This window comes from Mytilus galloprovincialis, chromosome 2 (genome assembly GCF_965363235.1).
Source record: "Mytilus galloprovincialis chromosome 2, xbMytGall1.hap1.1, whole genome shotgun sequence".
NCBI classification, from domain to species: Eukaryota; Metazoa; Mollusca; class Bivalvia; order Mytilida; family Mytilidae; genus Mytilus; species Mytilus galloprovincialis.
Window position 1 is genome coordinate 32495290 of NC_134839.1, and position 249143 is coordinate 32744432.

At 32.7% G+C, this 249143-nt stretch overlaps 6 protein-coding genes and 2 long non-coding RNA genes across 13 annotated transcripts; 5 read left to right on the forward strand and 3 right to left on the reverse strand.

Annotated features, from left to right (window-relative positions):
• Positions 1-44071: 44071 nt before the first annotated feature.
• On the forward strand, positions 44072-48000 carry LOC143063394 (uncharacterized). The gene is made up of 3 exons (XR_012974996.1): positions 44072-44555; positions 45959-46067; positions 46559-48000. It is a non-coding gene; the product is annotated as an uncharacterized LOC143063394 (long non-coding RNA).
• A 4117-nt stretch (positions 48001-52117) lies between these two features.
• On the reverse strand, positions 52118-100665 carry LOC143063395 (pre-mRNA-splicing factor ATP-dependent RNA helicase DHX16-like). Its single transcript, XM_076235525.1, has 18 exons — positions 100623-100665; positions 96850-97114; positions 94381-94515; positions 91230-91309; positions 90442-90595; positions 89573-89745; positions 87941-88283; positions 84731-84916; positions 83797-83907; positions 82545-82660; positions 81190-81331; positions 76855-77055; positions 75860-75979; positions 73679-73819; positions 61084-61433; positions 60306-60630; positions 59482-59658; positions 52118-53380 (listed from the first exon to the last, which is right to left on the reverse strand). The coding sequence occupies exons 2-18, from the start codon at positions 97045-97047 to the stop codon at positions 53243-53245; spliced, it is 3090 nt and encodes a 1029-aa protein (XP_076091640.1). The 5' UTR covers positions 97048-97114; positions 100623-100665; the 3' UTR covers positions 52118-53242.
• Positions 100666-100852: 187 nt separating this feature from the next.
• Positions 100853-156709, forward strand: LOC143063396 (influenza virus NS1A-binding protein homolog). Of its 2 annotated transcripts, XM_076235526.1 has the most exons (12): positions 100853-100928; positions 113907-113960; positions 139570-139944; positions 141180-141304; positions 145639-145767; positions 146576-146694; positions 147083-147199; positions 147422-147785; positions 148294-148539; positions 151119-151244; positions 152097-152270; positions 153037-156709. In XM_076235526.1, exons 3-12 carry the CDS (start codon positions 139613-139615, stop codon positions 153315-153317), a joined length of 2013 nt encoding a protein of 670 aa, XP_076091641.1. In that variant the 5' UTR covers positions 100853-100928; positions 113907-113960; positions 139570-139612; the 3' UTR covers positions 153318-156709. The 2 variants fall into 2 exon arrangements, with proteins under 2 accessions (XP_076091641.1, XP_076091642.1); XM_076235527.1 differs by lacking the exons at positions 100853-100928; positions 113907-113960; positions 139570-139944 and having other exon boundaries at positions 141180-141517.
• Positions 156710-163466: 6757 nt separating this feature from the next.
• On the forward strand, positions 163467-187514 carry LOC143063397 (rab-like protein 6). Of its 2 annotated transcripts, XM_076235529.1 has the most exons (16): positions 163467-163614; positions 165075-165229; positions 165726-165832; positions 166295-166420; positions 167073-167167; positions 167975-168115; positions 171031-171054; positions 171614-171695; positions 173018-173121; positions 173474-173592; positions 174259-174501; positions 175085-175223; positions 182634-183192; positions 183790-183832; positions 186475-186539; positions 187285-187514. In XM_076235529.1, the coding sequence occupies exons 2-16, from the start codon at positions 165106-165108 to the stop codon at positions 187435-187437; spliced, it is 2124 nt and encodes a 707-aa protein (XP_076091644.1). In that variant the 5' UTR covers positions 163467-163614; positions 165075-165105; the 3' UTR covers positions 187438-187514. The 2 variants fall into 2 exon arrangements, with proteins under 2 accessions (XP_076091644.1, XP_076091643.1); XM_076235528.1 differs by lacking the exon at positions 171031-171054 and having other exon boundaries at positions 171590-171695.
• A 14994-nt stretch (positions 187515-202508) lies between these two features.
• Positions 202509-204477, reverse strand: LOC143062212 (uncharacterized). The gene is made up of 3 exons (XR_012974608.1): positions 204374-204477; positions 203455-203582; positions 202509-202874 (listed from the first exon to the last, which is right to left on the reverse strand). It is a non-coding gene; the product is annotated as an uncharacterized LOC143062212 (long non-coding RNA).
• A 4205-nt stretch (positions 204478-208682) lies between these two features.
• Positions 208683-211867, forward strand: LOC143063398 (uncharacterized). The gene has a single exon (XM_076235530.1). The coding sequence runs from the start codon at positions 208816-208818 to the stop codon at positions 211192-211194; it is 2379 nt and encodes a 792-aa protein (XP_076091645.1). The 5' UTR covers positions 208683-208815; the 3' UTR covers positions 211195-211867.
• Positions 211868-215882: 4015 nt separating this feature from the next.
• Positions 215883-235295, reverse strand: LOC143063400 (E3 ubiquitin-protein ligase CCNB1IP1-like). Of its 2 annotated transcripts, none has more exons than XM_076235535.1 (12): positions 235190-235295; positions 234152-234225; positions 232877-232892; positions 232421-232480; positions 230424-230494; positions 229682-229756; positions 229144-229258; positions 219092-219112; positions 218155-218246; positions 217703-217814; positions 217066-217122; positions 215883-216177 (listed from the first exon to the last, which is right to left on the reverse strand). In XM_076235535.1, exons 2-12 carry the CDS (start codon positions 234212-234214, stop codon positions 216092-216094), a joined length of 768 nt encoding a protein of 255 aa, XP_076091650.1. In that variant the 5' UTR covers positions 234215-234225; positions 235190-235295; the 3' UTR covers positions 215883-216091. The 2 variants fall into 2 exon arrangements, with proteins under 2 accessions (XP_076091650.1, XP_076091651.1); XM_076235536.1 differs by having other exon boundaries at positions 235153-235217.
• On the forward strand, positions 224014-242992 carry LOC143063399 (uncharacterized). Of its 3 annotated transcripts, none has more exons than XM_076235531.1 (7): positions 224014-224134; positions 226808-227421; positions 229876-229962; positions 236489-236759; positions 238323-238424; positions 239130-239270; positions 239790-242992. In XM_076235531.1, the coding sequence occupies exons 2-7, from the start codon at positions 226815-226817 to the stop codon at positions 240526-240528; spliced, it is 1947 nt and encodes a 648-aa protein (XP_076091646.1). In that variant the 5' UTR covers positions 224014-224134; positions 226808-226814; the 3' UTR covers positions 240529-242992. The 3 variants fall into 3 exon arrangements, with proteins under 3 accessions (XP_076091646.1, XP_076091648.1, XP_076091649.1); XM_076235533.1 differs by lacking the exon at positions 224014-224134 and adding an exon at positions 224245-224319; XM_076235534.1 differs by lacking the exons at positions 224014-224134; positions 226808-227421; positions 229876-229962 and adding an exon at positions 235352-235478.
• The last annotated feature ends 6151 nt before the right edge of the window (positions 242993-249143 follow it).

Below are 249143 nucleotides of genomic sequence, written 5' to 3' on the forward strand. Positions count from 1 at the left end.
TGAGTCAACCCATTTCAATGTTGTAGTGTTGCACTTTTGTTTCATATAAGAGTGCAGGTTGGCACCTATTTGAATGTTGAAACCCACTGCAAGTGTTTGCACCTGTCCTTATAATCCTGGTACCTTTGATAACTACTCAGTCAGGAATCTGATGTTGAGTAGTTGTCGTTTGTTGATGTGGTTCATAAGTGGTTCTCGTTTCTCGTTTGTTAGGGTTTTTTTTTTATAAAGATTAGACTTTTGATTTTAAACATATTCTATTCATTAAGATATGAAAAGGATTGAGCAAAGGCACAGCCTATAAAAGCTCTCTCCATAATACATGTACAAGGTATAATTCAATTACAACAACTGTATTTAAAATAACGCAATATAGTGGAACATGCATGCTACTTGTGAGCACACACGAGCAAATATATGTTAACAGTGTTACTTACTAAATGCAAAGTAAATTTAGATATATAGGCAATTAATCATCAATTATTTAAAGTACCTTGAAACATGCAAATATCCTTTATAAGTCATTAGAAATATATATATGGCTTGAAAGTGACACTAAGCTTGCTTAGTGGAATAAGCGAATTTATGTTGGAGTGTGAAAAAAATAAAAAATAAAACTAGATGAAAAGACAATTAAGTAAGTTTCAAACAAAACGTTGAGTGTCACTGCTATATTTCTGAACAGATTTAAAAATAGCAATATTCATATCATATGAAAAAAAAATTTAAAAAGATTAGACTGTTGGTTTTCCTGTTTGGATGGTTTTACTCTAGTAATTTTTGGGGCCTTTTATAGATAGCTGCTCTGGATGAGCCAATAACCCGTGTTGAAGACATTGCTTTGACCTTTAATAGTTTACTTTTGTAGATTGTGACTTGGATGGAGAGTTGTCCCATTGGCACTAACAGCGCATCTTCTTATATCTATTCATTATGTCAAAGAACGTCTCGTCCTTTTTCTTAAAAAAATTTCCTCGGTAGATACGAAGATCTCGTTGATAGATATTCCGTATTAACTTCACAAATAATACATTATGGTTTTGAAGTTTAGATTATAAGTATTAAGGTTATTTATCATTTTAATTGTGTGTTATAGTGTTCCTTTATTTATCTTTGTAAATTATTAACCTTTAACTGTGTAGTCCATGTTTGGGAAAATCCTTTTGGCGTGCCTTGGTACTTTTACATCTTGCCATTATGTTATTGTGTCATAGTCATTTTGTGACATATCATTGTAGATTATTTGCTTTGCCTGTATAAAATTGAGAATGGAAATGGGGAATGTGCCAAAGAGACATCAACCCGACCATAGAAAAAAACAACAGCAGAAGGTCACCAACAGGTCTTCAATGCAGCGAGAAATTCCCGCACCCGGAGGCGTCCTTCAGCTGGCCCCTAAACAAATATATACTAGTTCAGTGATAATGAACGCCATACTAATTTCCAAATTGTACACAAGAAACTAAAATTAAAATAATACAAGACTAACAAAGGCCAGAGTATGTTTTTTTTTTTGTTTTTATCAAACCTATTTATTTTTTTTTATAGACATGAAAACTATAACACAATGTTGACTGATTTACCTCTATTTTTGACACTTTTACTTTCTATGTTTGTTTGTGTTATTTTTACACATTGTTGTCAATATAAAGAAATTTTATGCAACTGTCATACAAGTGAGAGGTTTAGCTGTCTGTAACACCTGGTTTAGTCCACCCTTTTTTTACATTACGAAATATATGTACCAAGTCATGAAATTGACAGTTGTTCTTCATTTGCTTGATGTGTTTGCTTTTGATCATGCCATTTGATCAGGGACTTATCGTTTTAATTTTTCCTCAAAATTCGGGTTTTTTGTTCTTTTCCTTTAGATAAACCTAATATCAGAGTTATTGAATGTGTTATGCAAAATATGATCGTGATAACCTAAAACAAAGTCTATTTTGAAAGAATCAAAGAAGCTTGTTCTGTACAATTTTGATTTTGAAACATGGGCGATTTCACAACTTGAACACAACATATATATTTACTATTATTATTAAATATTCTCAATAGAGTGATTCCTTTCAATTATTTGGATATTTTTATGTCAGTTTCTGTTATTCTTTCTGCTTAGTTGACTGTTGTGGGGTGTCTACAATATAAATGACCATACAGTTTATCGCTTTCGTTGGGGTTTCATTTAACCACTACTTTAGAATTGAGCTGAATCGGGAAAAAAATAAAAGTTAGTTAAAAAAAGTAATCTCTTTTCGCATTTCAAAGTGATTATAAAAAGTAAGATGTGATATGATAGCCAATGAGACAATTCTTCAAAAGAAACCCAATGACACAAAAATTAACAAATGTAGGTCAATGTACGGCCTTCAACAATGTGAAAAGTCCATATCCCATAGTCAACATTAAAAAGCCCCGAAATGACAAATGTAAATCAATTCAAACGAGAAAACTACTGGATTAATTGATGTACAAAAAAAGGAACACATCCTTCTTATTTTCTACGTCTTTATGGTCTCTCTTTTTAGTTAAGTAAAGGTTAATATACCTCTAGTGTCTTCTTTTACTTTCTTTTTTTCGTTTTCATGAATTCTTTTGTAGATCTTTGCCCTCCATTATTAATAAATGCTGGCAGTTTTGTTTTGTTAATGTATATTTTGTCTTACTTTGAAGACACATCCACACAAACACACACACGTTTGTATATAAGATTTAATAAATTCAGATTTTCAAATTTTCGAAAGGGGTTAATTAATTGCGGTTTTATTCCCTTTGGCTTGCGCACATTCTTTTTACAAGTTTACGCTGATCAAACTTGTTATTTTATACAAAACACATGCTTCGTATAAAATCACTCTCTTGTAAACTATTTACTAGATCTGTTAAAACATTTATTTATTACGAATCAAGTTTACATTTTTGTGCTACATGTGAATTAGAAACACGCAATTGTAAATAAAACACTGTGTGCAATCGTAAAAATCATAAATAACAAAACGTGCGCAAATGTAATCCGTCCAATTGATTGATGGATTTATTTGGTAAAAGTGGTTTCAATTCTTACAATGCAGTGTACCCTCATGGAGACCAAATAAATATAAATGTATAGTTTTAACGTTCACATATTAAATGGTTTAAGATATAAAAATAGAAATTAGTATTCTTTATTTCAATATTTAACAAATTCATGTGTGTCTATATATATGAATTTGTGTAAAGGTTAATAGACATTAGACTATCATCACAACATGCCGCATTTTATCAGTCTTTAACTTGTGATCCATTTACCATTTTACGTTCACAGTAAACAAAGAACAACGTTAATAGCTTTATCTTGAAAAAAGAAGATATTCAAAGCAGTCACAATATCATTTACATAATCAAATGCATCACCACAGCTTACGTCTAAATGACAGGTAATAATACCTTTTTAAATTCTTTACAACGAGACACTCGATATATCATAGATACTGGATACCTTTTCAGAAAAGCACAATTTTCCACGTGTAACATACGCATTCTATTGAAAATGATTCTCGGTTAAGTCATCCAGTTAATTATCAACAATGGGCCAATCAATTAAACGCCTTTGATTTGGTGCGGCACATGTCCCTATCGCATAAAGTGTTAAATTTGTGTGAAAGATGAGTCTTGTTGCTGGTCTGAATATAGATATTATTGATAGCATTAAATGAAGATGTATAGTCGTTTATATTTTGACGCAATATTAGAATGTGAAGTTTACTTTTACCAGAAATGCCTTGATTTCTTAATGTGACGCAATATTACAATGTACTTTTCCCAGAAATGCTTTGATTTCTTATTGCTTGCACAGAAGAGATAACAAAAAATATGGTTAAAACAGCTTCCTTATTCTTTTTTTTTTTTTTTTTATTTATGGCCGTGTTTATACTGCCCATGTGAAACATGTATGGTGTACACAAACAAAAATTGTTAAACATGTATTTAATTGTATATTCAAAAAATAATTAATAGTTGCAATAGTTATCAAAGGTACCAGGATTATAATTTAGTACGCCAGACGCGCGTTTCGTCTACATAAGACTCATCAGTGACGCTCAAATCAAAATATTTATAAACCTAAACAAGTACAAAGTTGAAGAGCATTGAGGAAGTGTTTCCAGAATAAACGCGGTATATATTTATAATCAATGTTCAACATCTCATTTAAACTTGTTTCAAACTTGTTTTAGCTTCAGTGTGAACATGGACTAAATTGAATTCAATATAACTGTAAACAGGCAACATTCTCAAATACGTTTCCTAAATCAATAAGGCTATAATGCAGTATGCTTGTTTACATCTATTTTTTTCTGTGTCGTTTGGGCAATTCCAAAAGTCAATAATTTGTAAACCATAGCACGTAAAAGCGTAACATTGTACATAGATTTAGCAGCCGACCAAAAATCTCATCCAATTTACTTGCTTTGTATTTATATGTAGAATATCCATAATTGAAGCCATACATTGCTTGTTTTAAAAGTACCCCGAACACTTATCATATTTCATTAGTACTACATTCAATTCTTTGGTCTGAAATGTATTGTAATTGAGAGATTGTCTTGAACTTTCTAATTTCTTACTACCAAATTATTGCATTCAAATGTACATTTATTTTGATGCTTAATTATGTATTATTTATTTTTTTTAAAGTAGTGTGTATCCTCATGTTTGTGATATAGACTAAATATTTTGAAGGTTCGAGGACGGTTTCAGAGCGATATCATACATGTTTAACCCCGTCACTTTATTTATGTGCTTGTTCAAAGTCAGGAATATCTCATTTTGTGGTTTTCATTTTTCTCTCTGTTTCTGTCAGTCCTATTTGTATTTTGTTAATTTTTTTTAGCTTCAATTACCCAATTTGTTTTCTCTCATAAATTATTTCACATTTAGTCATACAAGAGACTTTTATAATATGCTATATGGTATGGATGTTGTTCACGGTTGGAGGCAGTACAGTGCTCATCAGTTGTTTTCGTTCTCGAAATTTGATCTTTGGTGCTTAGTTGTCTGATACACAATCATACTATATCTTCTTGTTTTCTTGATATAACAAATAAAAGCAATAGTAGTATACCGATGTTAAACCGGTTGTCTACAACCTATAGCTCTACAACTAGTTCTATTCTCATGTGTTTTTGGCTCTCAAATACTATCTGTTAGATATCCAGAAAAGCAGTTTAGACACATATAATTTTAGAAGAGTTATATACATTGTATTATTTACATGTGCCTTGTCATCAGTTATGTTGCTGTGCTTCATTCCAGACTTGTAAATATAGATTTGACATTTGATTTCCTTTCCACACAGGTCAAGGTGTTGATATATAGACCCAGAAAACAATAAAATAAACGCTATAATCAGAATTGAACTGAAACATTGTTTACATCTTTACCATGAGTAAGTTCAAGTCGATACTATTTTGATAAAGAAAACAATTACATAAACGCTATAATCAGATCGGAACTGAAAACCATGTTTACATCTTCACCGAGACTAAGTTCTAGTCGATACTATTTTGATCAAGAAAACAACAATAAAATATGTGCTATGAACAGATTGGAACTGAAAACAATGGTTTACATCTCCGCCGAGACTAAGGTCTAATCGATACTATTTTTATCAAGAAACGATCCAGACGATAAGATTAACGCTATACGTAATTTCGAACTTAGAACTACGGTTAATTCTTTTTTCGTGGGTACCAATTTTCGTGGTTTGACAAAAACTTGCATATTCGAGGATATCTAATTTCGTGGTTTTGGCAAAATGTGCAATCTTTCCTTTAAATAATTCGTTGAACATTTAAACTCGTGATTCCCTAGTACCAACAAAACCCACGACAATTGGTATCAAACAAATATCACTGAATCTACTGTATGTCTACAACTTTACCATAAGTAAGTTCAAGTCGGTTCCGATTTTATAAAGACGATCACATCAACGTTATAATAAACATTTGTTTCATCACTGTATCGATACCACTGCTTGGTTATTATATGTTACCGGTTGTATCATCAGCTAAGTAAGTGTACTCGGTGCTGACATGATTTATAACAAATCTTTCTAAATTTTGTAACTATTGTTCAGCTTCAAACGGCAAAGTTGACATTATAATAATTTGGTCGGATTTTGGAGTTCCTTTTTCCTGCTTTTAAATTTAAATTTAAAAACACATCTTTGGCTCTCACATATTTAATTTTGAGCTTTCCGGATGAAGGTAAATCCAGAAAAGCGCTTCGGACGCATGTAATATATAAACAGCTGTTTTCATTTTTATTGTTTACAGATGCGAATGACCTTAACATCAGTTATACTGCTGGGCTTCGTTCCAGACTTCTTAAATATGGATTTTGACATTTGATTTCTTTTTCACACAGGTCAAGGTGGTGCTAAGTAGACCAAGAAAACAATGAAATAAACGCTATAATCAGAATTGAACTGAAAACAATGTTTACATCTTCACCGAGACTAATTTGAAGTTGATACTATTTTGATCAAGAAAACAAACAACAAGATTAACACTTTTTCTAATTTGGAACTTAAAATTATGTTGACATCTATACCATAAATAAGTAAAAACCGGTTCCACTTTATTATCACAAGCAGAAAACCCTAGCCGTATTTGGCACAACCTTTTTGAATTTTTGATCCTCAGAGCTGTACAACTTTGTACCTTTTTTTTACATTCGAACTTTTATATCTGGGTGTCACTGGTAAGTCTTGTGTGGACGAGGCGCGGTTTTGACGTATTGAATTTTAAACCTGATGCCTTTTGTTATCTATTATTCATGTTTTTCTTTACCTAATACGTTCTCCTATTTATGTGTATTGAAGTCCTATTATGTTGTCATTTTAATGTTATATTTAACAATGCCATTAAAGTGCGAGGTTTGGCATGCCACAAAACCAGGTTCAACCCACCATTTTTTTCTTTAAAAATGTCCTGTACCAAGTCAGGAAAATGGCCATTGTTATATCATATATAGTTCGTTTCTGTGTGTGTAACATTTTTACGTTGTGTTTCCGTTGTGTCGTTTGTTTTCTCCTATATTTCAGTGTGAATTCACATTACTATAAGACGTGTCACGGTACTTTTCTATCCCAAATTCATGTATTTGGTTTTGATGTTATATTGGTTATTCTCATCGGATTTTGTCTTATGCTTAGTCCGTTGCTATGTGTGTTACATTTGAATGTTGTGTCGTTGTTCTCCTCTTATATTTAATGCGTTTCCCTCAGTTTTAGTTTGTTTTCCCCGATTTTGTTTTTTGTACATAGATTTACGATTTTTGAACAGTGGTATACTACTGTTGCCTTTATTCATCAACACGATAAAATCATACAGGTAAGAGAAAAAGCAAGTCGGTACTATTCAGACCAGGAACATACTTTAATCAACACTTTAATCCAGTTTGAATTAAAGACTACTTCTTTATTTTCCCCTCGTTTTTTTCAAATATTCTGGCATCGAGCCTCACTAAAGATACATTTGTCATACATGTGAAAGGTTTAACTAGCTATAAAATTATTCTGGAAATTGCCTGTATAAGAAAATACATGTATCAAGTCATGATTATGACAAATGTTATCAATTCGTTAGATTTGTTTCAGCTTTTGATTTTTCCATTTGATTAGGGACTTTCTATTTAAAATTTTCATCGAAGTTGAGTATTTTTGCGATTTTACTTTTTATCACAAAATAAGGATATTTGGTACGATTGACAACAAGTTCGTAATAAGTTCAGTTTGAATTTTGATGGTAGGTATATAGTATTAAGTATGCAGATATATAAGCATTGGCGTATCTCATTTCCATGGAGATAATGGCCCACGGCACCACCCCTCATAATGATTCATTGACACTGAAACTTTTTCATTACGGATTAGTATACAAGTAAAAGATTGTGTTAAATATACGTTTGAAAGTAACCATTGATGATAAGTCAATTGTAGTTGGTATTCAGCTTTAAAAGCATTGACATATTTTATTTCATTTGGGGATACTAGTATATGGCTCTGTATCTTCAATAGAGTCAACAACTGTCATAGTCTGACTTGTCTCCTGCATATACTTATTAGAAAATGGAGGATTAAACCTGGTTTTATAGCTAGCTAAACCTCTCACTTGTATGATCGTCGCATCAATTTCCATAACATTGAAAACGATGTATAAACAAAAAAACAGATATAATAGGTAAAAATTTGAATAAAAATAAATAGGGGTATAGCAGTCAACATTGTGTTGTACTCGTATGATAACTATAAAAACAAACAAGTGTCGATTTTATTGTTTTTTCTAGATTTTCTTAAAGAGCACGAGTGAGATAGATTACCTTTGTGGTACATTCCTTTTTTGTTGATGTCTATGTAGAAACGAAGACGCTATCGATGATATTTTTTTTTCATTTTGGTAATAAATGACAGAGCTGAGTTTATCGAGCAACATGTTAAACACAAACTGCTTTAAAAAAATAATGTTTAAACGGAAATTACAACTGAGAATCATAACCTACTACAAACATCCTTTTAAAATTTGGTCAATTGGATATTGCTATGGAAGTTTTTTTCTTGTTTAAATTGGGGATACTAAGTATGCCGAATCTTTGCAATTCGATTATAATCATTGACAATAGATTGTTAACATTTCCCTGTAATTTGTTTTAATTTGGTTTGGTTAGTGATTGTACTCCCAGGTGAGTCTACTTTGCATGTTTCACCTGTCACCTTCACAGGTGTTATAAAAAGACAAACCCGTTTAGAAAAATGACCGGGACATGTTATTCTTTGTATAAACTGGATTTATAACACCTTAACACGACATTAAATTATATTTCAAAATAATGATGGGATATCTTCTTTCAGATAAATACAATTTATAACTAATTTACTATAATCATAATTCATAAATTTATTTTCGTACATTTAAATAGTAACGGAAATGGAAATATTGGAATGACTTTGCACGTATGTGTTAGCGTACTTATAAAAACAACAGGAATAATATTTTAGTCCTGATAGTCCTAATAGTCGGGGTTGAAAACAATTGGTGAAAATATTGTTCTGTATAGCAATGAACTAAAGGGTGGATTAAGATTAATAGTGTTCTGTATAGCAATGAACAAAGGGTGGATTAAGATTAATAGTGTTCTGTATAGCAATGAACTAAAGGGTGGATTAAGATTAATAGTGTTCTGTATAGCAATGAACTAAAGGGTAGATTAAGATTAATATTGTTCTGTATAGCAATGAACAAAGGGTGGATTAAGATTAATAGTGTTCTGTATAGCAATGAACTAAAAGGTGGATTAAGATTAATAGTGTTCTGTATAGCAATAAACTAAAGGGTGGATTAAGATTAATAGTGTTCTGTATAGCAATGAACTAAAGGGTAGATTAAGATTAATATTGTTCTGTATAGCAATGAACTAAAGGGTGGATTAAGATTAATATTGTTCTGTATGGCAATGAACTGAAGGGGGGATTAAGATTAATATTGTTCTATATAGCAATGATTTAAAGGGTGGATTAAGATTAATATTGTTCTGTATAGCAATGAACTAAAGGGTGGATTAAGATTAATATTGTTCTGTATAGCATTGAACTAAAGAGTGGATTAAGATTAATATTGTTCTGTATAGCAATGAACTAAAGGGTGGATGAAGATTCATATTGTTCTGTATAGCATTGAACTAAAGGGTGGATTAAGATTTATATTGTTCTGTATAGCAATGAACTGAAGGGTGGATTAAGATTAATATTGTTCTATATAGCAATGAACTAAAGGGTGGAAAGTAGTAAATCGGTATTGATTTGGTAGAAGTAATATCGAGATTATGGACAATATCATCAGTTCAATAGTTATCAAAGATACCAGGATTATAGTTTAATAAGCCAGACGCGCGTTTCGTCTACATAAGACTCATCAGTGACGCTCAGATAAAAAAAAGTTATAAAGCCAAACAATATGTGTGCCGAAGAAACAACAACGGATTGGGTTTTTTTCTCAATCGATTTATGAATTTCGAAAAGCGGTACAATACTTTTGCCTTTATTTATTTTGAGGCAAACTATATTTAAACAAAAAAATGACAATAATGATGAACATAAAACTATTTGAAAAACAATTAAGAACAAACTGATGAATACAAAAGAAAGTTGAATAACAAAAATACCGACCTCCTCGGAAAATTCAAAACAGAAAGTTCTCTATCAAATAGCAAAATCGAAATCTCAAAAAAATAAACGAACTGAAACAAATGTCATATTTCCGACTTGGAACAAAACCATTTCAGGTTAATAACAATAACTATAGACATGTTAACAAATACTTTACCTGTAAGAATAGAAATTTAACAAAATTTTAGCGTGATAAAGGACAGAGAAATATGTGAAGCTTTATTTAACCTTAATCGATAGATATTGCTATCTGTGTCAGGTAAAATGTCGTTTCAGTAGTCCACTGCAGCTTTTTTGAAAGTTTGCACAAAACAGGTAACATTCTGAAATATAGATACACTTCCTGGATACATGATTATTCCCCCGTTAAATTTCGTCAACTTAACGCCTTCAAATTAACAGAAATACAAGGATGGAATTATAACCAAGAAAAATCGTTGACACGAAGGTTTGGCGACACGGGAACTACAATTTTGACAAATTAATAACACATGACAAATTATTAATTATTTTATCAATAGATATACAAATGTCGTAAACATAAAAATTAAATGACTGAAAGTAAAAGACATTTCAAAATTTTGTTGTTTAAAAAGATATCCAGTCAAATGGTGATTAGCGAATGTCGCAACAGATTTTTATCAGAATGAATGAATTATCATAGACCATCTAATCTGGGTATCTAGAATAGTTTCTGATTTCTCTGACGATAAATAACGCGCGACATACATTGTTTAAAGCGACAGTCACTGGGTCGTAGTGTGGCATGCAGTAACTGTTAATCATAGAAATAGTCAAAACTACAGATTAAGCCTTTTGTCGCAATTTTGAATAATTGTAGACAATTTGTTTTACCAAAGAGACAATCAAGCAGCATGACAAATGTTTATTTTTAGACTGATAGATTTTCTCTTTTTAGATGTGTTTACAAATTGACTGTGACATTAATTAATGACATCTCACAAAATTCCTGTATCATAAGTTGTCATAAGTTACTGCATCTCATCGTATAGTTTTGAAAGGCAAAAATAAAAAAAATGAGAACTTTTCTAAATAAATTGCTTACTAGTTAATGCCCGACCGAAATATAAACCTAGTATATAAATGATAAGATGAGGTATAGGTTGCATATCTGTAAATATTGACAATGCAATTTCCCATAGGAACTCCTTTTACTGATAAAACTGTACTACATTACTATGAAGTTTTGAAAAAAATCTTATCCTAGAATTGAAAGTTCATATGCACCACAACTTGTTTCAAAGGTCAAAATATAGGGCTGAGCGTTATATTTTCAACGTTTATATGCCCTGAACTTCTCAGAGTTTAAACTAACACTTATTTTCTTAACTACCCCTACCTCGAATGAAAGGTTATCACAGATTTCAATGTAAACAATATGCACAGAGAGCATAACTGGGAACCAGTATGTATTAAGTTTCTATGAATATTCAAGATCTCCCCAAAAGATGCGTGTTTTGAGAAACAGCTGTATTTACAAAGTACAACCTATAATTGCCAATGAGAAAAGTAGCCACCAGATATCAAATGAAGTAAAGATGGCAATCATAGGCAACCGTACGACATTCAACAACAAGAATAAATCATGCCGGAGAAATTAGTGGGATTATCGATCCTATATACATATAATTTAATGGACGAAGTAGATGTCTGAATATTCATGTTAGTACAATCTGGAAAACACTAATTATTGACTATATTACAAACCCGATATACAAGTTGATATAAACCATAGCCGAGTAAAAAAATCAGCTACACATGAATTTTTCTGCAAATTGTGTTTCAAATGCATTATATCGGATTAAAAGAAAATCACCGGTTTGATAACTTCTTTAAAGGTTCTCTGCTGGTTAACTATCAGTCATCGGTCCAGTAGTCATTACTTAGGAATAGACATCACAAATTTTCTAGAATATAGTTTCCTAAACTATGGCGGTGAAACAATGATTGAAACTTTACATGTCCTAGTTTTAATTTGAGAGCGTAATACAATAGACGACAGACTGTGCAAAACTCATTAAAAATACCAGGCTTTAAATTTTGAACGCCAGGCACACATTTCTTCTAAATAAGATTCACAAATGACGCTAAATTAATACAGTATATTTAAAAACCGAAATTCGAACAAAATAATGAGACAAATAAGATCCCAAATGTATACATGGAAAACCCTACGTATTTCGAATGGTTCACCATATTAGACCAGTAAATCTGAAATAAAACAGATCGATTTAATAGATATGTTTGGAACTACTAACGAGAGATGCACAACAAAAACTACATTCAATAACCAAAGTGGAAATACACCAAAGTTGACGTTACTCAAAAATTTCTTGGCTTTTATAAGCACTGCTTTATAACGACAAGTATGGAGTTATATTCAGAGGACACGATTGATTTTGAATTCTCTCGTTTCAAATGGCTTGATAGGATTTGTAGTTGAAACAATGCCACTTTTAGAATGCGTATGTCCCATATGTTATTCTTGGAATACTGAAAAACTTAGAGAGTTTGGTACTTAGTTATTGATTGAATTAAGCCTAAATTTATCTTTTTTATACAATATTTATTAAAGAGGTGTTTATTTCTTGCATCTTTTGAGCACATGTTTTTTTTAGTTGACGATATTGTTCATGCTTTTGGCGAAGAAATTTGTTTATTTGATGATGTTGATAGAAGTATTTACCATTTAAAGTTTTTTTTAAAAAGTAGCATGTCGAAGATATCACATGTACAGTTTTAACTCTTTTAATTTGACTTAAATAGCAATCCGAAAAAATATTGTCAAAAACCAAAAACGACGAAAGGACAAACAACAGTCTACAAAAATATGTTTAATGACTAATTACTGAGAAACAAGAAATCCCCCTCCACCCAAAACCCAATCCCGGCAACATAGAGGATGATTTCTATTTTTAACTTTTTCAACAGTATATTGAATCCAAAGTTTATTTCGAATAAAAAATGCGATATCAAACTTCAGTACTTATAGTAGTTTAGATACTACATACTGGTGTTATTTTTCAAGTTTTCAAATTTTCAAGTATTCATGACAACTGTGTGCTTACATCATAGAATTGTTAACAAATGTAACTAGAGGCTCTAAAGAGCCTGTGTCGCTCACCTTGGTCTATGTGAATATTAAACAAAGGAAGCAGATGGATTCATGACAAAATTGTGTTTTGGTGATGGTGATGTGTTTGTACATCTTACTTTACTGAACATTCTTGCTACTTACAATTATCTCTATCTATAATGAACTTGGCCCAGTAGTTTCAGTGGAAAATGTTAGTTAAAATTTACAAATTTTATGAAAATTGTTAAAAATTGACTATAAAGGACAATAACTCCTTAGGGGTCAATTGACCATTTCCGTCATGTTGACTTATTTGTAAATCTTACTTTGCTTAACATTATTGATGTTTACAGTTTATCTCTATCTATAATAATATTCAAGATAATAACCAAAAACAGCAAAATTTCCTTAAAATTACCAATTCAGGAGCAGCAACCCAACAACAGGTTGTCAGATTCATCTGAAAATTTCAGGGCAGATAGATGTTGACCTGATAAACAATTTTACCCCTTGTCAGATTTGCTCTAAAGGCTGCGGTTTCAGAGTTTTAAGCCAAAATCTACATTTCACCCCTATGTTCTATTTTTAGCAATGGCGGCCACCTTGGTTGGTTAGCCAGGTCACGGGACACAATTTTTAAACTAGATACCCCAATGATGATTGAGGCTAAGTTTGGTTTAATTTGGCCCAGTAGTTTCAGAGGAGAAGATTTTTGTAAAAGATAACTAAGATTTACGAAAAATGGTTAAAAATTGACTATAAAGGGCAATAACTCCTAAAGAAATCAACAGACCATTTTGGTCTTGTTGACTTGTTTGTAGATCTTACTTTGCTGAACATTTTTGCTGTTTACAGTTTATCTCTATCTATAATAATATTCAAGATAATAACCAAAAACAGCAAAATGTCCTTAAAATTACCAATTCAGGGGCAGCAACCTATCAACGGGTTGTCCAATTCATCTCAAAATTTCAGGGCAGATAGATCTTGACCTGATAAACAATTTTACCCAATGTCAGATTTGCTCTGAATGCTTTGGTTTTTGAGTGATAAGCCAAAAACTGCATTTTACCCCTATGTTCTATTTTTAGCCATGGCGGCCATCTTGGTTGGTTGACCAGGTCACCGGACAAATTTTTTTAACTAGATACCCCAATGATGATTGTGGTCAAGTTTGGTTTAATTTGGGCAAGTAGTTTCAGAGGAGAAGATTTTTGTAAAAGATGACTAAGATTTACGTAAAATGGTTAAAAATGGACTATAAAGGGCAATAACTCCTAAAGGGGTCAACAGACCATTTTGGTCATGTTGACTTATTTGTAGATCTTACTTTACTGAACATTTTTGCTGTGTACAGTTTATCTCTATCTATAATAATATTCAAGATAATAACCAAAAACAGCAAAATTTCCTTAAAATTACCAATTCAGGGGCAGCAACCTATCAACGGGTTGTCCGATTCATCTCAAAATTTCAGGGCAGATAGATCTTGACCTGATTAACAATTTTACCCCTGTCAGATTTGCTCTTAATGCTTTGGTTTTTAAGTTATAAGCCAAAAACTGCATTTTACCCCTATGTTCTATTTTTAGCCATGGCGGCCATCTTGGTTGGTTGGCCGGGTCACCGGACACAATTTTTAAACTAGATACCCTAATAATGATTGTGGCCAAGTTTGGTAAAAATTGGCCCAGTAGTTTCAGAGGAGAAGATTTTTGTAAAAGTTAACGACGGACGACGGACGACGGACGACGGACGACGGACGCCGGACGCCGGACGCCAAGTGATGAGAAAAGCTCACTTGGCCCTTTGGGCCAGGTGAGCTAAAAAGTACCAAACGCACTTTCAATTCACAGCTTTCAAAGGAAATATCTAAAAACATAAACGCAGCTATGGAACATTCATCGGATATACAATATACCGATTACGAAATGCTTGGAAGAACTAAAAGTAGACAATCAGGTGTTGCCAAATTTTGCTTAAAAAGAGAAAGAACGGCCATGGCAGCATTAACAATGGAAGTACGATTGTTGTACGGATCCCATCAAATGAAGACGATATAAAGTCGAGTATGCAGTTATCTTTATTTCATCAAATTTTATTTGGCAGTAACGTAACAACCGATTCTCTGCAATATAATACCATTACACATTAACATACATCGTAAGTAAGACAATACAAATTAAAACACTAAAACATAATACTAAACAAACATTACGAATCACTTTCTTTCACGCTTCATGAATAACTTACAGTTCTGTAATATTTCAAAATTAAAGATACAATAGTTTTTCTTCACATACATATTGTTCAAAGAAATGTACATAAATGTTTCTTACCGATTATAATCTCTCTGAACAAATAACGTTATGTCTCCGAATCAAAAATAACTTGCAATGAATATGAGCTCTAGGCAACGTTAAGTACGTCAAATAAACTCATCATAGATACCAGGACTAAATTTAATATATACGCGAGACGCGCGTTTCGTCTACAAAAGATTCATCAGTGACGCTCGAATCAAAAAAAGTTGAAAAGGCCAGATAAAGTACGAAGTTGAAGAGCATTGAGGACCAAAATTCCTAAACTTTTTGCCAAATACAGCTAAGGTAATCTATGGCTGAGGTAGAAAAGCCTTGGCATTTCAAAAAAATGAATATTTTGTAAACAGTAAATTTATAAATATAACCATATCAATGACAATTCATGTCAGCACAAAAAGTGCTGACTACTGGGCTTGTGATACCCTCGGGGAAATAAATCTCCAGTAGCAGTGGCATCGACCCAGTGGTTGTAAATAAACTCATGATAGATACCAGGACTTAATTTAATATATACGCAAGACACGCGATTCGTCTACAAAAGACTCATCAGTGACGCTCGCATCCAAAAAAGTTAAAAAGGCCAAATAAAGTACGAAGTTGAAGAGCATTGAGGACCAAAATTCCTAAAAGTTTTGCCAAATACAGCTAGGGTAATCTATGCCTGAGGTAGAAAAGCCTAAGTATTTCAAAAATTTCAATATTTTGTAAAAGTAAATTTATAGATAAAGGCGTAACGTCGTAAAACGTTAAAAACGGGAAAATTTATAATAAAGATGAGCGCAACGTTACATATGCACAAATACTCAAAAATTGTATTTACAAGTAAAATAAATAAAGTAAATAAATTCCGTAATAAGATAATGGGTGAAAACCAACAATATGGAACAATATTTCAAATATAACAATTGTCCCTGTGCAATGGAAAATAAAAACAGATGTGAAAGATATCAAAGGGACGGTCGAACTCATATATCAAAATAATCTGACAACGCCATGACTAAAAAAGAAATATCAACAGACATAAGATTGTACAAAACATAACATAGAAACAAAAAATGGAGCAACACAAACCCCTACAAAAACTGAAGGGTAAGCAGATCCTGCTTCATATGTTCCACCGCCTTATTGCTAATAAAAGTACAACCCTGGTGATAAGTCGTACATCAAAGGTAGTTAACTAGATCATTTGACGTTGACCTTGAAACATGCAAATAAAATCAATGTCACATAAACATGTATGTCTCCTATTCATTTTATCAACCATAAATAATTGGCTTACTATTTATGATATCTGATAAATGGACAAAATCACAAAAACGTAACCAATAGAACATTAAAAGGGCAAAGGTTAAACAGACATTTTCAGAGAAACATGTACCTAGATACAAAACCAGGTTTATCCAACCATATGGGTATCTAAAAGAGATGCTGTTTTCGTTGCAAACAGCGTGTCCTCGCCAGCCATTTTAAACGAGATAATTTAAAATAAATTGTGAATATAACTTCTTGGCCTTATAAAGCATTTATGTAAGGTTATCATGGTTTTAGCCATGGCGTTGTCAGTTTGTTTTAGATTTATGAGTTTGACTGTCCCTTTGGTATCTTTCGTCCCTCTTTTATGACACTTGTTGCGTTGATTTTGGTCAGTTGTATTGACTTCCTTGTCTTAGCTTTTCTTTGAGGTAAGTATTTTTGTAAATTGTTTTGTCCATTTATTCAACGGAGATATATGGACCACACATGAAGTATGATTTTACGCTTTTATTCTCATTGACACATTGTCAGGGTTCGATGTGAATTTGATGTTTATGTTTTTTTTTTTAAATGTGGATTTTGTCTACTGCTTAGTCTGTTTTAATGTTGTGTTGTTGTTCTCCTCTTATATTTAATGCGTTTCCCTCAGTTTTGGTTTGTTACCCCGATTTTGTTTTTTTGTCCATAGATTTACGAGTTTTGAGCAGCGGTATACTACTGTTGCCTTTATAAAGCAATGTTCATTACAAAAACTAATACATCTATTTAAGAGATAAGTGTATTGTATTTGAAGCTTTAAGGACGTCCATCGGTAGTTTTACTGTCGTAAATTTAGTTTACATGGCAACGCGTAGCAGAGACAGGTAAACGGGTAATTACGATAATAAAACTACCGATGGACGTCTGCAAAGCTTCAAATACAATACAACTATCTCTATTCTAATGCAAAACAAGTTTATAATTAAATTGCAATCATTATGTCAGTGTAAAATCTTCATTAAAGAAAATTCCGCGAAAAGATGTTATCTTTTTTTGGTCCCTACACTAGGTGACGTCATAGGTATGCTTCCGGCGTCAAACATAAACACCTGGCGTTTTCTGGCTTCAGAATGTAATAAAATGTGATAAAAAATGATATTTAGGTGCAACATGTGCATTTTTTTTGGCTTATTATTGTAGAAATTACATGTCAATACATTCAGCAATTCAAAAAGTCGGATTCCTTAGTTACAGCTTAGCAGATAGAAAATTTTACACTAACTGTCACCCAATCAGAACCATTGATACAAAATAATTGCATTAGAAATAGTTCTAATATCTATCTAGAAACTCGCAACTGCAATGGTTATAAAAGTCCAGTATTTTTTCTGTTTAATAATATATGAAAATAAACAGTACTACATGCTGTCTACACAATATATATTTTTAATGTTAACCGGATGGCATAATGAAAATAATTTGTTTTATTGAAGAAAAGATTAAAAAAAAGCTTTTTATGAAGAAATAACATCGAAAAGATTGTGATGTGATTCCCTCTGTTTTGTTTGTAACCCGGATTTGTTTTCTCTGAATCGATTATGACATTTGAACACCGATATACTACTGTTGCCTTTTTTGTGCATACTGAATAACCCGCGTAGCGTTTTATTTAAATTTGTGCATCACATTTGTAAGGCTACTTCAATAACAACAACAAAATCAATGTTGATGACGTCAAGGTCATATGACAAAATTATGTCTATGAGGTGCTAAAAACACCCATATCAGCCAATCAGAAGACAACTTCCATTTGAAACTGGATGATTTAATAATTAATAATAAGAAACAATATTGGTTAATGTATTGTGGGAATGATTACGTCGTAAAATAAACCAAATATGAAAACTTATCGTTGACCATTAAACCTTTCAATAAGTCAATGACACTAGAACATTGGTATCTGTGATGCTTGTTTCACTTAAAAATCACACTTAATATATGATAATTCCGTAAAAATTAGTCAGAACAATATTTATTTAAACTCAATCTTATAGAATGGGTGCACGCGTCGACAGAGTGAAACAAATGTTAGTAAAAGTACAATTTCAATTCAAAAGCATAAAAAGTTAAAAAGTCTTTTCCTTTATGTCAAACACAATCATCGATTTCCACTGAAAATTAGTAAAAGACTTTGTTAGTTATAGTTACTTCAGTACATAAATGTTATTCCCGGGGGTTAAAAGTCTAAAATTAAAAATCTTTGGTCCAAAATAAGTAAATAAAGAGTGTAGCCGGCTAATTTATTCTAGTACAACTTTACCCCATGTGAAGATCGCTGACACGTTTAAACTCTCTTTGATTTAATCTTTTAAAGAAATTATAAATGTGACTTTTTTAAAGATCTGATAAGGATAAAAATCACAATCATTTATAAAATGTCAATTTCCTTGTTGTGGAAACTCCTCAATCTATTACCAATAATACTTTTACTTTTTTAAATAGTAGTAAAATATGTAAAGCCTTACTTTATCGGGTAGTATAATTAAACTAGATTATTCCGTACTTGCTCGTTCAATTATTTGGTCTACAACAGATGATAAGTGCAAACTTTTAATTTCTAAAAATATGTGTTAAAGTTTATAAAACTGATACTCAATGCAAGGGAAATATCTCCTTATAAGTCAATATCAAATTTTCATTCTTATGATTGGTATCATCTTCCATTGATAGAATTATCACGATGTTGCGTTCAGGCCTGGACTGAGTCGGGTGTTTCTATTTTCTGTGTTGGTCTTCAATGTATTATGTATTCGGGTTTTGTTTTCTGTAATTAGTTAAAACATAAGTTTTATCATGTAAATTTTTTATATTCATTTGATAAAATTTACTGTTTGCAATAGCATAAATTGTTCTATATAATAAGGATGTTCTTATCACAAGCAGAAAACCCTAGCCGTATTTGGCACAACCTTTTTCAACTTTTGATCCTCAGAGCTGTACAACTTTGTACTCTTTTGTTGACTTTCAAACTTTTATATCTGGGCGTCACTGGTAAGTCTTGTGTGGACGAGGCGCGTTTTTGACATATTGAATTTTAAACCTGATGTCTTTTGCTATCTATTATTCATGTGTTTCTTTGCCTAATACGTTCTCCTATTTATTTGTATTGTAGTCCTGTATTATTATGTTGTCATTTTAATGTTATATTTAACAATGCCATCAAAGTGCGAGGTTTGGCATGCCACAAAACCAGGTTCAACCCACCATTTTTTTCTTCAAAAATGTCCTGTACCAAGTCAAGAAAATGGCCATTGTTATATCATAGTTCGTTTCTGTGTGTGTAACATTTGTACGTTGTGTTTCCGTTGTGTCGTTTGTTTTCTCCTATATTTGAGTGTGAATTCACATTACTATAAGACGTGTCACGGTACTTTTCTATCCCAAATTCATGTATTTGGTTTTGATATAATATTGGTTATTCTCATCGGATTTTGTCTAATGCTTAGTCCGTTGCTGTCTGTGTTACATTTTAATGTTGTGTCGTTGTTCTCCTCTAATATTTAATGCGTTTCCCTCAGTTTTAGTTTTTTGCCCCGATTTTGTTTTTTTGTCCATAGATTTATGAGTTTTGAACACCAGTATACTACTGTTTCCTTTATTTACTTTTACAACCCAGATACGATTCATTGCTGTGAATTATGTTACATCTGAAAATAAGATGAGTTAAAATTATTTCCAATCGAACAACCTTCCACCATAGTCAAAATGACATAGATGAAAGCATCTATAATATCAAAACCTTCACGTCACGGGTAGCAATAAAAGGCCACAACATAAATGTGAAACAATTTCGACGAAAAAAACGGCTATTGATAATCGGAAATTATAATTTTTTAATAATAATATATATATTTTTTTCTTGGTTGGTATAATGATATTTCTAAAGACAGTCTGTATTTCTATCTGTACTAAGTGTACACAACTAATGGCTGACTTGTTTTTGTACTCATAGAGAGTAGATTTTCAAAAGACCTTTTCCAAAACAAAAAGAAAGAAAAAAACATCCTGCAATGTTATTTTTAATTTCTTTAACTGATAAAAGGAGTTGGGTGCTTACAAACAGGTTTATCCCCGCCACATTATATATGAGTATGTTCAAAGTCAGACTCTGTAGTTCAATGGTTGTTCGTAGCTATAAATCATATCTGGTTTTGTAAATTGATTTTTCCATTAATCAATCCGTTCGTTTTTTCGTTTGAATTGTTTGGCATTTGTCATTTCGGGGTCTTATAGCTTGCTATGTAGTATGGGTTTTGTTCATTGTTGAAGGCCGTCCTGTGACCTATACTATAGTAGCAAACCTTCCCCGAACAGTAGAAATTACCAAATATCCTCCTTTAAAAAAGCGGATGATAAATTTATGGTGACAGTTTCTATGTAGAGAAAGTATATGATCAATTATATGGTCATTTTTATAAATTTTCTGTTATTAATTTTGGAATTTTTCTAAACACTAAGGATTTTCTTATCCCATGAATAGTTTAACTTAGCCGTATTTGGAATTTTGAGTCCTCAATGCTCTTCAACTTTGTACTTGTTTGGCTTTATAACTATTTTGATTTGAGCGTCACTGACGAGTCTAATGTAGACGAAAAGCGCGTCTGGCGTACTAAATTATAATCCTGGTACCTTTGATAACTATATATGAAATAAATATTGGAAAGCTATGTTTTCTAATTTTGTATAAATCAAATCAAAATAAACTACGCTAAAACTTAAAAACAAATCAAGCTTTCTATTATAATCCGTATGGTTTTATCATTTAAGTTTGATAATCTTTTCCCAGTAACACTGGCTTCCCAAGTCGTTAATCTGAAAATAATATAAAAAGGGGCTTCTAGAAATCATTAATGGTAATTTTTTCAGACTACAGTATATAAAATTAATCTGCAAATCATTTGTCAAAAAATCATTTCAAGATTAATCAAATTGTAAATGGATAATAAAATTTCTATAAATAAATTAATGCAATAGTATATCTTAATTTTCAATTCATTCATAATTCCTTAAGGATTAGGAAAAAATATCAGGGATTCTCTTGAAAAATTTAAAAATTTATTTCATTTTCAGTTTTGATTTAGAAGCTTATTGATTACTTATTAGTTATTATCATTAAAACACATATAGATCCTCTCTTTCCAATACGATGTTTCCTTACCTACTCAAAGTAGGTAACAATGATTTTTATATATTAGTATATCATAGCATATAATAGGTTAAAAAAAATAATACTTGTATACAAAATGTACATATTTTTTTTTATTGATTTGTTCATTTTTCGTTTATTTACGTTTCGCCACTAAATATAAAAATAAGTATCTATGGTATAGTTGCCAATGAGACAATTCTTCACTAGAAAAACAAGATGACATAGGTGTTAACAACTATATGTCACTGTATGGCTTTCAACAATGAGCAAAACCCATACTTCATTATTAAGTCTTGTTAAGCGATATATAAAAGTCAAATAACCGCCATAAATAATGAATAATGCAACTTTTCATATACAAAATAAAAAAATATTCTAGTCGTGGCTTAAATGAATTTGAATGAAATTAGGACTAATAATATTTATATGAAATACTAATAAGCCTTTGAATTTAAAAATGAATGTAAAATGTGTTTATATTTATTCTGATCTTTTTTTTGTCCCATTAACTTTAATGTTGTAAAGATAATGAATTAAAATTAGGTTTAAAGGACTTTTATATTTTGCTTGACCCTGTGACCAATTTATTGCCGTTCATATTCTTCCTAAATAAAGCGTGCACAATTTATTCCTTCCAAAAAATGTTAACAAAAGGCATGTGTTGGTGTTGAAATAAATTATGAGAAGTTCTCTGACATAAGTATGATGAAATAATTTTCTTCATTCACAACTGTCAAACTACACTTTTGATTTGCATTGTTATATATATTTACGTCTCCCAACTTCTGATTATAAAATACTACTTAAAACAACGTGACATTATTTATGGAATGAATATTCTCGATTCAGTTGATTTGAATAGACGTTTGTCATTATGGATGACTGAATAGACTAACTCACTATATCTTTATTATGCTATATATGAAGAAAGTTAAAAGAGATGTTATGGCCTTGTTTGTTTGAAGAATAAACTAACTCACTACATCTTTATTTCGCTATATATGAAGAGAGTTAAAATAGAACTTATCGCCTTGTTTGTTTGAAGAATAAACTAACTCACTACATCTTTATTATGCTATATATAAAGAGAGTTAAAATAGAACGTATGGCCTTGTTTGTTTGAAGAATAAACTAACTCACTACATCTTTATTTTGCTATATATGAAGAGAGTTAAAATAGAACTTATCGCCTTGTTTATTTGAAGAATAAACTAACTCACTACATCTTTATTTTGCTATATATGAAGAGAGTTAAAATAGAACTTATCCCCTTGTTTTTTTGAAGAATAAACTAATTCACTACATCTTTATTTTGCTATATATGAAGAGAGTTAAAATAGAACTTATCGCCTTGTTTATTTGAAGAATAAACTAACTCACTACATCTTTATTTTGCTATATATGAAGAGAGTTATAATAGAACTTATCGCCTTGTTTAGTGGAAGAGTAAACATTTCACAAGTTAATTTTACAGAACAGTGACATGCAGAAAGATTATGGGAAACTCACTATGTCTCAAAATCCAATATTTTCTATAAAAGAACATGCCTGTACCTAATCAGGAATATGACAGTTGTTGATAGGAGCACCTGAGATCACCCCCAGATTTTGGTTAGGTTCGTGTTACTTAGTCTTTCTTAGTTTTCTATGTTGTGTCTTCTGTATTTGTTTATTTGTCTTTTTATTTTTAGCCATGACGTAGTCAGTTTATTTTCGATCTATGAGTTTGACTGTCACTTTGGTATCTTTCGTCCCTCTTTTAGTATTCATTCGTTTAATGTGTTTGACACTTTGATTTTGCCATTTGCGTAGTGACCTTTCCGTTTATAATTTCTCTCGGAGTTCAGTATTTTTGTTATTTTACTTTTTCTCATATTGTTTAAAATAACGAATAGAATATAGAAAATACAGGAACAAAAAAAATGTTAGAGGCGGAAGTACAAACGAAAAATGGCATACACATAGGGCTCAAACGTGCTACATTATAAAGTATTTCCGTTTCTTTTATCAACATGTTACAGACTTCGTCCCCATTCCCAGGTAATGCCTGCCTCATTTTATCAGAACTAAATAAATTATTTGGACAGCACCATGTGTAGGCAATTGTGTTTTGCACATATACACGGCTTAGAAAAGGCTGAATCCGTGAATGCAGTAAAGAGTTGTTTTAACATTGAAATATTCTTTGTTAAGTCTTGTGAGGGCAAAAAGGGGGAAGCCAAAATCAACAATAAAGACAATAAAAAAAGCCGCTGGTGAATTTTTGATAATTTACTTATTGTCATTTTACTTATTTTCTGCTGTTTCCTATTCTGACGTCGGACTTTTATAAGCTGAATTTTATTGTACGTATTTCCGTGTGTTTGTTTATTCTATATTTCCTAGAAGTATATAGAGTGGATATCTCACAAACCATGTTTAACCCCATCGCATTTTGCACCTGTCCCACGTCAGGAGCCTCTGACCTTCGTTTTTTTTTGTATGTTTTATCTTAATTTTTGATCATTTGTATGTTTCTGAGTTGAGTCTGACGTCCATGTTTAGTGAACTAGTACACATTTTTTGTTCAGGATCAGCTGAAGCCCGCATCCCTGTGCGGGATTTTCACGCTTTTTTTGAAGTTCCATTGGTGGCTTTTGGTAGTATTCGGCTCTTGTCGGGTTTCTGTCTCTCTGAAACATTCTTTGTTTTAATTCTCAATTCTATTTTACATTTTACATTTACTCTCTTGTTTTTAAAGAGAAATTAGTTACAAGATATAAAAAATAGAAATGTGATTTTTTTCCCTTTGATCATTTTAGATTTTGTCAAAGTAAACTAAAAAACATCTCTATTGGATTATTTAAATGCAAATGAATAATTCACTCATTGAATCGGAATTCATATATAACCTTCAATTTAACCCCTTAGCCAGAGATTGGTTACAAATAAAAACGACGATTACTTTTTTAACCTTTAATATGAAATCAAAAAGATATCGAAAAATCGATTTGCACCTATATATTTTTATTATTTACATTTATGTTTATGTTTATTCCAGGTTTTGTTACCTTCGGCAGTCTTCGGATGTCATCTCGATTGTTAAAAAGATGGCGTCTCAACTAAAATACATTTTTGAAGAATAAAACCCTTTACAGCTTTACATGATCATGATGATATATATTTATTCGAAAAGAAACAATAATTTTTAACAGATATAAATTCATATTACATTAATAAGATAAAAATTCTTTTCCAAGTTGAAATGTTTACTAGATGAGATAATACTTGAAAACCATCATTTTGCTTTTTTAAAATATACATGTTTGAGCTTGTAACTAAATAGAAAACTCAACTAGCATAGTTAGAAGGATAGCTTCAGAAACATATGTATGTGTGTGCTCAGATAGAATGTAATACTACTATCCGTAAAATAACTCATTATTTTATCACTTGTATGATTTTTTTAATATTATTAGAATTTACTATTTTGCTTTTTGTCTAAACAATTGTACTTGGGACAGGGGAGATAATTAGTGTTGATTGTCTCCCCTACACATGGACAAAAACTCACTTAAGTAAATTTCATTATTATATTTAGAACAGGAAAAGTATATCTTGAAGAATAATAACTTGCTCATGCACCTAAAAGAGAAGCATATAAGGACTCGAGTATATAAATAGTGTCGTGCACAGTGTATATAACCAAAAGAAATTTTGAAAAACATAGCAAATAATATTTATTTTTACAATATACAATGTGTTTGTTGTGCAAACATTAAAGGTAGTGAAATAGGCATAATGATGACATCTATTAATTTATAATATACGAGCTTAGTAGAAATGTCCTGCTATATTTATATCTTTTCTATATTAAGTATCATATTACTTGGAAATATTGTAAACAGCATTTATAAGAAAAGTATTACTGTATTTATATAATATAAGTTGATTGGCATATGATATCTATACCTTTTGTATTTCGATATTTCCTGGGCTATTTTCTATATCACTAATTTGATTTTAAACATTATAGACAGATGATGACAGAAAAATGCAACATAACAATAAAAAAAAAAGACAATATACATGTATCAAAATAACATTTCTCTGTGGCTAAGGGAAGCAACTCATATTGATATGTTACATACACTTTCATATGAAAAACATCCACTTTTTATCCTTTCATTTATGATATATTCGGAAATTGATTTGATATTGATATTCGAAACAATTTGTGCAAACAGCAGCTAGTACTGAACACATACAGAAAAATGTTATGCATACTTTAATTGAATTCATCATCTAAATTATTTTTGCTCTTGATTTAAGGGAAGCAATTCCAGCTTAAAATGTTTTCAAATTATACATATTTATATTACAGATCTATTTTAAATGAGAATTTCACAATTAACATATTAAAACCACCACTTATGCAATGATGTAAAAGAACAAACACAAAAAAAAAAGAGAGAAACATTTTTATAAAAACTTAAAACAACCTCAGATCTCAGAATGAATAATCGAGTTAATATATATTCTTTGTATGTTTATAATCTTGTATGAATATTGTTAGTGCTTCATAAGCCTCTAAAGGCTGGCTGATATGGTATACTATTGCAAATGTATTGAAATGTAATTGTAATTTCATGTATATTGTATCAGGTTGCACTTTAAATAAAATAAAATCTAATCTAAAATCATATGAAATATTGATATATTTTATCCGGTTCATGCATTGATAATTGTATAAAAAATAGAAATGTGATTTTTTTTCCTTTGATCATTTTAGATTTTGTCAAAGTAAACTAAAAAAACATCTCTATTGGATTATTTAAATGCAAATGAATAATTCACTCATTGAATCGGAATTCATATATAACCTTCAATTTAACCCCTTAGCCAGAGATTGGTTACAAATAAAAACAACGATTACTTTTTTAACCTTTAATATGAAATCAAAAAGATATCGAAAAATCGATTTGCACCTATATATTTTTATTATTTACATTTATGTTTATGTTTATTCCAGGTTTTGTTACCTTCGGCAGTCTTCGGATGTCATTTCGATTGTTAAAAAGATGGCGTCTCAACTAAAATACATATGAAATATTGATATATTTTATCCGGTTCATGCATTGATAATTGTTTATTTCAGATTGATTGCAATTTGGATATACATTTAGTATGTAAAAAAATCAAATCTGAAAATTTTAGTGAATCAAATATGAAAATTTTAGTGACATCGATGAAAATGAATTTCAGGTTGACAAATAATGCCCCTTTATACGAATTTGAATGTATTTTGATTGAAAGTTGAAAGATAAAAAATAGTTAACACAATATTAAAAATGACCTTTTGCGTGGCTGTAAACTTCAGAATGTTAAACAACTAGTATTGTTCATTGAAGACCGATTTTAACCAGTATTTACCGGCATTTGTTTTTCCTCCTTGTCTGTTGAAATTGATATTTTCATCTTCCTACATATTTAATTATATATCCTACGTCATTAAGTCTCTAGTAGAGAGTTGTCTTATTTACAATCATATCACATCTTCCTATATTTATATGCAGATAATAACAATTTAATCAGATGCCAGGCAATGACATTTGATCACATTTTCATAAAAACAAAAACATTTTGTCTGTTATATAATTCATCTTATACGGAGTTTATCATGTGAATTTATCGAAATTTCATTTTCTGTCATAATATTAAACTGATCAACCGCTAAATGAAAAATAACAATTAATAATTCAATATGTTAACAAAAGAATATTCTTTTGAAAATCAGCTGAACTTGAATATCTGTCACCTCTCCCCTTGAAAACTAATTTTAAAAACCGCCCATATTCATACATTCAGATAACCCTTTGAGTGGCCTAATAAATACGCAGCAATACAAAGTACCGATTTATTCCAAAATAAAACAGAATCCGTGTTGACCGTCAACTTTGACAAATTTGTCTAGAAAGAGAAAGGGTACCAATATTTTTGGTACTGACATGATTAATAACAAACCTCTTTTTTTATAATTATCCGATTATAAATTCTCATATTATAAAGAAACTATAGTTTCAACTCTGCTATGAAAAGTTAATCTTTGATATGTTTGGTTATTATTTACAAGTCCAATGAAGTCAATGAGCTCTTCATTTGTATTGGTGTTTTAAACATTCATACATTCGGCTTTGAGAGTTTCTAATGACTGTAAACCCAGAAAAGAGTTTCAGGGGCCACTCCAATACCTAATTCATAGAGATTGCGGAGGTTCTAATATCCCAATCTTTTTTATATTACGCAGGTAAAACTGTAGTATTCCCATATTGATTGGGTTTCGTGTGTTGTGTTGGGAAAATGGGTTATTTAAGGCTAAGATTATGTAATGGTTACTTTCGGCTGTGAAAAATGACAGGGTTTTCATGTACAAGTTATTCGAACTGTTTTGACTTTATCATATATTTCTGATAGTTTTCATCATCAATTCATATATTTTCAAGCTTGGAAATGTGACATATTCCAACAGACTAGGAAACATAATCGTGGTCTTAATCGGAACAGTTAATGAGGCAATAACTGTTATCACGACAGGACCGAACAAAAATCAGTAAAGGCAGGTGTCAAGTGTAAAAAGGATTTGTTTCGACACATTTTACTGTAAACTTCATCATCGCCATGTTCTTGTTATATAATGATATTATTAAGTGATAATTTCATTTGGTGTGATACATGACTGTGAATGTTAAAAAAAAGATACATTGACTGGTGGGTCAAATAGTTTATAAACAAAACAAATAAGTAAGGACATTGATATTGAAAAACAATGTTAGTTCCGTATTATTCATGTAATGGTCTCATATGCAATTGCTTAATTCAGTGTATGCCTAACATTAATCCTTTCAATTTGTAAGTATTCTTTATAAAATGTGTAGGTATTGTAGACCACTCGGTCATTGCATGTATCTGTGCGAGTTTCATGGGATAGATAAAGGCAACAGTAGTGTACCGCTGTTCGAAAGTCATATATCGATTGACAAAACAAATCTGGGTTACAAACTAAACCCGTGGGAAACACATCAACTATAAGAGGAAAACAACGAAACAACAGAAACACTGAAATGCAATAAAAAACCAAACGATAATGCAACACACACAGAAACGAACTATAAGATGACAACTGCCATTTTCCTGACTTGGTACAAGACATTTTAAGAATAGGCGTTTAAAGAGATCCCCCAGAGCGGGTCCCCTTGGTTATTGCAAAGAGGAGTTCTTGCTTCATCATCTTAGGTGAGCAGAGGTCAAGAAATCACAGTTTGAAATGATTTGTTTCTACTTGCATGAATCTCTGTGACGTTATTAGGATAGGCGATTATAGAGTTCCCCAGAGCTGATCCCCTTTGTTATTGAAAAGAGGAGTGCATGTTTCGTTGTCTATTGTTAGCGTAGTTTAGGAAATCACAGTTTGGAATGTTTTCTTCTACTTGCGTGCCCTTTAATTATTTTTTTCTTTTGCCTGAATCTGTGTGAATTTAATGGGATAGGCGTTTATAGAGTTACTAAGAACAGGGCCCCTTGGTCATTCCGGAGAGGAGTGCGTGCTTCATGATCTAACGTTAGTGGAGGTCCGATATGACTTCGTGTGTGGTATTGTTACCACAGAAAAATGACTGATTCAAGTTTGTTGAAAGTCGGTGGTTGAACATGATCTCGAATTTTCACATTTTAATTGTGAAAAAGAAACTGCATTCAGTTCGTCGTGATTTTTTTTATTTGAAGCGTTGTTCTGGATATACCATCAGCAGGTCCACCAAAAAACCATAAGTTTAAAATAAAACCATGAAGTCTGAATAATTACAACCTTGAGAAGCTTTATATGACTAACAGAAACACAAAAATTGCCGTAGTTAGCTAGAAGTTACGTATATGTTTACTAGCTCTATATATAAGAAGGGGTGCAGATGATTTGCATTAATGGCTCATTACTTTTAAATTGAAAGGCTGGCATCTAACATATTCAAATTACATGTTAGAGCAAGTTTGCAATTTCTTTTCGTGCTGCACATAAACAGGTTATATAATAAAAAATGTTTCACTACATATCTTCAATTAAGATTTTAGTGTAGACAGGTGCAAAGTTTAAAGAAGTTTATTCAGACAGATTTCACTGCAAATTTCATAATCTTGGCTGTTAATATCCAATAAACACATTGACTGCCAGACTTCACAAGTTGCTAATAAAACAACAACCATGAACGTCTTGATATTATAATCTGGTTGTACAATAATATGGCGGATTGCATAGATTGATACGATTGAACTTTCGACTCAGCCGAGATAAAAAAAAAAGATAAATATTTCGTGTACGATAATAGTTCTTAGAATCAGAAATAAACCAATCAAAATACTGAATTTGGTGTTTCAAACACAATTTTAGACCCGAATTCGGAATGAGCTTTTATTAACGAAATACCAAGTTTATCCGATTCCTTTAAAAGTCTTTTTTTTACGTTGATGAAAGTTTTCTTATAAACTTGAAAATCTGATATACATTTTTAACTGTTACATCAATTTTAAGTCATTGGGACTGTCACATAATGAAAATCAAATAAAGGAGGCTTTTTTTAAAATATACGAAGGATATTTTCCAAGTCAGACTCATTGACACACAGTACAGTTTTAACCCTGCACCACTGGCAGGTGCACTTAACTTCAAACTTTATTGATTAGGATCGGTTATCTCCGAAAACTACATTTCCATCCACCTAGATCTGACCGCCTCGAAATAGCACAATAGTGTTGAAAAAAGTAAAATCACAAAAATACCGAACTCAGAGTGAAATCCAATCGGAAAGTCCATAATCACATGGCAAATTCAAATGACAAAACACATAAAAAACGAATGGACAAGAACTGTCATATTCCTGACTTGGTACAGACATTTTCGAATGTTGAAAATGGTGGATTAAACCTGGTTTTAAAGCACTAAAGCTCTCACTTTGATACCAGTCTCATCATATTTCGTTATATTTACAATGACGTTTATAAAATAATCTTTTAAAATGTGTTTTCACTTTTTTCATGATCTATTGTCCTTGAATGAGATAATAAGGTTTATTTTGGTACTAGGATAATAATATTTGTTTATGGTACATGAGGATGAAAAATATATTTACAAAGTCTTCCCAATCCTTCCTTTTATTCTGCTAATTATATGACCCTCCACTAAGCGGTCATCCTACATAAGAAATGATTTGCAGATAACAATTTCCTTATTTATTTTTTCACCTTCACAGTTTTTCTCTATTTATCATTTTGGGAAAAAAAATATTTTATAAAACCATCTTCAAAGGGCAATAAACCAAATTAATAGAACAAATGACAGTTTAATCATGTGACCTTTTTATAAATCTTGCATTGGTTATTTCATATTCACAGTTTCTATTTGTAGTGTTTGTGGTGCTGTCTCAAGTTTGTCTATGTTTTGGTTGGGTCTTGTTTTTTTGTTTTCGTCGTTTTTTCAATTTTTGCCATGGGATTTATTTCAACCTATGAGTTTAAATCTCACTTTGATATCTTTCACCTCTCTTTTATAGTTTTATACAAAGGGGGCTTTAATGACAATATCTGACAAAAACAGTTATCTTATAGGAGTTAATTGGTTGTTTCAGTCATGAAAGAACTTTTAATTTGTAGATTCAGTTATGGCAGTCAAGTTACCAGTTTATTGATTTAGAAGTTCTGTAATTAGGTCCACCTCAGGATAATCCAAGAAACAACTATATTTTGTTTGGAAATGATTGTAAGGAGTACATGCCTGTATGGCTTGGTTCATCTGACCTCGATCTTAATATTTTCGTTGATCAACAGTCAAAGACAAGTTCTCTTGTTATGTATTTTTCTCAAATACTATATGATACCGCCTTGATTGCTTAGTGGTGAAGTGCTTGCATCCGAGTGTGAGAGGTCATGAGTTCAATTGCCTTCCGAAAAAAATACAGACTCCCAAATTTGTAACTGCTGCTTACTATGCCTATACCGAACAATTAAAACGGAAAGTCCATTTTCAAAAGACAAAAATGAAATGATCAAACACATATTCCCATATTTAGATATGGGGAAAACCCATATTTTGCTAAGAGGTTGCAAATAGAGTCCAATTACCTCAACTGGTTAAAATATTTACATTTTAAGTGTGTTTTCATTTTTTTTTATCCATTGTTCATGTCCTTGAATTATTAATTCCCCTCTAAAAATCTTCATTATTGTACCTCTATTTGCTGTTATAAACAATTATACATTTTCTTGCAAACACTTTTTCGATTGTGTTCTAGTGAGATGAGGTATAAAAAATTCTTTGGTACTAGGATTATGTTATTTGTTTACTGTACATTAAGATGGAAAAATATATTTACAAAGTCTTCCCAGTCCTTCCTTTTATTCTGCTTATCAAATGACCTTCCACTAAGCAGCAATCCTGACTATGAAATGATTTGCAGATAACAATTTCCTTATTTATTTTTTCACCTTCACAGTTAGTTCTTTTTATCATTTTACAAAAAAAAGTTTATAAAACCATCATCAAAGGGCAATAAACCAAATTAATAGTACAATTGACAGTTTCAATCCAGCGACTTTTTGATAAATCTTGCTAAGGTGATTATTTCGTATTCACAGTTTCAATCTATCATTTTCGTGCTGCTCTGTCTTAAGTTGTCTATGTTTTGGTTTTGTGTATTGTTTATGTTTTCGTCAATTTTCGATTTATGCCATAGTTTTCAATCTATGAGTTTTAATATCACTATGGTATCTTTCGCCTCTCTTAGGCACAAAACCAGGTTTAACCCAGCATTTTTTTCTTAAAATGTCCTGTACAAAGTCAGGCAGTTCTTATCTTATATTTCGTTTTATGTATGTTGCATTGTCGTTTGTTTTTTGTTGCACATATTTGTTTCTGTTGTTTAATTGTTTCCTATTTATTAGTTTATTATTATTTAGATATCTATTACCTCATTCATTATTTCACAGTTTCTCTAATTTTTTTCATTGTAAAACCATTCATATAAAACATCATTGAAGGGCAATCAAAAAAGACTATAGCCAATTGGCAGTTTAAGTCGTGTAGAAAGTAAAATCACAAAAAATACTGAACTCCGAGGAAATTCAAAATGGAAAGTCCATAATCAAATGGAAAAGTCAAAAGCTCAAACACATCAAACGAATGGATAACAACATTTTGGCAAATCTTGTTGTGGTGATCATTTCATATTTGCAGTTTCAATCTATCTAGAATAGCTTTGAGAGTGTTATCTTTTCCCCAGGGTGTAGCATTCAACCTAAAAGGCCTCAATACCTATATTCGACTAATAATGGTTAATTGTGTGCACATCTTTTGTCAGTACTAAAATGGTTGCTCGTCATTAAAGCAATTTTAGTTTAAAGATTAAAATTTGGCGATAAAAGTAACAAAACGTGTTGAACATTTGGTAATTAAGTCCACTTTGGTTAATATCAACTATGGGTCTTTTATATTTTGTTTTTGACATGATCAAAAGGTTCCCATGTCTGTCTAGCATGGCTCGTCTGAGCTTGATCCCATTTTTGTTGTTTAGTGGTCAAAAGTAGGTTCTCTTGTTCTGTTAATTTCTCGATTTCTATGTAATAACACTTTTGTGGTTTAGTGTTTTTATGTCCGCCTCTGAGTGCGAGTGTTCGCTTCTGGATGCGGGAGATGGTGGGTTCAATTCACTTCCTGTTCAAACCAGACTCTCTAATCGGTATCTGCTTAGCACTTGCCACAAGCCCTTCAAGCAGACTGGTATGACAAGAGTTTCAATGACGGTTTCAAGGAATAAATGGCAAGTCTTCCAGTTGACAGTTACCTTATTCATTATAATGTGAAAACCTGGCTGAATGTGTAGGCTTATAAAATACAGGGTTTATATTGATATCAAAATAATAGAACAGAAAGAATATGGGGTCTCCAGCAACGACACAAAATCAGTGTATGCACAGAAAATTAAAAAAACAAATGACCATGGCCTCGTTCTGAATATACATGGAACTTGCCACTGGCCATTAAACAGCCATCCATCAAAAAACTATACCTGATAAGTCTACAATATTTGATGAATAAAACGATTGGTATGTGTAAAGTCCGTCTGGCAAAGATCATCTGACCTTGACATCAATGTATAACATTCATTGCACATCATTATTAACCTTTACTTGTGTTATAAACAAATTTTACATTTTCATTTAAACAACTTTTCGATTTTGTTCAAGTAAGATAACATAACTTGTTTTCTTTTCTTTGGTACTAGGATAATATTATTTGTTTACTGTAAATCAAAAATATATTTACAAAGTCTGCCGAACCTTTTTCTTTGTCCTAGTTAAATGACCTCCTCTAAGCAGTCATCCTAAATATGACAACTTTTGTAGACAATAATTTTCTTTTTTACATTTTGCGAATTAAACAGTTTTCTCTGTTTATCTTTATGGAAAAAGTACATAAAACCCATCATTAAAGGGCAATAAATCTAGTTAACATTCAATTGACAGTTTCAGTCCTGCGATACTTTGACAAATCTTCTTGTGGTGACCATTTCATATTTGCAGTTCCAATCTATCTAGAATAGCTTTGAAATTTGTATCTTTTTCTCAGATTATAGTTTCAACCTAAAAGGCCTCTGTAATAATATTGGGCATATAAACTACCATCTTTTGTGCATAATTTTTATCAGAAGATAATTTGTCGTTTGTCATTATAGCACTTTTAATTTGTAGATTCAAATTTGGTGGTTACCATTATCAATTTACTGATGAACATTTGTTAATATTAAAAGGAGGCTCGAAGGTATAAAAATTTCAGAAAAAAATCAAACATTTGTTTTTCATTCCAAATTTTATTAATTTCCTTTTGTAGTTGTTACTTTATCATATGGTACAAAAATCATTCAGAACAATCAATTTGTGTTGGCCCCAGATGACTTTCAAAATGTATACATCATTGAAAAAGTTCCAAATTATCTCCCTTTGGTGGAAAAATGCCATTTTTTGGCTCTAAAATTGAATTATCTTTTTCAACTCATCGGTGACCTATCTTTTTTAATATAATTTCCATATAAGCTGTACTAAAACTAGATTATTGTAAAATTTTAGCGATTTCTGTAATAAATTTCTTTTTTTTATTTCGATATTACCTCTATTTCTCCTATTACTTCAACAGAAAAAAAACACCTTTACAAAAATGTATGCTTCTTTCGAAGGCAGATTGTGAGCGCAAATGAACGGTGACCCCACTTCTTTATTTTATTTTTCTATTAACTATAAGATAAAGTTCATTTATAGAAAAATATAGAGAAATCCTATATAAATGATTTAGACCCGCGAACCCCCTTAAATAAGGTTGATCTCTGTTTAATGTAAGCAAAAGGTCAAATATTGTTGGTATACAAAGGAGGGGCGAAAGATACCACAGGAACAGTCAAACTCATAAATCGAAAATAAACTGACAATGCCATGGCTAAAAATGAAAAAGACAAATAATAGTACAGAAGAAAAAACATGGAAAACTAAAGACTGGGCAACACGCACTCCACCAAAAACTAAAATAAGTAAGCAAAAGTAAAAGACAGGCAAATTTGGAAAATCAGTATAATTGGACAAATTTTGTTCCCTGAAGTCATATTGGACTTTTTATTCAGTACCAAAGTAACAAGACTTGGAAAGGAACATTACATAAAAATGACGTACAAGTTATCTAGGGAAGGCGCTTTCATAATGATATAGCCACCCAAAGTAGCAAACAAAGAATTTCAATAACATTTCCACTGTACTTGACACCCACCCATAGTATTTTGTTTTTTCAAATTTACTTACTTCAACTTCACTGAGATAAGCAAAATACAATTTTCCACAGCTTATCAGTTTGAACTTAAACCTTTGCTGGTTGCCAATATGAAATTCAAATCAGCAACTACTAAACACACTTCAATTGTAAGGACCTTAACATGAACAGAAGTTAAACACACTTCAATGGTAAGGACCCTCCCATGAACAGAAAGTTAAACACACTTCAATGGTAAGGACCTTCACATGAACAGGAAGTTAAACACACTTCAATGGTAAGGACCTTCACATGAACAGGAAGTTAAACACACTTCAATTGTAAGGACCTTCACATGAACAGGAAGTTAAACACACTTCAATTATAAGGACCTTCACATGAACAGGAAGTTAAACACACTTCAATGGTAAGGACCTTCACATGGACAGGAAGTTAAACACACCTCAATTGTACAGATAGGAACTTCACATGAACAGGTAAGTTAAACACACTTCAATTGTAAGGACCTTCACATGAACAGGAAGTTAAACACACTTCAATGGTAAGGACCTTAACATGAACAGGAAGTTAAACACACTTCAATTGTACAGAGAGGACCTTCACATGAACAGGAAGTTAAACACATTTTCAATGGTAAGAACCTTCACATGAACAGGAAGTTTGGTTTAATGTGGTAATGTTATTGACGAATATGCACAATAAGTAACACAAGGATTCTGTCACTTTCAACTCAACCAGTTTGGTTTCATTCATTTCAGTGATTTTCAAAAAAAAGATCAAAATGTGAAGAACAAACAACAAACAATGGTAAAAGATCACATGACCAAAAGACAGTAACTAGCTTAAAATTTTGTATTTTATGGAATTCAAATGAGATGTGGGGTATATGTCTATTGGACAGCAACTGAATGACAAATATAAACAAAAGGTATTCATGTTTTTTTTATTATAATTTCTTTCTGTGCTTGTATGTTATTCAGTCAAGTCTATATTGTGTTTATACATACTGTTTCTTTTGCAACTAGAGTCATCATGTTGGGTCATACATCATATATAGTATAACTTACCATGTGAAATATTTGAAGGGTAATTACTCTCATAATGAGTCAATTATAGTTTTAGGCAAAGCATCTTTTTTTGTAGATCTTGTTTTGCAGATAATCTCAGATTTTCTGTACGAATTATGGCTTTCAAATTATCAGATAACTTGCATTTTACACTTATATAATGTTTTCAGCAGCCATTTTTTGGATTGACATTTAATTTAAGAACATAATGTAAATGTTAAGAGGCAATGCCAGAGAAAACCAGGCAGAACTTGGAAATTTTGTTCAACAACCTTTTTGAGATAAATGTGTTTTTGTATTGTATCCACCTTGTTTTGTTGGGAAATGACATTTTAAAAAGTCATATTGGGTTATTATGTATAAAAAAATGAATTTGATTTTTCAGTAAATTTGACTGCTTATATAGGGAAATAGGGGTATTAATTTCTCAACAAAAACAGCCTACAATATAACAATTGATATATATTCTAAAAGATGACCATGAATACAGCAGGAAATGATAATAACATCTTTGGTATCTGTTGATATGTAAATGTTCTAATGCAGTAAACTGTCAGGAAACAGCAGTTTACTTTTGTCTTTTTGGTGTTTAGACATACCTGTTACCTAATCTGTAAGTTCCGCCTCTGTCAGGCGCACCACCATACGGTGTAACTTGGGAGTTGCTATATACAGGGGCTCAATCACACCTTAACTACATGATTTATGATGGGTTTCATCATGAATTATATGTTAACCAGGTATATACAAATAGTAACCATAAATGGGAAGTTAATACATACTTTAATGGGAAGTTAATATATATTTTAATGGGAATTTAAATTTACTTCAAATCATGGGAAATTTTATATATAAACTTTAAGGTAAATATGTACATGACTCCACTCCTGGCTTATTCATACTTCTACTTGCACAGTTCAAAACAGTTCTTCACATGGAATTAATCACAGTTTCAAGATTATTGTCAATTGAATAATGATGATAACTAGGTTATTTGAAGTAGCGAAGCTCTTCTTTGATGTAGTCTATAACAATAACCTCTAGATACACATTCAATATTAGAGATGTTGGATTCGTCTAGGAATTCAAAGGATGAACAGTCAATAATAACTTTGAGTTGTAAGTCTTCTGATGATAATATTTCATTATACACTTCCATATCAACACAGTCATATAACTTTACTAGTATAATATTTAGGAAATGTTCCTGTATGTCTCTCAATTTTTCACAATATAGAAGGAAATGTTTAATGTCCTCACTTCCTTTGCCACATAATTTACATGCTGAATTAGTTCCACCAGATCTGTCGAACTTAGCTCTGTCATGCTGTAAGGTATAAGTTCCACACATGATTTTTGCTTTTATGCTGGCCATAGTTGAAGTAAACGGCTCTGTTCCACAGCTATCCCAGACATTGTGGGTTTTTCCTTGAGTGATATTATTGACATTTAAAAACTTTAGAGATGACTTTGATTTTACATCAGATTTTAGAAGATCAATCCAATACGAAGAGATAGATTTTCTTACAATATTTTTCCACTCGATTTTCCCCGGAGGCACATTAATAAGATCATGTGGTGATGGTAAGCCATACTGTTCTGTTAAGTCAATAATTTTGACAAACCAACTATTTGAATCCCTTGGCATTACAGCCAGTTGTCTTATAGCAACATCACGCTCGACAGAACCATGGTTTCTGATGATATTACCGAAAAAATTCAGCATACGTTTATGCAATTCGGCCTCAACTGGAATTTGACCGAGAAGTAAGTAGACAGCACTAGTGGAAGTGCGCTCTGGCAAATGCTGGATCTGCTTTAAAAGCTTGGTGTAATATACAGAGAGTAATTTCATATCGGAGACAGAAAGTATTATGGAGTCTAATCCATACAAAAGTCTGGGTAGCACATAAATTTTCACCAGGTGCATAGAGACTTTAGGGTTAAGTCCATTCAAACCATGGAGCCCAGCTCCCATGAGGGCATACACTGTTTTCCTAGCTGTCTGAATTCTATTAGGTACACAATCTTTCACACCATATTTAGAATTGACATCATGATCTATACCAAGATGAGTCGCTTTAACAGAATTTTGAAGCGGTTGACCATTCAGTGTAAATAAATGTTCAGTTTTACTTCTATATTGTAGAGTACATGACTTCTGGCTACTAATTATGTAGCGATGTTTATTTGCATAATTAGACAAGACATTTAACATTGTTTGCATCTCATACGGGTTGTTGGAAATCAGAGTAACATCGTCGGCAACAGTGGGTATTCCACAGTAAATAGAACCCAAGTGAGCACCAAGACCATTCATTTCAAATGTTTTCAGTAGTGTGTTTATGAAGACCTTATAGGCAGTCGGGGACCAAACTCCACCCTGGCGAACACCCTGGAATTCGTGAACTGGTTTTGATTTGATATTTTGCCACATTACAGAGGACTCCAAGTTCTTATACCACTCATTGAATAATAACCAATTGTCACCGGTCATTCCACCTTTATACATCTCTCTCATTAGCCCAGAGTGCCACACAATATCAAAAGCTTTTTGAGCATCACTAAACGTTATAATTAATTGTTTTTTTAATTTCTTAGCTTCAGCCTTGAGTTCAGTTAAGATTAATGCTGCTACCGAAGGACATTCCCCAACTGTGAAGCCTTTTTGCAACCGACTTTGTTTATCTTTAATAATGTTCACATTTTTTGATAGATGAAGTTTTTCCACAACTTTTCCAATAGTACTTGTTACGGTAATTTTACGATAAGAGTTAGGCATTTCTCTAGGTTTGCCCCCGTTTTTGAATACTGGATAACATATACCACTTTTTAAATTAGATGGGAGGTTAATATGTTGAAATATAAAGTTTACTAATTTCACTATAATTTTAATAACAGGTTGACCACCATATTTTAAATGTTCAATGGTAATACCTTGTTCATCAGCTGCTTTTCCATTTTTGAAAGACATTATACACTTTCCCACATCATCCTCAGATAAAAATTCTAGGGGTTCTTTATTAGTGTTAAAAAGATCCTGTAGTATTTTTACATCATCCTCGACCAATTGTTTATAGCTGTTATCAAAAAATTCATTATCAAAAGGGGTAGACAGCTCTTGGAAATAGTCAGCCCATGTTTCACAAATGGCTATAGAGTCACTAAAAATCTTGTCATTATATCTAAGAACAGATGTTGATATATAGTTGTGGTCCCGTTGGCGTTTGATAAGTTTATAAAATTGTTTTTGATCAGTTTCACGAAGTTCCATTATATTGATAAGGTTGTCTTGACGTTTAGATGCTTCAAGCTGTCGCTGAGCAGACCTGAGATCTTTTTTCGTTTGTTTCAATTCATTAAAATATTTGTTATCTTTGCTTTTTGGTTGACCAGCTTGTTTCCATTTCCAAAAACAATGTTTCTCTTTCCTAATAATATCCACAATATGTGGAGGCCAAACTCTGCCTTTCCTACGAGTACGTGATCCAGAATTTTGTTTAGATGGGACAAGCTCCCTGGCTGTGTCAGTAACAATTTCACACAGATTGTCTATAAAATTATCAAGCGATTCCAAATCTAAATTTTGGAGTTCAGAGTCTAGTTTATGGCTCAATTTTCTTTCGTATTCATTAGTGTCAATTTTATTCCAGTCAATTTTCCGCACACACTTGTTATCTGAGTTAGTCGACTCATCAATAGACTTTTCCATTGGAACAGTTATAGTAATTGGATCATGTGTAGAGGTGTTACACAGCTCTCTTGTCAGTACGTTATAGGATGTCACAATATCAGTATTAAGAATAAAGTAATCAATTTGTGAAGAGTCTTTCCCATTAAAATGAAAAAAAGTATCTTGTTCTTTACAAAGTTTAGGTAAAGAGAGATTATGTTCATTGGCAAATAGTTTAAAGTCAATATCTCTAGTGTTACTACTGTTACGATGAAACGAGGCATTCATATCTCCTCCAAGAATAATTGTATATGAGTCATTATATTTTTGAATAATTTCCGAGAGTTCATCCAATATCGCTTGGTAGTCATCACGGGAATATCCATTTCCTCTTGTTGGAAGGTATACACATAACAGAAGTATTGGTTTTGCTAGTTTTATTAAAACCCCAATAATTCTGTTTCCACCATCCGGAATTTCTTTAATAATTGTTTGCAATGTTTTTCTATACATAATTGAAACACCAGCATGACCCCGACTTCTTTGAATAGGAATATCGAATTTATCATCATCAAAGCATTTAGTATATGAATTAAAAAGGTTAAAATCATCATGAATTCTATATTTATCTCTAGAATGCAGCCAATGCTCTTGAAGCATAATAATGTCAAAATGTTCACTAAGATTTTGAAGATATACATTGTTGCTTAAAAATCCTTCAATGTTAAAAGATAAAATACGTAAACTATCAACACCATCAGCTTCATCTAACAAGTCCTGACCTGACCTAGACTTATCTCTTCCCAGTCGGAGGGGTGCATGCACGGGGTGCTCGGATAAGATTGACACACCTTTCGCTGTTGGTTTATCATTTCCCTGTTCGGTTGTGTATTTGCACAGATCGGCACTTTTGGAGATAATGTTATATTTTGTACAGACTTTTTCCTGCCTCTTGGGCGATTGCGCATGTCTAAAAAAGTACTATCGATACTACCTGAAGTTGCCTTTTCAGGGGTTTGCATTAAATAATTATCCATTTCATTTTCAAGGGGATCATTTATTATTACAACAGATTCATCCCGTCTGGCTGGCGTACAGAAATCATTATAATTATCATTGCAAAAATTGTGTAGAGAACTATTTTCCACATTTTCAGTTATGTCAGATGGCATATTATTAGCCTGTTTATGTGTTCTATGGCGATTGTTATTGTTGTTACCATTGCGCTTTCGTCTACCCCTTTGTTTCTCAGGGTTATGTTTGTTGTATATATGATGAATATGCATTTCATTAACTTTATCTTGTACGTTTGCCATTTTATTATCTTGCTTGATTATATCAAATTCAAGAGACTTAATTCTTTGTTCCAAAACCCAGACTTTTATGGAATCTTGCTCGGCACTATGATGACAATGAGATTGTACATTATGTTTTTGTGAATTTTTAACTGATGGATAATCCTCATTATGGGATAATTCATTGGCAAGCTTCTGCTTATGTATACGGAGAGAATGCTCTAAGTCTAATTTATCACTTTCTAGAGTTATAATATATGACCTACTAGTAGTTAATTCTTTTTGTAGGCTAGAAATATCAGTTTGTAACTTATAAATTGTGGAGTCTTTAGCTCTTAATAACTTTTCTTTCTTACACAGGCAATCTTTAAGATGCGCAATTTCTTGTTCATAAAAATATCTTTTACCAGTGTCACCAGGGTTGTTTGTACTTTTTCCAATTTCAGAATGTGCATCTGGAACATGTGGAATATTCGGTTCATTTGGTACTACTCTTATGTCATGAATATCACCCAAGTTAGTTGATACAATTGACCTTTGTTTAGAGACGCTAGGTTTTTTTGGTTGGATTTCTACCCGTTGTTTTACTACATTAATAGGTGATTGATTTGCATCAGCATTATTAGATATAGGCATTTTAGGTATAGTTTGTTCCATAACCTTAAACTTTGACCTTTCCAAATTTTCACATGCGCTAGGTTTATCAGAGATGTTGAGTATAGGATTTTCTAGATTCGCAACAAGATGGTTAGGGACGTTAGAGCCCTCAGAATCATTCGCAACAGAGGCTTGTAAACTCATGCAGCTACGACAAACATATTGTGCTGAGTGATCAGATTCATAGTATCTTATGTCTTTAGGTGATAGATGTTCACACGAGTAATGAAGCCATTTATCGCACGTATCACACCCTATTGCTTTTGAGGAGAATTCACATGGAACGTTACAGACAGGGCAAATATTGGCTGGAGTCACTGACTCGTCTATATGTTGTACACTTTTGATGTCACTAGAATTGTTGCATTTATTACTTGCATGGTCATTTGAACTATCAAGAGTTTCAAGATAATGTTTACAATAGTGCTTGATTGTGTTGTTTATACTAGTAAAGTCCTCACTCTGATCTAACACACTCATGATTTCTTGTAGTGTTGTTTGTATAAAGTCAATCATGTAATTTTGCTTACCATTAAGCAGGACCTTTGAGCTTGAGTGATAGAAGTTCAGCACATATAGTTTTACAGATTTCGCTTTGACTGCGACAGAGTCATATATTACAGCACCAGATTGGTCTTTTGTGCTTGTGATGTCTAATGAGTATTGTAAGTTGTTTAATACACCAAATGTGACATTCTTAAACGTTTCATATGCAGCAGCTGAGAATACCAAGACAAGATTACCAGGGCTAATTTCTGGCGTGACTGAGAAAGATCGGTTGGCAGCATCTAGTTTTTTCTTAACAGCCTTTTGTCGATCTAGAGTATACTGAACAGTTTGATCTCTGATAGTAGACTTAGTGTTTTTATGTTTTCTCGATTTAACAACTCCCTTGCCAGGTGTAAAAGGCAAGTGTTTAGCCTGGACACGAGAACTTCTACGCACCACATCCATTATTGTTTTGTTTTATCGTTGTAGAGCCTAGACGTGGGGGTCATGTACACTCGGGACTGACTCAAGATAAAAGCAAAGTCAGAAATAAACACACTTTAAAAGAATTTAAAATAGCTAAAAAGGCTAAAAAAATAAAAGAATAATGTACAAAGGATACGCGGGGATTATGATAAGATATTTACAGTAAAAATATACGTACAAGAGGGACAGTATCTTCGGATGGCAGGAAAATTAAAAATTTTCAAGATGGCGGTACTTTTTTTAAAACGGCGGCAAGTACAAAACAGCTAAAAGTGTCAATGGGATAATTTAAAATCTACCAAGGAGCACTAAAAGTTAAAATCGAAGTTAAAATGTGATTGTGAGCACACAGACTTGATCCAGAATTAAAACTATGGTATCTATAGTCTAAAAACTTCTAAAACTTCTTCTGCTATAAAAAGCCGCTGTCAGCCATAACACATGCCGGAAGCAGACATACCAAAAGTGATGCTCTTCAATTTAAAAACCGATAAAGGTTGTAACCAGCTGGTAATGTTTTGACAGAAAAATGAACTTCTGTTGTATATTTTTATACATAATTGAACATTTTGATAAGATTAAAGAAAAGTACATAACTTTGTGGTGTTGGGAAACTTATTTCCCTCACCAGGAGATTGTTGCATACATGTACGGGTGATCACTTCTAGACAGAGGCAGTTACAATATCTGTACGGGAATGAGGATTATTTATAAGACTGAAATTATTGTATTATTTGCTGGAAATGTCGAATATGAGGAATGTAAAGCCATCCGTGAGTAGTTTTTGATGATTCAGCTGAACAAAAGCTGGAAATTATACAGTTTTCTCCCACCTTAAAACAGTACATGGTATATCATGGACACCAAAAGCAAACTATAAAGATCTAAATGCCATAATTTTGTGCATCTTGAAAACTGGAAAGGCGGATCACTTTGAAGCAGATGATAGTGATAGTGAATTCTTTGCGACAGTTATACCAGTTGGAACAGGTAATAATTTAAATTATGAAAGTTTAAAATTACTTCTCGGATAAATCATGTGGCCTGTTCGATAATTTTAATACATCCCCCTTTCCCTCATATTTTTAGTTACAATGTGAAATTATTCTCTGCAAATATACATGTATGATCTGTGCTGAAAGCAATTTTATACAATTTTATTCATCATGTTCAAACATTATTTGAATAGGATAATAATTTGAAATAAAAAAAAAAAATAAAACTACATGTTTCAGACTCAAAAGTTACAAAAAAAAAGAAGATTTGGTTATGATCATGATGGTTGCCAATGAGAAAATCACATGTACAACTATCCTCCATATACACAACAGACCATACATGTCTGTCACCTTATTTATTATGCTTATCATTAATATGTACATGTCAGTAAGGTATGTTCATGTGCCAAAATGAATGTACATGTAGGCAAAATGCGACAACAACTGAATACATTTGCATGTACATGTACATGTAGAATAGATAAATGTATAAAAAGATGTGGTATGAGTGTCAATGATAGATCATGATACAACTCTCCATCCAAGTCACAATTTATAAAAGTAAAGACAATCCTACAGTTATCAGGATAGTCATACATGTATGTATGTTTATGTCAGATATACATGTAAACAGTAAGCTTAATTTGTTAAAAATCAGGAACGTCAAATTTAAATTTTCTGTAATTTTGATTGCTACATATACAGTGTACCTATATATTATGACATATGAAAGACACACATATATTGAAAAGTGGTTATCATGATTACATATATATTTATTTATAAAAATAAAACTTGTATATCAAATCTTAAGATAATTAGATTCTTAATCCACTATTTAGATGGGATCTTTTGGGACCGCAATACCTTTGTTTCATAAAATTGTTGTTTATTGTCCTTCGTGTCCTTAGAAACTAAATTAGACATATGATATATACATGATACAATTGCAAGGATTTCAAACTTTTAACATTTAGTTCAAAACTGAAAAAAATATTTTAAAATTAGCACATTTTGAGATCTTGTCATTAGAATTTAGATACATTTGTACATGTACATGTGTGATCCTGAAGCCCATAACATATAAGGTTAATTTGACTCAAATATATCAAGTAAAGTTGTTTAGTAATAAGTTAATCACAATTTACATTTCTGCTTTAAAGTGTTCATTTAGATCATTTTATACATTAACCTGTCCATTTAAAAATAGAGTTAATCATACAAAAAAGTCTTGTAACTTTGAATGTTTTAATGTAGTAAGATGCTAACAGCTCATTATATATTTTCCACTGGTTCTTAAGATAAGAAAATAACTAATTTGATTTTAAATACAATTTTCCAAATTCAATTCAAAGAATAATTGATCACCTTATAATCTGTTATTTCTTTAAACAGATAAAAGATACATCAGATGACAGACTTACATATAGAGGAGCCTATAATTAAAGAAATGGATCAACTTGATGTTGAAGTTAACCTACTGCATTAATATGAACATTCATAAGTGAGTACCAGTATCTCTTAAAGTACATTTTTTACATGTTTATCTTTATTTTGATAAAGTACCATATGAGATAAAGTATGTGAAATCTTAAATCCTGTAAATATACTAGACATTACATCAGTACATAATGTAAATCAGAATAAGAATGCATAACAAATGAATTGTTAAACATTTTAATATGACCAGTGTCAGCTTAATTTAAGAACAAATTAAAACACAGATGACACACACATAAAAATTAATGAGACCAAGTGTGTATTTTCCAGATATGCAAGAAGGGTTTTAATCTCTCACTACAAATGTATTTGAAGTCCTGAATGTGAAATCTTCTAAAAAATTATACTAAACTTCAAATATGTGTACTTGAATATATGTATATAACATGTATAATATTAAAATTCATCTTATTTAATATAATTAATTTAAAACATTTTCAAGCAAAAAACTGATGTATAAATGTATAGCTTGACTTTTCCTTTATTTGTTTTCAGGTGACTGAGCTAAAAGAAAATCACACATGAAACTGTAACCAGTTTGGGAGACTCATACAACAGAACATTTCAATACCTATTAAGTTTTTTATGTATATGTTTGACTTTTGGTAATATTTTGGAAGTTACTTTAGTAATTGAGAGACCTCAATGTTGAAAATGACAATTTTGATAGAGGACAATTTTAAGAATATCAACTTAGTTGTTTGTGGATCTTTATCTTTTAAAATATTACTGGGTGTCTGAAAGAATATTTCAAATTTTTCTGAAACTATTTAGATATTTATCATGTTTCATGTGTTTATGTTCCAGACCATATGAGTATTTGGACCGTACGCGTACGGTCCGGACCGTATACGTATACTCGTACGGTCCGACCATACGCGTACGGTCGGACCGTTTGAGTATACGCGTACGGTCCAGTACGAGCTGACCATACATGTTATTTGATCATATGGGTTAAATTGAAACAAGCATTTATCACAATCTTTATTTTTAGTTTTACAAATTGTTACTGATAATTTATTACAATTAGAGAGATAAAATGAACAAACGAACAATTGAAATTAAGTATTTGTTTAATTTTATATCTGAATCCCATTTTGTTACTCTCGCCCAAGGTGACACAATTCAAGTAACGTAATATTTTTTACATTTTCATGTATGCAGTTCATGCATGTTCCTTTGCATTTGCATTTTTTGGTAAAGTTGCTAAATATTCCAAAACAATTGACCTCCCACATTATGTTTACTTCCGATATCTTCAATTTCAGTGATCATAATTCAATTAATTTATTACTGATCGACATGCTTAATACAAGAGACTAACATATTTAATTAGCGTGAATTAAAAAAAAGTTAAAATGTAAAGTTTTTGTTTCAATTACAATTGAACTTTTTTAGATTAATTTGATAGTTAAGTTATGTTGATCTGCTATATGCATTTGTAACTAATAAACTTGACCAACTTTTTAATATTAGTCAGACCGTACGCGTACGGTCCGACCGTATGAGTATTTTGAAAAAGTACGCATACGGTCCAGACCGTACGCGTACGGTCCAAATACTCATACGGTCTGGAACATTTATATAGGCAAATATTTATACATGTCATTTATGTTATGCAAGGGTTTATATGAATTTCTAAAAAGATGTATATATGTGTTGATAAAATAAGTTCCAAATTATTACAGAGTAACAGAAAATGGGATCAATTTATATTAAAACAGATCTGTTAAAAGGAAATGAAAAGTCAAAAACTGTATTTTTTAAAATAATTGTGTTAACATTTTTGTGCTATTTAGAAATATGTACACCAAAAAAAATAAACTTTAATATAAGTATCAATGTAGTATGCCCTTGCTATTTTTTGTTTTGTGCAGTACATGCGTTTGAATCTTGATCAAAATTTATAGATTGAATTAATAAACAGAAGAAACTAATTGTTATGTTAACACTGTAGCTAAGTATATGTCACATTTAATCAGGCCAAGTTATCCGTCTTATTAACAAAGGAGGTTTGATATGATTGCCAATTTCAAGGCTACATGTACCTATCACAGTTCTCTTTAGGCCATAATCATTGTGATGTATGGGAATAATTCTCTGATGTCATATTCTGACTTTTATACAAACCAAGTGATGAAGATAAAGGGTGCTTCTATTTCCAAAGGTTTTGAAGAAACTGCTATGGAACACAATAAAAATCAGAAGATGTAGTATAACAGTGGCGGATCCAGAAATGTTCATAAGAGGGGGCCCACTGACTGACATAAGGGGGGCCGCTCAAGTCAAGCTTCAGTGATTCCCTATATGAGCCCCCCTCACCGTGTATCATCGTACAGCGGATATAGGTACTAACCAAGCGGACGTGAGCGATTTTGATCTTACACGGTAACGAAAAATCTTCTTTTTGTTCACATAATATCAATGTGTACTTCAATCTAAACATGATTGCTGTTTTAAGAAATGATTTGGTCGTAGGTTGATGATTAGAGATGTCTCATTATTTTCCCAAAACAAGAGGGATTACTAAAAGCATGTGAAAATACTTGTAAAAAAAGTTGGCTCTCGTCTCATCTGATATAATTCTATATTCATTGCAACTCTTTTTCTGATAGAAGGTCAATGTGTTTGTGTAATAAGTATAGCTGTTTCAATAATTGGCATTGAAATCTTTCATACATATGTTATTATTCGATATTTTCTCCCTAAAGACGCGTTGTGTACGGTGTTTAGCTGACCACGTAAATCCTTATGTACGGTGCATAGTTAAGTTGTTGTACACCGTACACAAAAACTTTATTTTCATACTCGTTTATTACCCAAACAGTTTCAGGAAATGAGTAATCACAGGTATGTTTATGATTGGTAACTATTACTGTTGTCCTGTATTAGGTTTCTTTCAGATAAAACATGCAAATGTCTCAACAACTGTATCGACATTAAAAGTGGGTGTTGACTTTCACAACTACTTGCGCATGAACAAGTTAATTGTTCTTATTTGAATATCAAAGTTGTTTTATGAATTGGAAAACATCGATGCCAAAATTATTTGGGAGCAGGAATTTCAAATGTTGAGAAATGTACATTGAATATTGATAAAGCAAAACAAAGATCTTCGTTACCTTGTAAGGTCAAAATCGATCATGCCCGCTTGGTTAGTACCTATATCCGGTGTACTGATGATACACGGTGCCCCTGCTCCCCCCTAAATCCGCCTCTGCATAATTGTAATCAGACAACTCTCCATTAAGAGACCATACAATGTAAAAGTTTATAGTAATAGGTACAGCCTTCAATAAAGAATTAAACCACTCTGCATAATCATATTTGATTTTGCAAAAAACAAAGAGAATGCTTATTTATAGATTTTGTCACTATCAATTATATATGCGCATGTACTAATGTATTCATGTGGTGTCTGTCCTTGATTTGAAATCCCCCCCCCCCCCCCAAATTTTTTTTTATATAAATGGACAAGATCCATGGTCATGATGGTCATGCCAGTTGGGAGTTCAGAATATATAAGATTGAGAAATGAGGATCTAATCATTTATTATTCGACTGCAAACAATTTTTGGGAATGTATAATGGTATGATGTCGTCATTGTTGTTGTCTGAAGACACATTGGTTTCTGGACAATAACTTTAGTTTAAATTAATGGATATCTATGAAATTTTGTTAAAAGGTTCAATTCCCCTAAAGGAAGGTTTGGATAAATTTGGGGATGATGGTTCTCGGAACACAACCGATTGTCTTGAGGTGCTGCACACATGTGCCAAATATCAAACGATTTTGTCAAAGGGCAAACAGATAATGCTTCCGACACAAAATTGTAAACAAAAGTCATCTTTTTTCTTTGAGGTCAAAGGTCAGCAAAAAATTGTATTATAGGTATCTGTGGCATTGACTTATGATCTAGATGCCAATTCAGTGAGAATTTTCTTGCATCTTCCAACTAAGTACTTTCATGGTGAAAATTTGTACAAAAAAGGCATACAGGAAAGGAATAGTGTACATTTTATGCTTGCTATGGCAACCAAAGGAACAAAGTGGCGACAAGACTACAACTTTTTTTCTTTATTTTTTTTCATCAAAAACTCACTAAAACATGATAAATACAATAAAGATGCAAAAGTGTATGGTATTTTGCAACTTAATCCATGTAATACCATTTTCGTTTGCCAAAGCAAAATTTTCTCAATATTACAATTTTCCTTATTTTTTGCATTTTTTTACTGAATTGTTTTAAAAAGAGTAAAAAAGATACCAAAAATTGTACCTTCATTATTTTTATGCCCCACCTACGATAGTGCCTCCGTTCGTCTGTCCGTCCGTCCGTCTGTCCCGCTTCATGTTAAAGTTTTTGGTCAAGGTAGTTTTTGATGAAGATGAAGTCCAATCAACTTGAAACTTAGTAACATGTGCCCTATGATATGTTTTTTTCTAATTTAAATGCCAAATTAGAGTTTTGACCCCAATTTTACGGTTCACTGAACATAGAAAATGATAGTGCAAATTTCAGGTTAAAGTTTTTGGTCAAGGTAGTTTTTGATAAAGTAGAAGTTAAATCAACCTGAAACTTAGTGTACATGTTTCCTTTGATAACATCATTATAATTTTAATGCCGAATTCCAATTTCACGGTCCACTAAACATAGAAAATGATAGTGCGAGTGGGGCATCCGTGTACTGTGGACACATTCTTGTTTTAAACCAACATATAGTACTAGACTTCCATATCAGTAGTAAGTCATAAATGTTGTTTTCCTCTGGTGATGGATAATTGAAAACAGTTAGAAACTGGCTTTTCTTAAATTTTCTCAATTTATTATTTTAGCATTTTTTTACCTTTTTTTTTTTAAATCAAAAAGATACCAAAAATTTTATTTTCATCATTTTTCACACCAAAATAGTACTAGACTTGCATTTAGGTAGTTTATTCATAAGTGTTGTTTTCCTCTGGTGATGGATAATTGAAAACGGTCAGAAAACGGCTTTTCTCAAATTTTCTCAATTTTCCCTATTTTAGCATTTTTTTACCTTATTTCTTGAAAAAAATCAAAAAAATTCCAAAAACTTTATTCTCATTATTTTTTACACCAACATAGTACAAGACTTCCATAAAGGTATTTAATTCATAAAGGCTGTTTTTCTCCTATGATTGATCATTGAAAACGGTTAGAAACTGGCATTTCTCAATTTTCCATATTTTAGCATTTTTTTACCTTATTTTTTGAAAAAAATCAAAAAGATACCAAAAATTTTATTTCCATTATTTTTTACACCAACATAGTACTAAACTTCCATATAGGTAGTTGAGTCATAAGGGCTGTTTTTCTCCAATGATGGATCATTGAAAACGGTTAGAAACTGGCATTTCTCAATTTTCTCAATTTTCCTTATTTTAGCATTTTTTTACCTTATTTTTTGAAAAAAATCAAAAAGATACCAAAAATTTTATTTTCATTATTTTTTACACCAACTTAGTACTAGACTTCCATATAGGTAGTTTTGTCATAAGTATTGTTTTTCTCCGATGACGGATAATTGAAAACAGTAAGAAACTGGCTTTTTCCCATATATTTCAATGGAAAATAGCGGTTTGAGCCCTTATATTGAATTTCATTAAAAAAAATGTCAAATTCACAAAAAATTGAAAAAAAAATTATATATTCCCAGTCAGTATGTTATACTGAAAGGGTAAAATATAAGTTTGACCAAATTAATTTTTTTTAGTTGAACAGTCCTGCCTGGTGCTCTCTGACATTGCCTCTTAAGATAATCAATCATGACCAGTTTCATTTTAATTAGTTCAGTGGTATAGATGAAGATCTTTGTTTACAAATTATGGATGCCAAGTGATTGCATAATCTCATTCTGGCCTCTGACAAGAGATGATGATATTTTTTTTTTATAAAAAATCCTTTAAATCCATAATTTTTTCTGACCTTAAGTAAAACAAAAGTGATTTCAATGTACTTTCTATCTTTCAATAAAACAAATATGTATTACTAGATAGCAATACACAATTAGCAATTCAAAAACAAACTATGAAAAAAAAAGATTTATTTTGTCTATGTACATCATGTTACATGTTGAATCACAGAATCATTTGCAAAAATCATTGAAAATAAATTTGCAGACATTATATGGCTGTTACATAGAGATTAATACATGGCCTTTTCCATATCAGCCTGGGTATCATCCCGAGACCCCCATATCAGCTTGAGACGGAGTCGAAGTGCTGATATGGGTCGAGGGATGATACCCAGGCTGATATGGAAAAGGCCATGTATTAATACCTTTATCATATACTTCCGACAATAGTTTTATGTAAGGCAAATAAACAAATGCAATAACTAAAACAGTCAAACATTTTATAAAGAAAATTAAAATTATGAATCAAATATACTATAGTTGTCCAACAACAGCATCATTAACTCCTTATATATTTATGGTAACATTTCCTATAGAGGCATTTTGAAACATTGAAAATTTGGAAGAGTTTTACGATCATTACTACTCCATGTTTGTTGTGCTATAAAATGATTCATAATTGTCAATGGCATTTGTTAGCAAGTATTAAACTATCCCCACAAAGGTTCCCGTAAATTTTGACGTCGTCATAAAAAACATCTGAGGTTACAATGGAAAAGTAAACAACCGATACCGGAAACACCGGAAGTAACTTGCACGAGAGGCACTGATATGGGTTTTTTGCACGAGATGCACCTGATATGGGTTATCAGCCCGGGTGGGAAGATATGGCTTGTGCACTTCCGCCCATTACACATATGCAAAAGCTATCATATAAATGCTAAGTATATGATAATTAATCATAATAAATATTGTAATGGATCTCATTCCCACTATAATTGTAATGGATCTCATTCTCACTATAATTGTAATGGATCTCATTCTCACTATAATTGTAATGGATCTCATTCCCACTATAATTGTAATGGATCTCATTCCCACTATAATTGTAATGGATCTCATTCCCACTATAATTATTCTAGGAACGTTCTTGAACCATAAACACTGATCCATATTAAGATTCAGAAATACTTTCAGAAATATGTACAAATAATTCCAGCAAATATCACTTTTTCGGGTTTATCTATTTGTTTTAGTTTTTATAAAAGTTAAACACAATGCTCTCCATAACAGTTTCTTCCCTCAATAATTCCTCGTCACATCTTCTCGTGTTTTTCCCGTATTTTTAGGCATTTTCTTTCCTGATCCATCTTCCAGTTCTTTAGATTTGTAGTAATGAGGTGCAACTTCCAATAACCAGCTGTTTTCTATTTCTATTACCTTGAATAATATATATTACATGATAAATAAATCACCTTAGAAGATTATGTTTCATTTATGCATTCATAATTTTTTTTATAATGGTCTTAATGGACAAGGGTTCTGTCATAAAAGCATACATGATACAAAGGGAAAGCACATCTCATCTATGGTTTTGTACAGTACAAGTAAAGTGTTAGAGAAGTTTTAAAACTGCCGTTATAGATGGTTACTTCATTTTCAGAGTGCCTTTCCTGGATAACATAAATATAAGAAGATGTGGTATGAGTGCCAATGAGACAACACTCCATCCAAGTCACAATTAGTGTGTGTTTGTGTGTTTTTTACTGAAATGTTATAAATAAATATTAATTTTGATGGTACACTAACTTTATTTAGGGATAACTAATGTGTAAAGCTAATGCCAATAAATCAATATCAGGTCCAGCTACTTTGAAAAAAATTCAGGAAGAAATATAACTGAAATCATTTTAAATAATGAAAAAAAATCAACCCTGTTTAGTTAAAGTTCTTATACATATGAATGCACATTGGTTTTGATTTATTTGTTTATAATCATGTGTTTCTTAAGGAACAACTGGGGTTAATGTCTTCTGCAACATTTGAAATATGTTACAGCTGATAACGCTAATCACGCTGACCCTAGGTTCAAGGTCAAATTAAAACTGTCAAATGCACATGTTCAGCATAATAAATTTACAAACCAATATTGTTGCTATATCTCACATGTTTGAATTCTAAGATAATGACCTACGCCAATCCTTTAACATGTCTATCAACATCAATTAGATAGTATATGAAGCTAAAATTTTCTAATATACTTTTAAACAAAACACAACACATACCAACTACTGTTTAATATAAAAAAAAAAGAAGATGAGACAACTCTCCACAAGAGACCAAATGGCATAGAAATTAACAACTATATATATAGGTCACCATACAGCCTTCAACATTGAGCAAAGCCCATACTGCAAAGTCAGCAACCAAAGGGCCCGAAATGACAAATGTAACACAACTAGAAAACTAACAGCCTAATTTATGTACAAACAAGAGGCTGTCACAACGACAGCAAACCGGATTTATTAACATTTATTTGTGTCCTGGCAATATCACAAGAACCATTACTGATGAATGGTGAAAGTGAAAATCGTCAATATCAAATTTGACCTCCATTTTGTCATCAGTATCAACATATTAAAATTTGAAAAGCTTAGATTGAATGGTTCATGAGTAAATGCAACAACCTGAATGGAAACGCCATTTTACGATCTTTCAAGAACCATAACTCCTGAACGGTAAAAGTCAAAATCGTCATTATTGAACTAGACCTCTATTTTGTCATCAGTAACAACATATTAAAATTTCAAAAGCTTTGGTTGAATGGTTCATGAGAAAATGCATGGACACGACGGGAAAAACCATTTTCAATCTTTCAAGAACCATAACTCCTGAACGGTAAAAGTCAAAATCGTCATTATTGAACTTGACCTCCATTTTGTCATCAGTAACAGCATATTAAAATTTCGGAAGCTTTGGTAGAACAGTTCATGCATAAATGCACGGACACGACTGGAAACTCCATTTTTCAATCTTTCAAGAACCATAACTCCTGAACGGTAAAAGTCAAATTCGTCATTATTGAACTTGACCTCCATTCTTTCATTAGTAACAACATATTAATATTTGGGAAGCTTTGGTAGAACAGTTCATGCGTAAATGCACGGACAACTCCATTTTTCAATCTTTCAAGAACCATAACTCCTGAACGGTAAAAGTCAAAATCGCCATTATTGAACTTGACCTTCATTTAGTTGTCAGTAACAACATATTAAAATTTTAAAAGCTTTGGTTGAACGGTTCATGAGTTAATGCACGGACAACATTTGATTGCCGCCCGCCCGCCCGCCCGCCCGCCCGCCCGACTGCCCGACCGCCCGCCCGCCGTACATCCCCAAATCAATAACCGACATTTTTGTCACAAAAATCCGGTTAAAAATGAACGAAAAACAAATATGTAACACATCAACAAAGGACAACAACTGAATTACAGGCTCCTGACTTGGGAAAGTCACATACCTAACACTGTTTTGTGATAAAAGATGTTACTAAGATACAGACCACCACAACTGTTCAAAAATGAGGTCAAAGCATATCAGACCAATACTCATTACAAGAGGCTGTCAGAGCCATAGCAAACTGGATTTATTAACATTTTTTTGTGTCCTGGCATTTTTAAATAGCACAAGGACCATAACTGATGAATGGAGAAAGTGAAAATCGTCAATATCAAATTTGACCTCCATTTTGTCATCAGTAACAACATCTTAAACAATGTTTAGTGTACCTTAAATATGGGGTCAAATCTTTAATTTAGCATTTAAATTAGAAAGATCATATCATGAGGAACATGTGTACAAATGTACTAAGTTTCGAGTTGATTAGACTTCAACTTAATCAAAAACTACCTTGACAAAAAACCTTCACCAAAAACTTTAACCTGAAACTTGCACTATGATTTTCTATGTTCAGTGGACCATAAATGGGCATAAAAATTCTAATATCAAAACTACTTAACTCCAAAGAAAATTTAAAAAGGGTAAGTCCATAAAGGTGTAATACCACCATTGATTTTGCCCTATTAGTCTTCGTTAAATTTGCACTTTTCCAAAAAAATGTGCAGAATTTATCTTTGTTTCAAATACAGAAATACTTGGCATGAGTAAAGTTTTATCCTGTGCAGTTTTATAGAAAAACCAGATGCTCCGCAGGGTGCAGCTTTATACGACCGCAGAGGTTGAACCCTGAACGGTTGGGGCAAGTATGGACACAACATTCAAGCTGGATTCAGCTCTAAATTTGGATTGTGATTAAATAGTTGACACAGCATAGGTTTCAGACACAGAATGAATGTGGTCTAATGAACTTAAAATATTTTTTTTGCCTTTGAGCAATTCACTACACTGTTGAATATTAATCCTCTCAGAAAATTGTTTGAAGAAATTTTCTTTTTATTTATGAAATCTGAAATGAGAAAAATTTACCCCCCCCCCCATTTTTTTTTCACATCCCCCTTTCCCTTTTTCCAAAACTGATCTCAATTCAAATTTCTAATGGAGTTTGCAACAATAACTACTCATTTAAATACATCATAAAATATTAAAATGTAACAAAAGGTGCTTGTTATCACTGAACGGTAAAGATTGTTTTAATTTATCAGTTGGTAGTAAAAGTGAATATACATTGTATATTGTATAAAACAATGATTTAAGAAGTTGATTCAACTACTATTCTGGACAAAGAAAGATAACTCCAATTAATTGAAAATTTATATATTTCTTGCTATTGCACAATACTGTGCAATTGAAAATATTTGTTATTGCACAATACTGTGCAATTGAAGATTTCTTGCTATTGCGCAATACTGTGCAATTGAAAATTTCTTGCTATTGCACAATACTGTGCAATTAAAGATTTCTTGCTATTGCTGAATACTGTGCAATTGAAAATTTCTTGCTATTGCACAATACTTTATGTAATAATTTTGGATCCTGATTTGAACCAACTTGAAAACTGGGCCCATAATCAAAAATCTAAGTACATGTTTAGATTCAGCATATCAAAAAAGCCCAAGAATTCAATTTTTGTTAAAATCAAACTTAGTTTAATTTTGAACCCTTTGGACTTTAATGTAGACCAATTTGAAAACGGGACTAAACATTAAGAATCTACATACACAGTTAGATTTGGCATATCAAAGAACCCCAATTATTCAATTTTTGATGAAATCAAACAAAGTTTAATTTTGGACCCCGATTTGGACCAACTTGAAAACTAGGCCAATAATCAAAAATCTAAGTACATTTCTAGATTCAGCATATCAAAGAACCCCAAGGATTCAATTTTTGTTAAAATCAAACTAAGTTTAATTTTGGACCCTATGGACCTTAATGTAGACCAATTTGAAAACGGGACCAAAAATTAAGAATCTACATACACAGTTAGATTCGGCATATCAAAGAACCCAATTGTTTAATTTTTGATGAAATCAAACAAAGTTCAATTTTGGACCCTTTGGGCCCCTTTTTCCTAAACTATTGGGACCAAAACTCCCAAAATCAAACCCAACCTTCCTTAAGTGGTCATAAATCTTGTGTTTAAATTTCATAGATTTCTATTTACTTATACTAAAGTTATGGTACGAAAACCAAGAATAATGCTTACTTGGGCCCCTTTTTGGTCCCTAATTCCTACACTGTTCAGACCTCAACTCCCAAAACCAATCCCAACCTTCCTTTTGTGGTCATTAACCTTGTGTTTAAGTTTCATTGATTTCTATTTACTTATACTAAAGTTATAGTGCGAAAACCAAGAACATGCTTTTTTTGGCCCTTTTTGGCCCCTTATTCCTAAAATGTTGGGACCAAATCTTCCAAAATCAATCCCAACCTTCCTTTTGTGGTCATAAACCTTGTGTTAAAATTTCATAGTTTCTATTCACTTTTACTAAAGTTAGAGTGCAAAAACTAAAAGTATTAGGACGACGACGACAACGACGCTAACATCATACCAATATACGACCAAAAATTTTTTAATTTTTGCGGTCGTCTAAAAATCACATAACATTTCATTGCATATAAGAAAATAACCATCATTGAAAGTTAACCAATCAAATTTCTCCCCTTATTTTATCTGTGTACAAGGTTTAGTCACCATGTAACCTCAAGATTACAAAATTTTCTATAGAAATCCCAAATAAAAAATAATGGCGTTTTGAAATACCCAAGACATATGTTTATGACACAGAAATGATTTTACTGCAATAAAATGTAGGATTAATTACCTACAACTGTCAAATTCAAGGGAATATTTTTTTCGACCTACTTTCGTATACAACTGGATGTGGCGTACCATGATTTGGTGGTATAACACCTAAACACTGATAAAAGAAAATTTTCAACTTAATCAACCATCAGAAAAACAAATGTCATATACAGAATATAGATTCTAACTCAACTACAAATGTCGTCCAGCCATTGTAAAAACAAATAATGAAATGTCTCACCTGCTTTACTGACCATTGATTTTATGTTGAAAGTCTTAAAGATAAAGAAATGTCATATAAACTTAAAATTTTTAAAAATCTATGAGAATGAGATCAAGGTCAGATAAATATTGTTAGACATACATTTTCACCTTAAAAAAAATTAAACCTTAAATATGGTTGACCTATTGCTTATGGTAATTGAAAAATGGAACAAAACTTCATGACAGACATGTACATCTTACAATAATTCCATAAACCAATTATAGTTTACCTATTACTATAAGTATTTTAAAAACATACAAAAAGCAAAATCTTAACTTTGACCAATGGACCATGAAAATGAGATCAAGGTCAGATGATACCTGCCAGTCAGACATGTATACCAGACAATCATTCCATACACAGAATATAGTTGACCTATTGCCTTTAGTACTTGAAAATGGAGCATAACACGAAAACTAAACATTAATCAATACACCATGAAAATTAGGTCATGGTCAGATGAAACCTACCAGACTGACATGTACCCATAACAATCATTCCATACACCCCATATAGTTGACCTACTGCTTACAGTATTTGCGAAACAGAACTTATCAACTTACTTTAACCTTGATAACTGATCCATAAAATGAGGTCAAGGTCAGGTGAACCCTGACTGGTAGAAAATGGAAATATGAGCAGACAGAAACTGCATAACATTAGGTATCTGCAGACACGATATGAAGCATCTAATATAAAAAAGAAGATGTGGTATGATTGCCAATGAGACAACTATCCACAAAAGACCAAAATGACACAGACATTAACAACTATAGGTCACCGTACGGCCTTCAACAATGAGCAAAGCCCATACCGCATAGTTAGCTATAAAAGGCCATGATAAGACAATGTAAAACAATTACCTTCTGAAATATAAAGCTTTATACAAATAGTCTACCCAAGAACAGGCATCAGATAATACCCGAGTCTCGCATACTGCAATTTTATCGAAATCTGACACCTGTATTATAAATTTTATTTTTTGTTTATTTATCTTTGTATATATAATCACCTGTCTCATGAATTCTTTAGTGGTGAAAACAAGTTCATGATAGATAAGCCATCTTGGTCGATCCTCAAACAAACTACTGTTAGGGTGTACCATGACCGTCTGCTGATGTTTAACAGTTCTGTAATTTCCTCCCTTTGATAACCTGGCTGTGTGGTAGAAAAATCCTGCTGTGATGGCCTGAAAAAAGAAGCAATAACTCATATTCTAAAAATTAGATACTGATCAACTAAATTATCTCAACAAATATACCATCACTTATAAACAAAACAATTACAATATTCATAGGAAGAACACATTTGACACACCAGAAGAACACTATTGACTCAGCAGAAACACAATAGACACACAAGAAGAACACAATTGGCACAGCAGAAGAACACAATAGAAATGTCAGAAGTCACAATTGCCAGATCAGAAAAGCACAATAGACACACAAGAAGAGAACAATTGACACAGCAGAATATAATAGACATATCACAAGAACACAATTGACACACAAGAAGAATTAGAAGAACACAACAGATGGGATAATGGTACTCCAGTTGGGAGGTTCACATGTATGACACAACAAAAGAACATATATGTTTTCATGGAATAGCCTTGATGTGTATTCCAGCATGTAGCAGAGAATTTAAATATTCTTCTGCAAACTTCTATTTATCTATTAAAATATTTTGTTTAACAAACTTTTTTTTTCTCTTCAAAAATGTTAAATAATTCATTTATGATCTTGTTAATGGCAAACTTCTCTTATCCAATTGCAAATCAGTGTATTTATTACCTTTCTTAGTGCGATTGTGTCACCAGGTTTCAAGGTCACTTACCTTTCTAAGTGCGATTGTGTCACCAGGTTTTGAAGACACCTCAATCTCAACTCTTTCTAACAATCCTTCTAACTGGTCCCTAACATCTCTTGCTCGTTTCATTGACCGATGTTGAATAAAGTTTTCAAAACACCACTGAGTGGAGTAATCAGTCTCCTCCCATTGTTCATAAATATTAAGTAATGTCATATGATCTCCCCCTGGTCGGAAGAAATTCTGCCTGGCAGTATCTGCATGAACCACTTTATCTTTAGGACGGTAAAATATTGAATTATTAACAGATAACATTGCTGTAATGGATAAAATTTCTTTTGCACACTGATATCTGAAAATAAAAATGTAAAAAGAGTAAAAAAGACTTAAACATCCAATATTACACGTACTACATTGTCATGGTTAAAAATAACAATTTCATTATTTCTGTTTGCTGCACACTATTTTCTCTATGCAAGCATATAGGTTTAGTCCCTTTCAGAATATTTTTTCAATCTAGCTAAACATTGAAAATTGGTTATTAATTGAAATTACTGGACCATGACCTGATTCACACGATCACAATTTTTTGTTCAGTGAACAGCACAATCTGGGTTAAAACCCTAATTTGGTATTTATTCTCTAAAAGGTCACATTGTTGATTTAACCACAACTTCTATAAGTCTTAAGCTTGATATTGGACAGACAAAAGGGCAGAAAGACAGAGACACTCAAGTATTATAAAGCTTTCAATCTTAGATGTGGAGTAAAAAATAAAACAATCATCTAGTGAATAAAAACTCACTGTTCTGAGGCCAGTATCATCTTTGACATCATTGGATCTACAGGAAATTCTGCCATTCTCCTCCCCAGTTTTGTCAACTCTCCCCGATTATTTAGTGCTCCGAGAGCATACAGTTGTTCTAATGCCAGAACTAATGTCTCATGTGGGGGAGGATCCATGAAGTCAAAATGGATCAAGTCATTTATACCCAAACTTTTGAGCAGTAAGACAACATTTCCTAAGTTTGTTCTCTGAATTTCTGGTATTGTGTTATCTTCAAGTTCATTTTTGTATGCCCATGCTGTATACAGTCTGAAACATTTGCCTGCTGACACACGTCCAGCTCTTCCTGCTCTCTGATTGGCTGATGCCTAAAATTAAAACAGTTTTAATTACGTATTTTGTTATGTAGATGAAAAAGACTTAAAACAAAGTTCTGTCATTCAAATAAAGTCATAAGATTCGAATAAACATTCTATAAAGCAGAGGAATAGTATAACAAGCAACCTTAATCTGAATTCAAAGAAGTTGACTGTTTTGTGTAATTGAAGTGTAAGGGAAATAAGATTAGTAAATTCTACAACAGCTATAATGGCTAGGCACGTATACAAAGCATACAAACAACACTGTGTCACTCTCATATAATGGTATAAACAAATGGTGTTTTTTTTTATTCTAATAATGGCTAAAAATTTGGATGCTTAGCATGCAAGAAGAATCAATGTTTTTCAAGTATAATTCAAAATTTTAAACAAGAGAATTCCAGATAAAGTATGAAGACCCAAAATATCAAAGCCAAATTTCAAGAAATACATAGTAAATAATAACAAAAAAATTTTCAACAATTCAGTTCTTCTTTTTTCTGTGTAGTTCTACCCATTTGATACAGAGATCACTGAATTGAAAGCATGACCAACTAGATATCATTGAGATGGGAGCCATATCTGTGGGCCCCGCTGTCAATAACGTGGGGTAAATAAGTTGTATGGATAATCTGATATGAAGCATTATTTGAAGTTATTACATAGTCTCATGTGTGATTTTGATCTAAGATTTTAAGTTAAAACTGATAAATATTCTCATCTTACTTTCATAGTATAATAGTGATATGACTGCATGATGTGAACTCATTGTTTACTACTCTAAGGTGACTTCTGGATATATGGATTGATGTTTGAACAATATGTTTAAAGGTGCTGCCCAATTGATATTTGTCACATATTTTTAGAATTATGCCTTCAATATATTATGACCCACCAAGTATAAAGTATGAAATATTAATGGTTCTCGAGAGGTAGAGTGGACACAATTTGTTAAGAACAACGAACGGATGGACAGACCGACAGACTGATCTTAGACCTAGGATGCATACATTATGACACATTCTCTTGTGTTGGTTAATATATATGTTAAGTTGAAAATGTTTGTCAGGTATAAAGTATAAAATAATAATAGCTGTCCTCTCAAAATATAATGTGGATCAAATTTGTTAGCGATGGACAGACCAACAGACAGACAGACCTTTGACCTAGGAAGTGGTATATACATCATGACACATCCTCTGGTGTTGGTTAAAATGGATGTCAAGTATAATATTTGAAATCATAACGGTTCTCAAGATATAGAGCGGACACAATCTTCACCACAGGACACAGGGTTGTCAACTGAAACCAAAGTTTTTTTGACGTTGACCTTTGACCTAGGAAGTTGTACATACATCATGACACGCCCTCTGGTGGTGGTTAAAATGTATGACAAGTATATACTTTGAAATCATAACGATTATCTAGATATGGAGCGGACACCATCTTCACCACAGGACACAGGATTGTCAACTCGAAACCAAAGTTTTTGACCTTGACCTTTGACCTAGGAAGTTGTACATACATCATGACACACCCTCTGGTGGTTGTTAAAATGGATGTCAAGTATAAACTTTGAAATCATAATGGTTATCTAGATATGGAGCGGACACGATCTTCACCACAGGACACAGGGTTGTCAACTGAAACCAAAGTTTTTGACCTTGACCTTTGACCTAGGAAGTTGTACATACAACATGACACACCCTCTGGTGTTGGTTAATAATCATGTTAAGTATTAAGTATGAAATCATAACGGTTCTCTAGATATGGAGCGGACACGAAAGTGTTACGGACGGACAGACGGACGGACGGACAGACTGATCACTATAGGGCGACCCGCCGTCGGCGGGCCCTAATTATGAATCATGATCATGTGATATATAGACAAGATTTCAATTTCCATTTAATGAAGACAGACTTAGATATTTCGGTCATAAACTGAATTTAAAACAGAAGGAACAATTTTTCATTCACTATTGTTAACTTTCCATTTTTAGATGGTGATGTTCCTTTGGCTCCATCTTACGGTGTTTATATTTCACAGCTCGCTCGCTATGCTTGTGTCTGTTGTGGCGTTTTTGATTTTAACGAACGTAATCTATGTATTACTGGTAAATTATTATGTCAGGGATTTTGTTACCATAAATTACTCAAAACCTTTACTACATTTTTCCATAGATATAAAGATTTGGTTTTGAAGTTAAATTGTACCTGTAGAAAACTTATTTCTAACGGGATAGCACATTCTCAATTTTACAAACATGTTGTTAACCGTGCCTGAAACAATCCTTGTAAACTTGTTGATCCTTTAAATAAACTTATGTATGTGTCTGTCCCAAGTCAGGAGCCTGTAATTCAGTGGTTGTCGTTTGTTTATGTGTTACATATTTGTTTTTCGTTCATTTTTATTTATTTTTTTTAAATTTTTTTTTTTACATAAATGAGGCTGTTAGTTTTCTCGTTTGAATCGTTTTACATTGTCTTATTGGGCCTTTTATAGCTGACTATGCGGTATGGACTTTGCTCATTGTTGAAGACCGAACGGTGACCTATAGTTGTTAATGTCTGTGTCATTTTGGTCTTTTGCGGATAGTTGTCTCATTGGCAATCATACCACATCTTCTTTTTTATATTTATTCTTAAAGGTAACCAATTCAACACTATAATAAGATCTTTGAATATTGTTTTTATTGGTATAAATATTGATTTTGTTATCAGTAAATTAAAAGCAAACTAAATATTAATTGTATGTTATATACATATACACATTCATGGATCTACAATCTGTCCATACCTGTATCTTGGCATTGCACAAAGTTATGTTTTCCTCCGACTGTAAAAGTGTTTATGACATCTTTACATGAAATCCATTGGATGTTGGATGTGTACGGATTGATAATTTAGTCTTTGATGCATGATTTTTTTGTTAGTTGTTAGAGTCTTTCAACTAGCTATTAGTTAACTGCAAGTGCTCTCAGATCTGTACCTAGTGTCTTTTTTTTGTTGGGATGTACAAGTACCCGTCCATGTCCAATTGTATTTTTACCCATATGATGAGTTAAGCCTTTTTTCAACTGATTTTATAGTTCCTTCTTATGTTGTACTGTTATACCACTGTCCCAGGTTAGGGGAGGGTTGGGATCCCGCAAATATGTTTAACCCCGCCACACTATGTATGTATGTAGCTGATATCAGCAAGTGGATGTGCTCAAACATGTTAAAATTAAACTAGGATAAAATAGAACTGATAGTATTTGCTCCAAAAAACAGAGTGAAGGACCTTTTAAACTTGAATCTCAATTTTGGTGGAAACATTGTAAGTGCTGTTGAATGCGTAAAAAACCTAGGCATTTATTTTGAGAAAACATTGGCAATGGACAAACAATTTAGTGCTATTTCAAAATCATGTTTCAATCAGAGCAGAAACATTGGACGAATTCGACCATTTATTACAGAAGAAGCATGCAAAACGTTAGTATGCTCTCTTGTAACCTCTCGTTTAGATTATGGCAACACATTACTGTATGGACTCCCAGCAACATCTGTTCAAAGGTTACGAGTCCAAAACACAGCAGCCAGGGTCATTACAAGGAAGAGGAAGTACAACCACATTTATAACACCAATCCTCAAGTCTCTCCATTGGTTGCCCATAACATATCGATGCCAGTATAAACTTCTTGTGCATGTTTTCAAGGCTTTGCACGAGGAGGCACTGGTCTACCTACAAGAACTCGTTCAAATATACAAACCAATGCGAGCACTTAGATCAGAAAATTCCATGATTTTGACATTGCCACGTGTAAGAACTAAAACATATGGGGAAAGAAGATTCAACAAAGCAGCAGCGCTTCTGTGGAATGATTTACCAAGTGATCTACGAAACATCCATTGTGTGAATGTTTTTAAGATAAACCTGAAAACTCATTTATTCAGACATGCTTTTCATTGTTCTTAAAATATTTTTATATCATTGTATTTTATGAATTTTTAAGCAATTACTTTTATTGGTTATTTTAGAATTTTTTTTTTTTTTTTGCAAAGTTTTAACTTACTCTTTTTGGTGCAGATTCAATATCTCCTTAATTTTATCATGCCCATTTTATATAAATTTTATTGTTTTATCAATGTTATATTTTTCAAATCTTTTTGTATTAGAAGTTTTAAACATGGGCTTTCATATTTTATTGTTAATACTTGTATGTAAATGTATTTTTATTGTAAAGCGCTTTGGGCAATTTTAATATTATATAATGCACATTTTGGCCACAAAAAATCACCAACCAGGACCTCCTCATTAAATGCAAACAGGAAGAGATCAGCATACTCATTAGCAGGAGAAGATGGAGATGGATTGGCCATGTTTTACGCAAGAGCCCTGAAGAACTTACAAACACAGCAATGTTCTGGACCCCAGAGGGAAAGAGACGCAGAGGACGACCTAAAATAACATGGCGGCGCACAGTTGAGTCTGAGATGGCAAATTTCCAACATACTTGGGGGAGCTTGAAGAAGATGGCACAAAACAGACAGATGTGGAGAAACTTCGTTACTGCCCCACACGCCAATGGGCGTAATGGGCAGTAAGTAAGTAAGTAACATTTATAAATACTGTATAATAATAATAATATTTTTTTTTGGGCTGTTAGTTTTCTAGTTTGAATTGTTTTACATTTGTCATTTCAGGGCCTTTTATTGCTGACTTTGCAGTATGGGCTTTGCTCAATGCTGAAGGCTGTAGGGTGACCTATAGTTGTTAATTTCTGTGTCATTTGGTCTCTTGTGGAAAGTTGTCTCATTGGCAATCATATCACATCTTCTTTTTTATAAGCCCCAGTTGACCTGGTTATACAAGGGAAACAGCATCATAGGAGTTTGTGACATAAAGATATTTGCTTGATGACATCTATATTTTCTGGAAAAAGCATGAATTGTAAGATCATGTATTGTTTTCACTTAAACTAGTACTGCTAAGAGTAACTAGGTGCTCCGCAGGGCACAGCTTTATACGACCGCAGAGGTCGATGCCTGAACAGTTGGGGCAGGTATGGATAAAACATTTAAGCGTGATACAGCTCTGAATTTGGATTGTTATCAAATTTTTGACATTATATGGGTTTTTTACACAAAACAAATGTCAAGCCACTCCATCATCATCATCATCTCAATTCAAATTTTAAATGGACTTTGCAACCATAAACACTCATTTAAATACATCAGAAAATTATAAAAATAGAAAATGACATGATAGTCATGTCTGGCAAATGTCCAACATACATTATCTAAAACCATTTTAGATAAGATAAGGAAAAAAAGCTTCATCAGCAACATTTTATATTGGCAAATTTCCAATGAAGTTATTTACATAAAGTTATTGGCAAATAAAAATAGAAAATGACATCATAGTCATGTCTGGCAAATTTCCAACATATATTATCAACTACTATTCTATACAAAGAAAGATAACTCCAATTGAAAATTAATTGCTATTGCACAATATTGTGCAATTAGATATTTCTTGCTATTGTGCAATACTGTGCAATTGAAAATTTCTTGCTATTGCACAATACTTGATATGGAATCCTGATTTGGACCAACTTGAAAACTGGACCCATAATCAAAAATCAAAGTACATGTTTAGATAAAGCATATCAAATAAGCCCAAGAATTCAATTTTTGTTAAAATCAAACTTAGTTTAATTTGGACCCTTTGGACCTTAATGTAGACCAATTTGAAAACTGGACCAAAAATTAAGAATCTACATACACAATTAGATTTGGCATATCAAAGAACCCATTTATTCAATTTTTGATGAAATCAAACAAAGTTTAATTTTGGACCCCCATTTGGACCAACTTGAAAACTAGGCCAATAATTAACCAGTTGCTCCGCAGGCCATAGCTTTATACGACCGCAGAGGTTGAACCCTGAACGGTTGGGGCAAGTATGGACACAACATTCAAGCTGGATTCAGCTCTAAATTTGGATTGTGATTAAATAGTTGACACAGCATAGGTTTCTGACACAGAATGAATGTGTTCTAATGAACTTAAAATTTTTGTTTTCTCTCAGAGCAATTCACTATGCTGTTGAATATTAATCCTCTCAAAAAATGTTTGAAGAAATTTTCTTTTTTATTTATGAAATTTCAAATGAGAAAAATTGAACCCAATTTTTTTAATCACATCCCCCTTTCCCTTATTCCAAAACTAATCTCAATTAAAATTTCTAATGGAGTTTGCAACAATAACTACTCATTTAAATACATCATAAAATATTAAGATGTAAAAAAACTGCTTGTTATCACTGAATGGTAAAGATTATTTTAATTTATCAGTTGGTAGTAAAAAGTGAATATACATTGTATATTGTATATAACAAAGATTTAAGTTGATTCTGGACAAAAAAATCATGTTTCAATCAGAGCAGAAACATTGGACGAATTCGACCATTTATTACAGAAGAAGCATGCAAAACGTTAGTATGCTCTCTTGTAACCTCTCGTTTAGATTATGGCAACACATTACTGTATGGACTCCCAGCAACATCTGTTCAAAGGTTACGAGTCCAAAACACAGCAGCCAGGGTCATTACAAGGAAGAGGAAGTACAACCACATTTATAACACCAATCCTCAAGTCTCTCCATTGGTTGCCCATAACATATCGATGCCAGTATAAACTTCTTGTGCATGTTTTCAAGGCTTTGCACGAGGAGGCACTGGTCTACCTACAAGAACTCGTTCAAATATACAAACCAATGCGAGCACTTAGATCAGAAAATTCCATGATTTTGACATTGCCACGTGTAAGAACTAAAACATATGGGGAAAGAAGATTCAACAAAGCAGCAGCGCTTCTGTGGAATGATTTACCAAGTGATCTACGAAACATCCATTGTGTGAATGTTTTTAAGATAAACCTGAAAACTCATTTATTCAGACATGCTTTTCATTGTTCTTAAAATATTTTTATATCATTGTATTTTATGAATTTTTAAGCAATTACTTTTATTGGTTATTTTAGAATTTTTTTTTTTTTTTTGCAAAGTTTTAACTTACTCTTTTTGGTGCAGATTCAATATCTCCTTAATTTTATCATGCCCATTTTATATAAATTTTATTGTTTTATCAATGTTATATTTTTCAAATCTTTTTGTATTAGAAGTTTTAAACATGGGCTTTCATATTTTATTGTTAATACTTGTATGTAAATGTATTTTTATTGTAAAGCGCTTTGGGCAATTTTAATATTATATAATGCACATTTTGGCCACAAAAAATCACCAACCAGGACCTCCTCATTAAATGCAAACAGGAAGAGATCAGCATACTCATTAGCAGGAGAAGATGGAGATGGATTGGCCATGTTTTACGCAAGAGCCCTGAAGAACTTACAAACACAGCAATGTTCTGGACCCCAGAGGGAAAGAGACGCAGAGGACGACCTAAAATAACATGGCGGCGCACAGTTGAGTCTGAGATGGCAAATTTCCAACATACTTGGGGGAGCTTGAAGAAGATGGCACAAAACAGACAGATGTGGAGAAACTTCGTTGCTGCCCCACACGCCAATGGGCGTAATGGGCAGTAAGTAAGTAAGTAACATTTATAAATACTGTATAATAATAATAATATTTTTTTTTGGGCTGTTAGTTTTCTAGTTTGAATTGTTTTACATTTGTCATTTCAGGGCCTTTTATTGCTGACTTTGCAGTATGGGCTTTGCTCAATGCTGAAGGCTGTAGGGTGACCTATAGTTGTTAATTTCTGTGTCATTTGGTCTCTTGTGGAAAGTTGTCTCATTGGCAATCATATCACATCTTCTTTTTTATAAGCCCCAGTTGACCTGGTTATACAAGGGAAACAGCATCATAGGAGTTTGTGACATAAAGATATTTGCTTGATGACATCTATATTTTCTGGAAAAAGCATGAATTGTAAGATCATGTATTGTTTTCACTTAAACTAGTACTGCTAAGAGTAACTAGGTGCTCCGCAGGGCGCAGCTTTATACGACCGCAGAGGTCGATGCCTGAACAGTTGGGGCAGGTATGGATAAAACATTTAAGCGTGATACAGCTCTGAATTTGGATTGTTATCAAATTTTTGACATTATATGGGTTTTTTACACAAAACAAATGTCAAGCCACTCCATCATCATCATCATCTCAATTCAAATTTTAAATGGACTTTGCAACCATAAACACTCATTTAAATACATCAGAAAATTATAAAAATAGAAAATGACATGATAGTCATGTCTGGCAAATGTCCAACATACATTATCTAAAACCATTTTAGATAAGATAAGGAAAAAAAGCTTCATCAGCAACATTTTATATTGGCAAATTTCCAATGAAGTTATTTACATAAAGTTATTGGCAAATAAAAATAGAAAATGACATCATAGTCATGTCTGGCAAATTTCCAACATATATTATCAACTACTATTCTATACAAAGAAAGATAACTCCAATTGAAAATTAATTGCTATTGCACAATATTGTGCAATTAGATATTTCTTGCTATTGTGCAATACTGTGCAATTGAAAATTTCTTGCTATTGCACAATACTTGATATGGAATCCTGATTTGGACCAACTTAAAACTGGACCCATAATCAAAAATCAAAGTACATGTTTAGATAAAGCATATCAAATAAGCCCAAGAATTCAATTTTTGTTAAAATCAAACTTAGTTTAATTTGGACCCTTTGGACCTTAATGTAGACCAATTTGAAAACTGGACCAAAAATTAAGAATCTACATACACAATTAGATTTGGCATATCAAAGAACCCATTTATTCAATTTTTGATGAAATCAAACAAAGTTTAATTTTGGACCCCCATTTGGACCAACTTGAAAACTAGGCCAATAATTAACCAGTTGCTCCGCAGGCCATAGCTTTATACGACCGCAGAGGTTGAACCCTGAACGGTTGGGGCAAGTATGGACACAACATTCAAGCTGGATTCAGCTCTAAATTTGGATTGTGATTAAATAGTTGACACAGCATAGGTTTCTGACACAGAATGAATGTGTTCTAATGAACTTAAAATTTTTGTTTTCTCTCAGAGCAATTCACTATGCTGTTGAATATTAATCCTCTCAAAAAATGTTTGAAGAAATTTTCTTTTTTATTTATGAAATTTCAAATGAGAAAAATTGAACCCAATTTTTTTAATCACATCCCCCTTTCCCTTATTCCAAAACTAATCTCAATTAAAATTTCTAATGGAGTTTGCAACAATAACTACTCATTTAAATACATCATAAAATATTAAGATGTAAAAAAACTGCTTGTTATCACTGAATGGTAAAGATTATTTTAATTTATCAGTTGGTAGTAAAAAGTGAATATACATTGTATATTGTATATAACAAAGATTTAAGTTGATTCTGGACAAAGAAAGATAACTCCAATTAAAAAAAAATCTTGCTATTGCACAATATTCTGCAATTAGATATTTCTTGCGTACTATTCTGGACAAAGAAAGATAACTCTAATTAAAAAAAAAAATTTGCTATTTCACAATATTGTGCAATTAGATATTTCTTGCCATTGCGCAATACTGTGCAATTGAAAAGACTTGCTATTGCACAATACTTAATATAATAATTTTAGATCCTGATTTGGACCAACTTGAAAACTGGGCCCATAATAAAAAATCTAAGTACATTTTTGGATTCAGCATATCAAAGAACCCCAAGATTTCAATTTTTGTTAAAATCAGAATAAGTTTAATTTTGGACCCTTTGGACTTTAGTGTAGACCAATTTGAAAACAGGACCAAAAATGAAGAATCTACATACACAGTTAGATTTGGTATATCAAAGAACCCCATTTATTCAATTTTTGATGAAATCAAACAAAGTTTAATTTTGGACCCCGATTTGGACCAACTTGAAAACTGGGCCAATAATCAAGAATCTAAGTACATTTTTAGATTCAGCATATCAAAGAACCTAACTGATTCATTTTTTGTCAAAATCAAACTAAGTTTAATTTTGGACCCTTTGGACCTTAATGTAGACCAATTTGAAAACGGGACCAAAAGTTAAGAATCTACATACACAGTCATGACAGTTAGATTCGGCATATCAAAGAACCCCAATTATTCAATTTTGATGATATCAAACAAAGTTTAATTTTGGACCCTTTGGGCCCCTTATTCTGTTGGGACCAAAACTCCCAAAATCAATACCAACCTTCCTTTTATGATCATAAACCTTGTGTTTAAATTTAATAGATTTCTATTTATTTATACTAACGTTATGGTGCAAAAACCAAGAAAAATGCTTATTTGGGTCCCTTTTTGTCCCCTAATTCCTAAACTGTTGGGACCTAAACTCCCAAAATCAATACCAACCTTCCTTTTGTAGTCATTAACATTGTGTTTAAATTTCATTTATTTCTATTTACTTAAAATAAAGTTATTGTGCGAAAACCAAGAATAATGCTTATTTGGGCCCTTTTTTGGCCCCTAATTCCTAAACTGTTGAAACCAAAACTCCCAAAATCAATCCCAACTGTTCTTTTGTGGTCATAAACCTTGTGTCAAAATTTCATAGATTTCTATTAACTTAAACTAAAGTTATAGTGCGAAAACCAAGAAAATGCTTATTTGGGCCCTTTTTGGCCCCTAATTCCTAAAATGTTGGGACCAAAACTCCCAAAATCATTACCAACCTTCCTTTTGTGGTCATAAACCTTGTGTTAAAATTTCATAGATTTCCATTCTCTTTTACTAAAGTTAGAGTGCGAAAACTAAAGTATTCGGACAACGACGACGACGACGACGACAACGCCAACGTGATAGCAATATACGACGAAAAATTTTTCAAATTTTGCGGTCGTATAAAAATCTAAGTACATTTTTAAATTCAGCATATCAAAGAACTCCAAGGATTCAATTTTTGTTAAAATCAAACTTAGTTTAATTTTGGACCCTTTGGACCTTAATGTAGACCAATTTGAAAACGGGACCAAAAATTAAGAATCTACATACATAGTTAGATTCGGCATATCAAAGAACCCCAATTATTCAATTTTTGATGAAATCACACAAAGTTCAATTTTGGACCCTTTGGGCCCCTTATTCCTAAACTGTTGGGACCAAAACACTCCCAAAATCAAACCCAACCTTCCTTTTATGGTCATAAACTTTGTGTTTAAATTTCATAGATTTCTATTTACTTATACTAAAGTTATGGTGCAAAAACCAAAAATAATGCTTATTTGGGCCCCTTTTTGGCCCCTAATTCATAGACTGTTGTGACCTCAACTCCAAAAATCAATCCCAACCTTCCTTTTGTGGTCATAAACCTTGTGTTTAAATTTCATTGATTTCTATTTACTTATACTAAAGTTATTGTGCGAAAACCAAGAATAATGCTTATTTGGGCCCTTTTTTGGCCCTTAATTCCTAAACTGTTGAAACCAAAACTCCCAAAGACAATCCTAACCGTCCTTTTGTGGTCATAAACCTTGTGTCAAAATTTCATAGATTTCTATTCACTTAAACTAAAGTTATAGTGCGAAAACCAAGAAAATGCTTATTTGGGCCCTTTTTGGCCCGTAATTCCTAAAATGTTGGGACCAAAACTCCCAAAACCAATCACAACCTTCCTTTTGTGGTCATAAACCTTGTGTTAAAATTTCATAGATTTCTATTCACTTTTACTAAAGTTAGAGTGCGAAAACTAAAAGTATTCGGACGACGACAAGGACGCAAGACGACGCAGGACGACGACGCCAACGTGATAGCAACATACGACCAAAAAATCAAAATTTTTGCGATCGTATAAAAATGGTAACAATGCAAAATAAATATGTGACCTTTTATCTTTATTGTTTTAAAACATCAGGGACCTAATTCATTGCATACTATATATTGTTTGGAACCTCTCATTATGGTAGGTTCTTGATGTTTATATTGACTGCCTTGTGTTACTTGGATTCTATCTGGCATTAACCATTGTTAACCAACATCAATTTTAAGTAGCCTGAATAAATACTATTATAAATTCAGATATTATTGCAAGGGTTTTATTAATGCGACAGGGTAAGAATTGCACTAATAAGGATTTGTATTCTGATAACTGATACATATATCTGTATGCAGATTTTCCTGAAATTGCAATTATTAATCTGGTACAACAGTTTATTTATCAAAAAAAGTACTAATAACTGCTTGCAATAATTTCTGAATTTACAGTACTTGGAAAGTGTAGGTTTGACTGTTGATTACCTTTGATACAGGTGTAACAACTAATGATTCCATTCCTGTTCTGGCATTGTAACTGTTCTGTTTACAAAATCCTGGATCAATGACATAACTGATTCCATCTATGGTCAAAGAGGTTTCTGCTATGTTAGTGGCCAAGATGACCTGTAAAAACAGAAAAGAGCATAATTCTTGTTTGCTTATTTTCATTTTAAAAATACACTTTTTTATTCATTCTTACAACTTTATGGTACAGTAAATTAAGATTTCTATTTCTCAAAGCACAGCTGCATCTATAGAAGGGGAAAAAGGTAACTCGCTTGTGATTAAAACTGATAAATATAAAGTTGTTAAAAATATCTATATTTCAGATTTTATCATTCAAACTGGTTAAAGGGTTTTAATTCAAACAGACAAATAGGCAAAAGTAAACATTTATACCTCATAATTATCCATATTTCAGATTTGATAACCATTAAACTAGTCAAAGGGAATTAACTCAATTGTACAAATAGACAAGTAAATATGTATTTCATTTGATGGTGGGAAATGAAATAGAGAAAAGTGACTCATTTTGTACCTTAATTACTTCAATGGAATCTATATGGGCTATCTATAGTTCACACAGCAGTGACCCCAGATATTAGCCATTGAAATTTTGGTGGGAAAATGTTCTCTCTTGACTTTTCATAGCTTTATCATTGACAAGTTTTAAGTTCTCAAAAACTATTAAAAATTAATTAAAATTTTATAAGACTCTTACAGATGGCTTATCATTATATATGTAGAAGATTTATAAAAAGAACTAGTGGGTCTAAAGAGCCTGTGTCGTTCACCTTGGTCTATGTGCATATTAAACAAAGGACACAGATGGATTCATGACAAAATTGTGTTTTGGGGATGGTGATGTGTTTGTAGATCTTACTTTACTAAACATTCTTGCTGCTTACAATTAGCTCTATCTATAATGAACTAAGCCCTGTAGTTACAGTTGAAAATATTTTGCAAAAATTTACAAAATTAATAAAAATTGTTAAAAATTGACTATAAAGAGCAATTACTCCTTAAGGGGTCAATTGACCATTTTGGTCATGTTGATTAATTTGTAGGTCTTACTTTGCTGTACATTATTGCTGTTTACAGTTTATCTGTACCTATAATAATATTCAAGATAATAACAAAAAGCTGCATTTTTTTCTTAAAATTACCAATTCTGGGGCAGCAACCAAACAACCGGTTGCCTGATTGGTCTGAAAACTTCAGGGCAGATAGATCTTCACCTAATGAACAATTTTATCTTGTCAGACATGCTCTAAATTTTTTTTCGGTTTCAGAGATATGAGCCAAAAACTGCATTTTACCTTATGTACTATTGTTAGCCAAGACGGCCATCTTGATTTTTGGGTTGGGTCATCGCAAGCATTTTTTAAATTACATAACTTAATGATGATTGTGGACAAGTTTGGTTAAATTTGTCTTTAGTAGTTTCAGAGGAGAAGATTTTTGTAAAAGATTGCCAAAATTTATGAAAAATTGTTAAAAATTGACTATAAAGGGCAATTACTTCTTAAGGGGTCAACTGACCATCTTGGTGATGTTGACTTATTTGTAGATCTTACTTTGCTGAACATTATTGATGTTTACAGTTTCTCTCTATCTATAATAATATTCAAGATAATAACCAAATTCAACAAAATTTCCTTGAAATTATCAATTCTGGGGCAGCAACCCAACAACTGGTTGTCCAAATCATCTCAAAATTTCAGGGCAGATAGATTTTGACCTGATAAATCAAATCAGATAAGCTCTAAATGCTTTGGTTTCAGAGATATAAGCCAAAATCTTTATTGTACCCCTATCTTCTATTTTTAGCCATGGCAGTCATCTTGGTTGGTTGGCTGGGTCACCAGACACATTTTTTAAATTACATACCCCAATAATGATTGTGGCGAAGTTTGATTTAATTTGAACAAGTAGTTTCAGAGGAGAAGATTGTAAAAGTTAACGATGACGTACGACGGACGCCAAGTGATGAGAAAAGCTCACTTGGCCCAATGGGCCAGGTGAGCTAAAAATGGGGATCAATGGGCAAATTTTTCCAAAGGAATTCAAATAAATAAAACCAGAGGATTCCGAAAATCTGACAAAAAATCCAAAACATGACAAGCAAACATCTTTAAATAATAATCATAGTTGGAAGAGTACCTTTCTGGCTCCTGGAGGTGTTGGTTCAAAGATTTTTGCCTGCATGTCGGATGGAAGGTTGGCATAAATAGGTAAAATAATCAGCTCTTTAATCTTACTACCAAGCTTTCTTGTCCTCTCCTATAAAATAAACATAAAACATGTTCATAAACTGATTGTTTGGTATAAAATTGTTTAGCTAAATGTAGTAATTTATGTGATACTTGGGTCCACAAAAACTACTATACTGGTGCCATCACATAACCTATACTTTCTAATTGTAGCTTGTGTAACCGGAGAGCACGAATTTCATTACAAAATTGCTTCTCTCCACCGGGACTCGAAACCCGGGACCTCTGAGTTACAAGGCAGCGCGTATACCGACTGAGCTAAAGAAGTACTTCCTTAGCTCAACCGCTTACGGCTGACTAAGTATCTACTAAGTTTTTCTAAGGGAAGCAATCCCGTCACACTTCCCCCACCTCAAGAGTCATCATACCATTATGACTCTCACACATACATACCCTAGCTAGAATTCCTCTCTAACTACCGTGGGTTTTTTAGTTGGGCGCCAATGTAACCGGAGAGCACGAATTTCATTACAAAATTGCTTCTCTCCACCCGGGACTCGAACCCGGGACCTCTGTGTTACAAGGCAGCGCGTATACCGACTGAGCTAAAGAAGTACTTCCTTAGCTCAACCGCTTACGGCTGACTAAGTATCTACTAAGTTTTTCTAAGGGAAGCAATCCCGTCACACTTGTATTGTCTAGAGTTGTATTACCTATACACACCAAACAAATATTACAGATCATTTTTCCTCTCTGAAGCATAAAAAAAATCTCAAATTTTCTATATATGCTGATATATCACTGATTGGTTCCAATTTTTTCTGATAGCATAGCAAACTATCATATATCTCAACTGATTGAAGCAATAATAAGCTCCTCCAATTTTACATATAACATTTCATATCTCCAGATTGAGGACAATTGATAGCCCCTCCCCTTTTTTACCTGTAACATTTCATTGGATGTTTCTATTTCTTCCTGACCAGTCATGAACACCAGAATATCTCCAGTAGGTTGAGTGACATGTATTTGTAGAACTGAGACAACAGCAGCATCTAAGTAGTCAGCCTCCGGGGCTTTGGTATAGTATATATCTACAGGATACCGTCTACCAGGGATACGGAATATTGGAGCATCGTCAAAAAACTGTAACAAAATAATCAAAATAACATAATAAACTGTTTACATAATTAAGTCTTGCTTTTTATGGTATTTTTATAGTAAAATTCAAATGTTGAAATTAAAATAGCAATACTATAACATGCAATCTATGCAAAATATTCAGTCAATGAACGATAGACTAAAGGTACATGGCCAAAACAATCTCCATGTAAACAATATGTGCCAATGCTGATATAACTAGTACTGCATACCACATATCATTGACCTACCACTAGTAGTTCCCCATAAAAGAGGGACGAAAGATACCAGAGTGACAATCAAACTCATATCTCGAAAATAAACAGACAACGCCCTGGCAAAAAATGAAAAGGACAAACATACAAACAATAGTACACATGACACAACATAGAAAACTAAAGACTAAGCAACACGAACCCCACCAAAAACTAGGAGTGATCTCAGGTGCTCCGAAAGGGTAAGCAGATCCTGCTCCACATGTGGCATAAACTAACCTAATCAAAAACTAATACATGGAAAGTAAAAAAAAGTTTCAAAGTCAAAAGACCATGACTGAAGGGGCAGGGGCAAACAATTACAATGAAAATGAGATGTGTCAATGCTAATGTGTACGAAATATCATTGAACTACCACTAGTGATTCAACATGAACTAGCTTAATCACAAACTAATACATTGTTGACGCTGCTGATGCCACTGCCACCAGAAACAGCTTACCAATATCTCCCTTTTTGACTCCATCAAGGGATGACAATATAAAATTTACAATACATGGCACAATTTAAACCAAAAAATCTCCCAAAGTCAGAAAATAGATAATGGACAGTTATGTTATACAGTTAAACCTGTATAAACCGGCCAGCTACGGGACTATTAAAAAAGGGCCGGTTTGGACAGTGAGCCAGTTTATTCAGGTTTCCATTTTGACCGGAAGTAAATGACTTCAGACGTCCGAAATATTGCATGTAAAAGTTCTGTCGACTGATTGTTAATTATAAACTAATAATTCAAATACAAAACACAACAACAAAATAAGGTATGATCGTTGTTTTGAATCTTCATATTCAAGTTGGCTATAGAAATTTCAGAAACTGGTTCTTCCTCGAATCAAAAAAAAAATATATACTTTCACCGTGTTTTACATATCCTCCAATGTCCTCATATATCAAATAGACCTCGGAAGCATCAGTCTCCGACTTGTCAATTTCACTTTCACTTCATTTTTTCATTGTTTTCATTTGCATCATAATACTCGCGTGGTTTGGATTGTGAGACGAGATTTTCGATTTTACTTCGGTGATTGTTAATTAGAAACGTTGCTATGGCCGAGATATAATCGGCGTGTCTTTTCGTTCAATTGAAACATTATAATAAACAATACAGTTCACTACTGTACGATTGTAAGTTCACAGTTTAACACCTGGCTTATTGATTACTTTGAAAAGCCATATTGAATAAACAAATATGTTTTGATTGCATATCGATCATTTGAAATTAATTAGAATAACCGGTTTTGAAAGGTAACCAGATGCTCCGCAGGGTGCAGCTTTATACGACCACAGAGGTTGAACCCTGAACGGTTGGGGCAAGTATGGACACAACATTCAAGTTGGATTCAGCTCTAAATTTGGATTGTGATTAAATAGTTGACACAGCATAGGTTTCTGACACAAATGAATGTGGTCTAATGAACTAAAAAAAATTTTTTGCCTTTGAGTAATTTACTATGCTGTTGAATATTAATCCTCTCAAATAAATGTTTTAAGAAATTTTCTTTTTGTTTATGAAGTCTGAAATGAGAAAAATTGAACCCTCCCCCCCCCCATTTTTTTTTTACATCCCCCTTTCCCTTATTCCAAAACTGATATCAATTCAAATTTCTAATGGAGTTTGCAACAATAACTACTCATTTTAATACATCATAAAATACTAAAATGTAAAAAAAGTGCTTGTTATCACTGAATGGTAAAGATTGTTTAATTTATCAGTTGGTAGTAAAAGTGAATATGCATTTTATATTGTGTAAAACAATGATTTAAGTTGATTCAACTACTATTCTGGACAAAGAAAGATAACTCCAATTGAAAATTTCTTGCTATTGCGCAATACTGTGCAAGTGAAGATTTCTTGCTATTGCGCAATACTGTGCAAGTGAAGATTTCTTGCTATTGCACAATACTGTGCAATTGAAAATTTCTTGCTATTGCACAATACTGTGCAATTGAAGATTTCTTGCTATGGCACAATACTTAATATAATAATTTTGGATCCTGATTTGGACCTACTTGAAAACTGGGCCCATAATCAAAAATCTAAGTACATGTTTCGATTCAGCATATCAAAGAAGCCCAAGAATTCAATTTTTGTTTAAATCAAACTTAGTTTAATTTTTGACCCTTTGGACTTTAATTAGACCAATTTGAAAACGGGACCAACGACGACAATGACAATGACAACAACGACGACGACGCTGACGCCAACATGATACCAATATACAACCAAAAAATTTTCAATTTTTGCAGTCGTATAATAATTGATTTAATTAAGAGTATTGGGACTGCATCATCAGACCAGAATTTCGGAATACACAGGGTCCGGTTTAGCAAGGGTATTTTGACAAAGACTTTGAAGGAAAAAAATAGGACTTTAATTTTCGGCTGGAATGAACAGGAATCCGGTTTATTCAGGGTTCGGTCTACTCAGGTTTGACTGTACATATAAATCAAAGAGCAGATTGCTCTGAGGGATACGATTGCTATTTTTTTCATTGACACATGTATACATGTAGCTGGATAATATTTAGTCAAAATAATTATGATGTCTGGCAAGGCTATTTTATTTTTTTTCTGGGACGCCTTCCTACGAACTAATTTAATTGCACATGTAAAATGTAATTTACATAATCTGAATAGTTACAAAATAGCCAATCCCGGTTAAAAGTGTATGAACAATGTACTTAGGCCTATTGTATTTTATTTTTGTACTATCAATTCAAAGTTTTCTTTCCACAGCAGTCACTGAGACTGAGGAAGTATAATACTTTCACTTCGTATCTTATCACCTATTTTCCTACGTTAATTCTAGGAGGAACCCCATTCCTAACTCTTTAAATATTTAATTTCCTTTGGGTCAGTGATCATGACTCCTTTCCGTACACATTCCTCGGTTTAAATTGCATCGTTTTTTATATAATATGACGTTTATCGAAAGAACGAGTTAATTTTTCTAAACGTGTTGTTTTGATTCAGAATTCATGGAAGGGAGACAACTCGAAACGATAATATGGAAGACTCCATTTCGCCTGAAGGGGTGTAGAAAGTAAAACGTTACGATGTGGACACATTTATTTTAATTTAAATGATGCATATGATTTAAAATTATACAACAACAATAACCCTCAAAAGCAGACATACATAGAAAGGATCCCATGAGTTTAATCAATTGAGTAGGGAATCCAGAGCAACCATTTAACCTAGTACCCCTTGAAGGCAAGAAAACTATACGCATGCGCATAATTACATAAACAAACCCTGTAGTAAGAACGTATATTAAACCTAAATTGTTCTCTATTTTTTTTAATAACGGTGACATATAAGTAAAACTCCACTTCAGTTCTTATATGACATAAATAGATTTATTGGAATTCATAGAACTCTCGCATTTTTATCACAATTGGGGAATTCCCTATGACGTGTTTCTAAATTTATAAAAACACTATATATAAATACTGCTTGATTATCCATGTTGTTAAAAACACGCATATAAGTCAAGGGAGATATCAAACATGAAGATTATAAAAAGAACATTATAGGAAAGTTGTTTAAGTTCAATCCCTTGTTTGTTTTTACCTTTTAAACCAAGACAATCATAAGAATCTGAGATGGCCCTTAATGTTGAGAATAAAACGGTTGACGTGAGGGCATTGTCCTGAGCCACTGGTACAAGTCTACAGATTGCTTAAAAGCAATCGTATCCCAAAAATATCTTCAACCCCTATATCACTTTAAAGAGTTTGTGAATGTTATAAGTATGTGTGTGTGTGTGTGTGTGTGTATTTTTTTTTTTATTTCATCCTTTATTTTCAATGTTTCTGTTGTTGTTCGTTTTTATATTTAATTAAACTGACATTACAATTTCATACTTCAGAAAACTTTTCTGCATCCAAGGTAGCACTAGAAATAAGAAGTTTAAGGTCAGGTCTGAATCTGGCTATATCTTTAACTAATCCAAACAATACATCGGTATGTAGAGTTCTTTCATGAGCTTCGTCAATTATCATTACACTGAAAAGAGAAAAATAAGTCAATGATCATTAATAACAATTCTTATAATACATTTTTATGCTACAAACATGAAATTACATGTTATATTAAATATTTTTTTTATTTTCCTTTCAATTGCTGTGAAGTTGTCGTGAGAAGCATGTGCTGTCATGAATGGTGAGTTTTATTAACCCTTTCAACGCTATACACGGCATATGCCGCGATGACATACGCCGTCCGCCACTGCTATTCGCGGCATATGCCGCGATGACAACGGATTTTTCATAAGGACTCTTAAACCATTCGGTTTTCATTCGGATCCTCTTTAATTTTTCCTTGTATGAATCGAGGATATGCAAGGTCTCATTTGCACTTGAAATCCCAGGAATTTTTATTATAAAATCATGCAGGAGAAGGAAAATTGAAGGAAAATAAAAACAAATATTTTGACAAATGCAAATGGCGGAAATCGGAAACGAAGCTGTAAATATGGAAATATTTCAGCATTTCTATGGCGAAACTGATGACAAGGATTAGTTAAAAGGTTTCATGTTATCTCAATGTGTTTATTACATTCAATTCGTGTGGGAAATATGATTTGATCGATCATTACGAGACGTAGAAAAAGGGGGGAAAACGGAGAATGACTGAAATTTTTGAAGACGGAGCCACTGATTTGTGCCATGATTACATAATACGTTGTGTATGGTGCAATACGCTACGGAATCGAGCAATTGGTGTCTTCTTTATTATATGGCAGATAAAAAAACAAAATAGATGCAGACGAAAAGTAGTTTTTATTCAAAATTCAACACAAATGTAACAAATTACACCTTTTACCTGTTAATTACCTGAAAATGCAGGTAACCTAATAAAAATTTTACTGAAATAACTGCCTAACATTACAGTTCATACTCTCCTGAGCATTTTTCATGCAATAACTTTTTCTGTATCTCTTATAATAAAAAAGATACAGCAGTCTGAAAAGGAATATACTGTTCTAATGAATGAACACAAAAAAAAATGCAGCAGCAGCAGCCATTTTTCTATTTTTTTGTGTAGCGTTGAAAGGGTTAAGAAATACAATTTGATGTAGGATATGCCGCACAATTGCTGTCAGCCAATCAAAAGTATGGTTTCTTATGAAACATACATGTAGTGTAATTATACGAAATGCATATTTGTTTGACTATGCCGCTTTCCTTCCTTATCGTACAATGACCCAAATTCTTACCTATATCCTCCAAGATCTGGTTCTGACAGGAATTCTCTTAACAACATACCATCTGTCATATACTTAATCATGGTCCTCTCTGATGTACAGTCCTCAAATCTTATACTGTATCCAACCTACAAAAATATACATAATTTATAATCTGACAGATTCTCCTGTAATCTATCAATTTCATACTTTTGATTTCTAATGCTTTTAGATCTCTCAATTCTTCCTTTCAAAGAACATAAAAATGAGAATTTCTGTAAGTATTTAAAATTTGGTTTTAAGAAACTGGCTCACTGTGTATGTTTTACGTAAAAAAAAAGTTATTTGTATAACTAAGTTTAGCACAGACAATGTTGTGTATTTTAGATAATTCATCAAACATAGAAATCTTATTTCAATGTGAAGCTTACAAAATATCTCTTTTAAATGCCTTTGTGTATCAGTGAATAAAAGATAACAAAAAAGATATTTCAACCTTAAATGCATGACCTTCTTACAGCAAAGTGAAAAGAACTATGTTGCATTATTTTTTTTAAATCTTTCAAAAGGAAGCTTATAGGCTAAAACGTAAATCAACTTATATTTTTATGGGCAATGACTTCACACCTCCTAAACAACTGGTCAACGAGTAAGCTTCATAAGTGGATTCAAAACTGTTATTTATCTTAAAATTAATCATTTTTAAATCGACCATGTTTCATTCAATCAATAGCCTTTCATGAGTTATTATGGGTACAAAGTCCCCAATTACAGTAGAAAAATAAATTTAAAAAAAAAAAACAAAAAAAAACGGGAAAATTTCCTGAAATTTTCATTCCACTAATGAAATCAAAATCTTTAACTTTTTTTTCAGACTTTTTTAAATTCCTGCACTTGAGCAGAAATCTACTTCATTTTCCGGTCTTGTTTGCATGAGACTTTGAATAAAATATATATTTATCAGTGTAGTAAAATATAAGATTGGAACTCAATACTAATTCTTTTTTAATAATTGTTTGATATGAAAAAAACGTTACCTGATGAAAGCGTTTCTTTGTTTACATTGAATATGACATCATAACTTAAATAACGTCACAACTAAATCCCTAACAACAGAACCAAAATCCGAAACGTTATGGTATTTCCGTTTCTTTTATTAGCATGTTTGAATAAAAAAAAAATCTAACAAACTTCGTCCCCATTCACAGGTAATGCCTGCCTCATATTAAAGATGAAATTAAATCTGATAAAACCTAGATATCCCATGGATGTATAAACTACTGACCTCATTTCCCAGTTTATATCCCATTTCTTCTGCTACCCTGGCTGCTACAGACATGGCTGCCACTCTCCTTGGCTGGGTACATCCAATCTTCTTTTCTCCTTTAGTGTATCCCTAAACCAACATACATTTATTAACAATCATGCCAATACACACATTAAAGATATTTTCACTTTTATAATACACAGATTAATTTTTTTGTTTAAAGAAAGCATGTACTTTCAATACTATGAGTTTTTGTAAGAACTTAGTTTTTACTCTACTTTTTCACTTTAAATAAATAAACCTTGATCAAATCCATGGCATTGTTCTTATAAATGAATAAATAATGGCTATATGAAGGGTTTTTTTACAGGCTAAGACTGTTGTAATCACATCTGGTGAATTTTGTACAAAATAAAAACATATTTATTTATTTCCTTGAAATGGGAAGCATTTGATCAAAATCTAATACCATTGTTTCAACTTTTAAAAACCTAATCATGTAATAATAAAAATACAGGTAGTACCAATGTCACTGTCCCAATACATATTTCGATAATTAATATCTTTTCAGTGATGCTCAAGGCCAAAATATTTGGAAATCAAGGCAAGCTTAAATATGTATTTGAAAAAATTGCAACACAAGGCACATACTCTGATTGAAAAGGGTTTAATAGAATACTGTACAGATTTACATGTAAACCAATAATTTGGCATGCAAGTTGTCTCCCCTTTTATTGACTACTAGGTTGATATGTTTTGGTATTTTAGTTGTCTCCCCTGGTACTTAATGCATGAATGAGATATTGTGGTATTGGAGTTGTCTTCCCTGTTACTTGAAACTTGAAACTTATTGCCTGGACAAGATTATGAGGTATTTGAATTGCCTCCCCTGTTATTGCCTGTGTGAATATTGTGTTATTTGGGAATAGTGTCCCCTGTTACTGGTACTTACTGCCTTAACAAGAAATTGTGGTATTTGAGTTGTCTTCCCTGAGCCTGTTTCCCCTTCTATAATTAGAACTTGATGTTCCTCCATGGCAGCAATCAAATCTTCTTTGAAAGGATAAATAGGTAAACTTTTCTGTGTTTCTTCTATTGTCATTTTCTTCATCTCTCTCTCTGACAAATCTGGTTCATCCTGTCAATATATAGTTTAACATACAAAGTCATTCATGTAATGAGGTGACATAGATTATATAATGTTCAGTCCTGACAAACTTACTGTAAATTCAGTTAATTTTTACAATGTGTATATTATTGCGAAAAATGCAACAGGGTTATAATTTAATTTTGAATTTAAATTTAAAATAGTATTATGGTCTAAAATAACAAAATCACAATAATAAATGTATGCATAACTTTCTTATTTTACAATATTTGAAGCAATTACTTTTCTCTGAACAAATATCTACTTCTTTAATCTACATTCCAAAATATATATAATTCAGTTCTTCTGAGGTGTAAAATACCACACCCTACCAAAATTACAGTAAAACAAAGTTAAGTATGAAGAATACATTGCTTTCTAACTCATTCAAACTTATATTTTTACAGGCTGGTTTTAACAAATACCCTTATGAAAAAAAATGAATATATATAATTTAGGGGTGGGGATCTCAACGGTTTTCAAGTTCTCAAACAGGTAGGGGTAGGCAGAGGATTTAGGGGGGCAGGGGGCCCAGCCCCCCCTTTTTGGGAAAAAAATTGTTTGCTTATATAGGGAATCACTGAAGCGTGACTGGAGCGGGCCCCCTCTTAGGTCAGTCAGCGGGCCCCCACTTTTGAAAATTTCTGGATCCGTCACTGGGGGTAGGGTGACCCTAGGGACTTTCCCTACATTTCATTTTATTTGTTATATTGTCCCATACATGAATATATATGGTTTAGGGGTGGGAATCTCATTGGTTTCCAAGTTCTCAAACAGGAGGGGTAGGGTGACCCCAGGGACTCCACCTATATTTCATTTAATTAGTTATAATTTGGCCCATACATGAATATATATTGTTTTGGTGTGGGGATCTCAACCGTTTCCAAGTTCTCAAACAGGAGGGTTGGGGTGACCACAGGGACTTCCCCTATATTTTATTTGATTTGTTATATTGTCCCATACATGAGTATATATGGTTTAGGGGTAAGGATCTTGACCATTTCCAAGTTCTCAAACAGGAGGGTGTACAGTGACCTCAGGGACTCCCCCTATCTTTCATCTGAAATGTTATATTGTCCCATACATGAATATATGGTTAAGGGGTGGCGATCTCAACGGGTTTCAAATTCTCAAACAGGAGGGGTGGAGTGACCCAAGGGACTCCCCCTATATTTCATCTGATTTGTTATATTGTCCCATACATGAATATATATGGTTTAGGGGTGGGGATCTGGACCATTTTTAAATTCTAAAACAGGAAGGGTGGGGTGACCCCCGGCGACTCTTCCTATATTTCATTTGATTTTTCATATTGTCACAAACATGAATGTATATGGTTGGACCCCCTTGAATTTGCAAAGCATGGGTTGTTCTCAGCTTAATAAAGAATATTCCGATAATTTTACCTCAAATTTTTTTTAGCCTCGCTCTGCTCGGCGAAAATTAAAGTTTGCGCCCCTCCTAACCTAAAATCCTGGATCTGCCCCTCATATGGTTTAGGGGTGGGGAGCTTGACCGTTTCCAAGTTATCAAACAGGAGGGGGTAGAGTGGCCCAAAGAATACCACCTATATATCATATAGTTTACTTACATTTAGGTATATATAATATAGTTGCATTATTTGTGAAAATAAAGAAAGAAACTTTCAGCTACTTTAATTGACCCTTCAAAATTGAGAAAAACAAATAACCCTTCGAAATTGCAGTAATATGTTTACACTTTAAAAGCATCTCACATGCATTATCATCATTTATCACTGATAAAGAAAATTAAGACTGTGACCATGAACATGTATATTGTTAGATATACTGTTCCCAGCTGTCATGTTGTATTGGAGGATTTTAAATTAAAATTTGTCAAATAGTAATTTTGAGTTTCAATCTGTATAAAATCTTTTTCTGCTTTTTCTTTCTTTTACATATATCTTTTGGATTACAATTCTAGTGTTTATATTCATTTACCATGCATAGATTTATTTTTTCACCTGCTTTGATTTATTTAGTAATTGATCGCCGAACCCGGAATTATCCTAATCCGCTTCCGGAATCAGATCCGATTTTGTAAAATTTTGTCTTCACGGCCGCCATTGTTATGTGTTTACAATGTTGTTTTTGTCAATCAGATACGATTTTACCCGAATTTATACAATATTTGTTGGCGATTTTCTGTATAAAGCTAGCGGTTGAACAAAATGAACATCGCTGTCATAAATAATAATGATAAAAATAAGATTTTAGCTCGTTTAATTGGAGACTTTGGTGAACATGGTGAAAAGGTTTGCAAAGTAATTTCTTATTTTCTTTCAAGTGGAAGGTGACTACATCGGGCGTAGATAGAAACCAACCATCCTAGTCGAAATTCCGCTTGCAAAAGTGGAAGGTCGCGGACCTCGGACCACCGCTAATTTGCACACCTGCCTCCAAATTGAAAAGTTACGAAAATTTCTTTTTCTAATTTGAAATTCCCGCCAACAGCATGAACATTTGAACTTATTATATAATGGACTACTGACGTAGTTGTACTACGTATTGATGACAAACAATATCCCTACGACTTTTGCCATTTGGGAAATCTAAACTACTTGTCTTAAGAGATTTTCAGCGATTAAATATTTCATACAATTGTTCTTTGACATCTTGGCTAAAAGCACAAGTCATAATGAACTACACAAGGATTCTTAATAAGCACTACTTCCTATGTGTAACTTCAAAACTTTTGGATAAATGGACGATCATTTAAGGTTTTTCTGGTCATATTTTTTGTAATCCAGAATAAAAAGTCTTAAAAAAGTGTTCAATTAGTTATGTATAACATACTATTCAGCTAGATAATAACAATGGCAAGTATTTCAGCATTTATTGGGTAGAACACAAATCTAGGGTGCTCGCATAATGCAGCTTAACTGCATAAAAACCCTCTATAGTTGTGTATAATATGCACCCCTCTTTAAACTACTTTATCGAGGGTAGAAAATGTGTACTATATATAGACTGCTAAAGACAGTACAATTTTTACCTTTCTGGTCCCTGGCATCTGTAAAGCTTGTATAAATTCTATTTCCTCATCCATAATCACATCATAATCCTTGACAGACTTTTTTTCTCGAGCCTTCTCTTTGGCATCCCTGGCTCCAAACCTCATAATAGCTGCCCCTACATGATCCTCTTCCCAGCGCTTCTGTTCATAATTTGGTCCTTTTTCTGTGTCATCTTCTTCATATTTTTCTGTAGGTTTAACATCATCTTTCGGCATGTAATAATGGTCTGCTTTCTGTTTCTCTCCAGCTTTACGATGTTCCTTTGCCAGCTGCAACACTTTTTTCTTGTATTTCATATCTTTCTTTTCTCTTTCTGTTAAACTAAAAAAAAAGTATTGTGTATATTACACATATTTCCAAAACACAAAATGCATGAAAAATTAATAACACTAGTGAGTCAACAAATGTGCTCTTTTTTATGAATTGCTTTACCCAACATAGATAGTATTTGTAAAGAATGTTTAAGATCTTGTACTGTTATTTTAAAAATAAATAAATTTGTAAGGCATGCACATGTTTTGAAACAGAATCACTGCCTATCAGGATTTCAAAACAAAAAAATTTGTAAGGGTTCCGCGGAACCCAGTGTCTCGCCTACTTTTGCTGTTAATCACACACTCATCAAAAATGATGAAAAAATCAATAAAATTATTCCTCTCAATACTATCTTTTGATTGTCAGAAGCTTCTGTCCAAGTTTGGTAAAAATCCAGGCTAGTTTAAGAATCTTAAAAATGTTTTAAATACTTTAACTGCAGACTGTATGTAATGTTAACTGGAAGAAAAACTAAGTCCATTTATAAGTAAAATACGGGAAAAATGGAATTTTATTTTTACAAAATTTACATCTGAATACTATCTTCTGCTCATAAACAAGCTTCTGGCCAAGTTTCTTACAATTCCAGGATAGTTTAAGAAAGTTATTAAAATTTTAAAAACTTTAACCACAGAGTGAATGTAATGTTTCCTGGCAGAAAAACTAAGTCCATTTATAAGTAAAATACGGAAAAAATGGAATTTTATTTTTACAAAATTTACTTCTGGATACTATCTCCTGATCATAAACAAGCTTCTGGCCAAGTTTTGTACATTTCCAGGATAGTTTAAGAAAGTTATTAAAATTTTAAAAACTTTAATCACAGAGTGAACGTAATGTTTCCTGGCAGAAAAAACCAAGTCCATTTATAAGTAAAATACGGAAAAAATGGAATTTTATTTTTACAAAATTTACTTCTGGATACTATCTCCTGATCATAAACAAGCTTCTGTCAAAGTTTCGTACAATTTAAGGATAGTTTAAAAAAGTTATTAAAATTTCAAAAACTTTAACCACAGAGTGAATATTTGTGGACGCCGCCGCCGCCGACGGAATGTAGGATCGCTATGTCTCGCTTTTTCGACTAAAGTCGAAGGCTCGAGAAAAAGCAAGCCACGTAAATTGTTATCTCTTTTACAATTTATCTCATTTCCAAATGTAAAGAGTCACAGGACCACCAGTACACTCAAAACTAGTTTTTGAAAACTGCTGTGAATCTTCCCCTTATTACTCCACAACTGTTTCAATACAGAGGAATCAATAACTCACAAAAATAATAGAAACAAGATACATACGGCATGTCACCAAATAAAAATTCTTCATCTATGATCTCAGCTTCTAAATCGTCTAGTTTATCCCTATGTCTCTTTTTATAGTAGTCTCTTCGAGATTTCTTTCTTAAGTCTGGTATTATGTTATTTCTGCTTTCTCTTTCTAATTGCAGACGTTTTGTTGCCTCTTCATATGCCTACATAGAAAAATTAAGAAGAAAAAGATCAGTAACTGTAAAACTATGAAGACAGAAAATACCATAACAACAGAAAAATACATGCAAACAAATTTTAGGATTAAAATGATAAAAATAATTGCAGGATGATAAAGGATGATTTGAAAGGAGTAGTTCTGGTAAGGGCCAATTTTGGCCTCAAACTTCAGGTTCATTTGGAGAAAAATTTTGGACTTTTTTTAAATACTTTAGTGTCTATTTCACTTGATTCAATTAATTTAAGTGTAAGGTTTTAACTGATTTACTCATTTAAAAAAACACTCCCATTCAAGCTTAAATATGAAAAATCGATCAAATATGACAAAAAATGACACTTTTCAGATGGTTTTTGTCAAAAAGTCCATATTTATGTAGCATAGGCATTCTACTTTCCAATAAATAACTGAAAGTTTACATTTTAACAATTTTGTAAAACTGCTATATTTTGGGGCCAAAAAGGGGTCTTACTGGACCTACTCCTTTCACTGTAATAGTAGAGTTGTGTCCCTTTGACCAAAAATTTCCTCATTTAAATAAAGCTGTACTCAACTGAAAGCTTGCCAGATACAAATGAAAAATTTCGTTTTGTTTAATCACCTTCTGGATTTCTGTTCTCAAAAGTCTTTGAATGTTTCAAGACAGTATATACCATATTTACTTTGAAATACCCCTTTTTACCTTTTTCTCTGATTTTGACATAACTTTTCTCTGTGAATCTTTATCTTTTTCTCTGAGTCTGTTTGCAAATTTGTCCCTTTCTTCAAGATCCTGTAACCTTTCTTTTTCCGAATCACTCGAATCTGAATCCATTTTATCATCTGCATCAAGGTCCCTGAAAGAGATTACAATTTTGAAACTACTCACACAACATGAGGGATAAAGTTTAATATTTTAGTCTGTTTCTACAAACTCAAAACAGCTTTTAACTTTGACTTTTGAAACAAATGACACAAAAAGACATTTATGCAGCCTGCCTAATGTTTATATTAAAACCATCTTGAAGGTAATAATAACCCCATTCAAAAACATTACAAAAATTTTACATGAAAAAAAATCATTTTCTGTTGAAGGACTAACTGGGCATGGTTTCTGCTAACTATTGAAGGCTTGTATATGTATTTGTGTTTAGTTGCTGCCTGAAATATCTTACATTTTTCTTCAATTTAAAGGCAGATTGATTCGAGAGGGTGATTTGTTGTCTCAGAACTTTATAGCTTTTTCCAAATGACAGAACAGCAATAAAAGCATCATTTATGTGCTAAAAAATTGTCTGCATAATAAAACACTTATTTACAAGCTAATAGCAAGTTTATTGTTCTAATACTCATAGCCAGAAAAAAGTGTATACTGTTGATTTGAGATGTTTATACAAATTGTACATGTTTGTTTTTTAGTTTTCTGTAACAGCTTAAAAATATGTCATTTAGGAACTGAAGTGTAATTTTTTGGTTTAACTAGACTCCTACCTATCTGGATTTGCATCACTTTCATCTGAAGATTCCTGCTTCTTACGTAAATGCTTCTGTCTTTTTTCTGCCTTCCGTCTCTGAAAGATAAATCAAAGCGCTGAAGGCAGTTAACCAAAAACCCAAAACCAAGGCAAACGTAATTATGAAAACTGTGTCAACATTAAACATTCATTAGTACATTTATGTTTATCTAATGAATTAATTATTAAGGCAAATAATTTATATGTTATCAAGGTTTCAAAAGCAATGTATATATCAATGCATATTTTTTATGGTACAAGTTTGCAATGATTGCAGTTGTTCTACTTGGTAGTTAACGTTGGTTTTAGTTGACTGCTAGTAGTACAAGTTGACTTAGTACGAACATGTAATAGTATGAATGGACTGGTTTCCCTGGAAAGAAAACTGAGTTTGTGTTCTATAGTACAAAAGTTATGAGACATGAATCAGACAAATGTTCACTACTACAGGGATCAAAGGTGAGGTCTGACTGACCGGCCGAAAGTAAATGTAAATGAATTGTTATTTTGTCCCATACATGAATGTATATGGTTAAGGGGTGGGGATCTCGATGGTTTTCAAGTTCTCAATTAGGAAGGGGTAGGGTGACCCTAGGGATTTCCCCTACATTTCATTTGATTTGTTATATTGTCCCATACATGAATATATATGGTTTAGGAGTGGGGATCTCATTGGTTTCCAAGTTCTCAAACAGAAGGGGTAGGGTGACCCCAGGGACTCCCCCTATATTTCATTCAATTAGTTATATTGGCCCATGCATGAATATATATTGTTTCGGCGTTGGAATCTCAACCGTTTCCAAGTTCTCAAACAGGAGAGGTGGGGTGGCCACAGGGACTTCCCCTATATTTCATTTGATTTGTTATATTGTCCAATACATAAGTATTAAAGGTTTAGGGATGAGGATCTTGACCATTTCCAAGTTCTCAAACAGGAGGGTGTACAGTGACCCCAGGGACTCCCCCTATATTTCATTTGAATTGTTATATTGTCCCATACATGAATATATATGGTTGAGGGGTGGGGATCTCAACGGTTTTCAAATTCTCAAAGAGGAGGGGGTGGGGTGACCCCCAGCGACTCTCCCTATATTTCATTTGATTTTTCATATTGTCACAAACATGAAGATATATGGTTAAGGGGTGGGGATCTCGACCGTTTCCAAGTTCTCAAACAGGAGGGGGTATGTGACTCTAGGGACTCCCCTTATATTTGATTTATTATATTGTCCTATACTTGAATATATGGTTCAGGGGTGGGGATCTCGATCGTTTCCAAGTTATCAAACAGAAGGGGGTAGAGTGGTCTAAAGGACGTTACCTATATATCATATGATTTGCTTACATTCAGGTATTATATAATATAGTTGCATTATTTGTGAAAGTAAAGTAAAATTTAGAAACTTCCAAATACTTTAATTGACCCTTCAAAATTGAGAAAAAAATACCCCTTCAAAATTGCTGTAATATGTATACACCTTTTAAGGCATCTCACATGTATTATCATCATTTATCACTGATAAAGTAAATTTATACTATGACCATGAATATATATATATATTGTTAGATATACTGTTCCCAGCTGTCACATTGTCATGATTGGATTTTGACATTAAAATTTTTCAAAAAGTAATTTTGAGTGTCTGTATAAAATATTTTCTGCTTTTTCTTTCTTTTACATATATTTTGGTTTTCAATTCTAGTGTTTATATTCATTTACCATGCATAGATGTATTTTGACACCTGCCTGGATTTTTTTGTAGTTGATCGCCAAAACCCGGAATTACCCTTATCCGCTTCCGGAATCGGATCCAATATTGTAAATTTTATCTTCACGGCAGCCATTGTTATTGTGTTTACAATGTTGTTTTTGTCAATCTGATACTATTTTACTCGAATTTACACATTATTTGTCTGCGATTTTCTGTATAAAGCTAGCGGTTGAACAAAATGAACATCGCTGTCATGAACTATTATGATGAAAATAAGTTTTTAGATCGTTTATTCGCGTTTATTTGGAGACTTTGGTGAAAAGGTTTGCAAAGTTATTTCTTATTTTCTTTCAAGTGGAAGTTGACTCCGTCGGGCGTAGCTAGAAACTAAGTCGAATTTCCGCGTTCAAAAGTGGAAGGTCGCGGACCTCGGACCACCGCTAATTTGCACCCCTGCCTCCAAATTGAAAAGATTCAAAAATTTCATCTTCTAATTTGAAATTTCCGCCAACAGCATGAACAGTTGAACTTATAAATAGACTACTGACGTAGTTGTACTACGTATTGATGACAAACAATATTCCTACGACTTTTGCCATTTGGGAAATCTAAACTACTTGTCTTTAGAGATTTTCGGCGATTAAATATTTCATACAATTGTTCTTTGACATCTTAGCAAAAAGCACAGGTCATACTAAACTACACAATGATTCCTAATGAGCACTACTTCCTATGTGTGTAACTTCAAAACTTTAGGCTGATTCGACGATCATTTAAGGTTTTTCTGGTCATTTTTTTTGTAATCCAGAATAAAAAGTATTAAAAACGTGTTCAATTAGTTACATATAACATAGTAACCAGCTAGAAAATAACAATGGCAAGTATTTCAGTATTTATTGGGTAGAACACAAATCTAGGGTGCTCGCATAATGCAGCTTAACTGCATAAAAACACCTCAAACTACATATCCTCAAAAAAATTTAATGTGTTTCTAACATTGCTCAAATTTTAGCTTGAAAAGTAATAAAATTATAACATATTGTATTTACACGTGTAAACAAACATATGTTGACATCTAGTCGATTTCATTTGGTTTGTGTTTGTTTAGTTGCTGTCTCATCGCTTGCCCAAATGCTTTTACTGTGGATTCATTATTATTCATTGGATACAAGTTTTCATGGATTTTGTTGGTACAGGTGACCAACGAAATTAAATGTTCAACGAATGACAAATTTTCTGTTGGCTTGTATGCAGACTTTGGCAAAGCCACAAAATTAAATATCCACAAATATACATTTTTTTCTTAATCAACGAAAATTGGTTTCCACGATAATAAATGAATCCACAGTATTCATGATTCATGTAAACTAACTCAAATCTTAATGTACATCATATTTTTAGGATAGAGTTGTCTACCTTTGGCTGGACAGAATATTCATCCTCCTCACTTCCAGACGATACAAGTTTATAACTCTGGTTCTTCTTTTGTAGCTCTAATGATTGCCTTTCTAAAACTCTTCCTGCCTTTTCTGTTACAGCTTTTCTTGGTGCCTGAAAATATTGGACATTTTGTAGAACATATCTGCATATATTAAATACACAATAGTACTCCAAGCAATAACACACAAACTACCTAGTATTTGGGTTTTTTAAAGGATTTTTGAATAGATAATATATTACAAAGTGTTGACCTGTTGGAGAATAATATTTCAGCATTAATCATGTCAATGGCAATTGCATTTAAAAAAAAAATCAGGTGAAAGATTTATCTTTTTCATTTCGAAAAGCATTATTGTTTCAGATTACACATTGTCATTAATCAGCATGAACTACATAAATATGTGAATAATATCAATCAAAATATTTGTTTGTTTGTTTGTTTGAATATATAAAACTAAACGCTATTCAATAATAAAATTGAATTTATACTTGAAGATAAGGTCAACAGAGCCCTGGGAAAATGGAGTCAACAATGCAAGACATGACATCCATGCTGTGTCAGCCATATCATGAAAAGACAACAGAGCCATACTTTAATAAGACACGCCATCAATAGCTTTTTTTCGCCAATAAATTTTATTTAAATTCTAAAAGGTATTGTGATATATACAAGTAGATGGTAAATTATTTCCCATTTTTTTTGTTTTCTATTAATTTCAATATGAACATACATTTAGTATATTAAGAACATTCAAGTCAGGAGCCTGTGATTCAGTGGTTGTCGTTTGTTTATGTATAAGCCTTACATATTTTTTTTCGTTCATTTTTTTTGTACGAAAATCAGGCCGTTAGTTTTCTCGTTTGAATTGTTTTACATTGCATTTCAGGGCCTTTTATAGCTGACTTTGCGGTATGGGCTTTGCTCATTGTTGAAGGCCGTACAGTGACCTATAGTTGTTTATTTCTGTGTCATTTTGGTCTCTTGTGGAGAGTTATCTCATTGGCAATCATACCACAACTTCTTTTTTTTTTTGTTATAATGAATTTTTGTAAAAGATTTAATTGATGGAGAATTTCAGAAAAGGTAACAAAAGTCAGGTGCTTTGGGACAGGACAATTGTTTTCCTAGCCCTGCTCCTCCTTCATTTTTTTTCATTTGTATTAACATAAATAACACATGCATACTTTTAGCGCTTAACTGTATATAATGAACGTTCATTACTATAAATAAAGTGTATTTGCTTTTTATTTTCAATTCTCAGGTTACTAATCGATCCACGGCGGTCATTTCTATATTTTACAGACTCTCTCTCTTTTTGTTTACTCTGTGACCGCCGTGGATAGTAAACTATAAAAAGATAGCAGATAGAAAATACAGTTACACTTTATTCGTAGTATATGTATGTTCAAAGAATACAGAAAAGCGCAAACCAGAAGTCTAATATGACTTAACATTTCGCCCAATGACGGAATCAATATCCGGATGCGTTTTTTTTTGTTTTTATCCCAAAATAACTCAATCTGAATACTCATAAAAATGGATGACAAATGCGACTATGCAGGACCTACAGGACACAGAGGCATGATGATTACTTTATTGTGGAAAAAAGAGAAGCGACACACAAAATGAGGTCTTCTCGTTTAATAGTATAGATGCTTTTTATATGTAATTCACTTGGAGTACACATTATTTATAGTATATATAAATGTTAATTATTTATGGCAAACTAGCTATCTGCCATATGTTATTAAGGGAAGCTGTCCAATCACGCTTCCTAAACCTCAGGAGTCATCATATCATTATGACTCTCATAACGAAATATACAAGCTAAATATTCTCTCTAACCACTGTGGTGTCACGGAATAGAAGTTCCTTCATAATATAAGTTCCAAAAGGAAAAAATATTCTGGAATATTATTTCAACAAGAATAAAAACACAGCATATGTTCCTAACGGAATAAATGGTATAGAATGTTTGTTCCAACAGGAATAGATATTATGACAATGTTTATAACAAAGTTTCCATTGGAACTTCTGCTAGGCGGAACAAATATACGTTGACAGAGGGATTCTTTAATTGGGCACCAATTGTAACCCAGGAGAACATGATTTTTGTGGCAAAATCGCATAGTCTCCTCCTGAACTTGAGCCCTAAAAATCTGTGGTGTGTGGCAACATTTAGGGCAAACCCGTCACAGATTCATGTCTGTAGAATCATGCTCTACAGTTAAACAAAAAAGTATGGACAATGTGTCATTTGTAGGTTTTGCATTATGGTCGACACATCCTATGGACGTCATGACTCATGGAAGTGTCACTGTGTGGCTGTTTCGTCTCGAAAGCGTCACATCTAGGGGCATGTAAAAAAGTACATTTGAATGAAACCTATGCTATAGGTGTCCAACAAAGCCCAATAATTCTCTGTACAAGACTATTTAAGTTACCCTTTCCCATAATTCCTTCGCAAATTGGATAACTTGTGGATTAATGTCAACTGCTTCAGTTTCTCTGAGGTTATCAATGAATCCATCTGAGCTTGTTGCTTTTTTACACAAACCAATCAAATACTGTGAGATGTATTTGTCAGATATTCCTAAGATATCATGCAGTTTGTCGCTGACCCATGTATCAAGGGATGACATTGCTAACTACGAATGTCTTCGATGAATATTATAAGAAATTAGGAACTTCTTTTTTTTGTACTGGAGGCTGACATATGGGTGGAATCAGAAAAAATGAAGCAAAAGTGTGACAAGGGGGGTCCAATTTCAAACTTAATATTTTGTATTTCTTTTTGTCTTGCCCTATTACCAATACTTTAAATTTTATAATTCCAAAGTTTCAGGCCGAACGAAACAGACACATTGAATAATCTTAAATTTTAATAGCATACATCTCAAAAATATTTAACAGAAACCATATTACTTAAAAACAAGTTTGGTAATAAAACAGTCAAGAAAACATTGCTCAGACCTTTTCCAAATGAAAGTCAATATAAAAAGGAAAATTTTAAAACCAAAATTTCCATCTTTTCTGCTAAATCATATAATAACAATCAAATTGAATAGCTTAATTTGAAAAAAATAATAGTAACTAGTGATTGAAGTTTTTGCCAATAAAAAGAATCTTAATATATTTCAGTTACAATAGTAAACTTTGAAAGCCCTGAGATTTTGTGATCATTTGCAAAAAACAAAATGTCATTTCATTGTACCGTTTTAATGTAATTGTATGTAGAAAAAGCCTTCTATTTTCAGTATTTTGTCACACTCCTGACATATTTTATAAAGATTGAAAAATGCTTTAAACTTTCACAAAAAATCATTAAACACATTGCTATATCATTGATTTCAATTTCTGATATCTTTACCCATAGAACAGGACTTTCTTTTTAGGACCATTTAAAAAAAAACACAAAGAGAGGCACCCCAAAATGTCAGGAGTGTGACAACTGTCTTTAAACATCTACCAAAGAATACAAAGGACTTAAATGTTTTATTTTTTTTATTTTTCAGAAGTGGCTATTCCAAAGAGAAGAAAAAAATCATTACCACTGTGATATGTTTATATCATAGATGTGGGAGTGCATTATATATGTCAGGAGTGTGACGCTTTTTTAAGGCATTTTCTGTCAATTCATAATTTCACAAGAACAAGTTCCACAAGTTTCTTTGTGTAAGAAATGTTAAAACCAAGTAATATTCATATCATTTACCTCTTAAATGTGTTATTTATCATGATTGTTTTGGCACAATCAGTTTTAATTAGTCATTTTTCTATTTTTTGTGCACTGAGTAATGCAAATTTATCAAAGGAAATAAGTGTGTACAACTATAATATCATATAGGAAAGTGAGGAAATGAATTTTGTACAAAATAGAACAATTATTTTGATTTAAAATGGTATATTTAAAGATGTTTCAAGGATTAACCATTCAGATGTAATTCGTCGCACTCCTGACATGAATTTAACAATTTAAGAAAAATATGAAAATTAGCTTTATTTTTAGGACAGATAATTGAAAGACAGCTAGTAAAATGAAGAAACTTTTGGTAAACCTTCCATTCCTTAAAACATCTACCAGATTTGCTGAAATAAGCAGGGCAAAATTTTCTAGAAGAAATGATTCAAAGAAAGAGACTTCGAATGAGAGAACTCGCATATACTGGCTGAATCTGAAATTAAAAATTGATCAGCGGAAGTTGGACCATCTTAAAATAAAAACCTATAAAACCAAGCTAACAATAAAAAGCTTAAAGAAAGAAGAACTTCAAATTCCAAATTTTATAAACAATATAAAGAAAAACAAAGGCAGTGGCAGAGAAACAGTAGAAAAAAAGGAAGAAAGATAAAAAAGAAGTTGGGTTGAATAAGAACTTAGAATCAAACAAAAACAGCTCAAAAATTAAAATGAGAACAGATCTGTGACTGTGTCAGATTCCAGATCTACAGTGAGAAAACCTGCACAACAAACAAGAAAACAATTGCCACAAAACAAAAATGCTTATAAATGATCCCTTCTAGAAGGCCCTTCTGGGTGTAGCATTTTTTATGATGTGTTTCAAAGAACTCGTCCAAGCATTTGGGTTTTGTGGCAGTTGTTTTCTTGTGTGTTGTGCAGGTTTTCTCACTGTAGATCTGGAATCTGACACAGTTACAGATCTGTTCTCATTTGAATTTTTGAGCTGTTTTTGTTCGATTCTAAGTCCTTATTCAACCCAACTTCTATTTATCTTTCTTCCTTTTTTTCTACTGTTTTTCTGCTACTGCCTTTGTTTTTCTTTATATTGTTTATCAAATTTGGAATTCAAAGTTCTTCTTTCTTTAAGACTTTTTTTGTTAGCATGGTTTTGTAGTTTTTTATTTTGTTTAAGATTGTCCAACTTCCTCTGATAATTTTTTAATTTTATATTCAGCCAATATTTGCGGGTTTTCTCTTTCCAAGTCTCTTTCTTTGAATCATTTCTTCCAGATAATTTTGCCTGGCTTATGTCAGCAAGTCTAGTGAATGTTTTAAGGAATGGAAGATTTACCAAAAGTTTCTAAATTACTAGCTGTCTTTCAACTATCTGTCCTAAAAATAAAGCTAATTTTCATATTTTTCTTAAATTGTTAAATTCATGTCAGGAGTGTGACGAATTACATCTGAATGGTTAATCCTTGAAACATCTTTAAATATACCATTTAAATTCAAAATGATTGTTCTATTTTGTACAAAATTCATTTCCTCACTTTCCTATATGATTTTATAGTTGTACACACTTATTTCCTTTGATAAATTTGCATTACTGTGCACAAAAAATAGAAAAATGACTAATTAAAACTTATTGTGTCAAAACAATCATGATAAATAACACATTTAAGAGGTAAATGATAGGAATATAACTTTGTTTTAACATTTCTAACACAAAGAAACCTGTTGAACTTGTCCATGTGAAATTATGAATTGACAGAAAATGCCTTAAAAAAAGCGTCACACTCCTGACATATATAATGCACTCCCACATCTATGATATAAACATATCACAGTTGTAATAAAAAATTTTCTTCTCTTTGGAATAGCCACTACTGAAAAATAAAGAAGAAGAACATATTTAAGTCCTATGTATTCTTTGGTACATGTTTAAAGACAGTTGTCACACTCCTGACATTTTTGGGTGCTTGTATAGAAGTTAATCCAATATGTGAATTATGCACCTCAGGATGTCTGTATAGCCTTTTATGGATAGCTTATACATGTATACAATAAATACTTACCAGTTTTACACACAAATACTCCTTTAAAATACAACCATAACACTTTAATTTAGAAATTATCAAATTTTGCCAATATTAATTTTTGGTACATACCTTTTCACAATGTATATTTATTTACATAATATTTGTGCAATGATAACACCAATCTATAATCTACAAAACCTAGTATTGAAGAATGATTATAAACCATCTTCATATACATGCATTCATCATAATAATTTTTACTCAACATGTAAATTATTAAAAAAAAATCCTGTCACACAAAAAGCGTCACACTCCTGACAAATTTGACATGTTTTTTTAATAAAACTTTTGGCTGGTACAAGATATCTAAATGAAATTTGGCTGCAAGTTAGCTGGTATTGAACTTGTTGGTTTGACATTTAATTTACTTTCCTAAATATAATGGGGGAAACAATATGCCCCAATATGTTAAAATCTTCATTTTTTCTGATTCCACCCATATTGAAAACGATTCCTCACGTTTTCGTGACGTTTTGTGCATGACAAGGGAAGTAACTGCAAATTTTAAGGTGGGTTTGATTTATTTTTCCAACATTCAAAAATCACATTAATTTGAATTTGATTAAAGGTATATCCTGGATATGCCATTTAAACATAAATTAGACTCCAGTTATATCCAAACACACTTTTTTTACTTAAATGCATATTCACCGAAAGGAAATATACAATATTTTTTACAACATTTCAGTTGGTAGTCAGACATTCCTTAAATTGTGAAAAGAGCTCGCGCATGGTGACTGTGGTAAGTATATATATATTGAAAATAGAAATTAGCCTACAGTGAATGGTGTCATCCTTTAAATGAACAATAAATAACTTCCTGTATGTGTGAATTTTTGTAAAATATAGGTTGAATTTTTAAAAAATTCCTCGGTCAACACTCAACAGAACGACAAAGTCTACTTGTCAGTAGGATAAAATGTGTCCCCCTTTTTCTCAGTTTAAATTTGGGTCTTTAAATAAAAAATTAAAAAAAATTACGTCTTGCAAGGCTAATTTATTTTGTCTCTTACGACATCACAACGTTGCAACCTTTGTTTTCGTCATGACAATCAGTGGCGGATCCAGAAATTTTCATAAGTGGGGGCCCACTGACTGACCTAAGAGGGGGCCCGCTCCAGTCACGCTTCAGTGATTCCCTATATAAGCAACCAAATTTTTTCCCAAAAAGGGGGGGCCCGGGCCCCCTGGCCCCCTCCCCTAAATCCGCCTCTGACAATGACTGAAAATTTAGAAATATTTACTACAGCAACTTTAAATGAGGGTCAGGATGGGGTGGTCTATTATCCTTTAAACATTTTATTTTTACCCCTTTTTTCTCTAATCTTCAAAAAATTAACCTTTTTTTTCTCTAATCTTCAAAAAGTTAACCCCTTTTTTCTCTGATCTTCATTTTTTTTGCCCGTTATTCTCTAATCTTCATTTTTTAAGGGCATTATTCTTTAATCATTTAACCCCATCCAAACCCTCTTAAATAGCAAGAAATTTGTGTACACATATGAGCAGTGGCGGATCCAGAACTTTTCCTAAGAGGGGGGCCCGCTCCAGTCATGCTTCAGTGATTCCCTATATAATCAACCAAATTTTTCACATGAAAGGGGGGTTCCGTCAAATGGTCATTTTCGGCTACTGTTAGTGTCAAATTGATTTAAATGTTACTGTGATTTGTCAATTTTCGTCAAAATATCCTTATCCTGATTTTTCAGAGCACTCAAATGATTATCATTACCGTTATTTAAAAAAAAAAGTTCACGTGAGTCGTCAAAATCAATTGATATTTTAATAGTCTAAAAGAAAATGCACATTTTATAGTCATGCACCAAAAATTACTGTTAACATCATTTGGCAAGATTTTTTACCGTTATTCATCATGAAGGTACCCCCATTACCACCCTCATGCATGCTTTTTCAATGGAAATTGTGATGTGCATTCTTAAAATTGCAAAAACCCATGAGACGAGGATAATTTATAGAAAGAACTTTTAATCGAAATTACCAATAAACTCATCCATTTGTCATCATAGATTCCAGAATTGAAATTTTGATTTCATACGAGACACATGTTTCGTCTACAAAGGCTCACGACAGTGACGCCTGAATCAAAAAAAGTTAAAAAGGCCAAATAAAGTAACAAGTTGGGAGAGAATTGAGGACCAAAAATTCTTAAAAGTTTTGCCAAATACAGCTAAAGTAATTATAATCTACTTTGAGGTAGAAAAGCCTTAGTATTTAAAAAATTCAGTTTTGTAAAGAGCTGATTTATAATCATGACCATATCAATGATAATTCTTGTCAACACAGAAGTTCTGACTACTGGGCTGGTGATACTCTCCGGGAATAAAAACTCCACCAGATGTGGAATCGAACCAGTGGTTGAAAATAAACTCATCAAAGATACCAGGATTGAAATTTTGTATTTATACCAGACGCTTGTTTCGTCTAAAAAAGACTCATCAGTGACACTCAAATCAAAAAAAGTTATAAAGGCCAAATAAAGCATGAAGTTGATGAGCATTGAGGAGGGGCGTAAAGGGGGAGAGTAATCATACCACATCTTCTTTTTTATTTATATTGGCTGTCTGGTTACTAGTATACTACATTTGTACTTGGTTTGATTCATGGTAGCGGTATGTGTAAATTAAAATTGCTGGGAATTAGCTTGTGTTACTTGCCAAGGGCAAAGTCGTACTGAAGTCTTATCCGTATTCTCCACCGTATTTATACTTAGGTATAAAAAAGAAGATGTGGTATGATTGCTAATGAGACAACTGTACACAAGAGACCAAAATGACACAAAAATTAACAACTATAGGTCACTGTACTGCCTTCAACAATGAGCAAAGCCCATACTGCATAGTCAGCTATCAAAGGTCCTGAAATGACAATGTAAAACAATTCTAACGAGAAGACTAACGGCCTTATTTATTTTAAAAAATGAACGAAAAACAAATATGTAACACATTAACATGGGGTAGGATATAAAAGGCATGCACTAAAGCTTTACAAAAGAAAAGACGGGGCTCAGTCCCAAAAGCATAGGCAATGTTCAAGACTTGAAAAATCTCAAATTTTAAGAATCATTGTTTTTTATTGCTCACCTAGGGGCATTTTATTTTTCAGTCTGTGCGTCAATCTGTCTGTCCGTTTGTCTGATGCAGATTTATGATTTTGGTCAAGGTAGTTTTTGATGAATCAACTTTATATATTTTGTACTTCGTACACTGGGATGTTTCCTATGATATGATCTTTTTAATTATAATGCCAAATTAGAGTTATGACCTCAATTGGGGAATCCATGTACTATGGACACATTCTTGTTTTGATTATTGATTGTTATTTGAACATGTTGAATGCAGGTGCCAACCGGAAATTAAGAAAAATAATGTTTCATCAAACTCCTTTTTTAGCTCACCTGGCCCAAAGGGCCAAGTGAGCTTTTCCCATCACTTGGCGTCCGTCGTCGTTAACTTTTACAAAAATCTTCTCCTCTGAAACTACTGGGCCAAATTTAACCAAACTTAGCCACAATCATCATTGGTGTATCTAGTTTAAATAAATGTTTAAAAAACCAAAGCATTTAGAGCAAATCTGACATGGAGGTAAAATTGTTTATCAGGTCAAGATCTATCTGCCCTGAAATTTTCAGATGAATCGGACAACCTGTTGTTGGGTTGCTGCCCCTGAATTGGTAATTTTAAGGAAATTTTACTGTTTTTGGTTATTATCTTGAATATTATTATAGATAGAGATAAAGTGTAAAAAGCAATAATGTTCAGCAAAGTAAGATTTACAAAAAAGTCAACATGACCAAAATGGTCAGTTGACCCCTTTAGGAGTTATTGCCCTTTATAGTCAATTTTTAGCTATTTTTCGTAAATCTTAGTATCTTTTACAAAAATCTTCTCCTCTGAAACTACTGGGCCAAATTAAACCAAACTTGGCCACAATCATCATTGGGGTATCTAGTTTAAAAATTGTGTCCGGTGACCCAGTCAACCAACCAAGATGGCCGCCATGGCTAAAAATAGATAATAGGGGTAAATTGCAGTTTTTGGCTTATAACTAAAAAATTAAAGCATTTAGAGCAAATCTGACATGGATAAAATTGTTTATCAGGTCAAGATCTATCTGCCCTGAAAATTTGAGATGAATCGAACAACCAGTTGTTGGGTTGCTGCCTCTGAATTGGTAATTTTAAGGAAATTTTGCTGTTTTTGGTTATAATCTTGAATAATATTATAGATAGAGATAAACAGTGAACAGCAATAATGTTCAGCAAAGTAAGATTTACAAATAAGTCGAACACGACCGATATGGTCAGTTGACCCCTTTAGGAGTTATTGCCCTTTATAGTAAATTTTTTACATTTTTCACAAATTTTTGTAGATTTTTAGAAAATATTTTCCACTGTAATTACTGGGCCAAGTCCATTATAGATAGAGATAATTGTAGCAACAAGAATGTTCGGTAAAGTAAGATCTATAAACACATCACCATCATCAAAACACAATTTTGTTATGAATTTATCTGTGTCCATTGTTTAATATGCACATAGACCAAGGTGAGCGACACAGGCTCTTGTGAGCCTCTAGTTTTACTCCATTTTACACATTTAGTGAGAAATTTTTATGAAAATTTTACCTACCCATTAAAGGACACCGATTTAGATATATATGAATATTTTATATTATATATGAATGTATTGTAAACAAGGTTTCTGTATTTTCCTGAAGTGTTTTATTTATATATACTTTTGAAGGACAGGGGATAGTGTTGTTCCGATGATCGGAATAAGTCGGAAATCAGTTGGTTGGGCCACACGATGTCGATAATCGATTGGGATTTTGTTCAATCGATTGTCGCTATAGTTTCCGGACTTTTTGCGTATCAACTTCCGGTCCGTTTGCGGTTTGAATTTTATTTGCTCAGTCAAACAAATTGCAACAAAAAATATCAGTGGATGACAATAACAATGTCAAACATCCTATAATTAAAGACAAAACCATTTTTTCCCCTTTAAAACGTGACAAAAGTATTGACTATATATATACAGATTGATCTTTAAAATAAATAACTTTGTATGAAATACTCTCTCAATACCGGATACTTGTTACTTGAGAGCGTACATGAAATCCTTCAGATTTTAGACAAAATAATTTCTTTACTTCATTAGAGCGTGTCTCAAATTGCCTTTTATTAATGCTTTATCCATTAGTAGCGTCAAAAGCGTCATATTCCTTCCCAAATTGCTTGTCAAACATCGTTTATGTTTGTAAATTTTCTGAAATTTGTCCGCCATTGAAATACATTAGAATCACGGATCGGATACGGTTCAACTATGTAATAATTCCGCATTTTTGCAATTATAAGTTCAGACGCTCTCTTGACACAATTGACAGAAAAATCATGATCATAAAGTGAAAAAAAAGCATTCTACACGAACAGACATTGGCTGGATCCTCTTTGTTTACTGTATATATTTCAATGCAAATGCATTGTTTTATTTTTTTCTGTTAATCTTAAATTTCTTAAAGTAAAATACTTTATATATATCTTTTCTTACTGTGAAACATTCAAATGTTTATACTGCTAAGTTATTGAAATTATAATGTGAGTTACACCATTGAAATTAAGAAAAGTTAGTGTCACTCTTGGTAATTAATGTTGTAATTATGAGATAAAATATGTTCAATCTGAATCTGGATTCTAATTAATTCATTTTTATAATTGCTAAATAAAACAGAAGATCAAATATTAACATATAAAACTCTGCAATGAAATGGAATATACACATTAGACATGACCAATGAGACTAAAATGCATGATTTCATTTAAAAAAAGGGCAAAGTATTCTGATGCGATTATAACCGATAGTCGGTTGGTTGCTGTCAAACGATTGTAATAGATAATCGGTTGGTAATTTCAAGCGATTATCCAACACTAACAGGGGATAGTATTTGCCTTTGTATGTCTTACTTTTGCTTTGTGTTTTGTATACTATTATACATTAGAATCTTGTACTGCTTAGAGGTTGCATTTCTGTAAATATTGACAATGCAATTTCCCATAGGAACTCCTTTTATGGCTAAAACTGTACCACTTTTACTATGAAGTTTTGAAAAAAATCTTATCCTAGAATTGAAAGTTCATATGCACCACAATTTTTTTCAAAGGTCAAAATATAGGGCTGTGCGGCATATTTTCAACGTTTATATGCCCTGAACTTCTCAGAGTTTAAACTTACACTAATTTTCTTAACTACCCCTACCTCGAATGAAAGGTTACCACAGATTTCAATGTAAACAATATGCACGTGTTTATTTACTGGTAACATTCCCAAGTTCTGTCTCTGCGATATGGAACACAGAGAGCACAACTGGGAACCAGTATGTAAACAAAATGAATTTTCTATGAATATTCAATTACTCCCCAAAAAAGGCGTGTTTTGAGAAACAGCTGTATTTACAAAGTGCAACCTATACAGACATTTATTCAAATAGAAAACTCTCTAAAATCAGTTTTTCTCACATTAATACTCATTTATCAGAATTAAAGTCTTAAAGAAATCACTGTGTATACTCTAAGTTTTTCTTTACTATACATTTTATACCCCCTCCCCTGTTTTAAAGAATTTGAAAACAAGACTTTAATTATTGCCAGCTTACCCTATTTGCATATTTTCTGATAAAAAATGCCTAGAACCTGTTAAAAACTGTTTTGATAAGGCCAATTAAAATTAATTGATAGATTTTCATCCCCGCCCGCCCCTCTGTAATCGTCCCGCCCCCAATTTTTTTATTTTATAAAATTTACGATTTCCGGATTTCGTTCATTCCCGTTACCGGTAACCGTTAAAATTTCGTTTCATCCTCAAAGCTTCCTGTTTCAAATTTCGGTTTTGTACCTCAAGTAAATCGAACAAAAATGATTAAGTCGACCTTTCCGCTGCTCTATGATGACAACATCATCTTCCGAGAGTAAAGATTGATAACGAGAATGACGTGAAATATTGGTGTTACGAGAAACACGCTGTTTCCAAGACTGCAAATCGCGGTATGTCACAAATTTCTGTGATTACGGAAAACTGCGGACTTTTTTATTTATGCAATGACTTTGTCTCAGGAAATTTAAACTGTAAATGATACCCAAAGCGCAAGATTCGTGGAAACCATTGATACAGAAAACATGACTGGATTAAAGATATTGAAACACAAGCACAAACTTGTCAGATTTTAATATGACCGTTTATTGAATTTAAAAAGTCGACAAACATATGCATTTTATTTATGCAAGCCCTTTGATTTCACCCATGGCTGTCTTTTTATGTTGACAAACAGCAAATGTCCCAATACACCCAAAAAGAGTCATTAAACAACAACTTTTTTTTATTATAAAGTTCATGTTTTACATGATAATTATATTTTCATCTTTCATATAAAGTACCAACCCTATTATTTTCAACACTCTCTGAGTTTTCATTTTATTCTGTACTCATAATAATTGTGTTGCATACCAATGCATATGCTTCATTTTATGGGAATACAAACCATTGTTTAGAAACCCAAATACATTTGGTGTAGGTAGTCTAACTGAAGAGAGTATTTCTCACACGTTTTTGTTCTTAAGTTTTTAAAGCCGCAATTAGATATATTCATTTAAGGATTGGAAAAATTATGTAAGATTCCTCATACTTGTGTATATAAAAAAGAAGATGTGGTATGATTGCCAATGAGACAACTACATGTATCCACAAAAGACCAAAATGACACAGACATTAACAACTATAAGTCACTGTACGGCCTTAACAATACACGATATAAGCTTATTATTTCACTTGCATATATGAAGAACTCGTCACAAAACATGCAAAAGGGTTTCATATGAAATAAAATTTAAAAAAATAAAATCCTCCCACCCGCCCCATTTTTTAGCTCACCTGGCCCGAAGGGCCAAGTGAGCTTTTCTCATCACTTGGCGTCCGTCGTCCATCGTCGTCCGTCGTCCGTCGTCGTCTTCCTCGTCGTCGTCCGTCGTCGTTAACTTTTACAAAAATCTTCTCCTCTGAAACTACTGAGCCAAATCAAACCAAACTTGGCCACAATCATCATTGGGGTATCTAGTTTAAAAAATGTGTGGCGTGACCCGGTCAACCAACCAAGATGGCCGCCAAGGCTAAAAATAGAACATAGGGGTAAAATGCAGTTTTTGGCTTATAACTCAAAAACCAAAGCATTTAGAGCAAATCTGACATGGGGTAAAAATGTTTATCAGGTCAAGATCTATCTGCCTTGAAATTTTCAGATGAATCGGTCAATCGGTTGTTGGGTTGCTGCCCCTGAATTGGTAATTTTGAAGAAATTTTTCTGTTTTTGGTTATTATCTTGAATATTATTATAGTTAGAGATAAACTGTAAACAGCAATAATGTTCAGCAAAGTAAGATCTACAAATAAGTCAACATGACCAAAATGGTCAGTTGACCCGTTTAGGAGTTATTGCCCTTTATCGTCAATTTTTAACCATTTTTCGTTAATTAAAGTAATCTTTTACAAAAATCTTCTCCTCTGAAACTACTTGGCCAAATTAATCCAAACTTGGCCACAATCATCTTTGGGGTATCTAGTTTAAAAAATGTGTGGCGTGACCTGGTCAACCAACCAAGATGGCCGCCACGGCTAAAAATAGAACCAAGGGGTAAAATGCAGTTTATGGCTTATAACTCAAAAACCAAAGCATTTTGAGGAAATCTGACATGGGATAAAAATGTTTATCAGGTCAATTTCTATCTGCCCTTAAATTTTCAGATGAATCGGTCAATCGGTTGTTGGGTTGCTGCCCCTGAATTGGTAATTTTGAAGAAATTTTGCTGTTTTTGGTTATTATCTTGAATATTATTATAGATAGAGATAAACTGTAAACAGCAATAATGTTCAGCAAAGTAAGATCTACAAATAAGTCAACATGACCAAAATGGTCAGTTGACCCGTTTAGGAGTTATTGCCCTTTATAGTCAATTTTTAACCATTTTTCGTAAATTAAAGTAATCTTTTACAAAAATCTTCTCCTCTGAAACTACTTGGCCAAATTAATCCAAACTTGGCCACAATCATCTTTGGGGTATCTAGTTTAAAAAATGTGTGGCGTGACCTGGTCAACCAACCAAGATGGCCGCCACCGCTAAAAATAGAACATAGGGGTAAAATGCAGTTTTTGGCTTATAACTCAAAAACCAAAGCATTTTGAGGAAATCTGACATGGGATAAAAATGTTTATCAGGTCAAGAACTATCTGCCCTGAAATTTTCAGATGAATCGGTCAATCGGTTGTTGGGTTGCTGCCCCTGAATTGGTAATTTTGAGGAAATTTTGCTGTTTTTGGTTATTATGTTGAATATTATTATAGATAGAGATAAATTGTAAACAGCAATAATGTTCAGCAAAGTAAGATCTACAAATAAGTCAACATGACCAAAATGGTCAGTTGACCCCTTTAGGAGTTATTGCCCTTTATAGTCAATCTTTAACCATTTTTCATAAATCTAAGTAATCTTTTACAAAATCTCCACTGAAACTACTAGGCCACAATCATCTTTGGGGTATCTAGTTTGAAAAATGTGTCCGATGACCTGGCCATTCAACCAAGATGGCCGCCACGGCTAAAAATAGAACATAGGGGTAAAATGCAGTTTTTGGCTTATAACTATGAAACCAAAGCATCTAGAGCAAATCTGACAAGAAGTTAAATTGTTAATCAAGTCAATATCTATCTGCCCTGAATTTTTCAGATGAATTGGACAACTGGTTGTTGGGTTGCTGCCCTCCAATTGGTAATTTTTAAAGAAATTTTGCCGTTTTTGGTTATCTTGAATACTATTATAGATAGCGATAAACTGTAAACAGCAATAATGTTCAGCAAAGTAAGATCTACAAATAAGTCAACATGACCTAAATGGTCAATTGACCCCTTAAGGAGTTATTGCCCTTTATAGTCAATTTTTAACAATTTTCATTAATTTCGTAAATTTATGTAAATTTTTACCAAATATAGTTCTCTGTTACTTATGGGCAAAGTTCATGATAGATATAATTGTAAGAAGCAAAATCGTTCAGTAAAGTAAGAACTTCAAACACATCACCATCACCAAAATACAATTTTGTCATGAATCCATTTGTGTCCTTTGTTTAATATGCACATAGACCAAGGTGAGCGACACAGGCTCTTTAGAGCCTCTAGTTCGTAAATCTTAGTAATCTTTTACAAAAATCTTCTTCTCTGAAACTACTGGGCCAAATTAAACCAAACTTGGCCACAATCACAATTGGGGTATCTAGTTTAAAAAATGTGTGGCGTGACCCGGCCAACCAACCAAGATGGCCGCTACAGCTAAAAATAGAACATAGGGGTAAAATTCAGTTTTTGGCTTATAACTCAAAAACCAAAGCATTTAGAGCAAATCTGACTGTAGTAAAATTGATTATCAGGTCAAGATCTATCTGCCCTGAAATTTACAGATGAATTGGACAACCTGTTGTTGGGTTGCTGCCCCTGAATTGGTAATTTTAAGGAAATTTTGCTGTTTTTGGTTATTTATCTTGAATATTATTATAGATAAAGATAAACTGTAAACAGCAATAATGTTCAGCAAAGTAAGATTTACAAATAAGTCAACATGACTGAAATGGTCAGTTGACCCCTTTAGGAGTTATTGCCCTTTATAGTCAATTTTGAACCATTTTTCGTAAATCTTAGTAATCTATTACAAAAATCTTCTCCTCTGAAACCACTGGGCCAAATTAAACAAAACTTGGCCACAATCATCATTGGGGTATCTAGTTTAAAAATGTGTGGCGTGACCTGGTCAACCAACCAAGATGGCCGCCATGGCTAAAAATAGAACATAGGGGTAAAATTCAGTTTTTGGCTTATAACTCAAAAACCAAAGCATTTAGAGCAAATCTAACATGTAGTAAAATTGATTATCAGGTCAAGATCTATCTGCCCTGAAATTTTCAGATGAATCGGACGACCTTTGTTGGGTTGCTGCCCCTGAATTGGTAATTTTAAGGAAATTTGGCTGTTTTTGGTTATTATCTTGAATATTATTATAGATAGAGATAAACTGTAAACAGCAATAATGTTCAGCAAAGTAAGATTTACAAATAAGTCCACATGACTGAAATGGTCAGTTGATCCCTTTAGGAGTTATTGCCCTTTATAGTCAATTTTGAACCATTTTTCGTAAATCTTAGTTATCTTTTACAAAAATCTTCTCCTCTGAAACTACTGGGCCAAGTTCATTATAGATAGAGATAATTGTAAGCAGCAAGAATGTTCAGTAAAGTAAGATTTACAAACACATCACCATCACCAAAACACAATTTTGTCATGAATCCATCTGCGTCCTTTGTTTAATATTCACATAGACCAAGGTGAGCGACACAGGCTCTTTAGAGCCTCTAGTTTCAAAAATTTGGATGAAAATCTACTAATTAATTTTAGTTGGCCTAACATATTGAAAGCATATCAGAATATCATAAATGTAATGTTTAGCAGTCAATCATTACAACATTCAAGATTATATAAAGTATCCAATCCAGCCTCTATCTCCAGTCCACATCTTACTGTATGCCTATTTGTCAATTAAAGAACACATTTTCTGCCTCAAATGGTCAATTTAGAATTCTTGTCACAACAGTATCATCTTTAACCATATATCTGACACAATTTAGCTACTATATATACTAGAAGTGTTCAAACAAAGCCATATTTGCAATAGTTGTATGTATGCAGATACCAGTCTGAGATATAAATTCACTTAAAATGTTGTAGAGATGACTGCTAACATTTGATTTTTGCATAACTTCCAAGCATAGTTATTGTTTTCTATATCAAGAACTTTAAAATCATAAAATCATAGCATTTACAAGTTAAATTAGTTGTTTTATGACCCAGGGGGTAGGCAATTTTCTATGTTTCTTGCCCCTGGGGCCTCAAATTTCCTAAATAATTCTGCTGTTTCTAGCAATTTGGAATATTTAGTACATATTCAGGATAGAACACACTATTGTAAGTTTTCTTGAGATATTTTTGTTTTTCTAGCTTGTATTTATTATGCCGTGGTGACAAAAAAGCAGATTTAGGTGTTGCGGCTTACTTTTGGGTTATCGAAAGGACACAAATACCTCATAAATAATATTCAGGAAGAATCTATGAGTTTCAATGACTGCGAAGAGTAAATATAAGCACTTCTTAACAATTTAACTTACAAATATGCAAATATTATGATTTAATTTTGTATCCAGGACTTTAAGTAAACTATGCATACTGTAAACTGTGAATTTATGCTGAGTCATCATATTTAAGGCCCAGGAGTCCAATCTTCATTAAATATTTATAAAACTTCTTATTTGAGTTAATTTCTTTAAAATCTGTGAAATAAAGCAAATTTGGTTAAATTCTGAATGTTCCCCTTTTTCACCCTATATAGGTTGCATTTCTGTAAATATTGACAATGCAATTTCCCATAGGAACTCCTTTTATGGCTAAAACTGTACCACTTTTACTATGAAGTTTTGAAAAAAATCTTATCCTAGAATTGAAAGTTCATATGCACCACAATTTTTTTCAAAGGTCAAAATATAGGGCTGTGCTGCATATTTTCAACGTTTATATGCCCTGAACTTCTCAGAGTTTAAACTTACACTAATTTTCTTAACTACCCCTACCTCGAATGAAAGGTTACCACAGATTTCAATGTAAACAATATGCACGTGTTTATTTAGTGGTAACATTCCCAAGTTCTGTCTCTGCGATATGGAACACAGAGAGCACAACTGGGAACCAGTATGTAAACAAAATGAATTTTCTATGAATATTCAATTACTCCCCAAAAAAGGCGTGTTTTGAGAAACAGCTGTATTTACAAAGTGCAACCTAGATGAAGTAGGCAGCAATTACAGTAGGAACTTTAATGAGTAATATTCCAAGGGTTAAAAAGGCAATTAAAGGTGTTTCAACATCATCATTTTATTTCATTCTTTTAGTTTTGAAAATAAGGGTAATTGAAATATTTGGAAATGATAGAAGTGATTTAACATGGTAAAGTTGGTAATTTAGAAAATTCAGCATGATTTAAAATTTTGTTTTTGCTGTGATTGGTCCTAGAGGGTTTAGAAAAATCCATGCAATTAGTAAATAGAACGGATGAATGTCTAAAAAATAATGACATTCTAGCCTCTGATTTAATTTGTTATAAAAGTTCAGGTGTACTGTGTTTGACTGTCTACTGTTCTTGGTTACAATAATTCTGTTTGTACAGGACTGTATCATATATGCATTGAATAGTTGTATAAAGAACAACTGTTTACAATTTAAGATAAACATTGAGAAAACTCATGCTTCCTTTTAGTTTGTAAATATTTAACTTACACAAGTAAATAAACATGTTTTGAAACAAAAGCCAATCAATACACTGGCCTAATCTTAGGAAAACATTGACCCAATTTAAGGACACCGATTTTCCAATACACCAATAAGGATCAGGATTGGATAAAATGTCAATATATATAATTTTATCAATGGTTGAATAATTATTATTGGGTTCAAGGTTACACATGGTTTAAATGTTTTGTTATTAGTTCTATACAAGTGGTTGTGATTTTGCCAAGACCTTGATTATGGATTATTAATTACATATTGATGTTGTTAATTGTATTTTGCAGACCACATGTATAATTAGATAGAACAGGGATTGGACAGATGTATTACAAATTTAGGTAAGTATTTTTTTTAATATTTTTGACTGGATGCTGGTGGCAAATTAGAATCAATAAATGTGAAAAGGATGGTTATTTAAAATTTTAAAAAGATACTTCAAGTACCTTTTTTATTGAATGCGCTGATGAAATTCTCATGGGAAGTTACATTTCTCAATCTCTTTAGGGTTAATGTAGTAAACCGGTACCATCCAGTCAGTCACTCAATGTTAAGCAGCCAGTAACCATAATTGTGGTTCTTTTGTATGTGTTAATAATTGTTCCGTTTTAGGAATAGTAAATAGCTTGTCCTATGGGAATGGATGGATGTCAAGTTTAAAATAAACCATAATAAAAATCCTGTGAAAAATAAAAGCAAATCAAAGTAAGTTTAGGAAGCAAAGTACAAAGGACAAACCAATTAAAAAAAAAATTAAAAAAAGAAGTACAAATAAGTACAAATAAGACAAGGTTATCTTTAAATTTTTAATGTATGGATCTGTCAACCTAATTTTTCAAAATTTTATTCAAATCAACTCTTTCAAATTAATTATCCCTGAATTAGGAAGACAAATATCTGCAAAGTAGCTTATTCAGTTACCACTAGTCTATAGCCTATAGGATGCCATCAAAGAAATCGGAGGAGTGTTTTAAAGTTCATGGGGCCATTGGTTCCTGTGCATTTGGAATTCAGATACTCCAAAAGTTTTTGAAAAATACAGCTAATATAATCTTTTCCTAGGGTAAAAATTCCTTATTTTTTTAGCTCACCTGGCCAAATGGGCCAAGTGAGCTTTTCTCATCACTTGTCGTCTGTTGTCGTTAACTTTTACAAAAATCTTCCTTTGAAACTACTGGGCCAAATTGTACCAAACTTGGCCACAATCATCATTGGGGTATCTAGTTTAAAAATGTGTCCGGTAACCCAACCAACCAACCAAGATAGCCACCATGGCTAAAAATAGAACATAGGGGTAAAATGCAGTTTTTGGCTTGTATCTCAAAAACCAAAGCATAAAGACCAAATCTGACAAGGGGTATAAATATTGTTTATCAGGTCAAGATCTATCTGACCTGAAATTTTCAGATGAATTGGACAACCTGTTGTTAGGTTGCTGCTCCTGAATTGGTAATTTTAAGGAAATTTTGCTGTTTTTGTCGAGCCTGCAACTTTTGTTGCAGACAGCTCGTCATAGGGATAGTGATCCGGCGGCAGCGTTAGCTAACTTCTTAATAGGTTTATATTTTAGAAGGTGAAAGACCTGAATGCTTCATACTTTGTATATAGATGCCTCATGTTACGAAGTTTCCATCAGTCACATGTCCAATGTGCTTGACCTCATTTTCATGGTTCAGTGACCACTTGAAAAAAAAGTTCAGAATTTTTGTAATGTTGAATTCTCTCTTATTATAAGTAATAGGATAACTTTATTTGGTATGTGCATACCTTGCAAGGTCCTCGTGCCTGTCAGACAGTTTTCATTTGACCTCGACCTCATTTCATGGATCAGTGAACAAGGTTAAGTTTTGGTGGTCAAGTCCATATCTCAGATACTATAAGCAATAGGGCTAGTATATTTGGTGTATGGAAGGACTGGAAGGTGTACATGTCCAACTGGCAGGTGTCATCTGACCTTGACCTCGTTTTCATGGTTCAGTGGTTAATGTTAAGTTTTTGTGTTTTGGTCTGTTTTTCTCATACTTTATGCAATAGGTCTACTATATTTGTTGTATGGTATGATTGTAAGGTGTACATGTCTAGAGGGCAGATGTCATCTGACCTTGACCTCATTTTAATGGTTCAGTGGTCAAAGTTAAGTTTTTAAGTTTTTGTCTTTTTATCTTATATTATACGCCAAAGGTCAACTATATTTGGTGTATGAAAATATATTATGATCTATATGTCAGTCCTGCAGGTTTTATTTGACCATGACCTCAATTGCCTTGGTTCATTGCAGTGTTAAGTTTTTGTGTTTTGGTATATTTTTCTTAAACTATAAGTAATAGGTCAACTATATTTGTTGTATGGAAGCTTTGTTAGCTGTACATGTCTGCCTGGCATGGTTCATTTGACCTTGACTTCATTTTCATGGTTCATTGGTCTTTGTTTAGCTATCTTGGTTAATGTTAAGTTTATGTGACAGTTGTAATAAAGCTTTATACTTAGGACTATCAAGATAATATTAATGATTAGTAAAGAAGGCGAGACATTTCAGTGTGTGCACTCTTGTTGGTTTTATCTTTAATATTATTATAAATAGAGATAAACTGTAAACAGCAATAATGTTCAGCAAAGTAAGATTTAAGTCAACATGACCAAAATGGTTAGTTGACCCCTTTAGGAGTTATTGCCCTTTATAGTCAATTTTTAACCATTTTTCGTAAATTTTAGTAATCTTTAACAAAATTCTTCTCCTCTGAAACTACTGTGCCAAATAAAACCAAACTTGGCCACAATCATCATTGGGGTATCTAGATTAAAAAATGTGTACGGTGACCCAGTCAACACTCAGGATGGCCGCCATGGCTAAAAATAGAACATATATCTCAAAAACCAAAGCATTTAGAGCAAATCTGACGTAGGTTGAATTGTTTATCAGGTCAAGATCTATCTGCGCTGAAATTTTGTCAGATGAATTGGACTACCGGTTTGGTTTCTGCCCCTGAATTGGTAATTTTAAGGAAATTTTGCTGTTTTTGGTTATTATCTTGAATATTATTATAGATAGAGATAGACTGTAAACAGCAATAATGTACAGCAAAGTAAGACCTAAAAATAAGTTCACACGACCAAAAAGGTCAATTGACCCTCTAAGGAGTTATTTCCCTTTTCAGTCAGTTTTTATACGACCGCAAAATTTTTAATTTTTTGGTCGTATATTGCTATCACGTTGGCGTCGGCGGCGGCGGCGTCGTCGTCATCGTCGTCTTCCGAATACTTTTAGTTTTCGCACTCTAACTTTAGTAAAAGTGAATAGAAATCAATGAAATTTTAACACAAGGTTTATGACCACAAAAGGAAGGTTGGGATTGATTTTTGGAGTTTTGGTCCCAACATTTTAGGAATTAGGGGCCAAAAAGGGCCAAAATAAGCATTTTCTTGGTTTTCGCACTATAACTTTAGTTTAAGTGAATAGAAATCTATGAAATTTTGACACAAGGTTTATGACCACAAAAGGAAGGTATGGATTGATTTTGGGAGTTTTGGTTCCAACAGTTTAGGAATTAAGGGCCAAAAAAGGGCCCAAATAAGCATTATTCTTGGTTTTCGCACAATAACTTTAGTATAAGTAAATAGAAATCAATGAAATTTTAACACAAGGTTTATGACCACAAAAGGAAGGTTGGGATTGATTTTTGGAGTTGAGGTCACAACAGTTTATGAATAAGGGGCCCAAAGGGTCCAAAATTGAACTTTGTGTGATTTCATCAAAAATTGAATAATTGGGGTTCTTTGATATGCCGAATCTAACTATGTATGTAGATCTTAATTTTTGGTCCCGTTTTCAAATTGGTCTACATTAAGGTCCAAAGGGTCCAAAATTAAACTTAGTTTGATTTTAACAAAAATTGAATCCTTGGTGTTCTTTGATATGCTGAATTTAAAAATGTACTTAGATTTTTAATTATTCGCCTAGTTTTCAAGTTGGTCCAAATGGGGGTCCAAAATTAAACTTTGTTTGATTTCATCAAAAATTGAATAAATGGGTTTTTTGATATGCCAAATCTAACTGTGTATGTAGATTCTTAATTTTTGGTTCAGTTTTCAATTTGGTCTACATTAAGGTCCAAAGGGTCCAAAATTAAACTAAGTTTGATTTTAACAAAAATTAAATTCTTGGGCTTCTTTGATATGCTTTATCTAAATATGTACTTTGATTTTTGTCGAGCCTTTGACTTAAGTCGAAAAGCGAGACATAGCGATCCTACATTTAGTGCGGTGACTGAAGGCAGATTTTTTTGAATTTAATCTCCCCACCGAACACACATCTATATAATATATCATTGGAAAGAGGAAATCGTGTACTATAATAATATGCCTGTCGTCAAGACTTGATATGGTCATATTTTTTTAAAATTGAGGTCAAAGGTCATATGTAAAAATCTGTGAAAATTTGGGAGGGTTTCAATTTTGACATGTAATGTTTGTTATTATACATAAACCTTAATCATTGAGATTTTTTTATCAAAAAAATTCATAAAACGACGTTTTATAAACAAAACTTCAAAAATCAAGTTTTCAACCTATAAAATGTTTAAAGCACCTTAACCTTATGACAAATTTCAATTTCAGGTAAACATCAAGTGTCATGCAGGACAATACTTTAAAATTATTTTTTAAACCATCATATTGGGTGAGGTATCAAACCAAAGCAATAGAACACTACAGTCAAATATGACCTCAAATTGAATTTGCGGATACTTCAGGTTTTTCTATAGACTACTCGTTGCTTTTGGTTTTTTTTCACAATTATTACTGTTTCCATAGTATTATCTGTTGTTGTGTATTTTACTCTGGTTAAAATCTATTACATTATAGGTTTTGTACCTATATATCCCCCCTTTTTTTCCTTGCAACATACCACAAACTTCAAAAGTATTCCATATAAAAAAAGAAGATGTGATATGATTGCAAATGAGACATAAATTATCTTACAATTATAGGTTCCGTACGGGCTTCAAAAATGAGTAAAATTCATACTGCATAGTCTTCAATTCCCGAAATAAATAATGTAAAACAAACGAAAAATCTAACGGCCCGATTAATGTACAAAATAAATAAGAAACAAATAGAAACAAACGACAAACACTGCATCACCCTCTCGTGACTTGAAACTGACACATACAAAATGTGGCCGGGTTAAACTTTTTTAAGGGCGCACCAACACTCCCCTAACCTGGGTGTACCAGTGCAACAAGCTTTATACCAAATCAACCGTTATCTTCATCATCTTAATTTTCATCAACCGTCACAAGACATGTTTTAATATTTCTACTCATTTCACTCATGGCCACATGTCTGCACATGAAAGGTTCTGCTCACAGCAAACACGTTATTTTGAGTTTTTCTTTACAAATATAGACAAGGTATTGTAGGAAGTCCGAAGACATTTGTTCCTAAAAAAATACCAGCTTCAAACCATCCCTATCAATTCATCTAAGATTTAACAGAGATTAAAAGGGGGTTTAGAAAGGTGTGATGACATCCATATGCGTGTCTGCAAAGATGCCGATGAAACATTATACGAGATGTACACACTATCTTGAATTCGCTCAATTTCATGGTTGGCAATACATCAGATAGCGTCGCACTTTACTTTAAGAAGCATAAAGTCCATTGGCATTCAATGTTTCAACAAGGTGTTTTGAACCAAACTCATGGTACATTTGTAAAGCCAATCCTAAATAAAAAAAAGAGTAAAACAAAATTGGCCACACACACGATTGACTTAACAATTTCTTAGCATTTACGCAATTTCTCTGGTGCCATTTCCTGAGAATAGTCTTGGTTGTATGCAGTTTCATCGAGTAACTATAAAATGAATTGCAATAAATACGAAGGCATTGACTGAATTGAAGAAGGAAGAGACAATTCATCCGAAGTTGGGTATTCTTCTTTAGAGTTTCGATGTCTTTTCTAAGTATACTTGCAGCGGAATGAAATATCTGTCCCTTATTTGTGTCTATTACCGTTGACATTGAGATTTTGAGGTCAGTTTTCAATTGCCTAGCAGCTGATATTGCATCTCAAATAGTTATTTTGCTACTATATATTATGTTATATTTGCCTTGAACTTGTTGTTTGACAACTGAATTTTTATAGACTCAATAAGTTTAGACCTCATGTTACAAGTATAATATTTTAAATTAGAGTAGATCTATATTTATCAAGTAACGGTGTCACGAGGAATGACCATTAAATCGTTGTCAATAACCAAAATAAAATTAGTAAAAGCAGTATCGTGATCTGAGATATCTGCTTCCACGGGTTTGGATTTTTTTGGGGTCTTTTTTCGTTTTTAGCAAACGATTTGTAATGCAACCAAAATGACAGAGTGCTTGAAGTTTAAAAGATGGACGGAAAAACTATTTCAATTTTAACTTTGTCTGACACGGATAAAACATTCTTCATACGCTCATTTGATTCAAACTTGCGTAGTTTTTTTGATATTTCTAAAATGTTTTGTTGCAACAAAATGTACAAGCGCTCCAGTTGAACGACTGCATTCTAGAACGCATACAAATACTCGAAACTGTGGGACAACAGTCCGATATTGTATGTCGTCATTAAATATCAGATAAGAAGCTTCCTCGCTCTAAAAGGGGTCACAAATATGTTAACTTGTGTAACTTTTGTAGCATGAACGATGGTAAACTGCCTGCACGGAGTTCTTCGAATTAACAGCTATCGCATGAAATCATAGGCACTTGTTTCTGTCAATATGGGGTTTACTATCCATACCCGTACGGGTGATTTTTCGTACGGGTATAGATAGTAAACCCGTATTGACAGAAACAAGTGCCTTTTCATGAAACATGTTCACCTCATCCAATCTTTTATTCGATGCAGATACAAAAATCGACTTCCCTATATGGTTAAATTGACTCAAAATTCCAGTCGATTTTTTTTTTTTTTTTGCATATTAAGCACTGCATAAAATTGAACGACTTTTTTCTTTTCTTTGGACTTATTGGAGCAAGTTGCAACGGACTTCACATATCACGGAATATTTACTGAAACTATCTGTCAATTATTTTGATTTTACAATAAGACTTTTCTGACAAAGTATATTTGATGTTTTATAACAAAAACATAGAATATAAACATATACAAACAAAGTATGTGGCATATATGTGCACTTTAATTGAAAATATGTGTATATAATAGCGAAAAAGGTAGAATTCCATATATCAGTTGAGAGCAAATTATTGACTATTACACAAAATGTGACGGAAGGCAAGTGATTAAGTTCCGTGTTGAAATTGAAGTTTTTAGTCCATTCTTTTTCCATTGATTTCTTAAGGTTTTTTTCATATTTTGGTTCTGAAATTTTTATCACTTATTAGTTTTATGAAATACTATATGCTTAAAATATTATGGGATAATTTGTATTACTGCTATGAAGAAGAAACCAAAGTTTGTGTCTGAATTTGCAATTAAAATTACCTCAATTTTAAACAGTCCAAACTTCGCAAATTTTATAGATTAAAAGAAAATAAAATACTAAATAGAATATTTTGACATATAAAAATGGCTTCAGGACAAACTATTTCAATTAAATGTGAGAAAACATACACATTTTTTCATTTGAAAAATGGGGGTTGAAACTCTCCAATATACTACTAGTCATTAAAACGACTTTTTAGAAAAATGTGACCGTACCAAATTCTGACGACAGGGCAAAAACTAAAGAAGACATAAAGAAGACATATTTGTCTTTAAGTTAAGAACATTTTTAGCCGTGTGTTATTTGGGGAGATTAAACTCGCGATCTAGACGACTTTTTACACTTCTGTCACCGCACTAATTCCGTCGGCGTCGGCGGCGTCCACAAATATTCACTCTGTGGTAAAAGTTTTTGAACTTTTAATAACTTTCTTAAACTATCCTTGAATTGTACGAAACTTTGACAGAAGCTTGTTTATTATCAGGAGATAGTATCCAGAAGTAAATTTTGTAAAAATAAAATTCCATTTTTTCCGTATTTTACTTATAAATGGACTTAGTTTTTTCTGCCAGGAAACATTACATTCACTCTGTGGTTAAAGTTTTTAAAATTTTAATAACTTTCTTAAACTATCCTGGAAATGTACAAAACTTGGCCAGAAGCTTGTTTATGATCAGGAGACAGTATCCAGAAGTAAATTTTGTAAAAATAAAATTCCATTTTTTCCGCATTTTACTTATAAATGAACTTAGTTTTTCTGCCAGGAAACATTACATTCACTCTGTGGTTAAAGTTTTTAAAATTTTAATAACTTTCTTAAACTATCCTGGAATTGTAAGAAACTTGGCCAGAAGCTTGTTTATGATCAGAAGATAGTATCCAGATGTAAATTTTGTGAAAATAAAATTCCGTTTTTCCCGTATTTTACTTATAAATGGACTTAGTTTTTCTTCCAGTTAACATTACATACAGTCTGCAGTTAAAGTATTTAAAACATTTTTAAGATTCTTAAACTAGCCTGGATTTTTACCAAACTTGGACAGAAGCTTCTGACAATCAAAAGATAGTATCGAGAGGAATAATTTTATTGATTTTTTTCATCATTTTTGATGAGTGTGTGATTAACAGCAAAAGTAGGCAAGACACTGGGTTCCGCGGAACCCTTACAAATTTTTGATTATGGGCCCAGTTTTCAAGTTGGTCCAAATCAGGATTCCATATCAAGTATTGTGCAATAGCAAGAAATTTTCAATTGCACAGTATTGCACAATAGCAAGAAATATCTAATTGCACAATATTGTGCAATAGCAATTAATTTTCAATTGGAGTTATCGTTCTTTGTATAGAATATATAGTAGTTGATAATATATGTTGGAAATTTGCCAGACATGACTATGATGTCATTTTCTATTTTTATTTGCCAATACCTTTATGTAAATAACTTCATTGGAAATTTGCCAATATAAAATGTTGCTGATGAAGCTTTTTTTCCTTATCTTATCTAAAATGTTTTTAGATAATGTATGTTGGACATTTGCCAGACATGACTATGATGTCATTTTCTATTTTTATTTGCCAATAACTTTATGTAAATAACTTCATTGGAAATTTGCCAATATAAAATGTTGCTGATGAAGTTTTTTTTATTGTTTTATACAATAAACAATGTATATTCACTTTTACTACCAACCAATCTTTACCATTCAGTGATAACAAGCACTTTATTTTACATTTTAATATTTTATGATGTATTTAAAAGAGTAGTTATTGTTGCAAACTCCATTAGAAATTTGAATTGATATCAGTTTTGGAAAAAGGGAAACGGGGATGTGAAAAAAAAGGGGGGGTTTAAATTTTTCTCATTTCAGATTTCATAAATAAAAAGAAAATTTCTTCAAACATTTTTTTGAGAGGATTAATATTCAGCAGAATAGTGAATTGCTCAAAGGCAAAAAAAAACTTTTAAGTTCATTAGACCACATTCATTCTGTGTCAGAAACCTATGCTGTGTCAACTATTTAATTTTAGATTTAAAAAGTTTGAAGAAGAAATCTTTAATTGATTTGTAAAATCTTGACATTTGTTTTGTGTAAAAAAAACCCATGTAATGTCAAAAATTTGATCACAATCCAAATTCAGAGCTGTATCACGCTTGAATGTTTTGTCCATACTTGCCCCAACTGTTCAGGGTTCGACCTCTGCGGTCGTATAAAGCTGCGCCCTGCGGAGCACCTGGTTAACAATTTTCATAAAATTTTAAAATTTTTACTAACATTTTCCACTGTCCAAAGTTCATTATAGATAGAGATAATTGTAAGCAGCAAGAATGTTCAGTGAAGTAAGATCTACAAACACATCACCATCACCAAAACACAATTTTGTCATGAATCCATCTTAGTCCTTTGTTTGATATTCACATAGACCAAGGGGAGCGACACAGGCTCTTTAGAGCCTCTAGTTCTTAATATTCAAAGTTAGGTAAACTTTTAATTTATAAATATGACCAAATCCATTATATTTTTTCAAGTCGCAATTGAACCAGACTTTTGACCCACTAAGGTATGATCTGACATGTAAAACGTACTAATTTCAGAATAGACATGACAAGTGTGTTTGATGTATGTTTAACATTATTCCTTATTTAACAGTTACTAACTCTAGACAGAGTAGGTCAGCACAGGTATTACATAATAGGTAAGGCCTTTTAAGATTGCTATTTTTACCAATGTAGATTCAAGGGTTTTAAATTGTGTCAAGGTTTTGTTTTGTTTTTGTATGTTACTTTTAACTACATACCTGTAATCTTTATATTTAAATTTGAAATATAGGACATGCAATTTTTAATATTCCGCACTTTTTAAAGTCCTTAAATTGACAATCATCATGATCATTTTATATTAAATTGTGATTTGAAATATTTTTTTTTATAATTTCACTTAGGTATAAAACCTTGTCTGTATTTTCAATCTGTGGCATGAAGCATGAAATGTGCATTTATTAAAATTTTAAAAGATGCATTCAATTTTAATGGCACTTAGCAGTTTGAAAAAAACACTATTTGAATGTTTTATATCAATTCATATCAGAAGGTTTAAAGGTGTTTCTTTTTTTATTTTGATGTAAAGCAAGACAGATCTTTATATCATATTTTTCTGGTTTATAGTTTATTGTTGTTCCGTGAATCAAATTAATTGAATTATAAAACTTATGTTTTCAGTGCAAAATTTTGTTCAATTTTCTCTTATTGTAATTTATGAACAGTTCTTGACAAATTCATGTGTGTTTGGTGCTACAGGTCAGATGTGCATTTCACACAAAAAAAACTGAACCTCATGAATCACATCCAATATTAGTTGTAAAATTTAGAGAAACCCAGATCAGATTTCAAAGTCTGACAGCATACCTGTAAATTTGAAAGTCAGACAACACTTCCTCTGACTTGTAAAGGTCAAGACTAAATGACTGTTCATCAGTTTCAATGAATTAATTGATGAATTCTTGTCTATGATTTTGTAATGTTATTGCACTTAATCTTGTGAATCCAAATATATAATGACATTTATGAAGTAAATAGGACCAACCACATGGTTTCCAATATATACAGTCTGAACATAGCCATGATAGGGGATCTTTGTCAGATGATCCCATGTTTCAATATAAGAGATTCTGAATTAACCGTCCTCTCTGTGTAAGAGATTCAGTTCAATGCTACATTTGTTAGTTTGTTTTCCATTGGTTCAATTAGGTTTTCGAACAACACATGGTCAAGATAGTCTGACTTTGTAAAGGTACATTGTTCCTCGATGAATGAGGAAATGAATGAATTAATAATTTCACTTTAAAACAAAGCTTCGCTAACAGAAAACAATCTTAAAGGACAAGATAAAGATCCATCATAATATCCTGTTTTAAGTCATATAAGCTCGTGAAATTAGTATTCATCATATTTCAAAGGCAGCTTGGTTTTATAAATACAATTGAAACTTTTAATATTTTTAAAGCACTTATCGAGCTTGTAGGTTTGAATAAGTTGAATAAAAGCTGTAAACTACTTGAAACTGACTAAATGATATTTTTTAATGGTTTTTTGTCGAGCCTGCAACTTTTGTTGCAGAAAGCTCGACATAGGGATAGTGATCCGGCGGCGGCTACAGCGGCGGCGTTAGCTCACTTCTTAAAAGCTTAATATTTTAGAAGGTGGAAGACCTGGATGCTTCATACTTTGTATATAGATGCTTCATGTTACGAAGTTTCCGTCAGTCACATGTCCAATGTCCTTGACCTCATTTTCATGGTTCAGTGACCACTTGAAATAAAAGTTAAATTTTTTTGTAATGTTGAATTCTCTCTTATTATAAGTAATAGGATAACTATATTTGATATGTGCGTACCTTGCAAGGTCCTCGTGCCTGTCAGACAGTTTTCACTTGACCTCGACCTCATTTCATGGATCAGTGAACAAGGTTAAGTTTTGGTGGTCAAGTCCATATCTCAGATACTATAAGCAATAGGGCTAGTATATTCGGTGTATGGAAGGACTGTAAGGTGTACATGTCCAACTGGCAGGTGTCATCTGACCTTGACCTCATTTTCATGGTTCAGGGGTTATAGTTAAATTTTTGTGTTTTGGTCTGTTTTTCTCATACTATATGCAATAGGTCTACTATATTTGTTGTATGGAATGATTGTAAGGTGAACATATGAAGCGGGCAGATGTCATGTGACCTTGACCTCATTTTTATGGTTCAGTGGTCAAAGTTAAGTTTTTGAGTTTTCGTCTAATTATCTAATACTATATGCCATAGGTCAACTATATTTGGTGTATGGAAATATTTTATGATCTTTATGTCAGTCGCGCAGGTTTTATTTGACCGTGACCTCAGTTTCACGGTTCATTGCACAGTGTTAAGTTTTTGTGTTTTGGTCTATTTTTCTTTAACTATAAATAATGAGTCAACTATATATGTTGTATAGAAGCATTGTTAGCTGTACATGTCTGCCTGGCATGGTTCTCTGACCTTGACCTCATTTTCAAAATTCATTGGTCTTTGTTTAGTTATCTTGGTTAATGTTAAGTTTATGTGACAGTTTATACTTAGGACTATCAACATAATATCAATGATTTAATAGTATAGGAAGGCGAGACATTTCAGCGTGTGCACTCTTGTTTAAAACTCTGCATGAAACAGATTTTAAGAACTTGTGATTTGCATATTTAAAACATTTTTAGCTCACCTGGCCCGAAGGGCCAAGTGAGCTTTTCTCACCACTTGGCGTCCGTCGTCGTCGTCGTCGTTAACAATTTACATTTTGAACTTCTTCTAGAGAACCACTGAATGGAATGGAACCAAACATGGCATGAATGTTCCTTATGAGGTGCTGACCAAGTGTTGTTACTTTGTAGCCGATCCATCATCCAAGATGGCCGCCAGCGGGGGACTTAGTTTAACATAGGACCCTATGGGAAATGCATACAAATGACTTCTTTTAGAGAACCACTGAATGGAATGAAACCAAACATGGCATGAATGTTCCTTATGAGGTACTGACCAAGTGTTGTTACTTTGTTGCCGATCCATCATCCAAGATGGCTGCTAGCCGGGGACTTAGTTTAACATAGGACCCTATGGGAAATGCATACAAATGACTTCTTTTAGAAAACCACTGAATTGAATGAAACCAAACATGGCATGAATGTTCCTTATGAGGTGCTGACCAAGTGTTGTTACTTTGTTGCCGATCCATCATCCAAGATGGCCGCCAGCGGGGGACTTAGTTTAACATAGGACCCTATGGGAAATGCATACAAATGACTTCCTCTAGAGAACCACTGAATGGAATGAAACCAAACATGGCATGAATGTTCCTTATGAGGTGCTGACCAAGTGTTGTTACTTTGTTGCCGATCCATCATCCAAGATGGCCGCCAGCCGGGAACTTAGTTTAACATAGGACCCTATGGGAAATGCATACAAATGACTTCTTTTAGAGAACCACTGAATGGAATGAAACCAAACATGGCATGAATGTTCCTTATGAGGTACTGACCAAGTGTTGTTACTTTGTTGCCGATCCATCATCCAAGATGGCTGCTAGCCGGGGACTTAGTTTAACATAGGACCCTATGGGAAATGCATACAAATGACTTCTTTTAGAAAACCACTGAATTGAATGAAACCAAACATGGCATGAATGTTCCTTATGAGGTGCTGACCAAGTGTTGTTACTTTGTAGCCGATCCATCATCCAAGATGGCCGCCAGCGGGGGACTTAGTTTAACATAGGACCCTATGGGAAATGCATACAAATGACTTCCTCTAGAGAACCACTGAATGGAATGAAACCAAAGATGGCATGAATGTTCCTTATGGGGTGCTGACCAAGTGTTGTTACTTTGTAGCCGATCCATCATCCAAGATGGCCGCCAGCGGGGGGGACTTAGTTTAACATAGGACCCTATGGGAAATGCATACAAATGACTTCTTCTAGAGAACCACTAAATGGAATGAAACCAAACATAGCATGAATGTTCCTTATGGAGTGCTGACCAAGTGTTGTTACTTTGTAGCCGATCCATCATCCAAGATGGCCGCCAGCGGGGGACTTAGTTTAACATAGGACCCCAAGGGAAATGCATACAAATGACTTCTTCTAGAGAACCACTAAATGGAATGAAACCAAACATAGCATGAATGTTCCTTATGGAGTGCTGACCAAGTGTTGTTACTTTGTAGCCAATCCATCATCCAAGATGGCCGCCAGCGGGGGACTTAGTTTAACATAGGACCCTATGGGAAATGCATACAAATGACTTCTTTTAGAGAACCACTAAATGGAATGAAATCAAACATGGCATGAATGTTCCTAATGTGGTGCTGACCAAGTGTTGTTACTTTGTAGCCGATCCATTATCCAAGATGGACGCCAGCGGGGGACTTAGTTTAACATAGGACCCTATGGGAAATGCATACAAATGACTTCTTTTAGAGAACAACTGAATGGAATGAAACCAAACATTGCATGAATGTTCCTTATGCCGTGCTGACCATGTGTTGTTACTTTGTAGCCCATCCATCATCCAAGATGGCCGCCAGCATGGGACTTAGTTTAACATAGGACCCTATGGGAAATGCATACAAATGACTTCTGCATGAATGTTCCTAATGTGGTGCTGACCAAGTGTTGTTACTTTGTAGCCGATCCATTATCCAAGATGGCCGCCAGCAGGGACTTAGTTTAACATAGGACCCTATTGGAAATGCATACAAATGACTTCTTTTAGAGAACCACTGAATGGAATAAAACTAAACATTGCATGAATGTTCCTTATGAGGTGCTGACCAAGTGTTGTTACTTTGTAGCAGATCCATCATCCAAGATGGCCGCCAGCAGGGGACTTAGTTTAACATAGGACCCTATGGGAAATGCATACAAATGACTTCTTTTAGAGAACCACTGAATGGAATAAAACCAAACATGGCATGAATGTTCCTTATGAGGTGCTGACCAAGTGCTGTTACTTTGTAGCCGATCCGCCATCCAAGATGGCCGCCAGTGGGGGACTTTTGAATGAAATTAAACATGTTCCTTTCCTTATCAATGAGGTTGTGTTGTCACTTTTAGCCAAATTTTATATTTTTTCATATGATTTCAAAAACCCAAGTAGAATCAGGTGAGCGATACAGGCTCTTGAGAGCCTCTAGTTTTTTTTACATAATGTTTGCAATTGATCAGCTATAAGTTCTTTATGTAAATTTTATATTCAGTAGATGATACAACAACTATGTTTGCCCTCTAAATCAAATGTCCTTGTAGTTAAAAATGTCTTACATTGATATATACTTCCATTTTATTTTTTAATGTAAAGACATTGTAATAATTTTCAACTGAAAAAAATATGATAATAAGATGTGAGACAAGGTTTTTATTCTTGTATCCTATGCGTATTTATGGAAAAAAATAGTTTGTTGCTTGTTACTGTGACTTGACTGTAAGTGTTGCTCTCCCCCTATTGCATTTTACCAAAACTACAAGTCAGTAACTGAAAATGCTCATTAAGAAAGCAGGAAGTTCCACAAAATATTCAATTTGCTCCAAACATGGTAAATGTACCTCTTTAATATTTCAATAGATCTAATTTATGAGTAAAAGTGTTTAGTTTATTTATTCCTCTCTCTTGAAGTACCTCATCTGTCTTCAACAGATAACAAAGTTACAATATTTTAAACATACACATTGTGTTAAAAACATAACCTTTAGTATTACTTTAAATGAGTGTGTCTTTATTTTGAACTCCACTATCTATGATAAATTCTCTGTGATCTCCTTTTGTAGACATGACATATATATATTGTACTTGTCAATGTCAAATATTCTTGACTTGTCATAGATACAAACCGCTTAAGGTAAACAGAGGTATACTCCCTAATTAGGAAATGTACAAAAAAAATACAAAATGATTGTAAATGTAGTAAAGTTGGGGAAATAACTATTCTTAGATCTTTTGTCATTAATTTTAATTTCTAAAGGTAACCAACTGATAAAATATGTATATATATATATAATGGTTTATTTTATGTACATAGTAAAGTTAAAGAAACAACTATTTGCTCCTGTTATTTTTTTTAACAAGGTAAACAAAGTTATATTCCCTAATTAAGAATAAAACATGTAACTGAATTATATGTACCAGTAGTAGAATTGTAAAAGACACTGAAGAGATCCTAATGAAGTAGGACATATTAATGGGATCATGGATTGTTTTAAGATTTATGAAAGGACATTGAAGAGGGCATAATGAAGTTGGAAATTATAAGATAAGATCAATGTCTACCTTCTCCAGTGATCGGGAAGGACGTGCGCCCTGTGCATATTGACAAGAAATGGCGCATACAGTGACAAATGTAAGCGCCCACGTGGCGCACGATATTTTTCACTTCGTTTCGAAACGTTTAGATATCGTCAAATGAATTTCCGATTGTGTTCTGTGCCGCCATGTGTGTGTACACAACTGTGTAATGTTCCTCCAATATTAGGAGCACCTATATATTTTTGGGACGTCTCGGGTGTTTCCCTATGATAATATTACCATGCGATTTAACGTCTCGGATGTTTTCCGATTGTAATAATAGAACCATGCGGTCTAACTGATAACCCGAAAAATGTAATTAACCATCATTCATAATTTTTTTATTTTTATAAACAACTTTAAATTTGTTAAATTTGGCTAGTACAGGCGAGATTTAACTCTAATAATAATCTCATTTAGTTTAGCTTGCTATTATTACGATTGAAGAACCCCAAAGACTTTTTAGGAATATAGTTTTTGTCTCCATAAAAGACGCTCAATTGTCCTTGTCATTTTTTGGTCTTTGGCTCGTTTTGACATTTTGTAAACATGACTTCAGCGATTTGTTGTTTTGTTTTATGAGTTAATGGTACTCTATACTGTTATTCTCGTCACCGTGATGAAGTTATAATAATACAAGAAGTGCAGAGGAAATGCCAGAAATGTCCTCTGATACGGAACGTCTGGAATAAGTATGGTATCGACAAGGACCCAAATTTAATGTACCAGAAAAAAAACCATGAACATGAACAAGGCAACAGTACCAGTTTAAACATCGTAAATAAAGGTTAACTTAAATATTGTTGGGGTTGGAAGAAGTTATTGTATATTCATTGAAATTGAAATTACAAAATCACAGGAACAATATCCATGATTTTATTTAAAATCATAAAGGTAAGTACCAACACCTCTTTGCCAAAATATACTGATACTTTTTTTTTTTTTTTTTTTTTTTTACAGAAGTCAATTCAAATGGCCCACTCGTTTGACAACATGGCCCAATATTTTTTAAAATGGCCCATTGAATTTATTTTTTCGGGGCTCTGGGCCCATAGCGAAAAAAACCTTCCAGATCACTGCTTCTCTCCTGGTAGTACTTTTTCATTTTGCTGTGTTTCTATCGATTTAGCTTGATTTAGTGACAGTAAGACCTAAGACTAATACCGGTAATTGATTATTATGCCAGTCTCTGTATAGACTTTTATTTGAGAGTTACATGATAAATAATAATAATTTGTTGCCATTTGAACATATTGGTGTTTAAAAGTTAGCTTTATTTGTGAGTCTAGTGATTCTAGTATGCATTCAGTCACATGTTGCCTTCTCACTTAATATTATTGGATTATAAATGTGCAACCAATTAACCATCCATACATACATCTATCAGAGATGATATCATCTTGGGTTTTAAAGTCACTCCTAAATGGAACTATGGGTTGATATTTTTTAGATCTAAAGCCTATTGATGTCTTTTAACATCTATTTTACAAAAGGTACACTCAAGTTTTATTACCTTGACATTAAAATATGCATTAGTAGAGGTCATTCACCTCTAGAACAATAGGGCATTGAAGTTATGACCATACACCTGTAATTGATGATGTCATAATATAACCACATGATTTCAAATTTACAATTCATATTCTTTGTTCACATGCTCGTAAGTAAATTTTGGTTTTTATTTTGATTAATTTTTGAGTATTTTTGTTCTTGAAATACTTTTTAATTGCTAGTTTTTTTTATAGTTTTTTTTTATTTGCCCCCTGATTAATGTATAGTTATGTTTTAAATATTTTGAATGCATAAATTAACCATTCACATAGCAGAGGAAATGAGGTTTTTACATAACTTTAAATACTTTATACATCCAAGTTTTACAACTTTAAAAGCACAAAGACCATTTTAAGAACTGGTCCACAAAAGAGAGTTAGTATAAAACCTATACACATAAAATGAATGTACTTGCTTTAGTGTATTAAAGTTAGGTCATACAGTGTAATGACGTAAGTACAGATTTTCAGAGCTTTTTGGGAAAGATTTTAAACTTATTTTGAGCCTTATGTTTTAAGGAAACTTTTGACTTCAACAGGAAAGAATCTTTAAGATTATTATATTCATTTTATGGGAGGTAGAATTTTGTACCTTTTTAAATATCTCTTCAATCTATTAGAAAGTCTAAAAATTCATTCAAACATACAAACTTTTGTCATTGAACATCTCACTTTCTTCTTAGTTTCCAACGTTTACAATAATGATTGTGGGTATGCTTAGAACGATGATGTGTTTTGATAATTAACTTTTCATTCACATACCTCCCTTAAATGGTAAATCTGAGTATATTTATAAAAAAAATCATGTTGTATGATGGCCTATGAGACAACTCTCCATGAGAGACAAAACGACATAGAAGTTTACAACTATAGGTCAACATATATGTCCTGCAACAATGAGCAAAACCACACAGTCAGCTTTAAAAGCCCCCAAAATGACAAAAATTAAAATGACTCAAATGAGAAATTTAACAGCCTGATTTACGTTTAAACAATGTACTTTTTCCTCAATTTACTTCTGCTGATCAAAGATGCAGAATATTATTACATTGTACTGAATTATATTGGTAATCATTTTTAGGGCCCTTTCTAGCTTGCTGTGTGATCTTAATGCAATGCCAAAAATTAAAAGGATTAAATCTTAAGTTTAATATTATGACTGTATTTATTGTAACAAGTTCAGTGTCAGTTTTGTGTTGCATTACAGTCTACCTGATTAGCCAGGTATATTAAGATAAAAAATAAAATTGAGAAAGGAAATGGTGAATATGTCAAAGCGACAACCACCCGACCATAGAGCAAACAACAGCCGAAGGCAACCAATGGGTCTTCAATGTAGCGAGAATTCCCGCACCCGTAGGTGTCCTTCAGCTGGCCCCTAAAATATGCATAATAGTACAGTGATAATGGACGTCATACTAAACTCCGAATTATACACAAGAAACTAAAATTTAAAATCATACAAGACTAACAAAGGCCAGAGGCTCCTGACTTGGGACAGGCGCAAAATTGCGGCGGGGTTAAACATGTTTATGAGATCTCAACCCTCCCCCTATACCTCTAGCCAATGTAGAAAAGTAAAAGAATAACAATACGCACATTAAAATTCAGTTCAAGAGAAGTCCGAGTCTGATGTCAAAAGATGTAACAAAAGAAAATAAATAAAATGACAATAATACATAAATAACAACAGACTACTAGCAGTTAACTGACATGCCAGCTCCAGACCTCAATTAAACTGATTGAAAGATTATGTCTTCATCATATGAATATCAGGTACAATCCCTCCCGTTAGGGGTTTAGTATCATACTATCATAAAATATATGAGAAGAACATAACCCGTGTCATGAGTCTACCTAATTAGCCAGGTATATTAAGTAGTACATGTAGTTTGTTAAGATTACATTGTAATCAAGGAAGTCACTATTTATCTTATGTATGTATAATATTATTTATTTTTTTGAATAATTAATATTTGATTTATACCACCGTAGCACAAAAACAAGACTATATATTTATACCCCACGCAACGAAGTTGCTGAGGGTATAATGTTTTTGACCCGTCCGTCAGTCCGTCAGTCCTGTTTCTTGTCATCGCAACTCCTGTCAAACCACACAACAGAATTTCACGAAACCTTTTCAGATAATAAGGACATACTATGTAGTTGTGCATATCACGGGAAATTGCGATTCAATTTTTTTCTAGGAGTTACGCCCCTTTGAACTTATTTACTTTAATGTACTACTGCAACAGTTTGTCATCGCAACTCCTCTCAAACCACACAACAGAATTTCACGAAACCTTTTCAGATAATAAGGACATACTATGTAGTTGTGCATATCGACGGGAAATTGCGATTCAATTTTTTTCTAGGAGTTACGCCCCTTTGAACTTATTTACTTTAATGTACTACTGCAACAGTTTGTCATCGCAACTCCTCTCAAACCACACAACAGAATTTCACGAAACCTTTTCAGATAATAAGGACATACTATGTAGTTGTGCATATCGACGGGAAATTGCGATTCAATTTTTTTTCTAGGAGTTACGCCCCTTTGAACTTATTTACTTTAATGTACTACTGCAACAGTTTGTCATCACAACTCCTCTCAAACCACACAACAGAATTTCACGAAACCTTTTCAGATAATAAGGACATACTATGTAGTTGTGCATATCGACGGGAAATTGTGATTCAATTTTTTTACTAGGAGTTACGCCCCTTTGAACTTATTTACTTTAATGTACTACTGGAACAGTTTGTCATCGCAACTCCTCTCAAACCACACAACAGAATTTCACGAAACCTTTTCAGATAATAAGGACATACTATGTAGTTGTGCATTTCGAAAGGAAATTACGATTCAAATTTTTTTCTAGGAGTTATGCCTCTTTGAACTTATTTGCTTCAATGTACTTCTGCAACAGTTTGTCATCTCAACACCTCTGAAACCACACAACAGAATTTCAAGAAATTTTGTAGATAATAAGAACATACTGTGTAGATGTGCATATTGACAGGAAATTATTAGTCATTATTTTTTCTCATTCAATTTTTTTTTCTTACACAAATTTAATTTCTCAAATGACAATGTGGGGACGTGGGGTATGTGAGCGTGCTCACTAAGGTTCTTTAATTTTTCTCACTGTTGAAGGCTGCACAGTGAACTATGGTTGCCTAAATATCTTTGTCATTTGAAATCTGTTGGATGGTTGTCTTTTGGTAAATTGGTAATATTGCCACATTCTTTACCTTAGTAAATTATAATTGTAAAAATTCATATTTTGCTGAAGTAGAGTAAAAATTGACCAGATATGAAAACATGAAAAAAAAACTCAATATGTCAGATTCAATTTGAAATAGAAACAACATGACCTTTTATGTTGTGGCTGTCCCACTGCCCTGGATCACCGTACATAAATTGTTTAAGATTAGACTCCTAACACCATGAACTCTTCTCACAAGAGATAATATTTGAGATATTCATTAAGGTAAGATTAAATGTATAAACAATGGGTCCAAAGTAATTTTACCATTAGAGGTTATATTATCAGCTTTTATAGCACTAATGCTTAATAGATTGTTTACATTTGGTTTTACCTTTTACTAAGACTTTGAATTCTATTTGAGTATTGTTGAAAGACTAAACAAAGGATGAACACTGCTTAAATTTCTATTCACAAATGGGTTGTTCCAACTATTTTCAGGGGCGTAGCTAGAATGAAACAATGTGCAAGCAATACCGTCGAGCAGAAAAATGGTGTTTTTTTTTATAAGACAGTTAAAAGAGGAGCTATATGTAGATAGGACTTATATAAAAATTATGAATGTAAAACTATTAATAAATCGACCACATCGCCTCTGCATATTTTCATCGATATCGAAGAGTTCTGATTATTCTAATGCCGATTGGTACATCTCATTCCAAACCAATAAACCGTACACTGTAAAAATGTGCTCTAAAACTACATGTTTTAGACTTGAGTTTTACAAATTCAAGTCTTGTAAAAGAGACAAGTTACTGTCAGATTTTGTCATAATCTCCAATAAAACTTTTATTTTGAAACCAAATGCCATTCTTTAATGATATTTCATCAATTAAAAGAGATACAACATACATTGACATAGGTGTTTCCTTTAACATTCAATTTATAAATTTTTATTTTGCCATTTTCATACGACCGCAAAAATTTTAATTTTTCGTTGTATATTGCTATCACGTTGGCGTCGTCCTCGTCCTGCGTCGTCCGAATACTTTTAGTTTTCGCACTCTAACTTTAGTAAAAGTGAATAGAAATCTATGAAATTTTAACACAAGGTTTATAACCACAAAAGGAAGGTTGGGATTGATTTTGGGAGTTTTGGTCCCAAAATTTTAGGAATTAGGGGCCAAAAAGGGCCCAAATAAGCATTTTCTTGGTTTTCGCACTATAACTTTAGTTTAAATAAATAGAAATCTATGAAATTTTGACACAAGGTTTATGACCACAAAAGGAAGGTTAGGATTGATTTTGGGAGTTTTGGTTCCAACAGTTTAGGAATTAGGGGCCAAAAAAGGGCCCAAATAAGCATTATTCTTGGTTTTCGCACAATAACTTTAGTATAAGTAAATAGAAATCAATGAAATTTAAACACAAGGTTTATGACCACAAAAGGAAGGTTGGGATTGATTTTATGAGGTCTGAACAGTTTAGGAATTAGGGGCCAAAAAGGGGCCCAAGTAAGCATTATTCTTGGTTTTCGCACAATAACTTTAGTATAAGTAAATAGAAATCTTTGAAATTTAAACATTAGGTTTATGACCATAAAAGGAAGGTTGGGTTTGATTTTGGGAGTTTTGGTCCCAACAGGTTTTTAGGGTCCAAAATTGAACTTTGTTTGATTTCATCAAAAATTGAATAATTGGGGTTCTTTGATATGCCGGATCTGTGTATGTAGATTCTTAATTTTTGGTCGTGTTTTCCTATTGGTCTACATTAAGGTCCAAAGGGTTCAAAATTAAACTTAGTTTGATTATAACAAAAAATGAATCCTTGGGGTTCTTTGATATGCTGAATCTAAAAATGTACTTAGATTTTTGATTATTGGCCCAGTTTTCAAGTTGGTCCAAATCGGGGTCCAAAATTAAACTTTGTTTGATTTCATCAAAAATTGAATAATTGGGGTTCTTTGATATACCAAATCTAACTGTGTATGTAGATTCTTAATTTTTAGTCCTGTTTTCAAATTGGTCTACACTAAATACCAAAGGGTCCAAAATTAAACTAAGTTTGATTTTAATAAAAATTGAATTCTTTGGCTTTTTTGATATGCTGAATTTAATCATGTACTTAGATTTTTGATTATGGGCCCCAGTTTTCAAGTTGGTTCAAATCAGAATCCAAATTATTATATTAAGTATTGTGCAATAGCAAGAAATTTTAATTGCACAGTATTCAGCAATAGCAAGAAATCTTCAATTGCACAGTATTGTGCAATAGCAAGAAATTTTCGATTGCACAGTATTGAGCAATAGCAAGAAATCTTCAATAGCAAATATTTTCAATTGCACAGTATTGCGCAATAGCAAGAAATATCTAATTGCACAATATTGTGCAATAGCAAGAAATTTTCAATTGATTGGAGTTATCTTTCTTTGTCCAGAATAGTAGTTGAATCAACTTAAATCATTGTTTTATACAATACACAATGTATATTCACTTTTACTACCAACTGATAAATTAAAACAATCTTAACCATTCAGTGATAACAAGCACTTTTTGTTACATTTTAATATTTTATGATGTATTTAAATGAGTAGTTATTGTTGCAAACTCCATTAGAAATTTGAATTAAGATCAGTTTTGAAAAAAGGGAAAGGGGGATGTGAAAAAAAAATGGTGGGTGGGGTGGTTAAATTTTTCTCATTTCAGATTTCATGAATAAAAAGAAAATTTCTTCAAACATTTTTTTGAGAGGATTAATTTTCAACAGCATAGTGATTGCTCAAAGACAAAAAAAAATATTTTAAGTTTATTAGTCCAAAACCCATGCTATGTCAACTATTTAATCACAATCCAAATTTAGAGCTGAATCCAGCTTGAATGTTGTGTCCATACTTGCCCCAACCGTTCAGGGTTCGACCTCTGCGGTCGTATAAAGCTGCGCCCTGCGGAGCATCTGGTTTGTTATTGCATGTCGAATCGATGTGCACGCAACTGTGTGTTAGCGTATGGGGAGCTACCCGCCTGATTGTTCTGATAGAAATTAATGCAGCCAGCTATTGAGCCAGATATAGATCGTGGGTAAACAATCTAGATATGAGTCTAGAAACCTATTATAACTGTAAGATCCAATATGGCTTGAAAGATCCTTTAAAATATTTATGGGGCCTCAGTGGATAAGTTGGTTAAGCAGTTTGTCTACAGTGGCAGTGGTTACCATCAGGTCTATTTAAAATATATTATAATCCTGTTATGCATTTTTAACCGGATTTTTGTGACAAAAATGTCGGTTATTGATTTGGGGATGTACGGCGGGCGGGCGGTCGGTCGGTCGGGCGGGCGGCAATCAAATGTTGTCCGTGCATTAACTCATGAACCGTTCAACCAAAGCTTTTAAAATTTTAATATGTTGTTACTGACAACTAAATGAAGGTCAAGTTCAATAATGGCGATTTTGACTTTTACCGTTCAGGAGTTATGGTTCTTGAAAGATTGAAAAAAGGTTGTTTCCAGTCGTGTCCCTGCATTTACGCATGAACTGTTCTACCTAAGCTTCCCAAATTTTAATATGTTGTTACTGATGACAAAATGGAGGTCAAGTTCAATAATGGCGATTTTGACTTTTACCGTTCAGGAGTTATGGTCCTTGAAAGATTGAAAAATGGAGTTTCCAGTCGTGTCCGTGCATTTACCCATGAATTGTTCTACCTAAGCTTCCCAAATTTTAATATGATGTTACTGATGACAAAATGGAGGTCAAGTTCAATAATTACGATTTGGACTTTTACCGTTCAGGAGTTGTGGTTCTTGAAAGATTGAAAAATGGTGTTTCCAGTCGTGTCCGTGCATTTATGCATGAACTGTTTTACCAAAGCTTCCCAAATTTAATATGTTGTTACTGATGACAAAATAGAGGTCAAGTTCAATAATGACGATTTTTACTTTTACTGTTCAGGAGTTATGGTTCTTGAAAGATTGAAAAATGGTGTTTCCAGTCGTGTCCGTGCATTTTCTCATGAACCATTCAACCAAAGCTTTTGAAATTTTTATATGTTGTTACTGATGGCAAATTAGAGGTCAAGTTCAATAATGACGATTTTGACTTCTACGATTCAGGAGTTATGGTTCTTGAAAGATTGTGAAATGGCGTTTCATTTCACGTTGTTGCATTTACTCATGAACCATTCAATCTAAGCTTTTCAAATTTTAAGATGTTCATACTGATGACAAAATGGAGGTCAAATTTGATATTGACGATTTTCACTTGCACCATTCATCAGTAATGGTTCTTGTGATATTGCCAGGACTCAAATAAATATTAATAAATCCGGTTTGCTGTCGTTGTGACAGCCTCTTGTTCAATGATGAAGCAAAAAATGTTCAAAAGTTATAGAAAATTAAATCTATCTGTATCAACACTTATAGTATTTCATATTTTAAATAATATGGTTTAAGATATGTAACAGTATAATGACATTTTTGGTAATTGGAATAAAAACTTTAATTATGGATTACTCAAAGATATAATAAAGACATCCAGGTTGAAAATATAAAAAACAAGAAGCTTGTAAAAATTATTCAATGTTAGCTTAATACTGTAAAGCTCATTGTATGCTTTTAAACTCATTATTATATTAAACTCAATGTAAAGAATGTAGGATGAAAAGGTACAAGTTCAAAAACTAGAATGTCTGCTTGTCTGAGATTAGTAACTTTCAGCTAGACAGGATATGTAAACATTGTCTTACTTTTGACCAAAACGTGTTAACAACCATGTGGATTTTAGAATGAAATTAGGAAGCAATTACACTAAATAATCTATGTATAAAATTTTACGTGCTGTTTCTCTATTTTCAGATTCATTTAACATTTAATGGAAAACATTTTATAGTTGGTAACCATGGAAATCATTACGAACGGCAACGACGACATACACATAAGTCAGATAGAGGCTGACCTTGAACATCAAGCAACAGGTCACAAAACCAAATTATTGACTAACTTGAATACACTTCGTAAAGAGAAGCAATTGTGTGATGCCATTCTAGTCATTGGGCGGCATGAAACTCCAGTTCACAGAGCCGTTGTGGCATCTTCTAGTACTTACTTGTTGGAAATGTTCAAGAAAGATAAAAAGGAAAAGAAAGAAGGACAAACACAAAACATGTATAAGTTAAAGGACATCGACTATGAAAGTTTTCAGTTTCTTTTGGATTATATCTATACTGGCAGGTAGGTTCACCGTACAGTCAATCAACACAATAGTAAACGACAGAGTAAAATTATTTCATCCATGTGTTTAATTTGTTATAAAAAACATTAAGAATATGCTGTTAGTGACGAAACAAGTCAAGAAAACATCAAGCAAACCTTTCCATTTCTTTGTCTTTAAATTGATAGCTAGTACTCTTTTTAAACCTCTTGGCATTATAATGAAATTATCTGCATTAAATTATATAAGCTGATTTTCTTTCAGAATTGTCGAATTTTTATCATATGTAGAATTATCTGTTTTATTTTACTGGAAAATCATGGTATTTCATTGCAACCAAATGTAATAAATAGCATTAATTAATTTTTTCTCCCAAAATGACAGGAATGCATAATTTACAACATATTTGTGACAGGTAAATACTAAACATGTACCAAATGAATATATTTACATGAGTGGTGCTGTTTGAATACAAAAATACCTTGGTAATTTGATAAAAATTGAGTATTTAAATTGGGAATATATCAAAGAGACAACAACCTGACCAAAGAGCAGATAACAGCTGAAGGCCACCAAATAGGTCTTCATAAACGTTTGTACTAATTTGCACTTTGTTGTTCTAGTTCCAAAAACATTTAAAGAATGGCCAACATATATGTATTTATCATTATAAGATCACTTAATTAGCATGGATGTTCTTTTATTCTTCTGTTTTGAGCAATTTTATATTTTGCCCTTCATAACTGTGCAGACCGAGTTGGACTGATCATGACAGGAAACTTTTGAGTTAGAGGATTGATGATTGAAAGCAACTCTATACATCATATGGAATATAATGTAATCTGTTATAAAATAACTTTTTATAACACCATCTGAGCTCATGCCATTACTTCGCATCCCTTGTTGTCCTTGTTTTTTATTATGAACTTTCTAGAAAATATCACGCTCTAAAGCCTCAAAGTCAAATGGTTCAAACTTGACAGTTATGATGTTATGCCATGTCTGTTTCAGAATTTATTGCAGTAAGAGCAAAACTGATGAGAGAATAATATGATTAGGTAAAGCAACCTTACAATTTTCAGAAAAATCAAACATCAATTCTAGTTATTGCCAATTTTGCAATTTTTGGCTGCATTATTTCAATGAATTGAAGAAAATTTATTTACCCTGCATCTTTTGTTAGCTTCTTTTTTTATGTAGTTATTTTGACTGTTTTATTTTACCATACCATGCTCATTGCTTGCTTTCCTTTCAGGTTGGCAGTTCCTGGCCCACATGTCAAGGCGGTGTACAAAGCAGCCGTCAAACTGAAAATACCCGACGCTGCCATAATCTGTTCCCAGTTTTTAGCTTCAAATCTCTCCGTAGACAACTGTTTAGGTATTTTATATCTGCCTATAAAATGTTTATAGGTAGATGTTCCCATAATCTTCTTAATTTCCTTACTCCTTGTTTCTTCCCTTTCTGTTATTGTGGATTGTAGCCAGTGTGTTGTCACGGTGATGATGAAGAATGGTGCTTCCACTCCAGATAAAAGTTGTCTCCCCTTAGTGGGATTTCAAGAAAAGAAATTTTAAAGAAATTTCAAAAATGGTAAGATCCAAAAATAAAAACTCCTTAATATTTGTAAATTTTAATTCACATGATTTATATCATTAAAGACAAACTCTATTTATAAATATTTGCCAAACATAGAAACAAATCTGTGTTTATATTTAAAAAAAGAAAAGATTTAGCAAAAAAATATTTTTAATATAACATTTCCGAAAAACTTTTGTCAAGTTTTTGACTTCAAAGAAAAGTTTATGATTTGATTTTGAGAATTAATTGAAGCTCATAATTATGAAGCTAAATATTTTTTGAAACTTTTTTTATTGACCAGAATTGGAATCCTATGTACCATAATTTTATAGTAAGTACATGTATCATGAATATTAAGCTTAAGACTTTTAGGGTATTTCATGAATTATTTTAAAGAATATTTTTTATATATTACAATTTTGTGAAAAGAAATAAAAATCACAAATGTTTTGGCCTTGTATTTAAAACACTACTTTCATAGAAATTAATAAGAATGAAATAACTTTGTAAAAAATGAGAATTAGCTAATTGGGTGGGTATACAGAAACAGAAAATAGGGTTCTACCTTTAAACCCATTAAAAGCATGAATTTCATCAAATTTGTCCCAAACATGTACATGTCTCACATTTTTTGTTAATTATTATTTATCGTTTTGTTTTTCCTTTGGATTGTTTAGTTTATCAGTATTTACCACAGTTTTCTACTTCATTAGAAATAATCACCTTTGAAAAGACTTTTTAAGCCCCATTCTCACTGAGGTGAACAATTTTAAATAAGAAGATAAAAAGGAAGCACTCATTGTTGGAAATTATTATTTGATTGCAGTTGAACATGAATTAACCGCTAATGCTAAAAGTATGCATATCTGTATTTGCAAGTCAATGGCAGTTTTGAATGTTTTAAATGGGTTATCCTAAAACATTTTGGAATGTCATACTTCTTGTATTTCCATTGTGTCTTCATTGGGGTCATAAAACACGCCTTCTTAGCTTACCAAGCCATAGGGTATGTGAGCTGTTGCTATCACTATGCATCTGTCGCCTATTATCTATTGAGATATTTTCACTTCATCTTCACATGTTGAATCAATGATTATATTAAGGGCTATTCCATTAATATGTATATTGGAGGGTAGGAACGACCCCTCAAAATATCCCTACAACCAAGAACCATTTTTTAGATAATTTTGCATAATGGTCAATACTGATAAAAGACCCATGACCCACATTCAATAATTAAATTTCCCTTCCTCCCCTCCCACATACATTTCAATGGAATAGCCCTAAGGAGGTCTTTTATATACCCTGTTCAAGTGATATAAACTTCAAGAATTTAATTTTTTGTTGTTGCTTTACATGAACATATGAACTTAACAATTTTTGCCAGTTAATAATACCTTAAAAGAATTATAAAATGACCTCAGCCATGTTCAGATGAATGGGACTCCACATGGGTATTATTGACATTCTCTTGTAGAACAACAAGACCAAAACTTCACAGAAATAAAAATATATTTGAAGATTTGCAACCATCAATTGGCAATGTGATTGTTCCAAATTTAGCTTACTCACAACTCATTAGAGACTGTCAAATAATAGACCACTTTTGAGTTTGTCTGTCACCGGATAAACTAGAAACAATGTTTGTTCTGTAGGTACTTAATCAAAATTCCCTAATAACAGCAGTGCTGAAAGACAATTTTGAGAGTTCAATTTGCCGAGTAATTGGGCAATATAGCTTTATAGTTTTCCAAACGCTCGCTCAACATTGGTATGCACAAATGATGTTCACTAAAACCAAAGTTTTTGATGAAAATGCATTCCACTCGAAAGTTGTCTATTAGTTGATGACCAAAATCTTCAAAAACAAGACTATTATCTCAATTATAATGCAATCAAAAGAAACCTTACATTTTGAATACATGTCTGTATTTCCAACCATCATTTGAGGAAATAATGAACTGATATTTTTATCAACTGATATTTGTATCAAAATTAACATTAAGAAACAATGCTGCATTAGAAATTTCAGTATACATAAATATGCAGAAGGTTATCACAAATAGCAAAAAAAAGATTATGATGAATAAATATGATGGGCCTGATGGGGGAGTCTCGTCATGATTCACGAGTTGATTTTTTTGTCAATCATGATGTACAAAAAATAAATTTCCATGATCACGGATCACCAAAGTATAAAAAACAAATCTGTAGAAAAACAAATCATGATAGGGAAAATGCACCGATCACGAAGAACGAAAATAACCCATCAGGCCCCTCAAATATAGAGTTGAGCGATACATCCTCAGGTTTGACGATATGTATAGGGGTTGACAGTGTTTTGTCATGATTACTTTTTCAGATGCATGAAAGCAATGATTGGAGTCAGGGATTAGGTATTGTGTTGTACTGTTATTATTATATGTACATATCAGTACAGTAGCTTTTACAAACCAGAAAAGTCTTGTGTGGTTTTTAGATAAATCTATTGTAAACATATTTAAGTTATACTAGACATCTTTCATTGGTTTTAATCATAGAATCACTTTATACACCTTAATTGTCATTATTTTATGAAATCATGAACTGTTAAACCTAAAAATGTGTACATAACATCAAAACATAATTAAAGTTTTGCATTAAAAATTACAACCTTCTAGGACAAAGAAATAAAAAATCTATATTTGGTAGATATTATAGTATGAACAATATCAACCGTCCATGCAAGGGCTGTATAGCCAGTCAAGGTTGTTCAACACTTCCGTCATGAATAATATCAAATAAATGGGACATTGGTTAAGTTAATATTATTCTCCTAGTAATGTGCTATGGTATTGTAAAATCATTGACATAACAAACATCCTTGGTCCATATTACTAATGTGTTGCAGTGTTCATCTTTTCTTTACTAATAGTACAAATTATTTATTTTTTAATTCATGGGTTTATTTCGGAATCTGCCAATTATTTATATTATACAATCCACAATCAAATTTTAGATACACAATGCTTGTTTAAATTGGTTCTATGTTATTTGAACTTTTACAGCTGATTTCAATGAGTGTGTAGCTAAAGGTATTATCTTTGGTTAGCTTGCTTGCTAGCTGAACTGTAAAGTCATTGTTAGGTAAGGTATACTCCCCTCCGTTCTAAGTATCCTAGTCCTACAGACAGATAGATTGGTTATCTATCGGACTAGTCTACTCCTAATGGACTGTAGTTTACCTAACCTAACAATGACTTCACGGTTCAGCTAGCAAGCAAGCTAACCAAAGATATTACCATTTTTGGCATTTAGACTTACTTGGAATTCAACATTTCAAATTTTCACTGAAATCAAAACTTAAGTGTTTAAAATGTTTGTTTCCGTTTTCCAAAAGTTTATGATCTTTCTCTAATAATTTCTGTACTACATATGTAATATTGATGCTTGTATGACAATATTATATAAAAGATACATTTTAACATTGGTTATCTACAATTTAAAAAAGAGTAAGGGTTTCTTAGAAATTTTAAAGTACTTTCCTTTGCTTTGCAACTATTATATATATGATGAAATGATAAATGTGGGACATATATCATTACATATATCACATTTTTTTCAAATGTAAGCTTTGATAAAATTATTACAGAATAGCCTGAAGAAATAGCTGGTATACAAGCTGATAAAATGTACTATTTCAAAACAAACTATTCTCAAAAAATGTTGGAAGTGAGGGTACAAAATGAAAAAAAGTCGACTAACCCCATTACCTATATGAAAAAAGGCCGCATATTGATACCAACATTTCTGTGCTTCTATGATAAACAAAAAAATATATTTAGATATCTGAATTACAGTCCGTTATTACAAAAAAAGTCTTATTTAGAGATCTCACCATCAATTTATTGACTAAATGTTATGGAAAAAGATTTGAATTCTCATCCATTCTTGTTTAATAATTGAATTGCTTCAACTATTATAACTTTGTATTGATAATATGCTGATTTCATGTTACCTGGTATATAAAAGCCATGAAATTTAATTCGTTCAATACAAAATGTTGAAAGTTTAATCTTTTGACTGAATATCTGTAATGTTGATAGTTTAATCTTCTATACTGAGTATCTATAATGTAGTTTGTTCATTTTCAGGTGTACGTAGATTTGCTGTGGATGATGATCTGAGGAAAAAAACAGACCTTTTTATCCAAAACAACATAAATACTGTGACATGCAGTAAACTATTCTTTGGTCTGTCGACAGTACTGGTAGAAATTATTGGTGAGTATAAACACTTCTTTTGGTTTACATGCTGAAAAAATAATTAACCTGAAGTACAGAAATACATGTTATGGCAGGTAAAACATATCTCTTGTAGACCTGCTACTTTTCAAGAGTATTTAGATAGAGACAATAATTGGTATTCCTAAATGTTTTTGTGTTTTGAAGGTAAAGATAGCATTCATGCAATCAAAAACTCATTGGGACTGACTAGGTAGTGATATTTTCTTGACTTCATCACTACCTTTTGAGAGTACAAAAACATAGTACATTGTGGTGAACATTGATTCAGAATTCTAAACATCCTATCCTATAAGCAATTATAGATCATTTTATGGCCTTCAACAATGAGAAAACCTTATTTCCTCAGCTTTAAAAGACCCAGGTATGGAAAAAGTGAAGCAATTCAAACAAAAATACAAACGGCCTAATTTATATCAATACAATTTATGAAAAACAAGAAAGACAGAAATGAATCATACCGGGTACTTACTAAAGACAACCACTGAATTACAGCCCCTTGACTTGGGGCAGTATTTTATGGAAATGTCAAGCAATTTATCACTGGAATATATACCAAGAGACTGTATTTGGGTTCTCCATTTCAAAATATTGCCTTCACTGCTTAAGAAATGCAATGAATTATCTTGCGTTCCTGCAGCAAAATTAATGCAAATTTTGCTCTTCTGTGCTTGCAAACACATACAAAGTTAATTATATCTCAACTTTCTGCATGCCAAAATTTTTAATTCTGATTGAATGCTCGTATATTTTGGACTGATTCCTTAGATTGTTTGACTATTAACAGGTGCAGATGAGGAATTGATAGAACCTAGTAACAGTCATCACATGGCAGAGTTAGTTCTAAGTTGGGCCAGAGATAGCATAGATACAGAAAAACCCAGACTAGATAACTTGTTAGAACAGGTAATTGTTCTTCTTTAATTATCCAATTCAGGTCAAATGTTAAATATAAAAAAGAAGATGTGGAATAATTGCCAATGAAACAACCATCCACAAGAGACAAAAATGACACAGAAATTAACATCTATAGGTCACCATACAGCCTTAAACGGCTCATATCTGGTTCTTCTGCCATAAACATAAATTCTAATCAGCTGGTTGAACGGTCTTTGCTAACGTTTTTATATACAGTTTAAAATTTCTGATGGAAATAGAGCTATTAAATTTCCGACAGTTTGTTTAGAGATGGCTTACGGTGTGGAATTTCTATTTCACACATTTCAGCTGTCCTTGACCTCATTTACATGGTACAGTAACTTAAAAAAAAATCAATGTTATTTTCTTTTTATAGGTTAATATATTATATTTAAACAAAGACAACACTCTGACAGACTTTAAGGACATTAATGATGAAAGGACGAAAGAAGAAGATGATGTTCGTGAATATAAATGTATTAAGAAAAGACACGTAAGTTTGTTTATTATTTTAGCAAATATCAGTCTTGTCTTCTTGTCCCATTGTAGTAATACATATTGATTCTCATTTCAAAGGTCACCTGTATTGTAGTTTCAGATTTAACCTTGAAGGTGACCTTTACACACATGTTTGACTTATTATTTCTATATTTTGGTATACTTCAAAGTGAATAGTGAATTAGATGTAATACATATTAATATGTGTACTTTTTAGGTGGTACCACAGAAAGACCCAGTTGCCAATGTAAACAGTCCTATGAATGGAACTGTTCTGAAATTTAACATTAATCCTGAAAACCCGATCTCACCTAAAGAATGGTTAGTAATAGCTGACTACCAAACTAAAGATAAAACTTTTATGTCCTTGTGTATGCTGAATGGTGACTTGGCTGTTTTATCTATACATTGTCGAACAAAGGCCCACAGTCCACCAGACAGTGGATCAGAAGCACCAGACTCGCCCACCACTAATGGTATGACCTTGGAAAGAGCCGTGTCCTTGACACCATTAGCATCAATGACAGTACCTCGGTGTGGATTTGGTTTGAAGGTTGTGAATAACAAGCTATTTGCCTGTGGTAAGTGTAATTTATTCTTATATCAGAGTGTTTTGAACATGTCAGTTGAAACAATTTTATAGTTCACCTGGCAAAAAAATAAATCTTCTTTACAAGAGTTCAAACCTCACCTAAAATAAAAACCTCTCGAAATGCCTCTTTTTAAACTGAACCTGACAGTTCAATAAGCCACCGCCGTGGAACAGTTTTTACACAGACCTATATTTGATACTTTTTACTTAAAATTAACATAGTAATATCTTATTTTGCTATAAGGGCATTGTGTTCTATGCACACATACAGTAGATTCATTTATATTTGTGGGTACAAATTTTCGTGGATTGTGGAAAACATACCTTTTCCTGGATATGTGGCTTTGCCAAATGTTGCATTCAACTTGATAGAAATATTGTAATTCGTTATTCACCTGTACCCAGGAAAATAATGAAAATTTGTATCCAACAAATAATAAAGCATCCTCAGTATTCTTGTTTCTAAAAGATTTGTTATTTTGGATCTCATTCAACAGGTGGCTATGACAGAGGAGAATGTATGAAATCAACAGAGATCTACGATTCACAGACAAACAAATGGATTCCAGCTGCAGATATGTCTGTCCCTAGAGGGCGCTTTTCAACCGAAATTGTTCAAGATGTGATATATGCTGTTGGTGGATCGAATGGACAAATAGAACAGAAGACGGTAGAATGTTATAGTTATGAGACAAATAAATGGTCAACAATATCTGAAGTGGCTAAAGCCAAAGTTTCTCAAGGTAAAAACTATGTCATTATAGTTGGAGAATAGAAAAATAAGGGGTAAAATTTGGGCATGATAATGTATATCAGCTTTATATTAGTGTTGTCAAATTGAACATTTTTAATGTAAACAGTTACTTTAATAATCTTTTGATTGATAAACTGGTTAACTGATTTATTTGTTTTTGCAAGTAAATGGCCCAGGCAAATATACCCTTTTTCCAGTGGCCCAGACAAATATACCCAGTTTCCATCTATTTCTTGCATGATCTTTTGTATTAATTACTATTAATTTGTCTTCTTCTGAAATATTTGCCACGGTGGGTACTGTCAGATTGTCAGCTGGTCAGGCAGTTTTCACTAATCAGATGATGTGACTATGACAATGGGTACTGTCAGATGGTCAGCTGGTCAGACAGTGGTCACTAATCAGATGATGTGACTATGACAATGGGTACTGTCAGATGGTCTGCTGGTCAGACAGTGGTCACTAATCAGATGATGTGACTATGACAATGGATACTGTCAGATGGTCTGCTGGTCAGGCAGTTGTCACTAATCAGATGATGTGACTATGACAATGGGTACTGTCAGATGGTCATCTGGTCAGGCAGTGGTCACTAATCAAATGATGTGACTATGACAATGGGTACTGTCAGATTGTCAGCTGGTCAGCCAGTTGTCACTAATCAGATGATGTGACTATGACAATGGGTACTGTCAGATGGTCAGCTTGGTGGTCACTAGTCAGTTGGTGTGACTATGACAATGGGTACTGTCAGATGATTATTGAATAATTTCCAACAATAATCAACCTCACCATCACAACTAAGTACAATAATTGAAGTTCTATAATCTGTAATATAACCTCACACTCTAATATGCTGTAACTAGATAAAACAAAACAGAAGAAAAGAAGAAAAATCAATAGTAAATATTAATAAGAGCAATTTTAAAACAAACAAATTATTTAAGGATAGGTAAAGAAATCCTGCATATAATACATTGTAACTTACTTTTGTTAGAAGTTTAGACACTAGCCATATAATACATTGTAACTCACTTTTGTTAGAAGTTTAGATGCTAGCCTGATGCATATAATACATTGTAAAAAGTAAAATCACAAAAATACTGAACTCAGAGGAAAATCAATTATGAAAGTCCATAATCACATGGCAAAATCAAATAACAAAACACATCAAAAACGAATGGACAAGAACTGTCATGTTCCTGACTTGGTACAGGCATTTTCAAATGTAGAAAATGGTGGATTGAACCTGGTTTTATAGCTAGCTTACTTTTGTTAGAAGTTAAGATGCTAGCCTGATGCACTTTTGTTAGAAGTTTAGATGCTAGCCATTGTAACTTACTTTTGTTTGAACTGATGTGGCTTGCGATTTCATTTAAAAATGAATATGTTGTCGATCTTTTTAGGTGTTGGGAGGATATAAGTATTAATAGATCAGTTGAGAAAATTGATTTTACAAAAAGGTCCTATTGCAATTTTATCGAGTTTTAACTAAGATGTCAACAGAGGCTGTGTGGCTATAACACCTCAATTTTCAAACTTATTTCGAAGCACGAAATCATATTTCTGAAAGTTAAAACATATTTAATTGTAAAAATTTATTAACTGTAAAACGCGGGGTTGGGAGGTAAAATATACATTATAACAAAAAAGTTATGACCATTTTATCTATGTACCCCGTTCACTTTCATTGATAATCTATCGGCCATTAATGATATACAACTTAAGTGTAAAAGTCACATGATGACAAAGATAGTTGGATATGGTTTACAAGTTAATTTTTGATTTGGGAAGGACTTATAATAAGTCAATGGTATTTGGTATGCAGTTGTTTTAGCATTGGCACATCTCATTTACATGGAGATTGTTTAGCCATGTAGCTCAGTCATGGTGTTCATTGACTTTGAATATTTGCATAACTTGTGTAAGATGGTAAAGTATTGCTATTTTGATATTAACATTTGCATAATCAAAATTACAAAAAGGCGTGACATATCTCTGTCATAACAGTTTATTATGTCAATTTTAAGCAGGTGACAAAAAGTGATTAAAGAAATTGAGACAAACATCATCTTGTTGAAAGTCTTGTAAACTTGAACCATTTTTCAGATGTGAGTGTCTATTCTGCTCTCATTAGTGATGGCATATTCAGCTAGTAAAAACTGTTGGTTGTAAGGAAAAGAATGCAAATAAGAGAAGGAATTCAAAAGCATATAAAAATCATTATCTATGGGTGCTGTTTTAAAAAAAAACATTGGTAGACAGCCTGTGTACCTAATTAAAAACATACAATAATATCAAAACAAGTACAGGTAGTCTCTTTAATACTGAAATAGTCCTCTTTTCTAATCCTTTGTTTCTCTCGTTTCTATGAATCCTTTTTAGCTCACCTTGTATCACTTTGCATCCGTCAATGTCCGTTAATTATTACAAAGTTCATTGCCTCTGAAACTAGTCAGCCAAATTTTATCAAACTTAGCGAAAATCATCTTTGGTGTATTTAGTTTAAAACATGTGTTTGATATTTGTATAAGAGTAACATAAATTTATATCTGTGGTCAATTTCAGCATTGGTATGTGTAGATAACAAGTTATATTGTATTGGAGGTTGTGTGGGACCTAACAGTGTCCCTGACTGTGAAGTTTACGATCCAGAGTCAAAAAGTTGGTCTAAAATAGCACCATTAAATACAGGTAAATATTATTTATAAATATGTATTATATCCTTAATGTTGGTGGTCACCTAGACTATCAATACTTTGAATCTTATTCCAATTAATGGTAAAATTAACTAATTATACCCTCATTATATTGCAATCAGCCTGTCCACTTGTACTACAGATATTTCCTTCAAAATTTTCTCATGTCCTTCTGAAGAAATAGACTGAGTACTTGATAAGCACCCTGAAAGTAATGAGTTAAGCCAAGCAAATTATCAATCTATTGGACATCATGGTTGTACAATACTTTAAATTAACTTTCAAAGTGCTGAATGGAATATAAAAAAAGTTGTCAAAAATGTTTCCAATACATGTACTACTTATTATGATAACTGCATGTTCTGTCAGCATCTTGGCAGTGATGGGGCTTAAAGATTTGTCAGATCATTCAGACACCTACTTCCTGGTTTAAGATACTTGGAATAATATGTAGGGTAGACTCATCAGAAAAAGGCTTGCATTGTTGTAACTAGTATTATTCTTTTTTTCTTTCCTATAACAGTTTTTCCACAGCAGATTTCAGAAATTGTAAGTAGTATTTGATTTTGGTGGGTTGATATGTCTTAATTGTGCCAAAAAAATCAGGTAATTAACCGATTGCAACCAAAATATGGTAAGACCATGATGGCATAAAAATATTTTAAGATTTTATCAAAAGACCATCAAGGCAATGCAGTGTTAATAATACCAAAAAATAAGTTTATACCCAAATGTATTTTCTATGTCTGTACATTATTGCAAAACTACCTAATAACCTAATCTTTTACCTTAAAAATAAATAGTAATAAAAACTTGAGCATTTAACCAATTTGCATTATATTTGTAGGACGGTACCAGATCGCAGCATGCTATCACAAAGGTCTTATCTATGCCATTGGAGGTACCGATGGTTGGAATGTTCTAGGAATTACTGAGGTTTATGATATTAAAACAGATAAATGGGTGATGGGACCAAGTTTAAATGTGGTTCGCAGAGGTGCTGGTTGTGATATAGTCAATGGTAAATATAACTTATATTAGACCATAAGTTATGATGTATTCAATGGGAAATATAACTTATATCAGACCAAAAGTTATGATGTATTCAATGGGAAATATAACTTATATCAGACCAAAAGTTGATATCTTATAGATTGTAAAAAGTGGCTTATAACTTGAGGATAAATTTCTCATAGTAAGAATTACAAACCTTATTAAAACCGTTCATTAACTTAAGCAAGCTTTGCAAAAGTGTTGTGTAAATTATTTTCTTTTTTATGCCCCACCTATGATAGTAGAGGGGCATTATGTTTTCTGGTCTGTGCGTCCGTTCGTTCGTCCGTTCGTCCGTCCGTTCGTTTGTCCGTCTGTCCCGCTTCAGGTTAAAGTTTTTGGTCAAGGTAGTTTTTGATGAAGTTGAAGTCCAATCGACTTCAAACTTAGTATACATGTTCCCTATGATATGATCTTTTTAATTTTAATGCCAAATTAGAGGGTTTACCCTAATTTCACGGTCCACTGAACATAGAAAATGATAGTGCGAGTGGGGCATTCGTGTACTGGGGACACATTTTTGTTTACAATTGTGAAAAAACATAGTTTTTTGTAACCCAGGGTATAAAGTTACCTTATTTTGATAGATCATTGATAAGGTTTCTACTATACCAACCAGTATATTAATATCATGATCTTCAAAGACTTTCAACATAAAATTCAATCATAATCGCTTAAACAGATAAGGCCTTTTAGTCAATGTACTTTTGTTTATGCTTTTAATTTATTTTTAGGTAAAATACATGTAGTTGGTGGAAGTGATGGATCTAATAGTCTGAAATCTGTAGAGATTCTGGACAACAACAACTTTATTCTTGGAAGTACAATGAGTATAGGTAGAGCCAATGTGGGCGTGGTCAGTTTTAACAATCGACTTTATGCTGTCGGCGGTTTTAGTGGCAAAAAATTCCTTGATACATTTGAATACCTTGACCCAAAATCAGAAGAATGGTGCAGTTATGTTCCCGCAGAAGAGGTTCAGAAAGCAATGAAAAATGGAAACGCCTCAACTTAAACAGTTATTAATTTGATATTTTTTTGTTGGGATCTCTAGTCCAGATGATTTCACATGTATTATCAACCTGAAGACATACTTCTAAAGCCGGTGAAATATTTTCCTTAATATTCCTAGTTTCCCCAATTCATGCCAGTTGATTCCCATGTATTATCTTACAAGAGTTATCTGTCCTTTGGGGATATATCTTTTATATTCTGAATGTTGTCATGCATTTTGGTCCATTGTTTTTTTTGCCATGAAAGAAAATTGCACATGTGAAAGGTTCTGCAACGGAATGTTATTAATGATAAAAAGTAACTTGAGAAGTATTTAAGTAAAGAAAATAAGAAAAAATCCTAGGCAGCTGTTTCAAAAATATATTCTATTAATGATAACTGTTGCTACACAAATACCAAAATAGGGAATACAATGTTTCAAGAGATAATTGATATAACCTTTATTAAAGGGAGCACATTTTATAATATATAGTTTTCTCCTTAGACTGTTCTATGAACTATATAGATATAGGAAGATGTGGTGTGAGTGCCAATGAGACAACTCTCCATACAAATAACAATTTAAAAAGTAAACCATTATAGGTTAAAGTACGGCCTTCAACACGGAGCCTTAGCTCACACCGAACAACAAGCTATAAAGGGCCCCAAAATTACTAGTGTAAAACCATTCAAACGGGAAAACCAACGGTCTAATATTCATGTTTTGTGAAAGTTGACTATAACATAGGGATAAACTTCTCAAATTATGAATTATAGACCTTAAAAAAACAGTTTTCAGGTGGGTTTTTTTTAAATATGAAGGTTTCACATTAATCAGTCTTATCAAATTACATTCCTAAACATTATCATGACCATGACTGAAACTATTTTTTTTATAAATCATGAATTGTGCATCAAAATTTAAAAGAGTAGATGGGGGAAATCAATCGGTTCTTATTTTAATCATCTTCAAAATTTAAATTCATGAATTGCCAGAGTTACATGCGGTACACAATTTTTGTATTTGAATATGTGGTATACATTTTTTCTTACTTGAATGGTGTCTAAATATAAGTCTGTGGTTCCCTCTAAATCACTCCCCTTATTGACTACACCCTGACACCAGTGTTACTAGTCTGTGGTTCCCTCTAAATCACTCCCCTTATTGACTACACCCTGACACCAGTGTTACTTCCTCATTTACAGGGTATACAGTATTATATTTAATAAATCATCATATTTCTAATACATAGTGCTATTTTAAAACAAAGTAAGAATTGTTTTGATTATTTTAATTTTTTCCACTGTTTTTTTTATATTTCTACAATCAACAATTTGCTCAAATTTTGGTCATTTGATTATTTTCTATTTATAATTTGTTTGCCAACATGGCGTTGTATAAAAGATATTTTGAAGTGAGAAGTTTATAATTTTGTTTTGTTTTCTTGAAGTGCTAAATAGATTATTTTGGAATTACTGCTAGACATTTGTTTTCTAAATTGCAGTAACTTCAGCAGTTGTAAATTGGTATATTTTCATGTTTAACAACTTTGAATATCAGTGAGGTTCTTCAAGGTCGTTGAACACCCCTGACATCTTCAAGGTCGTTGAACACCCCTTACATCTTCAAGGTCGTTAAACACCCCTGACATCATGGAATTGAAATATTTTGACCTCATCATTTCTTGGTATTTATTGTCAGTTTTGCAGAAAACAATATACATTTTTCAGCATATTATTTCTGTTGCTGTTATTTATACAATTATCTAAAGCATTCTTATAAAATATGTTTATAGATGTAAAATAATGTCATAACTAAGTAAATTATATATTTAAATCAAATATCGCATGTGTCAGAATTTTTCATCAAAATGAATTTTGTACCAGACCAGTCAAAGGCATTTGTTGTGTTAGAGTAGTATAAATGCCAAGGAAATATGTTATTTTCTTTATTAGACATTATATTAAGGCATGTCTGTTTCTATAATTCAGAATATTCGTAAAGGAAGGAGGTTTAAGATGTATGTACAGATGGCCATGATTATTCATGGAAAGGTTGAAGTCTATAAGCAATTTTTGTATTCATTTTTGCTTAAAAAAGTTAAGAGCAGCAGAGCATGAGTAAAAAGTTAAGAGCAGTGCATGAGTTTAAGATTTATGTTTTGTTCAGATAAAAAAAAATCACTGTTGAAAAGATTGTAGCTGAATTCTTCTTTACTTTAAGATTTAAGAGTAGTAAATTATGTATAATTTTTTCTAAATCATCAAAATATCAAATTATACATTGTTTGCAATTGTAACTAGACTGTGCTAGAGTTAATCAAATTGTGAACAATGTAATCTGACCAATAACCAGATGTGAACTATACAACAGACAGATGTTTTTAAAGAAGTTGAATGTTAAATAGACTAATCTAAAGAATAACTGTCTTTTTTATTATAAATTTAAAAGAAAAAGGTACCAGTACATGGTACCAGTGATAAAGGATGTAATCATGTTAGAAGATGATTTGAACAACTGTAAATAATTTTTGATTGGTTTAACCATTTCTAGAATTATGACTTAATTGTATATAGATCTGTTGAAACATTTTGTTAAACAATTTGAAAATATTTATTTGTACTAATTGATGATTTCATCATAATGAATTTATGGTGAGACATCCAAATGCATGTTTGGTCCCCTATCAGCAAAGCAAGGGAAATTACAACCTATAGTTTTTTCTTTTACATTTTTTTTAGTTTTTTGTCAATTGTCTTGTTATAAATGAGAAGAAATAGATAAAATTGTTAGTGTGAAATTATTTTTCATTGAATTATGTCCATTGATTAAGAATGACTCTTTATAATCAAAGATAAATTTTTTATTTGATCTGTTGAAACTTTTAGAATTATGTCTTTTGGACTTTAAGATTTATATAAAAATAAAAGATGTCTTCAGATATTGCTTTGATTGGTAGGGGACATGTTTTGCTCAGAAATTTGTTTATTTATTAGGACTTATACATACAAAACAAGAATTCATATCAGAAAGATAAATCAAAATTAAAAAGAATGAAATAAACTGTTTCATTAGTCATTATTGTGTTACATAGGGGATTTCCTCATACAAAGAAACAAAATATTGTAATTTTATATTTTATTCCAAACTTAAATAACTGTATTCATTTTGTACATTGTTCAGTTTCCATAATTTGTGTATGAAAAGATATTATAAGGCCATTTAAAAAATTGTTCCGTTTTTCATGCCCATGTATGTAATTTTGTATCTGTAACATTTGAAAAATGCAACGTTAAAAGAATTAAGAATATGTATTTTGATTGGTTTATTTAATAAAATACTGACCATAATTATTCCAGACAGCCAGGGTATATGTTTCCTATATTTGTTACAATAAATAAAAGTTTACTGAATATGCGTTTTGTGTTTTGAATTATAAACTAATATTTGAGGTATATGGTTTGGTTTATGTTACTGAATATGTTGTGAAGTATAGCGGTTTAGTAACTGACTGAAAAGGGGGGGGAGGGGGAAATACCAACAAAATCAAAAGCTCAAACATATCTTTGTAATCAAACAAATGGAAAACAACTGTCACATTCCTCACTTGGTACAGACATTTCCTTATGTAAAAATTAGTGGATTAAACCTGGTTTTATAGCTATCTAAACCGCATACTGGCATGACAGTCCCATAAACTTCTGTTATATTGCCATCAATGTGTGAGCGGCACAAACAGACATAGTAGGTAAAATTTTCTAAATTTTGGGTACAGCAATCAACATTGTGTTATAATCACTATTATTAGAAATAACTATTATATAAAAAAGAAAAACAAAATAACATTTATACATAAAGTACGTATTATAGGGATAGTGTATCTTACTGCACACTTTGGAATCGAGCTAAGCTTGTTGCCTTGTATAAAGCTGGTTCTTTTTCAAATTACATTAAGATATATGGGAAAAGTTATTTTTTAAAAACCTGGTACATCCGAGAGACATGCATAATACATCAGCTAGCTTTATTATATAATTTGTTGTTTGCTGCTGTATTCAAAGGGACAAAATGTGGTTTGGATTTTCACAAAACTGACAGAAAATTGCAGAATTGCAAGTGAAGATATTCAGTGTGTAAATCATCTTCTAGGTCAAAAGTCTATCGAACATCTGTAGTCAAGTACTTTCATTATGGACTTTAGCATAATCCACAATATTAGTTGATAAGTGACTTCAGTATACCATTGAAAGTGAAGTAAAATAATATAAAGATGAGAGATCTTGTTGTGCAAAAGAGAGGCAAAAAATAGCAAAGGGATATTCAAGCTCATACATGTAGGTCAAAAATAAACTGACAACTACATGGCTAAAAAACATACAACAGTACACAAAACACAACATGAACCCCATTCTATACAGGGGATACGTCTTTAGTGCTTCAGTAAAGTTAGCAGTTCCTGTTTCACAATACGGCACCTGTTGTGTTGCTCATGTTAGTACAGAGTCAGTCCAGTGTCCAATCTTTAATAAGTTCATATCACTTGCTCCACGATTTTTTATATGTCGCTGTATATAAAAAATCGAAGAGCAAGTGATGTGAACTTATTTTAATAAGATTGGACCAGTAATAAGTCTATTTCAGTAGATCACATTCTTGGGAAAATGGAATGGGATTTCAAATCCGACAATTGGAACTTATCCACTATTATCTGTGTACTGGATAATCTATAATGGTCAACAAATTTGTGATGATGTCTGTAAAATCTAGGCAGAGATGATTTTAACTTCATCACTTGGAACTCCTGCTTCTAAATAATACAAATGTGACATATATACGTACTGTACATAGCATATCCTATTTTCATCTTGAAAAAATAGGAAATGGTGCTTCTTTAAAATGTAGGGTCAGATGTCTTCTGGTTGTTTTGTTGAAAGATTGTTCAAATTCTTTTCTAAGGCTTGTGTCTCTCCCCCACAAGGATGAAGTCATGTACAGTGAGTAACAGTTATGACAGGGAAATAGACTACAGTACTTAACCATAAATGCACAAATTGATGGACTTCTAGTATGCTACCACAAATAGACTACTACTAGTTAACCACAAATAGACTACTACTATTTAACCACAAATAGACTACTACTATTTAACCACAAATAGACTACTACTATTTAACCACAAGTAAACTACTACTAGTATTTAACCACAAGTAAACTGCTAGTATTTAACCACAAGTAGACTACTACTAGTATTTAACCACAAGTAGACTACTACTAGTATTTAACCACAAGTAAACTGCTAGTATTTAACCACAAGTAGACTGCTACTATTTAACCACAAGTAGACTTCTACTAGTATTTAACCACAAGTAGACTACTACTAGTATTTAACCACAAGTAAACTTCTAGTATTTAACCACAAGTAGACTGCTACTATTTAACCACAAGTAGACTACTACTAGTATTTAACCACAAGTAAACTACTACTAGTATTTAACCACAAATAAACTGCTAGTATTTAACCACAAGTAGACTACTACTAGTATTTAACCACAAGTACACTTTTAACCATAAGTAGACTACTAGTATTCAACCACAAGTAGACTTTAAACCATAAGTAGACTACTAGTATTCAACACCAAGTAGACCACCAGTATTTAGCCACAAGTAGACTACTAGTATTTCCAACTCAAGTAAACTTTTTACCATAAGTAGACTACCAGTATTTAACCATAAGTAGACTACTGGTATTTAATCATAAATAGACTACCAGTATTTAATCATAAGTAGACCACTAGTATTTAATCATAAGTAGACTACTAGTATTTAATCATAAGTAGACTACCAGTATTTAATCATAAGTAGACCACTAGTATTTAACCATAAGTAGACTACTAGTATTTAATCATAAGTAGACTACTAGTATTTAATCATACGTAGACTACCAGTATTTAATCATAAGTAGACCACTAGTATTTGTATTTAATCATAAGTAGACCACTTGTGTTTAATCATAAGTAGACCACTAGTATTTAATCATAAGTAGACTACTAGTATTTAATCATAGTTAGACTTCTAGTATTTAATCACAAGTAGACCACTAGTATTTAATCATAAGTAGACTACTAGTATTTAATCATAGGTAGACTTCTAGTATTTAATCATAAGTAGACTACTAGTATTTAACCATAAGTAGACTACTAGTATTTAAGCTTTTAGTATATATAAAATACTGTCATTGATAATTTAAAAATGATCGGCTAATGTGATATAAATTGTAATTCACCTGTGTCCGAAAGTACCAACGCTAATTATACATGTAGTTTCAAATGTAAAATGTTTGTTGAACTTTCACGAAGCAATCCACTTTGAGAAAACCAAGGATTTGTATCTCACTATACAAATCCTTGAGAAAACAAATGTGTGCCAAAATACTAATCCTTTCCAAAGTGTTAATCTTGAGCAATAATATGGAATACAAGTCGTACATAAAGAACTGGATCACATTGTGTTAATTACACACAATGATATTTTTCTGTGTATTTTTAGAATGTTCCTGGCACAAAACCGCTTTTCAAATAAGTGAAATCTATTGTAAAATTTAGAATAAAAATGGGGATTTTGTCAAAGAGACAACAACCCGACCATAGAGCAGACAACAGCCGAAGGCCACCAATGGGTCTTCAATGCGGCGAGTAACTCCCGCACGCGGAGGCGTCCTTCGGCTGTCCCCTAAACAAATATGTATACTAGTTCAGTGATAATGGGCGTCATACTAAACTCCGAATTATACACAAGAAACTAAAATTAAAATGCATACAAGACTAACAAAGGCCAGAGGCCCTGACTTTGGACAGGCGCAAAAATGCGGCGGGGTTAAACATGTTTTTTTGATATTTCAACCATCCCCTTATACCTCTAGCCAATGTAGAAAAAAACAAACGCATAATACGCATAGTAAAACTCAATTGAAGAGTCCGAGTCCGATGTCAGAATAGTTAACAAAAGAAAATAAACAAAATGACAATGTATCAATAATCAAAGTCGTTTACCTGTAAAGAGAATGATGTTAATCAAGCAAGGACTCTAAAAACATATCCAAAGAAAAAATGGGCTATAACAAAGGCAAAAATATCCTGTTTTAGGAAAGAACAATTATACATGGTAAAATATCTAACGGAAACGGTTCTCGAAAAATGTGATCATTAATGTGCTTGTTTTGGTTTTTCATTGACGACATATTTGTTTTGTTTCAAAAACGTTCTCTCCAAATATAGACAAAACAAAAAGTGCCACACCTTTTTTGGCTGATCTCTTTCTTCATTCGTACGAGGCAAGCTTCATATATGTGTTACTCAAACAGAATGAAAATAAGCTCGTAATGAATACGTTTCGCTAAATGGATTGTTTCATTTTACTGAATTTTTAAAACTCCAAGTTTGGTGATTTTACTAATCACATATAAGATACGACAGACCTGTTCCTTGTGTTAACCAGGGGCGTTTCTATGAATATTGGAAAGAGGGGCATCGAATCAAATCTTTCGCCAATAGGAGCGAGTCGGAAAAAAAGTAAAATAATTGGGAAATGCTCTAATGTAACGGTACCTGACTTGGAGCACGTATATTGCATAGTTAAAAAGTAAGTGTTTAATTAATGAATATGAATTATAACCATATGCAATACAATATTAGCAGATTACGATTGTTTTGTTCTTTTTAATAGGGGTGGGTGGGGGTATAGTACGTACATTACGCACTCACTTGAACCCGCCCCTGTACTGAGGAATACTTGGGGACAACATACCAGATTATTTCAATTTTTCAACTTTTGTGAAATTTCCATTGCTATGTAGAAACATTTCATTCGCATTTGCTATACACCTTCAGCATTATGTAAATGTATGCATGTGTCGGTTATAAAAGCTTAGAGAGCTTATGTTTATTTGTTATGTAACATGCCGACAACATAAATAAAGCTTTGAATTGAATTGAACAAGTACAGTAACTGTATACGGAATCCATACCATATTATTTCTTATATCACAAGAAACCCGACGGTGTCTATATAAAAAGAGAAGATGTGGTATGATTGCCAATGAGACAACTCTCCACAAGAGACCAAAATGACACAGAAATTAACAACTATATGTCACCGTACGGCCATCGCCCATCATGTGACCGCATAGTCAGATATAAAAGACCCCGAAATGACAATGTAAAACAATTCAAAACGAGAAAACTAATGGCCTAATTTAAGTATAAAAAATGAACGAAATCAAATATGATCAAATATGTAAACGACAACCACTAAATTACTGTCTACTGACTTGGGACAGGCACATACATCATCAGTACAGAATGTGGCGGGGTTAAACATGTTAGCGAGATCCCAACCCTCCCCATAACCGGGGACAGTGGTATAACAGTACAACATAAGAATATATTCACTTTGAGCAAAATGTCTTTACACCAATTGACGGCATTCGAGTACACCTCTGTTGTAAAGTTTTTCTTGCTTATATTTGTCTGTGTTGAAATCTGACTGTGGGGTGTTATTTGTTTGCAGTTTTTTTAACGTTGTTTTTTTTTTTATTTGCAATGTTGTTATTGTCCCTCTCAGAATTCTGATGTACATGCATTTGTTTAAAAATATTTTTGATAAAACCTTGGAATGCACAAACAACCCTTTTACAGTATAATGGGTTTTTGTTGTCGGATGAACTCCTTACTTTTTATGAGTGATATGATAGATATATTTGGTACATGGGATCCGTGAAAGGTCTACACGTCTCTTACACACGGTTCTACCCAATGGCGGATCTAGAAACTCATAAGTGGGGGCCCACGGACTGACCTAAGAGGGGCCCGCTCCAGTCTCGCTTCAGTGATTCCCTATATAAGCAACCAATTTTGTTTCCCAAAAAGGGGGCCCGGGCCCCCTGCCCCCTAAATCCGCCTCTGCTACCTCGACCGCATGTCGGCAATCAGTGATCAATCATTACTAACTTTTTTAGTGATAGGAAAACTATATTTGGTATGTGGGTTCCTTGTAACGTCTACATGTCCCTCACGGACAGGGTTCAGCTAACCTTGATCTCATTTCATGGATCAATGATCAAAGTTTTGTGTTTTTGCATGTTTCTCATATACTAAAAGCAACATCACCACTTAACTTTAGGCAATAGACCCAGTTTGAATATGCGTTTGTTTCATAGGCGCTATGGGGAATGTGCTGCCTAAAAATTTGTTCTACATGTTTTTATTGTTTTTATTTTCCGAGTCTGAATTTAATTATTTTCACTTAATTAATATTGTCTTGATATTTATTCATATACGACAATACAATAACAAAAATGTACCTTAGATGGTTTGGGACCTGTCACCAGAGTATATATCGAGGGCCTGGAGAGGGGTCCTTATAATTTCTCTAATTCCTTCAAAAATAGAATTTATCAGTTGTGAATCCAGAACTTTACATAGAGGGGGGCTGATTGACCTACAAGGGGGGCTCCAGTCATGCTCCAGTGATTCCCTATATTTTTTCGAAGAAAGGGGGCATCCCTCCCCCTGGATACGCTTATGTTCAGCTTATGTTCAATTATTCTGTTAAATCAGTTGGGTGTCCTATTGATTTTTTCAGAGACTCATTTTTTATTCTATACATCGTTCATTTCTGTTTCCAGTATATTACTACCCAGTTCTTTTTTTTCTACATTATTTTTATACCTTTGCACCAATTATTCTCTTCTATTTTTCTCTGATTCGTTATTTTCAAAGTCAAGGCCCATATGCAGATCCAGGGGGTGGGGTGGGGTGGGGGCTCGGGTCCCGCCCCCTTTTGTGGGAAAAATTATGTTGATTCAATAGGGAATCACTGAATTGCATCCCCGCCCCCTACCCCCTCCCCTCAGTCCATGGGCCCCTTACAAAACTGAAGTTCTGAATATCCGCCACTGAGGCCATTATCATGATTATTCTATATTCTATTTTGGTCAATCCCCCTCTAACCCTGGTATATATGTGTGTATGTCTCTGCTAGGACTTAACATTATAGTTACTATATAAGGTTCCGGGGTTTGAGTTTATTGTAGTTTCATTATATTGCTTTCTTCATTATTTATGAGAGCGTTGCAAAATCGGGAAAAGGCCGGAACATTGCCCGGTTTGTATTACTTATTATCTATTCAATTGAACTTCCGGGGATGATTTTCTGATCCAATTTTTAATTAATTTTGCTATCATATTGCCTCATTTATATATTGTCCTTTGTATGATTGTAGAGACTGAACATATGCGTCCAAGAAAGACTGTAAATTTCTGTAAGAAATATATTTATTGTTTGCAATTTTGACAAGTCAAAGGCAACAGTTGTGAGATCTTGTCTGCAACATCAACGACTTTTCATTTTGACAACATTTATGAACATACATGTATACAGGTGAAGAGTTGAAAAAGTCGATAACAATTAGGAGGAAAATTAAATGAAAATGTTATAGACAATACCCCAGAAATCATTAAAAACACGATTTTCCTAATTCAAAAGATTACATCTCATGCATTGTCAATGACAAAGTCATGATTTGTACTGTTGTAAAAATAAAGTTATCATCAAAACACAACAAATGGTTAGAAACATGTGTGGATCGCCCTGGAAGGCCACAGTTTAGTGCTACTTATATAAAGTATTGTGCATTTATCATATATGAAGACCCCTCCCCTTAATCTGCCCCTGTGACAATAAGTGTCTGAACCAGTGCAAATATATAACAGATGTTTAAAATCTATTTGATCACCAGTGATGGCAATACAAGGCTGTAAATGTAGATGGTCTTTTGTTCCGACATTGGAAAGTTCCGGGCGGAAAGAACTAACTAGCCAAAAAGTTCCGGAGGAACTTATTAACTAGTTACTTTGTTCTTCCTCTGGTTTAAAAGTTCCACCGGAACAAAGTGACTAGTTGAAAAGTTCCAATGGAACAAATCAACTAATTAGAAAGTTCCTTTTTGCCAAATTAGTCAAAACCGGAACTAACAAACTAGGCCGAAAGTTCCAACATAACTTATCAACAGTCACAAAGTTCCATTCGGAGAATTGATGCAAAGACCCACACAAGGAGGGGATATTCTTCCCTCTCTTGAAGGTACTATGAATACTAAATTTGCATGATAATGCAACTTATTTCGTTTTATGTGAGCTATGAAATTTATATACAACTTAAATTTTGCTGAGGGAGCTTGTTCTTCCCCCTCAGTACATCAAAATTTAAATTTATACATTGTCATTATTTCCCCAAAAATAAAGTTCCATGCCCCTTTTTTCATATTTGTCCCCAAAGAAACCCCTTTCAGTGCGTTGGGTATTCTTGTAAATTAATAATTTGCTCTTATATATACTGATACTCATTCTGCCCCCTCTTTCTATAAAAAGAACGAAATATGGTAAATTTGGAACGATGTATAAATGTAACTAGTTGTTCTGTTCCGCTAGAACTATTCAACTATCTACATTTTTCTGGAACTTTTCAACTAGCTACTTTTTTCTGGGACTTTTCGACTGCACTTGGAATAAAAAAACTAGTTGGAAATTTCTATCGAAACAAAAATAACTAGTTGAAACGTTCCACCAGAACAAATTAACTGACGGAACATAGTGGCTGTTACATAAACACACTCTGTATATATATTTGGTCTAAATAACAGTCCGAAATTTACAAATTAAAAAGAGGCCCAGTTATTTTTTGTTATCCACTACTATGATCTATCTGACTGTGCATTTTCAGGGTAGGACTACAATGAAATGACTGGTAGAGTATGTCCTTGTTTAGAAAGTTACTTGGGAATCAGGATGGGGGTGGACAGAAGGCACCCCCCTCTGGTCTTCAGACTATGGGAGTACAGCTACAGAGGAGGTTTGCTAGAGGAGTCCAGTATAACAGTAGGTTGCAGGAATTTCTTGAAATGTTATAACATGAGTCCTAGGACTTAGCTGAGCATTTTTAAATATAAGACTACAGTCATTGTATCTTTTTTTATCATTAAAATATTTTTGTTGGTGAACCATCTGACCAATTTAACGTACTGTTCCACAAAATATAAATTTTGATATGAAAATAAGAAGCAATGACATGATTGCCAATGAGACATCTTTCCGCAAGAGTCCAAGAGACCACACAGTCAGCTTTAAGAGGCCCTGAAACGAGATGTCAGCCAATTCAAACAAGAAAACTAAAGGCCTAACTTATGTACAAAATGATAGACTGGTATATTTGCAGAGTTTGCTCAACCACAAAAATATTATTAAATGCTTTTTCTCAATCAGCTAAAATTGATTATCATGAAACTACATGTAAATGAATAATTGCATCTCTATTTCATACTGAAAGTTCAGTGTATATTTATGTTCTGATAAAAAAAGTTTCTTACTCTTTTAGTGAAAATAGTGATTCGAGGAGACAGAAATGTTGGGAAATCATGTTTATTTCATAGATTACAAGGTCACAAGTTTAAAGAAGAATACATTCCTACAGAAGAAATTCAGGTATTTATAAAAAATGAGTTGAATTTAAATGAAATTAGTCTTTACAATATATGCAAATGAAACCAGATGTACATGTATATTAAAAGTTTCTGAATGTGTGAATATAATAGGTGATTAAATAAACTGATCAATGACTGCTCCAGTTCATTATTTTGAGTGTGTTCAAGAAAAAAAATCTGTATGAATTGCACTTTTGCAAATAGATGTTAGAAACAACATGCAAACAAAACAGTTTACAGAAAATAGACATACAGATAGAAATTGCAATAGGGCTATCATGAATGAGCAAACACTAAAACACTCTGAACTGTTATTCTTTCAGGTCAATTCTTTAGCAAAGTGAAATTAAAGTAATCTTGAATTCAGATAAGATTAAGATTAGCTAAGTACTATAGAAGATTGACTTTGATTTATATCTACGGAATCAGCATGTTACGAACTTATTTTCTTTGTATTAATTAGGTTTGCAATATACAATGGAACTATAAAACAACGGATGATGTAGTAAAGGTCGAAATTTGGGATGTGGTAGATAAAGGCAAAAAGAAAAAGAAACCTGAAGGACTTAAAATGGATAACTCAGTTAAGGTGAAGTAAATTGTACTGTTTTAATTATAATTATCATCAATGATATTTTAAGATACTGTACAACTTTAATATTTAAGTCGTATTGTCTTAGAAATTCAGTAGATCAAGTTGAACGTCACTCAACATCCAACAATCACTGCAAAGTTGTTTTTTGTGAAAAATTTTGTGCACTAGAAAGAAACAGGAAATAACATTTATAATGTACCTTAAATTATTTAATTTGCAGTAAGTTGTAAATATTAAAAATGTTGGTAATCTAGTCATTTTCAAGCTGCAATATTCCACAAAAAATCATCAGTTTATTATTATAATGGTCACTAACAAGCTGTTGTTTATAAATCTAATGGCTTGTGAAATCTTTTAATCATAAATACAATTCCCTTGACTATTTTAGTTGTTTGTTTGCTATTAAAAACCAATTTCCAGGGTGAATGGGAAACATAGTCGATCAAAAGGTCCCCCAACCATTTAAAAAATATTCTAGGCAAATAAAATCCTTCACAAAAGTTGTCCAAGTGACAACATCAAATTCTCAGCTTATCAGCTCCATAATAAAATACCAATCCAATTAAGTTTTGATAGTTCACTTCTTTAAAAAAAAAACCTTCTTGTTCAGAAGCAGTTGTTGATGAAATATTTCCTATTACTTTAGGATGCTCCTGATGAGCCATGTTTGGATGCAGAGTTTATGGATGTGTATAAAGGAAGTCACGGTGTTATATTGATGTATGACATAACAAAACAATGGTCAGTACAGAACTGTTAAGTCTATTTTACAATAAGTCCAAATAAAGTTATAGACTAGAATGGAGTTATTCCACAATCCACACAGTCTGTTCATGTAAGGTAATAAACTTTTACAACTTATAGCAACTCAATTCAATGTTTAATCTGAAAAGTTTTGGATTATAAGAAACAAGTTTTTAAAGGATTGTTGGTATTATTTTTCTGCTACTATGCTAAAGATCACAATAGTGTATTGACTATACAACACAATGTATATGACAATGAACTCTTGAACTTTTTATGCCCTGTATACAATAGTAGAGGGGCATTATGTTTTCATTTATAAACTTCTGTCGTTTATACATCCTTCAAATCTGTATCAGGTAAATGTTTATGTTTAAGAGTGGTGGCATCAACTTGAAACTTAGTACACATGTTCATTATGCAGTGAACTGTTTGATATATAAGCCAAACTTTTGTTTTGTCTAAGATTTCAAAGGTCACTGAACATGGGAATGTGAAAATGTGCGAGCTGGGACACATATTTTTTTTTTTAATTTATTGTAATTTTCTGACGTCAAATCTGAAAGGTTATGGTATGGTTGTTATGAATGCTCTATTTATTTGTTGTAATTTTCTGATGTCAAATCTGAAAGGTTATCGTATGGTTGTTATGAATGCTCTATTTACTTGTTGTAATTTTCTGATGTCAAATCTGAAAGGTTATCATATGGTTGTTATGAAAGGTTATGGTATAAAGGTTATGGTATGGTTGTTATGAAAGGTTATGGTATGGTTGTAATGAATGCTCTTTTTATATGTTTACAGGACATTTACTTATGTAGAGAGGGAGATGGAGAAGGTACCAGCACATATCCCAGTATTAGTTCTAGGTAACCATAGGGACATGGGACATCATCGGACCGTCACAGAGGATAAAGCTCGCTATTACTGCCAGCATTATGACAGGTTAATATTCTAGAAATGATCAAAAATATACCACAGATATTTTCACAAACTTGTGTCTTGTTCACTTTGTGTGGGGATAATATTCACACAAGTTGTTGATTTGTCCATTACTTCTGTAGGGCACATATCATTTCTGTGAGGGTAAATAAACACTGTAACTATGAAGAAGAATTTGCCAATTGACTGCATGAATTTTTGTTTTTGACTAGTTGAAAGTTTTATAAATTACCATAAACAAGTTTTCTTTTTAGGTTCCTTTTGGTCATACATGTATAGCCCTGAATGTTTCTATGTATTTTTTATTCATCTCTGGCTTTCAAATACTTGTTCTTGAGTGATACTAATGGAAGTTTATTTAAGGGACCGTTCAATATTTATCAGATGGATGGGCCGGTGCATTCTTAATATTGATACATTAAAAAAGTTAATGCCCATCCTTTTAAATTCTGAAAAAAAGTCCTCGCCCATCTAAAAAAATCTATAAAAAAAGTCCTTGCCCCTCTAAAGCTTAAAACAATAAAAAAATATTAAAGTTCTTTTTCTATTTGAAAGTTTGCAGGTTTATGTCTTGAAATCAAAGAATAGACTTTGGTGTAAATACAAAATTTAAAATGTGCTAGTTAATTCCATTTATATATAAATATTTAAGTGTGTATCAGAACCATACATTTTATTGTTTTTAAAACCAGCATGAATATATATGTATATATTTGATTTTATATTTGCAGCCTCAGATAAATATTGATTTAAAATAAAGGAAATAATTTAAACTAAGGGACAATAGCTCTTGGACTAGTAAAAATATTATCATATGCTGAATTACTAATTATTGTCTTAATAGCACAGCATGTTAAATATAGTTCAAATACCAATGTCCCTTTATCTAATCTTTCAAAAAAGAAATTATGGTCTTTTTAAGCAATTTAGGCAGACATATTTTTGACTTTAATGCACCCTTTTTCACCTATTAATTAATTCCGTACATTTGACAGTAAAACACCAAACAACCTGGCATTCTGTAAGATTAATATATAAATGAGATAGCTGTAGAGTTATATGAAGATCTAAATTGATTTGAAAAAGTAATAAAGAAGTTTAAAGATGACTATCAAATGATTTGGCCTAAACTGAAAATTTAAGCTTTTTTTAACCTTTTTATTAAATCCATAAGAATGACACCAATTCACCAAACTACCAAACAACCTGGTATTCTGTAAGATCAATATATAAATGAAATAACTATAGAGTTTCATGGAAATCCATGTTAATTTGAAAAAGTTATAAAAAAAAATAAAGATGACTTTCTGGATTTAACCTAGACTGAAAATTTTAGCTTTTTTAACCTTTCTATTAAATCCATAGAATGACAGCAATTCACCAAACTACCAAACAACCTGGTATTCTGTAAGATCAATATATAAATGAAATAATTGTAGAGTTTTATGAAAATCCATGTTGATTTGAAAAAGTTATAAAAAAAATTAAAGATGACTATCTGGATTTAGCCAAAACTGAAAATTTTAGCTTTTTTTAACCTATTTATTAAATCCATAGAATGACAGCAATAAACCAAACTACCAAACAACCTGGTATTTTATAAGATCAATATATAAATGAAATAATTGTAGAGTTTTATGAAAATGCCAGTTGATCTGAAAAAGTTATGAAAAAAATTAAAGATGACTATCTGGATTTAGCCAAAACTGAAAATTTTAGCTTTTTTTTAACCTATTTATTAAATCCATAGAATGACAGCAGTTCACCAAACTACCAAACAACCTGGTATTCTGTAAGATCAATATATAAATGAAATAATTGTTGAGTTTTATGAAAATCCATGTTGATTTGAAAAAGTTATAAAAAAAATTGAAGATGACTATCTGGATTTAGCCAAAACTGAAAATTTTAGCTTTTTTTTAACCTATTTATTAAATTCATAGAATGACAGCAATAAACCAAACTACCAAACAACCTGGTATTTTATAAGATCAATATATAAATGAAATAATTGTAAAGTTTTATGAAAATCCATGTTGATTTGAAAAAGTTATAAAACAATTTAAAGATGACTATCTGGATTTGGCCTAAACTGAAAATTATTGTTGAGACCATGTCCCTTATGTTTTTTGTGCCTGCAAAAGGAATTTCCTCCACACCGATAAAATTGAAAGCAAATTTTTTTCAAATAAAATAAGTTCTAGCCCATCCACTATATATATTAAAAAAAGTTCTCGCCTATCCAAATATTTCCACAAAAAAAGTGCTTGCCCTCCCCATTTTGCACCGGCCCATCCATCTGATAAATATTGAACGGTCCCTAAGAAAAGTGATCCAGACACAAAAATTATAGTTTGATTTTCATTTCACACATTTTTCTATACACTTCATAATTATCATAAATCTATTTTTTTTAAGAAAATTAGGAATTTATGTTTCCGAGTTTCATTCATTAAAAAAATTGAGATTTTCCAGTTTTCGGACAATACCTTTAAAGAACTTTGAGCAGTTTTCATTTAATTTTGGTTCCTGGTTTATATCTATTAAGATAACCTCCCTTTAGTTTTTCATAAATTTCTGATATGACATTGAGAAGTTATTTAACTTTCTTAGAAAATATAATGGGCAAGATTTCAGCATAATGTATTTGGGGCAGAATATGTGTTTATGGTGACAACATTAAAATAACATAGCATTCCATATAAAATGTCAGTAAACTTTCATATTTTTATGTACTAGATTGCAGAAATCCTGATGGTTCAGACCACCATTAGTATGTTGACACTGTAATAATTTCATTTTCAGACAAGAGGGTTCGGGTGAAGTGAGATATGCTGAATGGTCTATGTGTCATGACTTTGGTCTCAGACTTATCTCTATGTCAACAGTTTATTATATTTTATGATTTCTGTTTTCAGACCAGAGGGTTCAGGTGAAGTGAGGTATGCTGAATGGTCTATGTGTAATGACTTTGGTATCAGACATCTCTGTGACAACAGTTTATTATATTTTATGATTTCTGTTTTCAGACCAGAGGGTTTGGGTGAAGTGAGGTATGCTGAATCGTCTATGTGTAATGACTTTGGTCTCAGACATCTCTGTGTCAACAGTTTATTATATTTAATGGTTTCTGTTTTCAGACCAGAGGGTTTACGTGAAGTAAGGTATGCTGAATGGTCTATGTGTTATGACTTTGGTCTCAGACATCTCTGTGTCAACAGTTTATTATATTTAATGGTTTCTGTTTTCAGACCAGAGGGTTCGGGTGAAGTAAGGTATGCTGAATGGTCTATGTGTAATGACTTTGGTCTTAAACATATCTCTGTGTCAACAGTTTATTATATTTAATGGTTTCTGTTTTCAGACCAGAGGGTTCGGGTGAAGTAAGGTATGCTGAATGGTCTATGTGTAATGACTTTGGTCTTAAACATATCTCTGTGTCAACAGTTTATTATATTTAATGGTTTCTGTTTTCAGACCTGAGGGTTCGGGTGAAGTGAGGTATGCTGAATCGTCTATGTGTAATGGATTTGGTCTGAGATATATGCACAAGTTCTTCAATTTGCCTTATCTACAACTCCAGGTACAGTTTCCCTTTGAAGACTTTCACAAATTATCTTACTTCATTGTTGAGCTTATAAAGTTGCTTAAATCCATTTCATGTTGAACAGATGGTTTAATGGGCAATTATACCGTTTAAGTCTCCATATTATATATTTATCTATTTATGAACTTTTCTTGTTATATAAAAGTTAGAGTATGTGGTTTGATTACTAATGGGATACCTCTACACCAGAGACCCAATGAAGAAGAAGTAAACAACTATAATCAGTAAAAATTAGGAAATAAACTATTTAATTTAAGTTATTTCTAGAGTGTATGAAGTCCACACCAATGTGAATATAATAAAATTAAAAAGAATAGATTCACAGCTGATTGTCTCAATGGGTGTCATATCTCATTTGTTGTATAAAACTTTTAACCTCTAGGCTGTTTGATTTAGCTATCAACTTACACAGTCTCTTAGGCTTTTAATGATTCAAATGGTTCTACAGAGCAGCATTTATTTTTTAAGAAGCTTAAAAAGATTGGGAAACACAACAACACCCTTTTGTTAGGTCACTAACTTACAAATCAACAAAAGAATTGAAAAAAAATAAGACAAGTCATGGAAAACTTTGAATATTTTGAAGAAGGATACCAAATATCTATTCATGAAATGGTTTACTCTGACAAATTGCATCTTCGCTAGCCAAGGGTTACAATCCACTCCCATTCTCTCCACCCTTGGCGGATTGGGATTAAATTTTGGAGACACATCTAAGGATTTTTATTGGTTGCAGTCGAAACTTACTGCATCCAATCAAAAAGCGCCTAAAACATGATCACGTGTAAATGTAGAAAGTGTTTGTAAACAATTGCCACGTGTTTATTGTGCAACAAGTCTTTACATCCCTAAACATACGACTATATTTAGTGATAACTTTTTGATTAACTAATAGAAGTTCCTGTGTACGTTTCATGCACAAATGCATGAATGTTGACGTATATTTTCGTTTCCGGCTTTACCAAGTATGTAGAATCTAGAAGCTACCGTGTTTTACCTCCAAATTAAAGAGTTCAAGTGCTAACATTGGTCAAGAATAATGTATTCAGAATTGTCGTGACTTTGATCTTCCGATAGATGGCGCAACATTGTTTTCACAAATGTGGGCTTAATCTGCCAAGGATGTAGAGAACGGGAGTAAATGGTAACCCTTGGCTAGCGAAGATGACAAATTGTGACTTGGATAGAGAGTTATCTCAATGGCACTCATACCACATGTTCTTATATTTAAGAAATAGCTAACAGGCCACAACTATAAGAGACAGATTATTTAAGTAATGTTATATACTATATTGTAGAGAGAATCATTATTGAAACAGCTAGAGGTTAATTCAGAAGACTTAAGATCAACTGTAGAAGAATTAGATATCCACGAAGAATCAGAAGAACAAAATTATGATGTGTAAGTTTGGGTTGACAGAAATTGCATACTAGCTATGTGTAGTAAACAAACATTTATAATTTGTGGTGTAACATATAGATGCATAGATGCTCCGCTGTGTATTTTTTCAAAGTTTTCATAATAATTTTAAACCATAATTATTCTGTGAACTGCTATAACATATGTATACCCTCTAATTGTGAATCGTTATGAGTTTGTGAACAGAAACTTATACTTTCTATTGACTTTAAATTATAAGTAAAACTTGAAGGATATAAAGAGTATGGTCATCTGTACAATAATAATTGCACTACTAAATTGAAATTAAGCTTATCCAACTAATAAATGCTATATTATGTACATTTTTATTTAGGTTCATTGACAATTTAAGTAATAAAAGAAGACAGCAGCAAGACAAATTTTCAGGGTCAGCTACATCAGAGTCAGATCTCAAACAAGAGGTTGTCATAGAGAACTCTTCAGCCAGTGGAGGTAAGAACATTGTACAAGTGAGATTCTTACAGAGTCTGCCCTAACACAAGAAGATTATAATGGAGATACGAAAATTTAACTTATGTTGATGTTACAGTGTGATACTTTCTAATCTGTATGCGAAACTATCTACTTAGTTTTGTGTATAATAACAAAAAAAGGTCTTGATTTGATGAATTTTCATATGGCCAGTTTTGTCTACATGAGAAAGAAAGTATTATTTTCTGTAGTATAGCCATAGTTGCAAATTTCATTTTATCTTTGATAGAATTAAAGGAGATGTTGGGTATATACAAATCAGTTAGAACACAAGAAGACAGAGTCTTTAACAATAAGCATGTGACTCATACAATATGTTTACTTCTAAATCTTCCTCAGTTCTAGAAGTGCATATATTTCAGTAAATTAGGTATGAAAAATATTTGACATAATAAGTTGTCAAAATAAATTTAAAAATTGAATGTAATTTTACAGTATTTAAGAAGAATGATTATCATGATTATTAAATAATTTTACAGATAACTTTAAAAAAAAAGAGGATCTAAAATAATGATCAGTGTGATAGCTGTATTTAAGGACATTTTGACATTTTATATTGATATTTGTCACATAGAATCATGGTTTTACATTTTTTGATAATTATCATATAATTGATGTTTATTTCAGTGCCAAAATCATTATCTATGCCTGCTTTACAACAGTCAACTATTTCTAATAAATCTGAATCAAAAACACCAACAAACCAGGAACCAGTTCCTCCTATTAGTTCACCAGATGAAAAACCATCAAAACAAGTCAAATCACCGGATCAACCTCCAGCCAAACCAACAGAACCAGAGCAAAAAACTGGTTTCTTCTCCAGACTTTTTAAAAGTAAAGAAACTCATGTGGAGAAAAAAGATGTAAAAGGTAATGACTAATAGTACAACTTTTGTCAAATTCTATCATTTGAATACTTTTTACTGACTAGCATGATTATTTATCATAATAAAGGTAAAGCTACCTTATTATGAAGAACATGTGATGATAGCATACATTTCACAATTTAAGCTTCTCAATGCTTCGACTTCATACTTTATTTGACTTTTTTAAAATCTTTTGATTTTATAAGTATCACTGATGAGTCTTATATTGACTAAAGGCACATCTTACATACAAAATTTTAATCCTGGTATCTATAATGAGTTTATATATATATATTATCTTTCTATGATTGCTGAGTTTAAATTTTCTTTTGAATAAATAAATAGTTTTACAGTGTATTTATTGTTATGAGGCTAATAATTTCAATCTCCAGGTTTTGTCAGCAAAATATATCCCATCTAAGAAAATATATGTATATAGTATTTAGTTTACATTTGGTGTTTCATCGAATAATTTCCCTGGTAATCAGGTGACTAATTTATATACATACTTAACCAAATGATGAAGGTTGAGTAAAAACAGCAAATAAGATATTTTTAGATGAAAAACAAACTTTTTGGTGTTTCAGAAACAATAAAGGAGGATGATCCAGTTACAGATGTGGATGAGTTCATTCCAGATGGAGGGGCTATTGATGCTAGCTTCTTGGATGATTCCAAAGACACTAAGGATAATGGAAAGAGTAAAAATGTGGAAGAAAGTGATAGGTATTGTGTTAAAATTGATTAGTTATTTTAGTTTCTTTCATCAATTTCTTTAATGCAAATTTTTACAGAAAATTTTGTGTTCAGATTCTTTTTGCTCTGATCTCATTAAATTTTAAATATTCTTTACATACTTCACTTCTTTGTCTTTCTGTCCCTCTGAAACAAATTATTCGCAGATTTTAGAATTCACTTTTTAGCTCACCTGGTCATTGTCAGTCGTCGTCCTGTGTTAACTTTTACAAAAATCTTCTCCTCTGAAACTACTGGGCCAAATTTAACCAAACTTGGCCAAAATCATCATTGGGGTATCTAGTATTAAAAATGTGTCCGGTGCCCCGCCCAACCAACCAAGATGGCCACCATGGCTAAAAATAGAACATAGGGGTAAAATGCAGTTTTTGGCTAATAACTCAAAAACCAAAGCATCTAGAGCAAATCTGACATGTGGTAATATTGTTCATCAGGTCAACATCTATCTGCCCTGAAATTTTCAGATGAATCAGAAATTTCCTTGTTGGGTTGCTGCCCCTGAAATGGTAATTTTAAGGAAATTTTGCTGTTTTTGGTTATTATCTTGAATATTATTATAGATAGAGATAAACTGTAAACAGCAATAATGTTCAGCAAAGTAAGATCTACAAATAAGTCAACATGACCAAAATGGTCAGTTGACCACTTTAGGAGTTATTGCCCTTTATAGTCAATTTTTAACCATTTTTCGTAAATCTTAATAATCTTTTAGAAAAATCTTCTCCTCTAAAACTATTGGGCCAAATTTAACCAAACTTGGCCATAATCATCATTGGGGTATCTAGTTTTAAAAATGTGTCCAGTGCCCCGCCCAACCAACCACTGAAACTACTGGGCCAAAGTTAACCAAACTTAGCCATAATCATCATTGGGGTATCTAGTTAAAAAAATGTGTCCGGTAACTCGGCCAACAAACCAAGATGGCCACCATGGCTAAAAATACAACATGGGGTAAAATGCAGTTTTTGGCTTATAACTCAAAAACCAAAGCATCTAGAGCAAATCTGACAGGAAGTAAAATTGATGATCAGGTCACGATCTATCTGCCCTGGAATTTTCAGATGAATCGGATAATCGGTTGTTAGGTTGCTGCCCCTGAAATGGTAATTTTAAGGAAATTTAGCTGTTTTTGGTTATTATCTTGAATATTATTATAGATAGAGATAAACTGTAAACAGCAATAATGTTCAGCAAAGTAAGATCTACAAATAAGTTGACCACTTTAGGAGTTATTGCCCTTTATAGTCAATTTTTAACCATTTTTCGTAAATCTTAGTTATCTTTTAGAAAAATCTTCTCTGAAACTACTGGGCCAAATTTAACCAAACTTGGCCATAATCATCATTGGGGTATCTAGTTAAAAAATTGTGTCCGGTAACTTGGCCAACAAACCAAGATGGCCACCATGGCTAAAAATAGAACATGGGGGTAAAATGCAGTTTTTGGCTTATAACTCAAAAACCAAAGCATCTAGAGCAAATCTGACATGTGGTAATATTGTTCATCAGGTCAACATCTATCTGCCCTGAAGTTTTCAGATGAATCAGAAATTTCGTTGTTGGGTTGCTGCCCCTGAAATGGTAATTTTAAGGAAATTTTGCTGTTTTTGGTTATTATCTTGAATATTATTATAGATAGAGATAAACTGTAAACAGCAATAATGTTCAGCAAAGTAAGATCTACAAATAAGTCAACATGACCAAAATGGTCAGTTGACCACTTTAGGAGTTATTGCCCTTTATAGTCAATTTTTAACCATTTTTCGTAAATCTTAATAATCTTTTAGAAAAATCTTCTCCTCTAAAACTATTGGGCCAAATTTAACCAAACTTGGCCATAATCATCATTGGGGTATCTAGTTTTAAAAATGTGTCCAGTGCCCCGCCCAACCAATCACTGAAACTACTGGGCCAAAGTTAACCAAACTTAGCCATAATCATCATTGGGGTATCTAGTTAAAAAAATGTGTCCGGTAACTCGGCCAACAAACCAAGATGGCCACCATGGCTAAAAATAGAACATGGGGTAAAATGCAGTTTTTGGCTTATAACTCAAAACCAAAGCATCTAGAGCAAATCTGACATGTGGTAATATTGTTCATCAGGTCAACATCTATCTGCCCTGAAATTTTCAAATGAATCAGAAATTTCGTTGTTGGGTTGCTGCCCCTGAAATGGTAATTTTAAGGAAATTTTGCTCTTTTTGGTTATTATCTTGAATATTATTATAGATAGAGATAAACTGTAAACAGCAATAATGTTCAGCAAAGTAAGATCTACAAATAAGTCAACATGACCAAAATGGTCAGTTGACCACTTTAGGAGTTATTGCCCTTTATAGTCAATTTTTTACCATTTTTCGTAAATCTTAGTAATCTTTTAGAAAAATCTTCTCTGAAACTACTGGGCCAAATTTAACCAAACTTGGCCATAATCATCATTGGGGTATCTAGTTAAAAAATTGTGTCCGGTAACTTGGCCAACAAACCAAGATGGCCACCATGGCTAAAAATAGAACATGGGGGTAAAATGCAGTTTTTGGCTTATAACTCAAAAACCAAAGCATCTAGAGCAAATCTGACATGTGGTAATATTGTTCATCAGGTCAACATCTATCTGCCCTGAAATTTTCAAATGAATCAGAAATTTCGTTGTTGGGTTGCTGCCCCTGAAATGGTAATTTTAAGGAAATTTTGCTCTTTTTGGTTATTATCTTGAATATTATTATAGATAGAGATAAACTGTAAACAGCAATAATGTTCAGCAAAGTAAGATCTACAAATAAGTCAACATGACCAAAATGGTCAGTTGACCACTTTAGGAGTTTTTGCCCTTTATAGTCAATTTTTAACCATTTTTCGTAAATCTTAATAATCTTTTAGAAAAATCTTCTCCTCTAAAACTATTGGGCCAAATTTAACCAAACTTGGCCATAATCATCATTGGGGTATCTAGTTTTAAAAATGTGTCCGGTGCCCCGCCCAACCAACCACTGAAACTACTGGGTCAAAGTTAACCAAACTTAGCCATAATCATCATTGGGGTATCTAGTTAAAAAAATGTGTCCGGTAACTCGGCCAACAAACCAAGGTGGCCACCATGGCTAAAAATAGAACATGGGGTAAAATGCAGTTTTTGGCTTATAACTCAAAAACCAAAGCATCTAGAGCAAATCTGACAGGAAGTAAAATTGATGATCAGGTCACGATCTATCTGCCCTGGAATTTTCAGATGAATCGGATAATCGGTTGTTAGGTTGCTGCCCCTGAAATGGTAATTTTAAGGAAATTAAGCTGTTTTTATACGACCGCAAAATTTGAAAAATTTTTCGTCGTATATTGCTATCACGTTGGCGTCGTCGTCGTCGTCTTCCGAATACTTTTAGTTTTTGCACTCTAACTTTAGTAAAAGTGAATGGAAATCTATGAAATTTTAACACAAGGTTTATGACCACAAAAGGAAGGTTGGTATTGATTTTGGGAGTTTTGGTCCCAACGTTTTAGGAATTAGGGGCCAAAAAGGGCCCAAATAAGCATTTTCTTGGTTTTCGCACTATAACTTTAGTTTAAGTTAATAGAAATCTATGAAATTTTGACACAAGGTTTATGACCACAAAAGAACGGTTGGGATTGATTTTGGGAGTTTTGGTTTCAACAGTTTAGGAATTAGGGGCCAAAAAAGGGCCCAAATAAGCATTATTCTTGGTTTTCGCACAATAACTTTAGTTTAAGTAAATAGAAATCAATGAAATTTAAACACAAAGTTAATGACTACAAAAGGAAGGTTGGTATTGATTTTGGGAGTTTAGGTCCCAACAGTTTAGGAATTAGGGGCCAAAAAGGGACCCAAATAAGCATTTTTCTTGGTTTTCGCACCATAACGTTAGTATAAGTAAATAGAAATGTATGAAATTTAAACACAAGGTTTATGACCATAAAAGGAAGGTTGGTATTGATTTTGGGAGTTTTGGTCCCAACAGAATAAGGGGCCCAAAGGGTCCAAAATTAAACTTTGTTTGATTTCATCAAAATTGAATAATTGGGGTTCTTTGATATGCCGAATCTAACTGTCATGACTGTGTATGTAGATTCTTAACTTTTGGTCCCATTTTCAAATTGGTCTGCATTAAGGTCCAAAGGGTCCAAAATTAAACTTAGTTTGATTTTGACAAAAAATGAATCAGTTAGGTTCTTTGATATGCTGAATCTAAAAATGTACTTAGATTCTTGATTATTGGCCCAGTTTTCAAGTTGGTCCAAATCGGGGTCCAAAATTAAACTTTGTTTGATTTCATCAAAAATTGAATAAATGGGGTTCTTTGATATACCAAATCTAACTGTGTATGTAGATTCTTCATTTTTGGTCCTGTTTTCAAATTGGTCTACACTAAAGTCCAAAGGGTCCAAAATTAAACTTTAGTCTGATTTTAACAAAAATTGAAATCTTGGGGTTCTTTGATATGCTGAATCCAAAAATGTACTTAGTTTTTTTATTATGGGCCCAGTTTTCAAGTTGGTCCAAATCAGGATCTAAAATTATTATATTACGTATTGTGCAATAGCAAGTCTTTTCAATTGCACAGTATTGCGCAATGGCAAGAAATATCTAATTGCACAATATTGTGAAATAGCAAATTTTTTTTTAATTAGAGTTATCTTTCTTTGTCCAGAATAGTAAGCAAGAAATATCTAATTGCAAAATATTGTGCAATAGCAAGATTTTTTTTTAATTGGAGTTATCTTTCTTTGTCCGGAATCAACTTAAATCTTTGTTATATACAATATACAATGGATATTCACTTTTTACTACCAACTGATAAATTAAAATAATCTTTACCATTCAGTGATAACAAGCAGTTTTTTTACATCTTAATATTTTATGATGTATTTAAATGAGTAGTTATTGTTGCAAACTCCATTAGAAATTTTAATTGAGATTAGTTTTGGAATAAGGGAAAGGGGGATGTGATTAAAAAAATTGGGTTCAATTTTTCTCATTTGAAATTTCATAAATAAAAAAGAAAATTTCTTCAAACATTTTTTTGAGAGGATTAATATTCAACAGCATAGTGAATTGCTCTAAGAGAAAACAAAAAATTTAAGTTCATTAGAACACATTCATTCTGTGTCAGAAACCTATGCTGTGTCAACTATTTAATCACATTCCAAATTTAGAGCTGAATCCAGCTTGAATGTTGTGTCCATACTTGCCCCAACCGTTCAGGGTTCAACCTCTGCAGTCGTATAAAGCTACGCCCTGCGGAGCATCTGGTTGGTTATTATCTTGAATATTATAATAGATAGAGATAAACTGTAAACAGCAATAATGTTCAGCAAAGTAAGATCTACAAATAAGTCAACATGACCAAAATGGTCAGTTGACCACTTTAGGAGTTATTGCCCTTTATAGTCAATTTTTAACCATTTTTCGTAAATCTTAGTAATCTTTTAGAAAAATCTTCTCCTCTGAAACTACTGGGCCAAATTTAACCAAACTTGGCCATAATCATCATTGGGGTATCTAGTTAAAAAATTGTGTCCGGTAACTTGGCCAACAAACCAAGATGGCCACCATGGCTAAAAATAGAACATGGGGGTAAAATGCAGTTTTTGGCTTATAACTCAAAAACCAAAGCATTAAGATCAAATCTGACAGGAAGTAAAATTGATGATCAGGTCACGATCTATCTGCCCTGGAATTTTCAGATGAATCGGATAATCGGTTGTTAGGTTGCTGCCCCTGAATTGGTAATTTTGAGGAAATTTTGCATTATCTTGAATATTATTATAGATAGAGATAAACTGTAAACAGCAATAATGTACAGCAAAGTAAGAACTAAAAATAAGTCAGTATGAACAAAATAGTCAATCGACACCCTAAGGAGTTATTGCCCTTCCTAATCAATTTTTAACAATTTTCTTAAAATTTGAAGATTTTCAATAACATTTTCCACAGAAAGTACTGTTATAGATAGAGATAATTGTAAGCAGCAAGAATGTTTAGTAAAGTAAGATCTACAAACACATCACCATCACCAAAACACAATTTTGTCATGAATCCATCTGTGTCCATTGTTTAATATTCACATAGACCAAGGTGAGCGACACAGGCTCTTTAGAGCCTCTAGTTTAAAAATACAAAAACAAATACATGTACATAAAATGAAATGATGGTCAAGTTTGATATTCACTGATGCCCAAATTGCCTTCTTGAAACACTTAATTGATCTCAACTGGTTCTGCATGATAACATAAGTTAGTTATGAGCTAAGATCTGAACTTTTGTAATATAACAACCATCAAATGCAGTTTAAGATGTGTTTTTACTGTAACTACATGTAGTGCTAGAGTTATGCCCCTTGAACAGAAGTAAGTAATGAGTTGTAACCTGTGAGGACTACCTGGAACTGTCGTACATCATTCTTGTTTTCCCACGCTTGGAATTTTTAATATGTTGAATATAATAATACTTATCATCCCACTTATCTCAAGTGCTAATGAGCAGGATGACCTCATATTGATCAGCTGCTTGACAAATATACACAGATACCTACTTATTATTAACTGATATTTTCAATTTTCCAAGAAATATAATTTTTGTCATACTTTCTTTAAGTACTACAACATTTTCAATTTATTAAGAAATAGAATTTTCTTCACACTTTCTGTAAAGGGGCACTAGCTGTCAAATTTGTTTTCACCGATTTGACTCATATTTGATTTATAACAATGTAAAACATTTATCCAAATTATAAAAAGTCTAAAAATAATCAATTTACAGGCATATGCTTGATAATATAACGCCATCTAATTAACTATCGAGTTTACCCTCTAATTACTTACAATGGCCATATAAGCAATATAAACATAAATACAGATATAAATAAAAACTGGATTGTGCAATTGGAATATTCTAGGTCTGTTTAATTTATATTTTAGATTCAAAATATATGTTAATCATCATTTTTAACTGTTTAAGAATGTATTTTTGTGGATTGCATCAGTCAATTAAATGGTTTACCTGTGTTTCACTTTCAATGTTGACATTTTTTTCCTTTAAATAACTGATCAAGCACAATTCATGCCTATCCATCTCAAGCTAAGGGGCTAAATTGAAGTTCACATGAATATGGATTCAATGAGGTTGAATTATTCACTTGCAAGTGAATAATTCATCATCAATGTTTCTTAGCTTATTTTGACAAAATTGAACAATACTGGCTGCTAAAAGTGAATGTTTTGTTTTTTTTCACTATTACACTTTCATTAATGATTGAACATAAAAAGTCATATTTTATATTTTATATATATCTTGTAGCTAGTGCCCCTTTAAGTAGTACAACAGTTGTAGCCATTATTTGATAATGTTTTTTCTTCCATAGTGAGGACGAAGGTAATCCAATGGTTGCAGGATTCCAAGATGATTTAGACTCTGATGATAATTTTATTCCTACACAACTTGCAAGTGATGATAGTGACTCTGATCATGATAATATGCAGACTCAGTCTAAATCAAACATTCAAAGGAAACAGAGTACTGAGTCAGATGTAAATCATTTTGATAACTCTGAATCAAACGCTAAAGAGATTGAGAGTGATAACTCTGATCATAACATTCCCGTAACTAAGGATGAATCAGACATTGATGATAATCCCATCACTCAGGTAACAGTCGCTGCAGACAATTCTGACGTAGAAGACAATGTGAACAGTCATGTGTTAGTTACTGATGACGTGTCAGACATTGAAGATAATTTGAATAGTCATGTGACTGTTGCCATTGATCAGGATATTAGTGACGATGACACTGTAAATAAAGACAAGGAAATCAGTAATGGGACAGAAAATTTAACTACTACAGCTGACCAACGACTTAGAAGTGATTCTGATCTTGGACAGCAACCTGACTTTGGTGATTGGCTAGATACTTTAGAAAGTAAAGTAAGTATGGGAAGTGGAGGAAAACTATTTTTGTGCAGACAAAAGAAACAAACTAATAAATCCTGATTATATAAATGGGGGACTTTTCAACATAGTTAGTTTAAGTTTTCAGCTGCATAACTTGATTGACACTGACTGTGCAGAATCTCTGTACATCTTTTTATCAATATATTCTTATGTGTCAATGGATATATAGACAGTACATACTCAAAAACATGCAAGATAATTTGTAGACAGAGTCTTTGTAAAATGAGAAAGTAAGGCCTACACAACTTGGATAAAAATTGAAGCGTAGAACATACATATATTCAAATCATTGCTTATACTGTATCAAGTGTTGAATAATTCCCAGGAGGTATATAGAAAAAGTTTTAACAGACAGACACACTGAATCCTGAGTAGTGTTAAAAAAATTGTTTGCAAAGTGTACTTTGAACTAGAAAATATTGATATATATGTGTAAATGCAAAATTTATTTTGATACCAAATTTATCAAAAACAAACACACTTTAAATTGCTAGAGCTGCAGAATAATTGATAAATAGTCAGGGATGGAAAGATTTTATTTAAAATAGTAATTATTTTTTTTCATTACAGAATAAAAAGGATGCAAAAACAAGCCATGTTTCAAAAGAAAAAAGTGAGTATAATGATATTAAAGGGATAATTCGTGATTTTTCACTTTTCATCTTATTATGTTCATAATACCATAAAAAACATATTCACCAAGTTTTATTTTGATATGAAATCTAATAAAGAAGAAAATTGGGAATTATTAATTTTATTTTTTGAAACTTCCTGACTTATGTGACGTAGTTTAAGTCTTTGATGCATGCCGGGAGTGAAAATATCTCATTTAAGTCTTGTTCGTTAACCATCTAATAACGCGATTTAAAGCGCATCGACGACATTTGGTGTAGCTATTAACCAACGAAAAATAAGTGATAGCCATGCAACTTTTAAAATTAGATCGTGTGGAGATTTTAAAACAAATTTTAATAATAAAATTAATTCATACAATAGAAAATTTTTATGATTTTTTTTCTACAAATACTTTAAACAAACATATGAAATTGACATGATCAATAATGTATTAAAAATACATGTTTGTATTCTGACCTTTTTGCTTCATTCCATCAAACATTTTCACTTGCTTGTACGGTGGAAATAAAATGTGTATTGTTTTGTGACACCTAAAGAATGTTGAATGCGTAGGTTCTTTAAATTGCTGTCATTGAATATCAAGAAAGAAAATAAATCCTGAAATTGATTTGAAACTTTGATACTCTATAGTTTTCCTGGAAAATATTCACATCCCTTAGGGATTATTAGTGTACGTCCAGTTGCGTACATATTACATGCATGTCGGAACAATTGTGATGATGACGAATTTCTTCCTTTATTCGAGAACAATCTAATTGATATATAAATATCCATGACTTCGATGAGCCAAAGAAAGTTATATATCGACCTGTATTTAAATCTCTTCTTCTTCTTCTTCTTCTTCTTCTGCTTTTGGTCTACAATATCTTTTCAACTTTTGATGATTACATACTGTTGGCATACGTGGACTAGTCTATTAAAAAAACTTTTACCCCAATTTACACAAAATGTTTGTTTCTTTCTTATGTACAATGTATACATGTATATATTTGAATTTGCGCTATAGTTCCGTTACTTATTATCCAGGCGTATATACGAATGGTCGACAAGTGCGTACATTTTTTTAAATCAATATTTCTGGTATGGTCCGATCTGTCCTTCACCATTGACAACGAGTATAAATTACATTTTACCAAATTTACCCTTGGAAAAAATATGTATATAAATTTTTATTTCATCAAATCTGTTGTTTATTTTTAGGTATTATTTATATTTTTATAAATAATTTTCTTTCACACCAGAAATGTTATTCATAAACAAGCGTATGAGTTTAGTAATGACTAGTATATTATATCACTTTCGGACACGCAAGATAGAGATGCATATTATACACCTAATAGTTCAAAATGGAAAGTTTTAAGTTATCGGCCGTGTACACTGATCAATACCCTAAGAAGTGAAACGATGATGAATTTGCAAGCTCGACAGGAAATCGCTTGAATACCTGGACGTGTCACCTCACACCCCCTGCAATACCTTTGGGAGTAATACCTTTAGCCATGCGGGTGATCAGTGGAGCGAAGATCCTAATTTATTTGAATAAAATTTATTACATAAAAGAATTATGAACTTATTAGATTTCCGAAAACAATTCAAGTTTCACGGAACACTTATTTATTGAAATTTTTACTTTTTAACTAATTCCAATATTATCATTATTGTTATAAATAACAGATCATGACGTCGATCATGGTTATCAAAAAAAAAAAGATAAGAAAATTTTCCGTATCAACTTAGTTAACTAGTCGGATAAAACAACCGTACGATTGACAAGATATCGACACGCAATTACGACTACATCGGGTTACTGTGGTTTTGGTCCTTAGACATATCTTGGGGCAAATCGGAGAAGTTGACAAAATGGCTGACCGCAGAGAATTGAAACTCTAAATTTAAAATCGATGGTGATCTCTTATCTAGCAGAATAAAACTTTAATATCTATGAATTTGAGCATTTTTATACAGAATGAACATAATATCAATTTTTGATTTTTTTGCGAAGTTTCCCTTTAACTGGAATAATACTATGTGGATTAAAAAATTATATTATGATTTTAAAATGATGAAAATGTTCTAAGCTCCAATCAAAACATTTTTTACTTTAACTGTGCTGGTTATGTTGTTATACCCAGCATGACATGTTATGGGGGGGCAGAAATATCTGTAAGAAACTTATATCAAAGGTTTATGTCAGCAATGTTTGGACAAGTTTGAAACAATTAGTGCCAAACAAATAATTCTAAAAGAGTTATACCCCTTTAAAAAATGATTATATGGAAAAAAAACATTGGAAGCTGTCTCAGATGTACAATTTTTGCCTGATTGTTATTAATTTTATATCAAAGATTTATATAAGTAATGTCTAAGATGCTTTTGAAATCAGTGCCGATAAAAAAAAATTCAACAAGTAAAGCCACCTTGAAATACTTACTATATTAGAAATTGCATTGTATTAACTCTCAAACTTTTAATTCTCTACCATATTTTTAAAAGTTTTCAAGTAACAAAAAAATCATTTCTTTAGTTATTGCCTTTGGATAGATAAAATATGTGCAATTCAGGGGATTGGAATTAGTGATTGTTTTTATTTCAATTTAATCGATCAATGATCTGTTTTAGTTGATGTACCTGGTACTGATGCAATAAAGAAAAAGAAAAAGAAGAAAAGAGACAAAGAAGAAACGGTAAAGCAAAAATTATTGTTTTTGTAGCTATAAATCCTTTCCATGCTGGTCCTGTCTTTCTAAAATTGTTGTTGTTGTCGTCATCATCAACTTAATTTTGCTTAAAAATGACATTTAATAGGCTACTGTAGCAAGTGCTGTATACTTTCAGTAGAAGCACTGAAGTGACTTATCTCTGCCAAGGACTTAAAGGAATACCGTACATAATTTGATCAGAGGTCAATAGATATAGAAGTGAGATGGACACATGACAACAAACCATTCTACTGATTGCTTGACCATCAACTCAAATGAACATTTTGTTCCATCGGTCAAAGTCCCATAACTTTTCTCATGACAACACATGATGACAAATAATCCTACCAACTGTAAAATTCAATTCAAACAATATGTCTAAGAGGAATATTGGCGGGACAAAAGAAGGCAATTATGTCCTCCGCTATTTTGAAATATTATCATTAAAAATGGATATAACCTTGAAATGTAACTGTGGATTCATTTAATTTTGTGGGTACCATGTACCAATTTTCAGGGAATAAAGAGATCCTACATGTTCGTGGATATATAATTTCGTGGTTTTGCCTAAGCCTAGGGAAAGTTTGTTATTCCTTAACTGTTAATTTCATGGTTCATCTGTACCCATGAAATCCATAAAAATTTGGTATCTAACAAAAAATAGTGAATCCACAGAAATATGTTAAAATCCATGCAAACCTATGTTTATCAAATGTTCTGTCATTTTCAGGTTGATGATGACAAGAAAAAAAGTAAAAAGAAAGACAAAAGTAAAACAAAAAAAGAAAAGAAGAAGAAAAAGAAAGATTCAGATGAAGAAGATTTAGAAAGTTTTTTAAATGATGTTCCTTCCCAACCTAGTGGTGATTATGATGAATTGTGATGAATGGTTCATGGTTTTAAAGTGTAGTAAAATGAATTATGTCAATTAAATTAAAGAAGCTTGTTTTGTATATGCTCCAGGGATGATTCCAGGTGTTTTCAAATGGGTCCCTTGAACATCAAATTGGGAATTTTTATCCCAATTGGGAATTTTTTATGCATACAATCTAAAACGAAATACTATCATTTTCCTGACCTGTAAAAACGGAAAATATATATTAAGTTTGTTTCACCTGTACACTGATTGAAGAAGTTAATTGATTTAGACCAGGGAAGTTGTAATACATGAATACCATTGCACATGATGCACTATCATCTTTAGGCATATAAACCAGCTAACATAAACCTATGGCACTTAAGCAGTTTAGCTTTTTATTCGAATTTCAAATTATCTCAAATTATCTCATAATATATAAGATATCTTATCATATACTTAGACTAAATAACATATGATTTTTACCGTATGATAATAGCATTAAATTAAAGTATTTTCCATATTTTTCGAATTGGTGCTTAGCGGGCTGATATGAAAAGTTTATCACATGCTTCGATTGTTATCACATGCCTTTCCGTAACGTTATCACATGGCATTCCGGTGATACTCGGCAAATTCCGGAAAATACACCTCAATGCTACGTTTTCAATGAAAAACATTACAAAGTAGTGTACAAAACAATTATTTGAATACTGGAAAGTATATTGTGTAAAATAATTAAATTTTATTTAAAAAAAAAATATTAAATAAATGCATTTTTTAAGTTTTTCTGAAACATAATTTAGAAAGTTACTTTAAAAAATTTGACTTTTCCAAACAATGTTCATTATGTATATTGTTGAACTATTTTTTTGTCGATTCGTTTATATTAAAATCTGGTTTTTTTTCTCTGTTGAGGCATATGATGGAAAGATTTCATATTGAATGTATCAAATTTTGGGTCCGACGTCCGTGAACTTTTTACTCTTTCAACTTCTTTTCGGGAACCACGTAGAAGGATCAATATATGAATCTGTTATTTTTCTCTACTGTTGAAGCATATGATAAAAAGATCATAACATGTCATTTTTCATATCGCATGTATTATCAGCCCTCGGTCAATATCAGCCCTCGAGCCATGCGGCTCTTGGGCTGATATTGAACCTAGGGCTGATAATACATGCGATATGAAAAATGCCATGTAATAATCTGATATTATATAACATAATAAATTTGTATTTATAAGATATCTCATTTAATATATGAGATATCTTATATAATTTATTTTTTTAAAGCTATCTTATATATTATATGAGATATCTTATATACTTTATAAGATATATTCTAAAGTTTATAAGATATCTCATTAAGTATATGAAATATGTTATAAATATTTTTTATACAAGATATCTTATATAGTTTATTGGATATCATCTTAAGAAAATTATATAACATATATTATATGAATTATCTTATAATTTCTATACGATGTCTCTAATAATATATCTCATATGATATATATAGATTCTACCACTGCATCGAGTGTAATACGATGTTCATCCACTCGAAACAGTTAAATTCTCAAATTTAAAACGCAAGGCTTGCCCAAGCGTTTCAAATATTTAAAATTTAACTGTCGAGAGTGGATAAATATCGTATTACACGAGATTTGGTAGTGGAATCTGTTTCTCTAATGATTTTCTAACATTATGCAGGCAAACTTATTCCTTCTTTTCGAATGATCTGCTAAAAGATGGGTTCTTTCTATGTGACGTCATCAGGCATGGTCGCCTTGTTTCATGCCGCACAATAGGAAATTCAGCGGAAAGCAAGAACATTCGACGTCATAATCGGATTTTAAACAATGAAGTACTGAGATCAAACGAACCACACGTTGATTATTTTTTTTTTATATATATACAATGGGTGCAGAAAGGGATAAATTGACGAAGAATTAGAGAAATAATATATCTTAAATAATCTTTTTTATAAGATATCTTAAATAAATAGATATCTTATATAATAAAGAAGATATCTAATATTGATTATAAGATATCTTATAAGCATACTTCATATAAGATATCTTATATATAGTTTATAAGATATATCATATTGTTTATAAGATATCTGACAAAGAAAACTATATGAGATATCTTATAAACTATAAAAGATATCTCATAAATTTTATAACATATCTCATGAACTATGTAAGATATCTTTTAAACTTTATAAGATATCTTATAAACTTTATAAGATATCTTACAAACTATATAAGACATTTAATGAACTATTATACAAGATATCTTATAAAGTTTATGAGATATCTTGAAGTTAGATTAAATAACAAAACGGCTTGCCATATTAACCACTGAAAAAAATCATCCATTCGGTATTTTTTCAACAGATCATCTTTATAAACTTACCTTGATTCAAATGGATTTCAAATTGAACTGGCCAATTGTCGAATTCAGATAAGCAATTACAAAAGGTTATATACTTAATTGATAAGATATTTAAGGCAATTGCACCAGGCACCAGTGAACTTTAAAATTATTTGGATCATTTTTATATCTTTTGAAACAGTTCCATAATGATGACATTGTATTTCAGGGGGGGGGGGGGGGGGGGGCTCATTTCATGAATGATCCATCATCAACATTATTTTCAAAAACGCTCAAACTTTTGTCTTTTGAGGAAATAGAGCAAAATAAAAAAAAATTTCTTTTACAAAACAAGTTTTAATTAAGTTACATAACCGGCTCTGCTGGGCGATCTGCTTTTATAAGATCGGCGCCCATTAAAATTTATTCATCAATGTTATATCAAAATTTGAATTTTTTCTTTGCCTCCAATTTTGACAAAAAACATGTTTTTGATCAACCTGCTGAGCGATCTACTTTTGCGAATTCAAATACTCCCATAAAATTTTATTCAATTGAATCCGGCTGCTAAAATTGTTTACCTCACGTTGACATAATTAAATTGTTGTTAATAAAAGACGATCGTAGTCAGCATTCTTATCCAGATTTTACTACGTTTTGACGACAAACTATGAAAAACTGTAGTTGCCGTAATCGGTGACTGAAACTTTTCCGGAAATACCGATTTTTATTTTATTTTCCTGAATTGGGAATTTATATTCACAAACATTTTTTTGGGGCCGCTGGCAGATTAAAGGGCCGCTTAGCGGCCCTAAACTATATAGTGGAATCATCCCTGTGCTCAAAAGAGAGAATGCTACTACTAGAATAATTTTGTGAAGAATATGCTATGTATTAACAATCAATTTGGCGGCTACATAAAATTATACATCACATGAGATCTCAATTTTTGAATTCCTTCATTTGTATGCAGATTTTCCTGAAATATCAATTATTAATGTCATATTTTTGTCATAAATGACGTAAAATTATACATCTAATGAGATCTCATACTTTACATTTTTAAATTCCTTTATTTGAACTTTAAGATTCTTTTGTAACCATGTACTTGCCTATGTTTATGGCTTGTCTTATGATAAATCCTGCTTGCCTACTTATTTTAAGATTATTTTAATTTTTTCCTGAGTTTGGTTGTTATTTGAAATTTTTATAATAAGACTTCCATTATATATATATTATATTTGTACTAGTTAAAATAGTTGTAATAAAAATTGCAATTAGAATTGGCTGGGATAAACCACTACACTGCAATAGCTATATTCTAACTATTTTATTACTTTGCTTCTGAATGTTTACCAGAGGGTTTGAGTTAATGGAAAAAACAAAAAAACATGAATGTATGTTTTTTATGTATACAATTTATTGAGGTCAATCTATAACATGATCATCGCCAATAGACTGGATCAAGACTTAAACCCTTACCATGTTGTTGTTATACTATATTTTATTATACTACGGTGGGTACATTTCACCTACCTTTGTTAATATCATGTATATATTTAGCATATAAATATGTGCAGATATCTAAAACAGTATCCTTTTTTTGCCCATACAATAAACAATAATAGTATTGTTCTTTTATATGTTCATGACCATGTGACTTATGCATCAAAATAGTTGTTAAATTTCGACTTACCAATTACATTTATTGGTAAGTCGAAATTTAACAACTATTTAAGTGATATTTTGAGAAATGTTCAAATCTAACCTGCAACCTTGCAATGCTTGGCAAAACCTTGAGACCTGGTGTCTCTATCAAAGTCACTTTTAAATTTGTTTAAAACTACTATTTTATACTTGCTGAAAAGTAACCTGGTAACCTGGGGTAATTTTGCATGAGATTTTGTGAGATCAAAGAGGTTCTTTTCTGGAGTCCCAATTTTTTATGCAGGATTTCCTGTTATAGCATTAATTATTATTGCCTTTTTGTCCACTTGTCATTGATTGCAATGAAAAAATGCATGCACAGTAATAAAAGCTGAATTAATAATTATTATGGCATTCACTTATATTTTTAAGAAAAAGCTTTTTGATTTAATCAAGCTTTGTAATTGATGTTCTCAAATACAATGAATAGTTCTGAAAGTTATGTATATTTCAAATGTATTATATTAATATATATTTGTGTGGTTATAGATATAATAGTCTGACAGGTTCTGTAAGAAAAGGGTTCAGTTGAAATTGTTTGAAATCAATAATTTATAAAGTATGTGTTTTGAAATTAAAGTAGAGAAAGGTCATTTTTTTTCATTATCTTTAGATGTTTTATAATGCAGGGTTAGGGTATGTTTAAGACCAGGGTAGGGTTTAGGGCTAGTATATGGTATTGGTAAACTTAAGTTTTAGGGTAAGGATAAATTATTCAGTATAGCCCTATATCATGGGTTCAAATCCCTTAAAATAAACTGACGCCATTTGAAGGCTTCAACATAAAAATATCATCTATTTTTACAATGCAAAAGTTCCTTTTACCTGAAAAAAGACTAAGAAAACGTCTGTAGGCATGTATAACGCGCACCCCTCTTACACGAAACATGACCCAGGGTATAAATGTGCGCGTTATACATACCAAAAGACGGTAATCATTGCCCACTGTTGGATCTGTTCCATTGTATACAAATAAAATATCTCTCTGAATTCTTAAAAGTTAAAAAATGACAGGATGTTAGTGTTAAAACAACAACCCATCCACCAAAAGTAACAGAATCATACACTCTACACCAACGACAATAAAATTATACTGTTAGAATTACAATTTGTGTGTACAGTAAATTGGTATTATGCAATGTATAGTGAAAGAGAGGAAGACTTTGTTCTAGTCAGTCCTTATATGTTTAGAATAGGTGGTCAAGGTAACAAATGTATTTTCATTAGAAAGATATGAACTTATATTTTCATGCTTTAAAATTGAATATCTGTTATATCAAGTTACTGAACAAGACTTGATATTTAGTATATGTTAGATATTATAAAATTGATTTTGTTTGTTACTGGTAAATAGTTTTAAATGTTTTAATTTAATGTGATATTGAAATTGTTTGGTATGGTTGTATTTGTTAAGTTTGTTAGAAATGAGTTCACATTTGCAACACATCATTGCAAAAACAAAAAATGCATATTATTTTAATTTTCCTTTGATCATGCCAAAAGATATATTCTCTTATGATTTATGTCAAAAACTTATTTGAAAAAGTATACAACTGTATCCATATTATTGCAAATTTGAAATAAATTTAAAAGATGGCATGTCTTATCACCTTGTATAAAGAGAGTCCCCCTTGAGTTCTTCATATTCATTAATTGTGGTATTGTATTCACTGCATTATGGATGATTCTCTACCAAGAACATACCATTTAAGAGTTGGAAGAGTTAGGAGTAATTCTCTCTGATTCACTGCATTATGGATGATTCTCTACCAAGAACACACCATTTAAGAGTTGGAAGAGTTAGGAGTAATTCTCTCTGATTCACTGCATTATGGATGATTCTCTACCAAGAACATACCATTTAAGAGTTGGAAGAGTGAGGAGTAATTCTCTCTGATTCACTGCATTATGGATGGTTCTCTACCAAGAACACACCATTTAAGAGTTGGAAGAGTTAGGAGTAATTCTCTCTGATTCACTGCATTATGGATGATTCTCTACCAAGAACATACCATTTAAGAGTTGGAAGAGTGAGGAGTAATTCTCTCTGATTCACTGCATTATGGATGGTTCTCTACCAAGCACACACCATTTAAGAGTTGGAAGAGTGAGGAGTAATTCTCTCTGATTCACTGCATTATGGATGATTCTCTACCAAGCACACACCATTTAAGAGTTGGAAGAGTGAGGAGTAATTCTCTCTGATTCACTGCATTATGGATGATTCTCTACCAAGAACATACCATTTAAGAGTTGGAAGAGTGAGGAGTAATTCTCTCTGATTCACTGCATTATGGATGGTTCTCTACCAAGAACACACCATTTAAGAGTTGGAAGAGTTAGGAGTAATTCTCTCTGATTCACTGCATTATGGATGATTCTCTACCAAGAACATACCATTTAAGAGTTGGAAGAGTGAGGAGTAATTCTCTCTGATTCACTGCATTATGGATGGTTCTCTACCAAGCACACACCATTTAAGAGTTGGAAGAGTGAGGAGTAATTCTCTCTGATTCACTGCATTATGGATGATTCTCTACCAAGCACACACCATTTAAGAGTTGGAAGAGTGAGGAGTAATTCTCTCTGATTCACTGCATTATGGATGATTCTCTACCAAGAACATACCATTTAAGAGTTGGAAGAGTGAGGAGTAATTCTCTCTGATTCACTGCATTATGGATGATTCTCTACCAAGAACATACCATTTAAGAGTTGGAAGAGTTAGGAGTAATTCTCTCTGATTCACTGCATTATGGATGATTCTCTACCAAGAACATACCATTTAAGAGTTGGAAGAGTTAGGAGTAATTCTCTCTGATTCACTGCATTATGGATGATTCTCTACCAAGAACATACCATTTAAGGATGTCTGCTGGTCATGTTTTTGAATTCTTGTCATATTTTCGATTTTCTCAGGTTTTATCCATACAAATGTATTAAAAAAAAATTACACGAGACCCCACTTTTGTCTTCATAAATCTGTTCAATAGATCATTTATGACCATTTGAATTTTTTGTCATGAAATCCTTGTTATTTTTTCTTGGTTTAAAGGGTAAAAAACAATTCCAATGTTAACAAATAGTAAAGTCTGAAGAAAACCCTTTTCCCGCCATCTTCTAAATGTCTCGTATTTTGAAAACTACACACGAGACTATCGATTTTATTACTTTATTTTGTTTAAATTTCAAAGTTGTTTTCATTTTAAGCAACCACATGAAATCCTTGTTATTCTAAATTAGAGCAGCAGACATCCTTAAGAGTTGGAAGAGTTAGGAGTAATTCTCTCTGATTCAGAGATGTCTTCTTTGTGGTCTGGCATGTAAAAAAATGTGACTCATGCTAAAGGTATGTTGATACAGTGGCGGATCCAGAGGGGGGGGTTCCGGGGGTCCGCACCCCCCCTTTATTTTGGCCGATCAATGCATTTGAATCGGGACATATGTTTGCACCCCCCCTGCACCCCTCCCCCCCTTTGCCCTGGGCTAGCACCCCCCCTTTCGAAAATTCCTGCATCCGCCACTGTTGATACCTCATTTACATAGTATAGAGAATACAGTGGCAAGCAGCACACTTTATAACAGGCGACTACAGAACAAGAGAAGATGGCTGAGTAACAAACATGCTTAAGTTACCAAATTATATCTCCTGTCCAAGATTTACAACATAGATAACTTTTTGTTCATGGTGATTGAGGAGCTGGTTTCTATTTTGGATACAGATAACTTCATAAAATCAGCAAGACCAAGATGAACCATCACAGCAAAAGAGACAATTATCAAGCCACAAACATAATTGAAAAACAAGTGAGAAACAATACTAGGCGTTTTGAAATTCCCATCAGTACAACACTGCATACCTTGTGTCCACAATAATAAAATGGAACCCAATAATGTATTTATAATAAATAACATAATTTCGTGTGTATTTTAGTCTACCCCATCTAAATTAATCATCTAGATAACCTCAGAGTACTTTTGCTGATCATACAACCTCATATAAACATTATCATAAATATAAATAGTTTGCAACCTCTCGAATTTGACTTTTATAGGTCGGTTAGATTTCATGTTATAGGTTAAACAGATAAGTTAATTAACGTTTTACCTATCTAAGAATGATTTTGAGGATCGATTCAGTTCCAGTGGCGGATCCAGAGGAGGGCGTAGAGGGCGTACGCCCCCCTTTGCTCGGACTTTTTTTTTTTTTTTTGTAAAATGATTAATCAGACTAGACTTCGTGAACTTTCCAATTTCCCGTGTACTACTATTTAATTTTTGACTTATAAAGACTTATAGAGAAATTTTTCGCTGGAATTTACTGATTATCAAAGTTATGTGATTCGCTATAGTGGAGTTGACCTGCAGTGCGTCGAATAAAACGTCTCTCAGTCATTTTGAAATTCAAATTACAGTAACACATTGCGTAGGCTGAGGAGGACAATCATGACACCTTCAAAGCAACACAGTATTTAGCAAGAACATAATGACTTCTATTTCACTATTCCACCAAACATAAAGTAATGCTCTATAGACTATTACACTCTCATAAAAAAAATTTCCACAACAATATTATCTAACTACGGAAACATGTTTAACCCCAAAGCCCCAGCCTTTTAAAAATAATATAGCTGAATAATGATCCCCAGTCAGTATAAGCTCTATATAGATTTAAAGTCGTAAGTACGAACCATTTGATTTGAGGAGACAGTCTTAGATATTTGAGAGAAAAAAAATTGACTCTGATTTTTGCCTTAAACAAAAATTCTGGACGCAAAACAAAAATCTTGTCCACTTTTTGCTATTAGAAAGGAAAATTCCCAACAGAATTATTTAGCATTAAATGAACATGATGAATACAAGCGGGCATATTTTTTTGTGGCTGGGGTTTTCATGTCTGACCGGAATGTCTGTTTCGCCGAACTGATATATATGGAATACTTTTTTCAAGACCAGACTGCAACCTGCCTGCTGGGTGTGGCCTTTATGTCTCCATTTGTCGGCTGTCATTCATAAATTCGTTGTCATTTCAGACTCATTCTTAGCCTTTGATTGATTTGGAACCCATTACTTCCCTTAATGTTGTTGGTGAAACATATCAACCAAACATTGGGATAAAAATTGCTTGTTTGTCTTTTTTAACTCGTGTCGGTCGTATTTCAAATTCAATCGAATAGCCCAGCGTTTACTTGTTTACAACAAGAAATCTATGAGGTTATTCTAACTTAACTAACAACATACGTGCGAGAATTTTCCATGTCTATGTTTTACTGACAAATCCCACATTAAATGTATCAGTACATAGCTTTGGATCCATACTATCATTTTATGATAGACAATTGTTAATAGCTATATAGGGAGAATACAGCATCGAAAATGTCCAGCCCTTACACCTTAACAGCAACTACAAAATATGCATGCCCCACGCCAGGAACCATTTAAAAAGTCCATATTTCACTTATTTTATGTTTTTAGTCCTAAAAAGGGCCCAAATTTTTTTTCGCCTCGTTCCGCTCGGCGATCTTTTAAAACTACGCCCCCTATTTCAAAAATCCTGGATCCGCCCGAGTTCACCTTCGTTTCACTTTCAATCATGTTTGACATTCTTTTCCTTTAATGGCTGAACACGAATTATGCATGCATAACTAACCTATAGCTAATGGGTTAAATTAACCGTCACATGAATACGGATTTAATGAGGTCGAATTATGCACTTTAATACAAGGGAATGATCTTCTACGATATTTTTTCTTATTTTGATAAAATTGAACGAAATTGGCTGCTGAAAACGAATAAGTATTTCTTTATTTTCACTTTATTTTAATTGATTGAACCAAACAAAATCACATTCTATTTTTTTTTAATATCTCCTAGTTTAAAAAAGTGTAAAAGGGTCTAGATGGGGTTAACAGGTCCAAAATGTGTATAATAAAGAGCGAAACGAAATAGAGATAGAGAAAAATAAGCAAAAGGAATAGAAAAAAAGATAATAGTGGGATGCTAAAATACAAAGAAAAGAGAATAATTGGCAAAATGAATAAGGCAATATAAATAAGGCAATATAAAGAAAATTAAGAAGAAAGAATAAAAGACTCCCACCCATACCATATGTGCTCGGGGACAGGATCATGTTATGACTAACTACGGATATTTCCAAATGGCATTGACATTATCTCGTCCTCTTGACATCCAATCATTATGCTATACGCTGTTCAGACGTCATGGTCTTAGTGTCTACTTTTGAGTTTAAAAGACGTTTTTTTTCCATTTGTCTATCCATCCGTCTGATAGATAATAAACTGTAAAGCATGTTTCCGTTTTCTAACTTTTCAGCGAACGACATACGTCTTCCTTTTCCAACCTCTAAGAGAGGAGGTTTGGTACATCATTTTATCTTGATTTACTACGCTCTACATTATAGTGTTCAACCTATTATGTCTAGATCACAGACCTGTGCAGTGGTGGCACCAACACATCGTATTGTCAGGTCAGGCGCGTAGCTACGTTTACGTCAAAAGCCCGGGCGTACACTTGAATTTTGAAAACAAAAAAAAATAATCTAAAGAAAATAAAAAAGAACTTGTTAGAAGCACATCTGCTTTATAATTCTTTCTTCATTGGCTTGTAATTGCGGATCAAATTGAGATGAAAACTCTGCTCCACTTATTGCTACACTTGTGATAGATGAATTCGAAAGAGAGAACAAAGATCTAAAGAAAACAACTATCCTAGGAATGCTTGATGCCCTTGATGCAAAGTCTGCCTTTGATGTGGTTCGTCACTCCAACATGATACGGAAATTATACCATCTCGGACTATCAGAACAATCGGTACTACTTATAGACAGTCTATATACAAATGCAACTACCAAAATTAAATAGAATGGACAGCTATCAGAATCTTTCAATATTGAACAGGGTGTACGACAAGGGGGAACCTTAAGCGCCGACTTTTATAAGATATTTATAAACCAACTACTAAACCTTCTTGAAGATTCTAACCTTGGCGTAAAAATTGGGTCTATTTCATGCTGTGCCCCCACCTGTGCCAACGATATAGCCTTAGTAAGTGAAAATCCGTACAACCTACAAACGATGGTCAATATAGCATCAGCTTTCAGCAAGCGTGAAGGGTACCATTTACAACCAACAAAGAGTGTCATCCTCCCTGTTAAAACATCAAACAGATTATTTGACGATATGGATCTCGATTTGAATGGTGAGCTGATGCCAGTAGTTGACAAAACCCCATATATTGGCATTCAGAGAGCATTTAAAGATTCTGCATCTGCCACAATTGAGGAAAATCTTAAACTAGAGGCTCTCAAGAGCCTGTATCGCTCACCTGATTCTACTTGGGTTTTTGAAATCATATGAAAAAATATAAAATTTGGCTAAAAGTGACAACACAACCTCATTGATAAGGAAAGGAACATGTTTAATTTCATTCAAAAGTCCCCCACTGGCGGCCATCTTGGATGGCGGATCGGCTACAAAGTAACAAAACTTGGTCAGCACCTCATAAGGAACATTCATGCCATGTTTGGTTTTATTCCATTCAGTGGTTCTCTAAAAGAAGTCATTTGTATGCATTTCCCATAGGGTCCTATGTTAAACTAAGTCCCCTGCTGGCGGCCATCTTGGATGATGGATCTGCTACAAAGTAACAACACTTGGTCAGCACCTCATAAGGAACATTCATGCAATGTTTAGTTTTATTCCATTCAGTGGTTCTCTAAAAGAAGTCATTTGTATGCATTTCCAATAGGGTCCTATGTTAAACTAAGTCCCTGCTGGCGGTCATCTTGGATAATGGATCGGCTACAAAGTAACAACACTTGGTCAGCACCACATTAGGAACATTCATGCCATGTTTGATTTCATTCCATTCAGTGGTTCTCTAAAAGAAGTCATTTGTATGCATTTCCCATAGGGTCCTATGTTAAACTAAGTCCCATGCTGGCGGCCATCTTGGATGATGGATGGGCTACAAAGAAACAACACATGGTCAGCACGGCATAAGGAACATTCATGCAATGTTTGGTTTCATTCCATTCAGTTGTTCTCTAAAAGAAGTCATTTGTATGCATTTCCCATAGGGTCCTATGTTAAACTAAGTCCCCCGCTGGCGTCCATCTTGGATAATGGATCGGCTACAAAGTAACAACACTTGGTCAGCACCACATTAGGAACAATCATGCCATGTTTGATTTCATTCCATTCAGTGGTTCTCTAAAAGAAGTCATTTGTATGCATTTCCCATAGGGTCCTATGTTAAACTAAGTCCCCCGCTGGCGGCCATCTTGGATGATGGATTGGCTACAAAGTAACAACACTTGGTCAGCACTCCATAAGGAACATTCATGCTATAATTGGTTTCATTCCATTTAGTGGTTCTCTAGAAGAAGTCATTTGTATGCATTTCCCATAGGGTCCTATGTTAAACTAAGTCCCCCGCTGGCGGCCATCTTGGATGATGGATCGGCTACAAAGTAACAACACTTGGTCAGCACTCCATAAGGAACATTCATGCTATGTTTGGTTTCATTCCATTTAGTGGTTCTCTAGAAGAAGTCATTTGTATGCATTTCCCATAGGGTCCTATGTTAAACTAAGTCCCCCGCTGGCGGCCATCTTGGATGATGGATCGGCTACAAAGTAACAACACTTGGTCAGCACCCCATAAGGAACATTCATGCTATGTTTGGTTTTATTCCATTCAATGGTTCTCTAAAAGAAGTCATTTGTATGCATTTCCCATAGGGTCCTATGTTAAACGAAGTTCCCGGCTGGCGGCCATCTTGGATGATGGATCGGCAACAAAGTAACAACACTTGGTCAGCACCTCATAAGGAACATTCATGCCATGTTTGGTTTCATTCCATTCAGTGGTTCTCTAGAGGAAGTCATTTGTATGCATTTCCCATAGGGTCCTATGTTAAACTAAGTCCCCCGCTGGCGGCCATCTTGGATGATGGATCGGCAACAAAGTAACAACACTTGGTCAGCACCTCATAAGGAACATTCATGCCATGTTTGGTTTCATTCCATTCAGTGGTTCTCTAAAAGAAGTCATTTGTATGCATTTCCCATAGGGTCCTATGTTAAACTAAGTCCCCTGCTGGCGGCCATCTTGGATGATGGATCGGCTACAAAGTAACAACACTTGGTCAGCACCCCATAAGGAACATTCATGCTATGTTTGGTTTTATTCCATTCAGTGGTTCTCTAAAAGAAGTCATTTGTATGCATTTCCCATAGGGTCCTATGTTAAACTAAGTCCCCGGCTAGCAGCCATCTTGGATGATGGATCAGCAACAAAGTAACAACACTTGGTCAGTACCTCATAAGGAACATTCATGCCATTTTTGGTTTCATTCCATTCAGTGGTTCTCTAAAAGAAGTCATTTGTATGCATTTCCCATAGGGTCCTATGTTAAACTAAGTCCCCTGCTGGCGGCCATCTTGGATGATGGATCGGCTACAAAGTAACAACACTTGGTCAGCACCTCATAAGGAACATTCATGCCATGTTTGGTTCCATTCCATTCAGTGGTTCTCTAGAAGAAGTTCAAAATGTAAATTGTTAACGACGACGACGACGACGGACGACGACGACGGACGACGGACGACGGACGCCAAGTGGTGAGAAAAGCTCACTTGGCCCTTCGGGCCAGGTGAGCTAAAAAGCAAGGAGATCTCTATATAGCGTAATGGCATCTGGCCTACATGGCGAAAATGGATTAGATATCCGGTTACGGCAATCAGTTTAGTTAAAACATATATCATTCCAGTTATGCTATACGGATTGGAGACTTTACTTCCTAATGGAAAAAATCTAGATCTAATCAATAAGCAATACAAAAAGATGCTGAAGCAAATACTATCTTTGACTACAAATGTAGCGGATCATGCTGTACATATCATCTCAGGTCAACTACCAGCAGATGCTGAAATTCATAAAAGGGCATTCACTTTGTTTTGCAATATATGTAAATCAGGGAATACATCAATGGAATGGAGAATTGCAGAGAGACAGCTCAGTATTAAAAATATGAAAAGTAATAGTTGGTTCATTGAGATAAAAAAGCTATGCCTGAAATATGACATTGATGATCCTTACAGTTTTCTTATTACTCCATTATCCAAATTCTTGTGGAAAAAATTAATATCAACAAAGATTAACAGCTATTGGGAAAATACACATATCATCAGTGATTGATATAATCTTGCATCCAGTTCATGTTAAGTTATGGGCATAGAAAACTCTAGAGGAAAGAACCGAATACAAGATAATATCTTAACGTTTCAGAAACCAAAATGTGGACTACCATGCACAATGCAATGCATAAGAGCTCACTGGAAATAGTGCACAGTTGTTTTTCAGTTATAAAACTACTCTGGAGCTCATAAAATGAAGCATTATAATCAACATTATTGTCATCCGAGATATATAATCTTATTTTTACCATTGTAATGAAAAAGCAAACACAAACATGCCAATACACTTGCCCTAATTGACCTTTCCCTTGAAAATCGATAAAGCGAAGGTTTGTTTTGTCAACATGATCCCATGGTAATGCTTATGTTTTTCTAATGTTTCTCGTGCTCATCAGCCCAAAATGCATACATGTAATACCAATATTAAAATATAAATATAAAAACATATTCACATTTTGGTACTTATGGGTGGGAGAGGGGGGAACTTATCAAGAACCTCATCAACCCAAGCAGGCAATAGGCAATATGTATTGCCTGACCAAACATAGCCCTTAAACCAACCACCACTTGGATATTGAAAGAATGAGGATGTATCACATGTACTTCCGCCAAAGATATCAACCAATGAGGTTATACACATATCATCAGTGATTGATATAATCTTGCATCCAGTTCATGTTAAGTTATGGGCATAGAAAACTCTATAGTCCATACAGCATATTTGCAGGCCAATCTCAAAATACACCACTAGCAAGGCTTTCCCTTAAGGAATAGTATTCCCAATACTCAAACAAATTCAACACTTTTATTAAATATTATTCCTTTTAAAATTACTTTAAAACACTTCTAAACATTTAAAGATGCATGTAAACAGTTCTTTATAAATCGTTCATAATTCAATAAAGTCTCATGAATTTGACCACATACGGACTTTTAAAAGTTGAGTTAAGGCAATGAACTCATATCAAAATGAACATTGTCATTATTCTAATAACATCTTCAGCATGTGGAAAGCTTGTAAGCAAAGGGACTTAACCTCCAAGTGTAAACTATGCTGGCTTGTCTCTTTCTTTACTGTTGTTGAATCAAACACACTCTTTACTTCATAATCAGGAACATTGACAATTGTATTTCCACTCGATTCTTCACATGTCAGCTGAAAATATATTAACCAATAACAAATTGTTTATCTGTACTAAAGACAGCATTAGTCACACTTTGAAAAGGAAAAATCCCTTTGCCTACAATCCACGTGGAAAACCACTAGGGAATCAGTGTCCCTCGAACTGTAGACAAAGAAATTTAAATTAAAAAAAATTAACCATGATACATAAAATATAAGTATACATTTGTACTAGTATACAAAAACATTATATTTATTTATTAATCTAGATAAAACAAAACAAAACAAAAATATTGCAATCGTTATTTAATCTCCAATGACAAAAAGATTTTTGTGACATATTTCAAAACATCAATGAAATTAAATACACATCCAATAGAAAACATCATGAAATTACGGAAAAATTATTAGCATGACTTTTAAATAGGTTCATTTGAACATAAAGCTGCTTCCATCACTTTTTTTTCTCTTTTTTAGTACCGTGCCATATTTGCATCTTCTGCCTTTCTCAACACAGACATAAATAATTTAGTGTAGTATCAATATTTTCCCCATTCATTATTTTCCTATTTTCAGAAATCAAAACATTACTTCAATTGCAATTTGTTCTCACCATATTCTGATTAGAAAAAATCCTTTCCTTTTAAAAAGGTTGTTAGAACTCATTGACATGAATCATCGTGCAATGTCATATTACTTCTCCTTCATTCGTCACCCTGTCAAAGCTGTAGGTAACACCATCTGAAAACAAAAACATTCTATTCAATTCTACGTTCAATCAAACAGACCGCTGAACACGGACCTCGACGAAGACACCTTACAATTCAATACACATCACTCCGATAAAAAACATGAATATCAAGTGACATGTCACACTAAATTATTCCACTTTCTCAATAATTCTATTCTTTTCTAACAAAGTCTTTAAATAGCATTTCTATCAGTATGTACGATGTAAAAATAAATGAAAAGTCAACAACACAGTCAAAAGTAACATAAGAAACTATTTACCCTATAAACAATTTATTATTCTCCTTTCAACTACAATATTCCAAAATGGCCAGAGCCCCCACTTCCAAATATATTTTATACAGCGATAGCACTTTGCCCTGCGTTTTAACCGGCGCACGGCATAACAAATATCTGACCACCTGGGTTGATAATAACTACCCAAGGTCTAAATCCCAAAACATTTTGCCACCAAGGTCAAACATTATCATCTAGTTCTATCAAGAAGACGCCAAGGCGAATATAAATGACCACCAAGGTCTTGACGCCCCCAAGGCTAGTATTTTTAATTCATTGTTGCCATCAAGGCAAATGTAAAAAATCATAAAAATGACCACCTAGGTCTATTGCCACCAAGGCATATAAAAATGACCACCTAGGTCTATTGCCACCAAGGCATATATGAATGACCACCTAGGTCTATTGCCACCAAGGCATATATAAATGACCACCAAGGTCTTAAAGCCACCAAGGCTATATTGCCACCAAGGCAAATGTAAGTAAAAGTTAAAGAATATAGTTACTTTGCCGACAACACGTGGAGCACGACCTTCCCACAGCTTGGATATTGAAAGAATGAGGATGTATCACATGTACTTCCGCCAAAGATATCAACCAATGAGGTTAACGTATTAACGATGAATCTAAATTATATCAAACACTATCATATCTGGAAATGAGTTATAAGATAGGACAATGTCATCCTATAGCAAGAACTGTAGATGCAAACATCGTACTATACATGTTTAATGTTATTTATTTCAAAGTTTACTCTTAAATATATATATTCAATGTATGAAAACATCTTCTAGTTCTTCTACTTAAAAATACCAGATTTTTATACGACCGCAAACATTTTTTTCGATCGTATAATGGTATGATGTTGTCGTCGTCTGGGGTCCTACTTAAAAGCGCCCGGGGAAAACAAAAAAAAGCCCGGGGAAAATATATAGAAATTACATTGGCATAAGACAACTTTGTGTCGATGAAACATTTGATTTTTTTTAAATTTTATACAAGTATTTTGCAAATTCAGATAATAGACATTTGTAATAAAGCACAAAAACAAGTATGAATGTTTCAATTTAAACAATAATATATGAATACTATTTCGAAAGACAGATTATAATGGATCACAGCTTATGCTGAAGAAGTATAAAATGTTAGACATCAAAAGACATGTTTTTCAAAAACGATATCAAAATGATAAATGCCAAAACAACTTAAAATTCACAGATAAATATTAATTTTATAAAATTAAAAGAGTTGCACATTATTTAAGAACGATAGAAGTGACACGCACATGTATATCAGCATCAGCAAATAAAACAATTATACTATGCATGTTAAAAGCAGGTGTTTGGTATAAAACAAATTCTTAGTGACAGGCATGTTGAATCCCGTCCACGATCTTCCAATGTCATTTCAAGGGTGTTTAATAAAATACAAAACTTTGAATAGTTGTCACGATGTAGTTGCGAATTATATTATGTTTAATAACGAAACATACGTTTTGATCGAGGACAATATCATTCATGATTTTTCTATTTCCTCTTGTTTATATTTACGGCTTACTTACTTATATACAATTTTGAAATCGAAAATGTAAAAGTGCAACAACACTATCTTTACACTTTAGACAAAACAAGCAATGATTTTTATTTTTTTTTATTCAGGAAAACATTTATTGTTATAAAATATTATTATTTTCTTCTCCCGGGCGCTTTATTTTCTTCCCCGGGCGCTTTATTTTCTTCCCCGGGCGCTATTTCTTTTCTCCGGGCGCTTTTTCTTTTCCCGGGCGCTTTTAAGTAGGACCGGTCGTCTGCGTCGTCGTCCGAAGACACATTTGGTTTTTGGACAATAACTTTAGTTTAAGTGAATGCGTCTCTATGAATTTTTTTGTGAAGTTTAAATGCCACAAAAGGAAGGTTGGCATTGATTTTGGGGATGATGGTTCCTACCGTTTAGGAATAAGGGCCAAGAACAAGCATTTTTCTAGTTTCAGGTATAAGTATTTTGATTGCTCTGAAATTGTACAACAATGTTTAATACTACAAGTTGAAAGTTGGGATTAATTTTGAGGGTTATTGTAACAACAGTTTAGAAATTAAGGGTCAAGAAAGGGCCAAAAAAAAAACCCAGCCAATAACATAAGTGAATGAATCTCTCTGAAATCGCACTACAAGGTTCCATACTATAAAGAAAAGGCTGAGATTGAGTTTGGGGGTAATTGCTCCAAGGAGAGATTCAAAAGGTTTGGGTCCGATTTTTAAGGGGTACTTTTTTTACCAAATTTTTGAAAAGTTCCAAGAAGAAAGAAGGAACCTTCAGTTGCATAGTATTGCGCAATAGATTTGTTAGATCTTTGACCACATTTATTTTGTGCCAGAAACCTATATTATGATTTTTTTATCACAGTCAAAATTCAGACAGTATCAAGCTTGAATATTGTATTCAAATTTGCCCCAACTGTTCAGGGTTCGACCTCTGCGATCGTATCAGGCTTCCCTCAGCGTAGCATTTTACTTTTTAAAAAGTTATTGGATGTATGCTGTTAGATAATGTAGTCTGGATGATCATGTTTCATTTAGGCGGTGGCTATTTTGCCGGCTCTGATTAAATATCTTAGTTCAAGCCGGCAAAATATCCTATTCCTATAGAAATGGCTATTTGACCGGCAGTAGCATTATAGTGAATTTGTTGCTGGTGCTGGAAAAAATAGAAAATATGTTATTTTGCTGGCATTAGGTAAAAAACATATTTATTGATTATCAAAGGAGTGATGATTAGAACTCAAGTACAGAGGTTGGAGAGTGACGAAGGTTACTAGCTAAAAGAGGGACAAGAGGTACCAGAGTGACAGTCAAATTCATAAATCGAAAATAAACTGACAACGCCATGGCTAAAAATGAAAAAGACAAACAGACAAACAATAGTACACATGAAAGCTAAAGAATAAACAACATGAACCCCAACAAAAACTAGGGGTGGTCTCATGTGCTCCGGAAGGGTAAGCAGATCGTACTCCACATGTGCCACCCGTCGTGTTACTTATGTGATTACAAATCCGGTAAATAGTCTAATTCGGTAGGTCACATTCATGAAAGGGAAGGGGATTGTAGTTACGACGTAAGGAACATATCCGATATCATTTGTGAAACGGTTATTTCATAACGGTCTTGGAAAAGTGATCTTGTTCATACATCCTATACATGTACATCTGTATGGAGGATTTTTAAATGACAGTTAAAACAAACATTCGAATCATATTCTAATTTTTATTAATATATAATTTACCGGGAATCGCTCTAAATAAAAATATTTCTTGTTTAAACTTAAGAAAGCAACAACATTCTAACAGGAAATCGATTAGTCGAGTATCATTTTGTTAATCGGTACTCGGTATTACCGATTGATACTCGAGTACTAGTTGACATCCCTATACTTGTTACATATACATTCTAAATAGTTGTATATACTTTGACTGATAAATGTTTCAGTTTAAACGATTATACATGTTATACATGTCTTAACTTGATGTGGCTTAATTTACTTATTTAACTGTCGGTACATCAGTAATTGTTTGATTCTTTTATGTTGACAGTGCACATTTTCATAGTACTTTTCATAAGAAAATATTAAAATTCACTCTTTACATAGAACCTACAAATTAACAAATTCACTATATTGTTGGTGCCGGCAAAATAGCCATTTCTATGGAAATATGGTATTTTGTCGGTTTGAATAAGGATACTTTAATCAGAGCCGGCAAAAGTTGAACTAGCTTTAAGTAATTGCAAGTATACTCGCGTGTAAATTTTTTTTTTTTTGTCTGTTTTTTTTTTGTGTGTGTTTGTTGTGCTTCGTAGAAATCTATTGACATAAGCCATTTGCAACTAAGTGCTGGAAACAACAAACATCTTCCAAAACACATCCTATAAAACGTATCTGCCCAGCCCATCGAATTTCTTATAAATTTTGCAACGAACAAGTAATTACTGTTAAATTGTTTTAAAATCATCAGCTTCATTTCCCATTCACGAGTTCGGAAAGACGGCTTTTGGTTGATTGATTGCTTAACGTCCCGTGGCAAATATGTCATGTCGACCCCCGGACAAACCCCCCTCCCCTTGATCCGCCAATGATGTTCACGGTTATTTTGTTTGTTTAATACAGTTCTTGTACATTATTGAACTCAAACTCGCTCAACATTGAAAATGATTTGTTATTTTTTTTCGAGGATATTTTTAAGAGAAAAAAATCAAGCGACGACGATTTAAGCTGAGCTTTATATCTTAAATAAGATTTTTGTATTCAATTAACATAAAGAGAAAAACAAAACGAAACCGAAAACAATCGGAATTATAATGAAATAAACCTTGTTGGTTCATAACTAATTTTTGTTTTTCATTTGTTTTCTTTGTTTTCTTTAAATAGGCATTACTGTATAGCTGATCTATACGTCATTGTTTTTGCATGGTTGAAGGTGGCACGGAGGCATAAATTTTTGATAATAAAAAAGAGAATAATAAACTACGATCCCGAAGATCAAGAAGGATCCTACATTTCGAGTCCAATAATGCATTATGAAAATGAGAAAGGAAACTGTCAAACACTGATTGAAATGGCCGTGATTCATAGAGTTTAATGGTATGTATTCATTCAATACAAAATGAAAATGTTTTTATTCAAAATGATTCAAATGTTTGCTTGATGATATCTGCGATAGTATAACTTTCAATTATATCACATAATTATTATATTTAGCTGCATCCTACTTTCCGAAATCAAATCATATCACCAGTGACGATTTGTATATTATGATTGTTTTGTTTACTTCCTTGTTGGTTTTTCCCATAAGTCCATTAGTGTTTCGAGTAATACGACAACTTATGTCATCGGAAATAGTAGGTTACTAAGTTGTCCGCTATGTTGTGTGGTTTCATAGATCAACTAACGTAAAATGAATCTCTACCTACAGCATGGTAAGAAATTATCTATAATATCTGGCATTCATCTGAAGAATTTCCACACACCAGCAGTCGAGCAAATCGAAATTGACCACACTGTTGAACCAGCCATTTGGTTCAAAACATTGATAATTAACTCAGTCTTAATTGAGTGTGATGTAAGAAACGTATACTGGCGAGAAAAATGTAAACATGGTGAACCCGAAACGGCATTTGACACTGAATCTACTCGGGTTGTTCCCCGTATGACCCGGGCAGTTTATGATGAGGGGGATTGTGAAGACTTTGAACTGTTTGACTCAGTTGTTAAACTTCTGAATAAAATAGAAAGTAAATCGCTTAGTGAAGGACAGCGAGCACAAGAAATCTTGAGAATTTTACACCTATACGTCCTGCCAGAAATTGTATTGAAACTCCAAGATGTAACTCTTCTACAAGATGCTTTAGAAAATGTTGAACATAGTATAGGAATTATTTCTGAAGATATACAAAGAAAAGACCGTGGAATTTGTTTGACGGAAAATTCGCTTCGAACACAACGTGATAAGTTATTTAGTTTAGATAATTTCGAAAGTGAAAAGTATTTATTTACTTGCAATGATAACTTCCTGCGTGAAGTTTTGGTTGATGTTGAAAAGGATATCGAATCCATGAATTATGAACTGGAGTCTCGACAGGCTGAAGTCGAAAGAATTCGGGATGCTGTTACAGATGAAGGAAAAGAAAACCTTAAAAAAAATCGGAATGTGAGGGATGACATTTTCCTTTCTATTCAGAAATACCAAAGTGTCCGAGAGACGATAAAGAACGTGACAGTGCGAGAAAATAGATCAAAAAGACGCAGTAAAGTTAAACCGAATGTCTTTCATGAAATATACTTAGAACTCAAAGGTAGACTTCTGAAAGAAAAAAAGATTGTTAAAAACTGCTGCGATCAGAAGTTGAAGATTGCGTCAGTCCGAGAGGCAATAGCGCAGGTCCGTGACGAACTGTTACAAAGAGGTGAAAGCTATGGTTTTGAAACATCACGGGACGGTCCAGGAACTTCAACTGATGTCCTTGAAAGTAGCGAGGAAAAGCCATCAAAATGGCAAACAGTTGAAGACAAAGTAAAAGGCATTCTTTTTGATGGATCTTCGGGTCCTGCATTGGCATTCAAAGCTTTCTGTGATTCTGTTACAACTAAAATCACAGCTTTCAGGAAGGAAAACGAATTCTTTCTAAATTCCCGCGATCCCGATGAGACTAGCATTAAGGGTAATGGCGAAGACAATGATGAATTTGTAAACATTTCATACTTGGACAGTATTGCCATCCAACACAGTCAGACTTTAGACAACAGAATCTCGAGCGGATACCGACCATTCACAAATGCTATCAAAGAAGATATACTGAAACATATCGAGGAACAGAGTCAATGGTTGATGACAACGATCGACATAGACTCATACATGGAGAAAGGGAAACTACTCAATGTAGAGCTTCCGCATAAAGTTTGGATTTGTTATGAAGTGCAACTTTACGGTCAAATAATGAATCCTTTGGCACAGCTTTATTATGATTCTTACAGTGATGTCGCAAATAAACTTTATGAATTCCTGTTGAAAAAGAGTTTACTAGAACTGGATATAGACGAGTCGTGGTTAAACGAGGAGTGTATTGGAAGCCAAACGGGACCATTTGAATCAATAAGTGAGACATGCAGCAGCGCAGTTGCCAAAAAAGGTGCTTCTCTCAAGTCCGGATTAAGCATTACACTTGGGCGTATGACTCTTGATGAGTTGTATCAGTCTGCGAAAAATGACTGTCAGAACATTCCTTCGTTTATAGATTGTCCCCTTGATGATGAAAGCAATAGCGATGTGTTTTATAATCAAGAGGAGGGTAAAAGCAACCGATCAAGTTTATCTGAAAATGGACTAGACAAAAGCTCGGACATTAACGAGAACAATAGGGCAAGTTTGTACGCGAAAGTTTCCGGTGAAGAACCAACTATCAACGAGGTGCTACAGCCAGCAGGTAAAGAGCTTGACCACTGCGTCGAGACAGCTGCAGTCGTGGAAAAACTAAAATGCATGACCAGGGCTTATAGACTGGTCAACAGAAAAGTCACTAAATTGAAGTCTAGAAATCGTCGTTCTTCTATAGAAGGTATGGTTTGCTGTGACGAGATCTTGTCAGCTTCCATAGTTTTACTCACATTATTGAGAAAGGAGAACTTTGTCCAGCTCTATTCACACTTAAATCTAATGATAGATTTAATGCCGTCTTTCTTGACCGGAAGTGTTCATGACTGTTCCCTAACAAACTTTTACAGTTCTTTCCAGTACTTAACCGATAAGATGGTGTCTATAAATCGGGTCAGTAGATAAGTGACCGGTATTTATTACGGGAAATTACATACATTCAGTGATTTTAAAGCGTTTTGTTTGATTTTAAGACGACAATAGTTATACGCACGTGTACAATAGAAATCACATTCATGGTTGTAACTATCATGGTTTTAAGTTTTATTTAAAATAAGAAATCGGGTACAAACATTAGCCTGAACCTGAAAAACCAATTGTACGTACATGTACTTGTATATTTAAATTGTGTCTTTTATTTTATTCCTATGTTAATTTTAGTATTGCTTGCTTAATAAGATGCTTTTAAATTCCAATCTGATGATGGAAGGATTGTCTGAAATTTTGAGTCTTTCATTTTATTCCTAAGTTAATTTTAGTAGTACTTGCTTAAAGATACTTTAAACCTTCCAACCTGCTGTTGGAAGGGTTGTCTGAATTATTGCCGGAGTCTTTCGTTTTATTCCTGTGTGTTTAAGTATTGCTTGCATAAAGATACTTTTAACCTTTGAATCTGATGATACTGAGAAGGAAAGTCTTAATTACAGAGTCTTTCGTTTTATTCCTATGTTAATTTTAGTATTGCTTGCTTTATACTATTCTTTTAACATTCCAATCTGCTGTTGGACAGTGTTGGACGGATTGTCTGAATTACAATTGTTTTAAATATATAGAAAATATATTTATTTTTATAGTATAATTCTTATTTATTCTGTTCAATCGTACACGACACAATTGAACAAAAAAGCACAAAAAGGGTACAATGTACGTGGGATAAGTATCCCTCTTCCGGTTTGCAACTTCTTGATGGGCAGTCATACTACACAAAAATTGTATTTGTCGTCGATTTCGTGATTTTATCAGAACATATCCTCATTCTTTTATTAAAAAGTTTTAATGTTTTGCCATTATTTTTTGTGTAGTTAAACAATATAAGGATGCAAATGAACAGTTTTAAAAAAAAAAGTCCAATGTGACATTTAGTGGCCCCATACATAGATGGAAAGTTTTAGAATACGGTAACAACGAAGATGTTAAAACCTGAGCTTGCTTAATCTAGGTGTTCATTAAAACACATGCAGATACATACAATTAAATTGCATATCTTTATAAATAGATGTAATCTATATACTTAACTTCCTTGACTTTATGATACGATTATAAGGTCGTTAGTACATTATGTATATTCTTATTTTAAAATAACTCTGATCGCATGTCTGAACCCAGGCCCTGTGGTGCGTGCATTGGTCTGCTATATTTTTTATATTGAAATATCTTGAAACGAAGCTTTCGTGTATACTTCTCGGTTATTTTCTCACGTAGGAAGTACACAGAATATTTTGCCTATACATGTAGCATATCTAATAATAAATTGAATATTTTATTGGGTTAGAAATGAAAGATCTTGAAATATTCGTTTACAAAGGAGAAGGTCCGGTAAGGGTTAATTTTGACCTAGAATTTACGTATATCGGATGAAAGAGTTTTGACAATTTAGAAATACTCAAGTGTCTACTTAAATATATTCAATTATTGTATCAATATTTGAAATGAAAATCAATTAAGCTTAGATATAAAACTAGAGGCTCTCAAGAGCCTGTGTCGCTCACCTGGCTCTACTTTGAAATTTGAATTTTTAAAATTGTATAAAAAAGATAAAAATCATAACATATACTTAAAACTGATTTAGACCAAATTTTGATTAATATTTCCATTCTGTGGTTCTCTAAAATAACACATTTGTATGTATTTCTCTTTGGTCATTATGTTAAACTAAATCCCCCACTGACAGCCATCTTTGATGATGGATTGGCTACAAAGTAACAACACTTGGTCAGCACCCCATAAGGAACATTCATGCTATGTTTGGTTTCATTCCATTTAGTGATTCTCTATAAGAAGACATCTGTATGCATTTCCATAGGGTCCTATGGTAAACTAAGTTCCACGCTGGTGGCCATCTTGGATGATGGATCAGCTACAAACTTGAAGGTAACAACACTTGGTCAGCACCTCATAAGGAACATTCATGCTATGTTTGATATCATTTTGATATCATTCCATTCAGTGGTTCTCCATGAGAAGACATTTGTACGCATTTCCCATAGGGTCCTATGGTAAACTAAGTCCCCCGCTGGTGGCTATCTTGGATGATGGATCGGCTACAAAGTAACAACACTTGTTTAGCACCTCATAAGAAACATTCCTGCTATATTTTGTTTTATTCCATTCAGTGGTTCTCTAAAAGAAGACATTTGTATGTTTTTCCCATAGCGGGTCTTATGGTAAACTAAGTCAACCTGCTGACGGCCATCTTGGACGATCGATCGGCTACAAAGTAACAACACTTGGTCAGCACATCATAAGGAACATTCATGCCATGTTTGGTTCCATTTGATACAGTGGCTCTCTAGGAGAAGTTCAAACTGTAAAAAGTTAACGACGAAAGACGATGGACGCCAAGTATTGAGATGAGAAAAGCTCACTCGGCTCTTCGGCCAAGGTGAGCTAAAAATGTATGAAATATGCCATATAACGTCACTTTTAATGTGGTTGTTGTCTAATATGTAAGTGGCCGCATTTGTGTTCCATCACAAACCTTATATATGTCATGTACTATCATTAAAATTAACTTTTACTTAAATAAGACTTAACACAAGTCCCTTCCATTATAGACATAAACCGTTTAAAAATGACCGAAAATGATAAAATTGTGAAGATTTCAGTATTTTTGCATAGTACCTGATGCTGCATTGTATTGTAAAGAAAACAACCCTATTTATGTAAGAAAATTATTCTATTTTCAAGTTAATTTAATAGATAACTGATGTTAACATTTTCACAAATTGTATTGCCAAAAGGGGTCTTACCTGGCTTACTCATTTACCATTCTTTTACTTTGCACCTTCGTTTTGTGCAGCTGTATACGTGATAAGTGGCAACACAAAAACAATGGCGTAATGAAGTTATAATTACACTTGCGTAGGAGCTGGATGAGGAGAGTAATTGCCCCCTTTTTGGGTGGCTTTTTTTTTAAATGAAAATTAAATCGAGCCGCAGAGGACACGACTAACTCGACGAACACAAGAAAGGTTGGGTTTTTTTTTTTTGCTTTATACTATCAGAAGTTTGTCCCCTCCTCAAAAACACTTCTTATTCCACTCCTACGTACGCAACTGATTAAAAAATATATATATGAATATAAGGAGATTTATTGGTAAACGTCAATATGAGAGTAACCCAACGACACATACAACCAAACTTAGACAAATAGTTTTGGTTTTCCCGATTGAATGGTTTTACACTATAGTAATTATGGGGCCTGGTGCATTACGTTTGCGCGCAGCTTTTTATTACATTTGCGCGTATTTTTTTGACATGTAAACTCAGGTAAAATACAGGTAATAATACTTATTCATTTATTAATTTGTTCAATTATTTACAAGTATCAGTATCCCTTCAGTTAGTCTAAGTCTCCTAAGACAGGGGAAAAAAGAGATAAAGACGCATGTTTTTTCGATTGTCAGATATATATTTCAACAAGTAAAAGGTGTATGCAAAATTTTAAGAAAATCTGTGACATAGCCGCCATTTATTGTAACTTGACCTAAAGCTATAGCGGAGTTTATTTATACTTGGTTTTAGAATTCAATATGAATAATACATACCTTGAACTAACAAACTATTTTCAAAATTGATAATTGATAGTCATATCCGTTATGAAAATACAAAAAAAATATATAGTCATTTATAATTTAATATAATTTTTATTTATATTTTTACCTGAGATTACCTGTAAAATGAATGCGCGCAAATGTAATCAAAAGCTGCGCGCAAACGTAAAACATTTTAATCCCCAAATGCGCGCAAACGTAGTGCGCCCATGGGGCCTTTATAGCTTGTTGTTAGGTGTGAGCCAAGGCTCTGTGTTGAATGCCGTACATTGACCTTTAATGGTTTACGTTTATAAATTGTTATTTGGATGGAGAGTTGTCTCATTGGCACTCACACCACATCTTCCTATATCTAAATAGTGATGAGCAACATAAATTCGTCAACCGTAGATAAGTATTTAAACCAAATAACAAACTTGAAATCGCCCGAGTCTAAAAGTTTTTAAACGTTGTGAATATAAAAAAAGGTACATTAAACAAGCATTGTAGAAAAAGAACAGTGATCAACATCATATTCCCGTAAAAAAAGTATAGAGTTACAAATTCAATAACTGACAATGTTTTTGACGTGACAGATAAATGAAGACAGGAATTTACATGTATTCAACTATAGCAGTCGGACAGCAACTCTGTGGATCATCCAAAATAGGGTAACATCAAAGCGATAGAGGGATAAAAAACAAGTTCAAGATTTTCTTCCATTTAAACAATTTCCATACAAAAAATGTATAGTTTGTATAATACTAAAAATTGTGCATCTAGTACCTCAAAATATTGAGGTCGATCGTCAATGTTCGCCCCGCAGTCCTGCTATTTAAGTGTCAAGTTTTGTCACTTTTTTTGCTGAAGAGGATTGAGAATATGACATTCATGATAAAAATTATTAGTTATATAAGGTGGAACACATGCCGAAAAAAACAAAATGTTCACGTGAGTATACAATAAGTTCAATTTGTGTGCATTTTTATACCATGATCGAGGAGAACAAGTTGAATAGCAAGACTTACAACCATCAGAATGAAATAAAACAAGCAATAACGATTTGTTTTGCTTTAAGTGTACTTTAATAAACAATTAATAGTCAAAAACCGTATGTCTGGTCAAACTTCTCAAGCCATCTATATGTAACATTGAACATCATGGCAAACCTAAACGACACTAGGTATGCATCTATTCTAAATGTGCGTACCATCTTCTCGCATGATATTCTCCAGCTTCCTAATGCTGCTTTACATTTGATAATACAATAATTATTTGGTCGGCGTGCCGAGTGGCAGAGTAAATTTATTCTGTATTGCATGGTCTGGCGTTGCTCTTGAGAACATTACAAATTTCCCTGCAAGAAAAGAACAGACAAATATTTAATATAATGAATAACCATCTGTGTTGCCTTTTTGGTTCTTTGTGTCATTGCAGGGTTGTATGACTTACTGCATATGAGACCTACATTTATTCTTCATCTACTACTCGCCTAAAGACAAGACTTAACATTGAAAACAACAATTTATAAATATATGCATCCAAGACGTTTTTCGCAATTTACCTTCATGCGTTTTTCTGGATTAACCTGGATTAACCTTAATCAGAAACGCTGAAATTCAGTTAAATAAACTCATCATAGATATCGGGATTGAAATTTTGTATTTGCGAAAAATGTACGTTTCGTCTACAAAAGACTCGTCAGTGCCGCTCCAATCAAAACAAGTTACAAAAAAAAATCTATGAGAGCAACTTTTTGTCTTTTCCTTAAAAGAATAATAATGTGACACTATAAGACGAAAACCACGCCCAGAGGCGTATTTGATTTTTGTGAGTCAAGTGATGCTTTTCGTCTTCGCCAGGCACCAGTTTTGGTTGTTACTATTTACACGTAGATAGAACACCTTGTCCGCTGTTTCCTAAGTCGTAAAGAATAGAAATAATCTAATATACAATGAATTTTATATGTGTTGTGGGTGTGTTACTTCTTATGCATTTTAATACCCAAAACCAAAACCAGACATTTCAATATAGAGACTCAGTGGCAATAACAGAAAAAAAAAATAGAGACTCAGTGGCAATAACAGAAAAAAAATATAGAGACTCAGTGGCAATAACAGAAAAAAAATATAGAGACTCAGTGGCAATAACAGAAAAAAAATATAGAGACTCAGTGGCAATAACAGAAAAAAAAATATCAATATTAAAAAAAAAATGTTTAAAATCGAAATAGAAAAAAACTCACGTTGAACTGGCGAGGATGATCTACTGCTACTTCTGCTCCACTCCTTTTGTAGAAAGCCTAAATCAACAAAATAAACAGGTTACAAATGGTATATATTATTGCATGCTCGTCGCGCAAGTTCCGAATGTTCTGATTATTAATCAGAATATATAGGCTGTATATTGAACATTGTAGCTCAAACAGCTTTATACATATATGTATATAATTAGTTCGACAACAGATGAAATATCAGTAATATATGCAGCAGAACTTATACATGGTACCATGAAAGGTGTACAAAAATAGGATAAGAAAATAAGATGTTGTGTCTTTATTCCCTGCATTTTTGCTTTAAATTACTGACACATTTGATTCTCTCATTTGCACCATCTGGAGATTGTAGACGAGCAGAAAATATAACTGAAAGAAAAGAAAATAATTATCTCGTTCGTTATTGATGTTTAATTGACGGTTTCAATCTTATTCAAAATTGGAATAATGGAGATTAATTGTAAGAACTTTTTCGGCCCTGTGTCATAGTACAAATATATTTCATTATCACGTGCCCTTTTCTCCCATGTATTTTGTTTCAGCTTGAAATCCTAATGGAAATGAAAAGGAACATGAAAAATGTTCACGCAGCGTGTTGGGGACTTACCATCTCCAGATGACAGTGGTATAGTAAAGTTCTTTGGTACGTCTTTGCCACTATCCCCAGCCTCAAATACTGACGCCGAGACACTTCGTCTTCTCAGGGATTCATAGTTAGTCTAAACAAAAAATCAATGTTACCTTTTTTCGACAACTCGTAAAGAGAAAACAAATCTTCATTTTTATATATTATTTTTTTTTAAATTTTAAGTCTTATTAGATCATATTTATAAACATTGTATATATATATTTGCATAACCCCTCCATTATTAATTGAAAATATTGTTACATCAATATATGACTTCACGTATATACAACTCGTCTAAACATCAACCCAACAATGTAAGATCTGTAAATTTGTTTTCGCAAATTTTTGACTTCACGTATATATATAGCAAGACAAAGAACGGATGCTGATGTTATCTTTTAGGTAATCTTTCATGCTATAACAGTACCTACCTGTAACTTCTGGTATTGTCTGCTTTTCTGTATGAGCTTCTCGGATACTTCATGGAATTTCTTGCTTATAGAATCTAAATTTTTCTTTGAATCTAAACAAAATTTAAATAATTGGTTATAGCCGTTTTTTTTTAAATTCAAGTCTCTGTCTCCAGATGTATGCCAGGCTTTCATGCATAAGCTTGAAACTTCTGTAATTACATTTCATTTTTTGGGCACCATGCACAATGATGTCGTGGTGGAATATAACAGAAACTGGCTACCCTAACTTAGATATGTTGTGTGGTGTACTGTTCAGTTAATAGGAGTAGATATGGGTCTCTAGACGGGATTTGTACAAAAACCTGTATATAGCTCAGTCATGTCGATTTTACAGCCGATTGCATTGAGTGTGTACAGGCAAAGTTGATATCTTTGGTTAGCTTGCTTGCTAGCTGAAACGTGAAGTCATTATTATGTAAGGTATACTACCCTCCTTTCGAAGCAGCCTAGTTCTACAGACCGATGTATTGGTCATCTGTCGGACTAGTCTACTCTTAAAGGATGGCAGTAGTACCTAACCTAATAATGACTTTCAGCTAGCAAGCAAGCCAACCAAAGATATACCTTTATCTTCACACTCAATGAAATCGGCTGTAACAAAATTGCTCCTATGACACATATAAAACAGGGCATCAGGAACATTGTTTTGAAGACACTGAAAAATCCTGCCGATAAGTTTTTATGTTAATTGTATAATCTTGATTTCTAACAATTCCTTGGTAATTGACGTGACCTTGCAGGATTGAAATAAGAACCCCTGTATTCATGGCTAATTTCTATTCAGTTTCTTCATTTTAAACATCTGCATTTTAAAACAAAAATGTTAATTCTTTGAACAGCTACTTCCTGTATATCGCATATTTACCACTACACATATATTCTTCTTAATGCTTACCAGAGTATAGCTTCTTTAAGGCTGAGTATTTGTTAAAGAAAATGAAAAAGTTTAATTGAACTGAAGATGTAATTTTTTAACGGTTTTAGTAGTTACTATTTATATGTTGACGCAAAAAAGCGATGATATATAAACTTGAGAGAAGCTAATACAACGAGACATAGACGACAGAGAGCACCGCCATTCTTATTTGATGTATCAATGAAACGTAATAAAAAGATATTGCACTAAAACAAAGATGGACATCGACGACAACACCTATAATTATTATTATAAAAATAAGATGCGGTATGTGGTTTCAAACAAGACAACTCTCCACTAAAGACCAAATGAGATGTACAACTATAATCAAAGAGCTGATCGCTCTGAGGTGGAAGAAGGTGAATAAAAGGTAATTTGAATTACCATAAAAGCAGCCCCAATTTTTATAACCCAGGCTGCTTTGTTCCATTTTTTGTTTTTGAGATACGGAGGAACATATGACCCCCCCCCCTTTTTTTCTTCAAAGAAACTAAATATCTCTTAAATAAAATTTTGAATCAAAACCAAAAAGTATACAGATCTTTAGATTAATATAACAAAGAAGTGTGTAAAGTTTTAAGCAATAATCATAAATCCTTTATCTCTTGTTCCATGGGATAGATGCGTTCAACATAGTCTGTACTCAGCTTGGGTAATACCTTTTTTTTCTATGTCAACTTCATTAAAATCTATGAACATCAAATAATATAAAGGCTTCAAATTCAAAGACAGATTCCTTCAATTTTTCATACAGGTTCACATCAGGAAGTACAAAGACAACAGTAGAAAAAAAATAAGAACCCTGTTCTACGTTTAAAATAAACAGCTGAGCCATGAGCGCATGATACGCCCGTCGTCTTGTGTGAAAGTTTTATGCAATAATCATAAATAGTTTCTGAGAAAGTTTTAAGCAATAACCATATATTGTTTTTGCGATATGGAGGGACATGAACCTCTCCCTCTTTTAAAAAAAAAATAATATCACTAAAATAAAATTTTGATTCAAAACCAAAAAGTATACAGATCTTTAGATTGATATAACAAAGAAGTGTGTAAAGTTTTAAGCAATAATCATAAATTATTTTTTGAGATACGGCGCGACATGTAAAAAAGCCCTCCCCTTTTTTTTACAAAATACTAAATAACAGAAAAATAAAATTTTGAATCATCACCAAAAAGTATACAGATGTTTAGATTAATATAACAAAAAAGTGTGTAAAGTGTTAAGCAAAGAAGAAGAAAAAGAAAAAGAAGAAGAAAAAGAAGAAGAAGAAGAAGAAGAAGAAGAAGAAGAAGAAGAAGAAGAAGAAGAAGAAGAAAAAGAAAAAGAAGAAGAAGAAGAAGAAGAAGAAGAAGAAGATGAAGAAGAAGAAATTTGTTTGTACTTGCAGTTTTTAAATCCTATATTTATTAAATAAATCAAATGTCCTGAAATATTTATGTGAATTATTATCTTCCATCAAAAGTTTGTCTTTACTTGTTTAGTAAACAAATTAATATCCATTTAGACCATTATTTACATTTTCACACAGGTAAACTAATTTGGCTATAAATAGATCAAAGCATGTCTGTGTAGAATCTCTAATCTAAAATCGTAATTGTTATAATTTTATTTCTTTAAATAATTAAATTTAAATTGATGAAAATAATCATGATTAATAAAATAGTATTGCATAGAGTTTACGTTTTCGGAAGACTATTTATGTTTAGGTCATGGTTCTAGAGGCTTCTTCACATATTTGTAAACAAACCAATATGGCCGCCACGCGTGATTACCTTTTCACAGATTTCTCTTGTCAATGATTTTGAAGTCGGCAACATTGGCCTTCAGAAGACTTGAAGTCTTCTTCCACCAAAACTAAACTCATCATAGATACCAGAACTAAATTTTATATATACGCCAGACGCGCGTTTCGTCTACAAAAGACTCATCAGTGACGCTCGAATCCACAAAAGCTTAAAAACGCCAAATAAAGTACGAAGTTGAAGAGCATTGAGATTCAAAATTCCTAAAAGTGTTGCCAAATACAGCTAAGGTAATCTATGCCTGAGGTAGAAAAGCCTTAGCATTTCAAAAAATTCAAAATTTTGTAAACAGTTAATTTATAAATACAAATGTATAACAATATCAACAATGAGCAAAACTCATACCGCATAGTGAGCTATAAAAATTGTCTGTATAGTAAAGACATATACAACAAATCTTTACATGGGTTACTCCTGAGAGAAATGTCTTCTTGTCAGTCAAATCGTGTAAAGTAAGCCAAATGAGAAATTCATGACTGGACAACATTGACTGCTAGTTGAGAAAGACAAAACCGCTGAATGAAAAACAGACACTCAAGTGCAATCGATTAGCTTTCGATCATAGATAGAATTAGGAGATAACTGTATTGCATTTTAAGCTCCGACGGCATCAATTGGGGATTTGATGGTCGCAAATTAAGTTTACTGGCGACGCGTTAGCGGAGACAGTAAACGGTTATTTGCGACCATCAAATCCCAAATTGATGCCGTCGGAGCTTAAAATACAATATTGTTATCTCCATTCTAATGAAACTGACAGAAAACAACGTTAAAACATGCATTCAAAATCTGTCATATGCCGTCTGCGCTTGCGCGTACGTCCCAAAGCATCAAATTGTCAATTGATGCCATGTAAGAAAGTGACGTTATCCAATCAAAATGAACGTTACAAACGTTGTTGCATTAGAATTACACGTACCGATGTTTGCAAGTTCAAATTTTATGTTCTTTCTGCTTCGCTCAGACAGCACAATACGGCCTTTAATGGAATCGTGTAAACATGGTTCATACATTGCAAAAATAATTACTCGTACATTTTTTTATTATTATTTTTCTAGATGAGACCACAAAAAATATCTACCTTTAAAACACTTCTTCGATTGATGTCGATACCTCAAACTTACGGTTTATATTCTCAACAAAAAGTTACTATATAAATCGAGCATTTTAGGTGTTGTGGTATTTTAGGAACAGTCTCATTACACTGTTATTGCGAATCGAATATGAAAATAATGCAGTGGCGGATCCAAAGGGGGGGTCCGGGGTTGGAACCCCCTTTATTTGGCCGTTCAATGCATTTGAATGGGGACATATAGTTGGAACTCCCCCTCCTTTTTGTCCTGTGTTGGAAACCCCCCTTTTTAAAATGACTGGGTCCGCCACTGTAATGGGAAATCATTTCATGGATCAAAAATTTTTGATTGGATTAGCAGGATTTTACTTGTTGTTCGGATGTCAGGTTTTAAGCAAATAAACAACAACCTGTACATTACATACATTAGGCACATTTTGACAAATGTAGGGACTGATATATTAAATAGCTTACATCAACTTCGTATCTTTGAAAACATAACTTGTATATACTAAATTTAGTCCTGGTATCTATGATGAGTTTATTTACAACCACTGGGTCGATGCCACTGCTGGTGGAGATTTATTTTTTGTGCTGACATGAATTGTCATTGATATGGTAATATTTATAAATTTACTAGTTTTTTTTTTAATTTTTTGAATTACTATATATATAAGGCTTTTCTACCTCAGGCATAGATCACCTTAGCTGTATTTGGCATAACTTTTAGGAATTTTGGTTCTCTTCGTACTTTATTTGGGTTTTTTTTTTTTTTTAAACTTTTTTGGATTCGAGCGTCACTGATGAGTCTTTTGTAGACGAAACGCGCGTCTGGCGTATATACTAAATTTAGTCCTGGTATATATGATGAGTTTATTAACAAGAATGTGTCCATAGTACACGGAAGCCCACTCGCACTCAATTAAAACTCTAATTTGCGGCAATAAAATCAGAAGGTCATATTGTTAGGGAACAAGTGTACTATTCAAGTTAAGTTTTAAGCTGATTGGGCTTCAACTTCAATCAAAACTACCTTGACCAAAAACTTTAACCTGAAGTGACACAGACGGACGAACGAACGGACGTACGCACAGACCAAAAAACATAATTCCCCTTAGTATGGCAAAAATAAAACCATTTGCAAAATTTAGCTAACTTTCCAATGGCATACAGCATTGGGAGACACTCTTTGCTATATATAAATTATCGTTAGAAACAGCAGTATTATATTTTGTATAGAATGGTCTCATTGAAACTTGAGAACACATACGGGCATGGGCATCTTTTATTCGAGAAAAATCACAAAATATGATCAAATATGAATAAATTTTTCAGACTAGCTGCAGTTTATTATTGTCTGAATAGATCAGTTTTAATCACAGGCACCTGTCTATATATATATACAAAATACCAATAATTTTGTATAACTTGTTAAAGTATAAAGGTAAACTGAAAAAATAGAGACAAGTAAGTGCCTGTGTTACCAGAGACATATAATACAATACATGAATATAATTATATCTATGTCTCTGGTGTTACTAGTGCAATCCATGATTCACAGGTTGGAAGGTACAATAACAATCATATTATATATATCATGTCAGAGACATATTATATGTCTCTGATCATGTATACAATACACATCTGTATTCTATTTCGATCGCTAGTAGGTTTTATTTTCCACAGTTGATGTAAATCAATACATACTTGTCGTTTAAACAACATTTCGTGTGGTTATGGTTAAACATTAGGCTTAGTGTGTTAAACATTATGTGACAGATCTATTTTTAACATCTGCCAACTTATCACATATCTCTGACAAGACCATGTGACTCAGTAAGGCTCAAAAGAGGGAAACTACAAAACATTATACATGATTATATACATTATGAAGCCACTCAATGAAGCAATCGATTTAAAACCAATAGCATTAAGTGACATAAAAATATTTTGCACAGGCACATAAAATTTTACAACGAAAAAATACTATTCAAACTAACTATTATAGTTTTTTTCTATGGCCATCTCCCCTTCAATACACTTCTTCTTTGTAGCACATAATATCAATTCACTTGTCAACATTGGAAATATGTTTAATTTTTATTAATACTTTGTGTAAATCGACGAAAAGGAATACTTTATAGGTAAGAAAACGTTGTTTCAAAGAAATTTAAACTGATTAGAATCTGTTGTCATACCAAACAGAAGTGATTGTAATGTTTATCACTTAGGCACGGTGCCAGGTGAAATCAACAAACTATAAATGATGGCTGCTATTTTAGATGTAGAAATCGTGAACACTGAATAAGACTGAACAAAATATTACAATGTATGGGAAACTATAAAATAACCAAATTGTAGAGTAGACATTTATACTAATTTAATATTTAGTGCACTACTTACGTATCAAATGACTCATTAGATAAGTCTGAGACTACTGTGTTATACACGGTGTTATAGTAGTCTCAGGATTAGTGTGACATAACAGCTGTGCCGACTTTTAAGGCAACAACTTTTTTTTTCGACTGTGGCGAAAAATAATCTATTTTTTTCGCGACAAGTCGAAAACAATATTTTTCTTTCAATTTTAGCATTACATATAGTGGCAGCTGAGGGGGAAACAAACTTTTTTTTCTTCTCAGAAACAAAAACAAATTATTTTTTCCAAAAAAATCCATAGCCACCCCCCCCCCCCCTCCCCCCGCCCCCAGAAAATCAAATAGTTGCTGCCCAAGAGGTAGCCAAAAAAAACCAACCCAAAATAAACAAACGATGAAAGCAGACAACTGCCATGAGAATTTAACATTATTTCACTTTTTATTTTTATTTCTTCATTTAACATTGATTAGCTCACATTTTTAAGAGTTATCTCTCATATCATCAAAACGGGACAGAATGGTAAAAAAAAATATTAGAAATATTTTTTTTTTAAATGAAATTAACTCTCACCAGGACTAATTGCACGGAAGATAAATATTAAATTATTTGTGGTATATAAATTTCAGAGGTGGGTTTAAGGAAGAGGGTATCAGCCACCCAGGAATTAATTCGCAATATAATTCAGACGTCAAAGAGTTTTGTTGGTTTGGAATCTTTTAAATAGTACCATCGTTAAGTTTAAATGAAGGAAATGACATTGGGAAGTTGACAAAATGATCAGTCTACCCCTTTCAAAATCCTGGATACATAACTGAATTACAAACAAAAAAAACATTCTTCAACAAAGCAAGAAATTAATTATTTTTCAGTATGTCATTGTCAAAGTGGTTTAAATACATGTATCCACTGAATTAAATTGTCTTAAAGTCTCATTCAGAAAAGAATATCTTTACCTTAATATGTACAAAAATACAGGAAATAAGAAGAAAAAAAACACACATGAAACAACATATCTTTTTTTTGAAAAAATTCTTGTGTTGAGCAGTCTCCTTTACCAATGCATATTATTAGAAAACAAAGAATACTTAAAAATAAATTGGTAAAAAATTGTTACCACGAAACCTATTGTATTTGATGGATATAAAATGTTAGTTGATGATGCTAAGCATGCTAAGAATGGTAATTAAACTGGGCCCCAAACCTTTGTACCTAAATGTTAAATGATCTTGGTTATATTTGTTAATGTCTCACTCCCCCCCGTCTTTCGTACTCAATTAAATCCATGAATTATACATAGGTGGATACAGGGGGCCCTGTGGGCCTGAGCCGCCTCCCTTATGTTGGAAAAATTTTGTTGATTATATAGGGAATCACTGAAGCATGACAGGTTAGTCAGCGCCCCCCCTTTTTTCTGGATCCGCTACTGATTATATATACCACATAATCAGATGAAGACCTTGCAGCAGTTGTCATGAAGAAGACCAGCAATATAAATTCTATAATTCTATGATGTTTTGGTTGTTTCCTCCCAATTCATGATTTCGTAAACAATTTTAGGTCACTATATCTTTATTAAAGCACAAGTTACACCCATAAGAGGGCCAAAGGCATGACAATTACATGTAATATCAACACTATATTGATGACATGAAAAATAAAAATAAACCAAAACATTAAACACAACAAATGACCTCAAGTGCCCTCTGTCCTCAGTTCCATAGACTATTTAATAATAGAGCCTAAAGATTTCATTTGCTGACTAGTGGTTGGATTTAGTATATATTTCATTTTATTATCAGAAAAATCTTTGTATTGAGTTTTTAAATCATTAAAAAAGACATGTCTTAAATCATCATTTATTTTACATATTAGAAAGAAATGGGATTCATCATCCAGAACTTTGCACTTATCATGCTTATTACAAAGTCTTTGGGGGCGTGGAATATTTTTATATCTTTCAGTTTCAACTTATCCAGTATCCTTGACCAGCTAAAACTTTCAATTGATTTTTTTATAGGTTGTTTGCCCAACTTCCATTACAATGATAAGACTACAGACTTTTGGTTAAACTGTTGATTGATTTTGTGAATAAGATTGGAAAAATTGACTGTAATTTAAAAACTGTTCAGGTTCTCATGAACATACTTAATTTTTACATAGTTTTTGACTGGTATGAGCATTTCAATTATGTTACCATTGTTTCAGATCCTCCTTCAACTTTGTAGGGAAGTTTTGTTATTTTGAAAAAAAACCTGGAAGTTTGCATTTAATCTTGATCAGTTTTAAATTGTATGAATAATATGTAATTATGAAGTCAAAATAAATGTAGCAAATTAAAGTCAAGATTTGGTTAGAAATACATGTATAACCATGATAACTTCTTTAGCATAAGATAAATTTGACATATAAAAACATTAAAATACTATTACTTTTTGTAGTAAGAAGATGAATAAAAATCCAAACTTCACAATAAAACAAGAAGGAAAAGGGTTGTATTCCAACTGTCATGAGAAAGATGAAAACTATGGCTCAATGTCTCAAGAAGAAATGTACATGACAAACACTGGACAGATCTTTTCACCATCGGCAGCATTCTCTATTGGAATGTATCCCCACAAGGACTCAATGGAGGACACAGTTATTAGAAGAACTAGGTCACTGATACCTCATTCTGTTAAATGTCAAATTATACAACTAGCCCAGGACAATCCAAGAATCACACAAGGAGAGATTGCACAAATGTTTGGTATAGACAGAACAACTGTATCCAAAATACTAAAAAGAAGACATGAATTTTTGGAGGAATCAAAAAATACTAGTGACACATGTTCACCGCCGAAAATAAGCAAATCTGACAATGTTGTAAATGACACTTTGTGTAAATTTATTAATCTATGGTATTTAGAAGCCAAAAAGAAAAATGAAAGAATAACACAGTCTATGGTAAAAGATATGGCACAAAGCATAGCAAAGAGTTATGGAGTTTCTCATCTGTCAGCTGATAGCAGTTGGTTCGAGGAATTCTTTACAAAGCATAATATCAAAGAATCTGGTGAGTTTTCAATATTAAAAGGCAGTACTTTGTTAGAAAGTTATAAAAGAAAGTCAATAGATAACATACATTTGTAACATTGGTTTATGAAAACACACTGACATTTGTCTTATAACTTTCTTAATACAACTATGTCATGAATGTTCTATATGTGTTTTTCGCATTGATATTTTTTGTTTAGTAATGTTTGTATTTCTAATATTTAGAATTTCTTTTAAAATGAAACATCGAATATTTGAACTATTAGAATAGTTTTGATGTACGACAATAATATTGTCAACAAATGTATTTTGATATATATATTGAAACATCTGTAGATTATGTGTACTTAAAATGTATTCCGTTTATGTATTTACAGCGGATTCCATGGAGTGTGTAGCCAAAGGTAATTTCTTTAGTTAGCTTGCTTGTTGGCCGAACCATGAAGTCATTGTTAGGTTAGGTACAGGGGCGGATTTAGGCGATGGCGTGGCGGGCGTGCGCCCCCCCCTAAAATTTGCAAAGCATGGGTTGACTTCAACATATTTAAGTATCAGAAGAGACCATTCAATCTTTTTTAACATTCAAAGTATACAAAACAGTCAGTTAAACAGAATCAACGTTATTACTAATCAACTGACCTACGCTTTATTAAAGTTCTATAAATAACTTTAAAGGAAGGTGTCAAACGCGGAGCTGCGTTTGATGACAAATATAATAGGTTTTTAGCAGTTAAAGTAAAAACAAATGTTACATTGTATTTGCGGTTTTTATAATCAGTTTGATTGATAATCGAAGTTCCAAAACATCCCTTACTCACTTTCACATTTTCATCATGACACGGTCAAGAAAACAGTGAGATTCTTTTATAATATCCCGGCGTAATGAAAGATAGAAATACTGTTTCAAGCGAAAGGTTAGTTTATGAATTTGTTTCTCTGTGTCTATATTTATTTCTCACTTGCAACCTAAATATTTAGCCGAATTCTGTACCGTATTACTGTATGTTGGGATCCCAAGAAAATAAATATAACTGCGTAAATGCATCTCATTCTGGTTTTTGTTGTTTGTGGCGAACACAGTGAAGTCTGGCACGACCTCCGAAAATCATAAAAGTAAAAAACAGATAGTATGAAAGGACAATTAAAAATCGCTAGTAAAAGTAGAAATTTTCGTTTGAAAATTATAGTGGTCAGGTGAGCAATTGTGATCTGTCTCGTCTCACTTTGCGTCCGTCTGTCTGCCCGTCTATCTGTAGATTGTTGCCAGGTGTGGATTAAGGCGGTTTCAGCTTGAAACTTTAAATTCTCGCTAATTTTACCACACAATAGTTCGAGATATCTACATTTCACCCCTTTAGAAGAATACTTCAATAGTTTTACCTAAAAAAAACCTCCAAATAAATATTTGCGCCCCCCCTAACTGGAAATCCTGGATCTGCCCTGGTAAACTAATCTACTTTAGAAATAGACTAGTCCGACAGAAAACCAATCGATCTATCTGTTGGACTATGCTACTTCGAAAGGAGGGTAGTATACCTGACCAAATAATGACTTCACGGTTCAGCTAACAAGAAAGCTAACCAAAGATATTACCTTTCGCTACACACTCAATGGAATCCGCTGTAACACTATTTTTTAAGTGGACATGCTTCTTCTGATGGTGTTTGTAAAACAATCATGTTGTTAAGGATACAAGCTTTTTTAGGTTGCATTTGTGAAACAATTAATTTTTGAAGGATACATGCTATTTCTGATTGTGTTTGTGAGACAATCTGTTCATAATACTGTTCTAGCTGTGCACATTTATCTTTCACTTTTTCTGTCACATGTTCTTGGTACGTCATCTCCTGATGAGCCTATAAAGTCAAATTTAATAGTCAGGTTTCAAAAAAAAATATTAATAAAGGAGCTCATGGCTTCTGGATTCATTATCTAGGACTTATCAAATTTGCAATATTGTGATTTCATATTGGAAGGATTCATAAAAGCTTTTAAAATGTGCATATGGACTCATTATTTATCAAATCTAACAAGTGCAACAATTTAAAAATATGATTTTGTACGGTAAACTGATTCAATGTGATTGTATATAGTTAGTGCTGTATCCAAAACACTAAAGCCTTGCATCAAACAGGTCTTCAAGCAATATTAAATCATATGAAAACTTAACCTAACAGTAAATGAAAAAGCTAATACATTTGAAATGATATCAAATTAAGGTACACATGTTTAGCAACTGTTGAGTAAAAAAATTAATGAAATAAAAACTGTGGATATACCTGGTAGGTCCAGAAGGAAAGAGCTCGGGTACAAATCTCCATAATAACCTCTGGCTTCTGTCCAGCAAGTACCATCTAAAACAGAGAACATTTGACTTTGTCTAATCTACAAAAAGTCATTTAATAATGGAGTAATATTTGTTTAAAGTTGGTATAAAATGATTTTTATAATGATTTTTATTACTTTGGAGTAGACATAGAAGATCTGGTGATAAAGAAAGAAGATCCTAGCTCCAGTGATGAACTTATTCTCATAGAGCCACCATATCAGTCTGTCATTGGTATGTATTCTCTTTGGAATTGGACAACAATAAAATTCAGAATACTTTAGTTATCCTGAAACCCAACTTGTGATAGATGGACGAACTACATGTGTATCAAATATAACTCCCTCTTTAAAGGTGGTGTATGAAAAGGAATTTTCTTTATTGATAAAGAAGGGAGATAATTTAAAAGAATTTCAACAAAGTGTACTAAACACCATTTGTTTTATAACTTGTATAACAAAAGTAAGTCAGTGTGTCAATATATACAATAAACCAAGCTCTATGTTGCCCCTAGTCTAGAAATGTTGAATATTAAAACAGATTTCACAGAAACTACCCAAGACATGTCTTTAACACTTAATTCTTTAAGGATACATACAGATTTGTACTGCTCTAGAAATGTTGAATATTAAAATAGATTTCACAGAAACTACCCAAGACATGTCTTTAACACTTAATTCTTTAAGGCTACATACAGATTTATACTGCTCTGAAGGCTGCAGGTCAATCCTTATAATATCAAGATTTGTAGCTAATCTAGTTTCACCTGAAATAGAACACAAAACAATGATAAACATTTTTATGTTTACATTTATAATCTTTTAATGTTTTAAAGTGTTCGTAATGAAAAATCATCCATATATATTTGTTTCAACTCTAAAGTGTTTGACATTACAACCTACCACACCAACTACCAACTCCTTTTAAACTCTAAACTTAAATACCGGGTATATGTCAAAATCAAGGATTGTATATTTGAGTCAAAAGAACTGCAACTCTTAAAATCAGAAATTGAGTTGTGAAAAATAAAAATAGATCCCTAATTTTAGATCCAAATCAGGTGTTACATGAACAAATTGAACAGGTTTAAACATTAAATTACCATAGTCCGTTTTCTCAACAACTATTTGTAGACGATAGTTACATGTATATTGAATTTTTATATGACTGCAAATTTTTGCAGTCAAATATTGGTACATGTATTAAGTTGTCGTCATTCTAAGACATTTGGTTTCATGGACAATCACTTTAGTATAAGTAAACAGAATTCATGAAATTTAAACACAAGGTTTATGACCACAAAAGGAAGGTTGGGATTAATTTTGGGGGTTATGGTCCTAACAGATTAAGAATTAGGAGCCAAAATGGGGCCCAAATAAGCATTTTTCTAGTTTCCAGACAATAACTTGTGGAACAGTGTATGGATCTCTCTGAAATTAAATCACAAGTTTCCATACCACAAAGGGGTGGTTAGGATGGACTTTTGTTTTACATTGTCATATTGGGACCTTTTATAGCTGACTATGTGGTATGGGCTTTGCTCATTGTTAAAGGCCATACGGTGACCTATAATTGTTAATGTCTGTGTCATTTTGGTCTCTTGTGTACAATTGTCTCATTGGCAATCATACCACATCTTCTTTTTTATATTTGGGGCATTATGGCTCAAACAGTTTAGGAATTTGGGGCAAAAAAAAGGGTTTCCTGGTTAATGAACAATTACTTTTAATTACAATGTTCAGTTTGGATTACCTCCCTTACAATGCTTTTAAATTATTAAATGGATAAATATAGTTGCAAACGATAGGGGGACAATTTTTTCAGAAATATATGGAAAATTTCTTCAAATAATTTTTTTTGGGGGGGGGGGGGGGGGGCATCTTCGCTAGCCAAGGGTTACGATCCACTCCCGTTCTCTTCACCCTTGGCGGATTGAGATAATATTTCGGAGACACAAGGTAAGGAATTTTATTGGTTGCAGTAGAAACTCGCTGTATCCAATCAAAAAGCGCCTATAACATGATCACGTGTAAATGTAGAAAGTGTTTGTAAACAATTGCCACGTGTTTATTGTGCAACAAGTCTTTACCTCACTAAGCATACGACTATATTTAGTGACAACTTGATTGTTTTTAATCAACTTATAGAAGTTCCTGTGTATGTTTCATGCACAAATGCATGAATGTTGACGTATATTTTCGTTTCCGGCTGTACCAAGTGGGTAGAATCTAGACGCTACCGTGTTTTTACCTCCAAAATGAAGAGTTCAAGTGCTACCATTGGTCAAGAATAATGTATTCGGAATGGGCGTGACTTTAATCTTCCGATAGATGGCGCAACATGGATATCACAAATGTTGGCTCAATCTGCCAAGGGTGAAGAGAGCGGGAGTGGATCGTAACCCTTGGCTAGCGAAGATGGGGGGGGGGGGGTCAATTCTCAAAAGCAGAAAAAAAGGGGGGGTTAAATTTTTATATGTATATATTATTTTTTTTTTGGGGGGTGGGGGTCAATTCGCAACCTCATGGTGTATTGCATGATAGCAAAAATTGATATAAATTCAAATCATATAACCAATTCTAAGTTCTTTGACTACAGTTATTTTGTGTTCAGGGTTAAACCTCTGTGGTTGTTTCCAGCTGTGCTCCTCGAAGCAATTTATTTTCATATCAAATCAGTGTATTAAACTTACATGCTGGACATTTGTAGCATTTATTGAACTCTTTTGTTCCATCCTCATCACAAAAAATATCTGTATCACTAATAAGGATTATAATGAGTGAGTGTTTGTTTTAAAAGAATTTAATAATGTCAAAGAAAGAAAATATAAATTATATTATTGGTTTTCACTTTTCACAATACTCAACTCATTGCAGTGCTCATATAACAGCAAATAAAGACGATTATCAAAAATTATTTTTTCTACACTCACATATATAAATATTAAAGTATTTTGATAAATATAATTCATAACAATTTGCCAAAAATAATTTAAAGGCAAATTTGGCCTTTTATAAAGTTGACTATTTTGGACAGTCTTTATTTTGTCATATAGCCCATGATGTGAAACTCAAAATTGTTATTATTATTATTAAACAATGCATACTTGCTTATGATTACTCAGTGGTAAAATATTGTAAAAGGATACGTGAACAGGAAGTCACCTAAAAAAAAGAAAATATTTTTTTAAAACAAAACTACATTATGGCCACATACAAAACTGATTTTGTTCATCTCAATCAGAATTCATTAGAGAAGTTTTATTTTGAATGTTTGCAGCATTTCCTAACAAATAGAAGATTGGTCATGACAGCCATTCACTGTGTTTATGCTGGTGTTCATGTGTGTGCTGGGCTGCGTTCAATATCGTAGCAGCTACGTAGTGCTACGTAGATATTCACTATTGAACGTGTAGCTATATACTAGTTGTTACATAAATATTGATAGCAGCTACGTAACGGCTACGTAGCTGCTATCAATATTTATACGATATTGAACTCAACCCTGATGAATGGGTTGGTGCATGCAAGAGGTAGACAAAGACTACAAAAAGAGACAAAAGTTATTTTAGATTTAAAAAAAATGATCTTTGGTCAAGATTTATGATTCAGCACCCCATTCACTGCTTGAACAGAAAACTAACTATACCTTATGGGTCTATGAAAATTAATATAACAAATAGGCTTTATATTTCAAGCCAGTATGATTTGCCTAATGTGTCAGTTTCTTAGTTTGCTTAAAACAGGATTAAATAACATTGTTAAAACATACTGAATTTTACTGTGCATATTGTTATGCCCGAACTTTTCTACATTGGCTAGAGGTATAGGGGAGGGTTGAGATCTCAACATACATGTTTAACCCGCTTCATTTTTGCGCCTGTCCCAAGTCAGGAGCCTCTGGCCTTTGTTAGTCTTGTATGATTTCTTGTGTATTATTTGGAGTTTATATAATTAGTATGACTTTCATTATTACTGAACTAGTATAGATATTTGTTTAGGGGCCAGCTGAAGGACGCCTCCAGGTGCAGGAGTTTATCGCTACATTGAAGACCTATTGGTGACCTTCTGCTGTTGTCTATTCTATGGTCTGGTTTTTGTCTCTTTGACACATTCCCCATTTCCATTCTCAATTGTATTAAGTGGGAGTTAGTATGATTTTGATTCTGTATGACTATCAATCATTTTTCTATTGTATACTGTAGTCTAGTCCCAATATTTAAGACTATTTTAATTTTTTTCTGTGACGTCTTATAATCATAAATATTTGGACTAAGTGCAAATAATTTTTGCACTAATAATAGATGTTAAAATACTAGCATATCTAACGCCTATATGTTGTTTATAGTAAAACTAATCAAATGAGGCAATTGTCTTATTTACCACATAACAGACGTTAAAATGAAAAGAACATGCAGTCTTACCCATGCAAATGTATTTAATCTTTTTCTACATTTCTTAAAATTGCAAATCAAATCAGTATCCATAATATCTCAATCTAAAATTAAAAAAAAATATCGTTAAATTAATATTCTAATAATATGCTTCTTTCACTTTATGAATAAACCGTTGCTCTAAATCCAATAAAATTTGTTTGCACATGCGTATATTGACTACTGCAGAATTATGAATTTGATTAAATTGGCATGCATTTAATATATTTCATTATAAACTTAAAACACTTCAAAACTCTTAAATTATGCACATGTTGTTACAATTTCATTTATCATAAATAATGTGTTGTAATTGGAAATTGACATATTTGGCCTAGATACGACAACCGTTCATGCTGGCTGTTCAAAACTCCTCCCCCTGGAAAAATAGCTTTCCAGTTGTTTGCATGTTACAAATAAAAAAGGAAGTTTCAGGGAAGAGCCTACACAAACACTCTACACTTATGTACACATCGGACATAGAAGTTACTTAAATTGTTCTAATCAGAATCGAAATAATTGATGCAAGCTATACTTTATTGTAGTTTTAACATGGGTAGGCTTTACAGTCGTGTTATTTTATCCCTCACTATCGCTCAGGCAAAAATAATTTCTTAAAAAAGCTTTATGATTGTCAGCCTCAATATATTACTGAAACAAATTTCCCATTAAAAAAAAATTGTCTTATATTTTTCTCTATGTCTTTATAGTCACAAGGACATCAGTAATACTTAATAATCAGGCTTAAAAATGTATTCTATGCATATTAAATCATGTACATGAAAAAAAATTAGTTTTCCGTCTAGTACAAATAATTATGACGTCTGGCAAGGCTATTTTAATTTTTTTCTGGGACGCCTTCCGTTGCCAGATGTCATTATTATTTGGACTATATTCCGTCTTATTCAAGTTAATATTGGTTACTTTTATAGGTCGAGGCAAAATTCAGCTTAATAATTGGATTAAATTTCGTATCCAGATGACAGTTTAACCTGCTAATTTGCAACATTAATTTTTGATTATGTCAACCTTGGAATCCAAATGCAATGATTTCAGCTTTAAACCTCAAGATAATAAAGAAATCACTTTCATGGGCATTTAAAAATCGTCTGCTTTATACTTGATCTGTGTTTGTGGAGGTTTTGTAAGAAAGAAGCATTTAACCCAGTTTTAAAGCGTTCGTATGATTTCTGGAAACAATATTTATTAAGGTCAAGGTTAGCAAATATGTCAGGTTGGGCTGGTTTCACGGATGAGGATTTGAAACGTGTCAGAAAGTTGAAAGTTGAAAAAAGTGATGAAAACAATTCAAACAGAAGTAGGTTATCAATATTTTCATCAAATTTTGCCACACGCGCAACAGCAAAACGAATATGTGTTCACTAAACCTGCTTGCATTCCTCCAATAACATGCATGAAATATTTGCCACTGGACGTTAATCTACCAACCGTTAACGACAAATCAATCAATGTTATCCTGGATATTAAATTTATTTTACTCTCAGAGCGAAAAATGTATATATAATGTTATAATATATGTTAAGTTGAAAATCATACAACAACCGTACTACAGTCTAAACACTTCTCAAATTTTATATACACCTTATCGCTATTAGCCTACTCGGCTGCTTGACCTTTTGACGCATACAACAATCACTTTTCCATTGTGGCGTCAGATATTTTGTTTTATGACGTCAAAATTTTACGGTAACCTGTGTGATATCCAGTAATGGCGGACAAATTGCGATAAGGTGTATTGTAAGAACGCATTATGTCTTTATGAGGTCACAATTTTCAACACATGCATAGTACAAATTCTTTATGACTACAAAAAATATGATCTTACCATACACACACATCAGGAACTCTTTGAAATTTGAGTTCAGGGTCTTTTTTTAATTTGGCCCACTGATCCCTTTGGGATTATGTGACTGTGTCTGTAGATTTTCTGATTTTAGCTGCTCTCAGAATCCCTGATCAAGTCCTACTATTTTATTCTGGAAATTTTGAATGCAAACACCTTACCTTGAATCAGTGCCTTTCACACCTACAAATCTATTCCCTTCACCCTGGCCAAATCAGATAATCACTCTGGACACAGAATAATAAAAAAAAGCCAGACTGAGAGAATTACAAAGCCAAAGGAGGGTTATTCCAGGTCGACATATCCGAAAGTAGGGGATTTCATTCTCCCACATTGGAGCAGACCTGCAAGTTGGAGATTTCCAGAATTTCATTTATTGCTCAAAACAGAAGGGTTGAGTCATGCAGTCATGCTAATGTCTTTTTATACAATATTAATGAATAATGTTTTTTTTTTATCAACAGATTTCCGAGAATCACCACCAAGAGTTGCCAATTTTGGTAAGAGACCAGGAAACCGAGCTTCTCACACTGCAACATCACATTCACACCATGGCCAAAACAGACAGGCTCTCTCAACAAGTCCTACATCTACTGTTACAAGTTCAGCCTCACGATTGGGAACAGGAAATAAAATACCCAGGGTTCAGACAGAGACTGCAGATACTACAAGAGAGGATTTATTATTAGATACCAGGAAGGAAATAGAGGAACTGGAAACAAATGAAGCTTTAAAGTAAATTTACCTTTGCTTATTTGTCTTAACTCAATGTGAGCTTGCTAGTTAAAATCCAGCTAGGCATATAGGCAGAGCTCCAGATAAGCTGCGTATTTGCGTAATCACGCAATACAAATGATAAAAAACCCAATGCAATTGCCCATTGCAGGGTTCAAGAACCCAATTAGTTCAAAGGAAAACCCAATTATATGCCAAAACCATGAGTGCTCAACCCTTTTATTGGCTACCATTTTCGTTATTTACCCTTATCTGTATAGTCGTCGCGTAAATCTATTTGTCTAATATTTATAATTGGAATTGTCCTTTTGTTCTAAAAATAGATCCCTGCATCAAGTAGCTGAAATGGGTCCCTGCTGGAATTTTCCGTTTGCCCAAAGGTACACATGTTTTTGAAAACATTTTGATCTTCTCGGCGTTTATCCAATTAGCGTGTGTCATTTTGACATATTTTTTTTCGAATTGCTCGGGATTTATCATAACATACATTGAATTAAAACGAAAGTGAATGTCCAGTAAAAATATTGAATAGAAGCATGTTTTCAGCTTCTTTTGAATAGCTGAGGGAAAGTTATGATGATAACAAGACTCATCCAGTGATTTTAGGAAGCGTCCATCTAACGCACGGGCGTGTTTGCGTAACTTAACGAGAACATTGCTAATTAACACTGGGTTTCATCAAAAACAAACTCAGTTGGAAAAAGTGAAAGGCCAAATCATGATATGTATTTGGAAAGCATCGGAAACCAAAAGTTCTAATAAGGGATCACTTAACCCAGATTTATGTAAATTAAATAAAACAAAAACATTCACGTATAGTTAGAGTTTATTTACTATTTTTTTTCATTTTACGGTTAATGAGTGATATGAAAATTCTGAGATGAGTGCCTGTGAAAACACATATCCATTTTTTACAGTTTATATAAGTTGTGAGAAAATACAAAACTAGCAGAAGGTTTGAAACTGGACACAAATTAAACCTGCAATTGCTCTTCAGTGAATAAACCAAATAAAATAGCTAGCACGAATACAAAGAAAGAAACATATTTAAGATGGAAAAACATCTGGGGTTGATATTGCCTAAATATTCAATATTGTGTTGATGTAAAAACCCAATATATTAAGGAGCTTGGTGGTGAAAAACCCAATTTGATATTAACTTTTAAAAGGGGTGAATTTGAATTGATAATGCAATAAAAAACTTAATCACCCAATTACATAAGAAAATGGTTGGTAAAAACCCCAATTTGTGAATTCTTATCTGGAGCTCTGTATAGGTGTAGTGATTAGCAGGGTTCATGTTCATCTTTACATAGATAAATTGTAATGCTATGTTCTTGTCCTGATATATAATTTGCCACTGGATGATAAACAGCTGTCAATCATCATCCTAATTTAACACATGTTATCATTCAGATATTAAGAACCAAGTGTACAATCAAGGAGAACTACAAATAAGTAGTTTTAATTGGTAAAAGTTACTGTAAAAATGATTATTTACATTTCAGAATTTGAAAAAAAATATGATTTATGATTTGAATTTAATGCAATCTTTTCTTGCAGAAGAGAAATGGGAAATCTAGACAAATTCAGAGAACAACAGAAGGTAATGGAGGAAGTTAACAAGCAAAGAAAAGCACTGTTATCTAAAACTTTGTCTGAAAGGTAAATTTTTTGTTCAGGTAACTTATTAATCATTCATATATACATGTAATGATGTTAAAAAGGCTGATTTCACTGAAGGCCTGATTAGAGGCATGCTATTGATAGTACAAACAATCATGATGGAAATACATTTATAAAAGTAAATGGCTATAATTCTAAATTTATTTTTGAGTTATCTCCCATACACCATGAAGCTGAATTCTATACATGGACACACAAATCCATCATTTATTGGGAAAGAGTACAACTAAATATCATTTAAGGTCATATATCTATGTATATTTAATGTAAACATATTGGTTAAAAATTGTAAATAAGGCTAAGGAACCCGTTATATATTATAAAGTACAACATAACACTCAACAACAATTGGACATCAGTGTTACCCATACCTAAAATATAAAAGTAGTCCACTATTTTTGTTATGCCTGTAGATTTAAAGCTCTGTTTTGCATTGTGAGTGTATGATTGTGAGTTACATATTAATTTTTTATTTTATGCTTTTCATTAGAAAAATAGCTCTTGGACTAAGGGAATTGTTCATTTTTTGTTGGGATTTGTGAGTTTTGGGTCACAAATGTAAGGACTACATTCTCTGCAACATATTTTTCATCGAATAATGTAACAACTCAGGCAGATGCATATCATATTTTAAATGTTAGGCCTTCGAAAAAGACAAAATTATTTTTGTGTTACTATTTTTAGGCAGAAAAAAGCGCAAGAGGAAGCTAGAAAATTGGCACATATACAGCGAGAATTGATGATCTTAGATAACCTTTTGACAGCAGATGTTAATGTGATACGAAGTCGTATTGAAATTGCCAGCAGAGAGTTTCTAGATGCACAGTTAGTATTTATACAAAAAATATATTTTAACGTTTGGATAAGCCAGCCCTTTGCTGTTTTTTGCTTAACATTGACCTAAATTGGTATATTAATAAGATATGGTTGGTTGAATTTTTCTCAAATTTTAAAAGAATAAAAGTAAAATGAAATTTTTATATAAGTGGTCAGGTCTTTATAATTTGCCTCAAATCCCCCATGCATTTAATTCTAGAACAGCTCTTACTGCAATTTATTCCAGCCCTGATAAAAAAATTGTAGGACATATCCTTAGATTGTTATTAGTTGTATTTACTTGTACATTACTTTGAACATATTACATACAGGGGAGGGTCAAGCCATTTCAAAAAGGGGGGGGGGGGTCCCAACCAAGGATAAAGGGGGGTTCCAACTATATGCCCCCATTGAAATGCATTGATCTCCCAAAAGAAGGGGGTTCCATCCCCCGGAACCCTCCCCCTGCATCTGCCACTGACATATTTGCAGACAAAAACATCACAATTGACATATTTTATTTTACAGAAAAAGATATGAAAGAGCAGAAAAAGAGTTTGTGGAATCTAAAGTTGATCTGCAGAAGAAATCAGAACAGAAAGAATCATTGACAGAACATCTTTACACAATTATACATCAAAATGAACTAAGAAAGTCTAATAAATTATCAGAACTAATGAAGGAACTTGAAATGGAACAAAACAATGAATCTCAAGCTCTCCCCACTTTACCCCCTCTATCATCATTCAATACAATGTCATCTGGAGATACCATACACTCTCCAAAGTCACCTTCAACAACTACAACAAACCAACCATTGGAAAATGTGAATCCAGAGCCAGTAGGTTCGACAAATCTTTCTAAACAAAATGTGAATCTGTCTGCAGCAGCTGAAAATGTGAATACATCAAAAGATGTGAAGGAAGTTGAAAATGTACAGTCTAGTCAGAGTGACAAAAAAACTGTTTCAATAAACAATGAAAATGTGAATGAAGAACATACTGCACATTGCTTACCTACAAATGATCTGTTGGGAAAAGAACCTGAGAAAGACAAAAGTGCAATATTGACAACCAATGAAAAAGTTCCGACTAGTGACACAACAATAAACCTTACTGATTCCTCTACGATATCAGATAAACATACTAACCAGAATCTCATATCCATATCACCTATAAATATAGGTGATGTAAGTGACAGTCAGAACAGTGAAGACTTACCTGGTACCTGGTCATTAGATGTGGTACAAAAAGACAATGGGCATTGAAACCTGGTACCAGGTCATTAGATGGGCATTCAAACACATGTTTATTTAGTTTGTTACATGTTTTGTTATTTGTAAAACAAATAGAGGGTTTGATAACTTTTGAGTATATTCATGCTTTTTATAGAGTGGGTACTTTATAACAATTATACAAAATAATTCTTATATGAATTTGTTTGCTAATAATGAAAACTCTTTTCCCAGATCATGCAGATAAAAGATTCATTTTCTATGCATGTATTTCAAACTTTTTTTTCAGTACCTAACTGGTACAGGTAGACCTCTGATTTAAGCCAATTGCTTTCATTAATAATAAATCTACTTTTCTTGTACATTAGACAAGTTCCCTCCTAATCAAAAATAAAAAAGGGAATTTTTACGCATGTTTTATTTCAGTATACTTATATTGAACCTTTTAAAGGTACAAATGTATATTGAGTGAATGTGCACAGTTTATAGTGTGTTCACTACAATTATCTATAATACTAAAATAACAAGGTCCAATTTGTTAGCCTTCATGGGGTGAAAAAAACAAATCAAAGAATTCAACTTTATATATAGCCAATATAGGACAATGGTGTGGATTAAAAATTACACCACTCGAGACCCTTTTGTTTTCCACATAATTGATATTGCCAATAATTAACAAGTTCCAGGTCGATCTGATACCGATACCAATGGTATATTCACCTGTTACCTATTACCTTATCTGTACGTTCCACATCTGACAGGCACACCACCAAACGGTGTATTTAGGATGTGCTATATACACGGGTCATAATCACAGGGTTGACACTACTAAATTCTATCATTATCACATTGTTTTCTGTTGTAGTATTTTAATCAGTATGATTTTAAAAGATGACAATACGAATACTAAAAATCTAGACTTAAAATAAGGCGTATAGGTACAGTTTCCAATTTGTTAGCCAGCATGACACGAAACAGCGAAACAAAGAATTCAACTAATACTGGACAATGCTGTTGATAAAAAATTACTCCATTCCAGGCCCTTTTGATTTTCAAATAATTAATATTACCAATAATTGATAAGTTCCAGGTCGACGGTTTTAAAAAGAAAGATTTTGAAAGTAGAGAAACTGTGCATCTTATAATCAGCATGACTTTATCAGATGACAATATCAATACTAAATATCCAGGCTAAAATAAGGCTTACACATAGTTATACTTTTCAGTTACGGACCAGCGATTTCACGGGTGTGTTCTAGTATATATTATCCTTCACAAGGTGTTGTAGCTTGTTTTATGATGGTCTGCATTTCTTTGGGCATTTTATATTTTAGATAAAGAACTTGCTATGCATCAAGTATTTTAGAACTTCTTCAGATAAGTGAGTTTACCTAATAAATGAAAAATAACTGTTCACCATATTGGCATGAAGAAAAAAATTGCAAATATTAAGATAATAGTGAATGACAAATTTGGGTCTTCTCTCATATAAATACATCAAGCAAATTAGAAAATCATGAAAAAATAAGTTGCCATTAAGTAGGCTGAAGAGAACATAACGCTAAATAAAGTATTGGGAAAATAAGTAGGTTATAGTATTTCTCAAAAATTTGTCATCTTACATGATGAAATATTCCTGGAAGGATAGTATTTGATTCAAGCATCACTGGTGAGTCTTTTGTAGACGAAATGTGTCTGATGCAAATTCAAAATTTCAATCCTGGTATCTATGATGAGTTTATATACATATTCTTTCAGGAATCAGAACAACATAATTATGTAGTTTCAAGCAGATGGCCAATAACTTACAAATGGATAAACCTATTGCTCAGATTATCTTACATACTCATAAAAGTAAAATTTAAAAGCTGTTATTCACATGAACTGACAATTAAATTTTAGGTCCTGAATTTTATATAAAACAACATGTTTGCAATATCCATGAAATGCTTGGACATATTTTTTCCATTGTTTCTGTCTGTCAAATATATGTATGACTAATTTTGGGTCATATTGATATAAAAATAAAAAACAAAACCTGACCATATTCAAATTTTATTGTGCTATGAGGGTTATTGATACATTTATATTAAACCATATGTATTATGTATTATCTCTATTTTGTGACTTTTTCCTTTGATCTTTTTTTGTGATATTTTTCATATGCTACTCGCTTGAGATGGAAAATTATCGCTAGAAACTAAGCAGCCAGTGGCGTTGCTAAGGAAATTGACATGAAATTGACAACGTCGTCATAGGTAAAATAGCGATAAACAGATTATCATTGGTCATCTTAACTCGATTGCTTTCCCGGCTCAAGCGAGAAAATCAATCTCGTTGAGATGATCAATGATAATCTATAATTATATGATTGTTTAGAGTTATTTATTCTATATTTGACTTTAGTCATATATCTACATTACTAGTATATAATTAACTTTACTGTGTGAGGTACTAGAAAAATAATAAATTGATATTTTTAAAAAATGATTACAAATTTAGTTGTTATTTATTAGTTCCACAACTTTTTTTATAGTATTCATGTATAATAGACAGAGAAATTTGAGAATTTATAAATAGTAAACATTATAAGATGTACAAATAAGTCAACATCTTTTAAATCATCAATTGAACCCCTGTAGGAGTCATTGTCATTGAAAGATGTTGTTTACCCATTTTTGCAGAAACCATAATAGATATATAGAGAAAATGTGAATATGAAACCTGTTCATCAAGATAAGATCTAAAAGATTCACACTGCTTGTCAAATGATACCTTATAAGAGTTATTGCTCTTGAAAGATGTTTTTTTAGCTAAAAATCCATCACAGAGTTGACGAAGTTATAAGCAGACAAAGATAACGCTGTACATGTACAAGATCAGGCAACTTAGTCCAAATTGTCAACTGACTCGTTGTTAGAAATATTACCCCTGCATGACCTTTTTCACCCTTGTAATTGTATTTATCAGAAACTTATATTGATGATGATCAACAATTCATAACAAAATGTTCACCAAAAAAAGATTTTCAAATAAGTCAACATGATTAAAATTGCCAAGTGACTCCTTAAAGGAGTTGAGTGTCCTTGAAAGATGATTATTAGTCCCCTACAAATGAATTAGAGTCAAAGTGATCTTTAGGTTTTCACTTTGTCTGTCCATCCGTCAGTCCTTCAAATCAGCTTTCCACTTTTTTCTTTGTGCTTGAAAGTATTGATTTTGATATTTGGTGTATTATTTTATCATGACAGTTACAGATACAGATCGCATTTTTGTTTTGGTCTGTGATTTTGGACAGAGTTACCAGTATGTTCCTTTGACTTAGATAATTCACGCAAACAATCAGTTTTTGGCACATTTTTAGCTCACCTGGCCCAAAGGGCCAAGTGAGCTTTTCTCATCACTTGGCGTCCGGCGTCCGTCGTCCATCGTCGTCCGGCGTTAGCTTTTACAAAAATCTTCTCCTCTGAAACTACTGGGCCAAATTTAACCAAACTTGGCCACAATCATCCTTGGGGTATCTAGTTTAAAAAATGTGTGGCTTGACCCGGTCAACCAACCAAGATGGCCGCCATGGCTAAAAATAGAAGATAGGGGTAAAATGTAGATTTTGGCTTATAACTCTGAAATCAAAGCATTTAGAGCAATTCTGACATGGGTAAAATTGTTTATCAGGTAAAGATCTATCTGCCCTGAAATTTTCGGACAAATCGGACAATCGATTGTTGGGTTGCTGCCCCTGAATTGGCAATTTTAAGGAAATTTTACTGTTTTTTGGCTATTATCTCGAATATTATTATAGATAGAGATAAACTGTAAACAGCAATAACGTTCAGCAAAGTAAGATCTACAAATAAGTTAATATGACTAAAATGGTCAGTTGACCCCTTAAGGAGTTATTGCCCTTTATAGTCATTTTTTACCAATTTTTCCTAAATTTTTGTTATCTTTTACAAAAATCTTCTCCTCTGAAACTACTGGGCCAAATCAAACCAAACTTGGCCACAATCATCATCGGGGTATCTAGTTTAAAAAATGTGTGGCGTGACCCGGCCAACCAACCAAGATGGCTGCCATGGCTAAAAATAGAACATAGGGGTAAAATTTAGATTTTGGCTTATAACTCAGAAACCAAAGCAATTAGAGCAAATCTGACATGGGTAAATTTGTTAGTCAGGTAAAGATCTATTTGCCCTGAAATTTTCAGACGAATCGGACAACTTGGTGTTGGGTTGCTGCCCCTGAATTGGCAATTTTAAGGAAATTTTACTGTTTTTTGGCTATTATCTTGAATATTATTAGAGATAGAGATAAACTATAAACAGCAATTATGTTCAGCAAAGTAAGATCTACAAATAAGTCAACATGACCAAAATGGTCAGTTGACCACTTTAGGAATTATTGCCCTTTATAGTCAATTTTTAACCATTTTTCGTAAATCTTAGTAATCTTTTAGAAAATCTTCTCCTCTAAAACTACTGGACCAAATTTAACCAAACTGAGCCATAATCATCATTGGGGTATCTAGTTAAAAAAATGTGTCTGTTAACCCGGCCAACAAACCAAGATGGCCGCCATGGCTAAAAATAGAACATGGGGGTAAAATGCAGTTTTTGGCTTATAACGCAAAAACCAAAGCATTAAGAGCAAATGTGACAGGAAGTAAAATTTTTGATCAGGTCACAATCTATCTGCCCTGGAATTTTCAGATGAATCGGATAATCGGTTGTTAGGTTGCTGCCCCTGAATTGGTAATTTTGAGGAAATTTTGCTGTTTTTTTGTTATCTTGAATTTTATTATAGATAGAGATAAACTGTAAACAGCAATAATGTACAGCAAAGTAAGAACTAAAAATTAGTCACTATGACCAAAATAGTCAATTGACCCCCTAAGGAGTTATTACCCTTTATAGTCAATTTTTAACAATTTTTTTAAAATTTGAAGATTTTCAATAACATTTTCCACAGAAAGTACTGTTATAGATAGAGATAATTGTAAGCAGCAAGAATGTTTAGTAAAGTAAGATCTACAAACACATTACCATCACCAAAACACAATTTTGTCATGAATCCATCTGTGTCCATTGTTTAATATTCACATAGACCAAGGTGAGCGACACAGGCTCTTTAGAGCCTCTAGTTTATTCTTGCTTGAAGATATTGATTTAATAATTGGTACATAGTTATATCATGACAAGTAACAGATCAAATTCAAATTTTGTTCCAGTCTTATGATTTTGTGCAGAGTTAGGTTCCTTGGACTTTAAAAATTCACTAATATAATCAGCTTTCAACACTTTTTTCGTTGTGCTTTTTTATGGCATTAAGTTTTACCCTTGTCCGTCCGCCCCAAAGTTGGTTCCGTTCTCTAACTTTAGGTTGCCTCAACCAAAAATGTTATGAAACTGTGTGTTATACACAATGCTTATTACCACTAAATACAGATGCAGCAGGGGCATTAAATTTTACCCTTGTCCGTCTGTACGAACATCTGTCCTTCCCAAATTTGGTTCCGTTCTCTAACTCTGGTTTGCCTCCACCAAATGTTATGAAACTTATGCACAATGCTTATTACCACTGAATACAGATCAGGTTTGAATTTGGTGGCGTAAATTTTACTGTTGCCCATTTACAAATGGAAAAATTGCGAAATTCTTCGTTTCTGTTCTCTAACTTAAGTTTGCCTCAACCAAATGTTATGAAACTTATACACAACACTTATTACTACAATATACAGATCAAGTTTGAACTTTGGTGCCGTCACTTTTACTGTTCCAGAGTTATGCCCTGTACAAATGAAAAAATTGCTGAATTTTTTTAAAAATATCAATCAAGTATATATTTTTTTTTAATTGGAGTTATTTTCCTTTGTCCATGATTATAGTTGAATCAACTACAATCATTGTTTTTTATATGACCGCAAAAATTGAAAATTTTTTGGTCGTATATTGGTATCACGTTGGCGTAACCGTCGTCCGAATACTTTTAGTTTTCGCACTCTAACTTTAGTAAAAGTGAATAGAAATCTATGAAATTTTAACACAAGGTTTATGACCACAAAAGGAAGGTTGGGATTGATTTTGGGAGTTTTGGTCCCAACATTTTAGGAATTAGGGGCCAAAAAGGGCCCAAATAAGCATTTTCTTGGTTTTCGCACTATAACTTTAGTTTAAGTAAATAGAAATCTATGAAATTTTGACACAAGGTTGATGACCACAAAAGAAAGGTTAGGATTGATTTTGGGAGTTTTGGTCCCAACATTTAAGGAATTAGGGGCCAAAAAAGGGCCCAAATAAGCATTATTCTTGGTTTTCGCACAATAACTTTAGTATAAGTAAATAGAAATCAATGAAATTTAAACATAAGGTTTATGACCACAAAAGGAAGGTTGGGATTGATTTTGGGAGTTGAGGTCCCAACAGTTTAGGAATAAGGGGCCAAAAAGGGGCCCAAATAAGCATTATTCTTGGTTTTCGTACCATAACTTTAGTATAAGTAAATAGAAATCTATGAAATATAAACACAAGGTTTATGACCCTAAAAGGACGGTTGGGTTTGATTTTGGGAGTTTTGGTCCCAACAGTCAAGGAATAAGGGGCCCAAAGGGTCCAAAATTGAACTTTGTTTGATTTCATTAAAAATTGAATAATTGGGGTTCTTTGATATGCCGAAACTAACTGTGTATGTAGATTCTTAGTTTTTGGTCCCGTTTTCAATTGGTCTACATTAAGGTCCAAAGTGTCCAAAATTAAACTTAGTTTGATTTTAACAAAAATTGAATCTTTGGGGTTCTTTGATATGCTGAATCTAAAAATGTACTTAGATTTTTGATTATTGGCCCAGTTTTCAAGTTTGTCCAAATCAATGTCCAAAATTAAACTTTGTTTGATTTCATCAAAAATTGAATAATTGGGGTTCTTTGATATGCCAAATCTAACTGTGTATGTAGATTCTTATTTGTTGGTCCCGTTTTCAAATTGGTCTACATTAAAGTCCAAAGGGTCCAAAATTAAACTAAGTTTGATTTTAACAAAAATTGAGTTCTTGGGCTTTTTTGATATGCTGAATCTAAACATGTACTTAGATTTTTGATTATGGGCCCAGTTTTCAAGTTGGTTCAAATCAGGATCCAAAATTTTTATATTAAGTATTGTGCAATAGCAAGAAATTTTCAATTGCACAGTATTCAGCAATAGCAAGAAATCTTCAATTGCACAGTATTGTGCAATAGCAAGAAATTTTCAATTGCACAGTATTGCATAATAGCAAGAAATCTTCAATTGCACAGTATTGTGCAATAGCAAATATTTTCAATTGCACAGTAGTGTGCAATAGCAAGAAATATCAAATGCACAATATTGTACAATAGCAAGAAATTTTCAATTGGAGTTTTCTTTGTCCAGAATAGTAGTTGAATCAACTTAAATAATTGTTTTATACAATATACAATGTATATTCACTTTTACTACCAACTGTTAAATTAAAACAATCTTTACCATTCAGTGATAACAAGCACTTTATTTTACGTTTTAATATTTTATGATGTAGGAGGTTAAATTTTTCTCATTTCAGATTTCATAAATAGAAAGAAAATTTCTTCAAACATTTTTTTGAGAGGATTAATATTCAACAGCATAGTGAATTGCTCAAAGGCAAAACAAAATACTTTAAGTTCATTAGACCACATTCATTCTGTGTCAGAAACCTATGCTGTGTCAACTATCTAAGCACAATCCAAATTTAGAGCTGAATCCAGCTTGAATGTTGTGTCCATACTTGCCCCAACCGTTCAGGGTTCAACCTCTGCGGTCGTATAAAGCTGCGCCCTGCGGAGCATCTGGTTAAAATCTTCTTTGGAAATAGGAGTTATCTTTCTTTGTCCAGATTGGTAGTTGAATCAACTAAAACCAATGCTTTATACAATGCAATATTCAATTTTACTACCAACTGATAAATTAAAGCAATCTTTACCATTTATTGCTTTCAAGCACTTTGATTACCATTCTAGGGTTATGCCCCATTACAAATGGAAAAAAAATCTAAATTTCTTCATTTCTATTCTCTTAACTTAAGTTTGTCTCAAGTAAATTTAATGAAATGTATATAATGCTTATTGCCACTAAACTCAGTTTTAAGTTCAAATCAGTTTTGCAGATTCACTTTTATAGTTCTTGAGTTGTGTCCCTTTATAATTTTTTATGCTAGCGGGGGCATCATCTGTGTCCCTATGGACACATTTCCTATTTATATTTTCTGATTTTTCATATTTTGTGGAACATTTGATAGAGAGGACCAACAGACTCTACAGGAGCTATTTTACTCAATTTTTTTCATTTTTGTCAAAAACTATACAGTATTGTGGTCAGCGGGAAACTTTAAAAGCAAAACAAAATTCAGCAAAATAATAGTATTCATTGCCCTCTTATGTTAATTTATTTATCAGGTCTCTTAGTCTTGCCGATGTTAAAAATACTTCTTAAGTCAGCGATTCGGGCTAGAAGGAACCTCAAAGCTCAATTTAGGTTAGACTTAACTTAAAGTCAGTTTTGTGGTTACATTGGCTTCTTTTGTAAGTAGATGAATGTGGTAACCAGCATTGACAAAACGCTTCAAATGAAGAGTTGACCTATGTAAACGTTCAAGGTTAC

Bases quoted from the DNA above. Each gene is read 5' to 3' on its own strand.
- LOC143063396 (XM_076235526.1), top strand. From the start codon at position 139,613: ATGGAAATCATTACGAACGGCAACGACGACATACACATAAGTCAGATA. The intron at 141,305-145,638 runs GTATTTTATATC...GTTCATTTTCAG, and splicing joins CTCCGTAGACAACTGTTTAG to GTGTACGTAGATTTGCTGTG. The intron at 148,540-151,118 runs GTAAAAACTATG...GGTCAATTTCAG, and splicing joins TAAAGCCAAAGTTTCTCAAG to CATTGGTATGTGTAGATAAC.
- LOC143063395 (XM_076235525.1), bottom strand. From the start codon at position 97,047: ATGTCATCCCTTGATACATGGGTCAGCGACAAACTGCATGATATCTTA. The intron at 89,746-90,441 runs GTAAAAAGGGGT...TTTTCTATGTAG, and splicing joins TGTCAAAATCAGAGAAAAAG to GCATATGAAGAGGCAACAAA. The intron at 84,917-87,940 runs GTAAAAATTGTA...ATATATTGACAG, and splicing joins AGATGCCAGGGACCAGAAAG to GATGAACCAGATTTGTCAGA.
- LOC143063399 (XM_076235531.1), top strand. From the start codon at position 226,815: ATGAATAAAAATCCAAACTTCACAATAAAACAAGAAGGAAAAGGGTTG. The intron at 227,422-229,875 runs GTGAGTTTTCAA...ACTTTGGAGTAG, and splicing joins GCATAATATCAAAGAATCTG to ACATAGAAGATCTGGTGATA. The intron at 229,963-236,488 runs GTATGTATTCTC...TTTTATCAACAG, and splicing joins ACCATATCAGTCTGTCATTG to ATTTCCGAGAATCACCACCA.
- LOC143063398 (XM_076235530.1), top strand. From the start codon at position 208,816: ATGAATCTCTACCTACAGCATGGTAAGAAATTATCTATAATATCTGGC.
- LOC143063400 (XM_076235535.1), bottom strand. From the start codon at position 234,214: ATGGATACTGATTTGATTTGCAATTTTAAGAAATGTAGAAAAAGATTA. The intron at 230,495-232,420 runs GTAAGTTTAATA...GTTCTATTTCAG, and splicing joins ATGCTACAAATGTCCAGCAT to GTGAAACTAGATTAGCTACA. The intron at 219,113-229,143 runs GTATCCTTCAAA...ACAAATACTCAG, and splicing joins AACACAATCAGAAATAGCAT to CCTTAAAGAAGCTATACTCT.
- LOC143063397 (XM_076235529.1), top strand. From the start codon at position 165,106: ATGTCCTTGTTTAGAAAGTTACTTGGGAATCAGGATGGGGGTGGACAG. The intron at 171,055-171,613 runs GTATGCTGAATG...GGGTGAAGTGAG, and splicing joins GAGGGTTCAGGTGAAGTGAG to GTATGCTGAATCGTCTATGT. The intron at 171,696-173,017 runs GTACAGTTTCCC...ACTATATTGTAG, and splicing joins TGCCTTATCTACAACTCCAG to AGAGAATCATTATTGAAACA.